The following is a 248,969-nucleotide window of genomic DNA, read 5'->3' on the forward strand; positions in this document are numbered from 1 at the left end:
AATAGTTATATGAACGAACACAGAATCGATCTTTTCATTTTAGATTACAACGTAAAATGTCTGGCAGGAAACGCGTCGTTATTAAGTAATATCGGGAAATTTCGCCTAGCGCGGAGGCCGATGCGTCGATAAAATTTTCATTTCGCGGTTCGCTGCCGTCATTGAGCACTCCTCCTTCTCCTCCTCTTCCTCCTGCCTATCTAACCCCGTTCTCCTGCCAGTCTGCCCTTTCTACGCCACTGATCGCGTCTATTAGTTCGGCCCGATCCCGGATGCACCAGCTTTTATTCCCGAACGGTCAAATTAATTGGTGAATCCTTCAGGCTCGACTTTTCGCGAGGCTGCCGTCGGATGAGCGAGGGCCGAAATGATCGTGTAATAGCCGGACATTCTTCTCTTATAGTACCATCGAAAGAGAGAAAGAAAAAAAAATCTTACAATTTTTCATTCCTTCCTATACTACCTCTTTTTACCTCTTTTTTTTCCTAGTTCCACAAGATTGAAGATGGCAAATCGAAAATTGGAAAGGTTCATAAAGTTCGAGAGAGAGAGAGAGAGAGGGAGGGAGAGAGAGAGAACAAAGATGAAAAATAATTTCACATTAAAAGCAAATATGAGCCACTCTGTTTTGACATTGTTAACGTTCTCTTTCGTTGTTATTATTATTATATGAAGCTATGGAGAGTATTTTTCTTTTTTCTTCCTTTATTTTTGTTCATTTTTAAGAACGAGACTAATGAGAAAATAATCAATTTTCCGCGTATTCTCTAGCCCGTTCTTAATTTGAAGTTTTCGTCGCAGTCCGTCGACTGGTTGACAGTCTGCCTGCCTTTAAATCCATTCTACGTACGAATTCGAAAATATCGTGAAAATTAATGCGGTAGTTCGGAGGGAAACGATGCCAGGTCGACCCGTTAAATCTGCGGTTTTCTCTCTCTCTCTCTCTCTCTCTCTCTTTCTCTTTCTCTCTCTCTCTCTCTCTCTCTCTCTCTCTCTGTCTGTCTGTCTCTCTCTCTCTCTCTCTCTCTCTCTCTCTCTCTCTCTCTTACGCACACGCATACACTCCCGCAATCGTTGAAACAACACATTCATGTATTTTTACGTAAACCCCGTCTATCTCTCGTCCATTGTAAATGTGCCGTATACAGGCTCGTTCCGCCACCGCAGTGATTGTAAAATCCGACAGGTTTATCAGCGTCGACTGCCACGATTTTACCGCGAATGCAACCGTAACACGCACATATATGTATACATATAAATACAATACGCATGAGAAAAGGTACCGTCACGCGACCATGTAATACTCTTCTCGATTGTGAAAATGAATGGTAGATCGTTGATCATTCAACAAACTATTTTGTTTACAAATGTATTGCCATTACTCTAGCTTTGACGTGAAAAGAAAAAGCTAGGTAGAGGGACAGAGAGAGGGAGACAGGGAGGGAGAGAAAGAAAGAGGGAGTGAGAGGGCTAGAGAGGGGGAGAGAGAGAAAGAGAGGGGGATAGAGAGAGAGAGAGAGAGAGAGAAATAAAAAACAATAAGGAACAAACAAACAATATGTTTTTATGAAACTCTCTCTAAACATGTAAATTTATTTTTTAACTTCTTAATTTTCGCCATGAATTCTTTACTATAATTTATTGCAAATGCACATAGAAAGAGAGAGAAAGAAAGAGAGAAAAGGAGAGATACATTTTCATATTAAATAATACTGTCATTCTTGAAAAGACAATGAAATAAGATAATGAGAGAGATAAAAGTAGTATTTGTCATTCGGACAAGTTGCTTTTCTCACTCGAATTGATTCAGTAAACGAGCTCTACTACCCCTCGAGACGTCACGCGTCGCGACAACCACAATTCATTCACCAACGTCGTCGTAATAACGACGATGTTATTTCGTCAAATCGAAATACACATTAAGCGAAACTAATCCCATTCCAATTACCTTGACCTCGATCATAAAATGAAAGAAAAAAGAACTGCCTTAAGGGGTTACTTTTTCTTGAGTTTGTCTTACGTACTTTTTTCTCTTTCTTATTTTTCCATTTCTTATTAATTCCATTTTAACGAACTCCAGTGAATCATTAGCTGATGAAATAGGAAGCTCTCTTTGCTACGTGAGATAGAATGTTAGATGGTTAGTAAGACTCTTGACTTTACTTTTCTTCCTCTCTCTCTCTCTCTCTCTCTCTCTCTCTCTCTCTCTCTCTCTCTCTCTGCCTTTCTCCATACTTTACTTTAAAAGCAAATTATTCGCGTAGATCTTAAATAAAGAAAATGAAATGTAATATGCTATAAAAACCGTTTTTTATCCAATTTTCTTATTTTATATATCGTTAATCATATATTAATTTTATTTTTAATTTTTTAGATGAAAATGTGCTATTACTCTATCTTTTCTATTCTATTCTAAAATCTCTCTCTCTCTCTCTTTCAATGAAACTGGAAATACGACGAATATACTTATACGGATTCGACGATAAGAATCTTTTCATCTCTTTCTCGCTAAGAACGTGTCAAAATCGATCACTCTTTCCACCACCGTAAAACGATTTCTAGAATCACGGAAAATCACAAAACGTAAAAAAGAATACCTGTATCGGTACGGAGTTAAGATGACGATGTAGGACGTTGCCGATAAAGCTGGGTTGATGTAGAATTCTCGAAATCGATGAAATCGATAAAAGACGTCCGTACGCAAGATGCTTTATATATTCTGCAAGCCAGAAAATGGCTTCGTTCGTGGTTTATGCAGACGCAGAAGGAAAAGATGGAGGAGCGTTGGGGAAAGATGGAACGCATAAATATTCTCTGGCATCTGCGCTCGCGCATGCATGTACTCCCGCGAACGAGAAAGCGAGGAAGAGAAAAAGAGAGAAAGAAAGAAAGAAAGAGAAAGAGAAAGAAAGAGAAAGAGAGAAAGGGAAAGAGAAAAAGTGCCGTGTTGGCTCGGCAATTTTGAATCCTCTTACCCTTTTGACCGACCTTATCTTTGCGACCAGAAAGAGTCGAAATTTATGAAAATCGAAGACATTTGCTCGACAAAGAAAGAAGAAAAGAAAGAGAAAGAGATAGATAGCTTTAAAGACTGTCATCTTTTTTACAACCACTACTTTTTATACTATTGTCTCAATAAAATTGGAATCGTCGATCAGTGATCGATCTATCCTTCGTAAAAATTACTTGAAAAAAAATTTTTCCTATCCCCGTGTCCTTTCGCAAATACCTACTTTTGCTAGCGTAAGCTCGTTCAGAGTTTAGTTGGCTCGCCGTTACGAGGGAAATTTTCCATAAAAGGTAACCGACAGAGCAAGTACGTATTATAAGTATCAAGAAGATATTCCCTCTACTAGCTCGAGCGAACATAAACGTTCAAAATCGTGCAAACATTCGACGGACCTATGTATGTATGTATGTACATAGTTGCTTAGCGAAGCGTAGACAACGTAAAGCGTGCGATTTGCTCGCTACGCGAATTTGAAATTTCCGTGAATTTTCTTATCGGCACGAACCGAACCTTTCGAATTGATATATTCCGATCAAAAGAGTAATACATTGTTCGTGCTCACGATCTAATTCACGTACGATTGATTTAATTGCCAACTATCAAAATCTCCTCCCACAATATAAGAATTGCTCTCTATAAGTCAGAAAAAAGAAAAGCGAATAGATGAAAAGAGAGTATCGTGGTATCCCACGAATCATGATGAGTGCCATCGAATACTCACTGAACCATGAATATTCTCAAAGCCGTTTATGTAAATCACATGCTTCTTTGAAAACCGAATGAAAGAGAGAGGGAGAGAGAAAAAGAAAAAGAGAGATAGAGAAAGTTCTTTTCAGGAATTTTGAGAGGCTTTCCCTCATTGGTGGAAACCATCAATTGAGATCTATCTCTCTTTCTATTTATCTCATTTTTGGTAAAAAATTGGAAAGTACGTCAGTAAGTACATTTACGTTCCATTTTTCTTCAAGAAAATCAAGAGAAAGAAAGTGCCTCTTTCGAGATGGAATCGATCTAAAAACGATAAAATGATATCGCCATCATCTGAAATTGACTACTTTACTATGACTTAAAAGATTTTCGAATAAACATAACTCATTCTCAATCTAAGATCGATCGATTTCAATAAAATTTTTGGGATGTATATAAAAAGTATTGAAGGGTCTCATATTGTCAAAAACGATGTTTTGACAAACGAACGGAAAGGAAAGGATAAAACTCTATTATTGTTTCTAATTCTTTGTATACTTGGTGAGGTATTTAAAAATTCAAACCACTCGAATGATTCAATTTTGTAAAATATCCGAATACTTCTATGATTCTCATTGTACATAAATATATCCGTACGTCCTAAACGCGAAAGACGCGAAGACAAAGACCATGAAAATTTTTACGAGACCAGTGATTTTCCCTCGGGCGAGACCACCTTTCACGTTGGCAGTATGTCAAAGTGCGCGTGAAAACTGTCGTGAAAATACGCCGCCGTAGTGGCCCTCGTAAATAATGACCGTTCCTCTCCGTTCGTGTCTCGCATACCGTCGAAATAAAACACGAAGTCTCGAAGCGTGATCACAAAATGGATGATCTGAATTTTTTAACGAAAATAGGAAACTATTATTTCGAGTAACTTTACGTTTATATCTTTCATCCAAAGTTACTTCACGTTTATATTCTTTCATCCAAATCCTCTTTTAAATCTTTCCCTTCGATCTGGATACTACTTTTTTATTTGTACTCTTTCTCTCTCCCTTCCTGTTTCTTATTCTTCGTTTTTATTCCCCATTTATTCGTTCCTTACAATTCTTTTCAAAACCGTCTCTCCATTTTGAAATTACATTTATGTTCATTGCACCTGCACCCTTTCCATTGTATGCACAAAGAGACGTATAGTGTCGACAGTGTGTAATTTCAGTTTAGCTATTAGCAATGCCCACTTTGGTGAATGTGCTATCGAGAAAGAGAGAGTGAGAGACGTAGTGAAGGGAGAGAGAGAGATCGCTTGTTTACACGTCAAGAGTGTGGACCGTGGATACTGTGAGTACAAAGGACGCAACCCGAAGGCTCGTGTACACTAAAGTGTTACCTTCTCCTTCTCTGTTAGACTAGAATGTCTATACGCAAATTTCTGTATTTGTTTGCTTAAATGCATACGTATTCACGTACGTATATTTCTGATAATTCATATTCCTTATCGCTTTCGTATGGATCGATACAAATTACGAATACCTATGAGGATCGAAAGGAGCGCAGATAAAGATGCGAGATCGTGGCTATTAATTAAACGAACGAGAATATCGGCTCGTACATAGAATATACCTATGTATATCGGTATCGCTTTCGACTATAAAACTGGATCGTCGTAATTAATTAAGAGAGAGAGAGAGAGAGAGAGAGAGAGAGAGAGAGAGAGAGAGAGAGAAAGAGAGAGAAATAGATAGCCGTTCTCGTTCCGCGATTTAATCGACGTGCTTAAACAGAGCAAACTTTTCTCTCTGAAGACTATTTTTCGAACGATTAGTCCGTCGAGATTGTAACCTTTAAGAAAAAAAATCATCTTTGTACCTTTATCTTTTTTTTACAAGATTCATATACCTTTTTGAAATTATCTTCATGCTTCTAAATCTTTGAGATAGAAGAGAGAGAGAGAGAGTCGGAGAACACAAACTTTAAAATCTCATTTCAGAGTATAAATATTATTTTTGTATTTTTAATTGATACGAGATATACTTAACCCATCTTATCCATCCATCCATCTCTTTTTCTTCGTTTTTCTACGTTACTCCAAGCATACTCACTCATGTAATCTTACCGGTCGTAAAAATTTCTACTCACCGAAAAATACTTATAAGAATGGTTCCAACCGAAAAAGTGGAATGCACCGGGTGTTATGAATTTATCGCTATTAGGTTCGCGGATGGAAGAAAGGAAAATGTAATATAATGCAGAGGCCAAGTATATTAGGTAGGTAGGTAGGTAGGTACGATATCGAAGACGTTTTAGATCGTATATCCATTCGGTAGCTCGCACAGAAGGTCCCAGGGAGCCAATACACATTCTTACTTTAAGACGGCCGTGCCGTCGCGCTGGCTAGCTTATGTTAGAGAAAAACTGCTTTCGAGATAAATCTGCGGAATAATCCCGAACAAGGATATCCTTGCTCGCTCACCTCTCTTTTCTATTTTCTTCTCTTTTACTCTATCCCTCTCTCTCTCACTTTCTTCTTTTTTTATCCTTTTCTATCTTCCGTCGACTTTTCTCAGCAAAAGGGATTCGTATTATCCGGATTGGCTTTTACGAATGGAACAAACGATAATAGGCATCTTTCTAAACATCGTTTCCATGAGTTTAAATCATTTGATATTTTTATGACTTACCGTTTTCGTTTCTTCAATCTTTTTATACGATTGTTGTCACCCGCGCAATTTATTTCTTTTAACATTTTTATTATTTTTCTTTCTATATTAATCGGTTCGTTTCTCTCTCTTTCTCTTTCTTTCTCTTTCTATCTTTATCTCTGTCTTGCTTCAACGAATGAACAATTTCCTTTCTTTTCTCGCCTTCAATTTCACATCCTTGCGAAGGGATAAAAGACTCGTACTTTCTTGTTTCTTTTTTTTCCTCTTCCTTTATATATTCTCCTCTTAATTTCCTTTCCAATAATACCTCGTTCCAGCAAAATATCATGCGAACAGCGAGATCAACCAATAAGAACGATTCTAACATTTCATTGGATAGAGAAAAGGAAAAAGAAAAAAAAGAAACAGATCACGAGAGTTATCGCAAAGCGAGATACATATCAAAAATTTCTAAAAAAAACTCAGAGGGCAAATCGACACTAGTAAACTTAATTATTAATATGAAAGACTTAACATACTTATTTGTAATTTCTCGAAAACATTTAACACTTTTTGTTCGATCCAAATGAAATTTTAAATTATTTAATTATAATTATTATAATTTAATAAAGTTTAATTTCTATTTAATTTGCGAAAATATTAATTATAAAACAGATAGCATGGCTTTGAATGAATGAAAGAGACAAAGAGAGAGAGAGAGAAAGAGAGAGAGATAGAAAATTGGTATACGACCGACGTACAAGAAGAGAGAGAGAATGAAATTGCGAAGTCGAGAAATTTTTATTTTCCATTTCGAATCATAAAACGTCACATTTGATCGGAAGTAAAGCGAATGTTCGATATGTTATTTCCTGAAAAAGAAAAAAGTAGAAAAATGTTTTTTTTAAACCTTGTCTGTCCATCATGCTAGTCGGAAATATCCTAGTATATGGCATAGTAACAGCGTGCGATTCGATTAATCGATCACGATTTGATGACAAACTTACTCGAATAATTCGATTGGCGAGATAGATTGTAGTCAATTCATTTTTTTGAAAAGAATAAAATTATCGAGAAAAAAATATTCAGATATATTTTTATCATTGAAAGATTTAAAAACCATTCCGTGTTACTTCGATTTCCGCAGAAAAATTTCTAATTATTTATACAAACATATTGTGTACATATTTGCGAACTACGATAAAAGTCATCTTTGGAAAATAATAAAACGTTCGGTAATATAATGGTTAAATATTTTGCCTGTTGAAGAAGAAAGGATTTAAAGGATTTTTCGCTTAACGAAGGCTTCCTTCCTCTCTTTTACGTAGCCGCTTTAAATTAATCCACTATGTTTGCACCGGAACCGGAAGGAAAGAGAGAAAGAAAGAAAGAAAGAAAAAATGAGAGAGAGAGAGAGAGAGAACAAGAGAGAGAATAAGGTGGGAGTACGATAATTAAATTGTCTCTTATATTTTAACGCTCTCGAAGGAAAGAATAACGCTGAGCGGAGCTTCGAGCTACCGTCCGAGCAGGAAGGGTTTGTAATTTCAAGATTCTCTTGGAATTTCAGAGAGAAAGGTCAGGAAGTTTGCGGTGGCACGTCCCGCGAGCGTAGCACGCCGGAATTTCTATCCTCCTGGAATGTTTCCGTCTCGATATCAAAGCAACTCCTTTTCTCAATTGAAAGTCCAGATATTTGCCACACGTCGTGTGTGGATAGCGAGTTGAGAGCACGCAAGTACCAAGTGCTATTAAAAAATTCTAACCGAGAACGGCCGATAAGAAAATTTATTATTCGAGATATGTACATAGCGCTTCGAATGGAGGAAGTTTTCTCTTTTTCATTTTTTTATATCTCAATTAAATAAATATCTTTAAGATTTGTATAGTTTCTATAATTGAATTGTATTATTTTAATTATTCCGATCTTTTTGAACAACGAATCGATAGATTTTCTCTCACTAAATTGGATTTCTTTAAATCGCAAAGAATTTTTTTATTGAATGATAGTATAATAGAACCTCAATTATTCGAATCTCACATTACCCGAATTCTCTATTATCCGAACGCTATGTTATCCGAATTCTCTATTATCCGAACGCTATGTTATCCGAACGTTCCATTATCCGAACATGTTTCGCGTGTAAACAGTTCGATCTAAGGTACATGATTTATTATACATAATCAGTAAGGATTTAATCTAGCACTGTAACTGGTTACAATATAGTCAGATGTAATTACATATATAAAAATGAGCATAAAAATAGTAATTGCTCTATTATCCGAAAATTCCATTATCCGAACAACCGTATTCCCCGAATAATTCGAATGACCAAGCTTTTATTGTAGAAGTCCATTATTTTTAATTTCGAAATATTTAATTTTACATTTTAGCATATTGAAAAATATTTTCAAGCTCTAATAAGCATTCTTTATGCTTTTAAGATTTCAAATATGTTCAATTTTATTATATTATCATTTTTATAAATTTTTTTAAAGTGAAACAATACTTTTGTTAACGACAAATGTATTTATATCACTCTTAAGGAAAAAAAGCAATTCATACGAAAATAATTCCCGGCTCTACATTAATCTTTTTTTTTCAAAATGATATAATATGAGCAAAGTTCGTGAGAACATGACTTAATCATATCTCTCTAATTTTATTAGAACAGTCTGTAAGTACAATTTCGATGTAAAAACAAAAAAGAAAAATAAAAGATTAATCATTATTGAATCGTATTCAAGTATGTGAAGCTTACGTTACAATGCTGATAACCAATAAAGTTAACGTGGAATTTCAATTCGTTAGAATCGATCGAGAAACACCGCTTCCCGTTTCACGAGTTCTCGTTATACGAGGATGCAAGCACGTTGGGAAACAATGGACGCGAAACCGCGAAAGTTGTTGCCCGGTCGCCATAGATCGACTCGCGTCTTTGACAACTTGGACAGTTAATACAACTGTACCTACTACGTCGTATCCCCATTTCGAACAAAATCGTTACATACCCGTTGGTGAGAATGCCGATCGTTCTCGTTTACGATTAACGACGTCGAAAATTCCTTCCTTCCTTCCTTCCTTCCTCTCTCAATACTGTATGTTTGTTGAGAACGAACATAATACAGGGCAAATAAAATAATACAATATCCTATTGTATATATATTACCAAACGCTTTTCACTCGCAGTTTATAATAATATTTTCTATTTGTAGAATTCTCCCAACGATGACCTCTGTAACCTCTATTCTCACTGTCTTCACATGAACAACGCGTTTACTACTATTATTATTATTCAAAATAGTAGTACGGTTACGATATTTTTGTTTATACTGCACGTACTTACATGAAATTGTAAGGTCGCTACTACATGTATGCTCGGAAACAAAGAGAGAGAGAGAGAGAGAGAGAAATAATGAGAAACCATCTGAGTTCAAATGAGAGAAGTCTAATTTCTCGGAAGACTTGGAGATATACAAAATGAACGATTAAAAGTTTACCTTTGAGTTTACGATTCATAAAATAAAAACACATGCGCATAGTCCGTTTCTCTCTGTCTTTATCTCCCTTTTTCTGACACGAGGAGAACAATATAATGGAAGGCAAATGAAAGTGGTCGATTGAAATGAAAGTGCTATTAGTAAAGACTTCTTATAGAGTATAAAATACACTTGGAGTCTTTTCTTTTTTTCTTTTTTTTTCTTTCCCTTTCTTTTTTTTTTTATTCACTCTTCCTCGAATTTAAGTTCTCTTGCATTGGTCGATATATATATATATATATATATATATACTCGCATACATTCGAAAAGAGGAATACGAAAGAGTAGAATAGAAAAGTTGCACAAGGTACCGGCACGACGCAGCTGCAGTTCCGCGCACGTTCCACAGAAAATCGGATTTTACTTCGACTTCCATTCGCGCGCCACCACCGCGTCGTTGCATTGGAATAAATAACTCAAATCGTGCACGCTTGGCCGAATACGGTGAAAAAGAGAAAGAGAAAGAGAAAGAGAGAGGGAGGATCGTTTTCGTGACTCGCGCTTTTCATAATACTCTTTCCTTTTCGGCACGTGCATTTTACGCTCTCAAATATGTCGCTCGCTCCCTCGCACACACTAATATCGATCGCTTTCAATAATATTGATTCTTTCCTCTCGAATCTTTTCCCCAAGAGAATATTAAAATCAAAATTCGGATAGGAACATAATGAAATGTTACAAATGCAATCGACATCAAAATTAATTTGATAAAGAAGAAAAAGGAAAAAACTATTTCATCCAACATTTTTACAATGAAGACGTTACTCTTTTTGTCGATAGATTAGAACGAACAATCAAACGTGCGTTAAAAGAAGAAATGGCAAGAAAGGAAGAAAAAAAAGAAAGATAGAAAGAAAGAAAAAGGAAAAGAATGATCACATCGAAAAGGATCGATAATCGTCGATAAGGAGATAAACTTTCCTCGATAGGATTCTTCGATTTTCCTCGCTTTTCACGATTTCCACGTTCTCACGTTCACGCGACCTTCGTCCTTTCAACGAACGAATTAATCTAGATTAGTAGCCGTCTCACGTAGGTTATACATTGTCTCGAGTTCGATCGTCGAGCACACTCGCTTCATTGGAGAAACGATCAAAGATCATTTTCGAGATTTGCATCATGTTTCATGCATATTCTCGGAAGAGGAAAGAAAAGAAAAAAAAAAGAAAAAAAGGGGAAAAAAGAAAAGGAAAAAAAAGAAAGGAAAAACATGACGATTCTCCCCGAGAACCTATCTCTTCCATCTTTACTCTCTTCTACCCTTTTTTCCTATTGTCTTCTTTTTCTTTTCTTCCTTTTTTTTTCTTCCTTCTTGTCATATATACGAAAGATACGATATCTGAACGTGCCATCGTTCTCTACAGACCGAGCACGAGAATTACGAGCTCGTTTCCGGATCAAGGCACGAGCTCGTAAATTTTCCGTCGCATCGCGTACCACGCTCGCTATTTTCGCTGGACACCCATCTTTCTCTATCCTTCTCTCATCCTCGGTACCTACCTACCTACCTACCTACCTATCTACCTATCTATCTAACTACCTATCTATCTATCTATCTATCTATCTATCTATCTATCTGTCTATCTATCTATCTATCTATCTATCTATCTATCTATCTATCTATCTATCTATCTATACATCTCTCATCTTCCTTCTTCAAAAAGCGTCGCGAGAAGGTCGATGAATTTCCTCGAAGTAACAAACCGCTGTATGACTCTATCTCTCTACGATCGACACTTCTCGATCCTCTTAAATCCAGTTAAAAATCCGTCCTTTTAAATTCGAAACTAGAACTAAAAGAGTCAACTAGAATTTAAAAAAAAAAATAGGAAGAAAGAAAGAGAAACATATGAGTTACAAAAGATAGGAAGAAAGAAAGAAAGACAGATAAAGAAATATGAAGAACAAGAGAGTGAATGGAAAAAAGAGAAAAGAAAGAAAGGAAGAAGAAAAACAAAAAAGATACAAGCTCCCTCATAATTTTCTTAGTTTTACGCGACGAAACCCAATAAAAACTAACGTCATCCGCTTCGTTAACTAAAAAGTAGATACTTTTTTTGTTTTTTTTTTTTCTTCAAATATGAAAGATCTCGAAAAACAAGAAATATTTAATAAGTCTTCTGAAAAGAAAAAAGAAAAATATTTTTCTCTTTCTCGCGGATCGATTATAAAAAAGAAAAAAAAAAGAGAGCCAACGTGCGGTGTTTTAACTACATATATCCATCCAGAAAACCATTGAAATGATAGAACATGCGCGTACACTATCGATACATTTTTATCGATATACATACATATCGCAAGCGAGCCACCAACGCGGAATTCTATTCACGTTCACGAGACTCTTTATGCCGTTACCACGGTCACTATGAACGTGGTCAAGCACCGTATTGTGCGAACCCCTTTAATCCGCGACTGAAACGATACGCAGAGGACTTTTGTTTCCCTCTGAGCTTTCCCTCCTCTTACCCCTTTGCCGTCATCATCGCCCTTCATCCTCCATTCTAGATTTCCATTCTCCGTATTTAGCTCGCGTACGACCAAAACTCGTTCGTGTATACTTCGTTCTTCGAAATGTGTTCAATCTACTGCAATTGTGTGTATGTATATATATATATATATATATATATATATATATATATATTTATTTATTTATTTTCCTCTCTCTCTCTCTTTCTCTTTCTCTGTCTTTTTCATTAATGAAAAAACACAAGGAATATAAGTCCACGACTCATTGACGTAGCTATTATTCATAAAACGAGAATATGCATCGGATAAGCTCGAAACTAGTTATTCCTCGTACTTTCTTTCTTTCTTTGCTTTCTCCCTTTCTCTCTTCCTCTTTTTACGAGAGAATATCACATTCAACCGCAAGATCCAGCAATGACGAGATAAAAGATAAGGATACAATTTTAGAGATACTACGTGACTAGGTAGAAATTTATTTGGCTTTGAGGACACGAGAGATAACGAAAAAAGAAGATAGATAGCGGAAAGAGAAGAAGAAACTGATAATTGAAATGAAACGATTATTACGTAGATTAGTTGAAATGATAGAACAAAAAAGTAGCAAACGAAAGTATCAAACCAAAAATAAAGAAAAAGGAAAGAAAGAAAGAAAGAAAGAAAGATACCACCATTAGGAGAAACGGAAAGAGAATTAGATAGGAGAGAAGGCAGAACAAGAGTCAGCATCCGTTCCGGACCGATCCACCGGTTACGCTACTGACTATGCAGTCGTGGTTGCATCTGCACAGGCTGCATATCACACCTGTGCGTGGTGTAGCCACTCGCGCGCATATACACGCGCCTAAACGCGTAGGTAGGACGCTCCGAGACGATGCATACCGACTACGGAATTCTGCATTGCAATTTATGCTGATTTATATGCACCACGGTCTCTACAGTACCACGTAACACACACAACGTGCCACTTCTATCTCATCCTCTTCTATATCTGTCTATCTCTCTGTCTCTCCCTTTCTCTCTCTTCCTCTACACACAGATATCTATCTATTTACACAGTTCCTTTCCCATCTATCTATCTCTCTCTCACAGTTTTGAACGTACAGTACCCCGCATAGGCACGTCCGAACGAGCCTCTGTGATTCCGAAACTCGACTCGATCGTCCGAACGATGCTGGCACGTGAAACTCGCTTCTCTCTGTTTCTCTCTCTCTCTCTCTCTCTCTCTCTCTCCCTCCCTCTCCCTTTCTCTTTCTCTCTCTCCAGCTGTATTGAATGCTAATCGTCCCAGGATCGCACAACCCGGTTCCGATCTATCGGCCAACCTCGAAGCTTTTTGTCGAGAACGACAACCTCTCTCTCCCCCTCCCTTCCTCTCTCTCTCTCTTTCTCTCTCTCTCTCTGTCTCCCTCTTCACCACTCTGACAAGCTTTCGACCATTCCACCCTAGAAATGAACCTAACATCGTGAGTTCACGTGTTTCCGATATTTTCGTTATTTTTCTCCTCTCCTAATCCTCTTCGTCTCTAGCATATATCAAACGACGTCCGAGGCACGCATGTAATCTTCATGCTTGAAATAAGCTTGAGGCTGTTTACGTTTCACGTCTTGCGCATACATTATATACGTATGTGTATATGTATCCATCCTGAGCTCTTGAGAACAGTAAAGAGAGAGAGAGAGAGAGAGAGAGAGAGAGAAAGAGAGAGAGAGACACAGAATTCTTGATGCGTGTTAATGAAGTAAACTATCGTCCCGTTGGATATTTCGTCCGAGTTTCGAGATAATACTCCGAAAATTATCAGCCCATGTAATTAAGTTAAGTTCTACGGAAACAACGCGACTCCCCTTTTGCCCCGGCGCTGTATTTCGCACCGTGTTGTTCTTAGAGTTTATCCTTACAATGCCGTTACTCTGTGCTAACTCACAAATACGTTCGAGCATTCTCGGTTTTACTTCTGTCCGTTAGAATTTCGATTAGAGATTCTATTTATTCGAATACAAACATCGATAGAAATGAAATTTAATACATCTACATTCGATGATAATCGAATTCATTTTGAAATACCCAATACGTAACACGAATAAGCTTTTAACGTAAAGATCCGTTTCACGAAAAAAATGTTACCCCCATTACGTTAACACATTTCCCGTAATAAATCGTTTTACACAATTTACGAATACATATATATACGATATCCGATGTAAATCGAATATGAATGAACATACGGAATATCAGAATACAATTTCGCAATATATAGGATCCTCCCCAAGCGATGTAGTTGTTTCTCTTTCTTATTCTTTTATTTTTATTTTATTTTTGGTCCAACATTTCAATATACCTTTTTATATAAATGCACTTATTTTCTTTCCCTGCTCCACCCTTTACTCCTTCCTCCTTCTCCTCCTCCTCTTTCTTCACCGATCGTTCTATCTACGGCAAATCAGCTTTGCTCGATGTTGTATAAACTTCTTTTGCTTGGAAACATCTTCCTCTGTAGCAGAGGACGATGACGGCATCTAAAAGCGACTGCTGCTACATCACCACTTTCCTTTTCCTCTTTCCACCTTTTCTTCTTCACTATCCTCCTACGATGTAGACCTGGCTTGCATCTACTTTTATGTCGATTTTATGGAAGGACCTAAACTTTCCTCAAAAACTCCGACATTACTTCGCCTTCGGTAACTTTGCGAATTCGCCAAGCTCGACGTGGACCGAGAACGTCGACGACTACCGAACTTGCTATTCACTTTGTCCCTTCGACGACTACTCTCTTACTTCTCTCTCTCTCTCTCTCTCTCTCTCTCTCTCTCTCTCTCTCTCTTTATCTATCTATCTCTATTTCTCTTTCTCTTGAGTGTGATCTCGAGAGAAACGTTAAAGCCGCAGAGATTCGAGAAGCCTCATGAGTTTACACAACATGTCCCGATGCTCTACTCTAGAGAAACTTAACTGATTCCTCGTGTGATATTCTTTTTCTGTTTGACTCTGTCAATGTTTGACTGTCTTTCTCTATTCGTCTATCTATCTATCTATTTATCTATCTATCTATCTGTCTATCTGTCTCTCTGTCTATCTATCTATCTATCTCTGCCCCTATTTGACTCTCTCTCTCTCTAAATGTCTATTCCAATTTGACTATCTCTGACTATCTCTCTTTGTCTTTCTCCTCTCCTCTAATTTTATCTCTGTTTCTATGTCTTTATCTTTGCCCGTTTGTCTCTCTGACTATCTATGTATTATTCTATATCTCTATCTCTATCTCTATCTCTGTTTCTGTCTCTGTCTAATTCTCTTTCTCTAACAGAGAGATCCCTCTTAACCTACGATAATTTTATTACGAATGTTCGAGAGTCACCAAACTCTGCCGGCAGCCTTTGAGATTTCGCTCGAGTCGCTGCTCGTTCGAGCGATAAAGTTCCGTGCGTTGAGTATTTATTCGCCCGGATAACGTTTTCCTGATATCGAAAGGATTTCCTCTGAAAAAGGTTAGATAACGATAGGTAAAGAGTCCTCCGGATTTTTACAATTCCTCTTCTCTTTTCTCATTTTCTTTCTTTCCTTCTTTCTTTTCCTTTTCTTACTTTACCTGTGTCCCATATTCCTTTCCTTTTTTTTTCTTACTAATACAAAGTCTCATCTCGTTTGTAACGAGATAAAAAGCTTGTCTGGTTCCTTTCCATTTTTTTCTTTCCTTCTTTTTTTTCTTCTGTTAAAACCAATCGAATTTCGAAAATTTATACAACTACTTTTTTACTCTGCTCGACTAGATGAGACTCGAGATATATATGTTTACGTCTATATATAAAAAAACATCTATAAATAGATATACTTAACGCATTGTCATATTTTTTGCGACGATAAAATTTGGTAAGAATCACCTGGTCAAATAAAAAAGGAAAGGAGATCTTACGAATTAAAAGATACCAGAAGAAAAATTTTGCTCCTGTTGGATCGGTCGATGGCACGAGAATGAATGAAAAAGGACGAACCCTAAGTATACACATTAGATATGAGACAAATTTTTTCTATTATATTTTGTTTTATTCGTATATCATCAGGAATATAACATGTTTTCTCTGTATTCTCATAACAAAAAAGAAAATAAGACTTTAATACTTCCACATCGTCATACTGCTAGTATCACTGTAAAAAGTATGCGCTATAATACGTTTGTATGTTCCGTGTATATATGTATGTGTATATGTATGTGTATATCAGCATACATTACACACTCTCTCTCTCTCTCTCTTTCTCTCTCTCTCTCTCTCTCCCTCTCTCTCACTGTCGTTCTTTCATTAACTCATGCTTCTTAAGACACACGCTCGTTTTAAGATCTCTCTGCCCCTTAAGTTACGATGGCCGCGGCCTTAGTCTTATTTAACGATTTAAGTATTAAAATATACGATACTTATATTTTCTTTCGTTTTTCCTTTCCTCTCTCTCTCTCTCTTTTTCTTTCTCTCTTTTTTCTCTTACTCTCTCTTTATCTATCTATCCATTTGTCTGTCCATCAGTGCTCGACGGTTCGTAACACGATAAATTCATATTTTTCTCTCTTTCTTTTTTTCCCCTTTCTTTCTTTTACGAGATACGTTCGAAAGTTGTCCAGACTTGAACGCGATGAAATGATATTTGGAATGAAATATCGACTCGAGCGCGTGTTGTTAGGCGATGATCTCCCTCGAGCACTGTTACAGACAAACACATGATATTCTATCTATCTTTCTTCTTTCTCTATCCGCGGTCGTCGAAAAATATCTACCGTACAGTTTTACCTTTCTCTCTCTTTCTGTGTATGCTTCTATTTCACGATCGTATTTTTATATTGTATGCGATTTACCAGGCGTAAAACGTGTATACTCTTCTAACGCGATATACACACTATCTCTATCTCTCTATCTCTCTCTGTATATTTTTATTATTTTCCCTTTTTCTTTCATTTCATCGGTGGCATTTATTCTATTGTCAACTCGCGAATAGTAAAAAGCATTGGCTGCCCATTACACTGGTAGACACTACTAGTGTTTATATGTATGTGTATATTAAGTACCGTAAAGCTTGATTATTAATTACTAACATTAATTTTATCCTCGTAAAGCTTTAAATAAGGCCGTTCGTTCGAACACGATGGATCGACGTTTCTATTTCATTCTCTTTTTATTAACGTTCCTTCTTCGTTATTTTATTGTTATTTTGTTCGTTCAAACGTTAAACTCGATTAAGGCATCGAACTATATCGGGAAAATCTTTTCTTCGAAAGCAAAGGAAAAGACAAGGTAGGTATATCTACATATGCCTTTTCTAAAAAAAATTCACGATCACTTTTCAGCGAACCTTCTAAAAAAAAAAAATCTGCCCGTTCAACGTCAAATAGATTTCTTTTCTCGGGTGTTACGTTCTTCGAAAAGTAAAGATCCTCTCGCGTTAAAAATTTTTCATGTTGATTTTTATTTATTTCATACGCGTCGTTCGCGTTCCTCGAAAAAAAAACCCATGACAGTTTTCCGTTATCCCGTCGAGATCCTTCGTATTATATTTTCATTCTGCCTTGTTTATTCTTACCCTTTTTTTTTCTTTTTTTATTTTAAAGGACGCAGGGGAGATTTTACCATATATCAAAAATTTCAACTATTACCGAGAATTTTCCCAAAAATTTCGAATGCGATATCAAATAGTAATATTTTTGATGATTAATATATCAAACACTCGTTGTTATTCACAATAACAAACGTGCGTGAAAAAAGTAATAAAAAAAGAGAGAGAAAACATAGAGGGAAAAGGAGAGAAGAAAAACATGCATTACATATATCTTTTTTCTTTTTTCTCCGCACTCACGTCGAATTATCGAGTAAATCAAAACCGATTTCATGGTTGACTACGACGAAATCTTGTTAAGTCCACGCTTCGTCGAAGTTATCGGTACGCTGTAAACGACTATTTCTATAAATTCTCTCTCTCTACTTCTCTACTTCTCTATTTCTCTCTTTCTCTCTCTCTCTGTTTCTTTCTCTAAATCTTACCTCTAGACTAAAACCGAAATGTCTACTCTCTGACGACACCCTAACAAAAAAAAAGAATAAAAAGAAAAAAAATATCACGAAAAATCCAAAACGAATGATGAAATAATGAAAATAAATTCGAACTTGTATGTTTGAAAAAAATAAGAAGAAGAAGAAGAAAGTACCACGTGATTTTAATCAAGGAAACATCCCCCATCTCTCTTCTTTCTACGTATCTCCCTTACGAAGAACGTAAGGTCTACACCCTTGATAATCATTTCGGCGAGTATCTAATTATTAAGGCACGTGAGGGTTAGTTGATGTAAATTTACGAGATTTCGGCTATCTCAAAAAATTCCTCGAACTTCGAGTTAAGAAAAGTGTCAATTTCGGGGCCTCTCGTAAATAAACGTGAGAGAGAAAAATGAAATTATAAAAAAAAAAAATAAAAATGAAAATACACATAAAATTCAGTTTGTAACATCAGAGTTTGTGACGATGAGAGTACGTAAATTTTTTATGGATCGCTCGCGTTCTCAAGAAAAGAAGAAAGAAAAAAAATACAAAGAATAATACAACGCCAAAAAAAAAATTAAATAATAAAAAAGAACGATGTCATCGTCCGATAATTTTTAAAACGGATTAGAATAAAAGTATCTACAAAATTCGAGAAGTGGAGCTTTCTCTTTTTCTTTTCTTTTCTTTTTCTAGTTTTACTATCTCGATGTATTCTTCAAGGAAGATGTAGTCAAAAATAAATCGACAATTTCTTTTCTATCGATATGCGAGCGTAAAGGTAAATACATACGTTCCTTTTTCTTCTCGATTTGATTTGATCGTAAGACGATTGCCAAGAATGGAATCCTCTTTGAAGTATGTTTCTCTATACGTATGTGTATATAATAATAACAGTAATAGTAATAGTAGTAGTAGTAGAATAGTAGTAGTAGTAGAGTAGTAGTAGTAATAGTAGTAGAATAGTAGTAGTAGTAGTAGTAGTAGTAGTAGTAGTAGTAGTAGTAGTAGTAGTAGTAGTAGTAATAGTAATAGTAGTAGTAGTAGTAGTAGTAGTAGTAGTAGTAGTAGTAGTAGTAGTAGTAGTAGTAGTAGTAGTAGTAGTAGTAGTAGTAGTAGTAGTAGTAGTAGTAGAAGTAGTAATAGAGTAGTAATAGTAATAATGATAGTATCTAGTAGTAGCAGCTATAGTAGCACTAGAAAAATTCTCATTCATTTTTATTCGATCAGATCTATGAAAACCGCATGGCGCATTCAGTGCGTTTTTTTTTATTTCCTTCACCTACTTCTTATTTTTATTTTATACGCGTAAAAATATTCATCGTTTAAACAATGTAAAACACAAAAATGGGAACGATATGAAGTGTGAAGAAATGGAGAAAAAATGAGCAAGGAAGAAAGGGGTAAATAAATTCTAACAAACGAATCTCGCATAAAATTGACGACTCGAGAATAATTGATGATCAATGTTCACGACAATTAAACCTAACGATGGTTAAGTCAACGGAGCCGCAAATGTATTATCTACTTAAGAAATTAAAAATTGATTATGACTGTCTCAAGAAAATGTTATGTTTCTTTTTTTTTTTTTTAAATTCATGAATCCGATTCATCCTCGTACGAAGCTCTCCTTCGATCACCGATCTAAACTTTCGAAATTAGAATATTCGTTCGTCTTAGTATGTATATATAAAAAGGAAGAAACGGTGCTTCTTAATGGGATAATAGGATGGGAAGGAAGTTTAAAATCTTGGGCTAAAAAATCTATTCCATAGCGGCCTCTTGTAAATTATGTAGATGTGCGTAAAGACCATCGGCAGCTATTAGATCGTCGTGAGTACCCATCTCAGCGACGGTGCCCTTTTCAAGGACACAAATCACGTCTGCATTTCTTACGGTAGCAAGACGATGCGCTATGGTGATGCACGTTCTACCCTCCATCGCTTTGTCGAGGGCTGCTTGTACTACCTATAGACATAAAATAACAAAACTTTATATGTTAGAATAAAACGATTTATACATACATATAGATATATAAAAATATTGTGTGATCGAGGAATAAAATTCTTTTCGTTTTATTTTCCTAAAAAAAAAAAAATATTTAATAACTCTTACTTTCACTATCAAAATGAAATAAAATTTTTCATTTCTCGATATCGGAAAGAGCTTCTTCCTTTTCGTTACGGAAGGTAAAATAAACCAGGCCAAAGTTCAGCATGAAACGATAGCTCCAAAACAATATAACCGTGAAATTCGTGCTAACGCCAAAGTTACGAAGAGTCGTTTCTGTTGACCGCCATCGACAACAATTGCGCTCTCTCGTAAAGCCAATGATTTCCGATTGTCGGACTTGATAACGCGAGCGAACTGCCACAGATCGTTGTTATCGTTCGATGCAAACTATTTCGCGGTTGATGTCTCAATTTTCTTTCCGCATCGATATCGACTTTACTTGTCGACAAAAAAAAAATTACCTTTTTGCTCTTTTTTCTGATATAATTTTTCTTGTTTTTTTTGGGGAGGGGGGATTTTTTAATTTTTGTATTCTTTTCATCGAACTCGCAATATCGATGAAACTCGAACTCTCGGTTCAAATTTGTTTACAATCATTTGCATAGGTATTATACTACAATATATGCATACATATTAATTACGAGCGCAATAAAAAAAAAAGACAAGAAAAAGCCATTTATATCGTAAAACTTTAAATGAAAAAAAAAAAGAAAGAAAGAAAAATAAGTTTCGTTTTTCTCGGATCTTATTAATAAAATTATTGTCGAACGTTTTATAAGTTTCCTTCCTACGTAGAATTTATCTTTCGATCGTCAAAGACGTAACTTTAGTTCGTTTTGAATGTCGACAAGTTTGGCACGCAGTTGAAATGTACTATAGTATGTATCGCGATTGCATCTTCCAGTCGAGTTTCCTCGAGTCTCTTCAAAGTAAAGACGAGAAAGCCAATCTCTTTCCTTTCGATTGAAAGTCGACGACGCTTTTAAAGAGGCACGCTTGAGAGTTAAACGCGCGATACAGAGCACAGTACATGTATATGTGTGTATATATATATATATATATATATATATATATATATATATATATATATATATAGTAGATATCTACTAACTGTAATTGGTAACGATTACTAACGCCGATAGGATAGAAAGAGGTGGGTTCTCTCTTTTAAGATAGAAATACGATTCAAAGTCACAGAGAGAAGAAAAGGATCTTTCAGTTTCGATATTCAGCGACTTCAAACTTCAAAAGATGTAGGATGCCTCTTTGAATCCTTTCGGCAATATGACCGGAAAGGAAAGAACCGTGGAATATTATAGCAGTGTTTTCGCCTTTAAATAGCTCCTTGACCTCGCTACTACTACTATTACCACTTTTTTCCTCTCTGGTTCTATTTTAAAATCGTGCCTGTTTAAAAGCTACGAGACCAAAGAAGGACGAGGAATAAAGAAAAGAATTAACGAAAATAAAAGGGCCGAGTGAGTCTTGGAAGCAACTTAATTAAATCAGCGATTGGAGTATCTCTGCGAAAGAGAGAGAGAGAAGAGGAGAGCTAGAGAGAAAGAGAAATTGTATTTTCCGTCTCCCTCTATCTCCGTTACTAAAGATTAAGATCTTATGAGAAAGTTAGACAGAGAGATAGAGAAAGAGAATATCTTACCTTTTCGCTTTGAGTGTCGAGAGCTGAGGTTGCCTCATCTAAGAGCAAGATCCGTGGGTTCCTTACCAAAGCACGCGCGATAGCTATGCGCTGTTTCTGACCTCCTGAAAGCTGTGTACCCTTTGATCCTAGTCTCGTATCGTAACCCTAAAGAGCAGAACGAGCTAACTTATAACACGTTGCATACCGTACACTTCTATGGGAAACTTTAGGACGTGAGCCAAAATTCGATTAATTTCAACTCGATGATACGATATGAAACGTATAGGAATAAAACATAGAATAGAATAGAATAGAATAGAATAGAATAGAATGGAATAGAAAGGTTTCGAATTTATCGTTAATGCGCTCTTCTATTTTTCGTTAAATGATCGAAAATCTATGTATATCGATTTGATGTTCTCACCAAAGGCAACGAACTGACGAAACTGTGAATATTCGACTTTTTAGCGGCTTCCATGATCTCGTCCATCGGCACTCGTCGATAATTGTCACCGTAGGCGATATTCTCTGCGATAGTTCTATCAAAGAGAACGGGTTCCTGACCTACAACGCCAAGCTGGGATCTAAGTGAGGCCAGTGAGACCGAGGAGATGTCGCGACGGTCCATAGTAATCGTCCCGGAGATTGGATCGTACAAGCGTTGCAGTAGTTGAATGCAGGTTGACTTTCCGCAGCCACTTTGGCCAACTAAGGCGACCATCTGACCCGGCTTTACTATTAAATTCAAACCACGAAGTATCTGCATCTCCGAGCGCGTTGGATAGTGGAATTCCACTTTTGAAAATTGTATCAGCCCTTCTGCCTTCTGCAATTATAAATGAAAAACTTTGTCTTTGTCGTTGTCGTTGTCGTTGCCGTTTTCATTGTCGCTCACGTTCTTGTCTCTGTTATCTTCATTGGCTCGAAACGTTAAAATATTAATTATCTCAATTACATTATGCATACCAACCAGATTTTAATACGCTTCCCTACCGGCGGAATACAAAATTAAGCTTTATCGTTAATTTCATAAACAATATCGATCTATATATAACAATGTTCCTTCGTCGAATTAAATGCAACAGGTAGTATAATTGGCAAATTTTCGTTACACGTGCATCGTATGATTTATATGAACGTACGTAAAATAAATGATCGTCTAAAAGACTTAACTTCGCGCCATTATACATAACGTAATCATCGAGCAACATTTTCATCGCGGATTAAAGACTGGGAAATATTTTTGACACGTCGTAAAAGCTTTCGCATAGTATAAACGAAAATGTTTCGACGTGAACGGTTCGACGTCACGCTCGATCAAATTCTTCCGTATAAATTTAGAAAATTCTTCGCCGATCGCTTTATAGAAAAGTTTGACGTTCAAAGGGAACCAAAAGTTCTCGGACCTTCGTTGAAAGAAGGGAAACTCGAAACTTTCATCCAGACCACGAGCCCTCATTTTATACGCGTCTCGACTTTGACCGACCAGAGCTTAATTAAGCCGAAGTCACTTACGAGACTCGAAACAAATTAGTCCAACTATTTTTATTAACCCTCCGTAATGCCATTTAACTTTCCAGTCGCAAACTCATATATCTATATAATTTTTCTTTTTTTTCTTTTTCATTCATATTTCATTTTCTTCCGTCACAAAATTAATTATTACTTTATATTCAAAGATTAATGTTCGCCAAGTATAAAGTTATACCGTTTTATAAGTTGATTCCAGATAATATTCTCGCTTTATAGTTATAAAATTTTCTTTTTTCTTTTCTTTTCTTTTTTATACGCAAAAACAAAAAATTGTATTATAAATGATTAAAATACTTAAGAATAAAATAAAAATTATTAATAATAATATTTTTTCTTTCTCTTACCCAATCCAAGTCTTTTCCTTCTGATCCTGGAGGCGAAGATATCTCTGGCACTCTATCCAATAATCTGAAGATCCTTCCAGCAGAAATTTTGGCCGTGTTAAAATTCGGCGCGAAAGCCAAAGCTTGTCCCAACATCCAAGAACCGAAGATAAGTGCTTCCGATACTTTGATGACATCTTGATAACTAAGACCCTCTCTTGCCACCAAGTAACCACCATAGTAGAGACTCAGAGCATATCCAAAATAGGGCGTAGTCTGACCGCAAGAAAAGACCAATCCTCTCAATCGGTTTCTCGTCCTGGTAGCCTGCGCCACGTGATCGAGTTCGACGCAATATCGATTGAAGAAGGCTGTCTCCTTGCCTAAACTCGCGACCGTTCTGATGTTCGATATCGCTTCTATCGCTATTCTCGTAGCCGCTTCCATCTTTTTCTTCTCTTGAAGTCCTTGTCCGCTCATGATTCTAGCCTCAAAAAAGACGGCACCAAGAACTAATGGAATAGAAACGACGGATACCAAAGTCATCTTCCAGGTATAATACATTGACAATCCGATACCAAGAACCAAGGTTGATAAAGCTTGGAGTATGGCACCTATTCGACTTCCTGTAGCCCCTTGAACGGCTCCAGCATCCGAAGATAATCTAGCGCAAAGTGCACCGACACTGTTCTGTTCTTCGTCGTACCAACCCATTTCTTGTTTCAACATTGCCCCGAAAGTCATCTTTCTGATCCTCGTTGTCATTCTGACTCCAGATAGACCAAACATATACATTTGCAGGAAGGTTCCTATGCCAGTTACTACACCGACGATGATGAAAAGTACCGAAAAGTTCACCGTCTCTCTTCTAATTTCGTCTTCGTCTTGAAGACCCAATACGTAATAAACTTGACCGAATAAGACTGCGAATGCTGGAAATGATGCTCCTACAGTCCCAGCTGCTAAACATCCTAAAAGGAAAGGAGACCGTTTAACTCGTAAAATTGTTTCCGTCTTCCTTCCTTCCGGATGAAAACTTTCTCTCCTTCGTTTCCCTCAAACTTACGAGAGAGATGAATAGGGGAAAAAAGAGAGAGAGAGAGAGAAAGAAAAGGGTTGGGAATTAACTTCGTAATGTCGTAAAAAACATTTACGTTTTATGGAAGAATCGTTCAGGAATGCGAAGTGTTGCTGGTGAATAAACGTTTCTTGCAATGTCCCATTTACATAAGCATTGTGCTCCAATCAGTTCTCTTTCGAGAACACCCTAAATTTAAATCATCTCCTCCCTCTCTAGATTTTCTTTTACAACGCACGTTAATCTTTCCTCTTACTTCTTTGACGAGAAAAATTACTCTGTATTCCTCGGATAAATCACAAGAGGAATCTTCTTCCTCCTTCCCCTTCTCTCTCCCGATAACCGTAAGTCGTAAAGTTAACCGATCGATTGGCCGTGACATGATGATCTTACGAAAGAAAGGAGACGAAGTACCAACCTATAAAGTTGAAGGGCCATTCCGTTTTGTTCAACCCTAGTATCCTACTCATCGGTGCATCGTACGGTTTTTCGTGCTCCTCCAAACCAGCATCCGAGCCGGCATCGGACCCACCTGCTAGTGATAAGCGATGAGAGTGCATAGAGAGAGTCGAAAATTGTCTCTTCAATGGAGCCTTTTGGGTTTTAGGTTTCGCTGCTGTTACAGTTTTCGCTGCGGACGCCGTAGCTTTAGCTGAAAAAATATTAATCGAACGGTCCTTTTTATATTACGCAAAGATATAAATTCTCGAGGCGATAAATTAATCTAATTAATTAAGTAAACTTTATTTTCCCGCTCGGTAATCCTCTCTTCTTTTCTATAACATATTTTTTCTTTTTCATGCTTAATAAATTTATCAACTCGAACTTATCGAACGCGAACTTATTCGATGGTACTCGACTGAAGGGGGTCGTCTGTCCATTCAACGTTGGTAACTAATTGCTAACTAACTAGAATGTTATTAACGCGATCCATCTTATTAATTTAGTTACCAACATTGCATAGATACAGTTATCCCTACGTAAATCTTTCCCATTTTCTAATGGAAAAACACGTCGGTATAAAACGATTAGGTTTAAGCTCCCATTATTTCTATCTAGATTATTCTAAAGAAATTGATAGAAGAACAACTTCGATTGTTGGTCTTATTTTGTTAGTTCAATGTAACTTTTTTAAAAAAAAAAAAGAACAAGACTATTAAAAATTCGAATATACGTAAGAACAATAAAGTTTGTAACGTTGAAATGAAATAGAATGTTATAAATGTAGACCCAACAAATACTCCACTTAAAAATTACACGAAGTTACAAAACTATTAATCAAGTTCGCAAATTAAATTTGTAATGTTTGTTTCTTCTCCTTTTGATATCATATTCAGTGATATTTAAATGAAATTTCTAATACCTTTGGCAGCAGCACTAGCATCAGCTGCGACCAATCCGTGATAATGTTTGCCAAGTGCCAGCAACTCCTCGTGTGTACCCTCTTCAACGACCTTACCATCCTTGATAAAGACGATCCTATCAGCGTTAGTGATAGTAGAGAGTCTGTGAGTCACGATAACGGTGGTCCTCCCTTTCGAAGCAGCGTCAAGTGCTCTCTGAACGGTTGCCTCACTGTGAAGATCTAACGCGGAAGTAGCCTCGTCGAGTAAAAGTATGGCTGGTCGTCTGACCAAAGCACGGGCGATTGCGATCCTTTGTTTTTGCCCACCCGATAGTTGAGAACCTCTCTCTCCTACAGGGCTATCGTACCCCTAAAAGACCAAAGTACAAAGAAAATCATAAAATAATCGAATATTTTAACAACAAAAAATTCCGATCCATGAACAATTCCAAAACACGACTTAATATTTTTAAAAAGGGAAAGAAATATTTTTTTTTTTAATATACAAGCTATATATTTTGACTTATTTCAATATTTATAAAAAATTATATATATATATATTTTACTTTATCGTGTTTACGAATAATTTTATTAATGATCATGAATTATCGGATTTAAAGGAATGATATGAATTTTTTCTATTAAACGGATGATGAACATATTTTCGATCGATGTATCTTCGGGTGACGAAAATTTTATTTCATCGAAAGGATCGATTTTGTTTTCTTCTTCAGACAAAAAAAGAATGAATAGACTCATAGATCCATGAGAATTATCTCAGCCACGCCATGCTCATCCGTAATCGCTCGCGTGCGATAGCTTCGACGTCGAGGCTATCGGTACCGTCGATCGTTTTCTACCCAGCTTTGCCAACGATTTGCGGTTTCGAATAATGGTTATTTAATCAACGAGGAAACTGCACGACGCATCTGTGAGACCCCACGTATATTCACCCATTCCTCCTGTCATTTCAGAATTTTAACCGATATCGAAACTCGTTTTTTTTTATTTTATCGACATAACCATCATCACGTTTATCATGAGAGGAAAAGAAAGAATAGAAAATTATAACATTCGTTAATTGTGAACTGATTGACTGATTGACGTATAACAGAATATAAATGAATACATATATAAAATATGTATCGTATTTAAATTAAAAAATGAAGTTTCTATATTTGATTTTTATTACTTTGATTATTAATAATTATTAAAGTCCATTATTTCAATAACGCTTTTATAAACTTTCTATAGAATATATTATACATACATTACTCAACAGCTTTAGAACGATTTTCTTTTATCGACATATACGTAGTAAATACATACATATTATAATAATCCTGATAATAATAAATCGACGTATTAAAATATGAAATAAACTTGGAATATATTCGGTATGTTGATTTATATATTTTATTGATTCGAGAAAACATGCATTCTATTAATTTCCCAAAAGATGTAATTATATCGTACGAGAGAGAGAAAACAGGATAATAAAATTGAGTATAGAATTTCGAATTTCAATTGGTTTCCGAGTAAATTGTAGTTCGATGGCCAATGAAATCGGGGAAAAAAGAAACATTATCCATGCGTCTAATCTGCTTTAGCTAAAACATGAACGTAAGCAGAACACGAAGGTTGCCGACAAAATTATCCCGAAATGGCGAATTCACCTAGCGATAATTCGGTAATAAACGCCTAATCGTTGACACGGGCGTAATCTCGGATAATGTTATTTGCACACGAAATGTGTTATACTAGAGGATATTTTATCGCCTGTTTACGCGAGCGTTCTGCGGATCGTTCTAGCACCTGAGACTATCGTTAATACATATATACACACATGCACACTCGCGCATAAATATACACGAGATGTCGAATTGTAATACATAAACGTCGAAGGTCGATAGTTCGTTCGTTTCAACAAATAAATCTTTTAATTTATTTTATAACTATATAAAAATTCAATATCCAAATCTTTTTTCTTTTTTCTTCTTTTTTTTTTTGACAAATTATAGTCATTAAATACTGTTACGACGAATTCTCTTTCGTTCGTTATCGATATTTCCAATAAAATTTACTAATCTTATTTTAATACTAGTTGAGGTTAAAATTTACCAGAGAAGCTTGGTTATGGACGAACGAATTGAAAAATCTATATATACAACTCATACGTACACAAATTCGTGTATATGTAAAACATCGATAAATACAGTATTTCGTCAAATATTTATAAATGTTATTAGTAATACTCGCTTACAACATATTACGCTGTTTTGTTTGTTCAATTAAATACGTCGAAAAATAAAAAGTCCAAATTGAATGAAATACAATTTTTTTTAATTTTCGATATTAAATAAATAATCTCTTTAATCTCCGATTGAAATGGAAAATTTCATTTATAGGGAAAAGCAAGCAAAAGAAATATATAAACAAAAATAGAAGAAAAAGAAAAAAGAAATCGCGTTATTGCATCCAATCGATATTCCGAAATATAATTGAAGATCATTGATCGAAGGAAGGGAAAGAGAAAATGATAGAAAAAAAAACGTAAAATAAAAGAAAAAGTACGTTCAACTCTTTTATCTATCCTTCTTCTCTTTTGAACGACAAAGGAAGGAAACGAAAAATTTTCAACAAAGCAACGGTGTGTTGGTAGAATAGCAGAAAAGGGTTTGGGTTGCTTACCTCCGGCAGTTTGCTGATGAAGTCGTGAGCGTTTGCTTCCTTGGCGGCTTTGATCATCTCTTCTTCGGTAACGCTGTCATTTCCGTAACGGATGTTCTCTCGTATTGTCGTGTCAAAGAGTACTGGTTCCTGACCAACAACGCCGATGTACGAACGCAACCATTGAACGTTTAACTTCGATATATCGACGCCGTCCAAATATACCTAAAAGTCGGAATTGAAATATACGTAGATTAAAATTTTCACCGCGTATAATACTTTTCTAACGTTGTTTATATTATACGTATATACGCATAAGATATTATTTACACTTTGCTTTTATATTTATATGCTACATAGAAATACAACTACGTATTTGTAGATATAACATTTGTCGTGTCATTGGATGTAAACATCATTTTTTGCGATAACGATCGTATATATTTTTTTTAATATATCACTCGTACGCACGTGTGCACGGTCAAAAAACTTCAAAGTCATCACAGCTAAAGAAAAATTTTGCTTGGAATAATAAAAACGTCAGAGTAGTAAGATATTAACTTGGTAATTACGTAATACACACTGGCATACAAGTAAAAAACTTTCTGAGCACGCTGTGCCTCCTTTCAGAAAACTTCTCGAATCTACGGAACCCGAAAGACTTTAGGGATTAAGTCTGTCTCTCTCTCTCTCTCTCTCCTTTCTCTCTCGTTCTCTCTTTCTTTGTTTCTCCTTCGACCCCGTTTTTCTTTTAATTAGCGAACCGCGAAAGTTTTCGATATTACTGAAGCGGATCGAGGGATTCGTATGAATACGCGTTTTAACGGTAGACTCCATTAAGTCGAAATTATAGTTACAGAGAGAAAGAGAGAGAGAGAGAGAGAGAGAGAGAAAAAGAAAAAAGGAAAGAAAGAAAAGAAAATGGTTTTTATGTCAAATGTAAGCGAAAGAAATTACGAGTATTAAAGGCTATAAGCTAGAAATTTAAAAAGGGAAAGGGAAAAAGAAGAGAAAGAAAAAAGAAAAGGAAATAAAACTTACTTGTCCTTGCAAAGGATCGTAAAGTCTCTGTATAAGTTGCAAACACGTAGATTTTCCGCATCCGGAACCACCGACCAAAGCGACGGTCTCTCCATGCCTTATTTTCAAATTTAAACCTTGCAACACTTGTATATCTCTTCTCGCAGGATAACGAAAATGGACGTCTTTAAATTCTATATCACCGCTAACCGATTTTAATTTTTGACCCTCCTTACTAAGACTATCGATGGATGGTACTCGGTCGAGTACTTGAAAAACCGCAGCAGCTGATCCTCTGGCCACTGCAAAGGCTTCTAAATGAGGCGAAGTGAGACCCATGTTCTGTGCACCGGCCAACACACCAAAAAATACTATCACCAAGACGGCCGGTGTATATTCTTTATATTCCTTCGGACGATCTTCCAAGATGAGTTGTACTCCGTACCTGATAGATCGAAAGACGGAGGACGAATGAATTCGAACTCTCAATTCCATGCCTTTGTTTACAAAGGAGTCCAAAGACCGATTCCGAGAATTGTTTACAAAGATGTTAGACCTACTACACGTTTTGTATACAATACATTGCGTGTTTCTTTTTCTTGGAAATAGACGTCATCTTGTATTGAAATACGATACTCCCTTTATATAATAATACGTACGTACTCAAATACGATTTCTTTTGTAGGTATTTTACAAATATTATATTATGTAAATACATTAATGAAAATTCCATTAATGAGAGTAATTAAAATCTTTCATGAATTATAATAATAAATAGATATATATATTTTATAATATAATATATAATATATATATATGTATGTATATATATATATGTTAATAATAATAAATTAATAATAATAAAAATTCATTCAATCAATCGTGACGTACTTTATAATTTTATAAAAAATTTATATAAAAATAGATCATAATAATTCTATAATTCACTATCATTTTTAAACGAAAATATTATACAATATAATAAAATTAATTTAACTTTTGCCGATTTATTCACAGGATCAAAAGGGAACATCAATCAAATAAGACACTTTTAAGTAACTTACCAAAAAGCGAGGGCATAGCTGAGATAAATGATAAACCACATGACACCACCTCCAACGCCAGACCACATTCCTCTCTTGATGCCTGTTTTTTCCGCGGGCAAAAGCTTCTCCGCGTATCTGTCGACCTCCTTTTGCTCGCCGTTGAAGGCTATGACCGTCCTGATGGCACCAAGGACCTCTTCAGCGACGCTTCCAGCTTGTCCATACGCAGCCAACTCGAGGGCTGTTAAGGAGCTTTGAACCTTGGCTACCACAGCGGTAGCTATGACGATAATTGGCGCGCAGCTAAGCACAACCAATGTCAATTTCCAACCGTATATGAAGGATATAATGATTGATGATATAAAGGAGACCATCAAATACGTAAAGATACCGAGTTTCTCGCCTATTCCATCCTTCATTTTGTCCAAATCTCTGAAAAAAGAATAGAAAAGAAAAATTAACGTCCATACGAATCCTTTCACGTTTAAAAAAATAATTTTTTACGTATCGTGAAATTTCGAAATTCAATTTCGCGATCATACCTATGTCGAAAAAAAAATTAATCCAACTGGAAAATTATGATCTTCGCAAAGACGATCATTTTATAAAGACTTTAGATTACTTTATTGTAAAAAAGAAAAAAGGAAGAGCGAGAAAAAATTATACATCCACGCTAATCAATTTCAATTCGAACAGCTTGTATAATGTCATCGATTAGATCGAAGAAGAGAAATGAATGAATGAAGCGACATTAAATTGTGCGAACAATAAGGGCTTCGGTAAGCCTTGAAAACCTCGAGGGGTGAGACACGAGTCCTCGAGATCGAGCTAAAAATAATATCGTTCGCTCGAGCTCGGTGGTAACGAACGTTTGTTCTCGCGGTAATCGACTTTTTAAAGTGCACACCCTCTCTCCTCCTCCTTCCCTCCCATTCTCTCTTCCCCCCATAATAAAAAGTTCTCTCTGGATGGGTCAGTCCTTGGCAAATGGTAATGGAAAAGCGTTTATCGTTATCGATCGACGACGAAGGTGGTACCCTTGCATCGTTTATCACCGTCTCTCTTTCTCTCTCTCTCTCTCTCTCTCTCTCTCTCTCTCTCACTTTTCCTCTCTTTCTCTTTTTCTCTCTCGCCACAAGCGAAAAAAGACTTTATGTAACGACGATTAAGTGTCTTAAATGTCTGACGTAAGATGCTCCGTCGTTTAGGATGAAACATGATATAAAAACGGAAACTCTCGAGGCGATGTCACTGATATACTCGAAGATACGAAGAGGATACTAAATTCTCGAGTATTTAACAGTGTCACTGTTTAAGTTTATAAACAATAACATTATTAGATAACTAAAAAGAGAACAGAGATTTCATTTGTGAATTCTCGATTAATAAAATACAATGCTCTTGAAAAATGTGTTGGAAAGAACATTTTCCATCAAATTGTTACTACTATTGTCGCTATATAAATTCTTCCACCCTAAACAAAAAAAATGATAAAAATGTCAATTGTTTAAACTCTTCTACATTATATACGAGTACATAGATTAAATCTTAGAAGTTTGATCGAATCTTTGACCATTATAAAAAGAATCACGTAAGAATATGAAAGATTTGTTTAAATAAATTCATAGAATGATTTTTCTTTTTCTTTCCTTTCTTTTTCCTAATTTAGCTAATCTCGGATATATGAAGAAAGAGAAGATAGAGAAAGAGAGATAGACGATTTGGACCGGATCATTATAACTGTTCTTACGAAATTTCCCATAATAACGACGAACCATGCTTCTTCTACCTATTACGTACGAGCTAATTCGAGCGAAGGCAAAGACAGGGCACAGACAAGGTTTTCGAGTTTCGCAAACGCCCACCTGTTGCACCTTCTCTCTTCTATTCGAATGCCTGTCTGGTTAGCTAGCTAGCCGGCTGGCTCAGTGACTCGCTGCTGAACACGCGCACGCTCAAACTACCGAAAACTTTGCTCTCTTCCATCGCATCGCATTTTAGTTACACTATCGCGATGGGACAATACTCTATTTGACGATGTTTCGACCATGTGCTTCCTCCTTGAAACAACGTACTTCTCCTTTTGTATAAAGAATAGTATGGAGAATCTACCGAAACGTTTATACGAAAGATTCGACTGAATTTTTGATAAATAAAATGACAAAAATTTTCTTCATTTTCATTTCCACATTCGAATTATACATCTAATATGGATGTTCCATACATACTTGTGTAAAATGTATATTTCCATGGAACGATAATAAATAATCGTTGATATTTTCTTGCCATTTGATTTTTAATAGATAAAGGGGAAGATAAAAAGAAAAGAAAAAGAAAAACTTACTCGGTAATCCTGCTTGCGAAATTCGTGGATGTGTTGGTGTCGTACCAACTCATGTCCTGCCTAAGAACAGCACGCAGAAACATTTTGCGTACTCTAGCGATCTGTCTAAACGCGGCTACGTTTAATAAGTCGACGGTGAAGATGGCAAAGATGAATTGTAGCGACGACAAAGCGGCACAAGATACGCCAAATGCCACTGAGTCGTCGTAGAGAGCGTCCATTTTCTCCTCGTCAGTTGCGTTCTGTCCTCTGAAACGAAAAGAAAAAAAAGGAAAAAAAATAAATAAAAACCATGCTAACTTGTGCTTTTTTCCTAGAGTTTTCCTCGTCTAAGAAACAATCTTAAAGAAATGGAAAAATGAAATCACATTGATAGATATTACTATTCCCGAAAGATGAGAAAAGGAAAAGAGAACTTACAAGACCTTTCCTCCTCCGAACCAATACAATATAAGCGTCGGAGTACTCGTTTGATTCGGCATATTACGGTCGACCAATAAGGTTGTGAATTCACCATATTGTATTGTAGAAATCGGTATACAGAGACCCGTCAATATTCCCATGATCAGGCCTCCGAAAATCAACATCAACTCGCCGACAGTAGCAAATCGGAACTATAATTGTAAAAAAAAAAAAAAAAAGAAACGAAAAGAAATAGAAATTATTACACTTAAGCATTGTATTTAAAATTATAAGTTAAGATCATATATAAAAATTACGTATAATCTTAACTTAAGAGTTCGACGTTAAGCTCATTTATATAGGAAACCTTATAAAGAGGTTTATTTGTAAGGATATATCGATAAAATAATATAATACATTGGCCATCAATTTCGTCTTCCGTTTCTTTCATTATTTGTATAATAACCCTCGTCGAAAATTTACGTGCCCGTTTAATTATTCGCGTCTTTGTTTCAAGAAGCACCGAAAAAGTTCTTCAGGCGCGCAATTTGTCTTCGACTAGTCCGAAATTTCACAAACACTCTCGAATGATTTAGTGGCGGGGCGCACAACTCGCGACTCACGGAAGACTTAACTGAGGAAAATTAATATCTGCTTAAGAATATGATTAATGGTGGGGCACATCGCCTGTGAACAAACGAAAACGAAGCCAGAACACCCACGTCCCTTCGTGTATTCGCGAGGAAGGAGAACACGTTCCTTATCGAATAAGTACTTATTCGTATATTGCTTTCATAAAAGTAGAAAAAGAGTAAAGAAGACATAAAAATAATAAAAAGTAGTTCCGAAAGATTGTCGTCTAGGCTCGTCGACGTCTGTTCGAGCTAACCGACAGTGTTTCTTATTTTTGTCTGACTACGACGAAGAAAAAAAAACATCGAAATATAAAGTGCGAAGAAAAAAGAGGAAAGAAAATAGGAGTGAGAGAAAAATAGAAAAATATTCGGGCGACAATTTTGTTCCCTTTTACGGGCGAGTATTAAATTCGTTGATTTTCTCTTTTTCCCTCTTGAAGAAAAATTCCGTTTCCCAAACGGAAAGCATTATTAAATTCTTGGTGGAAACTTTAAGCGAAGCCCTAGACGTATCATTTCCTTGAGCGCGGTTTCTTTGGTGCGAATTTTCTTCCTATTCTTCTTCTTCTTCTTCTTCTTCATCTTCGTCTACTTCTTCGTCTTCGTCTACGTCTTCGTTTTCGTCTTCGTCTTCGTCTTCTTTTCTCCCTCTCCTATTTCTTTTCCCTCCAACTGCGACGGCGCATCGCGCTTAGAACGATTTCGACGCTCTAAATGTTCTTTTTTTAGTCGGTACCGAATAGACGGACCATTTCATTTCCAGGAAAACGTTTTCCATGCTCGTATATTCCCAGTTTCTTAAATGTACCGTACTTACCACCTACATACTATCATTACTATCGTCAACTTAAGAGACATCGCGACATTACCCCGTCTAAAAACGTACCACACCGATAGTGCTGGGCGTCTGTCTCTCGATTCGATTCGTCCGACGAGTTGGGTGTTCCGGATAAAAATACTTAAAAATTTGTGAAGATAAATTATTCCGTGAAGGGGAGAAAAACTTACGAGTCTGTAGTAAGGCACCGGTGGTAACGACGGTGTCTGCTGGATTGGTTTTTCCTCCTCCTTCGTCTGAGGTGGTACGAATTCACTGTGGACACAAAGTATAGTCGAATCTTAATTAGGATATCGATTATCGGATAATTGAAGAACTTTCGATCGGAAGAAACTTTCGTTTAGTCTTCCTATCGTTCGTTCGACTGTTTATGAAAGAAAAAAAAAAGGAAAAAAAAGAACAGAAAAAAACAGTAAAAGAAAAAAAAAGAAAAATGAAGAAAATGATTATATGTATATCGTATCCAAGTCTGATCGATAGTCTCGTTTCCGAGTTTTCGACTCTGTTACGTATACGTATAAGCTTCTTTCAAATATCATCGATACCAATGTCCCATTTACAAAATAGCTCCTGTTCAGTGATATTAATAAAATTGTTATAATGCTATTTATTCGTTCATTCCCGTTCTTTCACCAGAACATCGTATCTCTATTTCAATTTTACGATTTTATATATTTTTTTTTTTGTATATTTTTTTTTAATATGCTTTCGTACATTGGTTCGCCATTCTGTTGTAGCATATACTCGGTTTCCGTTTTATCCTTCTCCGTGTCTCGTTGTGTGTCTGAAATAAAATATATCAGGGTAACGTACAAAACGCGAACAGTAATGATTCATTTAGCGGAAAATTATTCTTCGAAGCTTCACGGGTAAATTTTGGTGCGTTTTGAAGGATCGATATTGCTTGCTTTCTTGCCAAAAGAACAAGCTTGGGAAAGCTTTGTTGCCTCCTTGTTAATACGTGTACATTAATACGTGTATGTCAGAGAAGATATATATATATGTGTGTATATATATGTAAGTATGTATGTGCAAATATCGTGTACGTTAAATACAGAAAATATTCCGTGCACGTTCATAGCTTTCAACTCGAAATTCGACGCATATTCTTTCGAATTCGTTGGGATCTTTGCATTCGAGTACAAGAAAATCGAACTGATTCGAATCTTGAACGAAAATTCGGAAAGAATGTAACCTACGTGTTACGACATTTGATACTTAAGTTGATAAGAAAATAAAAGAAAATACGTTTGATATCGTTGAATCCGTCGTATCGTTAATTGAATCGCTGGAACGTGAGTCATGGTTCTTAATGAAGATGTACTCTTCTCAGAAGACGAATGATCGAAGAAAAGAGGAAAAGGAATAGAAAAAAAGAAACAAAAAAAAAACAAAAAAGGGAAAAAATAGTAATCATTGACCTTTCGATTAACGTCTTACTAATGACAGTGTCGTAAAAACGTAGGGAAAATAAAAACTCGGAAATCCTTCGATTCTTCTTGATTCCTTCGTCCTCGTTAATAATATTTTCCGAGAAAGCAGAATCGTTCTCGAAGAAGAAATCGAGAATCACGAGGGTATCTGAAATTTCCCATGGCTTCTCCTCGAAGAAAAAAGGAGAAAAAGAAAAGAAAGAAAAAGTAAAAGAAATAATAAAAGAGGAGAGAAAAAGGAAGGAAAAAAAGGAGAGAGAGAAAAATCGCCCTTCCCCAAGCGAGAGAAGTCGTTCGAATATTCAACGTATCAGCCCGTTCTCGCTTTACCTTACCTTATCCCTTTTCCCTTTAGAATCGTGGTAGGGTAAGTTGAAATTCAAATGCTCGAGATCGCGCGATACAATGTGTATGTGTATGTGTGTATATATATATACACACCCATATGTGTAGGTGTATGTACTTATATATCTAACGTATACGTGAGAATTAGATATTCGAGACTTGAATTTAGGTGGGCCTTTTGGAAAATCAAGTAGGTCTTTTGCGGTGGATTGGAAATGAGTGAGCAAGAGTAAAGAGGAAGAAAATAGGAGAAGAAGAGAAACGAGGAAAGAGAAATCTCAAATTTGAAATTTTAATCGACCTCGGAGATTTCCCGATCGGCGGAAATGTATTCCGAGTTGATGACATCGTTAAGAGCGCAAAAAAAAAAGAAAAACAAGAAGCAAAAAAAAAGAAGAAGAAGGAATTTACTATTGTATTCGAAAAAAATGGGGGAAAGGTAAATGAAGTAATGTTAAAAAGAAAAAAAAAAAGAAACAAAAGACCAAAAAAAAGAACCGAATTTTTCTATTAAAAAGAAAGAGAGATAATTTATCACGTCGAATGCTCCCTTTTTATCGTTCGAGCTTTCTTCAACACTCTGTTGACACGCCTTAAGAGAAAAGAGTTCGTAACAAACGATCACGGAATGGCCGATTCTTTCGGAAACATAAATCATTCGTTGGGAGACGATCGAATCGCGAAAAGGGACAGAGAGTCGAAGTCTTACTAGTCAAGGGAAAAGTTTTCCTGCTTCACACGTTTCTCGACTTCCAGGTGAATTCCTTTCGTGAGAGTGCAAGTAAGATGAATGTATAAAATAAAGGAGAGAGAGAGGAGAGAGAGAGAGAAAGAGAGAGAGAGAGAGAAGGAGAGATACTTTTGCGAAATGTCTGTCGAGATTTACCCTCAGGGACTTCCATTAGCGACGTAATTGCTGTTCGAAACTCCTACGTCGAATCTACGATCGACGATACGCGTTAAATGTACACATGCATATGTGTGCGTGCATGATATCGCGTATACAGGGTGAATCGTATAACGTGATCACCTTTCCTCGATTAAAATATGTATATATGTATATATGTATGTATATATATATATGTATATATTTCTTTTTTGTATTCGAAACGATAAAAATAATTTTGCAAGAATTTATTAGAATCATGCTCTTAAAAAAAAATTGTGCATATGAATATATTTAGGATAAAAAATATTTAGAAGAACGCGAACAAATTCACCTAATAAATAAGTTTCGAGTAGTCATGTAACCACCCTGTACAAGCGAAAGGAAGACAATTTTCATGCGCCATTCGCAACCCGAACGTCATTCTTATCTTCGTCTCGATAAACGATCACTCTCAGATAACTTTTCCTCTTCCATGTGTTAGCGGAAAGGGAAATGTCTCTTATTCGGTCATGTTAAAAGTCAGGGAAAAGCCCTTTTCCTTGAAAGCTTCCTTTTCAAAGCCTTAGATCGATTCCAAGCGCGAACGAGCTGGATCACGAAGAATATGAATTGACAGTGAGGCGCGATTAGACTTTCTATCTCTTCTCAGGCTCTCTCCACTCCTCTCCATCCCCCATCTCATCTCATCCCAACCCCTACGTTTTATCACTCAACACAAATAACTTTCCTGACTTTACACAAGGGTATTCTTATAAATGTGGACTATTTTTTACTTTTTCGGAGAGAAGAAAATAACGAAACATCCAGTATTTGAATTTTACACGAATTTTGCACGAAACGAAAAAGTTTATCCTCTTTCTTCTTGATAACCTTCCTTTCGTAAAAACAACGGATGTTACGATCTTATTTAGTTATACGTCGAGATAAAGAATATCCAGTTCACAAAAGTATGGATAAGCCGATTGCATTCAGTAAGATAAAAAGAGTCAAGTTTTGGAAAAATAATTATTAATAACTATGCAATAATCCCAACGACTTATCGAAAATATGAACGATTATTGATATCGCATTTCTCGTCGAGAATGTTATGATATCTAAGATCGAAGAGTTTAAATAAGAACACGATTGAGAGAGGAAAATATTTTTGTTAAAAAAAGAAAGAAAAAGAACGAAAGAAAGAAAGAACAAAGATACTACTTACACCTCGAGAGGATTTTTTCTGGGCGGTGAGTTTTTGGGGGCTCCATTTGGATAGTCTGCGGTGCCTCCCTTGGGCTCGTGGACCACTGATAAATTCGCTGTGTCATTGCGCATTCTCAGTTAACAACTCTGAAAATAAAATATAAAAATGAAGGAGGAACGAGACAGATAAAAATATAGATTAATAGATAACATTATTATAACGATCTTTAGAACAATCGAGTCTACGTTCGGTAATGAACAACAAACGCGTGAATTATTACAATACTACTGTATGCCGGTAATTAAGCACAACACTGTACCAACATGCACCTCTATTTGCTTCGGTCATTATCTACTAAATCACACATTTGCTTCCTGCGAATACCGAATACAAACACGATCGCCTACCGACCAGATACTCATCGGCTATATATACTAATTAATCGATCTACCATGCGAAACTTTCCACCCACGATATCATTGAGGCATATTCCTCTTTGAAAGTATTCCTCTAGTTCGAATTTAGATTTTATACGACTTGAAATGTTTTCATGGCCTTTCCGAAACGTTGGTTATAGTACGGACGCTGATCTGTGAGGAAATGGGCGTTAACTACCGAGTTCGCCAAGAAACCGAACGTGCTGGCGTCCAAGATTAACGACGTAACGTCCTTGAAGATCTCGTTAGTTAGTTAGAAAGACGAAAAGATTTTTGCTCCGCATAGAAAGAAGAATGGAGCAAAGGAATGCATAACTACATAGAATCGACTCTACGATCAAAAGTTCGATGAGTTAATGACACTCAATCGGTCTATACTTTGAGTGAATTAAAAGATAGCTATCTATCTCGTAGATATATTAAAATTATCTCGACGAGACTATCGACAATAAAAATCGCATGTTTATCAAAGAGTACACTTATACGATCGGCTCTGTATATCGTGTTGCTACTTTTACGAGAAACGTCTCGTCAAACGATCCGACATCTTTCATCATCCTCCTATTATCTTGTCTCGCGAGATTAAAACGAGGTATATATTGGATCTTTCGTGCTCTGAGCTATCTCATGAGAACATCGCTCTCTCTCTCTCTCTCTTTCTCTCTCACTCACTCTTTATTCCTTTACCTCTTTTTTAAATTATTCCATTTTACACTATGAGAGGAAAAAGGAATAAGAAAGTACTCATTCGCAAATCCAATAAATTTTCTTTGTCCAAGATGAAATCTTTCCCTCGTCGTAGACACCCTCATCTTCGAACGAGTTTATAAAATTTCCTTTTACCTTACCCTCTTTATCTCTTCTCTCTCTCTCTCTCTCTCTCTCTCTCTCTCTCTCTCCCTCTCTGCTTCACATTCGATATAGTATAGTTAACTCCACAATGTAACGTGAAGAATGCTACTCATTTTCTTTTCTTTTTTTTTCTTTGAAGAGTTACCAAGTCAGTAGCATCGTTGCGTCTTCTACCTTCATTTTATTCTCTTTCTATGCTCGTAAATCATCGGTGAGATCGTCAAAGCGGAAGTCGAGCGGAAGAAGCCGCCCGGCTGATAAGGAGACGCATTTGCCGCGTTTTGTCGCGGTCCATAATAAAGGGCGACGCGCCAGACGTGCCATTAAAGCCTTTCCTTGTGCTAAACTATTTTTTTCTTTTTCATTCTCTTTATTCTCTCTCTCTCTCTCTCTCTCTCTCTCTCTCTCATTCTTTTTCTTTCACTCTTATGAATATCAAACTCTATCTTTTATATATAACTGAATGTATCAGAAAATAGCAAAATTATATTGTAAATTTCTACTTTATGTATTATATTTTGTTAGTTACTTTTGTTATAAAGAATAAATAAATAAATAAATATCTTTCTAGATATTTTCTTTCTCTCTATCCTTTCCTTCCTTTTATCGTACAAAGAATGAATGCGTGCAAAGTGTCAATATTAGCAGACGATACATCAAAGAGTTGAGAAACTATGTTTTACATTTTTGTTTAGTCTTTACAGTACATTACGTTTATGTATCTTTTCTTAAACTTCTTGCAGTCTTTAATAAACATACACAAATAATAAAGATAACATGATAGTAACAAAATCGATTCTCTTTATCGCGTGACCAGTCATTAGACGGAAAGAAAACATTATAATCAATTTTAATTACAAAGAAAAAGTTGAAATTTCACATAAAAAACTCACAATTTTAAGTAATAATAATCTCACGTTGATATGATAACAAGTAATCAGCATTAAGAACATATATTATGTTCTTAGAAAATTATGATTAAGAAAATCACGACGAATCTTGAAAACAAATTTAATGTTTCGAACATAAGAAAAAGAGAACTTTGTTAATCCAATTGATTCATATACCTCATAAAATTCCCATAAGCGTGCCGCATAGTACGATTGAAAGTCAAAATTTCTCCTTAAGCGGAAACTCTATAAGCGAACGCACGAAACGTTTTGAGTGAAAAATCGGAGTTAATTGTAAAAATGACAAAACTTGGATAACGTTCGTTGTTCTTTCACTTTGTCTTTATCTTTCTCCATCTCTCTTTAGTCCTTTTTTCTCACTCGAGGGAATACGTAGAGCACCTTGCCACGCTCTCGAAACTCCATTAAGCTCGAAAACTAATTTCTACGGTATACTCTTTGCCCCTCTACCTCTTCTCATCTATCCATCCTTCTTTCTCTTTCTCCGGAGAGCTGCAGTGTAATCCTTCGCGGTCAAAGTACTTTCGAACATAAATTCGCACGTTCGAGATATATGGAGCGTACAGAAGTACGGTTTCGGTCTTCGATATCGCTTTGGTAGATACTTTCGATGCTTACGACGTGAAAGCTCGATCATTGTTCGCGCGTGAAAAAAAAGAAGAAAAAGAAAATATATCATATATAGATACCGTGCGTAAATAATACGACGAGGATAACGAACAAAAAATTTGATCGATTTTATCGAAACAACAAAATAATCAATATCTTTCCTATCGTAAACTCGATTGCTACTTCCTTTTGAAAACAAAAGATTCAAGTTCATTGCTTCGAAATAACGACATCTTGCATATACCTACATGTATATATCACGTCGTATTACGTACTATTTGTTGGCATGAATCTCAAAATCGTGCGAGACAAAACGCAGGTATATAGGTAGATTTTCTGAAATAATCGCAATGATTTGCGTCTCTGAGTCTAAATGTCACTAGCATTCCCTCAATCAATTGTGTTTAAACTTGAGGTGATAAACGTAGAATTATCGCGTCAACGTGAGATAGACTCTGTGAATTACTGCGAATAACTATTTCAAAGAACTATATAAAAATAATAACAATAGATTATATAACCATACACAACACTGTTTATAGACATTTTTAGCAGACGCGACGTTAAGTTGTCGCGATTTCGATCGAAATTGTATCCTATCAGTAATATTACTGTATGTTTGATAACAATCAGTCCATTTCGATCTCGATAAGATTAAAAAGTAAAGAGGGAAAAGCCAAAGAAAACAAAGAAATCACTCGAAAAATTAGGAACACTCGAAAAGTCTACGTTTTAAATATATGACATATCGAAATCAAAATAAAAGTATGCCATATCTTTTTTGCAAGCATATACAATTACGTATAAATGTGCGTGTGGGAGAGCATATATATATATATACATATAATATATATAAGCCTGGTATCATTACTCTTTTGAAAAGTAATTACGAGTACTCTTCGTAATCTCTTCGATTTCATTCATGATATAAATATCGAATCGATAATTGATAAAAAGAATTAATGAATCAGTTTAAGCCTCAGATATATACATACCAAATGTATAAAAAAATTCGATGTAACGATTAAATACTCTGATAAAAACAAAACAAAGGAAACAAGAAAAAAGAAAAAGAAAGAAGAATCATTTCGTTGGATTATCCCCATTTTAGGAAAGAAAAATCGGAAATCTAGTCCTCCGAGATTTCAAAAGTATTTCGAAGTGAAAGTCAGAAAGAGAACAACCAGTGGTATTCTTCCGAGAGAAACAAACCACGAAAATACGACAGTGAGAAAAGCCGAGAAACGAGTTTTCGGTACGGACCGTGGACCGCATGGGTCAACCTCAAGATGCCGACAGGCTAACAGGCTTTCACGAGACGCATACGTTACATATATAGCTTGTTTTACGCCCGATGGACTCACCATTAATTTAACCGCTTCGTATTCCGTACTGTTAAACTACTCGAGTCTTATACCCTACGTTTCAACGAGGAATTGTTCCAACGAAAAAAAGAAAAAGAGAGAAAAAAGTTGCTTGAGAGGAAGAAAAAAGGAAGAGAAAGAGGGAAAGAGAAAAAAAGTAAAACCTCGAAAGATCATCCGATGTAGTTATAGTTCTACGCTTAAAGCTCTACCGCCTGTTTTATTTCGGTGATTCGACAGCACGTAAAGAAGGGTTAAACGAAGAAAGAAATACGAGTTCGGGGAACGGATTAAGACGCTACTAAAGTCAGATCCCGCCACGAATCCTGTACATGAAGGTGTTTCGATTAACGACGGAAACGTTTTATTAGGGTGCTTCGGCTCAGGATGAAAGAGGAATGGGGAAGATATTCGTTCGACAAAAGAGGATTAACTGATAGCGGCAGAGCATCTCATCAGTGGTAGAGTAGCAGAAAATCCGTCGTACAGTAGACAGTACTAACTATATCCGACTTGCGGACCATCCAATCAGGTTACGGGAGTTTCGAGTTTAATGCTGTTATGCGAATCAACATGAGAGCGTACATCTATGAATCCGTGAAAATCTATGCCTCGGTCTTCTCCGATTCCACATTTCGGGTTCTATCTAACCATCGAGATATCACAAATAACAAAGGACACATCTCTCTCCTCTCTCTTTCGCTATTTCTCTAACGAAAATTTTCGACATTTCGCGTTTAAAATTGTTGATTAGTTTTTTAATCTAACCTTGTTACATGCATTATCTTTTAATGCGAGACAATCAACGTTTTCATGAATCCATCAAGGATAAGTTGAAAGAAATTTTGACGTTTTGAAAAAAAAAACAGAAGAAAAGGTCGTCCAATCGAATTCGAACAAATCACTACATGAATTACGCAATAAAGATGGTAACTAACGTGTGCACATAGATTTATACACGCGTTATCTCATGGCGTAATATCCGATTACTTTTGAGTCACTTCATAAACAACTTTTATCAATCTTGTTATCCGGATATCAAACTTCAGGCTACGTTGTCCTTCGATATAAAATGTTCCTCTTTCTGTCTCTGTCTCTATCTCTCCGTCTCTATCTACCTATCTATCTGTCTATCTAACATGTTTCAATAGTTTGTATTCCGATTATAACTTCTGTTCTTTTTACATAGGTCAGTTACACTAATAACACTTGAAAAATATTAGTGAGCACTGAAGGAAAGATTTTTCTTTAACAAAGATTTTTCTTTTCTTTCTTTATTTTTATGTTTACAAATCAAATAAAAACAAATAACAACGGGGGGTGTCCTTATCTTTTCGATAAGTCGATCTCTTGGAAAATCACAAAGAACGATTTAATTTAGCAACATCATGCAACATTATCTCCGACTGTTCCAAGTATCGGGATGCTTCGTTGATAAATACGGTAAACACGAAATAATGCAAGACGCGTATCGTTCCTTTCAACATTCATTTTTCGCATTTTATATTTTCCTTTCTTACAGTTCGATTACTTCTATGCAAATTAAATTTCACGATTAATTAAAAGAAGAATGCGCTATAAAAAGTAGCACGGACTTTTCGATTTATTTTTTTTTTCTTTTCATTTCCTCATAAATCATCAAGATAGATAGACATTGTATTCGAAAGGAACAGATAGGAGAAAAAAGAAAATCGTTCTGATTCGAGATTACAAGCAATATCAACGGGAAGGAATCGCCGATTTTCTATCGTAAGATCTAGAAAGAATAATTGTCATTTTTTTGACGTTCTGTCACGGTAGTGAAATTCAAATTTTTTGTTATTAATATTTTTCATCTTCCGCCACATTCCCAAGATATGCACAGATAGATACACCGAGTTCTCGTTATTGCCTCTTCGTCCTCGTGGAATCATATTAATTCGAAAAGCCTTCTTCTTCGCGTGTCCGCAGATCGACAGATTAATAGGAAACATGCACGCGAGACCTGTCAAAGACGAGAGAGAATCGGGTCGATACTTTAAGGCGAACTCGCGTGTCTCTAGCAATCCTAAAGCCTTCCTCTGTAGATGATAGAAATCCTGTCCAATATCAATTGATACGAGCCGTCGATCAAAGGAACCCGGATATCGAATCGCCGATATTCGAATATATACGTGCGAAGGGAAACGAATCTCAAAATAAAATTATATTATTTTTTACTATAATATTCCATTTCGAATAGAGAGATGAATTTAATCCCTTACGAATGTAGATTAAAAAAGACCGATGATATCCTAATGCGTCTGATATACGTGAAAGTATACGTAATAAAATTAATTTTTGATACTAATAGTAAAAATAGTAATACTAGGATTAATAATAATAATAACAACAACAATCGTATCGAACGAATCCAAGAATATCTCTTAAATGCGAACGTTTCGCAATAATCTGGCTAGAAGCAGCACGGAATTTTGTTGGCGAATTCGGTGCAATTCTATCCGTCTCTATCTGCTTTTATCCGGTAGGCAAAAGCATAATTACTATTTGTAATAGTGGTGGTGATAGTAGCAAAAGGAATAGTGGTAGTAGTAGCAGCAGTAGTAGTGGTAGTAATAGTTGATGACGATGAAGATAGGTGATGATGATCCATATATCCAGGGTAAGACGTACCTTGGCTCGGCTACTGCTTCCAATCGATGTCCCAAATATATTTAATCTGATCGATGCTGAGTTTCGGTACGGAGTCAAGCCCCTTCATAAGTGTCCCTCGCGACGTCAAACAGATGTCACTCTCGCACCCTTTCGCGACACGATATATCTATCTCTTTATTTAACGATCTCTTCCGATCACTTTGATTATTTGAAAATTTCTCTCGGTATTGATTTTCACGTAAATAAGTTACGTAAAATATCGGAAAAAGATGTTCACCGATCTCAATGATCGAAAGTTTTTAAATCGGTCTTGTCTCGTACGAATGGCGAAACGTATTAAAGATAAAGAAAGAGAAAGATATAGATATAAATAAGAGGAGAAATCTTGTGGATGAAAAACGGCGGTCGTGTACCAAGGTAATCGCGTTCTCACGATAGTCACCAATTACTGAAGGCACCTGTTCAAAGACGCTATCTTTTATACCGTGGTTGCGACAAGATAAGATGCCTAGTAGTCCGAGGCGTGATCGTATACAAGCGTCCAGTTTCCTCGTTTCCAATACGCGATGCGCGTCACACGAAGGGTTTTCCGAATAATCGTCGTATACTTCCTCAACGACGTTACTCGATCTTTTACGCTCCTGGCACGAAGCCGTCGATTTCAAAGAAATAACTTATTTGATTAAGGACTATATCGATCGTTTCGAAGAATCATACACCTACGGATTTCAACGTCAACGATCGTCTATATAATATTAATGAACGGTCGTTGCTCGTTGCTAAACGCGAAGAATTTTAATGAGAATTTTTAAATTGAATTTAGAGGGGAAAAGAAAAAGAAGTGAAAAAGAAAATATTACAAAAGCAGATATACAAGGTGCTCGGTATAAGGTATAAATAATAATCGAAGAAAATGATCGATGGTCTTATCACTTATTTTCTTTCATCAAAAGAAATGATCAAAAATTTTAGATAAGCATAGAAGAAATGTAAGGAACGATTCGATCGATTCTAAAACAATACCTAACTAACGAACTGCTCTAAGTTCTTTCATTTCGGAACTCTCGTTTCTTCCCCTCCCGATCGAATCAAACTCTCGATTATGTAAGAATTACGATCAGTCGGAATATACTAGGAAGTTTCGCGTTTCTGACTTTCTATCGATAGCAAGTAAAAGCAAAAGGAAAATAGTGCGTTTTCTGAGAATTTTTTTTACTATTTTCTTTTCCTTTGTCCGTCTTCTTTTCTTTTTCTTCTTTTTATTTGTTTGTCATTCTTCCCTTCTCTTCTTCTTTTCTCGTACAATAAGTTTCCGAAAATGTGAAACCGAAGAAAATCGACGAAATGGGTACGTTGAATATCGAGAAGGTTTTTATTCGTAACGAAATTACCTATGCCTTTACGTGATACACGTCGATCTTAAAACGATAAATCATGGACACGACAACGACAAAGGAGAGTGAAGGTAATATAAAATGGTTATAAATAATTCGACGTGAATTAAGACGAACATACGTATATACATATGACAATCCGATAATAAATGGCTCCTCTATCGATATAGCAATAGCACCAGCAACAGCAGCAGCAGCCCCAACAACACAACACAGTATTCCTATAGTTTCCTCCATCAATTTGAATTCTATCGCGCTCAATTTCGATGCCTGACACGTACCTGCGGCTTTTCGTGCCAGAACAAAGGAGGAAAATGTCGCGTCCGCAAAACCGCGCGACACATCTCGTCGACGATGAAAGACGCCTTCGAACGCGATCGATTCGAAATTTCCATTTTCGTTTCGGTCCCTCCGCTAAACTGTATTTATGCATCGACACCGACCGTCGAAGAATCCCATGAATATTCCTCTCCCCAAAAATCACGAGCTTACTGCTCCGTTTTTATCCTTTTTTTGTTTTGCTCCGTTTTATTTGATTCCTTTTTTCTTTCTCTTTTTTCTTTTCTTTTGCAAAAAAGAAAAATAGAAAAAATAAGGGAGAGAACGAGAGAAATTTCGAGAAGGTTCATGAACGAAGAAAGAATGCATTTTTTAGATTAAATAATGATCGGTACGAAAATGGATCGAGACACGATCGAATTAATGATTTATCGATTTCGAATGAGATCCTATGAACGTCCGTCGATTTTCTTTTTTGTTTTATTTTTTTTTCTTTTTCGAAGAATAATGCGAGAGTTACGATGACTGCGGTATTTCCGAAGTAATAAACGAGGATAAGTCAAGAAGTAGAAAGGGAGAAAGAGTCTCGAGTAGTCTTAAAGGCGATAGCTCTCCTAGTGTATAACCGCGTTCGGTCGAAAAAGCGGTCAACTCCGAGCTATATGATCGTGCAACCCAAATGGGATATTAATATCTTCCTTCTTCCAAGATATTTCCTTCCTGGTACGGAACGCATTAGTGCTAAACGATATTTTCCAAAATACTTGCAAATTCATCTCGATAAAAACTAAACTGTCACCAAAATCTCTAATAGCTCGTACGTTGAAAAACCGCATGACGCTTTAAAGCAATGATGCCAACTATTTTTGTACTTTTACATTTTTGTATTTTTTCCAAAAAATATCTACCTGCATATCTTTCATATTCGAAGCTAACCGATCATTTTAACAACTATCAATAGATATTTAATGAACTATTACTAGAGCATCTCTTGCATTATAATTAACATGCTCGACGAAATGTATCGGTTTACTTTTTATTTAAATCCTATCCGTTTCATTACAAATACTTAAGTACATAAAGTATTCTTCTGACTATTCACTGGCTCGAAATCATTGTGTGGATAGCAATCTGATAAACATCACTGCTTTAAAGAATCACTGCATAAGGAACACCATAAAGAAAACAGGAAGAGAAAAAAAAGAGAGAGAGTGAAAAAGAAAGAAAGAAGAAAAGAATATAAACAAAATATATGGACAAATGGATGAAAAGATATAACAAGAGAGAGAGAAAGAGAGAGAAAGAGAGAGACGAAAGACTTGCATCGAGCATGACGCGTGCGCATGGGCGTACGAGTGTGAAAGAGCACGCCGATGTCGTTCGCCGTGCAGGTGGTACACGCTATTGACCTTGAACGCAAATTCGTCTCTCCTCGACCTCGAGAGAAGTGGAATTTCGTGTCGACCTTGAAAGCCCTTTCGCTAGACGCGAAGTCACCAACGAAGACGAGGAAATAGAACGCGATCGGCCTATATCCGAATAAAATTCAATAAATAATCTTTTGATCTCTCTCTCTCTAAGTAAAGGATTCGAACGAATTTTCCGCGTACCGTGGTGCTTTGGCGGCGCTCGAACGACTGACGCCGTCGCGACGGCTCGACGACGTCCAGACTCTTACGCAACGGCGTCTTCTTCCCCCCTTTTTCACCCTTCGGACTTGCTACTTCTGATATAAGTATCGAGAAAGAGAAAGAGAGAGAGAGAGAGAGAGAGAGTTAGAGAGACAGAGAAACAAGTTATACGTAGGTCCAAGTTCGCACGAGGACGAGTAACATCAAGAAGACGGACATCGTTGTAAAAGTAGTAGCAGTAGTAATAGTAGTAGTCTTCGCCGTCGTCGTCAGCGACGTCGAAGAAAGACGATGAACGTCGTCACGAAAACATCGACGTCGATGAGAAAGAAAACGTCCGGGTTAACCAGTGAAAGCCGGTATAAACTGGACACGTCGATTTGGGCGTCGCGACGCCAACTACTAACTGCTGTTATATCGGGTGAACGTTTAACGCTCTATGACGCCTACGTCCGTCCTATCGTTTTTGTGTCTGTCTGTATGTATGTATGTACATCTGTCTGTCTATCTGTCTGTCTGTCTCTACTTCGAGATGACGAATCTCAAAAGTTCCTGTTACTCTTCCCGATCGATGTCGTTGCGCTGTATCCTCCTCTCTTCTTCTCTTCCTACACAAACCGTATGTGTGTCGCAAGAATCTAGTAAAGCCACGCGCGAGGGTCAAGATTTTCTGACGCTTTTCAAGATGTAATTGTCAGTGACGTGTATAACGTGTCTATTTCTTTAAGAGTGTATACGTGCACGTGCGCGTGCGCGTGATCGCGCGCTAGCGCGTATAGTTAGCTCTGCGTGCACGCTCTGCGAAAGAGAAGAAAATATCGCGTTCGACGACTATTAATAATTTTTCTACGCAAACACCGCGACTCTGGTAGCACGAATTTAACTGATAACCGTCTCGGTCCTCGATTCGTAAATTCCACAGCGCAGGCTTGGCACGAGATGAATGTAGGTTGCTGGAACGCGAAATGCAGAGAGATGGACTACTTGCTTTCTATCTGTATCTATATATCTCTCTCTATCTCTATCTCTCTTCCTCTCTGCTCGATCAAATGAATGGACTATCCCACCGATGGATGAATCGTGGTCGTCGAGAATCGATTGGACCAACTAAGCTTTTCAAACCTACGATCGTTTTGCCAAACGGTTTAGAAAAATGATGAAAAAAGCGTCTACTTTTTCAAAGTGTTAATCGTCAATCGACTTTGAGATTCCATTTTGTGAACGAAAGACATTACGAAGATCAATTTTAAGAATTGGTCTCGGAGATAATATATGCGAGACTAAAAATGAAGACGCACGACGAAATAACAGTGAAATCGATTATTCCTGGTGCATGTGTATGTGTGTGGCTGTATATATATATATACATAGAATACAAATTGTGAGCGACCTTAGTTGCTGTAGTCCCTGCTGATTGCCGCGAGAGAGCCGTGCCGAATATAAGCGATACAGATCAACCGACACGGTGACCCAATTCTCTCGGAACAAATATTTGACGATTTTTCTTATCTTCCTAAAAAATTCTATAGTTATCTCGATTACAAAGAAACACACACACACGCACGTATGCATAGGATGAGATCATAATTAAAACAAGTATATTTCTATTAGAATTAAAACATCTATGGATCAATGCCAAATTTGGAGAACGAGAAAGGAATTAATTAAAAGCCTATCGTATCTTATACGAGATTGGATCCAATATAGATTACTCTATGTATACATACGTTATATATACGTGCATGTATACACATATACACATATATACACCTATTTTCTATTGTTGCACGCGTTCTGCATTTGGCTTCGATCGTGAAACAAGCTTCCCAAGTACAGCGACCCTAATATAGATTCGACCGTTAAAAATAGACAGTCGATCTTCTTCGCCGACGTAGAGAGTTCCCTGGTGAATTCATTTCGGACTAACTTTTTTTTCCCCTCTTTTCTCCCCCTTATCTTCCTCTCCTCTCCCTCACCACCACCATCATCCATTCGTCGCGTCTCTTCCTTGCTCTTACTCTTCTTTGACTGTACTCTTCTTCTCTCGAGATATCTCTCGTCTACGGTCTAGACGATTAATTAATTGCGATAACGCGATTAAAGAAGTTGCCCAGCCTCCTTCCTCAGGACTGGCTCTTAAGATTTTCAACGTCGATATACAGTGCAGTAATACCTATCTACCCATCTTACCTACCATCCACCCATCTCTACCTATCTACCTATCTACCTCATCTTTTTCCTTCATAATTGAACGATCGAAAAGCGCTAGGAATTTTTCTCTTAAGATAAAAAATGAAAACTGTCGAACGAAGTACGAGCTCCTATCTCGAAATATAATATATAATCCGAGATGAAAAGAGTCTCGAAACTATTTCCGCTTTCGTGAACTATCGAGGGGTAGAGAGAAGAAAAAAAAAGAAAAATCTCTTCTTGTACAACTTTGAAAAAAAAAAAACTCCAAGAGTCATTACTCCGTTTCGTTATCATTCTAATTGCTTTACCAGAAATCAATGAAACCAAAATTGTAAAGGGAGACATGCAAAAAGATAGAGAGAGGAATAGAGAAGATAGAGAGAGAGAGAGAGAAATAGAATAGTATCCTTAAAGCGAAACCAATGTCCAACAGGACAGACCATTCCTGTTCTCTATATATCTCTCTCTCTCTCTCTCTCTCGTACTAGTTTAGGGGACTTTAATCGAAACAACAATTGTTTCCTATTAACAATTATGAAAGCACTTTGACCAACCTTTGAGCCGCTTTGAAGTATCACCAATGTAGGAGAAACCGTACCACAACTTGTTTTAAGTATAATCTACTCGATGGCCGAACAACAGAGTTTCCAGGAGTCTCAAAAAGTCATCAAAACTAACCATCCCATAATAGTCTCTTTCAATTTTCAACCACCAAATTTGAGATGAAACGATTTATATAAAAAAATATCGATATTCTACTATGTTTATTAAAAAGCTTGTAATCAACGAGCAATGATATTATTCATTAATCGTAAGTACTTTGTATTCCCTCTCACACGTTTCAAAAAGGTCTTAATAATAAAACACATGCAGATGCTATGCAAGAAAGAGACAAAGAAAGAAAAGGGGGGATGGAGAGAGTAAGAATCGGATCGATAACACTTCCGTTATTATAACATGTTCTCTTCGTGTCAAAGAGAAACTTGCTGTTATATCCAAGTACTCGTTTTCCTTCCATCTACGAGAGAAAGAGAGAAAGAGAGACAGAGACAGAGAGAGCGAGGCTCTGATAAAAATCTAATTATTATATGACTCGTGTGAAGTTGTAGAAAAATGATTTATTAAGACAGAGGGAGAGAGAGAGAGAGAGAAGAACGATAGGAAAAAGAACTAACTCTTTATTGTGATAATGAAAAATGAGAAATATCTAGTAAGTAACTCCCGTTATTTTTTATCGGCTTTAAAGAAGGCAAAAAGAAAAAGAGAGAGAACAAGATGATACTCGGAAAGCGTGAAATTTTCACGGAAAGTCTCCGATAAACTCGTGTAACGATCGTTATCTTTTATCGGAGGAACACAATGAAAAAAAAAAAAAGAAAAATTTTTTTCTCGACAAAGAATGAGAGAGAAAGTGAGATAGACGGAGGGGGAGAGAGAGAGAGAGAGAGAAAGAGGGAGATCGATATTATTCGATGAGAAAAGTATAAAAAAAAAAATGGAACGAACGATTATACTTTTTTCCTCTTTATTGCAATCCAGCAATTTTCAACAAATTCTTTTCAAGACCCTTGTTCGATATTATGCTCATCTATCAAGAAATAACTTCATCTTGTGCCCGTGATTTGCCTTGTAATACAATTTAACATAACAAAAATCGAAATAGTCGGCGATAAACGTCGAGCATAACCAACGATCGTAACTTTTCTACAGTGTCGAGGAAAAGAGTTCACTGAACTCGAAATAAATCATTTCTCTCGCGCTGGATGCACTTTAGTACGAAGGATGCGCACTCCCTTTGACGATAAAGCGCGAAGGACGACAAAGAGGACGAGGAGGACATTAGCGAAAAGTTGCGAGACAGAAAGAGAGAGAGAGAGAAAGAGAGATAGGGAGAGATAGTTGGAGAACTATATGTATATATGTATGTATATGGGTATATATATGTATGTGTGTGTGTGTGTGTGTATATATATATATATATATATATATATATATATATATATATATGTACATGCGTAAGTACATACAGCGTGCTCGAAACTTTTGAAATTTCCATCAACGCTGACGAGCCCTGTGATCACGTCTTCGTACTTGTTTACCATTTGATTTTACTATATAAAAAGAAAAAGGAAGATAGAAAAAGAAAAGGAAAAAGATAGATGAAGAGGACGAATGTCTGTATTTAGAACAAGCTTTAATCCGCCCCATTCAATCTCTACGTCGAATGAAAAGATACAAAAAAAGAAAAAAAAAAATACAGTAAAAAATATATAAAAAAGGAAGAAAATATAGTAAATGATTTGAAATTCGCAAAAACGAAACAAACTTTAATTAAAAATTGAACATAGTGCGTTAATTATTTTAACTTCGTAACCAACCATTATTTGGTTTATCCAACTTTCGATATATATATATATATACATATGTATGTATGTACTGGATCGAGTCCAGTCTTTCTCTCTCTCTTTTTCTCTTACTCACGAGATCGAGCGAAAACCATTAAGCAATTTCACCGAAGGACTCTCGCGAGTTGTAAAAAATTTTTTCCCCTTCTTCACCCCCGGTTAAGGCGATAACGCCGAGAACGAGCCATTAAACAATTTCGTAGGGTATGTGAGCGCGTCGAAGAGAGATAAGGTGGCCCTTCTTTTCTTTTTTCTTTCTTTCTTTCTTTTTTTCTTTTTTACTCTTTTTTTTTTCTTCTCAACTCGACCCTTTTGATGATCCGAGGGATTTTATAAGACGATACTAGACGAGAATAGAGACTAAAGGAAGACGTGTGTCCGCTTCCTTTATCTCTCTGTCTTTCTCTTTTTTTATCTATCTATCTATCTATGTATCTATCTATCTATCTATCTATCTATCTTTCTCTCTTTCTCTCAGCTCGTTTTACAAGATACTTTAAAAGTTTCCAACTTTTCATCAAGGCTGATGCTCCATAACCACACCTCGGTGAACATCAATTTTGTCGTCGAACGAGCGAAGGAAAGTACGTTTTGCCTCGATAACAAAGAGCTAGGAACGATAAGAAGTACGTTGGAGAATAAGAAAGAGAAAAAGAGAGAAAGAGAGAGAGAGAGATTTTAATAGGAAAAAAAAAGAAAATACTAAGATAGCCGAAAAAGGTGGCTCATTTTCGCAAGAAAGTACGTTTAATGTAATCGCGATGCAACGTTTCCTACATATTCTTTCTTCTAATGTTTTCTCCATTTCTTTCTCTTTCTCACGCACACACACATTTTCCCATAAGAATTCCCGATGCAACTTCTCTTTCCAGTTTCCTCACTTCGTAAACACTGTTTCTTTAATACGCTGAGTCTTTCGTACTTGGGAAAATCAAAAATAAATTTCGATTAGAATCGTGTAAGAGTAAGAAAGACAATGTCCTATGTTCTGTGAACGAGTACGAGAAAAACAGAATACAATTGTGAGACCTTGTTATCTTTTTAGAAATGCATCCTTATCTGAATAACTCGAAGGAAGTATCCAAGGATAATGAAGAAAACGAAAAGTTTCGAAAATTACGAAATAAAATAAAACGCATGAATTCTTATGGCTAAACTTTCAGTCTGATTTTTGTATTTGTGTCTGTGTGTTTGTTTCTGTGTAATTTTAAAAGAAAAGTAATTTACTTAACGATCGAAGCAAGAGATTAGATCGGTTAATAATAAACGAATGATTCTAATATCTTGATAGTCCGACTTACGAGATCTCCGTCATCGACATAAATTACACGATTCTGCCATTGAGAAAACGATGATCAATGAACCAATACTACGACCGGATTCGCTAATTCGCCAAGAATTATCGGTCAGATCGCTCAATAAGACAGCGCCAGCGAGCAGAGTTAATCGTACATGCTTCAATGTCGAACGGCTTAAGTTCCTGTGATCGTACGGTCACGGTACGCTGTTTCCCACTGATTAATGATCCTTTCGATGATCTATGCTCTCGAATGTTCATGAAAACATATGCTTCAGAGAAGAAATTCAACGAAGAAGAAATCCATAATTACTTCAATTCAATTTACTTATTAATACTTTTTCGATAATAAAACAAGATTATTTTTTGATCTCTGAGAATTATTCCGAAAGATGAATTGTACAAACTGCAAGTAAGAAAAGAAAGAAAGAGAAAAGACAAAAAAAAAGAAAAAACAGAGAGAGAGAGAGAGAGAGAGAGAGAGAGAGAGAAACAGAGATAGAGTCAAAAGGAACAAAAAATTTCCGACGTTGAAGCAAAAAATGAAGTTAAGTCGATACTTAAATATTGGTCAAAAGAATCAAGTATTCGAGGGACAAAAAAATGGAGAAAAGAATGTTTAACGATTACGAAGGAACGTGAGTTTCGTTCGACGAAATCGCATCTTATTTCGAAAGAGTTTACCAATCGTATCGGGCGTAAGGAAAAATGTTGACACGCATTCAGACGAAGCAGCAATACCTTTAAGACATCTGACTCAAAGTAAGAAAATAAAAAACAGAAAGAAAGGAAGAAAGAAGAAAGAGGAGAGAGAGAGAGAGAGACAGAGAGAGAGAAAGCGACGTAATGTTTCAAAAAAGGCAACGTTCGATAACGAGACGTGTGTAGAATGAAAGCATATTACGATGCAATGAATGAACGAATTGAAAAAGAAAAGGAGAAACGATCCGAAGTAAAATTAAAATAGAATTCATCAAATTCTTTGTGCATTGTTCATAAACAAGCATTTGATTATTCTACTATATAGCCACCGCCATTCGTCGAATGGCCGATGCACGCACGAACCACCTCGATAATCCAATTCGCCGTGATATTTTTAAAAGCAAATTGAATTAGAATTCTCTTCCTATTTGTTTCTTTCTTTCTCTCTCTCTCTTTCTCTCTTTCTTTCTTTCCTTCTTTCTTTCTATCTTTCTGCCTCTTTTTTGTTTTCTCTTTCAATTTATCTCTTTTTGTTTTTCGTATTTCAATGAATATTTCCATTAAAAGCCAAAAATAAAAGCGGAAATTTTCTTATTATTTAAAAGTTCGACCAAATGAGTTTTCCGTAAAAAAATATATATATATAAATATATAATAGAAATTGAAAACTTTCGTACGTTAAAATATTTTCCTATTATTCATAATTTAATTCGACGAAAAATTTACGACAAATATTTCTAAAGAATCTATTCGAAAATTATTATATCGGTAATGAAATTTCTTTCGGTTTTTTCTTCTCTTCGCGAGCATTGCTCTCCCTCTTTTTCCTTCACTGCATATTCTTTCTCTTTCTTTCATTCTCTCTCTTTCTCTTCACCGGTGGTAACACACGACGCGCATAAATTGCGACGCGAGCGTTGATGCAATTCATAATGCGAAAGAGAGAAAGGGGAAAGTACCGAGAGTTTCTCTCTTCCAGGATGAAAAGCAGCAAACAAAAAAAATTGTCGACCCTCAGGCTGCTGGTTGGATGTTGGAAAAAGTGCGATGAGGAACATCCGAGCGAAGAGTGAAAATTTTTCACGTTTGAACACCTCTCTTTCTCTCTCTCTCTCTTTTTCTCTGTTAGAAAACCGAGCTTCCAAAAAGTGCAATTACTACAGCAGAGATCGTAGGACACATAATCGTAATCGTATTTAATTTAATATTCTCTTTAATAATCTCAAACCACATACATAAGTATCACAGTACCAGACAATAAAGAGAATTAAATTTACATTTTAATATATTAAAATTCAGATCAGACTAGGTTGTCGAAAAATGAAATAAAATAATTTCACATTTAACAAAAGAGATCTCTGTCGTCAGCTTCTCACTCGGTCTAATTTTGAAGTGCTCAAAGATAAAATTAAAAAAGAAAAAAGAAAAACGAATTTAAAAAAAAAAAGAAAATATAACGAGAAAAATCACGTTTACTTTCCAACGATAAACGCACGAATCTAAGTTCTCCTTGAATGTTTAAACGTGAATCTATTATTGAAATAATCGTCACCGTTATTACATAAGGAACGAAGAATCGTGAACAATTTTCACGTCAGAAAGTTTAAAGGTTTCATTAGAGTTCGATCTTCGCTAAGATAAATCTAAATCGCTCGCTCGCTAAGATCGATCACGATCGAATGGTTTCCTCGTTCACTACGCAAAGCGTCTCCATCTATCGGGATCGATTTGAACTTTCAGAAAAGACCTCATGGATAAGCGTTTATCATCCACTTATACCATCAGCACACAGTCAAGATATGCATACTTGTGAATGACGTGCGCGCGATTAGATCATCACGCTTAAGAGAACATTTTACGCATACTATTTGCGTAAGAAACCTCGCCTCTCTTTCCATACAAATACGAACTAAAAGCGTTAATGAAGAACAGACTTCCATCGCTTTGGAACGAACTCCATCGCTTTTGTAGGGAACGATATATTAAAAATTTATTTTTTATGTTTCTAATAATACAAAGAAAGAGGGAGGGAGAGAGAGAGAGAGAGAGAGAAAGAAAATAATCAAATCAAAATTAATCATTCCATAACGTTAATCCGATATATCAAGACGAGTTTACAAAAAATATAAAAATTTTAAGTAGGTAAAATATATATATTTTATATATATATATATATATATATATATATATATATATAAAACTTCGTAGATTTTCGCAAGTGTACGAACGAAAGCAACTCTCGACGATACTCGTTCGAGAACGAAAATAGAAGTTGAAAGCTCGATAAACCGTCCGAAGCTCGAGCGATCCAGCAGCGAATGTGAACACAAAGTTGGTATACTTGAAATAGTCGTCCGTTCTTTCCTCGTCACTCTGTTTCGTTTGAAATCGAACAAATCGGAAGATAGGAGAAAGTTGATCGAAGTAAAGAAAAAAAAAAGAAGAAGGACAAAAAGAGGGAGAATGAATAAGTGAAAAAGAAAAGAAGAGGGATCGATGGAGAAGGGGACTGAAATAAAATTTTGGAAATCAGGTCATCGGAAGTTTCTCCTTATTCTTTCATACTTTCGACGTTAACATAGAAAAAAAATCACGGCGAATGATGAAATAACACGTTAATCGATCGTGAACGCAGAAATCGTTGAAATAAAATTATGACACTCTTCGACGATATTTATGTATCATGCGCGATCGATTGACACCGTTTAACCACGAACCGATCCTCGATCTTCGATTCCGTACAAAGAATCTTGTCGTATTCGATTGACATTAGTTAAAAGAAACTAATCGCATGTCCGCATAAACAGAAATAACGAGGGAAAAAAAAGAAACAGAAAAAGAGTGCACCGACCTATCGATCGATCTTATCGATCTATAACTTAATCGAACCGATTCAAAACGGGTGTCAGCTTACAATTAATTGCATTCTCGTTTTATCTTCCGATTGCACGAAACTTGCAAATTCGTTCGCCCATACAAAAAAAAAAGAAAAAGTAATGTTTTTATATCTTTATATAATATATCATACTTTTAATCTTTATACAATATATCATATTTTTAATATCGCTTTCATTTCTATCCGTTTTCTATTACTCTGATAGTGAAAGTAAACATAATTTCTTCTTTTCAACGAACAAGACAAATATGCTTTTTATGCATGACAATTTAATCTATCGTTGCTTGTAAACGGAATATTAATAACGATAAATTATTCATCGAAGAAACGATGGACTGCCTTTTATGCAAATTCTACTTCCCACTTCTCTATCTTTATTTCTCTCTCCCTCTCTTTCCCTTCCTCTCCCTCTTCCTATCTCTATCCATAACCCCTTCTATAACGCAAACGGCTAACTAGGATATAATAGAAAATGTAAGATTCTACGTTAAGTGGTAGAATAAAAAAGAAAAGTATATAGGGATGTAAAGTTATGATTAAAAAAAGAGAAAAAAAAAGAACACGATGTAGAACAAGAGGGAATAAGATAATTACAAAAGCGATAATAAAGTACGCTTGCTCATTCATAGTTTTAATAACCTGCACTATTTCGATTATATTTCAACGAGATACTATTGAATAGTAAAGGGGAACTCTGAAATAACGATAACCTACTTTAACATACATAATAATCACGGTCTAAAGCTTTTTAAGCTTGCACGCTTTTATCAATTATATGGCATTTATTCGAAGCTGTTAACGTGAGTTATCTATCATCAAGAAAATTTATTGATCGATCGATAATGTTCAAGAAATACAGTGGCAATGAAACTTTAACAACTCGAAAGATATATTTCCTTCTCTCTATCTTTTATCTACATTACAGTTCTATTATCATCTCATGCATATTTCCTACGATCATGTAAATATCCAACTTTGTCTATTAATTCCCTTTCAACGTGTAATCATTGAGTTTACTTCTATTAAAAATAAACTGGCTGATGTGGCCATCTTATACGCCTACAGCAATATCACATAGTCTCGTCTAGTCTCGTCTAGCCTTACTTTATCCTGTATATTTTTCTTTATACCCTTTTCTCCTCCAACATTTTTTCTATATATCGAATTTTTAAGGCAAATTATCGACATCGCTTAAATATTTATATGTTTCTATCGTGCTATCGAAATATCCGACCTATACTAGCTTACAGTTACTATCAAGTATTAAAGGAATTCATCGATGAACGTGTCATACTTATACTCACGCAAATAATTATTTGGTTCAATCTAGCATACCTCTAATACGTCCGATTCTCTCACTGTTATATATTAAATATCTATATAGACATATAGACACATGATTCCATACATATATTTATATATATATATATATATATATATATATATATATACACATACATGTGTGTGTGTATGTACGTAGCGTTGGACTGTGAATAATTTACGTTCGGCAGTTGGACTTCCGGCTAACGAAATTGATCGTTAATAACGTAGAGGTAAATACTTCATTACGATCGTCGCACTATATCCCCGCGAAATAGGCATTTACGTTGGAACACGGATAGAGCGTAGAAATAATTATTATTCCAAATTTCTCGACAAGCTCGCTTCGGATTCCTCGTTAAAATAATATAAATTTATCGTTTACTTCGACCGAACGATCGATTGATCCATCGATCCATTGATCGATCGATCGATCGATCGACTATCTCTATATTATTCTGCTCTCATTATCATAGCCCAATTTAGCCGATCCTTTCATCTTTAATTTCATAGTTTAGAGTCCGCTTCATCTATTCTTCGTATTAGTTTCGTCGAAACGATTTGCTCTAACAACTCGAAAGCTTATGCTAATGATTCATCCTTGTATGAACAAACGAGAATTCATTTAATGAAAAACAAGAGGGCAAACTCTAGATGCCAGGATAAAGAGACGCTTAAAACGAGAGAAAGAGATAAAGATAGAGAAAAAGAGAGAGAGAGAGGGAGGTAGTTTAATGCACGTGTGTTTTCCACGTGCCTCTGTTATAACACTTAGGAAAATAGCTACGACCGAACGAGTTGGTTCGACGATGTCCATTTACATTCCGGATTGTTCTTGTTGCATATTTCAGGCTTTATCGTCGTGTTGTCAATAAAGAAAAACATAAAATCTTATAATAAAATACAAGATTAATACAAAAATGAAGAAATACAACATAATAAAGTATACTAAAATGAAATGGAAATAATTATTAATGATTATTGTACGTCGCACAAATTGTGCCACACGTAGATGTGTATTAAAAAAGAAAATAAACTAAAATAAAATAAAGAAGATGTGTATCGATAATATCGATTATTTCATATAAACTCGTTTACCTTTTTCTCTCTCTCTCTCTCTCTTTCTTCCTCTTTCTTTCATTTTTGTTTTCTTCGGAACGAGTGGAACGAAAAAGAAATGACGCTTTCGTAGGAAGCTATATAAATTCCTTCTCGGCGATAAATCCGCACGATGCGGGTGCGTTATTTCCTCCGCCTCGAGATTAGTCTCTTTCTCTGTGTACAAAGGAAAGAAGAGAACGTGATCCTATACAACCTCATGGCGTTATCGTTTTGAAAAAATATAAAAAAAAAAAAAGGAAAACTCTAACCTTTCCCGAATAACCAACACAACGGTCACCGGATACTGCGTTTTCCTTTTTCCCATGTCCTTTGTAATGAAACGATACGATTATGGGGATTATACTGTGTACATAGGTATATATATACATATATACATACATGGATAAATACATACGCGAGTGTTGAAAATATCTTCGATAATATTTCGTGATTTTAAAGCAAAAACCAACGTCTCTTGCTTGTTTATATCAAATTGAGTACGATTAAAATTTATCGGGAGAAATAAAGGTACGTTAATCAAGAAGAAGGAAAAGAAGAAGAAGAAGAAAAAGAATTTCCAATGGATAAATTGAGAAATAAATTTCACTCGTGATTAATACTTGAGGATCAATTCTTTCTTCAATTAAGACAACAAGTTGACCAAGGAAAAAAAAAAGCAGCAGAGAATGCCACGACATACATTTTAAAAGCATTCTTTTGTTATCGTTACGAAATTTAAAGAAAGAAAAAAGAAAAAGAAAAAGAGAACATTTGATTTAAGCAAAATTTGAAAAAAATAAAGTGCATGAATTTAAAAAAAAAAAAAATTAGATATATATGATCGAACCATTATATGAATGTATGCGAATAAATTGATCAAACTGGATCGACGCGTTAATCTCGAAAAGTGTTTCTCAAAAATTGTTTCTCCGGAAAAAGCGATCGAATCCATCAATGTCTCTAGGAATCGTGATACTGCGTTCTAAGAAAGTATTAGAATGCCTTAGTACGTGTGTACATAGATAAACTTATGCATATGCTTATAGGTCAGTTCATTCTTTAGACAACCACACGTGTTATATATTCGATCGCATGTTTTTATACATGCAGTCTATTAGAACGATTACGTTAATCTAAAAATTTCTATGTAAGCTTTCTCTTCCTGATATAAATAATCTTTAATAATCCCGAAGCGAAAAGAAAAATGGAAGAAAAACGGATGAAAAAGGAAAAAGTAAAATTCGTATTGAAAAAAAGAGAAAGATAAAAAAGAAGAAAAAAGAAAGAAAGAAGAAGAAAGAAAAAAAAGAGAGAGAGAGAAATGTCTCTTTTAATATTACGACCGGTGTAATTTGTATTTACGTGCCATGCGGTATACACCAAAATGAGTGGAAAGTTCCGCTTGTTTGACAGGACGGTCAAGCAAAATTGTTCTCTCTCGATGCTCCGATCGTATCGAAGGTCGACGTCGTAGACAGAAAAAGTCTCTTCGTAGGGAGAGTTATGGTCGATCGATGTCAATGATCGATGGTTGCATCGTAACAGGCCAGTACCTTGTCGTTTTACAATACGTATCGTCTAAATATTAAGGGAAATGAAAAAGCTTCGGCTCTAACGTGACGCATAGGTACATACGAAGGTATAAAAAAAAAAACAAACAAAATGGATTAGCTCCAAGTTGATTACGTTAAAAAAAAGAAAAAGGAAAAGATAGGGAAAAGAAAGAGAAAGAATAATAGAAGCGTATGTTCTTGTCGTACTCACCATTATGAAGAAAGCTCTGCCTGTCTGGCACATAGGTCGAGAAAAGTGAAAATTGTCGAGCGTAACAAGCTCGAATAACACCACCATGCACGTGCGTGTGTATGTCTGCTTATATTCGTGCGTATATATTTTCGTTATTGTAGTTGTTGTTGTTGTTGTTGTTGTTGTACGTAACAATCGATCCTGTGCCTGTCATATGCTTTTCAAGTATTCTCAGCTTTTCTCCATATATATATATATATATATATATATATATATATATATATATATATCGTTCTATTCTCGTTCGTTATATAAATCTTATACGTTTATCTACCTTTCGCATTTCCCACCTTCCTTTTTTACTCTTTTTTCTTTCTACCTTCTGCCTTTTTTCCCTCTCTCTCTCTCTCTATGTCTGTCTATCTGTTTGTTTGTCTGTCTGTCTATTCGTCTATCTATCTATCTATCTATCTATCTATCTATTTATTTATTTATCTATCTATTTATCTCTCAAAAGGTAGGAGTAAGAACGAATAATGTATATCGATAAAAAAATATCACTCGATTACTTTGGCTTATCCGTCGTCATCGTCGTACATCATCACCCTTGTGTTTAAATAATCACAAGAAAATATTTTTCTAATAGTAAAAAAAAAAGAAAAGAAAGAAAAAGAATATGAAATAATATAAAAATGGAGCGAGAGAGAAAAAGAAAGAAAGAAAAAGACAGAGAAAAGAAAAAAAAGGAATCCGTCAGGACGAACTGCTGAAAATCTGAAAAAGAGAGAAGAAAATAAAAAAAAAGAAAAGAAAAAAAGTGTGTCATTCTTTCGGATACGACGAAAAAGATTTTAGTGAAAAATTCAAATCGATCTTCTCGTACATATACATGTGTTCCTACGCTTGTAGGCTCGGCGAACGGAAAACTTCACGAAAATTTTTCCAACAACGTGGACGAATCTGTTTCATGAACGAGCAACGGACGAATGTTCGTACGAGGAAACGCACGGTCGATATAAACGTTCCATCACGGACGAGAGAGACCGATAATAAATTTTCCACTACAACGCCGTCGTTCGTTCGTTCGTTCGTTGGTTCGTTCGTTGGTTCGTTCGTTCGTTCGTTCGTTCGCTCTCGAATGTTTGCCGGGGAATACGCGATCGCTCGCTCGCTCGACGACTTTCACTACGATTTGCAATTACGCCTTGCGGAAACGAGGACACGCGCGTGTAATGCTCGCCAGCGAAGCCGTCCCACCGTTCGTTGCACGCTTGTTTCCATCGATAAATCGAAAATATTTCCTCTTTTATATTCTTTCTCTCTTTTCTCTTTCTCTCTTTCTCTTTTTCCCACTCCCTTTCTGTTCATTTCAAACATTCGGAGATATTTTCACGATCGACGTTTTCTTTCTTCCCTTAAAGATGAACTTTTATTAACAGAATACGTGTAATATCAATTATATTAAAAAGATATTTAATAACGATAAACTCGATGTGATTATAAAAATCGTCAATAATAATTAACTCGGAATACTTTATTGAACACTCACGTGGTCGATCTTCTAATCATCAACGTTACAAAACGAACGAACGAACGAACGTACGAAGGAAAGAAGGAACGAACGAACGATGACCGTGTAAATGTTCTTAAAAATGGTTCTTACCTTTTTAATAAGAAAGAAAATAAAGAGAAAAAAAATCTATTTCGTAAAGAAGCAAGGGCAAAAGGGCGAGTAAATTATGCCACAGTATAACGAATCACAGACGCATCAACCCAGACGCATTTATATATCGTCCTTCCTTCTTCTCTGGATTTGTCGCCTCGCTTTTCTCTAATCTCGCTTTTCTCTTTTCCTTCCCTTTTCCTTTTCTCTTTTTCCTATCTCGATTTGATTCTCTTCTTTTTAGCACCTCACAAGAGCACCCTATACATCCGTAACGTGACACTTCTTCAACTAGAATTGACCTTCGGATCCGCCACATTCAGGAACATCACCTAAAAAACCTTTCCTTCTTTCGATTCGAAAATACTTGATTTTCTTCGTTTGATATTTATTTCACTAATATCGAAGGGCCTATAAATGTTCCCGTATATTGATCATCTTGTTGTTTGTGTTCCCGATAAACCTCCTCTGCTTCACCATATGACCACCTGCCAATCTAACCTGTTACAAAAGATAACGGTATTACTACTTACTTATTTTTATTATCACATTGAAGCTTATCACTAAGGCCTTCACGATAAGTGCCATCGTTTATTTCTTTTTTTTTCCTTCAATTTTGCAACATCTAGAAGTACGTAACTTGGACAAAGTATAGAGACTTCGAGAAGTTCATATTTTGCAAACTTATTACGGAAGAAATTTCGGAAAACTTTCTAGAAAGAAACTAAAAGAAAAAAAGATCAAGAAAACGAAGGAACAAGTAAAATTCCGATGGCTAATTGCGTTTGCTAATCGCATATTCGTTGCAATTCAAAACCATTCGTTGAATAGATAAACGCGTAGCTATTTATAAATAAATTAATAATGTCATCTATGTTAGTAACGCCTGAATCATACGTATAACTAGAAAGAGTATCGGAAGCTTTTCGAATTCGTTTATAATAGTAGCGGCGAGTGTCGCGATCGAGTTAAATCAATCGAGTCGAAGAAATTAAGTTCAATAAAAGTCGAGACCCTCATCGAGCTGGCGAGGAACTCGTAAGTTTCTTGTTGGTAAAGGAGCCACGATCTTTTGCCAGTGAAGTCTTACGCGTTAATTGAAAGATGACACAAAGTGTTCTAAAGGAAATTTTTAGATAACTGCGTAATCGTTAGAGAAGTTAAAATGTATTTAAAAAAAAAAGAAAAAAAAATAGAACGGATAAAGAAGAATCTCTTGCCTTGAGATTTTCGTACCAAATAACAAATATAAATTTCCTCTCGATAATATTATAAAATAAATTCTTTCCGCGTGACATCGTACGATGACGTCTATTTTCTTTCTTCGTTACTCAAAAAGAAAAAAAAACAGAAAGAAAAAAGTAAATTCGAAAAACTGGCGAGGTGGCAACGTTCCAAAAAATTTCGACAAACGTCGATATAAGCGAACGATAAGTATTACATGTACATATATATATAATAGATTATACTCACACTCATCGGGTACAAGCTGTATTTTTGCTCTGACAGCCTGGAAACTTCCTCGGACGCCTGGCCCCTAGCCGACGACCGTGACAGCCATTAACCGGACTCGAAGGATAAACCTAAACGAGACAAAAAATATCGTGGCATTAATAAAACAAGTTGTCGAGTTCGCGCCGATTACGAAATAAATTATTCCACGTATGTACATATACATATGTGAACTACGTTCGATTTGTTAGAACAAATTCATCCAACGAGTATCGATTTTAAAATCAACAAGAAGAAGAAGAAAGAAAAAGAAGGCATAAAATCAAAAGAAGAATTCCGGTAAGGTCATCCTTTCGACGAAGAGAAGAGAAGAGAAAAAATTTCTCTTTTGCGAGTCCGCGGAGACAGAGAGAGCTAATGTATCGTTACTCTTAACAAGATAGAAAGAGAAAGAGAAAGAGAGAGAAAGAGTGAGAGAGAATATTCCTTCTACCGGGTGTCTCGCCGCACATTTGCATCTCAATCGTGCTACGCGCTAACGTCTCCCTTGGCAACCGCTATGAATTTTATTCCACTCTCATATTTCTGGCCCCATTGTGCCGCACGCTCGTGCTCTTTGCTATCAATCATCTCGACTGCCTGCTACCCGCCATCACCTTCGCTACCTTCTTCTTCTTCTTCTTCTTTTTCTCCTCCTTCTCTTCATCCTCATCCTCATCCTCATCCTCCTTCTTCTTCTCCTCCTCATCCTCTTTTTCTTCTTCCAAGGTTATATTCTAAAACTTTCTTCGATACGAGGAAGAAGGAAGGTTCGTAGGGACGAAGAAAGCGACGAAGCATTCTTCCACTCTCGAATTTTCAAGCAAGCTAGATTCTCGATGTTGCCGCGGGTCTTCGTAAAAGACGCTCGAAGAAAGAAAGAGAGAGAGAGGGAGAAAAATAGAAAGAGAAAACACGTCTAGACATCGAAAATCTTTCACACCGAAAGCTTTCCTTCCACGCGTTTTCCTACTTTTCTTCTTCTTCTTCTTCTTCTTCTTCTTTTTCCTCTTTTTCTTCTTCTTCTTATACTTCTACTTCTATTCCTTCGCTACGAACTCATCCGTGGAAATCCAGACCGATAGTTTGTGACAGCTGTCGAGTTGGTTGTCGAAGAAACACGACGAGAATGACGAACAGTCTCATTCGACTACTTATTTATTTTTTCTTATCGAATTTCTCCACAACGATCAACTTTTTTCAAAGCTTAATAATAATAATAATAATAATAATTCGCAATTTTTATTCAGTTTTACATAATAATCGTTTTATTACACCATACAGTGTTTCTTAGTTTTTAAATGAAATCAACTTATCGCTCTATCAAGATTATATCTCTCACATAGTCATGTTCTACTAAATAGATAATTATAATTTTACAATTAACGCTCACATGAAATGCAATTGATGATAATGATTATTATTACTATTATTATTACTATTATTATTATAATTACTATTAATATTATCATTATCATTACTATTATACTCTACAACTATTTTTAAAAAATCGTTTTCATCCTTCACGTTTCGATGATTCCATTGTAGAGAATTAAATCATACAATATTACCTGGAATAATGTTTCATATTATTATTTCAATACTACTCCACATCCTCAAATATTTTATAACATTGTTCCGAAATAGACTTGAATGTTCTGATGGTCCATTGAACGAGACAAACGAATCGCAAGGGATTAATTTAACAAATTGATTTCACGAAATAATACGGACTTGCTGATAGTCCATTGAATGAGACAGACGGATCGTAAAGGATTAATTTCGTAAATTGATTTCACGACGACAACCAACTGTAATTTAGTTTCCGTCGTTATTCTTCTCCTTTTTCTTTTTCTTTTTCCTCTTCTCTTCTTCTTCTTCTTCTTCTTCTTCTTCTTCTTCTTTCGTATTTTTTTCTTGTTTTGGAGTTATCCAGCCAAACATAAACATATCCTATTGCATTCCTTTCTATTTTATCTTATCCCATATTATTCTGTTTTATTCTTTTTCTGTCGTCTATCAAAAGGCAGAAAAATTTGAAAGACGTTTCTCCAAGTAAAGTACCTCGTCTCGACATCGACGATATTTCGAACGAAAATATACGTTCCTCGTTCCTCCCTCCAACCTCACTCCCTTCCTCTCTTTGCCTCTCTTTCTCTCTCTTTCGACGAACTCGACAACTTCAAGTTTCTTCTCTAAGAAAAACGAAGAAGGATAATTTTCGTTTTCGCAAGGAGATCGTCGATCACTCGCTATAAACGTCGCCGAGTTGTCCTTTTTCGCAGGACGATACGCTGCCCTCCTTAGAAGGTTCCAGTTAACGCAAGTACGTCGACCTCGAGACGCGACTCGATCGATTGTATATCACACGGAGACGTCCTGCTGGTATTAAGTTTCTCTCACAACAGCTACAAACGCTATTGAAAAATATTTACATATTTCCTTCCGCGAACTGTGTATAATAAACGATACGTTGAATAGAAACGATACAGAACAACTTATAATAACAAGGAAGGAATGACAATACTTTGTTATTTTCTTAAATAATAACAATTTAGAATAATATATATATATATATATTAAGAATAAGTAACTTAATAAGTTTTTTAATAAAGTCAACATAGATTCATTAATAAGAAAAGAAGAAGAAAAGAAAAAGGATTATTGATCATCCCAAATCTTTATTATATAAGATTAACAAAAAAAAAATATTGTTGCAAATATTACTATGTAAGAGGAAATATCTATATTATCTGTCTTATATTTTATTTCGAGAATCGATTGAAAACATACCCAAGAGATGTTATTTCTTCGGAGATGATTAGAAAGGCTATAAAAGTAAAGGTACCTCTCACACCGAAACGAAAAAAGTTAAATTATTTGGAACGATGCCGATTTAAAAATCGATTCTAAGTCTTCGTAATAGAAACGAAGAATAAAAGAGAGAGAAAGAAAAATACGGAAGGCACTTGGAAGAGGCACGATTCGCGTGAAAGCAACGGTTCGACTGGCTCGAGCCGTCCGTTACCCTCAGAGCTAGTCGATTCTCATCGCTCGTTTTCTGGTTGCTACTCACCTACCTATGTAACTACTCCTACGTATGTAAGAATGTATACAAGGTGTCCCAAAAGATTTAACCAATATTTCAGAAATATATCAAGGAAATCCCGTAGAACAACATTTTAATAACAACCAATTACCGTATGCGATCAACTAACGATATGCTTTTGAAGTTGATCGTTTATGATACGATGCATGAAAACAATATCTACTTATCCTTTGATAGATCCAAATACGATAAAAAATTGCATCGAAATAATCTAACCCGATTAGTTTATTTTTTATCATTTAATTCAACTGTTAACAAGACTTGTACATTTGTAAAGAATATCATTTTTATCCATGCATGCTAATTAATGGCTGCTCTCCTCTATATGCTACATGCTCTGATATTACCAAAAATAAATACATAAATCAACGACTTTAACAACTTCGAAAAATTGTTCCATGGGAATCCCTCGATACGTTCCTGAAATATGGATTAAACCTTTTGGAACACCCTTTATACGTGAAGAGAACGCGAAGGAGAAATTACAGAGAGTCTTACCTAGAACGCTCTCGACAACAAACTGCAGAACAGGAAAAATATGTATTATACCTGCGCGATTAAGAGTCGCACGAAATTCCTAGTAAGATCGATAAACCACGAATAAACGAGCCAGAGATTACGAAAGTTGAATCAAAGTCGTACATTCTTTCTTTTAATGATATTATATTTTTTTTTTTTTTTTTAATGATATACATCAATGGAACGTGACGATCACAATATCAGATAAATTTCATTTTTCACTTAGCTTAGATTTCCCTTTATCGCAATAATTATCCCGATCGAAATAGTTTCTCTTTTTTTTGTTCTATATAATAAGTATATATACACGTCTCTCTCTCTCTCTCTCTCTCTCTCTCTCTCTCTCTGCCTATTTTTCTAAATAAAATATATATAAAATTTAACATCTTAAATAGAATAAATATACATCGTTTATGCGCGATATAAGTATAACCCAGCGAATCTTTATCGCTTTTTCGGAATACAAACGACGTTTGATAAGTCGTAAACACTCAGAATACCTTACAAGTATATACTCACACATATTTCTACGTTCATACTACTTAAGAGCGTATAAGTGAGTTAGTGCTCATACATACAATCGCAAAGGCTCGTAACACACAGGCTCATACTTAAAATGCGGAATAATTCGTTTATATATCGCGTGCAACGGCCGCTTGTTTCATCGGTACCATCCGCGATGATATTGGCGTATCCATCGCGTAACCTTCGGATTAAAATTTCTATTCCATACTCGAGTACGTAGAATACGCGATCTCACGACTCTATAATAAATTTTTAACCCGTTGATTGAAACAGATGATGACTCAACATATTGTTGGTTAGACGCTTCCATTAAAAATATTTTACGATTTTATTCTGTTTTCCTGACGTTCGCAAAAAAATAATGCAATTATCAGTTGTATTAACAATAAGGTTTAACATGAGAAACTTTTTTTTACAGAATATAAATTTTACGAAATAAATCTGTTTATAATAACAATAGAGAAAAAAAGGATCTATTATGATAAGAATTAAAACGTTATAATAATTATCTCGTAATTAGTGAACATGATTTTACAAAATGCAATTATCCGGTTATCGATCTAAATTCTCACTAAAGGCACGTCATTTCGCGTTTGACACGCGATTACGCTGAATTTCGTAACGCATATATATTTTCTCGAAACTGTTATAAAGCCTAACGCTAAGCGTGTAGGTTAAAACAAAATCGATAACGTTCTTAAAAAGTTTGTGTTGTATGCGTCACCGGATCGATAATACCACCGTGTTGCTCTTCTACTTTCTTGAATGTATATATGTACGTTTTGCGAGAAGAAACGAAGACCATAAATGAGATTTGCGCGTCTAATCGCAAAATAAACAACATTTCACGATGCTATTTTCGAAGAAACGGATTCATATACACGGAAGTTCGCTTACGTCGGATGTATATATAACTACGAATATCGTCAATCTTAACTCTAAAATATATGAGTCAGAAGAATATATGTGTGTGTGTGTGTGTGTGTTCACTATAAACTTTGAGAAACATTTTTGTCTTATGGAAAATATCGATAATAATTTTTTATATTGTACAAATAAATTATATCACATCCTATATAAGAAATAGTATTTTTTTCAAATAAATCCGATCGGTATTAACTTTATCTGTCTCATATTAACTATAATCGTTATCAATTTTGTTCATTGAAGATATCACGATTCCTCGATATTGAATCCTTATCGTTATCTCTTTAATACCCTTATTAAAATTTTTAACAATTTTCGAAATATTATCATTCGCTTTTTCTGTGAAATATTTTCATCGGATTTGTGATAATAAGTTTTTAGTCTCGACTGTTCGAAAACTTATAATAAAGGAGTCAATTAAATTTCGTTGAAAGAGAGAAAAAGAGAGATAGAGAGAACGAGATAGGAATAATGCATGAGAGGAAATATGATGCACCGTCCTCGACAGGCCTTTACTCATCGCTCGATGCCTTTAATTATATTCAAATTAAAGTCCGTGCGTACCAAGTGTCCGAACTTATAAGAAGCTTCAATGGCGTCGTCGCCATATTCCTCCGTCCTTTTCAAGTATAAAAAGGATTTTGTAATCCTTCTTATAGGAATTAAATAACGGGCAACTATAAACCAAGCTTTACAATATTTGTCGAATATAGGAAAAATCATTACTACGAGTACGAAGTTGCAAACAACAAAGTAGAAAGAAGTTTTCAAACTTAACGAAAGAGAATCTAACGGTACTTCGAAGTATCGACAAGTTTTTCGTATATCCTTTTTATATCCTCGGAAATTTTTTAATCGCTTACCTTCGACGTTGCTAAGTTTCTTTTGTTTGCGATTTTAATTAAATACGCTGACATATTTAATCGATCCCTGTTTTTGTTCGAACGATTTACAAACCAGACATATATTTCCTTCCTCATAACATTGTTTTTACAATATTTTATTCATACATTTAAATATAAATATTGATAAGATGGAAATAATCGTATAAATGAATGTTTGATTAATTTAAAAAAAAAAGGAAAAGAAAAGAGAAAAAATAAGAAAAAAAAAGGAATCGATAATTATTGTGAATTACATTTTGAACTCTCATCGCTTTTTCGTGTTATATTATGTATACGATTGAAAACTCTGATATAAAATAATACGAGAGATTGATTAATCGTAAAATTGTCTTTATCTCTCGATTTTGTAAAAATTGTCGAGGTCGAATTCATCTTTTCGAGGTGACGGTGAACGAAGTTAAAGATCTCGTATTTTCGCAAAGGGAACACGTCCGACGTCGCATCGCTGGAGAAAAAGAAGAAAAAAGGAGAAAAAAGAAAAAGACATGGTTGATTCTTATTCGTTTCTTTTTAACGGTGGTCGAATAAGGCCAAGAAAGAGAACTGGTGAGCTCACGTACAAGACTCCTCCTACGATAGTTTCGTATCTACCGACGTTCTCTCTCTCTATCTATCTATCTCTCTCTATTTCTCTCTCTTTCTCTTTTTAACTCTACGTACATACGTCACGTGCAGATCTACGATATTCGACTCCGAAATCCACGGATGGAACCTTCTGGAAATAGCCGAGACCGACGACGTTACTTCTCTCTTCTCAACTTCTCTCTTTTTCTCTTCTTCTTACGAGAATCGTTTACACAGACACACATATATAAATATATATGTGTGTATATCTTCACTGACTCTCTCTCTCTCTCTCTCTCTCTCCGTCTCTCGTGTGCGCACGAATTAATAAACTTTACGCTTTTCTTTTCCATTTATTTTTTATCTTTTCCTTCATAGAAAACTAGATCATTTTATACGTACCATAAAAGAAAGTAATATCAGTTTTAGACTACTCAAACTAAAATTTAAAATAATTAATGAACAAACGATATGTTTTTACGGCAGTCACACGAGAAAATATTCGAACATTTGATATTGTATAGCTTTTTTTCGGATTAAATAAAACATAGATCTTAATAGATTTTTCAACAGATACGAAAAAGTTATAGTACGTAGAGAGTATGGGATACTACTACTTAAACTACTTAATAGATATATATGAAGAATAAAAAGAAAAAGAAATGATCTTATGTCGGTGATACAAGAAAAAAAGTATACTTGTTTAAAGATCTATAAAATCTCTGTAAAAATCTATAAATATTACGTCGCCATTAAAACTCGTCATTTTATAAAGATTTCAATGATTCTTCGAATAAACTCGAACATATCCGAATGATAAATATATGGAAACACTTTATTTATATTAAAAGGAAGAAGTTATTTAATTCTAATAAAGTATCAAAGTTTTTTACCGAGTAATTATCCACTTTAACGTAGTAACAAATATGTGATAATAAATAAAAATTTACACATTTCATTAGTCCTCCAAAAATTATTTTCAAAGTCAATATTTAATTTCCTCGTACTTCTTGTATGAACGAAAACAACGCAATAAGTTCTTTCAAATTTTTCTTCTTTTTTCTACAATAGATAATTAACTACGTTCATAAACATTTCTAAAGAAGTACGTAGTAACTATATTTATAAACATTTTCAGAGACATTTCTTTGTAACAAGTCTGAACTAAAGAATCTCGACCTTCATTCCAAGCTTTTGTCCTTCGATGCGTCTATGCATCTCTCTCTCTCTCTCTCTCTCTCTCTATCTTTTTCTCCCTCTCAGTCCCTCTCTCTCTCACTTTCTCTCCCTCTTTCTCTCTCTCTCTCTCTCTCTCTCTCTTCCTCTCTCTTTCATGTTCTGTTCTTTACATACTCTTCCTCCAGAGTATACGATGGCGATTCTATTTCCAGACGACCACGAACGAATAACTTCGATGCGAATACTCTTCGTAATGGCGACCAAAGGCAACCATTCGCACCAAAGATGGAAAATCTATTTCAATCCATTCGAGATACTCAATTACTTCCAAAACGAAACTTTATAACAATGTGCCGGGCAATCGTGTCCCAATCTTCGTTAAATTAATATTAAGAAGAATTATACGAAGGTCTTTTCGAAAAAAATCGAAAAAGAATAGAGACAAAAGGAAAGAAAAGAAAAAATAAAATCCAATACTAATTAGTAATTACAAAGTACGAAGCTAATGGTAAAATTATTGTCGGCTTTCTGTAGAAATAATGATAAGCATTAGCTAACAATATTTCTTTTGTCCAACGAACGTTCTTTTATTCGTAGAATAAATTATTATTTTTTAACCATTACGCTCGCTGTAATTAAAGAAACGATTAATATTTTAAACGTATCATTATCGATCGAAACGACCAACGAGAGAAGAGTTCTTTTATAATTTTCCATAAATTACTTCGTATATAAATCACGTTTTATTATAAGGACGTTAAAAAGAACATGGGACATTCGTGAAATGCGATTAGAAACATCGAAGCGACCGCGTGTAAAACATATACATAGAGAAGAGAGGCAAAATCGACCCTCGCATTTTCCATATCGCTGTCTCATTCTTCCGCATATATGCGATAAGACGTATTATACGTTCGTCGTGTAGACACGCTGGATGATTTTAAATTTCTCTTGACTATCAGGTAAAAACCAGCTTCCCTACACCAAACGCAATGGTCTAAAAGACGATAATTTTTAAAAACCAAAAATTAATTTTGCAACTTTCATATTTCACAATAAAAAAAAAAACTGAAAAAAAAGTTCTATCTTTTTTCCTACGAAACTCCATAAAACTTTGTAATCCTAAATATTCATTTTTATCGAATGACTAGATTATGATCGAAGATAGCGTTTTAAAAACAAAATCGCATTCGGTCGAAATTAAAATTAATTCGTTTTATAATTTATTATAAAATTCCATCATAATGCGAGTTAATGTTACTTTTTTGTGCATATATATATATATATTTTTTATATATGCAATTGTGCTATAAGCATTTTTTAATCCGTATATAAAGAGTACAAGGTTGATAACAATTTGAACTTTGTAAAAAGGATCTGAAAAAAAGAGATGTTTAAAACTGGCAAACATAGAGTAATTTTTTTTCGTATGAAAGCTTACACAATTGTTAACAAGAGCATGTAAATTTCAAATGCAACCTCCTGCAACCTTTAACTCTGTACAGATTTAATAAATAAACGGGTAAATTGTTCTGGAGTTCTGAATACATATTACCTAGAAACGAATAGAACGGCGAGGAAAGAAATATGTTTTCACTGCGTGAATCTTATCTATTAATATTTAGTTTCCTAAAAATTAAACTTCTCGCAACATACTTCTGCATCATCTCATTAGTCTTTTATCGAATCTGCTATTACTAAAACATCTCTTATTATCAAAGATTTTTTTGTTTCAATATATTAAGTATAAATATAGATAACATATTTACATCGTATATTTGGTATTTTTTAATTCTATATTTAGTAATATATTCTAGTTATATACAGTCTATATATCGTAGATATGTATCGTAGTTTATAAATATTCAGTTCTTCATAGTTTAGTTCTATACCAAAGCGTATAAGTTTTATAAAAATTTCAACGACAAAATTCTTTTCTTCTTGTACAATAATCCTACCTAATAATACTACCTTATTTCTATATAGTTTGTTGCTATTAATAATGAAATTATATCGTAGAAAATACTCAATATTAAATTGTTTTTAATTTTGGTCGTGAAACGATGCTTCTCGTACCATTATGCGACGGCTGGATCTAGCTCAACGGGCTTTGAAAGAACCTAAAAGGTACGAAAAAAAGAGGGAAAGAAAGAGAGAGAAAGAAAGAAAGAAAAAAGATAAAAAAAAAGAGAAAGAGGGATAAAAAGAAAAATGAAAAAAGAGAGAAGAAGAGAAAAAGAAAGATAAAAAGAAAAGAGATTCAAAAAAGAAAAAAATGGAAATTCCTCCAACATACTCGAAAAGCTAAAAACCAAAATAAAATATCCTAATAAAATTCCTATGATAATTACTTCATTATTTAATCATTAATTGAATATTTCCTATTGACGATTGTCTTTACTGCTTTAAGAACAGTATGATTAAATACGTAAACTGAAAATATTACAACGATTAGCGTCGTCCCGTTGTGTTAATATTTTCGCTGCGAAATTTGTCTTTCTAATAAAAAAAATAAACGGAAAAACAGAACGAAAAAAGAAAAGACAAAAGGAGAAGACAGACAAAGTCGTTCGAAACGTTTCTCGATGAGTCTGCGTTTTATACATGCTTTCGTAAAAACATTCGCTAACGATGTCGATAACCAGCGTGTGTACGTATGACAAAAGTTTAAAACGAACAAATGCATCATCGTGTGAATGCAACGAGAAATAAAAGGATAGAAAGAGAAAAAAGGAAGGGAGGAAAGAAGAAAAAGAAAGAGAGAAAAGGAGAAGAGAAGAAACAAAACGCGAAACTGTACGTGTTACAACGCGCACGGAATGTCCGATTAGTAACAAAATCGAATTATAGATAACAAAGAGAAAAGAAAAAAAAAGAAAAACAAAGTTTAATAATTTATAAACTTCGGAGAAGAGATTGTATATACACGTGTATTAGACGACCTTAAAAGGACGTACTGTCCTTGGCGCAAGGAGAAAATTTACAAAGGAAAATAGAAAAAAGAGAAAGAGAGAACGTAGGAAATCTTGCGCACGCGCACGCGCATCGAAATCGACTGTCTCTTTTCACATTGAAAGCACGTGATCTCCCACGCGTTTCGTATCGTACGAGTTATCTCACGTGAAAGTATATTGTTACCTTTATCAAAATCAATCGCTTTCCTTCCTTCGGTGAATATCTGCGATGTCCTCTTTGTAGTCCACTTTGTCTCTTTGGAGTAGCTCGAAAATGAACGAAGGATTATGGACGAAGGAAGAGGAACGATTTCTTCTCGGTCTCTGCTTGGCTGCGAGGATAGAACAAGTTTCTTCTATTTTAATAATACGATCAACTATTGTCTACGGTATATCTACGATAAGGTATTAATATCGTATCCTTCGAATTCGGTATCGAACGCGATGCTTGAAGAAGGCATTGAAAGTACCGACACGTTACCGACAGAAGGCCGCTTTACACTGACCCCCCTTGGAACTCCGGAGTCTCTATGTATACTACACCGACTCTACATTCTCCTGCCACGGTTGCCACATTGCCTTCTTCATTGTGTGTACGTCTCATGTACGTGTGTATGTTGTATATGTGTGTACATATCTCTTTCTCATTCTCTCGTTCGCTTTCTCAGTCACTCACTCATTCTAAACAATTCGTTGGTGTGTGTGTTATGTATGTGTGTAGATTGTATATGTGTATGTATACGGTCGAGAGCCGGTCGGCTCGGTCTCGTGAAACACGCACTGTTCGCACTTACACTATATTATACTGTATATGGTCGTGTTATATGTGCATGTGTATGTGCACGTGTTCGTGCTTGTTCCTACATCGCGTGCGGCGAGCCACACGCACACACCTTTGAGCATGCCGACTCAGGAGCGTACTTCGTACCGCAAATATAAAGTCAAGAAGTTATGGTCACTGTGGTTGTTTGATTTTTTCTCTCTCTCTCTCTGTCTCTTTTTCTCTGGTTTATTCTTGTCTTTTTCCGGCTTTAATATTAATACTCGCTTATCTATCCGTTTCTATATTGTTTAATTTTAAAGAATACCTAAGTTTAAAGTTTGAACAGAGAAATGTCCGAATAGATATTAAAATTCGAAATATATACGGCTCTGCAATTTTCTCGATTTAACGAGGAGTTATTTCTTAGGATATATGATTATTATGTAATCGCATCGATAAGACGGACGATAATGAATGGAATTGTACATACTTATTAACGTACATATGTAACTGGACGATAAAAATAAGATTATATGTCTCTTTGACAATGAAATTCGTATATCAATTATTTAATAAACGATTCACAAACGCTTCGAAAGTCCGAGAGAATCGGAAATTCGTGAAATTGGCGGAAACTTTTTCGCATTTCCATGACACGCATTTCGTTAGAGGAAACGTGAACCGGATTAATCCGGAGATAAGCGGTAACCCAACGGATATCGAGTATGCGAGCCATTGTCATCCCGCTATCTCTCGCCTACCGTTGTCCAATTATCATTGTCCACGGTGTGTTAAAAGGGACGCTGAGAGAGATTAATACTCTCGGAGGTAATTTCGTCACAGTCGACTTAATACTTGACCCTACGAAATATCTACGTTCCTGAACCCTCTCTATCTCTCCCTCTCTCTCTTTCTCTCTCTCTCTCTCTCTCTCTCTCTTTCTCTTTCGCTTTCTCTCTCTCTCCATATCTCTATCTATCTATCTATCTTTCTCTTTCTCTGTCTCTTAAATACACATGCATATAATGATTATCGCGTGTCATTAAAATTATATTTCAATGTTATCGAGAGACGAAGAATGTAACTAGTTCCTTTTAATTCGATCGATTTTCCTTGAGAAATGACTTCATTTACAAAGTCGTTTTGATAAACGATTCGCGATGATTAAGCCAGTAAACCGCACTTATGTAAAATTCGTTAATAGTACCGTCTTTTAGTTACGTAAAGTTAATCCGTGAATCCGCCTCTCAGTCATTATATATAATAAATACGTTGCGTCTTGTAATCACGAATGTCGTATTAACTCGACGTTATTTTTATGAGATAGAAATGAGCACGTCCTCTTGATTCATTTCCCAAGGATCTCACGTCAATTCGAATCTATAAATCTCGATCGTATCTCATCGATTCTCTTTTGCTTCGTTAACTCGGAAAGAGAAAAACTTGAACTATCGTACCGCCGATAAAAAGAGAGAGAGAGAGAAAAAAAAAGGAGAATTAAACTAGTATTTATCTTCGGAAGTATCATTGCGGTATAGCAATCATGCGTCATGGTGTATGGATATCTTTTCGCAGATACGGCTTACGGATACGTAGATAAGCGGTTGGTAACACTCGATGACATATGGTACGCATGTGTCAGACCTTGTATTCGTAGAACGTTTGAATTCAACTAAGTGTACAAAAGAAAATGAGACTAGAGAAATTCGAGTCGGAATACAAGGAAAAATGAGAAAAATAAAATAAAATAAAATAAAATAAAGGGAGAACAATGAGTATCACCGTAAACCAATGTAAATTCCAAAGTATTACGTTTGATCCCTGAGAAAGGATAAACGAAAAAAAGAGAAAAGAAAAAGTAAGGGAAAAAAGAGTCTATGGAGAAAAGCTCTTTTCAATTTCCCAAATCACAGCGTAATCCAGCGGAAGTTTTCGATCTTTTCCTCCTTCGCGTAGGTAAGTACACGAGAGGATCTCTCTCTCTCTCTCTTTCTTTCATGAAGGACTTCTCGTCGTCCTGCGTCGCAAGGATCTTCCCCCTTAGCACTCGCGTAATTTGCATACGATTAATCTTGATCAGAGGCACCCTCGTCTGAGTCTCGTCTCCTTCGTGATCCGAAGGAAAGCAGGTTAAATGGCGAACACCTACCGAGCCCATGATGGATCGTTATGTCTACGGAAGCGGAGGTTCCCGTCGGAGCCAGAACTACGATGGCGAATCGATCTAATTAGACGTACCTCCATCGATTTCTATCTACCTACCTACACCTTCATCCTTCTCGCCCTACACCTATCACCGTACTTATACACCTACGTACCTCCAAAACCGGCGCCATTACCATCAGACGCGCGCATTCGAGAAATTTATGCGAGAATCCATCGTATCCCTTGTTTCTCGAGTAAAATAGAATTAGATTCTGTGCGGTGCGTTCTATTACCAATGAAAATAAATAGACCCTTCGGCAAGGGAAAAAAATTCTTTTCTCGCGTGAGATTATTTTCTCGGCCTTTACCCATTCTCTTCTTCGGCTCTTGCCTCCTCCTCCCTTCACTCCCTCCGACCCAGTCACCCTCCTATTCCATCTCTTTCCCTCTTACGAGGAGAGCAAATTTTTCCTACACAAATCCAATAACGTATATATTATGGTAATCGAGTTAGCATTCAACGCTATAATATTATTCAAGCGAAGCAATCAACTCAAAGACCGGTAGTCGTCCGGAGCTAAACCGAGAGGCGCGCGTGACTGGAAAACCAGATCCTGGCGGGAATTTCGAAATTTCCATTATTAACGACGAACGCGGGCGGTCGCGCGTCGTTCACGATTTTCCCCCTATGAGATCGTATAGTGAATAGGACGAGCGAATTCGGCGGGACCGGACGGAATTTGTTCGGCCACTTTTTTCCTTTCTCTTCTCTCTTTTCTCTTTTCTTCCCTTTTTATCCTTTATCAGCACGAGGCGAATGGGGGTAGGGGGTGAAACGGAAGAGAGACCGATTTAAAAACGCAACCTTTACGTTCTCGAAGAGAAAATTCGAATCCAAGGCCGTTTTTAATCCAGTCCTCGTATGAATTTTTCATACCATATCAATTCACAAAGTTTAGATCGTCTTATCATCGTATAATAGGATATTTTACGTGAGAGAGAAAAGGTGCCGAAATAAATTCGACCGGTTTCAATTTCCGATGGTAATACCAAGTCGGTGCACCGTCTTTCCGTATATAACGGGCATATAACGCGAAATGCCGCGTTTATTCTCGTTTCGTTCGGTATGAATTATTCCGACGGTCGAACGATTTTACCGCCATAATTTTCATTTAACTCTGGCAGCCAGAGTATACGAACATATTACGTATTTATGTGTTACGTACATACGTGCATACGTAACACCTTTTGTTTTCATTTTTCCTAGCACGATTCGATTTAACGAGTTCGAAGTTTCGAACGAAAACACGAGGAATAAATTTAAATAAAAATAAAAAAACAAAAAAGAAATAAAAAAAATAGAAAAAAAAGATATATCGGTTCGAACGAGTTCGAAGAATTATCGAACTTTTATCTCTTTCTTGCGCGTTAACTTTCCGAGAGATTTTTACGAACGTTAGAATCATTCGTTCTGTTTTCAACGATTTACCCATTAATAAAGTCGTTAATGGCTCAGCGTACGTGCTGACCGGCTTTGTTTCGTTTCGTTACTGTCCAATTTAAGCTGGGATAATTTGTCGATAATTAAAACTCAATCCGAACTCACAATTTACCGTATCGCATAAAAGTCCCCATTGAATAGATTACGTTTTATCTGCATAATTAATAATATTATTAATAACAAGGGATCTTTAAAACGGCATTTATCCGTAACAAACGAGTCACTCGGACGAGAATAATCCGATATGTGATCTGTGATGTATAAGAGAAAAAGAAAAGGATAATAAAAAATAGAAAGGAAAGAAACTCGAATAAGAAACTCGATAAAAGACTTCAAGGAAAGCTTGCGTGTTCGCCTTCGAAGAAAATCCCAGTGCAATGTGCTCGATGCATTATTCGATAATTCCTTACTTGATATATATCAGACATCTCGAGTTTCGAAAATCAATGTACTATCACTACTAAACGTTCCGAGCGAACAATATCGATTCGATAATGTTCCAATAAATCGAATCAAGAACAGTAACGACGATGCGTGTGTGTGTGTATGTATATATATACCTATCTGCCTACTTATCTAATTAGATAAAGGATGGAAAGATATCCGGAGAAGAACTTACGCGAAGAAATCGAGAATGACAGAACAGAAAGAGACGGAAATAGAATAGAGAGAGAAAAGGAGATAGAGCGAGAGAAACTTGGAAAATAAATCGTCTTCATTGTTTTCTCTATCTCTTTATATTTATGTACCAACATACAATTAGCCGAGAAAGCTCGAATAATTTCGCCCTTCTAATTCACGTTAGTGACGTTTATCGTTAACGAGTATGAGCAATAACGGCAAACACGATCGAATAATTAATGATACCAAGATGACATCGATTCAACGGATGGAAGGGTTTGAATCCGTAGCGATTTGTCGTTCAGTTTGCCGTTCGAATCGAAACGCGTCGATTTCCGGACTAAGGATTAAGAGCGATATGTAATTTGACGTTCTCCCGAGTTAATTTCAGATTCGAAACTAAATGAGACAGAGAGATAGAGATAGAGAGAGAGAGAGATAGAGAGAGAAAGAGAAAGAGACAAAGAGAGAGGGAGAAGAGAGAGAGAAACAGAGATAGAGAAGTATCTTGAATTTCCACAAGAAGCCAAGCGCACAACCACGGCCCTCCAAGATTAACCCTCTCGACTTATTCCCTCGGTCCGACTCGCTTTGAAGAGGGAGAGAGAGAGAGAGAGAGAAAGAGAGAAAGAGGAAGAGAGAGAAGGAAAGATAGTGAGAGAGTAACCCTAGAGGAAGCACTTGAGAGACATAACGCTGATAGAGGATCTGCATTCAAGAGAATAGACTCGTGCCGTGGCTACGAAGCCAAGAAGAGAGAAAGAGAAAGAGAAAGAGAAAGAGAAAGAGAGAGAGAGAGAGAGGGAGAGTATCCTGCCTACGTCTACGAGAATGCATCGGAGACATTCTGTGTACATTGTAACGCTGCCAAGCTAAGACCCTCCTACCGAAGGAAATCACGCTGATGCTATGGGAGAACTAAGGCCTGCATACATACATACATGCATACATGCATACTTGACTTCCTTTACTATACGATGCTCTCGACGAAGAAAATCCTTCCGTTGCTACATCATTCTAATCGTTACTTAACTATTATGAGTATTAATAAACTATAAAGCGTCATAAATGTTATGATATTAATGGGAACAACGAGATAATATTTCAAAAGCTTACTTAAATTGAACGATGAACGAATTTAATCAAGAATAAATGAGAACATAAACGGATATGATTATTCTTTATCGTGTTGTTTTCCTTAGATATTTCTTTTCTATATTTAAGATTCAAACTTCAAATATTTTAAATAGGGCTATATGCATGGCAGTCTTTCAAAAAATTATTTGAACTTCTAAATCGTTTTATCCTCTATAAAAAAGAAATAGAAAAAAAAAGAAAAGAGATAAAAGAAAAAAAAGAAAATGTTTTCTTTTCTTTTTTGTGAATGCAATAAAATACTTGGGAAAATCATACCAAGCGAATCCCAAGCTAATCCAGATCGTGACCATGGCTACGACCCGAGTATCAATGGTGTATAATACATCACCGCACATACACAATGCGTTATTCCACATAACCAATACATTTGTCTATACAAATCAGTTCCCCTTCTCCTATTATCCCCTTCCTTGAATTTCCTCCAATCACTCAGATATCCTTCAGAAAACACAACTTCCCTCTTGAAGAATAAACTATCCTACTCGTTCCTGAAACAAAGAAGTCAACTACAAATTCCTTCCGAAAGAAGTCAGTGTTCTTTTCAACGTTCAAACATAAAATGTTCTATTCAAACTCAGTCGAATTCTACCAATATTAATCATGACAATTCGATACATATATATATATATATATATACAAGTCTAATTCATCAAACTAAACCTACGAGCATTCAGTGACCTAATTCGACATATATATTTAATTCTCAACGTATAACATAATATTTATGATGTTTTTAATAAATAAATGTAATTGGAATCCGTAATATTACAATCACTTCGTATCAATCAACCTAAAATCATATCAATCTAATTCATCAATCCAATTAATTAGTTAAGTGAAAATACGGTAATCTAACAATATACTCTATCACGTTGACCAAAAACACAATCATTTACTTTGCTATTTCTCACTTTACGAGATGTAGATATTACCTATAGAATTGATTTGCTTATAATAATTGTAATAATGATAAAAGCTTTCATCAAAAAGTTTTATATTTATAACATAAGAACTAAATAGGATTATGTGAGAATATTCAATCTCAAAAAGAACGATAAGGAAAGGATTAAATATCGATCTTTGTTTTTCTTTATGTTATCTAAATTTCTCTTTACGATTAAAACTTCATATACTGTTTAAGTTTTTAATAATAACATGTCAGTGTAATTTCTCTTCTTCTTTACTAAGTTAAGTCGTCTAAACATTTCTAAGGACGTGTTATCCTCGCAAGCATTAAAATTAGCGGGGAAAAGCAAGCGAGCAACCACTGGCACGTAGCTTAAGAATACGTCTCCGAGAGAAGCTTCTCTCTTTCTCTCTCTCTCTTTCATTCCTATTCTCTTTAGAAGGCTTCAGGAAGATTCTCAATGCTCTGACATACCGGGGCACAAGGATATGCAGGTATATGAGCCAACATCGTATTCTCTTCTCTTTCTAAGCCTCTACGAGAATGTGCACGCTCAGTCATGGAAAGTAAGTCGTCGTCATCGTTCTCGTGGTGCGCATCTGCAAATGACAACAGTTGTTCTCAAGTTTCGGAAGGAATATCCTTTACACGCCGTACTAACCCTCACCACTTTCGTATCTTCGGCCTACCAAGAAGAAACAACTCAGACGGAAGAATCACGGTAAGAATCTTATTTCGTATTACGAGAGAAACGTAATAATCCTGGTTTATTCGATTCGGTAAAGTTCTTTAAACGATACATTTCTTTTTTTTTTTTTTTACTTTTATCTTTTAACATTCAAGAGAAATAAAAATCTTATGAATGATTTAACGCTTCCGTGTCAAAGAGAAAAAAGGAACTGTCATTAATCGTAATTTGATTTTCCTGAGAAGATTAAAGTTGACACGTCTTACAATATTCTATTTTTACTTTTTCTTATCTATGGTCGTAAAAAATGTAGATACACATAGATAAAAAGATCGATTTCTAAGCAAGCCCGCATACCGTTTTCTTTCACGCTCCATTTCGATCGTTAATTGCAACCCGTTTTTCGTTTCTTCGTCTCAAACCAACGAATGTTCCTGAATCCTACAAATTCAACGGGGAAATGAAAAGAAGAATTTTCCCGAAACGTAGCGCTGTTTATATCTCCAAAGACGGTGCTACGGAACGTTCAAGATTTCCGATATACTTTAATCAAAGCGCAAAATGAACTCGTACTACACCGACTCGCATTCTTTCATTCTTTCTCTCTCTCTCTCTCTCTCTCTGTTTCTTCCTTTCTTTCCTTCTTTCTTCCTTTCTTCATTTCTACTTTCATTTCTCTATCTTCCTCATAGTCCGTAAAGCAAGAAACATTCGCATTCGTGGCTACGTAATTAACGTACTTACTCCAAAAAGTAATTAGACGCTCGTGGTGCGTCTCGCTGAGAGGAATTAGTGGCCGAGAAATGCACTATCGTACGGAATGCGCTCGAGCTATAACGAAGTTTTAAATTGGCCGTTTTCAAGTGCTTTTACGTCAGTGAAAGGTGTAAATACAGTTTTAGAAAATCTAAGAGGAATGAACGATGGAATATAGGAGTCAATAGCCAATCGTAAATTACTGACGTCATTATGATCAGCGAATAAACATCGAGAATCGATAGATCGTTCTAATACATAAACGTATATATATACACGTACGTATGTACACGTAGGTATGTATATAGGTATACTGTACACACATTGTCTCAGCTGAGCGAAGATAATGGAATTGCTTTCGCTTCGTATATGCATACAAGAGAGAGAGAGGGAGACAGAGAGAAAGAGAGAGAGAGAGAGGATCGATTCTCCAAACGATCGAAATTTCTGGCAGAACGATATGATATCGTCTATTACCTCTTAGCACAACGCTGCAGTTCCTCCATCGTACATCGAAATGTTCGCAAATCCATATACATACCTCCTCTGGCAATTAAGCGAAACCTCTAGAAGATCCTCTTAGTGTTTCTACCAATTATTCTCAAACTTCCTCGTTTTCCGACTTGAAATCAAATACCGACCACGTCGGAAACAAGCCATCTTCGCGAGTTTATGCGGTGCTATTTACGCTTAAACCAAAATTTCGAACGGCGATACGGAATATCCTATTTCAGTACGATCCGATCAAATCTCGCATTATAACGTTATTTCATGACACCGATCAAAACTACGATACCGAAGGCTGATAACAGAAATTTGTTCTGAATGATCTTATAGAAATACATATTCAAGAAGGAAATTGGATTTCTCTTCGTGCGATATTATAAAGATTGGATAGAAAATGAAATATAATACTTGTAAATACTTATGCATGTAGTATTTATGTAACGATATGCAAACGTACATACATTTATATACATGTTATGTATTTAAGCATCGGACAGAGAAAATATGAAGGATCAAAAAAGAAAAGAAAAAAAGATGAAAGAATAAATCCTGTATGCACAAGTGTAAATGAGAGAATGAAGAGCAGAAGATTAATTTAATCCGAACGTTTCGTCGTCCATGGGAGCAGAAAGATCTCTCTTGCGAACATTAATTCGGACTTTATCGGGCATGAGGAACATCTCGTAATGTAATATCGTTGGTTGCTGCGTGTTCTCGACAAATCCACGAATAATCATTATAAATAAAACAAAGGTAACGAGGTGAAAGAGAGAGAGAGAGAGAGAGAGAGACAGAAGGGAGAAGAGAAAGAGGGATGGAGATGAGAAAAAGGAAGGAATTGTAAGGCTGTAAGAAATAATGAGAAGGAACGAAAAGGTGGGCAGACGAGAAACGTGCGAACTCATTTGATAAATTTATTGTTCCTCGTTTAACGAGAACGAGGAACAAGATGGAAAAAGATTTTTCTCTTTTCCTTTTCTCCCCCTCAATCATGATATCATATCTCCTCGTACATTTTTTCCTTACCCGATTGAATTTTACTCCAAATTTAAGCAACGAAAGTTATCCCCAATAACTTATTAAAAATTCTTCAATGAAAATAATTTTCTATTTCGTATGTAAAGAGATATCGAAAGAAAAGAGAAGAAAAGAAAAGAAAAAAAAAAGAAACAAACAAAAAAGTATCGTCCAATTTTTACGAAATATCCTATCTGAAGATTAAACGTGAGATCGTCCTTTAGAAACGGATCTATTTTTCGTTGGCTACCTCGAACGAAGGGAATTCTATTTAACGAACTCCGACTTAGGGATGGCTAGAGGAAGAAGGGAACGTGATAAAACGCAGGTAAAGCCATGAAATGGCGAAGATTCTTTTACCCCTTTTGGATAGGAAGGTTACCTTGCTCGAAAGAAAAAGAGAAAGATATTCAACTCTCTTATTTTAATTTCCTTCGTGGCATTTGTCCTTTATCACGGTCTCTTCTTTCCCTAGCTATGTACTCCTTAAAAGGACTATCACGCTACTTACTCCGACGTCTGGAGACGACTGAAAATCTTATTCTTCGCGACGATAAGAAATGCGTTTTTAGCATTTTTCCTGCTTGGATTAAATCGTTAAAGAAAAAAAAAGGGAGAGAGAGAGAGAGAGAGAGTGAAAAGAAAAGAGAAACAAAAAAAGAAGAACGTATCTATTAAAAGAAAAGATGAAAGAATCTAGAATATAAAGTTAAACGGAAATATTCTTAATCTTAATCTTAATTCTTTCTTCTGCGAGATAGGAAGAAATATAATCGAATGTTTTCCATTTTCATTTAAGTTAAGTCGAACGATTTGGATACATTCGATAAATACAACGTATGCATACATATACACGTATAACGTAATACCGGTGCTTTTCATCTCAATTTAAGACTCTTATCGTCGATCCATTCAGTACAGTTAAACGGATACTTAAGCGATCGACCAATAGAATTCACTAATGGAGCGTGTCGTTCACATTCGTTTCGCTATTTCCGTATACTATCGATCCTATTGCTTTGATTTCGAACCAATGAAATACTTTCTGATCACAAATTAGAAGAAAAAATTATGATAATACAATAATAATAATAATGTAATAATAATAATAATCCGATACATAGAAAAACACACGTGTACGACATTACATCATTTTGTTCATACAAACGTTAAATCTAATTAATCAGAAGTAAAAGCTAATTAGTTTCTTACTAATAATTAGAAGCTAATTAAATTAATTACAGAAAGATAAACTTTCAAGTAACATTCTTTAAACTATCATATCTAATACTTACAAATCGTTTTTATTGGAGAAATACTTTATCTAAATCTTAAGTACTTGAAGTTGTTTTGTAATTACAAAAAGAACAAAAAACAAACATAGAAAAACATGAAGAACACCATTCTGAGAGAAACACAGTATAGGAACTAAAATGCATATACAAAAATCATCTGACTCTTGAAAATAATCGAGGAAGATAAGTTGTGAAGCAACAATGTCTTGGCATTTGTCGTTGCTCGTGGTACGTTTATTGACCCGTAATTGTGACCTTTAACAAGAGATGTAAAAAAAAAAGAGAGAGGAAAGAAAAGAGAAATAAAAAGAAAGAAAAAAAAAAGAAAAATGGAAACTTCGAATTATCACAGCAATCATTACGAGAAGTCGCTCTTTAGAAACGAAGAAGAAACGAATTCGCTAGGGACCACGAAATAAAAAGATATTTTTTAAAGATGGAAAGAAAGAAAAAGAAAATAAGAGAGAAAAGAAACGTTAGATGATATTTTCTGTTCCATCCTTAAAGCGTATCCATATGAATGATGTCCATGTTGAAGCAGGCGTTGGTGTAACCACTTCTCGTAGAATCGATCGTAGATTCGTCCTCGAGTTCCTCCGAGAAATTCACGAGAACCTGCATCACAGAAGGATAAATAGAAAAGTAAGAATAAAGTCCTATTTTTATAGTCTCATCTATATACTCCTCCTTCTATCTTTCTTTTTATTGTTAGCGATAGAAACTTGTTCGAAAAGTAGAGTTAAAAGAAAGGCCTCTTAGATATAAAACCAGAAATTGGCCATCGCAAAATCGGTTCGCGTCCATTCTCATAATGTTCTTCCGAGTTGACAATTATTGCACGAGTGTAGATTGTGAAATTCGAGAAATGGCGCGATGCGTAAACTTTCGGTCGTTATATCGTTGCACTCGCCGTTTATCGTATTCCCCACGCGTTCACCCATACGGTGAATACCAGGGGTGAGAGAACGAGAAGCGAGAGAAAAGAGTAAAAAAAGGAAAGAAGAGGGAGAGGGAAGGACAGAGAGAGAGAGAGAGAGAGAAGAGAGATGGTAGTGGAAAGGAACGAGTTTTCTCCCACTCTACGAGGACTCCCATAAAAATCTCGAAACTTTTTTAACGAGCCGACTTTGCCACGCGGTTTACATGAAAACGTATAAATGATATGTACGAATATATCCTCTTGATGTTTAAATCGTGGAACAACTTTAACATCCAAAATCTATTTCTTTCTTTCTCTCTCTCTCTCTCTCTCTCCTTCTTTCTTTCAAAATTATACATAAATTATATGTAAAAAGGAAAAAAGAAGGAGAGAGAAGAAGAGACGGGAAGATATGTTTGTGTCGTTTCTTAAATGACGCGTGTCTCCACTTACGTTACTCGACTGAATCCTGACATTGTCAAATGTTTGCCAAAAGTTGTCTTACGTGTCCTGGGAAATATTCGCCCAAGAGGCTTTAAGCGTTCGAAGAGATTTTAGAAATTAGAGGATGTGAACACGTTTTTGCCTCTGCCTAGTATTTTGGTCACGTAAGAATCTCCATGGAGATCCCTTTAGGAACTTTGGATTTTAGTGTATCTCTCGTTAAGTTATGGGAAGAGAGAAAGAGGGAGAGGAAGAGAATATACGAATTTGTTCTTGGAATCATTCGATCGTGTTACCTCGATCATTTTAACCGATAAAAGCGAGTAAACGATCCATTTCAAACTACATAAAATAAAATGATAATGTTTAAAAAAAATCCTTGGACTCGAGATAGTTCATCCAGTCGAAATTTTATTCAAACGACTTCGAAACGGCGAATATGCTGAATTTTTATTCAACGAATACGATCCAACCGATCTATCGGAAGCTAGCACTAGTTCAACGAATCAACGATCATCCGTTTCAATAGCGTTCTTTCTACTCAATTCGCCCATCGGAGGATCCTTCCGTTGGAATTTTCAAAGAGAGTGGAAGAGAAGATCGTGCTCACTTTAGGTACCATAAAATCTACATATCTACACCGGCAATCTTGCTCTCGTGAAAATCAGACGTCTGATTTACGATCTTTGCCCACAAATGGCCTGTAGAGGATATCTCACGATTATTCGGATAACGCACTTAGATTCTCTCTCTTCCTCTCAAGCTTTAAACGAAGAAACAAATTTGAATAAAACGTAATAATTTAAAAGGAGAGATCTTCTTAATCGACCTAATGATCTTTCTTTCATCAATTCGATCAACGCCGAATAATCTAATGAGGAGGAAAAGAAAAAGAAAGAATTGAAAAAGTAAAAAAAGCAACAGAGAAAAAAGAAAACGTCAAGAAAAACTGTAAAAACTATCCGATTACAAAGAGAACGCGACGCCTCGGCTCGCCGTTTTTGAAGTCCATGAACTCCACCGGCCGAAGAAGAAAGTCTAATTAAAGCCTCAAAGTGGTGAAATCGGATAAAACTCCTAGAGACATTTAATTACCGAAGCTCCTCGTCCTCGTCGTAATCGTTGCCTGGGCAAACAACTTTAATTAATGACGCTTAATTAAGCCTCAAAGCGTTTGAAATTGGTTATTATGAGAGTAAGAGAGAAAGAGAATCTCACCGATGCCTGGAAATGGTACGGAGGTTGAAGAGAAAGTGAGAGACTATCTGTAAGGTTGTCTTAATCTTGGAGTTTGAATTCCATGCATAGATAAACATATAAACTGAATTAACGAATCCTTTGGGTGAATCTTATTGTTCGTTCTAATATCTCCGGGGATTTTAGAAAAGATTAATATGTACACACACAAATGTAGGTGAAAAGAAATAAAGACGGAATGAAAGAAATTATTAGCCAATCTTTTCTAATCTCAGTTCTCTCTTACGCCGAGAAAGTAACAGCTACATTATAATATATAATTTATTAAAAATATTCGATTTGGATAACTAAAATATCACCGTCTTCGCACATTTCTATTTTTGACTAATTCTATATCTATCTAATCTATTCATTGCCAATCTCTATCTAATCATCCGTTTCAAAATTAGATTATAGATTAGAAGCGATAAATCTTTACGCGCTACAAAGCAAGCTTATGTTTTATTTCAATTATTTTTTGCCGATTATTTTTCTTATTAATACTTTTTTTTATTTTTATTATTATTATCATTATTGTTATCATTATTGTTATCCGAAGCCAATAACGCAATTAATACCCTTGTGAAATTCCTAGACGATGAAGCGAGACCGAAATCAAGAAACGCGAGGAGAGTTGACAAGTGGCAAAGATTCGTTTCACGTGTGACAGGAGAAACTCGACTTCAAAGGCACGCTTCATTTTCCACATTAATTATCTCTCAGCAAAGCGGTTAATTAACAACAGTTTTAGCGGCTGAAAGGGAGAACGAGGAATCTCGCATAGTGTCGCGAGACAAGAACGACGATCCTAGAAGCATTTAGGTGAGACTAGGAAAGGGACAGGAGAACATGAAAGAGACAGAGTTACATATATAGTCGTAAGAGAATGTATTTGTGTGTAAGAGAGAGACAGAGAGAGAGAGAGAGAGAGAGAGAGAGAGAGGACCAAGCCGAGTTTCTGGCTGTTCTCGGCTGCAGACTGTAAACCATAGACTATCCCACGAGCTAGCTGAGAGCCGGGCGGTTCCATTAATATCCCTCAGGATAGGTGGTACGAAAGCGGGGATCGGTCTTGGTTGAAGGAGGAAGTGCAATGCACAGGCAGTGCATCATCTGCCGGAGACAAGAGCTCCGAATATTGCACGATAATATTGCGCATATCGGACTCCATAGAGAAAGAGAGACAGAGAGAGAGAGAGAGAGAGAGAGAGAGAGAGAGAGAAGAGATTTCTGCTGAGTGCGAGGAAATCAATCGTGGATTTATCGTTTATAGAGTTCGCTGACACCGAGTTACCAAGAAAAGAAGGAATGACTTTGATCGAGATGATCGGGTCCGTTCTAAAGAGGAAACTCGTCTCAAGCTTGTCATCTTTAGGTACCGACCTGATCCAAGGAACTCTGAGAGAACGTGTAGTCCGTAGCTTTGAGCTCCTCTGCAAGCATCTTCACTTTGGCGATGCTGTTGCTCAGTGCCATCTCCTCGCTCTTTGGCACCAGTAAACGTGCTGCAGTCGCTTGTCTCGAGGACACAACGGCTTGTGGAAGATGATTTGCAATGGCTCTCCTGAGATCGCTGACTAACGTCGGTTTGCTGAACCTCAAGAACACAACGTAACCCTCGCCGAATCTGAAAGGTAATGGTCTTTCGTGAATTTGTTAACGCTCTAATGGGAAAGGGGACCAGGGAAACGCGTAAAACATTTTGGAAGCTTGTAATTTTCTGGTTGGATAGCTAAAGTACATAGAGGATTTTATCGTAAATTTTTTTTTACTCTGTGGCGATAAGAAAGAACAACGAGATGAGAGAAAGATGAGAAATATGAAAGGGGTTATAGGAGCCGTCCAAGGAAAGAGGAAAATATTCTACAAGACGCCTTAGGCGTCGGTGACTGCAATGGTTAAATATTTATGGCGCAATAGGTTATTCCAAAAGGTCTAGCCGACTCGATGTGTGTGCATTACAATGGACCAGTCGCGCATAGATCACCGCTCCGTACGTAATGTATCTCAATTAGAGCAAATAGCTGTTAAAGTGCCTCTCATCCTCCTCTAGAGAGGGAGAAATAGAGAGAGATAGAGAGAGATGGGGAGGGAGACAGAGAGAGAGCCACGCATGTCTACTAAACTGGTTGAGCTGCGTATAGCATCTAAAGAGGCCTAAATGCGTTTGGAATGCCAACGTAAATTTCATTTCGGTGTCGAGGGACCTCTTGAATTCTCCCTTTCTCCCTCTCTCTCTCTCTCTCTCTCTCTTTTTGTCTCTATCTATCTATCTCTTTTTCTCTTTATCGGAACAAATACACTGCGAACCGTACAATAACTTTAAAACTAGCCAAGTTTTACGAACGAACAAACGAACGAACAAGCGAACGAATGAGAAACTCTTATGAATGAAATTCTTTCTTGTTTCGTGTACTCAACGATTACATCGGTGGACGCAGAAGGTTCGTTTAAAGAGAAGAAAAAAAGAGGAAATCGAAATGAGGAAGAAGTAGAATAGGGAAGAAAAGTTCTTGATGCTTTTGGGATATCCTAGCGTAATTGCGAGAGTAGAGGGAAGAGCTCTTTTTACTTGTGCTTCAAATGTTGCGGTGTTCCTATACACCTGAGACCGGCTTTGGCAAGAATTCCCACTCTGGTACATAAACTTTCGCAATCAGCGACACTGTGAGACGTTAATATCACGCTACTGTGATTTTTCGTGACGTGTTTAACCACACATCCAACTAAATCCTTTGTCGCTGGATCCATGCCACTGAAAAATCCGAATTGTTAAATTTACATATGTACGTGTTGGATCATCCTTTTAACAAAATCAAATTTTATGAAATTTTTAAAGTTACCTCGTTGGCTCGTCCATGAGAATCACGGAAACTGGGGCCATCACTGCTACGGCTGTACACAATTTTCTTTTATTTCCACCACTAAGACTGTTCACCCTTTGATGAGCGTACTTAAGAAGATCGAGCTTTTGCAACGTACTTTCGACTACCTAATCACAATAAAAATATAACGTTAAAGTTATGATTATACTAAAGATAACGTCATCGTAATTACGTTAAAAAAAAAAGCAATGAACATTTTTTCTCTTTTACCTTAGAAACGTTCTTCAAACCGCAAATCTCCGCGTGTATCGTCAAGCACTGATGCGGTGTCAAGAAGCCGTCCAAGGCCTCGGTCTGAGGACAATAACCAACTTCACCGTTACAAAGAGGTCCAGAACCAATGTCCTCTTCCTTTAAGACAATCCTACCAGCCGTAGCAATAATTTCCGTGGTGAGCATCTTGAAGGTCGTGCTCTTTCCGGCTCCATTGACGCCCAACAGACCGAAACACTTTCCAGGTTGCACACCAAAGCTTAAATTCTGAACAGCAACGTTTGTTCCGTAAACGCTTCGATACTCCTTCCTCAATCTAATCGTCTTCAAAACGTCCTCGTGTGCCATGCCACTTTCGATCCTCGTCCTTTCATTGATTACATCCTCATCCTCTTCTACGACTTCGTAATTTACGTTCTGCTTTCGGAAATTCGGCAAGAGTCGGCATTCAATAATGAGATTTATTAGGAACAATAGAGCACCGATAATCACAAGAAAAATGTAATGAACGCCTAGAAGATCCCAACCCAATGGTGACTTGTAAGTATCCATGTGGAACTTCTTCAAGAGTTCGGCAGTGATGTCATTCTTGGATAATTCTACGAGAGCATCGCCAAGGACGTATTGTGGGAAGATCATGAGAATTCGATGAAGAACGTTTCTGGCATCGGCAGCTGCTTGAGTCTTCCCAAGAATATCGATCACCAAAATAGTGGCGAGAGAGCTCACACCTATGAAGGTGTTCACACAAAAGAGAACCATGTTGGACAAGCTGGAATCGTCGAATGCCTTCTCGGCTAAGTGGGAGAACGGAATGGCAGCCCAACTGAAGAGAACATGCTCGATAGAATTCGAGAAATCTCAACGATTTACTTATAGTTCACACGATATACTTACGCGAAGAGGAAGAGTAATAAACAGACACCAGCTAAATTATCTTTCGAAACGTAAGTGGACAATCCAAATATTTCAAAAACTACGACAGCCAAACAAATGGAGCATCCAAAAATCTGTGGAAAGAAGATTTATGATTGGAAGATTAGAAGATTACGTTATACTCGAAAAATTTTTACGAAGCTTTTGTACGTGTACTTTTCTTTTTTAAATAAAGAACTATTGAACTTTCACGGAAAAATTTCTCCTGGTTATTTCTTAAAACCACTTAAAAGCGTAAAGCCATTCACGAGAGATCCTCTTTAAGGCTCTTTAAATCTTAACTTGATAATGTATCTTACTAGAAAATCCCAGATCAAGGCCGCCGTCCAGTAAGTCACCGGGTGAACTCCAGCCAGATAAAGTATTCTTTTTTCTTCCGAGAGCCTTTCTCTAACTAATTCCTTCGTTCCTTGTGCACCAACCAGATTAAATGCGATTAAAAGAACTAAGGCAATGCCAACGTCGGCGACGCGTTGCAATCTATAAGATAAATATAACAAATCAATTTTCCTTGTTTTTTTTTTCGAAAAATATATGAACAAATCTTTTCATCTTCTTCGAGATAATTCCCATGAACGTAAGCACAAAAAAGAGCTTTTCGATCATTGGAAAAGAAAAAGAAAAAAAGGAAAGAAATATAAAAGCACAAAATTTCTCTACGATCAAAGAAGCTTAGATACGAGAGTATACACGTCGCTGCTGGGATATCATTAGTATTCACGAGGAGTTACGAATCTACGTAGAATCGTTAATCGGATCACGAGGAAAGCTTGCCGTCGAAGAGAGAGAAAGAGAAAAATAGAGAAAGAGAGAGAAAGAGGAAGAAAAAGGAGAAGCTTGTGAAAGCGCGAAACGAGTTATCCGCGTGTAGACGGAATCATATGGAACGTTAATTAAAAGTAAACGAACCAGGTAACACGTACGAGCAAAGAGTTCTCTTCTCTCGTTTTAGAGCTCTTAAGTATACCGAATTCGTGAAAAGACGTAACATTCGTACCAGAACAAATTTCAATTCATCTATCGATGCAACCTTTTAAGAGCTATTCGAGCATGAATGAAATTCGTCTTTGAATACCACACGATCTTAATTTAATCGAAGATCCGAGAAAATGCAAATATTAGAGAAATGGATGGTTAGCGTTTAGCTTCCTTTTAGTTCTCGCGTAAACGTCTAAAGCTATTTCAATCGCTATATCGACAACTCACAACGTGGTTCGATTCAATTGGTCTCTGGAAAGCTTCAACGGATGGTTCAGGGTCGTTAAATGTCCGTTGACTCCTGAAGCACGAAGTATCGCTTCGTTGAGGGCGTTAAGATAGGACGGCATCGAGTGATGACCTTTATTGTTATACCAAACGACGAAAAGGGGATCGTCCTTCCAATGTGAAAGTGACCATCCACCGTATCTGTGTTGAAATCATGGAACGTTATCGAATCAAATGAATTTGAGATACGCGGAAACTATTCTCTCTAAGATGTATCTACCTTCTCTCAATGTATTCTTGATGAGTTGAAACAATCCAGTCAAGAGTAGGTCGACCAGGTAAAGTTTGCAGAAGTCCTTCTACCGCTTGGGACACACCTTGACAAGTTTGTTGACCGTCCACGCATTCGCACGTCCCAGTATCCTAAAATAATTTTTACATAACGACGACGTAAACTTGCTTCGCGACGTACAATGATTTCTCTTACGTTCGGTAAAGTTTGCCAAGCACCGGCATAGTCGTCCCCAAATCTATCGTGTAATTGAAGGGACACGTGTTGCAAAAATGGATCGTTGCTGTTATCGATACTGAAAATGACATAACGTTCGATTAGCAATATCATGAATAATTTGGAGCTATCGTAAAATATTCATTTCGGCAGAAAGATTGTTGGATATATATTATACATACAGGTATATAATGTAATATACCTGTAGAAGTAAGTTGGATGGATATCGTAAAGCCTCGGGTTAAGTGCCAATGGTGGCTCGTCCTCGGATGGTGGTCTTATTAGAGAGAAGCCCATCGCCACGGCAACGAAGACGGTCGGTAAAATGAGGGTGGCCAATGGCGATCTCCAATCCTTTGCGAAATGCCATAGTCGCTTTTTCAATAAAGCCTTTGCTTGTCTGAACGCTGTAGGCTTTGGCGAGGGTTCTAAATCTATCAGATCAATCCCATCGTTCGACATGGACAATCCTTGTGGGGACAAATAAAACCTTATTAAGTTGATTTCGTCGTGATATCGAGTCGAAGGGAAACCAAGTAATTTCGTGATTCATAGCAATAACTTTTACTCGATAAATACTAACCGATATGATTCACTTTGTCAGCATTGTTCAGGTTGGTTCCATTCAACATTGAATTATTATCGGCACGAGCACATAAATCTAAAAAGACTCTTTCGAGAGTATCACATTCCAAGGAGAAATGCATGAATCCTAAAAGTTTCTGATTATCTTCGAGTGCCTTTGCGACTTGACCTATGCTATAAATCGGAAAGAAAACGTTCGATAAATTTAACGATGAATCGTACCTTTTCGAATCAGAAAAAAGAAATAAAAAGAAAACTTACTCGTTATTATCTCCATGTTTTCCTTGTAATGGTAGAGTAACGATGACTTCGGTTTCAGAGGTTTCATTAATGTTACAGTTAGGCACGATGCCTTCGATGATGTTTCGAAGTGTCTCCAAGCTCTTGTTCTCGATGGAACCACTAGACACATTGGTTGGTGGATAAGAAACATTCAATCTGTAACCTTTGCCATGATTCACTTTCAAAGTCAACGGTGAACCGGTGCAAAGGATCTTTCCTTTGTGCATGACAACAACTGTGTCGCTTAACATGTCAGCCTCGTCCAAATGATGAGTAGACAGAAGAACTGTCCTACCTACTCGATGTTGATCGATAAGTCGCCAAATTCTTCTTCTGGCTGCAGGATCCACACCTGCACCTGGCTCGTCGAGGATCACCAATTTTGGTGACCCTAAGAAGGCTAGGGCTACGCAAAGTCGACGCTTTGTACCGCCTGATAAACGATACACCGGCTCGTGCTCTTGTCGACCTAATTCTAACGAACTTAGCATGCTAGAAATAAAGAATAATTATTGTCATTATTATCTAAGAACTGAAAGAGAATAAAAAGAAAATTAAAACAAGAACATCGGAATTTGAATGATCCAAATGAAATTGAAAATGTTCAAAGATTTCTTTCGACGATATTTAAATTACCGTCTCTTTTATTATTTATATTATATTTAATCATGTTAAAAAAATTGAATCGATTTTAAGTAATTCATATATAAAAGAATTATTTTCAACGTGAGATCAATACGAATAATAATTCACGCTTACTCGTTAACATTTTTTTCCATATTCACGTTGTCTTTCTGGCCCTTGAGCTTCGAATAGAAGATCATATGCTCCCTTGGCGTCAAAGTGCCGATGAGCACGTTATCCTGAGGGCACACCCCTATGTCTGGCTTACAACCCTCTTCACCATTCAAACATATTTCACCGTTGGTCGGAGCGACCATACCCGTCAGCATCTTGCTGAAATGAAAGCGTACGATTCGAGGAACCAACCTCCCGTAATATTTCCCTTCGCTGATCATGTTAATCGAATCGATTATTCTACCCATATAAAAGAACTTTCTTTTTTTCTTTATCATTGACAATAAAGAAAAAAAATAAACGTTATTTAAAATAATTAATACATTATAAAAGAAAAAGAAATTTGCCTACATGATCGTTGTCTTCCCGGCTCCGTTTCTTCCAAGAAGGCTGGTCACTTCACCTTCGCAAAGCTTCAAAGTGAAATCATCAACGGCGATGATTTCTCCCATGTCTGTGTTATAAACTTTACGAACGTTGTCGAATCTCACGCCAATTTGTTTTTCGTTCACCGTCAAACTACTTATGTCTGAATCGTCCTCTATATAGATTTGGAAAAACAATCATCGATTTCTTTTATATTTTCATTAATCGTTAAAGGCTATCATGGATGCAATTATTGAGATAAAATTTCATCCACGATAATATTATAATTTTTCAAATTAAATCTAATAAAACTCTTTCGGGACATCGTCGACATGCAAAACAAATACAATCTCAATCAGCGTTCGAGATACTTAGCTGTTATTCCATGTTTCGGAAAACGTATAGAAGAAAATCAACAGAAAGCGCTGAATTGCAAGCAATGCTTGAGACACAAAATAAAAAAATTAAAAAAAAAGAAAATACATAGAAACACAATGCATCGACAAAAAGCGACACTCAAACAAATAATCAATACATAGGTATATATGTATTTCAATTGGCATGCACGATTGACACTAACATGCTATATACACAAAGTTAAATCTCAAATTTGCTTGAAACAACAAGAAAGGATGAAAAACAAGAAAAAAAAGGAAAAAGCAAAAACATGAATACAATTTTTTAAACAATAATGGAAATAACGTGGATGAATATATTGGAGCATGCGAACGATAGAAAGAACGAACAAGAGAGAACAAACTCTAATCGTTTTCTATTCAATGTTAGTTAAGGTAATAAATTTTGAATTGTGCATATATAGTAACCAACAGATCGTTACTCGAGTAACGAACGATCGGTGCATATTCCTCTTCTTCGTTCTCCCTCTCTCCCTCTCTCCCTCTCTTACTCTCTTTGACACGGAATGCAAATGAAGGTCCTTCGGAAATACGAGGACAAGCAAGATATCCGCTTGCGGCTCGTGTGCGTCCGCAAGCTGCGAGAGTGTGATACCTTGATAAGTGGTTGAAAGGTGCAGAACGTCGTTAGTGAAATAGAGGTTGTTGACGAAGGTGAGGTAACTGGGCCTGCCATAGAGAGAACGTGTGTTGGCCCACCATAAACTACGGGACCTCAAACCAAGAAAGTCCCTGCCTGGAAAATTATCGGTAATGCTCGGCCGTTCCAAAAAGAAAGAAAAGAAAAAAGAAGAAAAAGAAAAAACAAATAAATAAACGAAAAGAAAAGAAAACAAGATAAGAAACTTCTCTCGTCTCCTTGGCGATCTCTTTTCTCTCTCCTTTCCCCTTTCGTTTACTTAAAGTACGTTTTTTTCTTTTCCTTCTATTTTCTCGCGAACTTTTTAAGACCTCTTAAAAAAAAAAAGAAAAGGGAAAACAGAAAAAAGAATGAATAACACGTTTCAACCGATCCTAATGTATTCTTATTAACTATTAATGAATTCTATGCCCGTTAATATTTATTTCTGCATTAACGAAAACTACACGAAAACAGAACGTGCGTTAGGAATAATGTGAATGAGCTCTTTCCCCTCGTTAATTATGTAAATGTAATTACGCGAGAACGTGTATTACTCGCATTGTAATATATTTCAAAAAATCTACCAATTGCAGGACGAATAATCCTATTAAGCGTTACAACCGTATGACCGAACTAATTTCTTAGTAATATTTCGTTCTTCTTTATTGGACCCTTATATAGGACCCTACACATTCCCATTTGTACATTCGCTACAGCTACAATTTTACGAGAAAATTTACATTACCAACGCTAGAAAGCATTATCCTTTTGATTACGAGACCATTAAAAATATATCTTTTTTAAGCAACTCTCTCTCTCTCTCTCTCTCTTTCTCTCTTTCTCTCTAAGATAGTCTAGAGCTATATTAGAGGTAGTATAATCTTTACTGTTTCTGCATAAATCTACCGAGGATTTTTTTTTAAATCATAGAATCATTATTTTTCACATAAATGTAACTACGAAAAAAATCAAATAAAAACTCGATGGAATTTAATTATTTACAACGAGAGAATATGTTTCTTTATAAAAAAAAAGAAATAAAATATGAAAAAAATAAAAAATAGAAAAGAAACATGGAATATATTTCTCTATTATCTACTTGTTATATGAATGTATGAAAGATCGCGTACAACGTTAAACTAATTCGTTTTAATTGCCTTTTACAAGCACAAGTTGATTTTATACCGATAGTAATAATAAATGTAGAATATTACTGTATAAAAATGGAATATGTAAAACACAAGCATGTAAATTCTTATTTAAGTTGACCTTCACCATAAAATATGTTATTAGAGATCATGTTCTGAAATTCTGAAAGATAAAGAGTGTATTAAGAATTGCACTAATATGTGTATATATATATATAAAGTTAATTTCGAATATTAGCACAGTCTCTCAACGAGATAGATAGATAGATAGATAGATAGATAGATAGATGCTAAAAAGTTTGCATACTTGAGAAATATTTACTTGGTGAGATAAAGAGTAATAGTTTCCGTATTCACCAATAATAGTACCTTCACCCAAAACATGAATTATTATAGTTATAGTGCTAATAATTTGCTCTTTCTAATATACTTTTGTTATTACGTATATATGTATGTATTATATTATATATATACCTATGTTTGAAAATATCAAAGTTACCTGAATTGGTGTACTTCGTGATGAAGTAACCAATTAAAGCGTATATGCAACCATCAAGAGCTATCATAAAAAGAATTAAAGCCATAGACATTGGATCACCAGGACTGGATTCTTCCCACATATTTTTCCATGTAAGACCAGTACCTTGTACTTCTTTGCGAACAATGTAAAGACAACCATAACAGAAACTAGTCGACATACTAAGACACTAGAAAAAAGAAAAATAATTCAACAGTTGTATGAATGATAGAAAGAGTATGTACTTTTGAAAAAATTACTTACAATTAATAATTTATAACCCAAGCCAAAAACAGCTTCCATAGCGATAACGATGATGTATGGCATGTAAGTTAATAAGAACATGACTACTGTCGTAATGGCAGAAAGACTCGCTGAACTGAACATCGTCGATATCATGTAACTAAATAATCAAAAGAAAAATGAATAAACGAATTAATCGATAAAAATTCTTCAAGATTTGTTCGACAAGTAAGGAAAATAATTTACCAGAACGTTACGATGGAAAATACATAATCGAAGAGAAGAATTAGAACTAGCATAGGATTAGATCTTGGAAGAATTTTTCCAGCCAAAAGAATCAAGCTGATACAAAGTATCACGATTGATAGCTCGATAAAGGAAGTTATGTACCAAGCAAAAGTATTTCGCCAAGGCTTCAGTCCCATAACACTCATCACCTTGAAAAACAAAAAAGAAAAATAAATAAATTTTATCAATGTAATCCAAGCGATAATTGATTTTTTTCTTTCGTACCATAGAATTCCTAGATTCTCTTTCCCAAACGATATGTCGAACGATCGATCCAACGCACATCATAAGGGCGAAAAAGAAGCATACTTGAAGGCCTTGAGACTCGTAAAGAGTCGTTTGAAAGCTAAAATTCAATTTTTCATCTTATTCTTTCCGAAATCTTTTTGCTATCTATTTACTTGGATTAATAACGAAATGTTATGGATCACTCACGGTACATGCTTCCAACAAGGATAAGGCATTTGTTGCGTGAACGTCTTCCAATTTTGTTCTTTTTGAGACTTCACTTTAATGATTGCGCGATCGATGGCATCTTGAAGCTGTATGAAACCTCGAAGATATCTAAGATCCTCTATAAAGCTGCTTTCGGGTCCAGGGATCCAAAATTGATTCTTTAATCTTATAGTTGACGGAACATAATCTACGTCCATACGAATCTTGTACGTGACATTATCCGGTAATCCGTAATCCAATGATCTTTTAGACCTTTCCGTTTCCTTTTCCAAAAAGACGATTCCTGCTAAGAACTCGTTCGTCTCCATGAGAGAACGAGCGTACGTTTGAAGTTCTTCTTCCGTTGAAAATCCTTTCATTCGATCGATTAATACGCAATCCATCAGATTATTCAGCATTTCTACCATAGTAATCAGTTTCTTCGATCTTTTTAATCTCCATGCTATCTCACCGAAATTAAAGTTCGAAAAATCACCTGCAAATATTCGTGTTAGAAATTAGAACAAAACCACAACCTTCGAAATTATCTTCGATAATTTTATTAGGTATATAATAACTATGTAATCCTTCTTACCTTCAAAGTTTCCAACGCCGAAACTCTTGATAGCTATTCGCATAATTTTCGACATCATAATATCCTGCAATTCGTTGAGACTATCACTCATTTCCGAAAGGCTTGCCAATGATTTAAGTGTCTCCACGAAACTATACATCAGCTGACTAAAGTGATCCATCTGTACGAAGGTATCATTCGCGATGGACATAACTTTCTTAATTGCGACAGTATCAGGCGCGTAAAGTATCTGACCACGTAATAATGGTTTAACATAGGACCAAATAATCTTTCCAGCACCCATGTTGATCATACTTTTGTAAGTGTCCCTGCAGAAATCACCTGCAACGATGGTGATTGTTATTTTCCTTTTTTTCTTTTTTAATTGCAATCAGACTAAATCGTTTACGTATATTCATATAAATTATAAGTATATTACTTGGTAAGGAATCGAGCTCAAACTGATCATTTTGCTTCGTATTGTCTTGAATACTTGCAATCATTTTGTAAAATCTGTTGTTGTTGTCTATTACCATTTTACCGCAAAGCATTTTGCTCGAGTCCGTAAGAAATTCCGAACCTATAATAATAACAATAATTGAATATTATAAATGCTTCTTGTCTCATCTTTGTGAAATTTATAACAATAGAACTCACTCGACATTATTTCTTTAGCATCGGATTCGTCTTCGGATTGTAAACTCTCAGCAGAAATTAAGTTCTCTGAAAATTTATCCTTAAAAAATGGAATTAATTCGGAAACGACTCCTAGATTATCCAACACCAATTTTCCTTCGGCTTCCGTTAAATTCGCGTTTGCCATGATGTTCTTTACATTTGCGCTTAATAACTATAAACAAGACTCTTGTTATTATACTTACAGCTACTTTGAAATTATGTTAGTTTAAACTTCGTTATCAGTACTTACGGTTTTGAGAATATAGTCGAAATTTAAATTCTTAATTAAAGTGATGGCGATATTTTGCGTTTGCGTATTGTTCAAGGTACAAAGAACCGTGCTAACTTCATCTATTGTTATATCAGTATGTTCAACGTTCAACATATCTCCCAACTTAGATGGCGAACAGATCGTATCCTTCAAACTCAATGCTCGTTTTTCCTTCATGAAAACCGATATCATGTCGATTTTAGCCTGACTCAAAATCGATGCCACCTCCTTCGATATACTTATCTTATTGATTAAATAAGTTCTCACTGTATCCCAATTATCGAACATATCGCTGATAACATCTAAAAGGAAAAAGTAAAAAACAAATAAATTAATACAATTGAAAAATAATAGGACAAAATAATCTCACGAAAATGGAAACATTGTAAACGTACATTTAACGTTCAATAAACCCAAGTTTTTAAAAATTTCCATCGACTCCAGAGAAACGATCACGTTATATAAATCTTTGATCAAATTTTGATCCTTCAGAAACGGTTCCACGTCCTCCAGAACCTCGTACATTCTGTAACAATGGTGCGATTATAAGAGGAAAAAGAAATAGACTATAGGAAAACTATTTCGATCGAGACTTCCGTCTCATTACCCCGAAAATATTTTATCGATGGTCTTGTCCTTCAGAAGATTAACCACACCATCTACGATGTCGGGCATACCGAGAACGTTGGAAACATCCTTGAAATCTATCTTGAAGGCAACGTCCAAGAGATTACCACCCTCAGCGAGGACAACACTTAAATGACGTAAGATCTGTTTCAACCATGTCAGATCCCACGATGCGTCTTGACGCCAATGTATTATTTTCTGTCTTATCAAAGACAGATCTAAGCTCTTCGCTAATCGATCGGAAATGTCCATTACCGACGGATACTTGGCTGCTTTGGGATCGTATCGTAGAACTTTGCCAGCCCTCTTCGAGCTTAAGAATCGATAGAAAACGCTCGCATTTTTGCACTCGAAAATAGTTCGACATAAAGAATGATTTCTGTCATTCAATATAGCATTCACATTAATCGTCGCATTCGGTAGAAAACTGTCAACGAGTTCTACGTCGGACTTCTTCACGACTTCCCTTAATGGCTTCCAAATGGGCACATTTTTTTCAGCAAGATTCGTCAGATTAATTATATTCTCATGATATCTAGCAGTATCAATCAAATGGGTATTCCTTTGTAGCATATCCAACATGCCAGTAACAAATGTTATATATCTTGAAACGTAAATAATATATTTGTATTTCTTTGCAATTATTATTAATTAGTGCTCAAAAAAAAAAAAAGAAAAAAAAATAGAAGAGAAAAAGATGTTATTACAAGCCTGGTCTTGAGAACGCTGGTTCTCCGATGAACTCGTGAAAACAATGGTTGATTCTTTCCTTGTATGTTTCATTTTGAAAATCAACCACGATGTCTGCGATATAGTGAAAGGTTGCCTCGATACTAGTTATATATTCATTTAATGTCCTCTGATTGTTTAAATATTTGTAATTTTCGATCTGCAACGAAATAAAAAATTATTTATCCTACGTGTATATATGTATTTTGAAAGATCGATTATTTTTAACACCCACCATGCTCGCGGTTTTGTTCCAATAAAATTCGTGGATTAGTCGATTGTGAATTTCGGAATTGTTTAATTTATTCATATCACAGATAAGTTGCGCATAAAGCGCATGTCGAGATAGCTGTGAGTTTACGATGTCGATCATAAGCGTGCTGCACCATGAACACTCTCTGAAATAAGAAACTTATACATTAATTGACAACAAAACTTACACGAAACAAAATATTGATTAAAGGTAATATTAAATGACTTGCTTGGCAGTAGATGATGTTTTCACAAGGTTTTTAACTAAACTTCCTAATTTATTCACGACCGAATGAGCCAACGTTCGCAAGTCCTAAAACAAATCTCTCGAATTAACGACAAAGTTCGTTGCCCTTTGGAGAAATTCCTTTTAAACGCTTTACCTTCTTTTTGTATTGCAAAGAAAAGTCTTTGAGAGTACCCTCCTCGAAAGACGTCCACCAAGTTGGAACCTTTGGATTCTTGTAACCTTCCAAACTCACGCGAGTTAAAGTAAATACCAAACTATTAACTTCGTCGACAAAATAACTTGCATTCCAATGTTTTTCCGTATCACTGTTCGTAACAAAGTTTCTCTGAAAGAAATACAAACTGTGAGACTATATCTCGAGATCTTTCTTAAAAGCATTGAAGAAGGTTTTTTACAGGATTAAAAATACATTTCATCGGTACAAAGACAATGATATTTGTTTATTTTATAGATAAATAACGTACCACGTTATCCACGCCGAGTGATAAAAAGTCCAAAACCGTGGGGAATTTATCATTCGCAAGGACGTTTTGGCAAAAGTTAGTGATGCTCGAAAGAAGACCCTTTTTTCTTACAAAGCTTGGTGGTATCAAATACCTGTCGATGTCGCAAGGATTTACTTGACCGAGAAAAAGTTTTTCTACAAAGTCATTTAATCTTTCTGAAGTGAGGAATGTGTCTACAATGGTGACAACGAGATTGGGCATGTCTTCGATCAGTGTCAAAATTGGTTTGACTTTCGTATTCTCGTAGACGTTCCGTAGCTTCTGCCAAATGTCACCACCCGACAGAAGGTCTGCTAAGAAGTTTAGCAATCGTACCAATCTTATAACCTTTACGTACGGATAACTATGCGCAATAAATGGATTCGACAATTCGTCTAACTCCTCAGGGAGCCTTTCAAGTTTTATATTTTCGTAAATCCATGAAGCTTCAGCATTTTTTATAAGACCCCACGTGTCCAACGATAAATTCCTCCAGGTTGTCGAATTAAAGATGTTCGATCTAACGATTATATCATCGTTCGAGGATATGATCTTTATTACTGCGTCCAATAATTTCATCAACGATAAAGGTAAAGGTGTTGATTTTATAATAACGTCTGATTTTCCTTCGACAGCTTCCTGGAAAAGAATAAACGTTGCATCTATAGTATTAAAAAAAATCAAGCGTTATATAGTATATTAGTAAAATGTCTTACATAAAACTCGGTGCTGGTAATAGATTTCAATACTTGATACGGATCGAAAGTGCAAACTTTCATTATAAAATAATTCCTATTTTTAATGGTCCAGTAATCAGAAATTAAATGAGGATCACAAAACGTCGCTCTAATATTTTTGAAAGGCATAACCCGAGAAGTGTTTTTATCTAGCGTTAAGAGTCTGGCAGTTAATGCTATCGTTTCCTCAGGCGAAGCTTCCATAATTTTCAACAACTGTTGAACATCACCACTTTTCACCGCTTGCCAGATATACATTTCATCGTCCTTTATTTCCAAACTCTCCAAAGCTTCGGCAATATTAAGCAAAGCTTCGGAAATACCTTCGACGATCAGCTTGTGGTTTGTCCATATAGTATTTAACTCTACGATCTGAAAATACAGAACGAACACTTGTTGCGTTCAATCGAATAGAATTGAACTTTAGTCAATTTTCATTGATTTACCTTAAATGTAGTGGATTCGACGTGTTCCAGAGAATCCCTCAGCTTCATTAATACATTCTTGAAGTATAGTTTAGTAAAAGGTCTCTCGATAGTTATCGTAGTATTTAGTATTTTACTTATAGCTTTTCCAAAATCATAGATATCACCGATTACAGTCAACATATACAATCGATAACGACTGACTGGTATCCGAAATATCTCCCTTTCGACTGCAGCGAAATTCACGTACTCGTTGAAATTTTCTGAATCGAGGTAACACGTAAATTTTTCTAATATCGTATATTCCTCGACACTAAGGCCGACTCTAACGTCGGACCACCAATCGAATAAATCGGTGCAATTGAATTTCGTGTCGTTCTTCAATGTTTGTAAAATTTTATTCTGGATTCTGCTATCTGCCAAGCCATTCACCAACGTTGATAAAATATATGGTAATTTCTTGTAAATTATCGAAATCACACTCTCGTGGTTGAAACCTAATATTGGCAATAAATTGATGTCCTTGGACCCTGTAGAAAGAGAAAAAGAAAGAATTTTATTAATAAAAACATTTTTGTATTTAATTCGAAATTATACGTAATTCTGGACATAATCGAAACCGACCATCTTGAAGAATATTCGTCACAAATGAAAGCATTTTGTGGAGGACATGCGAAAGAAACTTCCCAAGGACAAGTATCCTATCGATCCCAGTAATCCTCGATTTCCATATATCGCGTATCGTGAGATTACTTTGAAAAACTTTGATCGCTTCGTCTAATTTCAGATCGATGTAATTCAGAAAATTCCTATTAATCATTTGATTTCTAGTTATACTTTGCATTCTATCTTTCCTTAATTTTTATTCAACAAAAAATACTATCTTTACCTCCCAGTGTCTTCAATTTTTAATAAACGATCATCAAACATTTTCTTTATTTTCGGTTCGGCTGTCTTCACATATGGCAGCAATTTTGGATTTTCTGCTAAAATTACTTCCTTGGTGTTGGAGATGAAAGTATCAAACTTTTCCACTAAACCACGAAATTTCGTGTATCCCAACGTCCAATTAAATGGTGGTAGTAATACCAAGGTATCGGATTGAATCTTTATAACAAAAACACATAAAGATACATAGCACTCGTTCCAACTTAAAGAAAATTGAATACGAAACAACGAATTTGACAAATCTTCTTGAAGTCAGATTTCAAGTGAAAATTTGTACTCACAATATTTCCAACTTTCATTATAATGGGTTGATTCTTCCACTCTTTAATAAAAGCTGTAGGCTCGCAAGTTATTCTCTCGAATTCCCTTAAAAATGATCGACTTCCGTTCCTTAATTCCAAAACTTCACCGATACTCTCATTATGCACACATGGCCAATCAGGTTCCCGTTCTTTATATTTATTGATAGCAGTCATCTAAAAAAAAAAATAAAATATTCAATAAACTACGATATAATTAATACAGATATAGATACAAGTAACTTACAATATTCATAGGAAAGTTCGACGAAATCGGATCGATTACATCGAAAATGATCGATAACAAATTTCGAAAGAAAGTGTCCAATAAGATCTGCGTTTCCGGTAGATCATATAAAACCTCCGGGAGCTTAACTACACGATCGTTTTTACGGATATGATCGATAGTTATTTCTAAGTTGTCGAAGATCACCGAAGAAGCCCAAGCGATCGCGTTGATATTTTTCCAAAAGATTTTCTCCTGTATGTTGAAGATCGGCTTCTCCATTACGTTGAAAAGCTTACATAAAACACCTACGCTGCAAAGAAATGTAACTTGTCATCGAATTATCGGAATCTCGATCGGCACTTCTTCATTTCGTTAAAAATTAAACGCGTACCTGATCTCCCAAGCGTCCCTTGAAGTAAGATTTGTCGTCCACGCTGTTTTAAAATTAGATTTGAGATACTCCAATCTCAATACATCGTACTGCTCGTTCTTTTGAAATAAAAGATCATCTATGTACCCGTAAATCTGAATGATCTTCTCGTTGAACATCGTCCAGTTGAAAGAATTGTACTTTCCTTTGGGGAGATCTTCGTCGTTGAAATCAATACTGGTGATATTTACCATTAAACCATTTTCCACAGATCTCGAAACACGGCAGATCAATTCTTTTAAAAGCTTTTCGTCCGATCCCTTCGGAAAAGCTATTAAGTTTGGTGGATTCCTATCGATGCAATACGCTTTCGTAAAATTCGAGTATTCTAATATTTTCAATGTCTGCAAGAAAGACGAACGTTACAATGGTCGATCGGTTACTTTCTCTTTGAAGGATTTTGTAAAAATAAAAGAAGAATCGAATTACCACTGACCTTTTCTTTGTCCGTGACGGTAAGATAAAACGATTCTATGAGCTGATATTTCTGCTGACGAAACTGATCGATCCAACTAATCGGTTGAGTTTGAAGATCTCGCAAAATGATTCTAGCTAATTTATTCATATCTCGTAGTTTAGGTTTTACCGTAAAGTAGGATAAACTACGTGAACCATACATCTTCGCGATACTCAAATGAATTCCTAAACTGTTAAGAACATTATAATGAATTGGCATAAAGGAATACTATAAATTTTCTAATAATTCGTGTAGCATTTATTTATAAATGAAACTACTCACATGTCTGATCTTCCTTTACTCCGAGTATTCTCGAAAACTTTCGACCACTTTTCATTGATTTCGAAAATACTCCAATCTGGATCACCCATGCTCGGAGATTCCAAATAAGAAACGAAAGCTCTGGTGACTTTGACAACTGTCGTAAGATTGGCTTGTTCGATTCCAACAGTATTTTTAAAAAACATATTGACTAACGTGGCCAAAGTGTTTTCTACCTGCAATATTTACTCATTAATCAATCGACATTATATGTCTTTACGGGTTAATAGATTTTTTATTTCATGTCAAGCATAAGTTTACGCACGATTTTTCCGTAATCCTCAAAATGAAAATTCGCGTGAATATCGGAGATGAATTTTTTTCCCGAATCACTGCAAATTATATCCTCTATATTCTTCGATTGGTTTTCCAGATTGCGATAATTGTCGAATATCTCGTTTAAAATTTTGTTCTCACAAATAAATTCTTCCAACTTCTTATCCTTCGCACCATTCATTAATCGCTGAAAAAAAGGAATACATACATTAGAATCGCATATTAAATTTAATCGTAAATATATTTAAATAAAATACAAAAGAATTTACCTCCACAAAAGTTAATCGAGAAAAGGATCGTATAACGGTCTGGTAAACTGTTGGATCAATATTTGTTAGAATCTTTTGTACTAATTCTTGATGATTTTTACAAATTTCATAAATATTCCTTTCAGTTTCCAAATGAATGACGGCCACGTGATGAGTCATTCGTACTATATTCTCAATCAATGAACTCGCATATGTAAGTGAGTTCACTATGTGCTCGGAGAAATAGTGTTTCAAATTATCGATAATTCCAGCGGCTCTGTAAACATGATATGTATAATTAAACTATAAAATAGATAGAAGAAATACCAAAGATTCGTTTTGTTTGAATCGTTAGTAAAGATATCGTACGTACAAAAGAATTTCATCGGAATGGTGAGTTAACAATCTTTCGGTCAAAGTCATTCCATCCTTCAAAACCAAGAACGCCGTATCTAATATCTTCGTAACTTGTATCTCCTCCGTTGTATTTAATGGAAAATCTTTGATAGTTTTTACAAAATTATCGAACATGGAGAAAAAATCGTCAGACGATTCGATAGTACGATTATGGAGAATTTCCTTGACCATTCCAAGCAACGTATTCAATTTTAAAAATCCATGACGAGCCGTCGTCCAGTCATATTCTTTCTCGAAAATAGGATCTAATAGCTCTACAGATTTGTTTATACTGTAGAAAATAAACGTGAAAATGTGTCAATTACATCGTACTAATAGTGAGAATGAATTATGTTGTCGAGAAACGTGTACCATTACTCACAAAGTAAGATCGATCTCCTTGAAAGTGACGTTTCGAAAGAGCATTATAATGTTAGGTAGCCATTCTCGAATTCTAAGATATCCCGGCACGTATTTATCTATAGATTTTAAATTCACAATTGTTTCGACCGTGCGCCTGAGATCTTGGAAAAAATCATAATCACGAAATTTTCCCATCACACGATCGAACATGCCCAACAAGCCATTAAAATCAAGATGTTTCGAGAGTTCGGATAATATATCTGGAATTTTGTCTGCATTCAAATCACAAAGGATCTTCGATATTTCTGCATAATCCTCTTCTTTCGATAAAATCATATACTTTTTTAAATTTTCCGATGAACAAACAATACCATCAACGTTCGTCGAGCCAAATGTTTCAATCAGCTGCAATAAAAAAGTGATATTAAAAAAAGAGGATGATGAGAACAAATTTATTGGATAAATTAAAGGCACAAAATAAATGAATCTTATTGACTATCAATTAAGAAAAAATGTAAATTTTATATAAAATGGAAAGGAAGAAAAAAATGTCTGTCGATAATTATCATTACATAGCATAATAAAAACATATTTTGAAATTTTTTCCTTAATAAAATTAATCGAATCTCCTATATATCGAAGAATTAATATGACTTTAGATTTTATTTATTTTTTAGACAGACTATTAACTACTTCAAAACACATATTCATTAACTACACAGAAACATTTATAATAAATAGTAGATAGGTAACGATGATTCAGCATTCCTGTACTCAATTGTGTCAAGATGCTCTTTAGACTCTAAATATTCTAAGTATTCATTAAATTACCTTTACATCATTATCATACTATATCTTACAATCAAGACTTAACGATGAGTTTCAAAGATCATATTCATTTTCTTCATATTGAGATCGATACATCAATTGATTATTTTTAAGTTAGAAAGATTTTCATTGCTGACCGTTGTTATTAAGATTATACAAGTTTCCATTGGAGTTATCATTTATATCAAAATGTACTTACGTAATACAATCTTATTGACGATTCAAATAAACCGTCGATGAAGGTAGTACTTGCTCGTGGCATCTGAGCCCTTAGAAAGCTCTTGATCCGATCGTGATTGTTGAAGAGGTCGCCGAGGTGAATACCTCTGTCTATAGACATTCGAAAATTCTGTCACTCGCCATCCTCCCCTTGAAACGATCAAGAGTTTCGAGAAGCGATCGCGTGTACTTACCAAACAACGCTTTGATTTCCGGTCGGGTGAGTATCTGCGCCATTGACTTAAGAAGTTGAATACTCTTCGGTAACGTTTTCACCGCAGAGAGAATCGTCTCGTTGCTGAGTATTGGCTGCATATCGACCACTAGAGGACCTAAACTGTAGTAACCAGCAAATCCCTTCATTGTTTATCTTTTTCTTCCTCAAATTTCTATTATTCTGATTTCTCAATATCCGTACAAAAACAATAGATCTATATAAATTTAACGATGTAAACTGTATGTAAATTGTTTTAGAAACAACAAATATTTTTAATTAAAATTCGACGTTTATTCATTGAGAAAAATGTATACTTTAATAAAAAGTAACAAGTATCTTTGATTTCTACCTATTTCTATCATTCAAATTATTTAAATCAAAATAATTTCATAAGTACCTAGCATTCTTGAACGTTGGCACTTCCTCGTATTCCGAAAGAGGATCGCAAGGATTTCCAATACTACAGATAAAGCTCTGAACGAAAGGTAAAAGTCCATCCTGAGGCATCGATCTTGATGGGAAGTGACAAGTCGAATGATATTCTGGATCGACATTGTCTCGGACTGTGTAGAGTATCATAAAAACCAGGATCGGCCATAGAAATATCAAAGCTAGAATACCCTAAAATTATTTTTTATAAGAAATCGATGTTAATGTAAATTAATTGAAATGAAATGAAAACGATCCAAAATACTCACTGGTTGTCGTTTGCGGATAACATAATTTTTCCAAAGAAGTAGTGTGAGCTGATCGCAGCTCATCTTGCTAAAGTCAAGGATGATTCGTTCCTGGTAATAAATTATTTAAATTTATGCATTACCAAATGGTCACACAACATAAAATAAAATTTCACATTTCGATAAATGAACAGACTAACAAAGGAACGAACAAACGAAAAATCGAAACGATCAACTCGCAGAGTGATCCTACTACTGTGCGTCGTGAAGCACGATTGAACTTGGCTCGATAATAACACACAAAAAAAGAAATAATTAAATCGACGTCATATCAAAAGCGGAAAAGCTAGACGTACTATCATATACTGACGCCCCTTGGAACTATCCTCTCCTGAATAAAACATTGTCTTTAATTATGATAGTTATAGATCAAATATCTATTAAATGGTTATGACAAAAAGTAGTAGATAACATGTACGAGACGTGTTTTTCTCCGTTACAAAAAAAAAACGAAATAAAAGAAAAGAAAAAGTTGACTAATGAGAAGAAAGAAAAATTTGTCTATAAGTGTTCACGTCTCTACGACTTGTTCTTGTAGGTGCAAATATTTCTACGGATAAAAGTCCACAAGATGCATCCAGTCAGATAAAGAAGTTTCTTTATCGCTTCAACCGGTTGACCTCCAAATCACGTACACGTACACACTCACGTTTCTCTTACTTTTCTCGTAATATTTAAACCTAAATAAATACATAGATAAAAAGATAGATAGATAAATATCACGTCGCTAACGGTGATTATGTTCATCTGACGTAACACAAATCCAAAGTAATTATTGATTTGGAAATACCGCCATAGCTTTATCATTAAAGTAATAGCAGCTTCTTCCTTGCTGCAGTCGTTCACTAGGAACTAATAACGTCTAAGTTTAAGACAAAACTTAGTTGACGTGATCGTTAAAAAAACTTGATGGAAGGGTCATCAGCCTAGCAGAAGTGTCAGAATAGTTGGCTAATTAGCCTGAAAAAAAAGGAATCGATTTCTGCGAATCGCATGTCTTCCTCATTTCTTCAACCTGCAATTTTATCTCAATCCGCAAGGTAAATTGTTTTTTTTTATTCTATCTTGTCATAATATACGTATATCACAAGGATAACCTTGAAATTACCGAGACGAGATTTTTTATTAATAAAAGTCAATGTCAAGACCCAAGAAAGAGGAAGGACAAGTCGAGAGAGTAATGCAAATAAAGAACAAAAAAAAAGTGGAAACGTAATTTCAAACACAACGACCTATTGGACACGTTTCCTTCGCTTAACAGGCGACGTTTGTGGTTTCAACTTTCACTACGTTTGTGCAGTTATGCGAGCTATGGCAAGTGTAAATCACGAACGAGTACGTTTCGTAAGAACGTACAATGATTCCAACTGACGTAATTAGTTATATATCTCCTGTACTTTCTGTCGTTTATTTCGAAACTAAAATAGGTCTGAAGTTCAAGAGCAATGAACGAAAAGCATTTTCATACTAGGACCTATTTAATTTTACTTTTTATTTTCACTCCCTTTTTTTCAATATTTCCGCGTTGCACGTATCAAGGAAAATATGGACGTAATAAAAGTCACCATAGTTTGTACGTAAAGTCGTGAGATCGAGGAAAACAAATGAGATCAACGAGGGAAGAAAAGACAATTCCATTCTTCCGTAAATTCGTCCGAAAGTTGGAGAATAAAATAAATGAATAAAAGAATTACTAGTTCGCATGTCTCGCAAAACGGTGAAATTTTTGTTCGCTCTCGTTATTAATTAATTGTAGATGTGTAGGTATATATATGTAGGTACTTATGTGGTCCCGACTTGACATCTTAATAATAGAATCCTCGTTAATACATAGGAATTGTCTTTAGATGACAAGAACTGTTACGACACAGATCTCTACGATAAATGTTTCATAACGTTTCTTCTTCTCTCCTATCTTCCGGGATCATGATAATCATATCAATGCAGAATAAAGTATTCGTAAATGATAATATCGAGATATTTCTTTTTTTTTTACAGCGAAAAGTATACGTAATTACCAATACTGCTTTATATAAAAAGTTATTAACAATCTTTTTTATGTCCATGTTAATGATTATCGGTAAAATATATGACGTTACTATATAATTAACAAGATCTTCTATAGGAGAAAAACTCTATTTATAACATTTAAAATACAAATATTTTAATATTCATATGCAATATGCAAATTTTTCATCTCGAACGAAAATTTTTTTTGTTCTTTTGACAATATTGCATCTCTTTCTTAGTATCAAGTTATGAAAAGTGCTTAGAATGGCGAAGATTAACATAGTATGCATCATGAAAAATATTACGTATGATAATATATATTTTTTTGTAAAATACATATAAAAAAAATTCAAATCTCTCTTCGAAACGATTCTTATCGCAATATCTATTATCAATAAATCAGTTAATATCAACGATTCGTTGCTATAATAATCGTATTAATATTAAAAATCATTAATATTGTGATTTATTAATAATACAAATAACGGACTACTAATATAATTAGTATAAATTATGGGAGAAACGAAGATCGAATAAATTTTTTACGACGAACAATATTTAAGAAAAGACAAATCTCGTGGAAGATCGCGAAAGAGTGTAGAAAGGTTGTCTTCGTTTTTCTTAGAAATCTAAACTGTTCGCGAGGCTCCCTGGCGAGCTGGTCGAACAAGTTTCCCAACAATAACTCGACGATGCTTTGGAGGTTGTGCGAGAAGAAGCAGGAATCTTTTGAAGAATCGATGCTAATAAAATATTATTATGATAGACAAATAAAAAAGAGATACAACATTATAAAGGTATATTATTACTATTATTATGCACTGAATGCACTACAATTCAATACCTCTGAGTTTTTCCCATCTATGTTGTTCTGTATGTGCATACGTAAATCTTTTTTCAATAAATTTCCAATAAGAGTTATCGGATGTATTTTCTTTTAAATAAAATGTCTAAAATAAAAAAATTGTTTTAAATCTTCATTGCAATAAATATTCAATTACAATTACATAATCATATATAAAACACAATGTCAATCAAATGGCAGCCATAGCTCTTTTTGGACAACACGATCAAAATTCAGGAGCAAAATTCTTTAATGAAATAATGACGTTATCTGACCATTAAGATTGTATAATTTATCGATTATAAATTATTTTTTTTAGGCTTGGCAAAGATCAAATTTACATCAACATTTCGCAAACCATTAAAAAAATTCCAGAACAAAATTTAATCAGACATTAACGAAATTGAACCACATTTATGAAATTGTGTTTCGTATATGATTACAATAGATTATACTGTATGTTACAAACACGATCAAGATAAAAAAAAAGTTTTTTTAATTTAAATATTTTATTCAGAAAAAAATATTCTGTAAATCTCTCTTACTGAAAAACCTTTTATGTACGCAAGTAAGCAAAAAGTGTTCTAATAAAAAAGAGTGATTAACGTATGAAAAAATCGATTTTGACTGTTTAATATTTTTATAGGCAGAAATACGCTCTTTCCAATGAGACCAATCTCAATTCCCTAGAATAATTATTGACTTCAAAATTTATAATTACACAAAACCAATCAGAGAATTCCACTGCGGAATGCATAAATTTAAATGTATTTATCACGAATAGTTGTTTTCATACGTTAACCTATATCACATATGATTAACAAACAATTATCAAGATTCTAAATTCGACATTGATCGTTCATATTTCAAAGTACATACATAGACATAAAGTTCAATCGACTTTAAAAAACCCTATAAATACGAAAACTTGGTTGAGAAATGTTTAAAAAAGTGTCCTATGCAAGAGAAGACATACGGAGCATAAGGAAATGATAAGATTCGACGAAGGTTCGTGAATGATAGATCCGTTCAGGATACAAAAACAAAAAGGGTAACCTTTGATCCAAGAAAACTTTGAAAGAGATAAAAAAAAGGGTGGATAAAATGGGGAAACTGAAAGTTGCATGCTGAAAAAGAAAAGTGAAAAGATAGGATAAGGAGAATGGTGGCTTACCTCTTAGAAGATCGACAACATGAGAGAGAACTCGATGAACGAAAGTGAACTCGTTCTTCCACTGTTCTTCTTCTTCTTCTTCTTCTTCTTCTTCCTCCTTCTCTTCTCCTTCTCTTGCTTTCCTTTCTCGTACACGTTCTTCTTTCTTTCTCTTTCTCTTTCTCTCTCTTTCTCTCTCTCTCTCTCTCTCTCTCTCTCTCTCTCTCTCTCTTTCTTTCTCTGTAATGACACTCAAAAAAATAAAAGAAACAGACAAATATCTTAATAATAAAATTACTGACAACGATTACACGCACTTCGAACGACGACGGTCAGAATACGACTGTTGCCGCTACGGTGATCCACGAGCACGTGGACCTTCGGTACCACGACACTCCTTCGTAAATATTCATTTACGTGCCGTGCTCGCTCCAACACACTTGCATTCAAGCAAGGACGCGAGAGACGAGCTCGTTCGCTTGGTAATCCTTCTTTCAATCGATGGATGATCCTCGGAGAACCCTTCTCTTTGAATCTAGAAAAAGAGAAAGAGAGATAGAGAGAGAAAGAGAGGAGAAGAGAGAAGAAGGTACACAATGATTTATCTTTGAAAGATTTAGCGATTCACGCGATTTCAGAATTACTAATTCGCATCTTCACGCGACGTAAAGAGAATATCGACGAGATAGACGTGCGAGAATGCTTTTGCAAAATAGTATCTAGTTTGATTAAAGGAAGTCGAGAAATAATCGATCTTTTATCCTTCTCCTCTTGATTTATCTCATAGAAATGTGTAATTACATTTCTCACACATTTATGTTCTTTTCCTTTATTTTTTCTTCCTTTATATATGCATAGTAATATTAGCGTTAGCTCTCCGTTTAATGTCCGTTTAATATCGCTACAATAACTCGCATTGCTTAGTAGTTTCGTATGCGTGTGCGTAAACGTCACATAACGAGTAAATCTGTTTACCAAATAAACTTGATCACGACCTCGACGATCGTCGAGGGTCGATCGAACGACTGACCTAACTTGCCTTAAGTATCCGTTCATCGAAGCAAGATATCAAACGTTGACGAAGATAGAACAATCATATTAGAATTAACAAAATGAGAGAGAGAGAGAGAGAGAGAGAGAGAGAGAGAGAAAGAGAGATCGTTAATCTCGTAACGATTAAATATTTTCGAGCGATCATTAATATACAATTACGAAAGCATCGATCGACAAAGGCTAACAATACAAGTCAAAGTGAAATGCATAATAACCAGAGCATTCGACGCACGCAAAGTTTCCAAACGATGCGCGACTATATTCGTGCCACAAAATCCGTCCTACCTTTGTCGTATTTAAACACAAGAGAAAGTTCATTACACAATAGGAAGAGTATAGATAAAGATAGAGAGAGAGAGAGAGTAGACGATATAAAAAACATAAAATGATGAATAGAAAAAAAATTTTATCGAGTCTGTTAATCACGGCCTATCAGATATTCCTCTGATTTCTTTAGGATTTTTCTGTATCGAAGAAAACTACATATGTACATATTATATATTTATATATTCTGTTTTTTTATAAACAGGATATATATACATCACGTATATCGTAAAAATCAATGAACGCAAATACGTATACGCACAAGAAATCAAAGGATCTGCTATAAGATAGTAGTACGAGCAACAAAGAAATTTCCATTCGTGGGTAATCCATTTTCCATTTTCTTCTTACATCCTTCGCCTTTTTTTTCTTGTTGTCACGATGATTTCCATAAACCGGATTCTATTATCTATAAAACTCACCGTCCTATTTTTCAATTCGATGCTTTTTATTTCAACGCTGCTCTACCACCGTTCTCGTACTTTTATTCCTTTACCTTTCGTAAACATGACCCTTCCCCTTTCCTTCTCTACCTCTCTCACTGTCTTTTTCTCTTTCTGTCTCTTTCTCTCTCTCTCTCTCTCTCTCTCCCTCTCTCTTTCTTTTTCTTTCTCTTGGCATGCCGCAAATCCTTTTCCCTTCGTTTTATCGCGATCCCAAGAATAATTATTTCGCTATGCTCGTATATTTCCTGGCTTTATCTCTGCGGGATGCTCGTTATCGCGAATACTGCTTGCTAGCAGCAATGCTGCATCGTTACAGTTATCAAAAAGCTTTCGCAAAAAGAAAAAAACATTAAAATAAAAAAAAAAAAAAAAAGAAAAACAGAAAAATGGATAAAGAAAAATTCGTTTTCTTCTCTCCTCTCTTTCGCGCCTTTTTGATTTTTCTTTTTTTGTTTTACTACAATTTTTTACTTACTCGCAGAGAAATATTTCACGTATGTGACGGAACCTTTGCACCGATCATTTTTGTAATAGTTTCCTGTTTATGTTTATATACATAGTTTATATATTTTAATTTCGTATTATAAATAAATAAATAAAAAATTAATAAATTCGCTTGTATTATATATATTCCAATCGATAACAAGATTTTATCATTCTTAATCTAATGGGTTATCGAGGTCGTATTTGTACGAAATCATTTGTGATTAAATAATCGATGATGTATTATAATCTCGTTGTTAAATATTACGTTATAACAATCATAAAGAGTTTGTATGGAAAACCACAGGAAGGTAGACGAAACATTGGAGAGAAAAAAGAGATCAACTTTCTACATTTTTTCTCATCTTTTTCGTGGTTCTGGTCTTCTCTAAAAATACGACTTACTCATGAGGTATTTAAAAAGGGAATTAAAAAGATGAAAGGACCTGTTCGGCAAGAATCTGCAACCGAACTACGTAGTAAAGGAGAACGATGTCTGTACATAAAAAAAACTTATGTGACCTTAAAGGCCAAATTTTTACTCGCAGTTATGCGCTAAGTGAAATGTTAATGCCATCTTTCACGAAAAATGATTTTCTTGCTCGTGACAATAATCAAGATTACGTTGATCCATCCTGTTGAAGAGTAAGTTGAACGAAAATAATCTGCACGAAGTTTGGAAAGAGTCAATTCTATTTCCATGACCCACTTCGATTTAGAAGAAAGAAATGACGATATATAGTGACAGAGAGAGAGAGAGAGAGAGAAAGAAAGAAGGAGAAAGAGAAAGAGAGAAACCGCAGAACCAGGTCAGCTATCTCTCTCTCTCTCTTTCTTTCTCTCTATCTCGTTAAGAAAATTCTAAAAAAGGAAAAACGCAACATTCGCTTCGAATTACGAGAGCTAGGTTTCAAGATTTCGTCGTAGCAACCGCGTAAAATGTTTCAAACTCAAGATTTAATTCGATTCCTGATTCGACTAGGCTCACAATTAAGGACAAGTAATTTGATGCTTCGGTAAATCGTATTTACGTATTTGAAAATACTTTTGAAAGGTCTTTTCAAGAGTATTTGTATGGATTCGATATATCGGTAAAGAATAGTGACGAGAGAATGAGAATACTAAACAATTAATCGTTACGCGTTAACCGACTTCTCAGGAGACTTTCAAACAATAATCGACTATTTCCCACGAGGAACGAGCCCTTCCCATAAAAGAGAATCGTGTATATTATAACGTATGTATATACGTGGCACGATCGTCGATAAAACGGAAACTGATTGTATGTTTTATTCAGAAAACGCCCACTAGTTCTTATTTTTTTGTTAAAAGAATTTTCACGTAGTTCACGAGCTTGTCGAGACCACGCTGATTCACTTCGTCATAACCGGGTATCTCCTTCTTGCACGATGCTAACCAATTTTCCAGATGGTGATACTTTCCCGTCGGTGGCACGAACAGCTTGAACAACGACGCAGATACGACGAATGTTAGAAAAAGAAATAAATGAAGAAAGAAAGAAAAAGAGAGAAAGAAAAAAATAATTTCTTTTTAATTTACCTCCAAAGTGGAGAGCGTCGCAATGTTGCAAAGATCGGCTATAGTAATAGTGTCTCCGACGAGCCACTTCGTCTCCGAATTCGCTAAAATCGAATCGAATGTCTTATAAACGTTCTCCACACGATTTATTTTCTCTTTCGTAATAATCTTCTCCCCGCCGATAACCGGGTACTAGAAAAAAGAATCAAAAGTGTAAGAACGATGTGGGATATATCATCGAAACGTCTATTTTATTGGAATCCATTCAGGAAACCAACAATTTCCGAGACGATCAAAATCTATCGATCTTCGAAAATCGTTTTGTGCTCTTCGACAATCTTATTTTCTTTCGATGTTCCGGAACCGTTGTTCCACATAAAGAAGGCCTCCTTTCGATCGGAGAAAATCATAGTAACGAGTGCTAAGGAGGAAAATCGACTGAAGGTAAAAGGCATTAATTTATGCAAATTACCGTCGGATTTCTAAATCGTTGTCACGAGGAGAGAGAAAGAGAGAAAGAGAGAACGTGAACGAAGAGGAAATCAAGATATATTTCTCTCTCTCTCTCTCTCTCTTTCTCTTTATCTATTTTCCCAATAGAGTCAGGTTCAATGTCGATGATTACACAAGGATTACGTAGGTACTGCAATGCAATTTTCAATACTATTTGGAAGTTATACCACTACAATTATAGTTAAACACTAACAGATCAAACCGTAGAATTTTCTTTTACTATAATTAAGCGAAGCTTCCTCGTTGGACGCTTCTTTGCGTGTCCTACCTTTTATTCCAAGATTGACAGTGGTAAAATCCAATTTAGAAATTCTATTCACAACATATAATACATACGAGGATTACAAAACTTTAAGATCTAACTGGATATCTTCCTGTAATTGTAACATGAGAAGTACATTTATCAAAAAGATTATCATAGATAATATACTTGCGTGACTCTCGATTGGTTCTTTATTTGTCAACGCATATGCGTGAAAAATGTTCACAATAAAATTTCAATACTTTACCACGATATTTTTAAATTCCGGATAAAGTATTCCCGTATCGAAATGCAATCTTTGATCAACCATAGCACGTTTTTTCGAATCCTTCGGATAAAGCGTGTCAGATTTTCCGTACTCGTGTACCAAGTATCCTGATATTGCGTGACTACAAAAGAAATGCGGAAAAAATAGAATATATAAATATATAAACAACAAAGAGAATGAGATAAAAAAAAAGAAGAAAGAGAGAAAGAGAAATTAATCAGTATTCTCAAGTTATCTCTTCCGGGAAGCAGTATGTCCGGTAGGCGGTATCAAGTCATATACATACATTGTCAAATTGTATTGGGAAGCAGTAATGTCCACTCACGAGATCACGATACTCGTATTGTTATTTCGAGCAACTACGATACGCCGGTATATACTAAAAAAGTTTTGCTTCCTCGGTGTTCGAAATAAACTAAAGAAGTGCATCGTATATATATTCGTGATAAAAAAATATTAAAGATACGAATCCATTTGCGATCCTCCATCAAATCGTATTAGACATTTAATGTTTCAATGATATAATTAAAAAATTCTTTTTTATCGCTCTTCTTAAAAAAATTTTCGAAGGATCTCCAGTGTATTTCTATTGGTCGTACGAAGTTTCATTTAAAAAGTAAGTTAGTTAATGTATATAGTATCGTTCGGAACGAGATATTACGAGATTAACGATGCGAAGATCGTGGTCATTTTATCGTTTTTTTTTTTTTTTATCCTACCTATCCCATAAATAGTAATCCTTGTCTTGCAATAATGGTACCGTTCCTTGTGGATTCATCTGAAAGATCGTTCGTCAAGTTATTAAAGGTATTAATGATATCTAATAACCATCAATAGCCATACTCGAGGTCCTCCGAAAGTCTTCAAATTCTCATTAAAACTTGCCTTTAAATATGCCGCCGTTCGTTGCTCGCCTGAAATTAAATTCACTTCTTTCTTGTACAAGGGAAGACCGATTATATAAGCCGTCATTAAGACCGATCTGACAGGTGGGGATAATTCGGTCATGTACAGCGTCGGAACAGATTTGTTAACGAACGTTTTAAGACTCATAGCAATTGGAAGGTTTAAAAATGCGATTTATCTAGCATACATCTTACAACAACGTCGACTTGTCTGAACTTATTCAACGATCAGCTAACTTGACGATACACTCTATACGTATAAATTCGATGGATCGATGAAACTGTCCGTTCTCACTAAACATACTTCCTAACTTTAAAGTAACACGACAACTTTTATTCAATTATCGATTACTGTCGACAAAGCGTTTAAAAATCTGTTAAAAAAATCTAACGAACGTGGTCGCCTAAAGCTTATTGTCGTTAGACTTAAAAAATGGATAAACATAACTTCATTAACGTGCAAATCAAGTAATAATTGATTAAAAATATAACAACATATTGTTCAATCGATTGGATAAATAAATCGATTAAAAAAGTTTCCAAAAAATCACGCGCTCATGACTTTCTGTTGGAATATTTCATGAAGTTGCTTGCTTCCTGGTGTATTGTATTTCTCATAACCCGGCAATTGTTCCTCGCATCGTTTTAGCCAAGCTTGAATGTTCGGATATTTGTCCCATTGCACGATAACCTGCAAACATTTTCGATAAATTTATAAGTTTAAGATTCAATGGATTCACCAACGATCTAATAAAAACTTACGGTCAATGAGGAGATCGTGCTGACGTTGCAGATATCGGCAATCGTGTAAGAATCCCCGACCAACCACTGTTTACCTTCCAAAAGCTTATCGAAAAGTTCCAAAGCTTCTTCGAGTTCGTCCATTAACAATTTTGGAATTTTTTTCTCCGACCCATAAAATATGGGTCTCTGCGATAATCAAAAATAATCCTCGAATTAAAAATTACGGGAAATCGAATCATTTTTCTAACGATAGATATACTTACACAAATTCTTTTAAGAATATGGAAAAGGACCGAGGCATCGAAGATGAGACGTTGCCATAATGTTGCTCTCTGCTGAGGATCTTTAGGATAAAGAGAATCATCCGCGGCATATTTCTCTACCAAGTAAGCGGCGATAGCATGGCTACAAAATTAAAACACTTCCTGTTTATTTTGTACGTATACGTATATATATCTTTTTTGATAACAAAAATCACTTACCTATCCCATAATACGAAATCATTATCCTGTATAGTTGGAATAGTATGTTCGGGATTCAACTACAAGATAAAATTATATAAGAGTAATAAAAAATCAACTTTAATTCTTTCTTAAAAAGCGATAACTACAAAATGACGAAATGAAAAGAAAATTAAAATAGTACTGTTCGACGATGACTTAATTTTTCTAGCAGATTATTATTTATCGCATATTTTATTCGTTTATTTCAAGATAATTTGTTAAAGTTCTCTTTTTTTTATGAAATATGACTCTTTTTTCATGAAATGATAACTTTTAAAAGATGCAATTCACTCTTATCGATGATTTATTAAAGTGTATATCTATACGAACGAAAATAGAATATTTCTGTGAATCAATATACGTCCGTTCAAAAATATATTATAATAAAAGCTTACTTTAAGAAAATCCTCTTTCTTATGATCATTGTTGCTCAAACTGATTTCGTGGACGTCAAAATCAATGCCAATGGCTTCTCCTACCATAAGCACGGCACGACAAGGTGGACTAACCAGTAGCGAATACAAAGTGATCTTCGACATGATTTTTGTGCTATAAATAAATATAATATATAATGTAAATAACAAAATATGACAAATAAATTCTTATAAAATATCACGAAAAAGAAATCTATACTCACAATTAATCTGAATATTTTATGTAAAAGTAAGCAAAAAATTAATAAATCAAAGATGAAAAACGGAGAGAACGAATAAAAAATTGCTTTAAAAAATGTTCCTTTTATGAGTAAAAAATTTGAAAGAACATAAAAAGACATTAAAAAATAACTATATTAATAAGAAAATCATTACTCTTTCTAAAAAATATACATACAAAATAGATACAAGTTGGCTACATATGCTGTTATCAATGATAATGTAATTATATTGACTCAGCAAAACGTTAAACTTGTTAAACAAGTTATGTATTATATCTCAGTGAAACGTCCAAAATGATAATTATTATTCAAAGAATAATTAAGAGAGTTATTACAGTTATTTCACACAAAAATTACATTAAAATAGATTATATTTCAATATAATTTTATATCGTTCGAGTCGTACGAATTATATACGAATTTATTGACTTGGAATTACATATGAATGTTATTATTACGGAAAACAAAATATACATAATATTGTAAAATTAAAAAATTTTCTTATTATAAGATTATTTTTAAAAATTTCTGTTAAAAGTGAATCTATCCTATCATTTATAAAGAGATAAACGAACAAATGTTCTCACTTGATAAATGAAAATTTTGTTTCACTATTGTTTTTGAATTATGATTTTCCTTAAAGTCTTTAATATTTAGCGAAAGAAAATTTGCATTATAAATAACACAAAGACATACTCAATTCCCAGTATTCGTTTGGATAGAATTCTAATATAAATCCTTAGCACGTCTGTTTGCTTACTTTCTTTTTAGACCTTACATACAATCGTATGTCCGAATAGTGAAATCGATATATGTATTTCTAACGAAAGACCTCAGTAAGGTAAATTAAGTAATAAAAAATCGTGGTGACGTACGAAAAATATAAATAATAAACGTAAAATATACTATATGACAAAAGAAGAAATACGCGTTATTTCGTAAAAAGATATAGCGTTAATATTACTCACATGATTTGGTTCAATGAACCGGATAGAAGAAAGAAGAATATAACAATGACGATGATAAAGAAGAAGAAGAAGATATTTCGCTCAAACTACAGCACGGTCGGTTTGTTACTGATAGCTTGGCCCATTCGTACTAACAGTTTTATCGTTGAGTATAGTTAATAAAGCCGGTTATACTTCTTGTTTCCTATATACGTTCACCGACACTATCTCATCAGCCTATGGGAATTGATCGAGAAGGACATATCATTCAGGGCCGTAAATAGCCGGTTCTCGAATTTTGCTCTCTCTTTCTCTTTCTCTCTCTCTCTCTCTCTCTCTCTCTCTCTCTCTCTCTCTCTCTCTCTCTCTCTCTCTCTATCTCTCTCTCTTATTTTCACTTACAATTAATTTCTTTCTCAATTCCAATATAAACGAAACATGAGTAACAAATTTCGCTCCGTATCAATTCTTTTTCATTTACGTCTTCATATATTCCATACGTTGACGCGTATATATGTATAGAAACATATAAATTTCTTTTCCCATGATTTCACATACAACGAAAGGAGAGAAAAAAAAACAAAGGGAAAAGAATATTTCTATAAATGAATATCGGTATCCAAGGTTCGGTCAACGCGATAATTGCATTCGTTTCGATTCTAACGAGAGAAATCATTTATATATGTGTGTGCGCGTGTGTATGGAATAGGTGAGAATATATACATACATATATACATTTATATATACATTTATATGTATATATAAACTCTGGCTTTAGCACTGTAGATTATTTTAAAAAATAGAAAACCTCCAACCGCGAAACTGAATATATGATAGCGCGTATCTCGAGGTCGCAGGTTTTCTATTTTTGAAAATAATCTACAGTGCTAAGGTCAGAATTTTCTATTATAGATCAATGCTGTTACTTTGTTTTCTGTTTATATATACGAGCTGCTGCAAACTCTCAGAGAATATTTTTTATCACTGAAGAATGATAATATAAAAATCGAATAATATTGAGTGATAACCGTACGAGTTAACTAATCAACAGTTCATATTTCCATACATTACTATGTTCAATGTTATGAAAGTGCTGATATTTTATCATCCATAATGATCCGATATGAATTCATATTACATGTATCGCAAAACATCTAAAAATAAAAAAAGTCCGCGGAGTATAATCATCGTTTGAAAGTAAACGTCATTCTGTTCTATTGTCGTATCATTGCAAAAAATCACTCTTCAAACTTACATCTCAATTAAAACGACGATACTCGTTCTTCCTTTTCATCGTAAACGCTTTCCATATTCCGCAGCATTTATTCCAATTTCTTTTTTAACGACAAACCATCGTCTTTTCTCGTTTTCACTCTTCCGATTACTTCATACGTCTTCCAGCGCAAATTAGAATCGAATTAAAAAACTCGTAACGTTGAGCTTTCGCTTAAACGTGTCAGAAATTATTCTCCTATGTTCTTTAACATGTTCTTACATATGTTAGTCACGAGAAAAAGAAAGAAAAGATTAATTCGAAAATAAAATAAAATTTAAATGAACAAGGTAACATCAGAGATGTATCAATGGCGTGATAAAGAAAAAATGGAATCATAAAAACGGAAAAGCAAGAAAAAAGAAATTGAAAGACCAGTTCATTTCGATGGAACGTTTTACAAAATCCAATGACCTCGACGAGAACATCGAACATGATTTCCAATTCGAAAGTTAATCATCGTTACGCGAAGTCGAACAATGAATTTGCTTTGAAAATATATCGTCCGAAGGCTACCCAAGCTATACGAGACCCACTACCCCTTGCTACACGGTGCGTCCTGACTAAGCGCATACACCTGTTGCATCGTTCTAGATACAGTACTGGATTACATGGCCCTTAATCGTACATAATGTCATGGGCGTTGTCTCTCCGTAGCTCGACGATGACTCGGCTAAAACAGCATCGACAGACTCAACGCGATGTTATTTTTCTCGTTGCATAATATTTTACAAATAAGATTTATACTTTTCTGTCTATAGTTGTACACACTAACTTTGTACACACACACACACATACGCACGCACGCATGCACGCACGCACGCTCTATGTAATATACATGTATGCACATTGATACAGCGTGCACCAATGACGTCACATGTCGCTTACATTTAATCTCGCTAATCCGATCTGACGGATAACGCAATTCTAAACCCAATAGCACCTGCTTATTAGATATGTATAGATATGTATGCATGTATCTATGCATATATCATATTATCTATGAATATTTATGGATATCATACAGTCTAATAATCTCATTCTATATTTAGCTTATATAGATTTAAGTATATGATCGTAAGATCTCGTCAAATTTCATCGACTTTGTTTAATTCTTTTAATCGTTTTCTCTCTCAAATCGACTTACTTATCTTAGTCTATAGTCGTCGAACGAATTGCTCAATACTTTTATCTTACTCTTGAGAATTTGTTATCTACAAAATAGAAACGTTTGTAATAACGTAGTTATCGTGCGTATGTATGTACAATTGGATAGAAAGAAGAGGAACGATAGGAAAAAATGAAATAGAAATAATGAAAAATGAAATAGAAAGGAAAAAAGGAAAAGAAAATTTTGATGATACGCGCATGGGATACGTGGTTTTAACTCTTTCTCTTTCTCTTTCTCTTTCCTCTTTTTTTGTTCTTCTTTTCCAACCGCACTCCACCGACTCAGATGGGCAACGAAATTAAAGCGAAGCATTTACTTCAGAGAAACTCGTGTATACTTGAAATACTCAACGATCTTTTCTTGTCTATCTTGCGGAGTGTGAATCGACGCACGTAGCTTGTTTACATCGAACGAATAAATGTTACTCGCTGAGAAAAAAGTACGATATAGTAAAAAAATGAAGTGAAAAAAAAATGAAAAAATTTAATAAGAGCACGCTTTTTGGTGCTACAATTTATTTACTTCGACTAGAAAAATTTTGTGTTTGCTTACCTTGATAATAATAAAATATATCTATCTACTAATTATGTATCTCCTTCGACAGTTTCATCATCGACTCGATTAATGCAAAAATTAAAAAGATAAGACTGTCCGCAACTGCGAATCGTATGAATAATTTCTACGCCAATCCCAACGTATCTAAATATACGGAAACATTTCTCATCTTTGCAACTCGCGAAATTTGAAACGTATATAAGATATATGAGTGAAAACTATTGGATTGATTATGTTACAATTGATTGAATCGACTGAAATGATACTTTGTACTTACATTCGTAAAATCGAAATACGAGCATCTGTAATTGTTAATTAAATTAGTAATAATATTAATTATACGATGATATCTTATAATCAACTGTTCGTATAATTTCTACTGTAGGGATGGAATTATAAATATTATATTGTTTTTCTTTCCAGTCCTTTTATATGACTTGTTTTAACGCAATTCAAGAAGGACTACGGAAATAAGACCAGTATATGTTTCGTTTCGTTTGTCTACATATCTTATCTGTAATTAAAATATAAAATGCACGAGCTGATAAAGTTGTGCAACGAAGAACATCTCCTCGGATGTTGCCTAGAAAAGATACAAGTAAAATGAAGTCGGTCAACCATTTTAGTAGGAGAAATTAGAACTATCTAGATCGTAATTACGAGTATACATTTTATACAAGTTCCTCACAATGCTTTTTTATGCTGCAATAGATGTAAATATTATGTATACATACATTGAGGACGAGAACGATAATACGTAGAAAAAGAAAGATCGTCGCTCCCTCTACGTTCCTGAGTTTTTGATCTTTGAATGTGCTTGATAGGTTAATTTGAATAATTTATAGCAATAATATTCTTATGGTACTTCGTGATATAGTATAACACATTCAATTACGATAACGAGATTGAATTTCGTTTATTTAGAATACATTTTCGTTTATTATAAAAACACCAATGATACATACCAAATAAATTGTTCGTTTTTACGATTGTATCCTATGATAATTATTACGATCGTATATCAGTTTAATGATTGTATTAACAAATGATATTATTACCTATGTATAATCGATGTTTCAAAATTAATGAAAGCACAGAATAATACTACATAATTATATGGAATCCGTAATTGATACTCACGTCTATCCTCTTCAAATGTTAATACTCCACTGATTTATAAATAATTTTTGTGATCGGTAACTCGGTAAACCTGATAACATCGCCATCTATCGGTCCCTCGATGAGTTAATACTTTCATGCGTCATCTAGCGATAACTCTGTGAACTAAAACCTACAATCAATCGATAGAAATAAATCATATAAAAATAAGATTTTTAAAAATATATAATAAAATCATAAATTTTACAACGCATTTCTCAATTTTTTTTTAATAAGAATCTATGCGATTATGCAAAAACATTCATTACAAGACTCATTTATTTTAATTCATCGAATTAAAAATATACCAAAAGAATATATTTTTGGAAAATCATTATAAACAAAATTGTGATATGATAAAATATAAAACCAAAAGAAATATATTGAACACAGATAAAAATTTTAATATTTCATACGCTCTCATGATTCTTATATCTGACTGCAAAAACATATAATTTTTCTGATCGGTAATTCGATGAACCTGATAACATCGCCATCTCTCGGTCCCTCGGTGAATTAATACTTTCATACGTCATCTAGCGATAACCTTATGAACTAAAACATACGATCGATCGATACAAATAAATGATGTAAAAATAAAATTTTTTTAAATATATGATGATAACATAATAAATTCTACAACACATTTCTCAATTTTTTTTTTTAAATAACAATCTATGCGATTATGCAAAAACATTTTTTATAAGACTCATTTCTTTTAATTCATTGAATTAAAAATATATCAAAAGAATATATTTGTGAATGATTATTATAAAAAAAATTATGATGTGATGAAATATAAAACAAAAAAAATATTAAATAGAGATAAAAATTTTAATAAATTATACGCTCTCATGATTTTGATATCTGACTACAAAGACACGTGTATAGAATTGATAGGTTTTATCCGCAGAAACCGATGCAAACATATCGCTAACATATCATAAAGCATTTGAAATATTAAAATATTTAATTTCAACTAGTGTGTATAGTAGAGCGTTGGCTATAAGAAGGATAAACGCGTGTTCTTAGTCGTTCACTCTTTAGTCGCGCGTCAACCATCTATTCGACGACTTGTATCGCATGTTGATACTTATATCAAGATCGCGGTTAAACAAATGTAAAATTCATTCCATTTTTTTCTGATAAATCCACAAAATTTTTATAGTGCGCACAGTGCTTGCCAAAACATATATACGGCAAATGCACCGTAAAAAGTTAATTTCATAGAATCGAAAGAAGCATCAACAATAACTAAGAGAGAATGGCCTGTCCTTTGTCGGAAACAATCACGTAAGTAAAATTATATAAATTAAAAATATATAGAGTAGCCCAAACGTTCCGAAGTTTTATAGAAAATTTAATTCTAAATAAAAAGTTTCCTATGAACTTATGAATGAAAAATACTTCTCTAAAAATCTCAGAAATCATATAAGTATGCATTTTTTAAGCATTTTAAAAAGTACCGAAACGAGAGTTGTATATTTGAAATCAATTGTCTTACAACTTAAGAAACATACTACAATCATTTTAATTACATTTGAAAGATAAATTAATTCTCTATAATTTTTATTGAGTACTTTTTAAAAACATATATTTTCCCTGGTGTTTGTAAAAATGTATAAAGTAACTGTGATTTCGGAAGTTTCTAGGCGTTAACTTTTTAAGGAAGCATTTTTCAACCCGTTTATTGGAAAATTTTTTGTTTAGAATTAAATTTCCTATAAAATCTCTAAGTCTAGCTGGAACGTTTAGGACCATCCTATATAATATAAGATTGATCGTAAACAACATCGTCTTACATCACTTTTCTAAATAACATTCTGTTTCTTTTTTTATCCTCTTATCGCGGATCATGTATCCGCATATGTATGCTTTTATTTAAAACGATTTTTTTAGATCTATTACGTAAAAAATCGATATAACATTAGATCTTCTCCTGGCTCATACTATGTAGATAACAATGAAAAAAATCCTAAAAAAGATTAGATTAGATTAGACAAAAATATTATATTTATAATTAATCAATCTCTTACATCATATATCTTGACTGATGTATTGAATTTCTTCTTTTATTGTCCTTACCGTTACCAAAGAGAGTAAAATCGATTTGTCATTATTTCTCTTAGAGATGATCAGAGTCAAGAAGGTACTCAATTAACTAAAGGACCAGGCTTACTCTACGGAGAATATCTTCGTTTAGATAAAATTTTATCCGCGCAAAGGCTTCTCAGCGCTGAGTACAATGAAGAAGTACACGATGAGCATCTTTTTATCGTTACTCATCAAGGTATTGCAAAGATTTTCCTTGATATTAAATAAAATCTATGACAAAAGAAAAAAAAAGAAGAATCGTATAACATTTCTTTCATTTTTATCGCAGCATACGAATTATGGTTCAAGCAGATTATCTACGAGTTGGACTCGGTTAGATCACTCTTCACTTCCGACTCAAATGTTTATAACACTAGCAATCACACTTCGAAGATTCAAAATGGAGTTCACATCTTGAACGAGTCAAGGACTTTGGAAATTCTTAGACGACTCAATCGCATCGTTCTTATATTGAAAGTACGTTTCTAAACTAATTCGTATAAAAACAAAGAAGGAGAAAAAGACATTAATTTGCATATAACTATAAGATGAAAAAAGATAAACGATAGTGAGAATAGTGAAAAAATTATTTCATTAACCACAACGATAATGTTGCGTTATTGCAAGGCTTCTAATCTAATTTTCCTTACGTCAAGTTAATCAAATGCCTCTGACAATTAATATCAACGGTGATTTCTTGCTATGCGCCGAGCTCGAGTCTCTTCTGAGGTTGAGACCCATACCATGGAAGAAAAAAAAAATTATACGCTCTCTGCAGAACTGGATGAAATGATACCGACCATACTTGACTATCCAACCCAACGCGAAGACCAAATTTTTTTTTCCCCTTTCTTCGTTCCCTTCCTTTCACATTAACGATGGTCTCTCACGCACAAACGATATTGTCGGGGAACCACTGAAATAATACACGCACTCTGAGTAAACTAATATCCATAGATGATACGTGACACCTCGTAGGGGTAACTATAGGCGTAAAGAACTTGAGTAATAATCTTATTGCCGTTCATTCCTTACCGCAAAACACGCATGCGGTTATTTTCTATTCTCTACCGCCTTTCGATTCAACAATAAAACTACCATTCTCCATGGAGTTAAATCCATTCAGAAATCATTGCTGAACATTTCTCTTTAAAGAAAATAAACTTGACTTTAATACGAGAGAACGAGAAGTTCCTGATGGCATGGCTTATAGAAAAAATCCATAAAGAGTCTGACACTAATTGATCCATCGATGAACTTCCGTATGATTACAAGAAAAAGAAGCGAAGAAACGATTTGTCACCTTTAAGATACTTCACTGTCGTAGTAAATCCACAGTGACGAGTACAATAAGTGGCTGCACGAAGCAACCATATAAATGCGAATATAGCTACTGTCCAATCGATAAGCAATGTTTATGTATACTTGGGAAAGAGTTTCTCCTTTAAAATTATCTTGTTATAGTATACGAACAAAGTACCGATGGTAAAACATAAAATACGTACTTTATGAAATATTCAATATTTTCTTTCCCTTGTTTTTCGCAGCTTCTGGTGGACCAAGTGTCGATCTTAGAGACTATGACACCGTTGGATTTCATGGCGTTCCGCGATTATCTCTGCCCGGCTTCCGGCTTCCAGTCCCTGCAATTTCGATTACTAGAGAACAAACTTGGTGTAAAACAAGAACACAGAGTAAGGTACAATCAGAATTACACGAGAGTTTTCGGAAGGGATCCGAAAGCCATTGAGGAGATTAAACGTTCGGAGGAAGATCCCAGCCTCAGCTGCTTGGTCCAAAGGTGGTTGGCCAGGACACCGGGTCTCGAATCTTATGATTTTGACTTTTGGGGGAAGTATAAAAGAGCCGTCGAACGAATGCTCTTCGAACAAGAACAAACTGCACAGGTAAATGTTTATTCTAAGAATTTAAAGATGAAAATTTGAAAGGATTTATCAAAGATCAAAGAAATAAACTTATTATCATAGGAACAATCAGAAGAGCAAATGAAAGTATATCTTACGAGCAATGTTCGATCTCGTCAAGCCATCTTCGAAACGATCTTTAACGAATCTCTTCATAACGCACTTGTCTCGAGAGGAGAACGAAGATTCTCGTATGCTGCCTTGCAAGGTGCTGTAATGATAACATTGTATCGGGACGAACCAAGATTCAGTCAACCGCATCAAATATTGACTGCATTGATGGACATTGATTCTCTGATTACTAAATGGAGGTGTAAGATAATCTATATTACCGACTATTAACTGCATGATCCTTCTTTTCTACACGAATGATTAACAAACGCATTACAATAAGATCTTTGATATTTTCAGATAATCACGTCATCATGGTTCAGAGGATGATCGGTTCTCAACAACTTGGAACTGGTGGATCTTCCGGGTATCAATACTTGAAATCGACATTGAGGTAACTAATCAATATAAGGATTCTTATAAATGCTATATATACACTGGATGTCCCAAAACTGAAAAGATATTTCGGCTCGAATAGAGAAATAGCCAACACGAGTTGTCGGAAGCTCACAAAAACGATAAGCACAAATTACATGCTTTCATTTATTTCGTGCGTTCCTTTCGTCATTCTATCGTTCGATCAGTTTAATCAAATAATACTATGCTGCAATGCACACAAGATTGGTCAACTTAATCGTTAAATAACTTACAATCGATAAAAAAGAATTGGAGAAAAAGTGAGAAAGGCACTATTGGTTCAAAATTTTACCTTCTTTCATACATCGTCACGAATTATGAATTTTGTGGCATCCTGTATATATATATCCTATATGCTATATATAATGAAAATTTGATAAAATTTACTAACACTGTACGTTTCAATCGATAGTGATAGATACAAAGTGTTCCTAGATTTGTTCAACTTGTCTACGTTTTTAATACCTAGACATTTAATTCCACCATTAACGAAGCAAATGAAAACAAGACTTTCAATTTCTTGGAATGGTTGGAGTACCGATAACAATCAAAACAATGCTGAAAATAATATAAAACACTCGTGAACTTGTAATAATTTATGCGGTAAAATAATATTAATATAATAAAATAATACACGATTTTTAATCATTCCTCAACTATATATATAGATAAATAATATCTTTATTATAAATTAAAATACCTTGTAACATAGAATAAACTTGTAAAACCTATTTGGCTTTTCATTTATCTCGGATAAAACTTTTATTTTATCCTAAAATTTTAAGTGATCGCCATTGCTCGAAACAGCTTAGTTATTAATTTTAATTAATACAATAAGGTGTGTGTGTGTGTGTGTATATGTATGAACTCTGCGACCTCTACCAAGACTGATCAGAAATACTGATCAAATATATTCGTATGATAAATATATTTTAATTTATTCTTTATAATCAATCACAAATTAGTCAGGCACATTAAAAACTAATTTTTAACGATAAATACCATACATGTAAGTATGGTTATCATGATCTAATCTCATCATTATACATTCCTTTATTTATAAATGATATCCAGCGTTGAAACTTGATTAGCGATACCTGGTAATATAAAAAAAAAAGAAAAATAATAAATTATATTTTATATTTTTATAACAAATATTAATGATTTACAAACAAAAGATTTTCATCTCACCGCAGAGATTGCTGCCAATAGCGATGTATATGTAACCTCTATCACCAAACGTTGGTCCCCACGAATTTTTGATAATGTAATACGGTATAGTATCGGATTTATCATAACCTACTATTTGTACAGCATGATTCAAACTGGTAAAAGCACCGTCGCAATGATACTGTATTATACCACCTAAATAATTCTGCCAAGATAATGCATTCACCGCGGCAGCCACAGGACCGTGTGTGGCCAACGTTATCAGAAGCTCCTCTTCTGAATCTATAAAGCTAACATCATCCATCAGATAAATATTATTCACTCTTAAGCCGTGTGCTTACGGATGTAGAATCGAATAAAGGTAAGAGTTCATAAACGTTATGATTAGACTCAGTGTTATACAAACATGCTAAACAGTCAACTTATATAATGAAATCTTTTTCTAATACGCGTTACATATATATATCTCGATTCTTTAAGATTGTATAACTATTGCACGATCTTCGCTGGAAATTCTAGAATCTTTACATTTGTTTCGAAATATATTCTTTCGAGCGTACGATAATAAAAACAAAAAATTACATTGAAAATTCAAATACCTGTCGCAGGTAAAATCCATCACCTTGATACCTGCTTTCGTTTTCGCGGTAGCTCTAAAATATATGAATATTAAATAACGATCGTATTACCAGGATTCTTTACGCCAATATGATTTAATTTTAAAATATACCCTTTTAGTTTGCACATGTCAGTCATTCGCGTGAGCGGATAATTAGATTCCGGTAATATCGGCGATTTCGTTAATTTCAACCACGCGAGCAAACTACAAATATCTCCACCTTCGCATCCGAGATTAGTATTCCTTGCACAATCAATCATCTACAAGTATTGCGAATTAAATATTATATAAGGTACATTTACATTCGAACGACGCAAAGCATATTATATACTTAGTGAATCGATCGCCGCAAGTGTCCGCAACATACAAAACAGTATATTATTATGGCGGTAGGGGAAGTATTATCAATTTTTTTAAAGAGTTCAGTAACTTACCTCTTGTACACTTAGCAAATATAGACTGCCATTTTTTATGGCATACATCGATTCAGCTACCTCGACAGTACTGAAGGCCCAACAAGCACCACAGGATCCTTGATTCTTTACAGGAGAAATTATACCTTTCTCTCGCCAATCTACTTTCAATGGTATTCCTGCAGCTCTTTTTTCTAAGTGATTCCTTTCTTTTCTCTTACGATGTTCCCGATGATAACTCGCGCTCACGTGCTTTTTTCCTGATCGATAAATAAAAAAAAAAAAAGAAATTTTTTCTTTTTATTGCAAAATACATCGAATTTTATTGATACGTATAATCGTCTTAAAAAATCCTTATACGATATTCTCAAATTTGTCCGAAATAAAACATTTCGTCGAAAATAATTATTATTTCGATCTAATCTCACCTCTTTCCGATAGATCAGAATAAAGGGTTTTCTGTAGAAATTCATCTTCCGACATGTCAGAAAATTTCGTGAGTCCGTATAAAGCACTTTTCTGCGACGATCGTAAATCATTCATTTTCTCGATATGTCGTAAAGATCTCTGAAAAAGTAATATTCTTATTTGTACATTGAAAATCGAATTCTTATCGATGCAATTCGAAAGAGAAAAAAAAATTCGAAGATTCGCGATAGGCGTATTCGAAATTGGTGGAAGGAAAGATGAGTAAGCGCGGGAAATTATAAAAATAAGATTCAAACAAACAAATCGCGGAAAATTGGTCTATCGATAAAGAATTAATACAAGCAAAAAATAATGATAAGATGAAACTTATACATCTTATCTTTTACCTGAAATCGCTCGAATCTGTCACTGTACTCGATTGGATTGTTTTTATACGACTTGTTATATCGCGCGACATAATTCTCGAACAACTTGATATCTTCACTATTATTGTCAGGGCCAACGCGAATAGGTATGGCAAAAAAACAAAGTGTCACTACCAATATCGTCACTGCAACTGTTCTCCATTCCATGTCGGAAACACAACACATAATACTCAATCCCGTCATCAGAAACTTGAGACCGACCGAACGAAACGAATTTTAATCACACGACTCAATACAAAGTATATGTTTTTATGTCGATAATACTTTCAAGACCGTAGAACTCCTCATTATATTTATTGATAAATAATTAAAGAACAATGACTTAGTATACTACGTATATCGATAAAAATCGAAAATATCACTTTGACACTGACATGAAATTCGATTGACGTTGTTTTGATCTAACCTCTTAAATCAAACGAGAGATATATTTGATTGAACCGTAAAGTACCGGCGATAATATTCCAAAAAGAAACATGTTTTTACAAAATACACACTTTAATAATAAATTATTAACGATGATACGTTTCACGTATTTTTGAACATTCTTAATATTACTTCTTCTCAACGAACTATGTACTCATATACTAGTTAGACTTATAAATTGAAACCGCTATCGTTAATCAACAATAAAACTGCAATTATATCTAACAAAATTTTAATTAATAACAAAATAATTCTTAAAATTATAAAGCCCATTGTTATTAAATTCTAATGGTTTTGTAATAATATTTTTTATACCTAAATGCTGATTTGACTACTAACTAGGAGAGTTTTACTATTTCCGCTTTCAGTCCGGTCTTTCAGATTCTTGCCTTCTCTCGTGGCGTCGCTGTTAAATATGGGTACTCGTTCTATTTCAAAGAAAAAGAAGGTTTGTGATTTATAGCGATTTCTAATGTATATTATCTGAAAATATAATATTTCCCGTAATCTTAAATGTTGTTAAAATAAGATTTTGTGCAAATATATAACAGTGAAACATATTGGAAAAGTGGATGCCATGGATATTTTTAACCGTTGTTCGCTCGTTATTTCATGAAATTGTCACCTATTGAAAGTTTTCATCCTAATCTTAAAAAGAAAAATATTCACAATATTTTATTGATGTTACAAGTAGATACATTCAAGTTAATTATATTTTTCTTTTCATTAAAGCGTTATATTTACCCAGTAAAATGTGAATTTTTAGGTTATCTTTGTCTGATGTCAAGAATCAACAATATACTAAACCTTACATTTATAGTTTGTAGGAGATGGAGTCTTCAAAGCTGAGCTCAATGAATTCTTGACTCGTGAACTTGCAGAAGATGGATATTCTGGTGTTGAAGTTCGTGTAACACCAACTCGTACAGAAATCATCCTGTTAGCTACACATACACAAAGTGTTTTGGGAGAAAAAGGCCGTAGAATCAGAGAATTGACCTCTGTGGTACAAAAACGTTTTAATTTCAAAGAACCACAAAATGTTGAATTATACGCTGAAAAAGTAGCACAACGTGGCTTGTGTGCTATTGCACAAGCAGAGTCGCTTCGATATAAATTGATTGGTGGACTTGCTGTACGAAGGTTTGTTTACGAATAATTGTTTATAGTTTATACTTTAATCCTAGTTCATATATTAATAAATTATAATTTTTATTTCTTAGAGCATGTTATGGTGTTCTTCGATTTATCATGGAATCAGGAGCAAGAGGATGTGAAGTTGTTGTTAGTGGGAAATTACGTGGTCAGAGAGCAAAATCAATGAAATTTGTTGATGGCTTAATGATTCATTCAGGAGAACCAACAAACAACTATGTAAACACTGCAACTCGTCACGTACTTCTTCGACAAGGTATATTTCTAATTAGAACAAATATCAAATGTGAGATATTCTTTTTTACATCAGACATTAATCAATATTTTTTCTTATTATTTTATTTTAGGTGTATTGGGTATCAAAGTGAAAATTATGTTACCATGGGATCCTAATGGTAAACTTGGTCCAAAAGATCCTCTTCCAGATTATGTTTCAATCGCTGAACCAAAAGAAGAAGTACGTCCTTTACAACCAACTTCTGAAATAAAAGCCTCAAAAGACATACCTCAACCAGCACCACTTGTGTAATTAACACTACAATAAAAATAAAAATGGTATAAAACAAGAAATGCTTTGATTTCTGTACAATATTTTTAATCCTTATTACTGATCATTAAAAAAATTAGAAAAATAAGATTATTTTGCATATCACTGTAGGATTTATATTATCTCTAAATGCTAATAAAATTACATTTTCTATTAAATAAAATACTTTCAAAATCTTGTAACAAAAACCAAAAATTTATATTAATCTTATATTAAGCTACTTGATAAAAAGAATTACACAGAAAATTGTTTACCATAACCATGTATTTAATTGGAAAAGAATACACAAACAACAAAAATATACAAAAAGATGCTTAAAGATAAATAATACTTGTAAAGAATGAGTAAAATTAAAAGATATAGTTTACATTACTTATTTTACATATTTGTAACAATTACAATAACGCCACAAGTTAGACAGCATTGTTGTTATATCTCTATATAACTACAGTATACCTGATTCCTGACAACTATTAATAAATTCATAAATTTTATGACAGATTATAAAACATATAAGTTCACTTTGATTAATACTAATAAATAATAGACAATTCTTAAATATGTCTATTACTGTAAGACTCGATTTCGTTCGAATGGTAAAACATATGAAATGTTTGTAAAAGACGTTTTCACTTATAACATTAATAACTGTATCTAGATGCACCTATTACATTTTTCGTTTATTTAAATTCTATATATTTATTAAATTATAATATACACAATTACCAAAAATGTTGACATCAGCACTCACTGTCACTATATTTAATTTTATAAAAATGTGGACCCTACAATCCAAAAACAACTCCCTTGAAATGTTCAAAATGGGAATCAAATCAAAATATTACTGACGTACTGGTGCCATTTGTTGAGTTAAAGAAAGAAAACCTTCTATCATTTTACGAAGTATATCTGGCACTGCAGGTTTTTTGGCTAAAGTATTCAAAATACTTCTGATTTCATAAAACATATTACGCGTGAATGGATTTCTTTGTGATGCAAGGCGTAATTTCAAGAACTGATAATATATAATTGGTGTTAACAAACCAACACGTCCTCTGTAAATAAATAAAATATTTTCGTTTATCTATCTGTTTATAGACTTTGTATTTAATATATTATTAACTTACGTGAAAACAAGAAAAACTGTATATGGTAAAATTATGATTTCAGAAAATGCACAAAAACGCAAAATTTTATGAGACTGAAACTCAACCAAAGATATCATAAGACGAATTCCCCACCAGCTATTCTGTCCTAAACACTTAAGAAAGAAAGAAGTAGTGTGTATTACTTTACGTTCACAATGACTTTATAGTATTCTTACATAATTGCATGTTTAGCTATGACAAGATGTTTTTGTACTTACATCCAGTAATGTGAGTGAAAAACTGGCAAATTGCAGCATTGCAAACAAAAATATTGGTACAAGCACAACTAATTAAAGGTTTAAGAAAAATATGTAACATGTCTTAAATAGTATCACACAAGTATAAAAAGGAAGTAATAAATAATATAGTACATCATATTATATGAAATAAAACAAAGATTAAAAGGATACTTGTTACTGGAGGAGCATAAAGAAATATTATAGAATAAAGTAAATAATGACAAGAATCTTCGAGAAGTAACATTCCCAAAAATTGTCTACTAAGTTGTACATGTGGTAGTCTTTGGTGAAGACGCAATGCACTGGTTGCTGCATAGCTCATTAAAGCTTTGTAATATATATTATAAAAGTTTCTAAAAAATAAAAAGAGTTATTCATTTATATTATGATAGAAATAATATACTTGTAATTATATGTAAAAACAAACATTTTGTTGAAAATAGATTTATTCGATACAAAAAATAGCAACTTACCCGAATATTGGAATAATATAACTTATTGTAAATATCATAGTTAGTAATCTTGTAAACCATAATCCAGCTCTAATTTTATTCTCGATTACATGTTGTTTTAAAGCTAACCATCCTCTTTCTAACTGTGGTGATGAATCTCCTGAACCTGTAGTATCTGCCATCCTATATATTATAAAATAATAGAAATCAAAAATATATTCATAAATATAAATACAAAAATTATAATAATATTTAAATTATACATATATGTATATTAATAAATAACATACATGTGTGTGTCTGTGTGTCCAAACACAAAGCCAATACACATAAACAATATAATAAATTATATATAATATATATATGCAGATATATACATACACACACATACACACGAATGATAGTAAATTATTACAAATAAAAAAGCAAATAAGATAATTACAAATAACCTATATACGTTAAATAAAATCCTAATATATAAAAATCAATTTGTTTTTTATAAACGTAATTATCTATACATGTTGATTCAAAAATTAATTCTCATGCTAATCGACGTTTCTAATAGAAATTCAAATATATGCAAACCTTTAAAACATGCACTTGTCTCTTTTGTAAAACTTACCTTTCTGTGTATTCCTTATAAGAAAATGAAAATTATTTGCTCTTAATCGGATAAATGATTCGATGCAGTTTCCTTGATCAATCACGTTTCTTGTATGTACTCTAAAATATCTACGTGTAAATTTGATGAAGAACCGTATAATCGTGCTGAATATCGTTTTTGAAGTTCATTTCTTTCCTGATAGATGGCGCACTAGTAATTCATTATTATTCTTTATCAACGAAGTATATCCGTTTGGATTGCATTTTAAAGATATTTATATTACATATTGTGAATTTTACATATAATACTTTCACATTATTCTGTAATATATCTAGTTAATTGTACCATAATTGATTTTAATATGATCGAATAAATTTAATAACATATCATGACTTATTCTAACCAATGAAAAGTGTGGAACCTAAACTACAAACGATGAAGTAAAGAATTATTTGCTTTTTTTTCTATTCAATCAAATTCGATAAACATTTAATAATAATATATAACTTTTCTATATAAATTAGAAAGTGATCTGAATAAATTAATCTGAATAAATTAACAATAGCAGTTATAAATTTTCTAAATTAACTTACAAAATTTCTAAAAAAACTTACAAAATTTGCATATTATTATAATCAGATGCAAAATATCTTATGAATATTTATAGATAGTTATTGATTTCAATTTTTTATTTATCCTGCATGTAAGTATTTTTTGGTTAACTATATTATTATAAATTTCGAATAAATCTATATTTTTTAATAACAACATGTTATAACATAAGTATACACAACCATATCTATTTAATAAATAATCAATGACATAGTTAATGCCGAAGTGAGTGTATCTATTTAATAAATAGTCAATGACGAAGATAAGGAAACAGATATAATTTTCTATTACTCATTTGACTGTTTATTTTAGAAAGCAAAAAGCGCGGAAATTCAAATAGTATTTTTAAAATTATACGATATACATATTCACAATTTAAAAAATGTTAATTTAAATTAGTGTTATTATTTTAATAAGTTAAAATGCCAAAAGCTTTCCATTCTAAATTTCTAAAAAAGTAGATATTTTATTTATATCATATTATAGTTCAATGTTACAATATTTTTATTCTAATTGTTTATTGATAAATAAATACTAATAATTTCAGAATCATGGATAAAAAACCATGGTAATAGTATAAGCAATTACATTACAAAAATACATGAATATTAAAATTTTCTTATATTATATCAGTGTGTAATTTGTTTTTTTTTTTTTTTTTGATTACTTTAATACAAGTTGAATTTTTATTCTACATATTGGTAAATTAATTGTATTTGTTCAAGAAATAAAGAAATAATTGTTCTTGAATAAATTTGTCAAAAGCTATAGTTTGTAGCTACAGTTATAGTTTATGCTATAGTTTGATATATTATTGTCATATATTTTTTGTTCTAACCTGAAATTATTAGAATTTATTTTAATTTATTTGTCGATAAATAATTAGAACAGTATAAAAATATTATAACATTAAAATATTTCAGTATCTTTATTATATATTTATTAAGAAATCTAATTTTAGTTAAATCATTAAACAATTCTAAAGAGATAGAGCTAGATGGAATAGTAGAACTATTTAGAAGGTTTAAAGAATTACATTAAGTAAAATATTTGTTTTATATTGGTGACAGTGATAGCAAAATGTATAAAAGTATCGTTGTATCATAATCACATAATGAAAATGTTAAAATAAAAAAAAGGAATCTGTTGACACATATATTAGCTTCTTTTTTCAGGTTGTCATAGTAGTCTATCCCTTTAAATCATTAAACAGAGTCGCATTTATAACAATTGTTGATTAATACACATAAATTGAAGAGTTATATACTTTTAATTTGATCCTAAGTATTAAAATATGAGAAGAACTTAAATACATAGATACATATAAAAAGAACATTGGTTCTGATCACAGACAAGATATAATTTAATAGTATGCTCTACAATAATTCTTGATTTCGATTTTGTAAATACAAACTTTTCACTATATAATTTGTCATATGTTATATACATACATGACATGTAAAGTGTGGCATTGAATACAATAATGAAAAACATTTATATTAAACCTCATATTTTACATAGTAGGCATAATATAATCATGATATCATATTTATTGATTACAAATAAGACAAGAGAATTACTTTTAAGATAAATATAAACACTTCTATTATACCAAATACATAGGAGTTTTTCAATGAAATGCCTATGTCAGACATCACATATGTTTACATGTAATAGATATATCTACTATTAATTATTGTGATCACAATATAATGTGTCTAATGATATATGTAAATAAAAGTTTCTATATCATCTATGTATTATAGTGTCTGTGTAAAATAAAATAAATGCAGAATAAAAATAAATTATTTAATGAAATTCCTGGGAGACATGACAAATTGATATGTATTTATTAGCATTTACTCAAATATGCACTTATGTCATGCATTGTAAAATTGTATACCATATTATTATAGTAATAAAATTATTTGATATTGACAAACTTAGTAAAATTTTTAAAGATCTGATTTATTTGTATAGCATTAATCTATTAACTTTATATTAGAGAATAAGATGAAATGAAATAATTTTGTATTGGTCTCAATATTTTTCAACAATATAACACATAAATCATCAATTTAAAAAGCAATCTAGTAATATATAAATCCATTATTTAATAGTACTCTTTAGAAAAATGTAGCCCTTCTTATTCTTCTGTTTTTGCAATTGATGTAAATATGTATTACTCAATTTATACAAATTATATATAACAAAAGAATTAACAGGAGAAAATAAATAAATTATGATTAATGTAATAATGAGAAAAAAAGATCATACAAATTTTAGTAGTCTTAGATTCCTTATATCTAACCTGTAAAAAAAGCAAATCTTGAGACTAGAGTAATGACCTAAACAAATTAATAGATAGCTTTGATAGCAAAAATTAATACTTTGTAAATAATTTTTATGATACAACATTGAACAATACGTGAACAGAATTAATAATAAACTATGATGTAAAAAACATGATTAAAATATGGAATAAATGTAACAAAACTTTGATTACCCAAATATCAGTAATAAAACAATGAAGAACATGTGTTCTTTATATTTATAACAATGTCTAATAGAGAGAAATTTATCTCAATCATATTATTAATATTTCATGAGCACTCTATGAAATATTTAAATATTTATATATTCAAGCTAATTCTTAATTTTTAAATTAGCATAGTAAGCACACATCTGTATTGCACATTGGATATTAATCTAGAAAATTGTCAGTATTTTGTTTTAGGGCATAAACATTATCTTCTCTATAAAAATCCATCAAAATTCATACATAACTATTTGTACTTTTGAAGCAACCAAAATCTTATAAAAATGATGACAGATCAGTCAGACAAAGAGTATTCTTATAAAAATTTAACTAATCTGATAGTCTGTCATTGAAGAAAGTACTAACTATAACATTGTAAAAATCAACTCACTCTAATAATTAAAATAGTATATAGTGTTTTTGCTATTTGCTAATATATAATATCAAGTGTGCGAATAGATTAATATTGTCTGAGCTGTGAAACATCGACTAGTATTGCATTTAATATATGTGTTGAAAAACGTATAATCTTATTCTATTATATAAATATCCAATAACTGACAGTTCTGCATTCATACAAATGACATAATATGATTGCCACAAATATTTAAGAAAAACGACTGCAACCACAACTATTAGTATCACCAATTGATGTAGTTTTTCCATTTATGGAAGTAGCATTTGTTTCATATCTAGGCAATTCCTTACTACGTGCTTGCTAAAATTAAATAATTAATTTAATAATGAAAAAATATAAAAAAAAAAAAAGAAAAATAATACTTACATCCATAAGTTCGGCAGCTATCTCCATAAATAACCGTTCTACATTTTCTGCCTCTTTTGCCGATGTTTCTAAAAAGTACATTCCATGTCTTTGTGCAAAATCTTCACCTACATGCGTTGGTATTTCCCTATCTTCTCGATCTATTTTATTACCTTCAAATGATATAATAAAACAAATATATTACAATCAATTTTGTTATCAACGTACTAACATATCAAAATATTTTGTAATTTATTTTTATATTTACCTACTAATATCCTTAAAACTTTGTTATTTGCATATTCTTCAATTTCTCTTAACCAATCAGGTAAGCAGTCAAAAGTAGGTTGACAAGAAATATCATATACTAAAATTAAAGCATGAGCAGATCTATAATAACTTTGAGTTATTGAACGAAATCTTTCTTGTCCAGCTGTATCCCAAATTTGTAACTATAATCAAAACAAATATATACTTAGTTCATACAAGATACAAAATGTATTCATAATTTTTTAATTTTTTATACAATATGTGTACATATTACGTATATATTTATATTTAATTATGAGATATTACATGTATATGCAAACCTTGACTTTCTCATTTTCTACTTCTACAGTTTTAATCATAAAATCTACACCAATTGTTGCACCTTGACCTGGAGGAAATAAACCCTGTAAAACAAAAAGTTATTTGTATAAAATAAATTTTTTATCTTTTCTTTACGAAACAGCGATAATCGTAACATATGATATGCGATTGGTAAGTATATTGTTCAGTACTTAGGAAGTGAAATCATTTCTTAAAGTTAGTTCGATGATGTCATACGAAGAACGTAAATGAAAATTGAGCGAACGATAGTTTAGATAAGAAAATATACCTGCGTAAATCTGCGTACGAGGCAAGTTTTTCCAACACCGGCATTGCCCACCAGGACGACTTTGAAAAGAAATTTGTAGTCCTCCATCACATTTGCACTGTGGTTTATCCCAAAACAGTTTTACAAAAGCGAGTCTACCTATACATTTGCAAACATAACACGCGCACTTTCTACACTTTCCGATTACCTTGACGGTTACCTTCGAATTACAACATACTTTGAGAAAGAATTTCGCAATATCTACCCTTTTGATATCACGAATGAAAATGCATCACGATATTCGAATATGTACAATTAGTTTGTATTTAATTATTTCACTGCAGTGTTCTAATTCTGTGCAACTCAAAGAAATGAACGATTAATATTTGTCTTACAACAGGTTTAGAACACTCGGCCATTCTGTCAAAACGACTATTTTATCTATAGTTGTTACTACTAGATCTCAATGAGCGCTTTCTATAATTGCACACACACGTGCGTTACACGATATATGCACGTAAGTATGCAATACATACATACAAAGATATAAATGCACACACGCAGATAGAAGTGTTTTTATTAGTAAAGTATACTTGGATTGGATAAATGAAATTCACGGTAGAAGAGAACCGACAAACCTGACTCTTATTTTATAATTGGCAATCATTACTATTTGGTATACGAATTAAAGCTATTTTCAAAGCTGTTTTTATATCATAGCCAATAAAACAAATGTATCCATTAGATGACTTATTACATTGAAAACATTATATACTAAATACAATGTTGAAATATGGAAATTATATGAAATTCCATATTACTGATTAATTCGAAATAATTAATCATTTAAATTTATATTTCTTTTACCACTGAGATAAAATCACACTCTCATGAAAATATCTTTTTTACTAGCGACACGTACGGCGAGTTATCGAATTATAGTACAGAGTAGAATAGACTGATTATATGAACTTTGAAACGAAAAAGACGATTGGTTGTTGGTCCAAACAGAACCTACACACGATTGATTTCCACCAATGGGCGTGAGCGTTACTATTTCATAATACCGTTAGAAGATACAAAGGTATGGCAGCCATTTTAAGTGAATGTCTCGTCCTGCGTAAGCAGTAGTGTGCGTGTAATTTTCGCAAAGAGTCAAAATAATTTGTCTCGTGATGCTTCTATATCCGAAAATGTTTTAATAAGGTAAATTTTAATTAATGTTATTTAATATCGAAAGCGACAGTTTCTGTAGAACGTGAAAAATTATTGTTTTCATTGTTATTAAAATTTTTTGCACGGGCGTTGAGGAAATCCAGATGCGTGGTAGTTACTCTTACGCGACTAATATTTCTCTCGCGTTCTAGAACATATAATTGTGTTAATGTGAAAATTCTAAAAGGACATATAGTGTGCGTAAATTTATTAGTTTATAAAAATAATCGATAAATGTACCAACAAAATTCATCAACTTCCAAGGAGTTCCAGATATTACATAAATAGAGATACTATTGTGCTAATTTCTTTTTCGAAGTTAACTGCATAAGGCGTAGCATCATCTTTTTAAATGAAATAAATGATTTAAAGAAAATAGTGTTATTTTTGTTTTATTTATTTAAATATAGTGAAAGTGAAATTTTCTTAAATTCATTATAAAGCCAATTGCATCATATATTTATATTTAAATACATTTGGATTGTTAGTGTTTTTATAATAGTGAAATAAATTGATATTTGTATATTAATATATAAATCATCAAATTAAAGTAATTTATTTGGAATGTACTTGTTTAGTGTACAAATATAGATGTTTATATTTTGGGAAGAATTTATTTATATATCATATAGTGTATTATTTACAAATTGATATTTGTAAATATTTTTTTTCTGCTGTGCAAAAGATCTTATTAAAACTGTTGTTACATTTTATCTAAAAAAGTAAAAATTAAAAAATCATAAATAGTTATAGTATTATATATATTTTATATATTTTTTCTGTTATGTTTTTTTATTATACTATAGTGCGGTAACCGTGATTACTGGGACAAGGAATTGGTGCATTTATTTATTGGCAACTCGTCAAGATGACTTCAGCAAAATCTAAAGAAATAGCCGATGAGTACATCTCATCGTTGTCTGATCTTACGATTAATAGCAAGCCGCTTATCAATATGCTTACTATGCTGGCAGAGGATAATGTTGAACATGCATCTGCAATCGTCCAAGCTGTCGAAAATCATCTACAAAAGGTTATTTATATTTTGTAGTTATTCTAAGGAAAAATTCAATATTTTTGTCAAACGTTCTTGTAATGAAAATTATTTTCTATTTTATATTCTTGGATATCACATATCACCGTATATCCATTTGTTATAATTCATGTTTATTACAATGTCATGAACAATTAAGATAACTATTTCTTTCTATATAATAATGCAATGATTATTTAAAAAATTTATCTAAATTATCTCCATATTTTATAATTATGTATAAAATATGGTGTTGCGATATTTTTTTAATCAAATGATAACAATTGTGTAAATCTACTTAATTATTAATCTAGTTTCATGTTTCAAAACCTTATGTCTTTAAGGTAATGACTAATTAATTTATATATAATCAATTTAACGAAATAAGATATAATTTTTTCTTTCTTGTCCATTCTGTGTTGAAAACAAATGGATATATTGTTTTCCAAATATTATAATTACTTTTATTAATTTTTCTATATAAATATCATAGTACATTATGTAGTAAACAGATAAAGAAAAAGTATTTTTACAATTTACAATATTTATATAATAATATTGTACAATATACATATATTTTACAATTTTTAAAAATTTCTAGATCATAATTTGTTTCATTACATAGAAATAAACATATTATATTTTTTTCTGTGACAATTTTTTTTGAAATATATTAAAATATTATAGTAGTGTTTTCTATATGAGAGCGAATAAAGCTTTGTAATTTCATGATTAGCTACATACTTATTGCAATTAGGTTATATAAAATGTTAGATTGCAGTGAAAGAAACAATCTTGATCTTTTCTTGTAAATGCGATAATGTTATATGTATTTAACAAGATATATGAGTTAATATTTATTTAAATAAATAACAGAATACTAATTAAGAAATTAAATTATATGAAGTCAGATACTGTGATAAAATTAAAGAATATGTTTTTGTGATATTGAGTATTATGAATATACAATACTAGCATGGAAATAAAATACTGTTTTATATTATTGACCTCTATGATGCAATCATTTCATTGTGAATATTTTATGTCTTGTCTCTTTTTATAAAGTAAATCTTAATTATAATTATAAATTACTTTCAAAATTCAATATATGATAATGAAATGTGATAGTATTTATAACATATATAGATATGCATATTTCATTCAGGCTCTTAAATTTAGGTTGCTATTTGATTTATCCCAGATATAAACATTCACTTATATGTTTAATAAGTGAAAAAATTCATATCTTATAAGTTTTATGATCTTAAAGTTTTGTCAACAAAATTTTATATCTTTGGAGCCTTCTTTAATATTGATTATCTTTATAAGATGTTTAATGTATTTATTTATTTGATAATTAATATCAGAACATCTGAAATAATTGTAATACAAAAAATAGAAGGATGGTGTGTTATTGTTTCAATAGGTGAGGAGTGATATCAAGCTACCTGTACTTTACCTCATCGATTCTATTGTGAAGAATGTTAATGGAACTTATCTAAATCTCTTTACCCAAAATATTGTGAATACATTTTGTGGAGTTTTTGAAAAGGTATTGTTTTGTATCTGATTGAATTTATCTTATGTTAATAGAAAAAATGATTATAGATACTGTGATTTCAATTCTATAATTTTATTAATTTAAAGAAATGAATTTTACATATATATATATATATAGAGAGAGAGATTTCTTTTTCTGCTTAACCAATACAGGAAGTTAAAAAATATTTTCTCAGTTACAAACTTCTGCATTCAACTTATAGAAGCTTCTCAAGTGTTGCACATTTTATGCTACTATAAGATAATGGTTTCATCAATATGGTATTGAACTCACAGTTCCATAGCAAAGGTTTAATATGAACTCTTGCACTAGAGTATAACATTTTTTATTGCAGGATGATATTATGAAGTAATTTCATTATTTCATTATTTCAGTATTTTCATTATTTCAAATTTCATTACTTTGTTATATTGCATGTAATAAATAAATAAAATCCATTTAAATTTGCAATGAAAAGCTTATTTTTGCTAATGTTTTTCTAATAATTTAGGTGGATGAAAATACTAGAGCTAGTATGTGGAAGTTGCGGCAAACCTGGAATGATGTATTTCCTGCAAAGAAGTTATTTTCATTAGATGTACGAGTACAAAGTATTGATCCTGCTTGGCCAATCACTGCCTCTCCTACAAGTATATCTTCAGGCTCCATCCATGTTAATCCTCGTTTTTTATCTATGGTAAAATTATTAAATATTTAAAATTGTATATAAAATTTTCATTCATTATTCAAATTATTCGTTATTTAAAATCATTGATTATTTCTAGCCTCAGCAAACAGCAACATCAATCGTTCAACCAATTGTACCGCCAGTTAAGTTACCACCAGGTGATCCAGTATCTACCACAGAAGCTGTAATGCGAGAGCAACTATTAAAGAAGCAAAGAGAATTGTTAGAATTACAAAAGAAAAAAATTGAATTGGAATTGCTTCAAGCCAAAGCTAGTTTGGAACAACAGCAGAGGCAACTTGATAAACAAACTGGAAGCTTAAAAACAGACATAGTATGTAATAATAGACATAGAAATAAATGTTGTTTCTCTTAATTTATAAAAATAAATAATTTATATACATTCATTTAATTTCTATAGGTTGTGCCATCAACCACTGTTGGTCCAAGTACAGAAAGTACTACTCAAGGAAAGCCTACAACACCCGTTGTGTCGAATCCAACACCAAAACAGGTTACAAAACAGGTAATTTCAATCATAAAAAAATAGAAAGATAGCATCTAACTATTTAACAAAATGTTCTTAAACTTAAAATAAAATCTTTTCTTTCATAGAAACTTTATTCTATTTTTATATAATTTGCAGTTTCCAGCTGCAGCTGCATCATTGTTGAAAAATGCAGGCACGAATAATGGTCCTCGAATTGCACCAGCAAGTAGTATAGCAGTAGCGTCTGCTAGGCCAATGTCACGCGATCCTCGATTGAAGACTGCATCCGTTCAGGAGGTGACAACCGCGGATCCGCGACAGCGACAGAGTACGACCGGCCAAAAGGAGATCCGGAGTGGTGAAGGCCAAACGCAGTTAGCGCCAAATATAAACACTGTACTTTCAGATCAATTAAAACACCAATTACTTCCGAAACAGGCTGTGACTAGCACTATCAACAAGCCTCCGACAAATCTTGCCGGCTCCGATACACAAACGATAAACGCTAGTAATAACACTAATGCTAATACGAACCTCAACAATAATAATAAAAGTTTCAGTGGTAACGCAAATAAAGATGCTGTCTCGCATCGAACAAGTCAAAAGAAAGACCCTCGATCGTCTAGTAATAGTAGCAATAACCTAAACAGTAATTGCTCCAAAAGTGCCCAAAGTTCGTCAGTCAATAGCAGTTCTTCGACTTTGTCAACAAGTAATAGGGGAGGTGGAGGAAGTGACATCAAGACAAAAGATGTGAAGAGTTTAAGTTCACGAAGCTCTTCATCGTCTACAATTGACAAATCTTCCACTTCCTCTAAATCCTCATATAGAAAAATAGGTAACAAATCGCGTTCTAAACAACCTCAATCGTCCCCGAGTAAGGTGCCGAAAGTCGACAGGGATTCCAGTCCAGTTAGGTCTAAATCACGTGAAAAAGACAGTGGAGACAGTTCACCATCTTCGCGTACCTCTCCTCAGTCCTCTTTCCAAACTTCTAAAAATCGCAAGAAGATAAAATCGAGAAAGCGCAGTCCAAGTTCCCCGTATAGAATACCCCGGCGTAACGACACAAAATCCAATTCAAGCTTAAGCAGTTCAGGTGGTGTTACTGAGGAGGAACAATCCGGTTCATTAATAGTATCTCCTCCTCATCCACCCACATTTAAAGAAATCAGGCCAAACGCTAGACAAAGAAATTATGTACGTCGAAATAAGGATGATAGTCTTAGTCCAGAACGTTCACCTGTTAATTCTGGGAACGTTCAAGTTACCACAGAACCAACACTGGAGTCATCCAGTAAAGACGAAGACCTCAGAGCTACATTGCCCCTTCCTGGTACTAATACCACCGTAGCTGAAAAGAGTGAGTCTATATATTGTGTTCAATTTTTTATGTTGCTAAATTATAATTTTCAGATGATTGTATTTTAAATACTTGATACAAAAATTATACATAGTGTAACTAAAATTAATTTTTAATATTAAATTATAATTATAATGCATATTAAAGGTATCTGTAAATTTATTGATGATATAAATTAATACATTTTATTTTACAAGACAAGCATTTTTAGTGTGAGTTTAAGATTCACACTAATCGCAATTTTCAACATAATCATCTATAATAATTGTATGCTATGAAATTGACAAAAATGGCCTGAAACCTTAAGCTTATATTACAACACGCCACGTTAACGTCTATTATACTATTTTCAATTCTTTACAGAAGAAGATCTAGATCTTCGTGTCTTGCCACCAGTTAATACAAATAAAAGACAAAGTACTGAGCATTTGGAACCAACAGTAATTAAAAAGACAAAAGCAGAAAAGTTTGATGCGTAAGTACTATCAAAATAAATGTCAAAAAAAAGATTAAGAACTGTTTTTAATTTTTACTTTATTATGGTAAATAGATTATTTGGAAACGAAGACGTTGATTTGAGAACATTGACGCATCCTAAGGCTGGTCGACCACCGACACCACCACCACCAGTGATTTCCGGAGAAGATGGCAAAGACAGTTGGGCAAAACTAAAAACTCCTTCAAAGAATGATAGAGAAAAACAAGTGAATAATAATGATGACAAACGCGATAGAGATCGTAATAGAGATAGATTAGGTCGTCTTAGACTTTATAATAAATTGCCAGACGATCCAAAAGACAGACGAAGAACGTTGTCTAATGAGGATCAGGATTCTCGACCTGGTCGAAGAGGACGCGAAAATGATAAACCAGAAAGAAACGAGGATCGAAATATTGAAATAATAATGAAACAAGCTGCAGAACAACTTAATCAAGGATCGATTACAAAAACACAATATAATACATTAATACAAGAGGTTTTGCATATGAGTGAAGATCGAAAATTGAGAGCAGCGCAGCGTAAAGAAAAAGAGGCAGGTTCTATAGTATGGGAAAAAGGAGTATCATTGGATATTAATGGTCCAGTTGATCGTACATCTACTTTTAGCCCATCTGGTGAAAAAGAAGTCATAAGGAGTAAGGATCATCCTATTCCTAGAAATCCAAATGGTCCAAGATGGCAAAGCCAGCCATGGCAGCAGCCAGGTCCATGGGCACACCCACCAGGTCCTCCTTATGGTGGCCCTCAAGCACATTTTAATGCAGATTTTAGACCTGTAGGACCTTGGCAAAATCCAAGACATTTTGGCCCAATGAGGCCAGATTATCAGTATCACGGTGGTTATAATCACAACATTGGTCCAAATCCTCGACTAGGGCCTGGTATGATGGGTCCAATGGGTCCTAATGGTCCCATCATGTCTAATCTCTTACCAAATGGACCAATTGGCCCAATAGGTATGCCAAATCCTTCCTTGTCATTATCAGGTATGAATGGACCTGGAATGATGATGAATAATGGACCAATTCCAAGTTTAATGTCGAATCCAAATATACCACCTCTGAGTACTGGAAGAAATGTTTCACCAAATGCTACAACAACAAAATACGATCTTGAAGATGGAGATCAAAATTATAATGCTGCACTGCCGAAAAATCAAGGTCCGCATAGCCGTGAACTACCTCCTCCAGACCCGCAGTTATTAGACGAAATTGCACGAGATACTATGAAGTCTATAAATATTGATAATATCCCAAGAGAAATCAGATACTATGGTCAAACTGGTGTAGTTTTCATGAATTGGGATGATCCGAGAGAAATTGGATTCCAGGATGGTGTAAGGCGAATTTTAATAGATGATAAAGATACTATAACTTGTGCATTCAATGATCAATATAAAGAATTCATTTATGATGGAGAAGTTCACAGGTATTTCTCAAATAAATATATTGTTAATCTTGTATTTACACGTTATATTGACATGTATTTTATATTTATATGCTATTATTATTATATTCTGTTTCCAGAATAAAACTGGGTGCACCAACAAGAGAATTGTACGTTGATGATCGTTGGTACGAATGTTATTTTGGTGGAATGCCTGTAACTATAGAGCTTGGTGGTAAAAAAGTAAATATAAAATTAGAAGGTCCTCCGCCGCAAGTAAAGATTGGTACTGTTAAAAGAACAGATTTAGTAGTTGCTAAAATTAATCTTATAATTAATGCTAGAAATATGGTGCCTGTCTTTTTGGATGCAAAACCACAAATGTAAGTAATTTTGAAATAATGTTGAATAAAAAAAAAAAAAACTTACACGTTTACGCCGGCGCGTACCATCGGTGGCTCGCGCTCGAATTTTATATACGCTTGATTTTCCGTCAGAGTGAGCGTATCAACAAAAATTTAGTTCATTTAGTAACTACAAAAAAATTGTCATAGTTAAAATTTCAATAATTTTTAAAGAAAAGCATTAATATGAGCGCTGCCCCACAGAGAGAAACGCAAAAACAAGTGCCGGCGTGAATGTGTTAAAACAATTATATATATATGTTATGTTTACTTATAACATAATTTTTATAGATTTGAAATTGAAGGCAAGCCTCATACATTAGAATTCATAGACGCTTTGCAAACGGTACTTTTAAATGGTCGACCGTTTAAAGTTGAATTTGGAGGATTACCTAAGCCGATCATTGTAAGAGATAAAAAACATTTTATTAGATTTTCTGTATTACCGCGAGGTATACGTGCTGGATACGTTAAGATAGCAGGAATGAGAGGTGAAGAACCCATTGAAGCACCATCAACTCCACCTTTATTAAATCAAAAACCTAAAATTGATACTACTCCTGCTCCTACTCAGCTTCCATCTATAGAACAGGAATCTACATCTCAAGATGGTTCAGATCTCAGAACTACACCAAAACCAGGTAAGTATTACTCAAATTTATTTTTTTAAATCTATTATCTGTTTAGTTTCTTCAATTGAAAGCTTCAATATCTTTGTAGAACGAATCGTAAGTACTTTTAATATTTCATTTTTGTTGTAGTAATAAATCGAAATATTACAGATTTACAGTTGGATATTCTATCTTCTGTTCTACCATCTGCCATGGCACCATCGTCTGGCTTGTCTTATCAAGCAGAACCGGCCGAAAATCCTCCTACTTCAACTCCAGCTTTATCATTGCCATTAAATATGAATGAATTATTCCAGCGTTTAGTTGAGACTGGTATTGTACCAAATCTTACAGAGAAAAAGAAACAGGAAGAAGAAGAGAAAAAGGATCCAGAAATTATTCCTGTTTCTTTTGATAAGCCAGAAACGCTTAAAGTGTACGAATTAATGTTACCTACATTTTTATTACCGATATTTATTATTTAAGAAGCATAAAAAAATGTCTTTTTTATATATTCATTTGCAGGAAGCAACCAGCCATAGCTGCTGCTTTGTACAGTGGAATGCAGTGTAGTTCCTGCGGTGCAAGATTTGCACCTGAATTAGCAACGCGATATAGTCATCATTTAGATTGGCATTTTAGACAAAACAGACGTGAACGAGATTCTGCGAGAAAAGCACATTCTCGACCGTGGTATTATGACGTTAGCGATTGGATACAGTTCGAGGAAATCGAAGATCTTGAAGATAGAGGTATATATATACTCATATATATCTTGGTTTAATTAACATGCAATCTCGATATTGACTTAATCAATTAAATTTAGCTCAAAGTTGGTTTGAAACGGAAAAGCAAACAGCAGAAATAGAAGGTATTGCTACTGAGGATACACCACAAGAAACACAACAACCAAGTGTTCCTACTGGCACTGATGAAGATTCTAGATGTCAGGTGTGTCACGATGCTTTTGAACAATTTTACAATGAGGAAAAGGAAGAATGGCATTTAAGGCCAGCAATTAGTTATGAAGGAAAAAATTTCCATCCGCTATGTCTTGAAGATTATAAGGTATGTTTCTCTTTTTCTGTTTGTATTATTCTAAATATTATAATTTTCAGTTTTACGTATCTGAAGACGATGATTATATTGATGTAATTTTATTAATAAATTTTCTGTTTGTTGCATTCGTACGAAAATAGGAAAAAAGTCTTGTGGTATGTGCTTCTTAATTAATATTCGTATGTTGCACTTCCTCAAGTGTTTAAAATATTCGTAGAACTAGTATGAACAATCTGTACGCCTGAACTTGTGATAGTCCAAAGCATCTTTCCTTTACATTTCCCACTTCGTATTCATTTTATACATATATGAAGTGCAAAACACTTTTATTTGACAGAAAATGCACTGCCTAAAATATAGATGAAAATATAAAACACTATATATCTAAAACATTTTCTTTCTTTTTTTTTACTATGTTCCTGTAATAAATGTTTTTTTTTTCTTTTTTTTTTTTAATTCTTTACCTTTGTCTATCTTACTGTTATATTTTATAATGTCCAACTTTTATAGTATTATCTTTTAATTATTATACATATACGTGTGATGTGTATAATAAATGTAGGTACTTTTTAGATCAAAGGTAAAGCACTACACTTATATGTATTACAGAATATTTTTATTATATATTAAATTTTAAATAAGCATCATATATAAATTTTATGTTTTCTCTGTGGACTTTCCTATATTAAAGAGTATACTTAATAATTCATGTAATAAACCATTTTTTGTTGTTTCATAACTTTAGAGAGCTCTGGAAAAAACTGCTTTGGCACTTGAGGAAACAATCGGAGAAATGGAAGATGAAAAGAAAAGTGGTGTAGAAGAATCTATTGTAGAAGAAGAAATTAAAATTCAAGTTTCAAAAATAGAAAGTAATATTATTGAACAATCGACTGTTCAACAAGAAGATACAGTGCTTATAGAAGAGCAAAAAGTTTCTGGAATTGAAGATGCAGAAGATCCTACGAGTTTAAAAAATATGGAAAATCAACAAGATGAAGAAGTGGAAGACGAAAAGATCGAAAATACAGACAATGACAAATTGAAAGTAGAAGAATTAGAAAAAATAGAAATACATTTACGAGCGGACGAAGAAAAATCTCAAAATGAATCAATCGAAAGTAATTCATTCGAAAATATAAAAATCAAAGAAGAGCCATTGGACGAAATCGAAGAGCAAATAGAAGAACAATTTGACTTTACTAATATAGATATTAAAGAAGAACCTATAGAACCTGAGCCAGGTACGTATTATTTAATTATATGGAAAGGATTATCAATTGACAGAAAAAAAATAATATTTAAATTTGTATAAAGATTGTACTTGATCGTTTCTAAAAATCGTACCTTAGTTAAAGACATTAATTTTCCTAATGAAATTTGTCTTTATTATTTTGTTGAGTCTTTAACGAAATTGTTTTATTAGATCCAGAAGAGAGCATAGTAAGTGAACACGCAACAGTAGACACAACGTATGCAGCTGTGAAAAGTTCTATTGATGGAAATGTGGAATTGGATTCTACTCCGGCAACATTACCAACAACACCATCTCGTATTAAAATCAATATTACAAAAGCCTTGAATACTAGCAAAGAACCTGAAGAACCAAAGGAGAAACAAATTGTGGAGCCTCAAGTTGAAGAACAAACAGAGCCTTTAGTGCCTGCTTCTATCAAACCTACTTTGCTAGGTAGAAAATTATCTACCTTACCTCCCGTAGAAAAGGGACAAGAATTATCTGGACTCTGTTCAATAATGTAAATAGTATCTGTAAAATATTTTACGCGAATCTATGGACACCCTAGCGGTTTGTGTGAAGTATGTGTTCGCGAAGGAGTTTGATTTATTCATAACACCTTTTAACATTAAGTTCGTATATTGTATATCACCTTTTGTGCGGCTCGTACGACATGATGTGAAATGTTTATTTAAATATTTTAATATCGTGCGTACAATAATAGCCATATCTTGAAATTGTTATTTATATATTTTTCTTTTTTTTCTTCAGTTTCAAAATTTTAGGTAAAAATTTTAATACGTGTATCATTATACACGATAATATTTCATTTATTACAGTCGACTACGAGATAAAAAACATCACGTCGTAAGAGTTAAGAATACTTTGTAATATGTGCAAGTGTGAATGTGTATGTATGAATATTTGCCGTTATATGTAGTATGAGAGAAAAGTTGCATGTGTATGATGCAAGTGAAATGATTGAAGTGAAGTAATAAGGTGATGTAGCATTCCTAATAGTATTGAGTGCAATCACAATTCGTGACATGTCAACAAAGTTAGAAATGTCATGAAGATTTACGATGGTCTGCACAAGACTTATTGAGAATTTCGTACCGTTTGTACTTTGTAAACTACAAATTCTGCATAGGTTAATTTATAAAATTACTGTTCGTTTAAGAGGTGCTTCGTGGAACTATACACAAAAATCATTGCACCTAACAGGATTATTTATAAAGAATCGAATTTGCCCGAATCAATTGTTAAAAATGTACAAATTGTGTGATATGTGATTGTCTGTTGCATTGTACATACTTTCAACAATGATATGATCACAATGAGATTAGGTAAGACACAAAAATTAGTACTAGAGTCATTATTTTGTTGTATAAAAGAAGACTTGTTGATTATTCGGGTTTTGACTTCCTCTTTCGTTACTTATTATCCTATAGTAACCTCTATAATATCCTTTATGATAATAACAGTTGCAGCGTAATTAATTAGTGATTTGGATTTTTAGCCATATCTAGGAGTACTTGGAGAAATAAAAAAAAAAAAAAACAAAAATGCTAAAAAATTAGTCTAACTTAGTTGAAAATCTATCTCAATATTCAATAAAGGATTTTTTAAAGATAAAGATGACTTGTTAAATCTCATCACATTTTCCATCTTAGACTTTTTACTGTTTCAAAATAGTTATTTCAGACTTGTTATATTATGTATTGTAAAAGAAATTGAATATTATTGACAAATTTTACTAACGATGTTTGAAGGAAAAAAAAAACGAATATGGCAATGGATTATGAGAGAACCTAAAATAAATTAAAATTTTGTATAAAATAATTGATAATAAAAAGATGATGTAAAATTATCGTTTTTGTAATGCATCATTGAATGTTTATCTGTTAATGCGATTATTCGTTTTTATCCACTAAAATATTTTTATCATTTTTGTTTTACTTATAATTCATGCATCTAAAATTACTTTCCATTTACATGAAAAGTAGTCTTATCATGTGAGAAGTAAACCAACAACAATCCTGTAACTTTTATTCATAAATTGCAATTATGTGGCCATCTTGGAAAAGGAATTGTATCCTTAATATTTGTTATTCCCAAGACACATTGCAAAAATCTTTCAAAACCCATCCCAAAACCACCAGTAGATACATTGCCGTATTTACGTAATTCTAAATACCATGATAAATTATGATTAGAAGGTAATTTTAACTTCAACTTTTCATAATTATCTTCGCGAATGCTTCCTCCAACTAATTCTCCAACAATTGGTACTAAAAGATCCAGTCCTGCAACCTTTGAATCAAATTTATAAATCCAGAAACAAGTATGTCTATCATTTCTTAATAATTAAATATTACTTACTGTATCATTTATATTATCTTACCTTAGAAGAATCATTTGAACACTCTTTCATATAAAAAGGTTTACCCTCTTTTGGCCAGTTTATAACAAAAAGAGGAACACTATTATTATATTTTACTAAAAAAAGTTCATGTTCTTTGGTCAACACATCTCCATATTTGATAGGATGCTGTAATTGAACTGCATGATCATTCAAAATATTTACTGCTTCATTATAAGTCATGTATCCAAATTTGCTATTTAACCACTGTGGTTCAGTAGCACCAATATGATGGAAATCAAGGGAATTATGATCAAGCATATCTTTAGTTACAGTTTTCACTAAAAGTTCAATTTCTTCTGCTATTTCTTCAATATTTGAAACAAATGCTTTTTCAGCTTCTACCATATAAAATTCTGATAAATGCAATCTTGACTTTGAATTTTCAGCTCTAAATGTAGGTCCAAAAGTATATACCTTGGAAAGAGTCCTAAAAATACCTGAATATTTATAGATTTCTAAGATTTTTTATACAAGAAATAATAATAATACATTATTCAGATAATTTTAATCACCTTGCAAGAACTTCTAACTGTAATTGTCCAGACACAGTTAAATATGCTTTAGAATTAAAATAAATTTCATCTAATGACATACCATCTTTCTTCATACTCTCAAGAACTTCTTTGGAATCAGGTCTTACAATAAAAACTTCACCTGCACCTTCACAATCATTGGAAGTTATTATTGGTGTATGAATATGTATGAAATTTCTACTTCTAAAATGATTATTAATATTTGCAGTAGCTATGTCACGTAACCGTAATAAACTACTGAACTTCTGTGCTCTTGGCCTTAAATGTAAATATTGTCTTAAATATTCTGCATCATAAGGTTTTTTTGGTTGTAATGGATATCCTTTGGTAACATCACATGTACCAATAACATGTGTCTCATTTACTTGTAATTCCAATCTACCATTAGGTGCTAAAGTCACTATACCTTCTGCATTAATACTACTTCCATAAGTTAAATTAACTGGTTTAGAAGATTTAGGTATAACAACCTGGAGCATTTCATTGGTTGATCCATCATTAACATCAAAAAAAATATTATTTTTCATTTTCCTGATTGCATACACCCATCCCTGAATAAAAAATGCTATACTTTTTGACTATTAAGAAATTCTTTCTAATAGTAATGTATTGAATATATATAAAAAAAAATATTAAATATAATCTTAAAAAATGCTTAAAATGTAGAATGATCGATGTATCAAAAATTCGTAATTAATAGGATTCTATTATGAAAGAGAATAATTAAGTACATATAACAATGGGAAGCTAACCTGTACTTTTGTACTTTTTCCCACGGGTTTCTCCAAAATGATATCTAAAATTCTTGAAAAATGACGTGCATTGCGCTTAAGAAGATATTTCTGTATAAACAATAATCGTGTTATATTTCTAGAAAACATATTAAGAGAAAAATATCTTCTGAATCACAATCACAATAAAAATCAAATTTCTTTCGTTTACACATACGCAAGTACAAGATGGAGTCTTATGACAATTTAGTAACGAATTATTCCTGAACAATAGATACCAGATGGAGCTGTAAAATTGTGAAATTTTCCATTAGTAACAAAATTATTAATTATATATAATAATTTTTTTTATAACAAAGATATGATAAAGATATAACAAAGGTATAACAAATAAGTAATAAGAAAGTATAAATGGTATAGGAACAAAATACGTATTTTATTTATCATTAGTCGTTTTCTAACACATTCTCAGGTTCGTATCGCATTACCGACAGAAGGTCAAAATAAAATAATGATTAAAACATTGTCCGCTAGATAGGCCTAGTTCTTTTTTCTATAGACATCACTTCCTATGCTATTTTAATTCTATTTTATCGACCTCGACGTGTTAGCTATAAATATCTTAATTTCTTTGATTGTTTTCAAAAAGTACAATATTTATAAATTGTTTATAATTTAAAAATAACAACTACGATACATAATAAAAAAACTATTATTTCATTCGTCAATAAGTTAAAATATCGATGTAATCACTTTTCACTTATTATAGTAGGTATATTTATATCACGTATTTGCTCATTATGCTTTGTTTGAGTTAACGAAATAAAAAAAATTAACCTTCATAACTACAAATTGAATACATGCCAAGCTGAGTAAAACTATTATTTGTTAAAATCGATTCAAAGTAATACGATAGTAACACCTAAAAACTGTAAACATTTGCGTAGTTTAAGATTCCTTGAATTAAATTGTAAACAATTTTCTCTTTTCGCTTTTTGCTTCAGTATATAAATTTATATTATGGTTTTGAAAGAATAGATTACGGTATAGTACTCATTTAATACAAGTAGTATGAATTACTATTAATGATATAACGTTGTTTGACTCATGCAATATATAGAAGAAAGTATGTTTAACTTGGATCTAATAATAAAACATAATCATTTTTGCCAAACCTGTAGGTGTCGCCTAATAAGTGCAAAGTAATGTAATAATAATCTTTAGGTTATAATATACATAAGACTGATTCTTTCTGGATAAGAAAAAATATATTATAAACATATACAACAATGATTCTGAAAGCAAATGACAATAATTATTTATGTATTTTCTCCGTGACTGGAAAATTTATGTCACAAAAAGAGTCACAGTGTAAATGAGGGGAGATAAACAAATCAAGTGGAACTAACCGACTAAAGCCGAATAAGCCCGAATAGAACCGAACGGACTTCGAGCATGTTCGCTTCTGGACGCGAGCCTCATTCGTCGCGCCTCCTTGGTTGAGTGTAGTGAAGTAATATCGTTGTGTGGTGTTCTTTTATTTATTCGACAAATACGCATAAATTAGCATTCCCGCGTTGTGCTAGCATTGGTAGTAGGAGTATAATATCTTTATCTTTCAATTTGTTTTGAAAACAATTTTCTAAAAAATGGCGGTTGCGAGCGATGCTCTATATAACGCGAGGATGGCATCTTACGTATCGTCTAGCGCGTATTACGGTTACGTACCTCTCTGTACAAGAGAAAATATGTTCGATCATATCAACGAGTGTAATAGCGACAGCAGTGCACCTAGTATCGCGAGTAACCATTTTGGTTCAGCTATGGAAACGGATGATGATGGATATGACTATTCTGCGGCGTCATGCCGTCTGAATAACCATTACGTGATTCCAGAGGCGTCGTTGAGGAGGTGGCACGAGGTCGACAATAGACAGCAATACCACTGTTTATCACCGACGGAGCAACAACAGGCGGTCCATGGCGCCGACACGACGCGACGCAGGAACCGGAAACGATCCAATAACGATAGTGGTTCAACGATAGAATTGAAAAAATGTCGTAAAGGTAGGAAAGTTATATATTCTTGGGAATCTCGAGCGATGAGAGTACGTTTCAAACTTTAACAACTGCTTGCACGTTAAGTGATAGTAAGGAAGAACATGCGTATATTATTAGTCGTCCGTTAATAAATAGCGATGTCTTGTTCCAATTTGTATTCGTACGTATTTCAAACAATTCTTGTTAGAGGTCTCTGTTGGAATCTATTTTCTCGACGCGGGAGATTATTTAAACAGAAGAAGTTTGTTTGAAAACATTAATATTTATTATTCAATGTAATTGATATATTTGACAAGCTTACTCAAACGCTTGCTATTACATTTTAGTCACTGTATGACGTAAGAATTTGTATATTATACATTTTTGCACATTTTTAATTATTTGCACTTAAGGTTACCTATGCATATACATAGGCATATACATAGGTAAATGTGTATCAAATGCTATGCACTTAGTTTTCACAATAAAATTTTTAACATTTACCGTTTACATATTACCTTGGAAAGGAAAATATCAAATTAGCTTTCGTTTATGGGCTACTGTATTTACATCTGACTACAGATATTTGCAGTTGACCCAGACATTGAATTTATTTTAAAGCCTGTTGCATCCTGTCTTCTACTTTACAGTGGGTAAATGGTATGTGGTGGAAAAGATAGATGCAAAATTTTTTCATAACCTTGTTGTGAAACTATTAATATGTTTGGTCTTTTTGTACTGGTAAGGATACAATCTACCGATGCAATGGATGGCATAGGAGATTACTAATCAAATTAGTTGATAAGTTAGTGGGTTTCGTTTCAGAGGCAGCTGCGTTTACTATGGTACAGGGAGTGCAAAGAACTATGGATTGGCCACAATGCATTATGAGTCAACGTCATTATGCTTAAATTCCATCAACGATAAAACCTTGGATCATTCCTTGGTTATGACTGAAAGCTGCTGCAGGGCAGCAGGTAATCATAGTTTAATATGTAATGCAGATTATAGACATTTATCACCAAGCAATGGTTCTAAGTCGAGTGACAGCAGTGTGGAACTTGGGGAATTATTGTTCGAGACTCATGGATGCTCCATATATCATTATTACAGACAACAATTTGCAAAACATGATATTGAAACGGAATTTTAATTAGGTCGTTTAACATAAACCGTTTTTCATATCTTTTCACATTACATTTGTACTGAAGACCATATTCTTTGTTACATATTTATACCCTTCCCCCAATATGTCATTGCTCTGTTCGTGTGGATCAAAATAAATATTTACTTTTTGATAGATAAAAGTTTATTTTTTTGTTAAATATATCCTGCAGTATACATCCTTGAATGCATACTAAACATGAAGTATTAAATATAAAGACAACTTTCACTGCTTAAATGTTACCAAAAAATTTACCTGGTTACTTAGACTGGCTTTCAATTGCTTAAATATGTGTATGTAATTTATTTTCCATTTAAATTTTGATGTTTATGCAGAAAATAAAATGCATACACAGTATTTTAATTAATATTTAAGCTTTTATATATTATGCAGTTTTTGAAAATTCATAAAACTCTGCAATAGTAAATATAATGAAATAAATACTTATTATACAGTCACTGATTAATAACACCGACGGTATTGTCTAGTAGTTAATTTGCCTCTGTCATGTTCATCTTTTGCAGTTGTTTCATCATCATCACTTTCTACTAGGGCTGCTTCTAAAGTTCCTAAGGCTGCTCCTAATGATAATGCTACATCATCTTGCATTTGTTCATTATTTTCTTCATTGTGATGAATCTATAAGAAACATTTAAAATTAAATTTCACATAAAAATTCTTTTGTATTAATGTAACAATAATTTACTTGTTGATTGCCAGAAGATTCAGATCTTGATTGATCAGCTTCTGCTAAGTCTTCATTGCAACCTGGTTTAAGAGCAGATGCTGAGGCAGGAGCATTGTCGTTGTCAGGAGAACTTGATGTCTAAACATTGTGAATAAGTATACATAAAATTATTTTTTTATATCTAAACATGGAATGCATTAAACTTATATTCTGCATGGAATAAAAATAAACTTTTTTTAGATATGTTTTAATAATTACTTACAGGTATTTCTAAGCGATCTATTAATGGAACTTGTGCCATAGGAGATGATGAAGAACCAGCATGAGTTGATGCAACTAATTCATTTAATGAACACTGATTTTCCAAGTTAAAGCCTAGTATAGCACCCACGTCTGAATCTTCGTCACTTGATCGACAACTATCACTCCCTGTTTGATCAGCTGCTTCATTCTGTTTAGATATATTAATTAATTAATTTTGAGTAAATCTCGATTAATTTAACTCTTTCCCATCGTAATAGTTGTAGGTATAGATATCCTTTAGTTTCGAATTATTTTCATTCAGACAACGAGTGACGTACGTTCAATTAATTATAACTTGGAAACCTTAATCTATAGGATTGTTTGGCTTATTGCTAAGAACTTTAATCTGAGACTCATCTTTTATTTATATTATACTTGGAATACTCAATTTCAACAGGAAAGAGTTAATCTTGAATCAAATAAAAAATATAGATATTAAAAAAAAAGGATAGATATTTTACAATACTTAAATTATAGAAATATAAAAAAATATTTATACCTGAGCATTCTGTAGTGGTTGTGTATCTTGCAAGAAACGAAGACTTATTAATAAAAGAGGAAGTCTTTTGTCTTCGCTTATAGCTGTAATCTCTTTTAAAATAGTTACTAAATTATCAGGTCTCTTCTTATTAGCTACAACGAGTGACTTAATGACTTCTCTCATTTCAGGACTGTTTAAAATATATGTCAAATTTTTATCAATTTATAAACATTTTTTATAATTCTTAATTATTCAACTATAGTTTACCTTAAATTATGTAAAAAATTCTCATCATTAGTTGCATGTGGGAGTCTAAATGAACTATGGGCTTCTTCTCCCGAATTGTCAGCTTGTGATACTTCATTTGTTATGATATTACTTCTCATTGTAGTATTTTCTCTTTCTTGTTGCTGTAAATTAGATTGTTGTTGGAGATTTAATGAATAATGTGTTTCTGCTATCATTAATGATGGTAAAGGTAAATTATCTGCTCCCTGTTCTCGATTTCGTTTATCCTTCCTGAAAGCAAAAAGATATATAGATTAATTCAAAAGAAGGCATATATATATGCATTATTTATCACATTATAATTACATACCCAAGAGAAGTATGAACTGCACTACTTGCACTATTTGCAGAAGTAGCAGAATTTGAAATGGATGCTGTAGTAGAATCAGTTACTGTTTTCGCACTTCCAGAGAGTAAATTTTGTCTTGAGTAACTGAAAAAATTGAAAATGCAGTATAAGTACAATTATTATTTTTTTAAAGACATGTTTATAATGCTAGAAAATCAGTAATTATAACAGATTTAATTTTCATCGGAATTACAACACACTTCTGTTTAGTATAATGGTCACATCACAAAAATTTATTATGATTATAATTTTAATAACATGCACATTATTAATGGTTATAATTAAACTGATGGAACATCCTATTTTATGAAAAATTCGTTGGCAATTCAATTACATACCCTTGTGTTACCTACCAACGTATTTTCCTTAACTAGTATAGTGGTAATTAACCACAGTGCTTGTAACTAAACAACAAATGACAAATACTTGGTGCAAATGGTTTCAATAATAAGTAAAAGGGAGAGTAATAAGTAAAAAGTATAGATCGTGGAATTTATTATTATATATGATAATACATTAGATATAAAGAAACACAAAAGATGATAGTGTGCAACCTTGTCAGTAAGGTACTAACTCAATGGTGTTGACAAATTTCTGTTAGAAATAACATATACTTTGATGGATATTTTTTATAATGATTCCAATTCATGTAAAACTTTTCTCAAACGTTAATGAAGTCTTACAATTAGTCATTTGTTACACCATATATACGTATATAAATCTCAATAAATATAGTTCTTAAAAATTTGAATTATTTTTTTTTTTGTAATGCTAAAATTTATATTTTTTCTGTTTATACTAAATTTATGTATATAAGGCTTTGATTACCTTCGAAAGTTATCCCAGTAGTTGTTTGCTCTATTTCCGGGTGGTACTTGATTGTTCAATTGTTGTTGTTGATGTTGTTGAGAATTAGTACCTACTACTGAATGAGAAAGTGCAGGAGAAGTATTAGGTAATGAAACAAGATTCGGTAAAGAAGAACTTGGCGGTAATGCTGCATCTAACGTATCAGCAAGATGATGCACACTGCGGCTTAGATTAGAATATTCTTCCTGATTTTCAGAGTTATTGCTTCTTTGTACCGCTTGAGATTGTCTTAACTGTAACTGTAGCTGAGTAATTGCTGTACGCATAGATTGCAATTCCCGTTGTTGTACCCACAATAACTGACAGCATTGCTGTATAGTTGTACCCATTACTTGAAGTTGCTGTACTTGGAGTTGCTGTACTTGAGAATTTAATAGCAAATTGTGATAGTATTCCGCGGAACCTATATTAAAATCAGTATGTAACTTAATATTTATTAAATATTTCAGTTGATAAAAATTGTTATTAAAAATCTTCGTTATATTACCATGTTGCGATTGATTCATAGGTACTGGTGGATATCCCCAATAATTTCCCGTAAACCCATTTTCAATCGTTGTTGTTTGAGGACCAACATCCATTAAATTTTCTAACATTTCATCTATATTTTGTTCATTAGTGCCACCTATATGGATATTAAATTAAATAAAAACTAATATTCGATTTTTAAGATATTTCATACTTAGTACCTGTAGCAGTAATCGGAGGCCACACATTTGTAGGTGTGCCTGTATGACTAATACGTGAACTAGAACTTCTGTGACTATTCAAATCTGTACCACCGACATTGCGATTAATACTAGATGTTTGACCTTGATCCTACATTTCAATACATAATTAAATTAATTAAAAAAAGTTAGACGATATCAAATATAGATACGTATCGCTCTGATTAATAATATAACAATATAAAAAATAGATAGCTTACTTTTTTGACAAAATCTTCTATCTGGCGTCTTTTTGTTTGAACTGGTTGAATATCACTAACATTATTACTTTGCTTTTTTTCTATATTAACTCCTACCAACGAAGGAGGTGGTGTTGATCCAGGGAAAATAGATACTGGTGGGGAATGAACAGTAGAAGCTACTAATGGTTGTTTTAAACGCTGTAACTCCGCTCGAGTTGCTTGCAATAATGCAGATTGTTCTTTCAGTTCTCTTGTAACAGCCTAGTAGATAAATAATAATACATATAATTTTATTTAATATGATACTTTGCCAATGAATCACTTATTGTGTTCATACCTGAACTTCTTCAACAGTAGGTCTTTGTCTAGAATTCCTAGTTTTTTCACGAGTTACATCATCATTATCCATTTGATTTTCCAATGCATTACTCGAGCTACATAAACTACCACCTTCTTCCTGGGATTCATTTTCTTCTGCTCCTTCGCCATTAACATCCACATCAGGTTCAGGCTCTGAAGTAGAATCTAGACATTCTCTGACTCTTGTAGCTTCTTCCATCAAAGCTTTTAAGTGGTTGAGTTGCGCTTTCATTGCTTCCAATTCTGCTGCTTTATCTCTAGTCACATTCCTAGAGCCATCAGAGCTCTAAATATAAAGAAAGAAACTACAATAGGATACAATTTTTTTTTATAATAATAAAATCACATACTAAAATATACTAACACAACTGGCTCTGTCTGACATTTCCACGACTTGTAATTCAGCTAAAAGATGGTCCATATGCTTTTTCTTGCTCTGTAACTGAGTAAGTTTACCTCTTAATGCAGCTGTTTCTGATTGCAATTCTTCAACATTTGTTGGTAATGGTGCAACCAAACGATTATTGCCTTCCCATGTAGAAGTTCCAGCAGCTTGATTTTCTTGTTGCAATAAAGCTTGTTGGGCTTGTCGAGCTTCATTTAATCTTTCCCTAACACGATGTTGCATTCCAACTAAATTTGCATGATATTCCTGCAACTGCACAAGTTTTCTTTGAGATTCCTCCATTTTTCTACGTAATATCATTTCTCTACTGGTATCAGTATTTTCTTCTCCATCCTCTTTTCCACTATCGCCATTCTGTGATAAAATAATACAAAATTATGATTAATAATAGTTACATAGATCTTTCAGAATGTGTTGCTGCATGATGGCCAAGTGAGGGGACGAACACCTCCATTCCTTATGTTGTATATAGACATTTTTATGAAGCATTCGTGAGTAAATAGGTCTAAAGACCTACATTGATACAGAATAGTTGACTCAAAAGCAAAAGATCCCAATCCAGAGCACACAGGCCCAACTACTTACGGGATGGAGGTAAGAATCGTCACGCTTAGAAATCGCGCAGCAACATGAAAAGAAATTAATAACGTGAATTTAATGAATATAAATAATTAAATAGATCACATAAAAAATTAAATAGATTCATAGTAAAAGGGGAATATCACGAATCAACGACACAAAAGTTACACGAGTGATGCTCAGCATCCTCGAAAATTTCAAAGATTAAAAAAAAGAAATGTATATTCAAGGTCTTAGTCATATAAATTTTCTATTCATAATCTAAAAATATAGAAATTAAGCTTGATATTTATAAAATTATATACATATGTCTAGTATTTCTGAAATAATAGACAAGAAAATTGAACCAAATATATTTTTTTGAAACAAATTCAAGCTTATAATATTATAAATTTTTAATTGTGTCTGCATATAATCTGAATTAAAATATTTAATTTAAACGACTATCAATATATAATTAGATAATAATTTGATGTAGAGATTCCAATGTACATATTACATAGAGGAAATAAGAAATAAAATCTGTATATCCAAATAAATATTAAAGTAAAAAGTATTTTTTCGATTGCTTTTGCGTTTCATATTACTAAATGAGAAGAGCATGCCACTGATGTTAGTTATTTAAAATCATGTTAAAGTTTTGTGGCAATAACCTGATTTGTAATCCCATGATTGTGATATGTTTCCAAAAGTTTCGCCAATTTTGTTTCACTGTCACGAAGGTCCTCCACCATTCTGCTTAATTTTTCATTCTGGGTTTGAGCTCGCTACAGTAGATTTATAATGGACAATGAACATGGACAAATGTTTGAGTAAAAAAGAAAAAATGTAGCATGCTTGTAGTAGTTAGAAATACGTTATACTTACTGGATCACTAGATTGACTAAGAGAGTCCATCATCGTTGAAGTAACTCCAATATAGTCACGAATTTGATTCAAACGACTTTCCACTTGATTTCTATCAGGCTAAAGGATATTTAATTTTTTAGTGAAAATTGATATACTTTCTTAATAGATTTATAAAGTTCATTATTATGTAAATTCATATATAATCATTTTATCATACCATTTTATCAACATTGGATGGTTTAGTTCCCTGCAAACATGAGGGTGACTGTGTTTGAGACTCCGTTGGTAATACCATTTTTGGCCAAGATGTACAATCCTCAGTTGAATAGTTACAATGTCGTCCACTACTGTGTGATACTGTATAAAAAATATTATATAACATAATAACTATGACAAAAATCATTAGAATAATTATTTTCTAGAAAATTCTGGATACTCACCAAACTCAGATATTTCCTGATAAGACGTAGAAGGAAGTGATGAAACTGATCTGGTATTGCTATTTTTTGTCGTTCTTAAAGGTCCTCTTTCACTTACAAGTTGCCAATCAAGCTGGAACTAACAAACAAGTTAAAATCTAGTTCTAAATATTCAAATCTAATTGAATTATTAACAATTTACAAGAAGTCTAGGACAGCTCAGTACAGACGACTCAACCACGCTAAAGTAACAGCTTTCCACATATTGTATTCTTAGAACAAGTATCACCCCACTACTCAACAGTATATTAATAGGCTACATCCTAAATAGTAAAGTATGGCTGGCATAAAATAAGCAGAAACATAGTCTTCTATTGGTTACATTCCAATATTAAAAAAAAAACAGCTTCTACTAAATTCTTTTATTGATTTTTACACAATTAATATACTGATAGTTAATATCAAAAAAGTTCTATATAATTGTTCTCTAATTTTTTCATTATATATGCAATAAAACTATAAGAATATATTAATGCATAGTTGGTTAAATAAAATTTATAAAGTATAGATAGTATATAGATTAGTACCAAGTTATTAGAATGTTGTTGTACATGTCTGTGATAAGCAGAACGATTAGCCATTTGTTGATTAGCGGCGGATCGTTCTCTGTTTCTATCGCTTCTTCTATTACTTTTTGGAAGAGTGCCTGTGTTACGGGGACCATCGTTTACGCCTGACGACATATCTTCGTTTTGTATGTCCTCGTACAATCGCTCATATACTTTATTAAAACACAATTTTTATTGAAGTATCGTACACCAGCAGCTCATCGTATAAATGAAACTTATATCGTATTATTTTCTTGGGTGTAGCTACAAAGAAAATGTCCACATACACCGAATAATGAGACGAATTTACAACTGAAGAAAGGAATGTTTCGAGCGATAGATTGACCACTTTGAAAATATGTAACTGCATCCAAGAATGTCTTACGTCAAAGTAGTTGGCAGGCTAATAAAAAGAATTGATTACTATAAATAAAGTTAGGCCATTGACGCATTCGTTGCAATGATCAGCAGTACATTGGCTGCGACTTTAGAACACTGATCTAACAGCAGTCCGGTCTGCGGCCATTTTTAAATACAGGTTGACATTTTGTTTATTTATTGCAGTGTTCCTGCCGGTTAAAAAAGCACGACCTTTCTTTTCGTACACGATTAAATCATTGAAGGATGTACAAAGAATATTAACAAATACATTAAAGTTTACGTTGCATTTATAAACTTTGTAGTTCTAACAATCGTTAGGACACGTCCGCACACACATACACATATCAAGTAGAAAAATATTATTAGTCTCGGAATAAGTTTTAATAGCTAGTACATATAAAAATAATAATTAATTGTTCGGAAAATAATCACTGTTTGGACGAAAAGAATCGTCGGTTGCTACACCAACGATTAAACTGTTGAAAAAATAATTTCATTTTTTTTGTTAGGTGCTGCCATCTATTAACAACCATTGTTCGTACTCTTCGATCTGAAGTGCGATGTATTTGGACTACGAAGATGGCGTCGTTTCGCGCCATTACCAAGCCGTTTTTAATAATAAATACATGCAGTGGATGTCTACAGAGCAAATGCGAAGAACGTTTATTTTACCGAGCGTATAGCAGAGCGTAGGCGTGTTTAAATACGACGGATATGGATGGCAGCTGTGCAAGGTATGGTACTCATTTGTAAAAAATGAGTTAACTTTATGGTTAATGTAAATTTTCATCGAAATAGTTACACGCTTTGAAAGAAAAGCAAACAAACAAAAGATAAAAAAAGAGCAAACAAACGTTAGTATCGGTAACGTCGTCACAAGTTTGTATTCTTCGTCCCAACCCTCGACCTCTTCAATGTTATTCCCTCTCCTTGAGCATTGGTCTTACCTGTACGATGCGCACGCTAGTGGTTGGAGAGGGGGGAGACGCGTTGGGGCAAGAGACAGTTTTGCGCGGCGATCGTGAGTGTTCGTAAGCACGCGCGGGCCACGACGTTGTATGTGTTTTCGCTTGCTCATTCGCTCGTAGCAGCGTGCGTGCATCAGTGTGCGTGCGCGGGTTTTCCTTGGGACCCTTTTATTCCACATTTTTTAATCTCTTACTATCTGTGAAATGCTGACGAGCTGGCGACATACCTATGATAGTATAGTCATCTCGGAACGCACAGCTCCATATTGGTGAGTTTTATATCTCTTTGTTTATATCGATAATTTCTCGCTTTATCTTTTTTATTTTACGATAGAACAAAAGGAGAGAGAGAAAGAGAGTGTGAGAGAATGTGTGAGAGAGAGAGAGAGAAAGGGAGGAGAGTGAGAGAGAGAGAGAGAAATAGATAGAGAGAAAGAGAGAGGGAGAGAGAGGATTTGAGGTTAGGTCGAATACTTCGCTGTAAAAAACGTTTTTTGAAAATTTAAATAAGCTAAGGAAAAACGAAGGACGATGATATCGTGACAAATTACGTAATAAAACCACGTGTAATATCGTGTTTTCATCTCCTCGTTTTTATCTGCCTTCTTTGTTCTATAATTTTTATCTTTTTAAAAGAAAAACCGATTTTTTGTTCCTATGAATTTATTACTACCAGTTCACGATATCTTCGCAGGAAACGTATTAATCATAGTAATCGTAGTACGAAATGCGAAAACAACTAATAAATCCTATTTTTAAAAAAATCTTGATCGTTCTTCGAGCAGCACGTGCTTCTCTGTCATAATAGACTCGACTTCCGACGAGTATTACGTTGGACGTCGGAACCTTATTAACCTCTCGATTAAACATAATTGTAAGTTCGTGTTACGAGGGAGATTATTTAAAAATTAGTTCAAGATTTAACACGAATACGACCGATATTATAAATTAGTTTTATGAAAAAATCGGAGGTTACAACAAAGGCAGAACGTAAATAGCTAGGACTATTGTCGAAGAGGAAAATATATCTCAATGTGAAAGTTTTTTTTTCTCTCAAGGAGAGTTTACTTTTGTGACCTTTATATTTATTTATACGTATAGAGTCTCTACTTTGATTCATCATTTGTATTTAACGTCGAAGAGAGAAAGAGAGAGAGAGAGACAGAGAGAGACAGAGAGAAAGCGAGAGAGAGCATCAAGGATATACAGCTGCGTTTACCATAGCTTGAGATCGACGTACCATCGTGGTGTTTTAAATTATGTAAGAAATGAAAATAGAAACGAGATTCGCGATATTATATTGTGGGGAAGTTTTGATGTACATGTACGTTTGTTGTATATATCACTTATGACTTGCTCGTTGACATTTTCATTTCGTATATGTACAACGGTGTTGACTTGTAATATTTTACCCTAGATCGATGGAAATCGATCAAGCATAGAATAATCATCTACGAAGTGATTATAGAAAGTTATTGTGTTCCAAGTCAATGTTATTTTCTTTTAGTTACGTGCTAGTAGTTATGTATACCCAAAAGATCGTGATAATTAGTTCGTTATCCTGTAATTAGATAGGTCATTCGAAACGATAGAGGAAGTCAGATGCTGAGCACGATGGTAACGACTTATCTGGCATTCTTCATCCTTAATTAGAGCGACACCCATGTAACCACTACATACCGAACCTCGAGGTCGAGAAAGTATAACGGCGATTGCACTTAAGACTAACTACTTGTTGCATAATGCATCGATCCCTACCGAGTAAGCCCTAGCCCTCCAAAGTGTCTTTTGAGAGTTACCTTAAAACGGTATATCGTGATGTTTGAACGTGATCGAGCACGTGCGAACGCGACACGCTTTACTATTCCCGTACATGTACACGTACATAAATGTGTATATTATGCATATAGATGGAAGTTAAGTGTACATAAATATAGACACGTAAATGTAACAGCAGGGAGAAAAGTCGATATGTCCGGCTGACTTTTCCTTCATTCACGAGAACCCTCATCTGTCTCTCTCTCTTTATGTATATGTATCATCTCCGTGTATATGTACTGTATGTCTCGCAGAAGGCCTTGCTTTTATATTTTAAAGTGAAGTATATGATCGATAGCGGTGTGTGTTAGGCACGTTAAATCCGGAAACTTTACGTGATCCATTCTATCGCGTGTCCTCTTTTCACGGTTATGATTTTCTCTCGCGTGAAATTAACTTCCGTGACGAGTTCAAGACATTTTTATTATTACTACTTCACTCTTGGTAACACGCATTGACGCGAAATGTCGCATGAGATTCGTATCGTCGTTGCTTCCCGTGGGAAAATTTGGATCTTCGAGAAAAATAAAAATAACAAGGGACATACATATGTACAAAGTTAGCTCGCACGTTTATGTATATACACTTTTATACGTGTTGATTTTTGAGAGAAGCAAAAAGTCGTCCCCAGAAAGTTTACACTAAAAATATCGTTGGACGACTTACCACGTATGTTCTTCGGACCGAATGGACGCGTTCGACGAATCTTTGTTTCGTTACACTCCTTTTGCTTTATTTATAGTTTTAATAGCGAGATCGAGTAACACATCGTACGAGGATTTTTCAAGGTGCGTGCGATTATATATCACTCACCGAGCACCGGCCAGCTTTTCATTCCGTCCGACCCAATTCGTACGGGTTATTTTTGCAAAGAATGGGAACAGTTTGAAAGACGGGAGTCCGAAAATCCTTTTCGTAAATTCCCGCTGGCCTAGCATAAAAAGAAAAAGATAGAGACCTGATTTTTTACCTAATCGACACCCTCGTGCCTTCTCATTGTTCTCCGTTGATAAAGAATCTTAGAACTACGTCTTACCACGCATTTCTAGTCTTATGGTTAGATTAAATTAGACGATAAAAATATCTCCAATTCAACGTATATTATCAAATTTAAAATAATGGACTCGTTTATATGACTTCTACGATGTCCTAGAACATTCGAGGAAACAGAACAGCTTTCAATGCTGAAAGTGAAAGTCGGTCAAATACACGAAGTCCTATCGTCGATAGAACTTATAACACAGTCAACGTGCAACATGTATATCGTGAATAATAGACTGCCAAAACAAATAGATTATATTAACCGGCATTTCCTTAACTTTTCATTCTCGAGTCACATCATCAAAGGAATGAAAGATCGCCAGAGATTATCGAATCTTCGTAATCCTCTCTTACAGGTGTATCCGTAATTTTACGTATGTACGTATGTAGATTATAAATATGAAAGCAAATAACATTGTATGAACGGCTGGCATTTTGACGACTTTCGATGTTTACAGAAATAAATTATAGCCCGTTCGGTTGACCGCTATGAAGTCCACGCGATTCGAGCATATATACTTACATATACATATATATTTCTAGATGCAACCTGTTTCGCCGGTACTTTATACGCATTCTCGTCACTCTTCTGGCAATTAGAAAGTCACTCTCTCGGACGTGCCAACTGTGGTTTACTAACTCGGTAGCATCGAATAAGAGGGATAAAAGTTGCAATGAAATTCGTTGCGATCTATTTAATAGGTCGGGACAACGTAACGTCCATTACGTAATAGGAATAAACAAATTTTCTTCCTTTTTTTTACTTTTTGTTATTTATATTGTTCGTTTCGGTGGAACTTTTACAGATCGATTTTCGACCGATTAGATTCTATCGAATGTTCGTCCTTAATTTCCGGAATAGCTCACGAACTCAGTAGTCTTTTTGATAGTAAACTCGTTGGTCATGCTAAAGGTGTGTGTATATATGTGTATATATATATATATATATATATATATATATATATATATAATGTATCTACACTGACCATCGTTATTTTCCTAGGATCGATGGTCAACTTGTGAATACGATTTCAACCGAACATTATCTGTTTATATGATGCCTCACCTTGCTGAGTGACAATCATTTTTCATTAGTCTTGTCGACGATGAAGGACAGAAAAAGAAAAAAGAAAAGAAAAGGGAGAGAAGGGAGAGAGAGCTGAATAATAGTGTTATGGTAGCCGGTAAGGGAAGCAATGGAAAGATATACGAAGTGCGTTTAATCATGTTATTCTTTTGAGGGAGTGGCTGGAGACACGACAGGGTATTCTCACACCAAATAAAGGCCTTGATAAAGGCCTTCCCTTACGATTGGAACGCGAAGTATTCAAAATAATGAGAACGATCACGCAAGGGTTTGAATGAATGAGCGGCTAATATGAACCTAAACTTATACGAATTCATTATCGCGAGTTATACCTGTATCTAATTGAAAGAAAAAATAGATTGAAATGTATAGCTTTGATTATTTTTAATACCAAAATCGAAATGAAATTCCCTTGAGTTGGATCAAGCCTAAAGCCGACTTATCGTATTGACTTCGAATATATCTATATATGTATGTATGTATTTCACAGAATGTGATTTATAGAGCCGTGTCGTTCTCAACGATGGAAAGAGTAACATGAAAGCTTATTCAGAGGAAGGGTGCGGTGTTATTATGTAGGTGTTTTTTCTGTCGAGGTTCCAACATCGTTTGTTACCAATTGCAAACACAAAGATACACGGTACACGCCTTATTTTCGAGATAAAGTGCCACACCTTATTTACCGTGGCTTATCATATTTTATATACGATTCGGGGTAATAATACGAGAAATCTTTAAAGTTCGAATCGATTAATCGATGGATCACAAGACGATATTTTTTTCTATATCTTCTTTCTTTTTGTTTCTTTTTGCTTTTTACATTTGTTTCCTTTTTTATTTTATTCGTTTCTGATCCGAGGCAACGAATAGAAATGAAATCATAATTTTATTTCTCTCTTTTTATTTTATTTTTCTCGTTTCCCGGTCCATCAGCAGGTATATTTTCATGATTGTAAATTCAATTAAATCTTAACTCATTTATATACTCTAACTGGAATATACAACCAGAAGGGATTTTCTCTCGCGTTGAGAATATTTTATATGTACATATGTATATATACTAAAATACATATTTATATATAGAGATCTGTTTTCATTCAAAGAAAAGTAATAATCACTTCGCACGATTGAACATTCGTATTAATGACACTCCAGAGAATTGACATTTTCACGATTACTAAGCGTGATATCCTTCGAGAGATATCTTTGTTCCTTTAAAGGGCATCCTTTGGCGATTGACCTCTAAGGTAGAGATAAGGAAATAAAAGGAAAGTAATTTAACTGAACTTTAATATACTATTGTCGATGGCTGTGGTATTTCAGACCTAATAACCAAACACGATCGATCCTTCTCAATTATTTAGCATTTGACTAGTTGTAGGCAATTTTCACGATACTCGGTAACCGCGAAGCAATTTGTTATCGATACATCAGCGTTGGTTCGTGTTATACTTCGATATGTATCTGCAATATTCCTATCTATGTTCCCTTCGAATCTTTTTATTACGATGAATTAATCAGTATAAGCATAACGTCTCTTAGAATGATAGGGATTTGTAAGATCGCTCGTGATAGATAGCTTCTATTTCTTTATTTTCGTCCTTCGACATCTTCGATTTTATCACATTTAAGCTTTCGTGCTCTGACGCTATCTTTTATTACATATGACATAGTATACTTCTATTTTACGTATATACATACACTTGTCCAATACGTCGCTCCAAATTGATTTTGTTAGCTTTGGACTTTTCTATATTGAATTCTTTTCTTCAAGAAATTTGATAATATCATTTGATTAAACAAAAATCGATTAAGATCATATAATAATCAGCTTTCGTTCGTCTGAACAAGATAGAATATAAGAAACGTGAGTTTCTCTCGTTTTAATATACAGACAATCGATATTTTTATTAATGATATAGAAGATAATTGTTTCTTCGAACAAACGTTTATCTTGTCGACATGACCTTTATAGAATAATACTTATCAAAAAATAAACATATTAATAGAATTATCTATACCTATGTTTCACGTAAAAATAGAATAGAAATATGTATTTTAAGTAGTATGTATCTCTTGTATAGATAGATAAAAGTATATTAATGATATAACAATAGGAATAATATAAAACATATAAATGTATTCATAAACTACATATAGTGTTCCAAAGAATTTAACTTATATTTATTATACTTGAGGAATATATTGAGGAAACTTCATAAAACATTTTTTTTTCTTTTTTTTTTTTGAGCTCTTACGACGTACCCTCGAAAGTTTTATCGCTTATCTCACTAGAGAATCTCTGATCTAAACGAATTGTGGCATGCAATGAGTTCATCGATATTATATTCCTTTAGTTTGAAAAACAAATGATAATGTATTATCTTCTGATTAGATACACACGTTACAATCGATTTGAAAATGTTACGTGTTTCTTCCTTGATTCCTCGAAATTAAAAAAATTAATTTATCATACAAATTCGTAGATTTTAAGGACGATCAAACAAAATTCGATCGATCGATATGATCGAATTGCAAGTTTGTTTGAATTCTCTTTCTAGCTTTAACTCTAGCTCTCCTTTTCTTTCTTTTACGGTAAAATCGATCGTATTCCCTTTTATCGTCACGTTGCTATCGGTCGACGAAGCGCACGATATCAGGTTGCACATATGTATCTATACAGTGACTTTTCATGTTCGTGAAAAAACATTAGTCTTTGCCGCGTGTTCCATGATGTTCGTCGTCGTCTACGTTGCGTCGACGTGTCTTTTACGTCGGTTATCACGAAAGACGGCAAGGAAGGCTTTGCGACTTTTCGTTTTATATCCAAGAGGAGAAGACCTTAGGGAGTTTCTCTTCCTCTCTTTCTCTCTCTCCTTTCTCTCTCTCTCTTCTCTCTCTCTCTCCTGATTCGTTAGAAATTTCTTCAGTCTTTTCACGGCTAGCCAACGAAAGACGCCGCGACTAGCAGCGGCGTGTCAGTTTTGTCGAACACGCGCGAGTGACGAGTCGTTCGAGTGCTATTATCGAAAGATAAGAATATCTCGCTTTCTTGGTTTCTTCGTTATATATATATATATAAACTAGAAAAAGTAAGGATCTACGTTGAATTTAAAGGATCTCTTATAGGATGCAACGACGTTAAATCGTTATTTCTGAAGGATTTTCCAATTACGAACGAAATGCGAAAATGTCGTCGTCGTAAAGTTTCACAAGGACATGTGTCGGAAATATTCGTGGTTTTACATTTATACAAAGGACGTTGGTTTACTCCTTTCTTGTTGAAAAATGTTTCTAAATAGGAGTCGTTTCTGCTATTTAAACCGAGACATTTCAAAAGCGTTTTCTGACGAGAACTAGTTTGTCCAGGTGACGAGCCCCGTACGTACGTTTTCCGTGACATAAAATTTCTTCCAACAATATCCCACACGTGCCCATGTGTTTCGAGTTTAGTTGCTTTGGCAGGGCTCACGACAGGGAGAATGACTTATTTCCGAACGCTGGCGTCATTAGCGGACCGATAGAAACGACAGTAGGTTTGATGTGATCAGGATCGTAAAACTTATTGGAGGAAGGATGCCATTTAAAAACACACTTCGAACGAATCGTTTGCTCGTAGTGAGTAAAAATTCATCCTCCTTCTTCTTGTTCTTCGGAGGAATCCAATTTTGCTCACGTTCATTTCCCTCTCACTTTTTTTTTTCTTTTCTTTTCTTTCTCCTCTTTCCACTCAACTTTTACTTTGCTTTTCCTTTTGTTCTATGCTCGAAAGTTTCTTCTATTCCAATTACAAAGTGAGATCGCCGCACAGTAGATCAATTACGAGCTTTCTTCCTCTATTTTGTTTCTCTTTTTTTGTTCTCTCCAAAATATTACCATAAGTAAATGAGCGATATGTTATTCTAGCTATCTGCAAGCGCTATGTGCCTATATACATACATGCATATATAAATGTCTAGTTGACTGGCTAGCTGATTGCTGGCTAACTAGTCAGCACTTTCATCGAAAGGAATACATTAAATGTCATCGATATCCTGTCGTTTAATTATTATCTAAATAAAAAAACCTTGACAATAATGTTAATGAAAATAATTTATCGCGTGCAAAAGATATTTTTTATAATTGTGAACTTTCGTTCTTCTTTTTATAATTCTGTTTTATCTTTAATTTGAAACATCTTTTAAAAGTTGTTGACATCTACATTGTTAAATAAATTAAAAAAATGAAATTTGCTTTGAAAGTAATACTTTTTAACAATTTGTAAAAGTCATTCGGGACATGTCATGTTTCGAGATCACTCATCCGAATGAAAATAATAGCTACGGTTGTGGCATTTAGAACGAAGAAGATCGCTATCGCCGCACTTGCGGTGGTCGCGTTTCCGCGTTCTATTTTCACCTGCGAGCCCCGAAGGCCGCGAATTTCGCGTTAAAATTTATCTTGAAATTGTAACGAAAAGAAAAGAAATGAAAATATAACGATTCGTTGTAACAGTCTACTTGAACAATATCTGTATAGGACGTGTACATATAGTCTAATTCGATTTTGATATTTACAATGTACACGTCACCCTATTAGATCGACAAAATGCTTATATTCGATTTTTAAGAAAAGAACTTCACGAAACATACTCTATATTTTTAATCGTTTGTTACTGCTAATCGTCATTATAACAAACATTACAATAATGATTTTTTTATGTGTAAGGAATAAATTATTAAATAGTTTTAACATAAAGAGCTGAGTGAATCTTTTACATTTATAATTATTAATTATTATTTAGTGTAGTGTATAATAAACGTCTAAAAATATAGTCAGACGTTTTCTGCTTATGTAATAATATACGTCTACAAGGATAATAGCAATAACTATCGCAAAATTATCAAGTTAAGTTAGACTTTCGTAGATTTTATCTTTACATGATGCTTTCCGATGACAAAACGTCAGTACGTGTTGTTCGCGAAGAAAAATTTACTCGGAAATATGCGTTATTTCGCTCGTTAATAATACATTCATACACGGATGATGATGCTTTCATACCTAGCTGTCTCTGAGTGCTTGAAAATATATATACATACATACATATCTGCAATGCTCATTTGAATAATCGATATATAAAAGATATTCCTAATTTTTTTTTACATGAAAAGAAATAACGTCGCGAATATACATACTTATCTATATTTTTATATATAGTACTTAATTCTTGACAAGCTTTTACGATAGTTTTCGAAGGTTACTGCGTATCCATTAAATGACTCATAAGATTTATCCTAAAACATTATCTAAAAGTACAATGATAACGTGTTTAAATATGTAATATAAGTATTATAATATGGTACATAAATATTAATATTATTCTTTCTTCTTTTATTTTACCAAGAAGTTTTTTCGTTTCCATTTTCAACTCTCTATTCGAAAGAAATTGTAGGCTTTGTACGAACATATACATACATATGTACGTACGAATGAGCTTTTATTCAAGCCTCCAATTTCAAAGGCAAAGCTTACGTAATTAGCGGATCATCCTAATGACGAACGTTTCTGGTGTTTGCTCGTTTTAGGCTCCAGCTCGTTCAATGCCACCACCCGGCAGGGGGAACCCAAGGGTTCCTAGTCCTGGTCCCTTGCGACCATATACACCACCAGACCTTTCTTCCATCCCTCATATGGACGGCACACCATCGTACAACAGCAGCGATTTAATCCATAACAACGGTTCTTTATCGTCACCAACGGCGAGTAACAACACTCGAACCGACGAAACCTCGAAGGACAATCAACCTAACGTTGGACCTTATATCGTTGGTAGTCCAATCGATTTAGGAAATATCGATAACGTCGATAATATCGGCCTTCGTCTCGATCCTGTTTTACGTCGAAACGTAAGAAGAAGAACTCGGGAACACATCGAACTTCAGGAAGCACCTGCATCCGAGTTAAATTCGGAAGGTACATTATTTATTCCTTTATTATTTCTTGAGTCTATTTCATACGAAACGATAGTAACAGGGTTTTAAATAACAATCTCTCACGCTCTCTTTCTTCTTCCAATAACTAATCGTTATTATCGAACGATTAGATAAGTTGATTACTATCGCTATTTGAAATAACTTTGTTTTCTTACGATCTTAAGGAAATATTCTATAGGTCTTAAGGAAAATTATTTTATATAACAGGTAGGAAAAACATTTGATTTATTCGTTATTTTATATCGAGTATCTTATTTGCTCTGTTACATGTCAAAGTTAATGATTAAACAATATTATCTCATCTGGTAGTACTAGTCGTCAGCTTGTGTAATGCTAATAATTCAAATGAAATTTTTTTCGTAAATGAGAGAATATTTTTTATCGTACGTACGTAAAGAAAATAATATAAAAAGAAAAGGCATTGAATATAAAAAAAAAAGACAAAAAAGAAAGGATAAAAAAAGACGAGTTTCGTACGGAATAGACTGGTTATTGGTAGACATGACGTCATATGGCAAAGATTATTATCGTTTGCATGTTTTAGATACAGTGCAGACCTTTAATACGCATTTATGTTACGCCTACGACAGGTCGATCTTCGATAGTAAATAATTTTAAAATCGTTTTGAGGATATATATATATATATATATATATATATATATCGTTTGCGATTGTCATAATAGATTTTGCAAAAATTAAGAACGAAATATTAAATGTATTGATTTCGTGAGTTTCATCTTTAATATTTTTTACGAAACATAGCGAAATTGTATCGAAATAAGGTCTGTATTTGTCCTTGATTTTATAAATTTTAATCGCGAGAAGAAATAGAGAAGGATATAAAGAACGACGCATGTGATATCTCGTTAAAAAATACACTTGTTGAGCGAAAGGCGATCGATCGATTCTTTTGTGCGATGTAGATATTCAAAAATAATGGACCTGTCGGATGGGAAGCATGATTGCACGCGATAATTGCAAAATTTTCTAGTATCCACGATAATCAGCAATTACGAGTAGAGTTTCTTTCGAGATAAGTAATTACGAGTAATTGTTTTCAAGATCCGATATTTCTCTATCTTATAATTATTACCTCGTAACATTGAATGTTAACGAAATAGCGTATTGATTACGATAACTCTGTCCTATTCCATGATTTTTATGAAATTTTTATCAAAGATACAGTAGAATTATTCCAATAATTCGAATATTTATATTACTAATTTGTAATATCGATCGTATTATTTGTTTCATCGTAAAACGTTATATTCGATGACATATTAATTATGTGATCTTTCATGAATTCGGTATTCTTGAATTAATTGATTTCAAGGCTCCCGCGCGGAAGAGTCGACAGTTAAAAGCAATGTTGTCCTTGGCCTATCGGCTTTGGGTGTTCGTCGTGTGTTTATCGACGTCACACTGGCTCGTACACTCTCTGTGCGACACATATTCCTTTGCATACAATAGTATAGGGAAGACAGCAGCAGCAGTAGCAGCAGCAGTAGTAGTAGCAGCAGCAGCAGCAGCACGGTGCTGACGCCAACTTGTTGCCTAAAACGAACGCATGCGCGTTCGTTAATCTGCAGGGCTGGCTCATCTTCATAAAGTAATCCCACATTTGTTATATTAAATATTGCAGAGGAGGTTATCGATCAATTACATTGTATAACAATTAATTTCTCTTTCTCTCATTGTCGTTCTTTTTCTTCTTCTTCTTCTTCTTTTTCTCTATTCTTTAAGAGCATATTTATTTTACGTTGGTAAACATGAGAAAGATCGACCAATCATGGCAGATGATTAGTAGAAAAACTTTCTTACGACTCGTACTATCGATCTATCGAATATTCCACATTTCTACGTTGTTATCTGCAGTAATAATTAATCGATTAAGTTCTCAACTAAAATTTCTTTCAATCGTGTTTGAATTTGATAGAGGGCACTTCGACAACAACGTACAGCCCTTGTTTTCGCGTAGTAATATCGTCGTTGCGGTGTTCGTTCTATATGATGCATAAGCCGTGACTATGAAGAGTGAGGAGGTAGAGAAGTCGAACAGTACTAGCAGAAACGGGAGCCGGCATTCTCGCGACAAAATACTTTAATCACGCGTTATTATTATCGAATGTATTTCATATTATTGATCTTATTAAGTTCGATCACGCGTTGAAAGTTCGATTTAACGATTCGAGTCTCGTCGTTCTATTGGATATCTTCCTTCCTTCCTCTCACTCCTCTCTCTCTCTCTTTCTCTCTCTCTCGTTCTCTTCCTTCACATCTTTGGGAAAGCCGATCGTGCGTGACGCACGTGCACGCACGTACGTCGGGTCATCATGCGAACGGGGGTGTGGCAGCAAGATTCGCGAGATTTCTTTTTCCGGCCGCTGTTAGATGACGTAAACCGATCGTCGTCGTCGACGAGTTTGTTTCGTTGTGTGATGAACTATCCAGTCGACTCATCTCATACCCGTTGGGAATAATTATCTTTGGTGGGAGGTAGATAAAGATAGAAAGAGATAGATAGAGAGAGAGGGAGAGAGAGTGCACGAGTCAAGTGCGTCAGTGTGCATCTAGCGTGGATGTTTGTTTGTGAAGCACGAAGAGCGGTGCCACCTTCGAAGCAAGGCCGTGACCGTGAAGCAGAACGAAAGGTTTGAGATCGATCGTAAGATGTCGAGACGAGTCGTGAGACCAGATTCTTTTTACCTATTATCTCCATCCTATTCGATTTCATTCATAAGTTATTGTTCTTTCACTTTTCTTTCTTTCTTTCTTTTACTTCTTTTTTATTCATTCGTACATGAAAAATATCAAATACATTTTGCGAACGAGTTTTCTTCTTTATTCACGTAAATATGTTCGTATTCATTCGAAGCTTCGTTAGGAAGATTGTATGTTTTATCGTTCAACACTCTAGGGGATAAATTTTAATTAGCTTTAATTAAATAAATTAGACGTCGATTGAATAAATTTGAATTGTACGTTTGAATATCAACGAATTTGATGAACGAGGAAGAAAGTTTATATCCGATTATGAAATAGGAAGTTGGTGGTATTTCTAAAGGAAATGCGATATCAAAGAGAATAAATTACACGTAGAGACAAACAAACGTGTATGTTTCGTGGTATGTTTCGTAACCAATAGAAATGTAAGATCGTATTTCGCGCGAAGCTTTTGACGTTCTTTTAAATGCATAATGGCGTCATTATAGTACGTTGGACTTGGCGGCATCGGTTGCACAGTCGGTTAATTCGATTTGCGGATGATTTTCTCTGACACTTTAGATGTTACCGGTTCCGTTCACTTGCACTATTAAAGGAACGTTTATCTTATCTCTGTTTTCTACGACGATTCGTGTCCGAGCAAATGACACGCGTTCGAATTAAGACGACGAGAATAGTTTGATAGTGCTTCTTTGTGCATGTGAGTTCGTGTGTTCGTGGGAAGAAGGTAAGAGATTGATAGAGAAAAAGAATTGTTTTGAAATCATTGATCTTATCGAATCGGAATTAATCGTATTATAAGAACAAAAGCCGATAAGTCTATAAAAGTGCATATTAGTGACCACGCCTTTCTCAGGGATGCAAATTGTCCTACGAAGTACATACGTTGCATACATGAATGTGTGTGTTTATATGTGCGCGCCTCTGTGAAGTAATGCGACCTTGGATCGATCGCAGAGACATTCCAAATTGCTAGATATATCATGACTTGTTTCACTTCATATATATATGTATATATATATATATATATATATATATATCAAATTTATTATTATTATATATGACAGTATTTATTTAAAGTAGATCATTTTCTCTGATCAACAATTTTTCTTGTGTTCCATGATAGTAGACCTTTGTGCGATTATCGAAATAATTCTAGTTCGATTATCGAATAAAAATCGATGATCGTCGCGAAGTTAACTCGTGTCGCGACCAATCAGATTTAGTTTAAGTGAAGAAATAAAAACGTTTAACTTCGAGTCATGCAAAATTTAATCAGTTGTCTCGCGTAATAGAATTCTTTTTATTCTTCTTAATTTTTTTATTTTTGTTCTTCGATGATTTTGCAACTTCGATACATTATGATCTTTACGTTTAGCAGATGTGTTGGATTATCGATTGTTATCGATTGGACTTTAACACGGATCGTTTTGTTTCGACGCAATAACATGGTAATCAAATTCATTGTAGGATTCGAAATATGCAATCCGACAATGTTTGACGACGAACTTCGTTTCTCTCGTGAAACGAAAAGAAAAAGAGAAGACGTTTTCTCGTTTATTAAGATATATTTCGAATGATCCGCGTTCGTTCGATATATGTAATCGGCTATCAAAAAAATTTTGCTTCGTGTTACGTATCAAGAGAGAGCACTTATATCCATTGGATTATTTTTATTCGTGAGTCTTCCTCTCGACACTATTGCATTTTATGCGTGTAGAGATCGAATCAAGGAACGAGAAGGATGCTATGAGAGAGAAAGAGAAAGAAAGAGAGAAAGAGAGAGAGACAGATAGCCGGCCGTCATGGATATCACGAGTACAAAGCTGGTGCAATGGTTCAACGAACTCAGATCTCGTATATACCTTTACTTGCACGCTCAGAACAGTAAGTCGTACTTATTTTTGCAATTGGAAAGACAAGTTTTATTATACCCACTCTTTTAGAAGCATGTTTTATTAGAAATCATTTGCGTATGATTTTGGTGTTTCCTTCCAAAAGAAAAAAAAAATAATAATAATAATAAAAAGAATAACAGAAAACTAAAAAAAAAAAAGAAAAAGATTTGTTTTCTGTAGTTTTAACGGCCATGTTGTTTTTGTGGATTATTTTTTATTTCGCTTTCTCATAACCTTACTTCAGTCGACCGTATACGTATTATATTTTACGTGAAACGTGATTAAATGCGTGAACCACCTATGTAATTGCCACTTATATTGTTAACGAGAAAAATAACATACGTTCACAATAAAGTGAGAAATTACATGGTGGAAATTACTTGGGTCAAATAATGTGTTACGATGACAATGGGAAGATCTACTTGTCGTACGGCTTGAATCAATTTGTTTTCAAACATGTATATACTTTCATTCTTTATTCATCAGTAGGATATTAAAAATAATTATTTATAACAGTAGGGCCAATAAGAGCGGAAAATGGGGGATCCCAAGGTGAAGACCCATCGTCGCATCAATACGACGCTAGCGACGAGAGAGTGGTTTTCGTCAACGCGCCTCATCAGCCCGCAAAATACAAAAATAATCACATCACTACGGCAAAATACTCGATCCTATCGTTCATACCTATGTTTCTTTTCGAACAATTTCGTCGATACAGTAATTGTTTCTTCCTCTTCATCGCAATTATGCAGGTAAGATAGTTGTAAGGTAAACATAGTTATTTAAGAATGATCGATGCAATATGTATACGTATTATTTATTTATAATATTTGTGATGTTTTAGCAAATACCAGACGTATCGCCAACCGGACGTTACACTACTTTGGTCCCATTGTTATTCATTTTGAGCGTTTCAGCGTTGAAGGAAATCGTTGAAGATATCGTAAGTTTATCGATATATATTATAATATCGAATAACAACGTGTTAATTTTACCTCATGAAATATAAAAGAAGAAAAAAAAACCTTGTTTTAGAAAAGACATAGAGCAGACGACGAGATAAATATGCGAGAAGTAGAAGTATTAAGAGACGGACGATGGCAATGGATTCAATGGCGTAACGTTGCTGTCGGAGATGTGGTTAAGGTAGTCTATTATTTTCATTAAAATCATCAACATGGTAATAATCGTTAGTTAGGTTGTTCCTGCTAGAATCGCTTTTTTAATATTCATAGGTTCACAACAACAATTTCTTCCCCGCTGATTTGATCTTATTATCATCGTCGGAGCCGCAGGGTATGTCGTTCATAGAAACAGCCAATTTGGATGGAGAAACAAATTTGAAAATTAGACAGGCTCACACAGATACAGCAATCCTTTTGGATACAGCCGAATTAATGAATTTTCGTTCAAATATACAGTGTGAACCGCCGAATAGACATTTATATGAATTCCACGGAGTACTTCGAGAAACTAACAAACAGTAAGACTTCTTTTCAAAGACGAACATTATTGTATAAAATTATTCAACGTGCTACGATTTTATTTTTATTATAGGAGCGTACCTCTGGGACCTGATCAATTACTTCTCCGTGGCGCTATGTTAAGAAATACAAAATGGATATTTGGTGTGGTAATATACACCGGTCATGATACTAAACTTATGCAAAATAATACAACAACTGCACCATTGAAAAGATCTACATTAGATCGACTGACTAATACACAAATTCTCATGCTGTTCTTTATGTTAATTTTGTTGTGCCTTCTTTCTGCAATATTCAATGTTATATGGACGAATTCTAATAATACAGGACTTTGGTATTTGGGTTTAAACGGTAAATATAAAGGTCTCTCAATTTTTATCTTTTGAATTTATGTAAATCAATGTATGTTTCAGAGGAAATGACAAAGAATTTTGTTTTCAATCTTCTAACATTCATCATACTCTACAATAATTTAATACCAATCTCACTTCAAGTTACGCTAGAAGTAGTTAGATTTGTGCAAGCTACGTTTATTAACATGGATATTGAAATGTATCATGCAGAGACAGATACACCTGCAATGGCTCGCACAAGTAATCTTAATGAGGAGCTTGGAATGGTCAATTATGTGTTTACAGATAAAACTGGTACACTCACAAAGAATGTTATGGAATTTAAAAGGTGTTCTGTTGGTGGCAAAATATACGAGTGAGTTATGAAAACATTTTCTTTTTACTAAGAATGTCTTACTATTATTACTTACACAAGAAATGATTCCATAGCTTTCCCAATCCAACAGCCGGTATTGATAGTCCAGGTGTTAGTAATAGTGAATTAGTTAAAGATATTATTGAAGGAAGGGCGATGAAAGGTTCATCTCGCCCTACTGATAAAAAGAAATATAATCATTCTATTATACTGCATGACTTTATGATAATGTTATCGGTTTGTCATACAGTTATTCCTGAAAAGATAGATAATCGTATTATTTATCATGCAGCATCTCCAGGTACGTTATATGTAACAATTTAAAATAACGATACAAAATTTCATTTAAAGTGTTGTAACTTTTCTATAGATGAACGAGCACTAGTTGATGGCGCACGTAAATATAGTTATGTGTTCGATACCAGAACACCTGCTTACGTGGAAATAATCGCCTTAGGCGAAAGACAACGATATGAAATATTAAACGTAATAGAATTCACGTCAGCTAGAAAGAGAATGTCTATAATAGTGAGAACACCAACAGGAAAAATTAAACTTTTATGTAAAGGGGCCGATTCTGTCATTTATGAACGATTAAATCCACGATCACCGAGTGTATCTGAAGATGATTTTCGCCAAACAACTTTGGAACATTTAGAAATATTTGCGACCGATGGATTAAGAACTCTTTGTTTTGCTTCTGCCGAAGTACCTGAAAATTTATATCAGGTAAATTCATTTTTTCAGCTAAATATTCGATTGCATCTTAAAATACAGTGATAGTTCGTAATATTTTTAATAGAGGTGGCGTGACACTTACCATAATGCATCAATCAGTATGACAGATCGTGAAAGTAAACTGGACCATGCAGCAAATCTCATTGAGAACAATTTAACTTTATTAGGAGCAACTGCTATTGAAGATCAATTACAAGATGAAGTACGTATTGCTATTTTTTTTTAAATATTTTTTCGTTGTTCTCTTATATCGTGTTTTAATTTGATATCGTCTAGGTTCCAGAAACGTTACAGGCTTTACTTCGTGCTGATATTAACGTTTGGGTGTTGACTGGAGATAAACAAGAAACAGCGATTAATATTGGCTATTCCTGTAGATTAATCACACATGGAATGCCTTTGTATATTATCAATGAAACTTCTCTAGATGTAAATAAGTTCATAATGCTTAAAAGTTATAAGAATTTTCGAATAAATGATTTTGAATAAATGAGGCAAGAAACATTTTGCAGAAAACAAGGGAAATCATTGTTCAACGTTGCCAAGATTTTGGGGATGATTTGAAACATCAGAACGAAGTGGCTGTGGTAATAGATGGCAATACTTTGGACTTTGCCTTGTCATGCGACATTAGAATGGATTTTTTAGATTTGTGTTCAGCATGCAAGGTAGTTATTTGTTGTAGAGTTTCGCCAATGCAAAAAGCCGAGGTAATTTGACTACTTTATTATTAAATTATTTGATTAATTTAGTTTTAAATGAGCTACGACATATGAAATTTTGATTATTAATATATCAGAATCTTGCAGGTTGTTGATCTCATAACAAACAATAAGAAAGCAGTAACTCTTGCCATTGGAGATGGTGCAAATGATGTAGCAATGATTCAGAAAGCTCACATAGGCGTTGGTGCGTAGAATAAAATATATATTTTTATTACGATTGACAAGACAAAAAGATCTGATTGGATAAATATTTTCAAATTAGGAATATCTGGTGTTGAGGGTCTACAAGCAGCCTGTGCATCAGATTATTCTATCGCACAGTTTCGTTTTCTGAAACGTCTTTTATTCGTTCACGGTTCTTGGAATTATAGTAGAATGTGTAAATTAATTCTATATTCGTTTTACAAGAATATTTGTTTGTATGTAATTGAATTATGGTTCGCAATATATTCCGGCTGGTCTGGACAGATTCTTTTTGAGAGATGGTCTATTGGTCTTTATAATGTTGTAAGTTTTTTATTAAAAGATAATTATTATTTATTCACTAATATTAGACATGAGTTTTTTAATAAAATTTACAATATTCAATTATAGGTATTTACGGCAGCACCTCCTCTGGCTATGGGTCTTTTCGATAAAGTGTGTTCAGCAGAAACTCATTTAGCTCATCCAGGATTGTATGCAACAAAAAATACTGGAGAGTCATCTTTTAATATTAAAGTATGATTAATTTTATTTCAAATAATGATATAGATGGGGCATAACGTTTGATTTGCCAATATAATCTATATATTTCATAGGTATTTTGGGTATGGATAATAAATGCCTTAATTCACTCATCCTTACTTTATTGGTTGCCACTCATGGTTCTTAAACAAGACGTCGTATGGTCCAACGGTAAAGATGGTGGATATCTTTTATTAGGAAATTTTGTTTATACCGTAAGTTTACATAGTTATATTTATCTTCGCGCTATATATCAGAAAAATAATTTTATTCGTTAGTATGTTGTAGTAACAGTTTGTGGAAAGGCTGGATTAATAATAAACTCTTGGACATGGGTCACTCATGCAGCTACATGGGGATCTATTATACTTTGGTTTTTATTTATTTTTATTTATAGGTAAGTTCCATTTATATATCGTATTAAAAAAAAAAAAAAGGAGAAGAAGAAGAAGAAAAGAGATGATTTTAATATCGTAATTCTTTTTAGTAATTTTTGGCCTGTATTAAATGTTGGAGCTGTCATGCTGGGTAATGACAAAATGTTATTTTCGTCGCCTGTCTTTTGGTTAGGTCTTATACTTATTCCGTCGGCAGTATTGCTTCTTGATGTAACTGCAAAAGCGTAAGTGCAAAGCAGTAAGAATTATTTCTATGATCTACGATCTTATAGATAAGATTTGCTCGTTTAATATTATAAATTTTTTCTGTAGAGTAAAAAATACAGTATGGAAATCTGTCACAGCAGCAGCTAGGGAAAATGAAATTAGAAAATCTGATCCTGGAGATATATTCAATGGTCAAGATTATAGAAGCTCGTAAGTATACGTATAATTTTATATAAATTGTTTTTATAATATAAGTTTTAGCGTCTTCTATACAAGTGATCGTTATAGAGCATATATCAATCTTTTTACGAATATGAGATTACATCTATCATCTTTAAAGAAAGGTTGAGAGTTATACATTTCATCTGCTCTCATTTTATCAATAACGTCATTTTATTTCAAACGTCTAGTTTTGTTAGAATGACACATGATCATAGATAGTATTTTTTTTTACCAATACCATTGTGAGAAGGTGCCAGTATAAAAGTAAATTGCATGCGATGCAGCATTAATTAATTAGATATATCCTTTTTAATTTTTCCATTAAATGAATTGTGCATGGCTTTAGATGTCTAACCAAATAGTTATAGATACAGTATAGGATTCCATCTAGTAAATGAATTTTTTTGTGGAATTTCTGTGGATGGTTGGTGTGACTAACCATGAAAATTTCTTTGGATAATAATGTCATGGATTCTGATATCTTTGGATAATTTCCTTAAGATAATTAGTACTAACTTTTCTATATGAATCTATCCGATTAAATTTAATTCAAGCATCTTCTATTTCCTAAAGGAACCTTTAATAGAATAGAATAACGAAAATTATAGCAGGAGATCGAGGTCCACGAAGAGACGATTAAAACGACATTGGTTCTTGATAAAGCCATATCGAAGACGAAATCGGATGAAAGCAATTCCTTTTGAATTTACATCAAATGATTCGTGGTTTTCGCACCATTCAACAACAACAATCCATACTACATATACTTAGTAGAATGTTTTCAATTACGAACTCATATACATCTATACAAAACCTGTGATCATAGTACTAGTATTTATAACTTTCTAGTCATCTTTGATAAAAAAGTTATACTGTAGATTTAACAATATATATGCATACACACACACACACACACACATACACACACAGACAATATAGCACGGTTACTTTACGTTTTAGTAAAATAGTGTATTATAGTAAAATACGATATCCGTTATCTTAATCATAATTTATTAGATTATTATTATCGTCCTTGTAAAGATAGACGATGTTTAAATATTACATTTTATTCCGTTTCTGTTAAATAAAATACAGTTTAGAATTTTTACATACTATTTATACAATTGGTATACTAATTTTGTTCTTTAGTAATCAGAGAAATAATGATAACATTAACGATATTTAGAAATATTACTTAAAATATTTATAAATCACAAGACATTTCAGAGTCATTGAAAAATCAGGGAAAAGAAGAGGATGAGATATCTTCCTAGTACCATATCATAGTAATCATTTGCTGAATTCTAATTAGAATCAATGAATTGCTGTTGCTAATGCAGTTTTTTGGTATGTTTTATTCGTGGTATCCTGTGCAGGCCTGTGCATGCCATCGCCGACCTTGCGAGGTGTAAGTACTCCCAGTAGAAAGTAACCGAAATTGCTATCGTTGTTCACGCTTGAAGCAAGCTATATATTAAAAAAGTAACATGACTTGTTTTGCATATCTTGATGGTTTTTTTAAATTGCTTGAAACAGTATGCACGTGTGTGATCCATCACTTTTTTTTTTGCACCATCACATGCGAAATATAGAGAAAGTCGAGCATTTTATCGTAAAGATTATCACTTCTGTCGGCACAATATTTGATGGAATACGTTGTACGGCGTAAACTAATGTTATTAGAGCTTATGCACTTTTTTTATACACGATATGTTTGAGGAGAATATATTTTCCTATAGAGGTATATATATATGTATGTATGTATATATAATATTAAATAAATTAAGATGATGCTTGTGTGATTTAAAAAGAATATAAAGGATGGAAGTGATAAAAACTTTAGTGCTATACTCATTCGGATTTCTGTACATTGATTGATACTCGCACTTATCATCGATATAGCTAATAACAACCTAGATCATTGAAAAGATACATAAAGGGCAATGACTGAAGAATATTCCTTGAAAACGGTACAATGATCGAAATTGTTGAGAGCAGAACAATAAAAATGATTAGAACTAGATAAAGTGCATCAAATTATTGGATGATGCAGAAGGACAAAAAAAAGTACATTAGAATAGACGAGAGAATCTTTTAAAAAATTGTTGAATGACCGGCTTTGCAGATTGACGGAGACGGCGCGGCTTCTGAAAAACGTTAAAAGTGTTTTCACCAGGCGATCTAACGCCACTTCCAGAGCGAATGTCGAGGTGGAGCTATCACGTAAGTTTATTTCCTTTACAGGTTGCCCGTGTTGGACACTTTTACTTCATTTCGAGTTACGGATCGTGAGTCGCATTGTAATTATTGGAAATTGCCACATATGATTTAACCAAACAAACGATCTATACTATCTACTACTACTATCTATATTCCAGCTCGCTGTAATGAAAAGTTCTTTGTAAATTACATATTTTTTTTTTTAATCTTGCACTCACGTATCATTCGTTAAGAGCACACGCTTCGTTGAGTCCACTGCTTTAGCTAAAACGATACTTTGTAAAGTTAACTCAAAGCATAATTTCAAAGCACTTTTACTAGCAATAATTACTAGACTTTTCCACTTCATTTTAACACATTTTTTGTGTGTGTATATATATATATGTATCTTTTGTACATATAAATATATATATATATAATATATATACTAGAGAGCACTAATTGTATTTAATCACATTGACTTGAAACTTAAATATCTTTCTATCTATCTGTCTATCTATCTACTTTTTCTATCAGATTTAAAAAAAAAAAACAATGAATATATTACACTTGTTTCTTGTCTGACTAATCGATTTTAATAACTGGTTCGTGTCTCTTTTGTTCTTTTTTCGTGAATATGATATTTCGAAAGATCAAGATCGTATGGAAGTATTATTACGTATAACAAAGAAGCTATGATTTTTCGGCATGCACGTTTAATAATAAATAAATCATTTCTGCGACAGAAATTAATAGTTTGCGTCGTTTGTTATTGCGCATGCTGCGTGATGCAGATGGATTCGCATTCTCCCAAGAGGAAGGAGGATCAGTGACTCAGACGGATGTGATCAGAGCTTATGATACAAATCTTCCAAAACCAGGCGGCATGTAATCTTAATATTATAGTTAACAAATTGCAAGGCATCGGCTACTTTCTTTTTATAAGTCGGCCCGAAAGTTTTTCGAGAGCGATAGATATATAGCTTTCGACGTATGCCCTCTACGTAACGCCCGTTTTCTGCATTTTATGCACGATTTAATTATTCGATCCTTTCAACGTATTTGATACACTTCGAAGAAAAAGTTCCAAATCTTGATCGATAGTTTCAATTATATCAATAAAACTCTCTAAAAGTATAACGAATTTCGTTAGGCAACCTAAATTCTTTCTAAATCGATAAAATTCTAAATGATCGTATACATGTGGTATAACGAAGGAGAAAAGAAAAGTAAAGAAAAAGTAAAAAAAATAAAAAGATAGAGAAATGAACTTTTATATATTATATAATATATATATATATATATATATTAAAGTATTTTAAATATTTTAGAATTTGTTTTTTTTTTGAAATATTATATGAGAGATAGAGAGAAAGAGAAAGAGAAAAAGAGATATGTATGTAGTACGCACGTTTACATACGTTTACGTGTATCAAATTTGATTCTTTTTCTAGAATGCATTTCTCAGTAAACTTTTTATGGCTAATTCAGCTTTTATGATTATTAACGTTGAGTATATGTTGTTTACATCTATGAAAATTACTTCTCGATTTTTGATAATACAATCAAGATACGCTTATAAAAGGAAAAAAAAGGAAATAAAAAGCCAAAAACGAAGATAGAAAAAACAAAACGATATAAGTTAAAAGTGGACCGGCGATACGTAAGACGGCAATATTATTAAATGAATTTACGACTGTGAATGTTAAATAATTTTATTTATCACCAGTCTGAACGTTAGTATGTGAATTTATCCGTCGAGGAGCATGTATTATCGAACAGGCTCTCTCTGGAAAGGAGTGGATAAGAGATGCGAATAAAATGAATAAATGATTTGTACATTTCCAAAAGGATCCTTTGATCGTATTACGGTCGAAGAAGAAACACGTTCGACTTCGTACCAGAAAAAGACTGTTCCCTTTATCCCTACATACGTTACTATATAATTTCTTTTTTTGTTTCTTTTTGATTAACATCGTACATTTCATTACTGTACATACACACACTTCGTTGTTATCTAGTCAAGAATATTGATACATGGATCTTTTCGTTCGAGATTCACTCTTCCATCCATCAACACTTTTTTTAATTTTACGACTGATGGTATTAACAGAGTTATATGCATATGTATAGTAACAATATTGTATACACTATGTTCGGAATAAAATGATAAAATAAATGAGATTATTTATTTATGTATTATGTGCATACATATATATGAGATAAGTTTTTATACGTGTTTTGAAAGGATCAATAAAAGGGATAATTTTTTCGCCAAACGTATTTTCATTCTGAATTACAAATTTTTGTAAAAGCATGTGTGTATGGATTGTATATGTTGCCTATATTCTGGCGTACTACCAGTGTTAGTTCGAACACTGCCGGTAGACGGCGCATGGATCGAGCGCTGTAGGCCATCTGTACGAACGGATGTGTTTAGCGTCGTAATATCTTTCTTTGAAATTTTCATTAAAAAATAGAATATTATATTTTATAAATAATTTATTATCACAATAAAATGTAAACAAAGTAAAGTATAAACAGGTATTCCCATAAGCAGAGCCGTTCGTGTATATACGCCGTACAGCAGTGACATTAAAATTAGGTACTTTTTATACAAAGAGAAATAAAATGAATATCACGTTATCGAATATTCTATATAATATTACTGTGTTATAAAAAACAAAAATATATATATCTGTAAACTATATTATTTGTTAATAATCGGAGATATCGTTTTATATTTTAGGGTTAGAATGGTCTTTCGTAAAAGGATAAGAAACGATGCTGATGCTGATTGGATTATTACAAAGGTAAGTGTTAATCATTATGATCATCGTCATTTTTTTTTTTTCAAGTATCAGGAGGTTCAAGTTTCAAGCTGATGAAAAAATTTTCGCGATCCTCTCTGTAGCGTGCTTTTAACAGAAATTCACAAGCGAGCGAATGTCTCGAAAAATTATATCTTCGTGCAAATCTTTGACACTCACCTAACCAAATCGATAGATCAAGGACTCGTTTACTTTTCGTATTCATTTTCCTTAACTTCTCTTCGTCTTGTTTTTTGATCGTTGATTTTAAGGTTATATAATTCCAACGATCGAAGTATTTTCGTGCCAATTGCCGTTGTCTGAACGTAATCGGAAAATCTTCTTTATTTAAGATATTTCGATATTTCGTATAATTGAATTTTGCTAGAGTAGCTACGAGAATACGTGTACTTAATTTCTGTTTTTGTTCGTTGGGATCGATAGAAGATTTCGTATAATTCCTTTCGAAAGATTTATCTTGCAAAGATCTCATGGAACTCGATGTCGGTAAGATCGTAGGGTTTTTCGATAGAAAATATTTCGAATTAGTCGATACGATACTTTCCTCGAAATATTGGGAAACATGAAGACCGAGGAGTCTGATTATGAGATCACCGATGTAAGGCATGCAAGGAGGACTTCGTTTTGCTTTTGCCCATGTTTTCCGATACAAAGAAGAGTCGGGACTTTTATAAATCTTGCAGAGTCTCTCCATAATGGCATATCTAAAATTGAAATGTCTTCGAGGTTACAACCATAGAATATATCTTCGGTTGACGTTGTTTAACGAACGAATTTGATCCTTTGCACTGTATGGGCTCGTCTCTGATATGACGTTTCATTTATTCGATAAAACAAGTCGGTAAGAAACAAGTTAATTGAATTGAATTAAAGAAAATAATTACAGTGCAAAGGTTTAACATCGAAAGAACGATAACAGATAGATACCTGTTGGCATGATGAACTCGTAAATAGGACCAACTCGATTTCAGCCGATAAATCGGTGGTGCCTGGAGACCAGCTAGAATAGATCTGCAAGAGTGAAAATTTCCTATGTCGAAACATTTGTTCGCAGCATTGATAAATCTAACCATGATCCTAGTTCTCATATCGATCTTCTTCACAGCGAGTATCTCGCTGATCGTTAAGCAAGTTATTCTATGACCGAACGCAACCCAAGCTCCAAGATTCGGTGCATTTCTCGATGACTTTTGAAAGACGATGATCTCGATCTCCGAGATAGGTATACGAATAAAGAGATCTCTATCTATCATAGTCAATTGTTTGGCCAGAGTATTGCTGTCCAAGTCCCATACAGTGACACGCATTTCCATTTTCAGGAGTTTTTTCAATTGGTACATCGTACTATCATCGTTCTCCTTGCATTCCTTCCTCTTATCCCTTTTTTTGTTAGGTCCACTTGTAGAAAAAATTCGTTTTAACAGACTGCCTGATTTTTCCTCCAAGGAAACGTTCGATTCCATCATCATCATCTTACCGGGAAGGGATTTCTTGCAAACGTAGAAGAATCTCTTCTCGTTTTTCTGCCGTTCTTTCTTCTGTCGAAAATCTCTGATCGATGCCAGGTGTCTTCTGAGTTCTCTGTCATCGATCACCAATTATTTTCGAGGTAATACAGTTAGACGAGGCTAACAGAAACTTCCAAAAAAATAACCTGTAAGCTGTGATCGCTGCTCTGGGTCTGTACCAATATTCCGGAGTCCAGAATAGTATAACTTGGTCTCTCGTTGCCGGACCAATAGCACTGCATCCTCCAGGTTCCAAAGCACTGCAGGACACGCTTGCTACGAGCTGACGGCGAGAGACAGGCAATCTTAGTTCAGGTTCCACGTATTGTCTTCTTATGTTCACTTCACTCAACGTTCTACGACCTTGAACGGATTCTCGTTCTCCGGATTGAACAGACCAAGGTCCGAGAGCACGAAAGAAGTATGCAGCTGTGATCAAGCCGTATCTCCTCAAGTGTCTTCGATTTTTCCTTGGCCTAGATCGACCCTTCTGCCGATCCTCCCACATCCTGACGCTACTCTCGATCAATTCGTAGATATCTATTGGATTCTGGTTCCCGGTCAACTTATTGTTGTAACGACAACCTCTTCGAGACGGACCTAAAACTAAAGCCGAACTACACTTCTCCGGTATACCGAATCCAAACCGTGAGACTTTCGATATCAAGACGTTCGGTTGCTGCTGTTGTCCCTTTTTGCAGATAAATTTTGTCGGTTTCTTTTCTGAATGTTCCGTCGATGGGTTCAATATTCTGTTCGAACTCTTCGTAGTTTCTAAAGAAATATGATATTCTATAAAACGAAACGCGTATTTGATTTTTGATGAATTCAGAAAAAATCTTAAGAAACCAACCGTGACTTTCTTTCCATCGAGCTTCGAGCAATTTTTCCTGAGACCTGCGATGATCGCAGGAGGAGCAATTACAGCTAGTAAGGATCTGTCGATCTTTTTCTCTGATGAACAGAACATCGCACAGATCGTCGCCATGTTGCGTTTTTCTTGTATACTTGACATTACGACACTCCGGCCAACTTTGGCAAGGTTTCCTGTTAGCAATTCTATTTAGAGAATAATCAGCCAACGTATATCTGATCTCTTCTAAGCTAGCCCCAGCAAATCTCACAGGAATAGGAGTGTAATAACCGAATACTAATTCATTGTAGGATGGTCCAAGGTAGAGATCTTTGTGTGGCCAGGTTGGGCGAACGCCATCACCAGCACCTCCGTAATGAGCCCAGACTCTGCACTCAATCGTTAGTTTTTCTCATTTATCTCATTCAAAAAAGATTACCTAACGATCATGAATTATTCTCACACCTGTATACGTTTTTTTTCTTTTTTCCAGAATAATTATCATCAACTTCAATTTCGGACGATAGAAAGTACACGGTGGTTGTACTCGAAGAACTCGCAGCACTGGTCTCGGACAACGAGCTGCTCTTTGTCTTTCTCGCGAGCAAATCTCGTACCTGATCGCACCAAATTTTCCAAAAGAGTTCTCTGCGATGAATCCCACCGAGCTCGTAATAATGTGTTCTGCCGTCTATCAGCCTAAGAAAGATTCTATTTTTATTCGAAATGGCTGATCGAAAACAATGAATCTAAGAACTTGGATCATCCTAGAAAGGATCCTACTTTTATTCGAAAGGATTGATCCAAGGCAATGAATTCAAAAGCATAGGTATGTATAAGAACTTGGATGTAATATTTCTCGTAATATCGTACGTGTACCTTCCTTTTAAAGTTTTACGTTGTCTTCTCGCGAATATGCTCAACGTTATATATTCCAGAGGATACACAGAGACGAGCTCGAAACTCTCGATGCTTGGATCCAGGTCAGCCGGACAGAGAAAATTATCGGAATTCTTTTTGAAGACATCAGCAGCTACGATCAATCTCTGAGGTGTCAGGCCGAGTGCTACTTGACGCAAACCCTGTCCATTTCGAGTGGTTTCAGCGAAAGGAGATTCAACGAGAACGGTATCAGAAAAATCACAATATTCAGATAGTAAGAGTTTCTGGATCCTGTTGTTTTCCGTTTGGGCTCGTTCGTATCGGCGTGAGAGGCAGGTGGAGTCGTGCGAGGTTCGCATGAAAGATTTCTCTTTAGATAACGGGTGTCAAAGAAACACTGGAACTTCGCGTACGAAACGATCGAATCGTTTAGGGATGTTCCAAACAACCGAACAATTTGTAAACTTCCGAAGGATTTGTCTGCCATGTGGAATGGTTACCTACTGCTTCGTCGATGCCAAGGTATAACGATGACAACGCGTTGATCGATTTCTCGATCTATTGGAGCTGCAACTTCAGGTATTTAGAGATTTCCTTTTTTTAATTCGAATATCGATGCTCGTTCAAAATTATCGGGATAGTTGGTCGAGCTTGTTGTCTTCGCTACGAGTTTAGGAATGAAAGGATAGAATAATCGATATTGATTTACTTTCGTGATGCGTTAAAACGCCTTTATTTATCAGTTTGATACTTAGTCTAGGTTTCGTACATAGCCGCAGTCGAAGAAGACTATATTTAAAGGCATGAACCCAGCGTGTGCGGTAAATGGTGTCTCACGCGGTGTCTTGCCTCGATTAATAAGGATTAATATTTCATTCCTTATTCGTTATTACGATATTGGTAATAAATAACATATAAAAAAGACGTACGCGTAAAAAAGATGTTCACCGATTCGGTGGAGCGCCTTTTTTTTTCTTTCGTTTCTTCTCTATATATCTATATAATAAAGTCGAATCAGGTGTGCTGGAACGAGGTGGAAAAAAATGTACAAAGTCTCAAGAGCTCCGCGATATGCATGTGTATTTATGTACGTTTATATATCCTCTTATCGGCTACCGTCCTCAGGATTTATTCTGATCGTGACTTTGTTGCCTAGTGCCGAGGCTAATTTTTCTACGGTGCTCTGAGGAAGCTTGTTGGGTTCTGGATTCGTTGTCTCTTTCTCGGACATCACCGTGTTCTCTGGTATTGACTTAGCAGTCGTTTGATTCTCCTGTAAAAAAAAGAATGTCAAACGTACAAGTTATGAGAAAAAATGTGTCCTTTAAAACAATTCGAAGAACTCGACTCGTTCGATAAAACATAAATATAAAGTCTTACTCCTTCCGTCTTTCTTCGTAGGTTAGATCTCTGCAAAGTAGCAGCCAGTTCGTTTTGGAGTCTGGACACAACCGGTCCGTTAGCTTCGTCCGTTCCATTCTTCTCCGCTCGAGGTTGTTGCGCTAAGAAATCAAGCTTGGCAGGTTGTTTAGCTTCACCTTCGTAAGCACCTATCCTAATGGCGACCTTTCCAACGGTTGGCTTAGGCGGACCGGCAGTACCATTTGGCGAAACAGCGTTGTTGTTTGCAGTGGAATTTTTGTTCGCCTCGTTAGCAGGACTCGTCGATGGATCCTTTTCCTTTGTTACCTGCGTCTTGTTCCCGGTAGCAGCGTGACGTGGACTTCCATTAGACGCCGGCGAGGAAGAATTCGAGAGCGGGAAGTATGTCGGTGGTGGTTTAGGTATCACTGGATTTGGTGTGTCTTTCAATTTAAACGATTCGATACTTTGCATCTCCACGGAGTCCTCGCTCGTCGTAGTTTTTATTGGAAGAGGAAGCGGAGGTGCTGGTGGTGGAGGAGCCGACGTTGTGTTGTTATTCGTATTGGTCGTTGTATTCGTATTGCTCGTTGCATTCGTTGCATTTGTCGCGTTGCTTACATTCGTAGAATTCGTGATGTTGGAGCCATTTGTGAGCACCCTCTTCTCCTGTTCCTATATCATTTCAAACGCAATCTTTAGATTTAACATTTAGACAAAATATTCTAGTCTAATCCAGACTAGATACCTAATCAAATAATTTTCTCAGAATAATATCAATCTTTTTTTTTCGTTTAGCTAGTATATGTACTAACGGTATAAGGTGTGATCGTGACCAACACACTCTTTTTTGTCGATGTCCTCGTTGATTTATTCATCTTCGAATATAAGTCTTAATCATCCACGAGTGTAGAAACTTTATTCTCGAAAACTCATAGTCGAACAAGAACGACAACAATGACAACAATAATAATAACGATAATTGTCACGATTATGAATGCGACGACACAACTGAGATTTTTCCAAACTCTTTCTTGATATAATTTCCAAGTCCTACGGATCAGGTTTTTCTAACGAATAGGGAGAAAAGTTCGATCACGATGTCGTTAGATTCACAGCGTGTTGTTGCCAATCTTGGAACTCGTTAATCGTAAAAACCAATTCTTGCCGGACTTCCTGATACGTTCGAAGAATCGGAAAAGGAATGAACGAACGGTTATTATTTCACAAAGACACCGAGTGAGATGACATTTTCCGATAAAGATGTGTATGTATGTATGTTTGTACGTATATATATTTCAGTCAATGTATAAAAGTACGTACAAGGCTACCTTGAAACCGATCGCACAGCGAGCTCAGTCCTCGCGTAACTGAAAACAGACGCAACCGTTTCTTACGTCGCGCTCCTTCGTGTTCTTATGTAAGAGCCACCTATTATTTTGCGCGTCTGCCGCAATTCGCAAGAAACTGACAATGCAAGAAGATAGAAAGAGAGAAAGAGAAAAGAAAAAAGGAGAGAGAGAGAGAGAGAGATAAAGAAAGACGAGTAAATCGAACGAGAGGAAAAAGAGATAGACTAGACGTCCGTTCGCACGCGTGGACATCGAAGGACTGAGCTTGCTTATCCGATTATTATTACAAATCGATCGGTCTAATACACTCACACATACACACACGTAGAGAGTATCCGACTCACGCTTCGATAGCACCCAACTAGTCGACGATAAGAAAAAGCAATGACGATAATACGTTAATAAGAGTCTCGTTAGACTGACTTTTACATGCGTTTTCTCGACTTGCGTTAGAGTTAAGCACTGTTGTTAGATTGTAAGGAAAGGAAGAAAGGTGTCGATCGGTCTACCGAGTTTCACAGTCTCCTTTCTTTCTCTCTTTTATTCAACTTTTTCTTTTTCTTTTTTCTTGCTTTTTTTCTGTTCTTTTTTTTTCCCTCTCTGATCCTTTCCACAGCTGACTATGAAATCGATGAACTCGGAGAAAGTCGTCGAGGATGCTCCCGAGAGCGTGGCGGCTCGTTAATCGCCGTATTTGATAGAAAAATAGAAAGAGAAAAGAGTTCGAGTAATTATAACGATCTCGTTAATAAAGATCGATAGGATCGATTCTACCGAATGGATGAGACATCATCGATCTCTATGTTCATACACTGTGTTCACCCATCTACATACGTACATGTACACACGCACGCACACGCGTTAAGTTCATTTTCAAGATGTTATTTACGCTTTTGACGTGAAATAATTAATCACTGTAACGCTCGCGTAGAGTATGCGATACGATAAAAGGAGAACTTCGTTTATCGTCGAATTTATCTTTTCGAACGGATCGTCGGTGGTCAGTTTGTCTTTCGCCGATTGAATTGAAAGAATAAATAAGAAAAGCGAAGGAAGAAAGAAAGATAGAAAGGAAGACAGTGAAAAAGAGAGAAAATGCGTGACAAAACGATGCAATGCTCGTGACTTTAAGGTGCAAACTACCTCGCTCTATCTCGTGAACGTCGTTTCGACGGTACCAACGTCGCAACTAAATAATCGTATCGCGAGGAAACCTGCAGGTGTGTATTTGCGTGTAAACCTATATACGTGTACATTTATTCGTGTAGATGTACGTTCGTTACATCCTCCGCAAAGTTTGTCGTGGATTTCGTTCCACACGACTATACATTTACAGAGAGAGGGAGCATATTACGGTGACTTTATAATTTTGTGCTCTTATCTGTTTGCTCCGGCAGGTCCTCACTAACGTAGACTGTGTAATTAAGAGACCGCGCGCGCGCACCTACTCGACTCTACTCGACTCGACTTGACTCGACTAGAACGCAAAATCTTCGAAGCTCGTTCCACTTTGTCAACGAATGAATCTATCTCTCTTTCTTTCTTTCTCTCTCTCTCTCTCTCTCTCTCTCTCTCTCTCTCTCTCACTATCTCTTTCTGTTTTTGGAATTTGGAAACGATACTTATCGCTTCGTAAGATCATTCGTCGTGTTAATTATCGCGATGATGATATTTGAATCAAGTTAACTTCGTATATCCGATATATAAGTTTAATTAAATTGATATTTCGTTATTTATTAATGATCATGTGATTTTAGATCGGTACACTTTTTATAGTTTTGTTAATATATTTTTTCTTTCTTCTTTCTTAATAGATTTAACACAGATCGTTGAAACCGTAGAATAAGTTGGAGAGAGAACAATTTATTTCATAGGATAATTTAAAAATGTCTCTAAAAATTTGGAATATGTTCGACGGTGACACGAAATTTGATATGTAATCGCGTCGTTCAGCTCGTATGTATGAATCACTATCTCTGTGTATGTTATTAATCGTAAGTACGATTGCGAACGTTCGTAACAATTGATGATACTCTTTATATTCTTGCTTTCACTTCGTTAAAACTAAAATTTCACTTTTTAGTCGATCTTTTCGATAATTAATTATTTTTTAAAAAAAGAGAAACAGAGAAAGTCTTCTAATATAAAGTACGTACGATTTACGTCGTTAGTAACGATTTGTACAATAAAGTGCTTGCTCTACTGAGCATTCACGAAACTTTGATAAACGAACGTCTTCTTGAGAGCGATCGATGATTATCGGAAAAAATAATCAATCGAATTCGATCGCGTTTGTCACGACGTAATACGAACGGTAAACGAAGGGTATCTGTTACGGTAGCTGTTATATGCTCGATTTAACTTAGAGATAATATTTTTTTTATCGCGAATGCAATGCTATAGTATAGATCACTGATAATAAATAGCATATGACGTTCGACATTTAGGTCAACATCGTGTAAAAAGTCTTTTCCCGAGGTTCTTCGATAATTCGATTAAGTCCATGAAATCAAAGAAATATGCGAGTAAGAGACGGACGAACGGAGAGTGAGGGAAAGAGAGAGAGAGAGAGAGCGTAAGAGAACATTGACTTTATCATAAATTAAGGACGATCGATGATTCTCTTACCGGCTCGGTAACTTGATCTGAAAATTGGACCCTCTGCTGCGCGGCGTTGAACATCTTTCGATGCGCTCGCTTAAACTCTTCCATTAGCTGAAACATATGATACAAACGAAGACGAGATGAGGAAAATAGGAAAAACAACGTTTCACGAATGATTTACTTGTTAAATCTACCGTATTGATCGGTTATATTCGTTTTTTGTTGCTTTTAGATCATGAGAAAGTTTTAATTTGATTTGGACAATGTAATAAACGAACCTTGTCGTGCGTCACTTTTTGTTCCTGCGCCCTAAGTGCTTCTGGATTTGGTGCTTTCCGAGGTTCGGATGTTTTCTCCTTCGAAGCTTCCGTCTTAGCTGCGTTCATACTTCTCTAAATAAGGAAAAAAAAAGAAAAGAAAGAAAAAGAAAATGCATGTAACTGGAAATATACATAGATTTATCAAGAATTTTTCATCGATCGCATCTCGTGTCTACCTACGCAAAATCACAAACGATAAGTCATGCTCGAACTCAACGAAAAGAGGATGTTAACATTTGTGAAATTCCGCATACCAAACGCACGCGGTACTTGGCGAGAGTCGCTCGTAAAACCATCGTACGATCGATGTTTACAACGTTAGGCCTCTAATCCTCGATTTATATGCTTCGTACATATACATGTACATATATATGAATCGAAAGAAGAGATAAGGTAACGCGTAAGAGTACGGCGTGGCTGCGCAAAGAAATAACCGACATTTTCTTTACACTTCATTAGAATGTGATTTGTTTCGAAATGCTAATAACGACGTAACGTTGAACGTATTGCGAGGCATCCTCGCCTTTCCCTCCTTTTCTATCGCTGCCTACTCCTTCGATTACCACGAGGGAAACGTTGAATCTTCGTAGGAAATCAGAGGAGAATGTCAGTTCCTACTTCATCATAAGGAAAGAGAAGGAGAGAGAGAGACAGAAAGAAAAAGGGAGATAAAGAAATAGATAGATAAATAGATAGATAGATAGATGGATAGATAGATAGATAGATACATAGATAGATAGAGAGTTAGTATCAACGTAATGATGGAACCAACGGAATTTCCCTTATTACGATATTTGTTTTTCTCCGATCTCTGACTGGGATCGAACCCGTAAATGGCGAGTCTCTCTATCGTCGCCGCCATCATCATCGTCGTCGTCGTCGTCGTCGTCGTCGTCGTCGTCGTCGTCGTCGTTGTATTTCTTTCTTTTTCTCTTAATTAAAAGTTGGATAATGATCGGAATAAACGGACGAGACGTTGAGTACCTGTTGGGCTCGCCTCTGCAATTCTTGAGTTATGGCAGTGCTTAGATCCGTGCTGGCTATAGGCGACGTTCGTAGATTCGATCCACGTGTAGTAATTGACGAGCTTTCGTTGGTCTTGTTTGATCCAGTGGATGCGGCAGTGGTTGAACCAAAGGAAATAGTAGAGGAGGGTGGCTCGCAGGACGACGTTGACAAGGACGAAGAAGTGGATGCCGAATCCTTGCTGCAGGAAGACTCGAGACTGGATTCGGTTTCCGTTGATCCTGTGCTACCCATCGACATTGTGCTGCCCATTTGCATTCCCATCGCGTTCATAGGCTTAGCGTCTGTCGAAACAACGAAAAGGAAAGGATAACGTAACGTTCGAATCTTCTCGTTAATTTTTTACACTTTCTAACGCGAGTTTTGATATACGTAATACGTTAGGTTTCTTATACAGTCTTGTTCTCTTTTTTCTCTTTCCATGCACAGATATCTATATATCTATATAGGTTATTTATAAATCAACATAGCTCATAACGAACCTGCTGGCCATTTATATGGAAGAGGTGGTGGGGGAGCCGGAGGACAAATGGATTGATGAACCTCCACAGTCGTTATCGTCTTCCTCTCCGTTTCGTTCTGTCTCTGCACCAATTGCAACTCTGCCAATCGATTAACATCGTGCTGTTCGTTTTCCTAATAAAAAGAAGTAGAAAAACGAAGGGAAGAGTTAACGGAAAGAATTATAAGGTACGTCGATGAACGAAAGGAAGAATAAGGAGAATAAGAAGAAGAAAAAGCGAAGAGGACGCTCCGAGCGAAGCAATAAGTCGAGGAAACTTGTATTAGGAAGTCTATTCTCAAGGCTTTAGGCTAGATAGGAGGAAAAAGTTAGGTACTTTTTTGCTTACCTTGGAAGCATGATAAAGGGGCAATTCGTCCGCAGGGCCATCGTAAATGACGTCCTGCTGTCTGATGTTGTCGCGTCGATAGGCTAAACGACGATTGGCTTCGTCCCTTGGATTTGCATCGAAGTCGTGTACCTCGTAGTCGATCCTTGGTGCTACAGGATCGTAGAGAGGCTCGTTGTCGATCTCGTCTTCGTAATTCCCACGGGAATTCAAACGACGATGACCCGGTGGTACTTGTCTGTGATTTTGATTCTGCACTAGCCCCTGGTTCTGGTTCACACGAATGACAGTCGTGTTATTCGCTTTTCGTATCCATTCCTGTGCCTAAAAATCGAGTTTCGATATATTTTCTGTTTCGTTTTTTCTGTTCCGACGAAGCTGCTTTCTTTTTCTTTTTTTCTTTGGCTTTCGACGAGGCAATTCGATATGAATTAACTTACGACCGTCGCTCGTAGTCCTCGAGGATAAAAATAGAGAGGGAGAGAGAGATACAGAAGAAGATAGAGAGCGCAGATGAACAGAACAGACACGAGTTTCGCATGGCATATGTATAATTGAGAGATATTAGAGCGAGAGCACTTGGTCGATGATGAACAACCGTCTCTCTGTCCCTTACCTGATCCACGTGAGACCATTCGGAGGAGGTGCAGCTGCTGGTGGACAGTGCGAGGGGGCAGCAGATCCTAATGGCCGAGAAACAAAGTATGAGCTCACTCATATCGAGACTTTCTAATCTCGATAAAATGAATCCCGTCGGAAGATTTATGTTAGTAACGCTCGGTTAGAGCCTGGCGGATATTCAAACGATGCTTAGGAATCCATCGGTTTCACGATAGTTATCGTGAAATGTCCTATTAATAGGACGAACTTTCTCTCGATTCGCGTTCATCGATCGCGAATCGATAATACAACATACTCAAAAGAAAATATATGACTAATCGTAGAAACATCCCGTTGGTATGGTAGACTATTCAACAATGAACGAATTATTCCGAGTCATCGATAAGCTTCGATAATCTTGATTACGCTCTAATGCATCGGCGTTATCGATCATATGTATTCGTGGATCGATCAAGGATAAAAATGAAGCTTTATCGTCTCGTAACGATTTCGTTGAGATCATCTTACCTGCCGTTTCGATTGCAGTTATCTTCTCGTGGATATCGTGCCTGCATTCTAGGATCTCGATGATGTTGGGGAGACGAAGAAGGATTTTGTAAAGGTGACGGACTGGTCGCCACGATGCTCGAAGTTTCGGAATCGTAACCGCTCGAACCTCGAGTCCAGAGTGGTTCCGGACAATCGTAGAGATGATTGGGTGCTGGTCGCTGAACGATCAGATCAAGGACAGCCGATCCTCTCATTACCTCTATGGCTCTCTCGAAGGGAAGATCCGTCAGTCGTTGTCCGTTGCACCAAACGATCACGTCACCAGCTTTCAAGCCAGCTGCTCGAGCCGGTCCACCTTCCCTTGTACCCTGTATGGTCGTTCGAATAATTTTGTCGTACAAGTTTTTTCTTGGTTAGTCTTAATTGATCGCGTTTACATTATGATCTCAATGGTACGAATCGATATCAAGTGACGTAAGCGCATTATCTCCTTATCTTACGTTACGTTATATATAAAACTAACACGACGTTCTTGCAACGAGCGATATATATATATATATATATATATATATATATAGCATCAGTTTTGAAAACAGTTCGTTTTATGTGCATAGATTCATCCAACCTGAACGGTGAGGCCAGGTACGATGCCTCGGCAAACACCACAGCCAAGACGACCTTTCTCACCGACGAGTATTCGGATCCTAACTTCACTGTTTGAAACGGCTCCCACACCAGTCTCGTTGTACTGCAGCTGTTGTTGCTGCTGTTGCACCATGTGCCAGGTAACCGGATCGTTTGGATTGCTTTACGAATCGTAAACGACTTTTAGAACGAGAGAATCATCGTGGTGGATTTAATACACTCGTTGAACTTTTAATTAACGATTGTTACTTACTCTTTCACCGGTATCATCCCTACGCCTGCAACGAAAAGAAAATTGAGATGATATTTCGTTATTTCCTACTCTCAAAAAAAAAAAAAAATAAATACATTTTCTCGAAACTAGGTTCAACTAACTTAAAGTTCACTTGAGAAATGTGAATAATAAAATAATATAATTACTTCGGATTTTCAGCACGAGGACCTGCTGATTTTTCACCAAAAGGGCAACTTCCTGATGTACGGCATCTTCAACTGGATATCCATTTACCCTGAGGATTTGATCCCCTACCTATAACGAATAAGTACGAGTCAATTAAATAGAAATTGAATTAATCTTCTTAATCACATCGTTTAATTCGACCGACCCTCAATCCGTTTCTATGAGCTTCGCCACCAGGTTGAACGTTACTGATGTAAAATCCAGCAGCGTATTCTCTACCACCTCGCAATGAGAAGCCGAAACCGGATGCACCTCGACGTCTCAATCTAACGTTCCTGGTAACGCCGATGACGGCCATTCTGCCGCCTCCCACCGGATTTCCAGGACCTGCACCGTTCGATGATCCCGTTCCAGCACTAGATGCGCTGGAAGAGCCACCGGATCTGTAAACATCGAAGGATGGATCTTACCTGTTCTTACATCATAAACTTTTGCCTACATGTAAAAGAAGAAACGAATACTTATATATATTTTCGTAGGACGTAAGTATATATCCATAACCAAAACGGACGGGTAATTAATCTCAACTTTTTCTCCTTAGAGTATTGCATAAAAGAGACTTTACTTTCTCATCATAGCTTTTCCAGTACGATGGTACTTTGTGAAATCGTGTGTGAAACTCGTCTGCTTGATAATAAAAATAATGATAATAATATAATAATTATTACTATTATTATTATTATGGAGCAAAACGATGACAATGAAAACGACGAATTGTCGTGATATTCACAGAAACTGTTCGTAGAAAGTTAGAGTAGGTATTATTCTGTTTCTGTATACCTTTCGCAGGTGGTTGGCGGTACGACCGCACATTACGTACATTTCCGATTGATTTCCGACCTTTCCCTATGAACTCTATGCCCATGAACAATCCGGATGGCGAGTTCTCTATTACTATATCTATACGTGTAATAGACGATCAAATTTCGTCGTATTTCCTACCTGTACGCATGTCCCTCATATTTGTGGAAAGATAGAAGGATCGTATTTCCACGTAACTAAAGTCATTAAATGTGCGGCCGTATGTCGTGCTCGACTTATCATTAAATTTTAAGTAGATACTTAGAACAGGATAAAATAGTATTATTACGTATTTGTTATCTTTGGTCTACCTTTAAGCATCGTTATCTTATTGTACGTTTCCGTGTGTTCAAGAATTTTTAAGTTTTCGATAAGGTCAAAAGAAGTAAAGAAACAAAAGGAATAAATTGAAAAATAACTTGGGACATAAATCCTTTAAGGAAAATAAATGTATATGCATATTTACTTATAATGTATATATATATAGTTACTATATATTTGATATATTATATATATATATGTATATATCTTATAGAAAAAATATGTATAATATCTTTTCCTTATGAATTTCATCGACGAAAAAAAAAGAGAGAACAAAGAAAGAGATACTATACATATACCATACTACATAATAAAACAGAGAGAGAATTCATTTTCTCTTGGATATCGAAAAGATTATGCGCAATGATTGTTTGTATGAGAGATCGTGGGATGCTGTAGGATGATAGTAAATGACTATCATTAGAAAGAGTTGTAAACACTGCAACGAAGTTACTAGCTAGAATTTATTTTCTAATATTTCCTCTTTCTCTTTCATTTAATTCCTTATTTCCTTCAATTTCTTCCATCTCTCTTTCTCTTTTATTTTATATACTCATGCTATAAAATGTAACTAAAGATATTTATACACATACAAACACATACACACATACATATGTATTTTTATACGATTCCCTTCTTTTTTTTCTATTCCTATCTATGTTTGTTCCTTGTTCCTTCCTGTTCTCTTTCTAGTTCTCTCTATTCTTGAATATCGATGAAAAAAGTAGTAAGAGTAGCACCACTCCAACCGTCTGCTATCTTCGACAACTATCTCTCCCTCTCTTTCTCTCTCTTTCTCTTTATCTATCTCGAGGGGAACATCATTTTTCTCGTAGACGTCTCGACTTCTCTTCACAGGGACCGAAAGTTCGACGATCCATCCTTTCTAGCTTTTTGGCACGAGGGTAGACCGTGGCTGGTATCGATTCTTTCGTTTCTCGGCACGCGAATACCTTTCGACGAGTATAAACCGAGTAGCTTTCGACGTGACGTTTATCTCTTTCCCTTCTTCTATTCATCTTCTTTTTCGAGAAACTCGAAGTATCGTATCGACAAAATCAGACAGACAGACAGACGGATATCTCTAAACCGAATTCAATCGTTTCAGAGATTTCGAGACTTTTCTCCATCCTTTTCAAACATCATTTTTCAAATCAAGAAGTACAGATCGCAATCATTTCTCGAGCTTATTTTATTTGATATTTTTCTGTTTCTTTTTTTATTTAGGTACAATCAAAGAAAGTTCGTTTATTAAGAAAATGGGAAGAAACGAGAAGAGAAAACGGTACTGGGGCCTTGTATTTTGCGTTGATTGTTTATGGGAAATGTAGATAGGCGATGTCAACCGGAATCATTGTGTAACATTCTGACAATGGAGAGCGATAGAAGAAGCGCTAATAAAAACGGCTAATTTTTTTTCCCTTTTTTTTCGATGGAATTACCCATGACTATTATGATACTAATAATAACGAGCATTCGCATCCGTTCATAGAGAAAGATAGAGAGAGAAAGAGAGATACAGAGATACGTGTACATAGGTACATACCGTTAGCATCGTCGATATCGCCATTTGACGATCGAGCTCACGAAAGTGTTACGACTGTTATACGTCTCTAAATCGGCACGTACCAATGCGACATTGACTTCTCGCAATATATAGATATTCACATACGTAGGTTATGTATTAATCTCAATTATCAACATTCTTCTCACGGACATTTATGCTAAAAAGTTTCCACGGTTCGTTCCAAGAGTTCACGAGACTCGAAGAGTCCGACAAAGGGCAGACACCATAACAATTCGTTTCGTTCCGTTCGGAGTGTTTGCACATTACTCGTGCATAGAATCGAAAGCAAAGTTAAAGAAATTCGATAGGAAGGCTGATTCTTGTGTTGCATATCGTTATCCACTTATATGCAGTTACATACATATATGCGTATCTATATTATAAATATATATATATATATATACAATCTATATTATTAAAATAATTTATTTATACATTATATATGTATAAATTATTTTTTATATATCTATCTATAGGTAATATATATGTGTATTTAGATATTCGTATTTACTTGCGTATAAAATATTTCTGTCTCTCTCTCTCTTTCTCTTGAGAATTTAATTCGAACCGGTTTAACGCGCGAATCTGCTCTGCTCTCTTTTGAAATTGAGCGATTATACGGAAAGAAAGCCCTAGTAGTTGGTTATAATGAGACTACGATCGTAGACGTATGACGCGTATTTTCGCGCGATCTTCGGAGAACAAAGGGAGCCGTGTGTTGAAACCGGTTCCACTTTATGGGTATAAAAGAGGAAGAAGAAGAAGAAGTAGTATTAGTAGAAGAAATTAGATATCATTTCCGTAAATTTCGTGAAAAAAATTGATTATTCTCCATCGAGGATAAAGGATAAAGAGGAAGATCTTTTAACGTGAGCTTATCGCTGGTATATTATCGAAAATTGAAAGTACTTATGTATCTCCTGTATAAAATTACGTTCGTTTATGCGACTCGAAACAAAGCGGAGAAAGCAATCGTTTTATTTAAAAATCTCTCGCGATAATCGTAAATACTGAAACATAGCAATAGATTCTCTCCCAATTTACCGTCATGATGACCGCTTGCTTGCTCACTCTCTTTCTTTCTCTCACCTCCCTACCTCCCTCCCTCCCTCCCTCCCTTTCTCTCTACTTTGCATCGTAACGTCATCCTATTTACGAGGCACGTAATTTCGATTACAAAGTTACGTTACACCCTCTTTACTCTACTACTATGTATTACTACTACTACCTATCCATTATTAGAATGCATCGTAGCTCGTTCCTCTTCTTATTTGCATTCCATTCGCGTATGCATCGCTTACGCGTGTAAGTGTAATAATAACAGTGGGCCTGACTCGTATAGAAAATAGAGAGGAGTGGGAGAAGGGGGAAATAGTGGGGAGGGAAGGAGGGGGAGGTTTCAATTCCGTCCACGGTCTATGATAATTTCACGGCATGCACGAGGAGGCCGGGGACCGGTCTCGAATAGAATCGAACGAGGTAGAACTCGCGAAGCGAGAAAAGCCTGTAAAAGCAAGACGAGCATTTGAAAGAGAGGGAGAGGAAGAGGTAGAGAGAGAGAGAGAGTACGCGTGCCCGTGCTAAGGACAGAGATTAATCTCGCGAGTATAATATAACAAGCTACTACTCTCGGCAGCAAAGCTCGACAGCGAGTCGAATGAATTTACGATAGATAGAAATCGAATTTTTTTTTTATATATAGTTTTTATTGTCGTCGTCGTTGTTTTTTTTTTTTTCTTTTTATATCAGCAGCAGCATATTAACGACGAAACGCATCGACGATATTATAGTTTGTTGTCCCTCTCCTCTTTGAATTCCAAACCCCACTTTCCAAACGATCTAATCTCCTATAGAGGCACATGAACGAGTTTCACGTTCCTCCTTTCCTGTCTCTCTCTCTCTCTCTCTCTCTTTCTTTTTCTCTGTCCCTGTTCCTCCTCCCCACCCTATCTACCCTTTTGCCTCTTTCGGAACCCGTTATGGCGAATCGCGCGTGGCGTTACAATTTCTCGAATAAAATTCGTTTTCGTTACGGCCGAATTGGCACGCTAAGTACCCTCTCGGCACGAGGCTCTCTTGTCCAATGTATACATAGGGAAAATAGAGAGAGAAAGAGTGAGAGAAAGAGAAAGAGAGGGAGAAAAAAGAAAGCTATATTCCTTATACGCGCGATAGTGCATCGTTCCTCTTCTTCCTTTTTTTTCCTTGTTCTTCTTTATCTTTAGAATTCGTGTCGATTAAAGGTAACACGTATGATTAAAGGACGTTGGAAATCCATTGGTATTCCATTCGTATTCACCTTGCATCTCTCGTAATAATGCAAATTAATGTTCTTTTTCTCTCTCTTTTACTCTATCTCTATCTGTTGTAGGCGAATAAGTAACCGATCGGTCGGCTAATGAACTATCGTCAACGTGAGTCACGCGAGTGTTCAGACTTTCGCGAAATATACCTACTTCCTCTACCGGTTTTTCGATTTGCATGAAAAGCTTTCCGTTCGATTAAATGCCTTCGATAATCCAAATTATAATTCAAGATCGGCAGGATTAACGATATCCATTGCCAGTGATCGAACACGTAAGCAATTTATTATTTAAATAATTTGTCAAGTTCCTCTATAACAAGCGTACAACTTAAAAACTCATGATTATAGTATTCTTTGAATTCTATTTTATTTTATCGTCGCGAACTTAATCGTTCCATGTCCGATATTTTTAATATTTAAAAATATATAAGATGTACTTAGTAGCAGGTATACAATATAATTCTACTAACACGAGTAATTACATAATATTATAAGTTTTGTATAGACGCGAAATAAAATTGAGTCGTAGAGATTTAACGGGTTCTTTTGATTACGAACGAATAGAATTTCTCGAAGCGTCCTTGAACATGCTGATAAGTAAATCTTATCCATGAAGTAGAAACGAGCTAGTATATTTTTAAGAGCGTCGTTCTAAATAGAAACTTGTTTTCTTCTATGTCGGTGTCGCAACATTTCACGATATCTTCGCGAGCTACGTCTCAAAACGAAAGGAAACGATTGAAATATATCGAGTTTATAGGTGAATCGTGCCACCTCGCCTTTTCAACTTGCCACGAATCTCTTTTTCTTTCTTTCTCTCTCTTTCTCCCTTCTCTCTCTCTCTTTCTCTCATGGTAGAGAAGGTGGAGCGGATACGATATATACTAGAAAGGACGAGAACGCTCGTCCCAGGGCGTGCCTTTTCCGTGTTCTTTCCAGTCTTGCATCAGCTTTCTCCACATTGTTGCCAAGGTGGACGTCCCGTATGACCCTTTGAATCTCTCGGTGACCGACTAAAATAATCTTAAAGTATTATAATTCTAGACAAAATTTCTCATTGTTATCGATCGACCTTCTAATTCTATTATCCTTCAATCGATTTTATTTTATTTGTAAAAGTCCTTCAATATCACGACGAGTTAATCAATTTTATCAATGTCGGACCATCATCGAGACTTTATCAACGAGTTTCATTGCTTTGCGAGACAGTTTAATGGTTACGTTCAAAGAGATAGACGCAACTGCATTTGTAGCCATCAACAAAATTCGATTAGTCGGCCTCCTTTGATCACAGAATCGTCGCTAATTAAACCAATCATCGTTCTCTTTACCTCTCTCTCTCTCTCTCTTTCTCTTTCTCTATCTCTCTCGTTTCTTCCTAATTTGATATTGAAAGGCGAACGACCTGCCATCGGAGAGATGCTTTCCGATATTTCCGTATTTATTGGTGAGACTTCGGAGGAAATCGACGAGTAAAACGAGGCCGTTCGTTGCCGCGGGTGGTTAACGTCGATTCTTCGAAATCGTTCTCGTCTCTTTCCTTATCGTCTTCCCTCCTTTCCTTTCCCTCCCTTTCATTCCACTCCCTACCTTCCGTTCTTTTTTCATTCTCTTTTCTCTTCTCCTTTTTTTCTCCCCTCATTTTCTATCTCTCATCTCGCTTGCCTTGAAATTATTTTTTTACAAAACAAACAATCCTTCGAATTTTCGTAGTAAAACGATAAGGGATAATATCTATTGTTTCTTTTCAATGCAACAAAGAGAATACGTTAGTCATTGTAACGAGTGTTTTGCAACGATAACAAATGATCTCTTAACGAGATCAGTTGGATAAGTAATTTCATGGTAAAAATATATTTTTCTCTGATATTTTTTTTCAACATGATTCCAACGATTTATTAGATTGTAAATTATGTAAAAAATTATCTATGTGAATTTTTTACGTTTTGAGATTTTGTTATCGTTGAATCATTTTCGAGGAATTATCTTTCTTGCCAACGTTCGTTATGAAACACCTTGAACATGTAAATAAACATACATACACACACATATACGTACACGCATATATAATATAGGTACACATGTGTAAATACATATCTGTAGTACGATGTAATCATTTTTGTATCGATCGTACGAGCCACTTATACAGATAGACACGTAACATACCGGTCGAAGGTTCAAAGTCAATGACAAATAAATAGATACAGAAACGACGGATGTGTGGCATTGAAGCGAAACGGAAAGCAAGAAAAGCCGCACATTCGATCGAGTCTGCGGTTTATTCGACTATCCGATTCGCTATAGAAAAATACAAAATCGACTCTCTCCTTTTTTGGTCTTTTTCTATTTTTTAATCATTCGATTCGCGAATGGTCATCCCCTATGGTTAACAAGTTTCTCATGCAGAACGAATCGTTTGAAGTATAAATTATTTTCGTGAATAATAACTTTGATTGCTTTAGCGATTTCTTTTTCCTTTTTTTTTATTTCGTTTCATAAAAGAAAAAAAGAGGGCTGATTCTCTGTATCTCATTCGTACGTCGATTTTGGTTCCTTTCTGTTTACAAGAAAAAAAGAGCAACATAGAAATACAGAGAAGGAGAGAGATGAAGAAAGAGAGAAAGAGAGAGAGAGAGAGAGAGAGAGAAAGAGAAAGAAAGAAACAGAGAAAAACACAATGAAAGAGATGAAGGTGACAGAACTACAAGGTCAATCGTCGTGTTTGCGGTGAACGGTAACGGTGATCGTCTCTTCGCAGTAAAGTTTTAACTCCGTCAGTCTTCTCTAGATTGCCTGCGACGAAGCACCGATCCACAGCTGGATTATTCCGATCTACTCTAAGAACGTAGGAAATAATTTTCTCGCAACGTTCTAACGGGAACGATTTTATTTATTACGTGAAAAATCATCTCTTTGTAGGTCGTAACTTTTTTTCTCTTTTATCGTCTGTATATTCAAAGGAAATCGAAGCTATTTGCTTCAAGTTATTTCGTATTTTTTCAAGAGCTATCTCGAGTAGTTATCTACCAAACCATTTTTTTTTTACTTATCCTTCTTTTTTTTTCTTTTTTAAAAATAATGTCCACTCATTGTTGATAAGTTTGCGCAAGAAAGAACAAAAAAGAAGATATAGAAAAGGAAAGGAAAAGAAAAATGACTTGAAATAGTTTTCGAGCACACGATAACCCACGAAAAGACATTATTCATTCGTCGGAGCGAACGAAGCAGTCGAGGTAAAGGCGGTAATAACGAAATGGCCTTCGAGTCGCGTACATTGCTCATCGCTTTTACGACGTTGAAACCGACCGAATGATTCCGACTCGAACGGCAAGGAAAACGCGCTCTCCTCGAACGAACAAGCCTTTGCGACGTATGTAACGTGTGCTGGAACGAACGTTTCGTTAATGGTCTCTGTTCTTCGTCTTTCTTTATCTCGCTTTCTCTTTCTTTCGTTTTGTTACTTATTTCAAACGAGACGGAACGGAACTCGGACAGACCTACGAGAGAGTTTGGCGAGCATCATAAACGATATTGCTCGCCGTCTCAGAAATAATTGTCGCATTTCTCGTGGAATAAATTATGCAAGAAGTCTCGCTATTTTTGTTTTTTTGTTTTTTTTTTTTCGTTTTTTATCCCAAATAAGAAATCGATGGTAACAGAAGGGAGAGAGAGCACGAAGTGTCGTCACACCGAACTCCTTTCGATGATTAACATCTATAATTTTTTCTTTCTTTGTTTTTTTAATAATCTCTTTTCCAGCTCATCGTGAAATATACGAAAGAGATATCAAACCGATATCATTCTTCCTCGATCGATAATTCTTTTGTTCTTTCAGGAACGTCCACTCCTCAGCGCTTATCGATGCAAAATGTGGATATTCTTCGATGGATCCTCCACTCAAACACTTTACAGAAGGTTCATCGTACGATGAAAGGGTTTCTTTTCGTCTCGATTCTTCCTCTCTTTGGATGAGAGGATTCTCGAAAGTGATACACAAAGATGATAAGCTAGCCAAGCTATTTTACTGTCTCTCTTTCTCCGACTTTTTTTCTTATTTTTTAAATATCGATTGAATTCCTAATTTCTTCGTACTTTTTAGAAAAGTCGATATGTCCGTTTTATTATATGTTTTAGATAAGATCTCCACTTCGATTTAATTTTGGATCTCGTTTATAGCTAGCATGTATCTGTATCTACGGGTTTGCGATCGTTAAAGTCCAATGGGATCTTTTTATCATCGGCAACTTTCGTTTCTCCTTTTTCTACCTCCATTTCATCGTCGTTCGAACGTCGTTAATCGGCAGAAATATTGACTCTGAAAGACGTCACGCCTTTCGAATCGTCACGGATATCGCCATGGCCGAGAACGTGGATGGAAAACCGATGGAAACGAGTAGCGGGATCATCGATAGGTAAGTTAGAATGAACAAAAGAGTTGGTGTAACGTAGGATGATTGTTAAAACGATATATGTATGCATGTACGAACTTTCATCGTCGATCTTATAACTGCAGTTTTAGAATTTACATACATACCTATGTATATTCTAGAATACTTTAAAATATACAATTATCGCGTATAAGATATATATATTATCAATATTTTTAAGAATATTCTAAGACGAAATATTATAATATAAAGTATAAAGTTTTAGTAGATGTAAAATTAGAATATGGTATCAAAAAAATAGTTAAAGAATGTATTATAAAATACTTTTTGAATATTTTAATATATATATATCTGTGTATGGATATGTAAGACGTTCTTTTCGACGACACGCTAGTGCGTAAGAAATGTGCGTGCACTTGAAAGATTGAGAGAGAGAGAGAGAGAGAGAGAGAGAGAGAGAGAAAAAGAGAGAGATGTGTGTCAGCGGGTCACTGACATCCATCAACGCCAACGAACTTCGACGTTTGCCTACTTCTTATACGGCTAATTTCTTTTCATTAGGAAAAGCATGCTACTCGACCGACCTATCGAAGCATCTTATCCTTCCACGAAAAACTTCTCTCTTTCTTTCTCTTTCTGGAAAAGTCTTTTCCATCGATTTTCAAACTGCAATCATATAAAATACATTCGCATAGCTTTAGCATAAGATCTCTTAACCCTCTATAACATTATGTAACTTTAAAGTTTCATATTTTTTACGATTATTACTTCATATTTGTAGTTTGAATGTTTTTTAAGTAACACTTATACTCACTGGCGAATTTAGCCTTCAAGAGATCCAAAGCGTTATATATTTTTAGAGTCCCTTTTTTAAAATAAATCAATTATGCAAAATATATACTTTCTCGCTTCAATTGTTCATGCAAATGATAAAGTGAAGAGTACAAATTTGATTATAGTCGTAAATAGAAAAAGAAAAATTATATATCGACCATCAGATATTAAATTGAATTTATTGTATAACATAAATATATATTATCGTGTGCGGACCCTTGTCTTACGAAGCCCGAGGCGACCGCCTCCACTGCTAGTGGGTAAATCCGTCTGACTGATTATACTTGCAATTAGTATAGAGAGTTTAAAGTATATATAGTTTAGTTTATTAAAGTTAAATTTTCTATGGTATAAATGCTATACAAAATATAATACTCGTACGTATTAGTACAAATTATACGATAACTTTTACATCACATTATAATATTCTTGTAGTTAGGAATAAATATTATCTTATAGAGGGTTAAATTAGAAAAATTAGTTACGATCAATTATCTCTAATATTAATCTTAATTAATTTATTTTCCCGATTGTTAACTCGACTAATCGTACTTATTATTAATTATTCATTTTTTGTTTCATGTTCATTTCCTATTTGTCTTCTTTATGACTGATAAAAAAAAATAAGAGAAACACGTTCATAAAGACGGCATATGGCGGGCGAACCGCCTTAAGCCGTTTCGAAGGCACGCGTTTCAATTCAACGTGCAATTTTCGACAATAATGGCACGTTCTCTCGTTCTCGCGCTGCCCTCGTAGCATAATCGCGAACATCTGCAAAGTCGCTCCGACTTGAGAGGAATCTCAAGAGAGTCGTCCTGGGTACGAGACGAGAAAAAAGAGAAAATGGAAAGAAAAAAAAATGGAAGCAGAGAAAGAAGAAGAGAGAGAAAAGAAAAGAAAAGAAGGAAAATGGAATAAATGATAGTTTTGTTAACGTAAAATACGGACGGGAAATTTGCGAATAATTTTTTTAGTTCGAAAGAAACCGGAAGTTTAAAGCGTTTTGAAACTACCGACCGTAGAAATTTCGAGGAAACTCTTCTACGAAATATCCGCATTCTCTCTTTCTCTCTTTTTCTTTTTCTTAATTCTACGACAGGTTCGTTAAAAAAAACTACGGCGAAAAAGAAGGCGGGGTCGAGCAGCGCATTAATGTTTTTCAATTTTCATGTATATTCAAGACTCGCCTGGCCGCCGATCGTTCCAGTTTCGCGATACTAATTGCGCTCGTTTTGCCCGTACACGGGCTCTCCGAGCTACCGCTATCGCTACCACTACTGCTGGTACTGCTGCTGTTGCTGCTGCTTCTGTACATACTTTCGAGCTAGAGGGAGAATGCACTCGGAACTCGTTGAACTCTCTTTCGAGTATGTACTTCGGGAAATTGCGACGAAATGCGATGTGTACGAAAGAAAAGGAGCAAAGGAAAAAATAGGGAAAAAGAGAAAATGTGTAAAAGTGTCAATGGAGATTGTAGGAACTTGATAGATTTATCAAATTTCAAATTACGATGTTCGATCAAATCTATGATCGATCAACATCGATCTCTCTTATTTCTTGGCATAAATTCACGAGAGAGAAAGAAAAAGAGAGAGAGAGAGAGAGAGAGAGAGAGAGTGCGAGCAAGCGATCACTCGTTCGTTTTTCTCGGTGAAAGCCATCGAAACTCGACTCGAATCCCGGAGGCACGTTCTTCGCGATCCTCGATATTCGGATCGACAATTCGGCTAACGAGCAATTATCCTCTGTGTCCGATATATGCACGGTATTAAAGTCGCATCGCTTCGATGCACGTTACGCATCCGCTGAGAGAAGAGATCCCATCGTAGGAATTAATTGTTCAGAAACTACAGTTATCCATGGTATGTATGTCGCCTCGTGACCGTAGATATTCTCCTTCCTTTTTTTTTTTTAATTCATTTATTCACACAGATCGCAATTTGTAACTTTAATATTGTTAAACGCACTTTGTTTCGTTTCGTCTTTTATTTCGCGTCGAGTAGTATAAATAAGACATTCTCTACAAATTCCAATCGTATCAATTAGTGCGATAAGTTATTAGAGTTACGTCGAACATTGCAGTTGATTGTTGCATTGAGATTATTTGTTTCACTTCTTTTTTCATACTTCTTCTTCTTACCAACATTAATTTCGCGCATAAAGCAATTTTACTATACGCATTTTCGCAATAGCATAATACAGGACGAAAATTACAGGAGAAACAAAAGGTGCGATCTTGCGTGTCGTAAAGTTCCGAGAAATCGTTGGATTCTTTTCCGCGCTGCTCGGCACGATTCCACTTCCCTTTATACGGCGAATAATTGTCAGTTGTATATATCCTAATCCTAATGTGGCTGAGCGCGCGGTTTTCACCGAGTTCATCGTATAAGGAAAGGAAAGTTTCTAGGCGTCAATTGGTCGATCCGAGTTCGTAACAAGCTTGTCGTTGTCTTTATAGTAAAGTTTGAAGGATAATACGTAAGATCAATGCGCGTTATATAACGTTTATATATGTATATGTATACATATGGTTAGATATATAAACGCGAAGTTACGTCTATTGACGACGACGACGATTCACTGTACATCGTCGTATGTACACATAATTTAAAAGAGATATAATCTCGGCAAAGAATTCGATTCACAAGTCTTCGTCGATCCTCTCAAGATCATCGACCTCTTTCCGTCTTCGAGTTAACCTTGATCTCCCCTTCCTTTACTTTCCGTCGAATCGGAAATCAACTCGTTTCTCTCGAATCATCGAAATCCTTTTGGTCCTCCAGTGAAATTAAAATAAAAGAAAAAAAAAAAAGACAATGAAAGAAGAAGAAGAAAAGAAAAAAAAAAAGGAAAAAAAGATCGACTCTAAAAGAGAACGTCAAGAAAGTTTCACTTTCCTTTTCCTTCGTCCTCGCTAACGTTTCTCATCTGTTGGATTTGATCTTTCACCGGAAGACAGGAACAGCGAAAGTTTGCTGGACCATATCAACGATCCATCCATTCGAAATTAATAAGATGAAACGAAGTAAAACGAAATGATCGATTTCTTTTTAATATATATACAGTTAATATATACATAGTCAGCCTTAGCAAAAATAACGAAACAACAATGATACTGGTTTATGATAAAAAAAAAAAACTATATACATATTTATATAAAACTCCGTAGCATTCTAGCGAGAAACACTAGCGCGAGTCGATGATCACGAACGGAGTGAATCGACCTTTAAGCTCGATTCTCTCTAAGTATTATTATTGTAAAAGCGCTCAGGGATGGGCGTTAAAAAGAAAATGCGTGAGGCAAGGTTTAATTACCGATTTATTCCCAGCCACGATTTCGATCTATCGATCTATCGATCGAATCTTGTTTCTTTGAAACATATTTCATCGTCATGGTAGACTGAGCTTGGAAAGTTAAACTGGAGATGCTCTCTTGGAAAAAGAATACAAAGAAGAAGAAGAAAAAGGAAAAGAAGAAGAAGAAGAAGAAGAAGAAGAAGAAGAAGAAGAAGCAGAAGAAGAAGTTGTGGCGAGAACGGCAAACGATCGGCACGGCGGTCCTCTTATCGGTGTGCGATCCTAACGCGTCGTGGATATAATTTCCATTCCGTGGCATCTAAAGAGATAACCGACTGGGTTCCACTCGAGATTCCGCTAATACTGCTTGCGCGAACGCTCAGTGTGAGGTAAGATTTTTAAGTGACCTTTCCCATGACACACGTACGCTCTCGTGTATTTGTATTCCAGCTGTTGCTATATAAAACGATCGTCGAAGCATTTTACTCGCTAACGTGTAAGCGTACATATGTGTGTATTCTCCTTCGCGAATCCACCTGTACATGCGTGAGAAAGAGACGGACATTGAAAGAAAAAGAAGAGAGAGAAAGAAACTTAGCGTCACTCTCTTTACGAATACGTATATATATATATATATATACGTTTGTTCGTACGTATAAGTACATCTTCCTCTGCTTCACTTCCACTTTTCGAACGACGTAACACCGTCCTCGCAATCCGTAATTATGCAATATTCCTCTTCTTCGTTACTTCGTCATCTCTCTTCGATATCTCGAATTTTCTCACGCACCTGAATTTCCAATACGGCCAGTGGAACACGTTGCAAATTATATATATATATATATATATATATATATATATATATATATATATATGTTCATGTGTATGTTTGCAGGAAGGGTTTAAAGACAGCTTTTACGATCGACTTAAACGCGTCGTTAAACGGGAACTAATGAGTTTACCCTTTTTACGCAGGTTAGACTTCGTGATCTACTCGTTCGATATACCAATCTCGAAGCGACCTTTTATAGTATTGTTTCGGAACTCGCTCGAAATGCGAGAAGAGAAACAATAGCCCGTTATACACGGGTGTTACAGTTCCGCCAATCGTTCGAAAGATCTCTGTCAGAAAAACGTGGATTATACTGGCGTGAAATAGAAGAGGTAGGAGAAAAAGAAAATGATGACGATGATGAAAAAGAAGAAGGAAAAGAAAAAGAAGTGTTGGAGGAGGAAGAGAGAACGTGGCTCTCAGAATTGTCGAGCGAATGGTGCGGCAGGTGTTCGAGTTTCGGACAACAAAAGAGGAAGTTGCTGTTCGATTGCACGTGCAGTCGACTGTTCGTTACTGAATAAATTTCTATTTTTTGTTTTTAATTTTTCGAGCTAACGATAAGCTACGGATGGTATTTATCTATCAAAAATTGGATATATATATATGTATGTATACTATGCGAGAGATATATATTTACGAGAGATAAATACTGGAGATAAATCATTTCTAAATTACTATAATCGTTTTATTTTTCTAGATATTTTTATAAAAAAGAAAAAACGAACGAACGATAGAGAAAAGTGCTCGCCGAAGTTACAACAAAAAAATAGAAAGTAAATCATCGTGGATGAGTTGAAAGTAATATCGAATCGGTCGTCTCGTTTCAATTTATTACCGATTTCCCGGCGTCTCTTGAACGATCAGTGCACGCTAGCGCGCGCGGAAAGAACGTCTCGTCGTAAAGTTTCGACGTTTCCCACGTCGCCGGCTCGTAATTCACCACGGGAAAAGAAGTGGTGGCCGACGATTATGAAAACGGTGAGTGTAAGTAGGTACGCGTGAAAATCGCTCGTAAAATCGCGACTGGGTAAATCGAGTGTAGTACGTTGTTGTACGTACTTACATAGGTACTTTGCGTAAAATCGTTTTTATAGAAAGCACGCATTTATAGGGTCTCTCTCTCTCTCTCTCTGGTTTATCGAGCGGAAGTAAGGAAAACGCGGACGATTAAATTCGCGGTATAATTGTCGGAACTTTCGCTCGGAAAGAGATTTCAAACGAAAGTTAACAAACGTTATATCGATTGAAAAAATCGAATGGAAATTGATTCGAGAATGATCGAAGGTATAAAAAAAGTAAAGGACAAAAGAACGAAGAAAGACAAGAAAGAAATAAAGAAGAAAAAGAGGAGGATGATCTCGAAAGGACTAGGAAGAAGGAAGTTACTGGAATACGTCGAGAGACGTATTTTGAGATAATCGCATGCGGCTATAGTCGTTCCTCCAAAGGATGGCGTATCTCCCTTGACTAAGGCCAATTTAAATACCTATCCTTAGCAACGTTCTCTTCTTTTCCTTCTTTCCTCCTTCTCCTCCTCCTCCTCCTCCTCTTCTTCCTTTTACCTTTCCTCTTCTTCGTCTTTTTCGAGCTCCCGCACGGGAGCTACCATCTTCGGCTCGAGCGGATAATTACGCGAGTTAATAATGACTTACGAAGTGCGGAGATTCGTTCGTTTGCTTAGTACCAATGATATGCGTGCTCGCCGTATGTGGTTGCGTTAAATCCCATCGCGCTAATCTCCCTTGAAGCACCCTGCTTGCTTTGCCCTTTCCTTTCTTCTCTTTTCTTCTCTTCCTCTTCCTCTTCTACTACTACTTCTTCTGCTTCTTCTTCTTCTTCTTCTTCTACTACTTTTTCTTCTTCTTCTTCTTCTTCTTCTTCTTATCCTCGCATACCTTCGTTCCTTTTAACGTTCTCCTTACGAGGTATACTCTTAAGTTTACTCGCGTTTCTCACGGCTCGACGACGTAGAGACGTAAGAGAGAGAAGACGTAGAGTCGAACGTATTTAATTTTTATTCTTCTTAGACTGGAATCTTACATCTTCTTTTTCTTTCTTTTTTCTTTTTCCTTCTCTCTCTCTCTCTCTCTCTCTCTCTCTCTCTCTCTCTCTCTCTCTCTCTCTCTCTCTCTCTCTCTTTTTCTCCTACCAATTTGAATCGCTCGCCATTGTCATTTCTCATAAATATGACGGACGAAGTAGGCCGACACTTTTTCTCTTTCGGCTGGGTTGCACAGCTTGGCCCCAAAATCACCGCGTGAATTACGAAACTTACGGCCTTTGCGGCAGTCTTGACTATGCAGGAGGACCTCTCTTATTATACGTCCTCCTTAATGCATAATGTCGCGGTTAATGCACTGTTATTGCCACGATCGTATACACGTTTCCCTTCTCCCTTATTTCTCTTTCTTTCTTTCTTTCTTTTTCTCTCTTTATCTATCTCTCTTTCTCGTCGTTTAATAGCACTATCTCGTTCATAATCCCATTCCTCGCTTTGTTGTCGACTCCCTTCGAAACACTAGTTAGTCGAAACGATGAATGCTAATCCATGTCAGGGAATGTCGTTCTATCACGGAAACATAATTACCGTTTTCTTTGCCATTCGACTTGCTTCGAATATCGAGAGTAAGAAATATCTAAGAAGAAATAGATAATTCCGCGTAGCGTAAAATAAATGAATCGTCAAAATCGGTATTATATACATGGTCATTTAAAATCTCTCCTATGATTCTTCTAACTTCTATTAATAATAGCCTTACGGTCTTAGAAAATAATAGGATAATGCTTGGAGATCGTAAAAGCGCATTAGGCTTGCTCGACTCGCTTTTACTTACGTAGCACCGAGTGTTATCATGTCAGTACGTTTGGATAATCCTGAAGGAGATATTATTAAAATGAATAAAACAGCTTTCAGAATGTGAGCGATCGTTCGTCGAGAAAGATTATATCTCCGTCAAATAATCGATAATAATTCTAAAGAGTCAGTGAATAAACGAAAGAAAGAACGAGAACAAGAGAGAGAGAGAAGGTTCGTGTGGTCATCGACGTGTACTAGACAAGATCGTTTTTATTTTCCGAACGACATCGAGTGTGTTTTACGCTTATGAACGACTTCCTCTCCATCGATCTTCCGGGTTTGCACGATAAATGCTCGAGACGTGGGTCGTTTCTCGAGCGAACGACGTTCCTTGCGTTCCGCGCCGTGCTCGGAGCATTCCCGGAGACCGCTCGGAAATTATACATCGTTTCTCTTTGATTTCCTCTAACGATCCTACCATTTCTTAATTCTCCGTCTTAAGATTTTCTCTGGGAAAATTATAAGATATCAAGATTATACGAAGTTTCGTTATTCAAAAGGATCGAACTTGAACGTATGAAAAATTTTTTAAATTGTCCGGTCGATCTATCGATCCTACGTAGACATTGATTTTCTCTTTTTTTTCTTTTTCCTTTTCTTCTTTTTTATAATATAATAGGATAGGGTTTCAATCGATCTATCGATCTTAAGCGAGCATCGATGTCTCTGATTTCTTCGATAAAGTTTCAATCTTATCGATTTAAAACCTGATTGTATAGATATATTGATATATGTACATCTATACTTATATTTATATATATATATATGTATATATATACTCATCTGATCAAGATAATCGTAGTTGATCGTTTAACGGTCATTTAGTAGCGATCCTACGTTAGATCGTAGAAAAGTCAAACACCTCGGAAACTCGTCGACAGGAAATATCTCGTAGCTTCGAGGCCGTACCTTTCTGCGAATCGATCGCGAGATTTCTCGATGCGTCGACTTATAATAATCCTTCTCTTCCTTGTAACTCTCTTAACTCTTCCTCGACCTGTTCTATCAGTCTTCTTCTTCTGCTTCTTCTACTTCTTCTTCGTCTTCGTCTTCGTCTTCTTCTTCTTCTTCATTTCTTTGCTCCCTCTTCCGGGTTCTCTACACTAGTGAGCATCATCTACCGATATGGGTATTGTTCCTTCTAAGGTAAAAACAATACCACGAAAACTCTCTGCCTTTCTATTCTAACGAATATTAAAGGTTACATCGATTTCTATTTTTTTTTTTTTTTTCCATAAAAACTCACATATTTAGATAGAACATTTCGTATTTTCTCCATATATTCCTTGCGAATCTATTTCTTTTCTATTTATGTATATAAAATATTTATTTCTAAAATACGATGGTGTTTCGAAAGTTGATAATTATCGCTCTTCTATTTTATCTTAATAAATATCTCTAGTAAATATAATAAAATCCATTTCTTCCATCTATTTCTACTTTCTTTCTTAATCGAAAGGAAAGTAAATGAAATTTTTTACATAGGTAGATATGTAAATATCTGTTACATATTATTCTGCATAGCTATGTTCCATATTATCTATATACAGTGAGAAACTTCGCTATTTGCACAGTAGAAATATGAAAAATGTGGAAATATATTCCTATTGTACAAATACTTAAATTTCCCATTGTATATAATAATATCTTACATTACATATCTCTCTCTCTGTCTCTCTCTATCTATCTATCTATCTGTCTTACATTATTTATATATTATATAATATGTAAATATATGTTTAGTTTAATTAATAATTACAATAAATGCATATATAAATTACTTTAGGATTGAGCAAGAGTCTGACTTTGAGAATGTTCTCAATTTGTAATAAACGAAAGACATCGATAAATTTCGAGGAACGGAAGCAGATATTCGAACTTCGGAAGAATCTCAGGAGTTCGCAGAAACTTCGTGGACCATTTCCGTTTGATCAATCTTCCGGGTGGCGCGTAAGTAAATACAAGAACGTTCCTCGTCCCGGTATCCGATATCGTTCGACGAGTAAAACGAGTTTCGGTACCGACATAAACGGACCAGACCAGGCTGAGCTCGCTCTCATGGATGTTCGTGTAATCCTATAGGAAACCTTCCGCGAGTTTCACTTTGCAGTTCTCCGTTACCGGATCGTCGTCGTTCATGCTCCCTATTCGTCAAAGATATATATGTACGTGAATGCTCTCGTGCATCGAAGAAACAAACGTGATTAAAAAAATCTAATGGCTTTACAATACTCTTCCAAGCTAAAAATTGAACAAGCCAATATAAATACTACGTAAATCTAACCGCTTCGTGAAAATTTCACAGTTAAATATATTACGATTTAATTGCTTTTATTTTCGAAATACTTGACTACGTCGAAGTAACAATTGAAATTAGAAAGGATTTAGCGATGTTAAAAAATTTTCAACGAAGTTAAAAATTCTATTACGACTATTTCATAAATAATTTATTACACCGAGATTAAAAAAAAAAAGAGAGAGAGAGAGAAAAGAGAAGGAATACTACAGCTGTGTTACGAAATTCCCAAAGAAGATAAAAATTTAACAATGAAACATAGTTTTTCGACCTTCCACTTTATTTATGCAGAATTACATTATGTTTGTATAGAACGTGTTACTCTCACGATCGACTAATTTTACTGAAATAAAATGAAATTCACATCACGAACCGTGCTGCAGATACATACTTATTTATTTACGTGCCGGTAGCATCGGAAGTTTCACGAAGCTCTAGCTTCGTGTGAATGCACTTTTAACGCGTCTAATGCGGGCCTAATACCAGCCGTTGACCTTATTCTTTCCGCAACGCTCAAAGTATCACGTTCTTATCTCGGCAAACCAAAGAGAGAGAAAGATAGAAAGAGAGAGAGAGAGCAAGAGAAAGAAAGAGAGAGAGCGCATGACCGGTTACCGTAGCCATGACTTTTTTTCCATCGTCCTCCAGCATCGGTGCTCCAGTTAGACGCTCATTCCTGGTTCTTCGCAAGAAACAATGTTCTACGTGCCTTGACCGTTTTAAATATCGAAAATGTAGAAACGTACAAAGGAAAAGAAAAGCAACTATTCTCGATTTGCATTTTGAATGGAGTTAACGATAACTCGGCTACGTTAAAACGTATTTCTTTGAAAAGAAAGAAAGAGAAATAGGATAAAATAGTAGTTATCTAATAGAACGACAGTTAGATATAAAGCTTTGATAAAATTCATTGTTTCATCTAAAATAAAAAATGTATTTATTCATGCAACTCGGACGGTATATATATATATAGATATACATATGTACATAAGTGTCAACACGAAAATCAGATGCAACCTAGACGCGCGATATAAGCCCTTACAACTATAGGTCCATATATGTATATAATATACATACGTACTATATGTCTACAGATAGATATATATATTTAAGTGTCAGGACGAAAATCAGACGCAACCCATATATATATATATATAGGTGTTGAGGTAACGCACGATCAGTAGATAGATATGCGCAAGGAAAATGCGAACGGAGCTTCGATAAATTCCAGCGCGCGATCCTCGTCCTCTACATCTTGTTGTACCGACGGAGAAATTTATACGTCGCCAAGAAAGAAAGATGAAGGTCGAAGGACTAGTACTTACATTCCTATACCACTACGATCGAACGATTTGTATCAAATGGATTGCACTTTGCCGGACCTCGTGTTTCTTTAACGATTGAGTCGTAAAACAACGGAGGACTTATCTCGATTGACTGCCTATAGCTGTTCGGAAAATTTAAATACGATGTTGTATACGGTGTAATTCAATTCTGAAAAATTCTACTCGAATCGGAAGCAAGTTTCAATCTTCGAAATCGATATATATCGAATTAGTCGGATATCGAATTGACTATTCTTTTCGAGCAAAAGAGAACGACAATATAAAAGAGATGACCAGAGAGAAAGAGAGAGAAAGGAAGAGAGATAGGAAGAGAGATAGACTCGTATCGATTACCCGTTTGGTGCCTTTGTATGTCTCCGTACGCGTCTCCTCCGCGTTGCAGTCATTCTTATCGATTGAAACACGGGGATGCACTTTGGGCTCGCAAGTGGGGCTCGCAGATAGGAGGGTAACGTGGTGGGAATTAATGCGGAGAGTGACTAAGCGCACCATACTCGGCCCCCTTCGAACGAGGGGCCAGGAAGGCTACGGATCGTTGTTGTTTTGCGAACGGCCATGAAAAGCTTCCAAGAGATTAGGATAACGAACGTAATGTCTTTACTTTGGCGTACGTTATCGCCGTCATGGCCGTATAATTTTTTTTAATTCGAGCATATATTTCTCATGAGATATTTTTGAGCAAAAAAAGAAAGAAAGAAAGAAAAAGAAAAAATAAAGATAAAAAACTCGAACAAACAGAAACGCCTCATATGCTCTTCGTATGTATCTTTTACGTTAGACTCGTTCTCGATTCAAATATCGCTTCGTTAGCCTCTACCAGCCACGACCTTCATCAGTTGATATTTCCCGTAATTTTATACGGTCGCACGCGGAGCAACGTCGTAACGTCGATTCGTTCTCTCAAACGATCGTGATACACAACGTATCGCGAAACATATATATATATATATATATATATATATATATATATATGCGACGAAGAACTTAGTAGTAGACACATATAGAAGAAGTCGATGGTTGCACGGAATGCGGTATCTTATTTTGCGCGATGCGTAGTAACGATTTTAATCTGCGCCGGGATGATCGCGTCTCTCGAAAGCGTATTCCCGACTGGAAAGAGATGGTAATAAAGAAAATGTTCGAAAAAAAAGATCGAGAGAAGGGAAGACGGATAGAGTTAGTGCGAGCGAGAGAAAGAGAAAGAGAGAAAAAAAGAGAAAGAAAAAGAGAGAGAGAGAGAAAGAGAAGGAGCGTACATACACGCCCCTTCGTCACGGAGAACAGGAAAGAGTCGCGGTCAATGGCTGCGGTATCCGCAGGTTCAAGGAAAGCGGGCTGGTCCGATTCGACACTGTGTTGTTCCAAGGGAACAGAACAGGTGACGGTGCTCGTGAAAATGCAGGTTAATAGAATGCCGTAGACTACCAAATAGCCTCTTAGTTTCTCGAACGTCGCTCGTAAGACGTTGCTTCTTATTATCTCTATCTCTTTCTCTTTTTCTCTCTGTCTCCCTTTCTCTCTTTCTTCCCATCTTACCATCTTGTTCACTACAAAAAACTCCAACGTTTTAACATTAGAATACATTTTACGTTTGTGAAACTTTCCTCTCCCACCTTTCCTTCCTCCTCTAACGAGAATATCTGGAACGATATTTCCGCATAATAATTCTCGCGATCGAAGCATTAGCATTTATTAACAAAGTTACACGTGCGTTCGTTCGTATGTAAAATAAATAGAGAAAGAAGGCAGGGATATATACATTATATATAAGGAAAGAGAAAGAGGTGTTATTTGCGTATTAGTCGCATTTCACGAGGCGCGTTGTACAAACGAGGGCGGTGACTCTGAAAACGAGAGGAGGATTGAACGAGGCACTTGTCCCGACAAAGCCGAGAGACCTTTATGAACGGATAAACGCGATTTGGGGAAGGTACTAGACGAAAAAAAAAAAGAAACCTAAGGGAAAAATAAAAGTGAAAGAAATTAGATACGACTTCATAGTGGTTAATGGCGAAGTATCCGTGGTATGTTTCAATTAAAAATGGGATCTTTGCCAAGGGTGAACGACGATGACGACGACGACGACGACCGAGAACAAGCTCGAACGAAATTGTGGCGCACGCACTTTTGGAGAAAGGGACACACCGGTCGTGTAGAAGCCAGCGCGAGTTCATTATCGACCGCGTATCGCTCACATGGAAACAAAATACACGACTCTTCCTTGTCGTCGTCATCGTCGTCGTCGTCGTCGTCTTTGTCGTTGTCGTTGTCGTTGTCGTTCGTCAACGCTAAAGAATATGATAAAAGAAACGATAAAATGCCATAACCAAGGTTATAGCACTTGACGCAACAATCGAAAAACGGAAGATTTTGAATTATTGTTATTTGCGACAATATTTTTACAGCCGTGGCTGGTACCGCCAAAACGGCATACCTCTGCATAGCAACAAACAAGTAACGAGTCTTTCTCTTTCTCTCTCTTTCTCTCTTTCATTCTCTCGCTTTCTCGTTAACTCGATCTCAAAAATTTCATACATCTTCGGTTTTGATAGAAAAGGTAGAACGGGCAAATGTTTGGGGCGCGGACAAGGAACAGGAAGCCATAAGGAAAGGGAGAGAGGGAGAAAGAGAGAGAGAGAAATAGAGAAGTTATCGATCTAACTGAGAGTTCCCATACCGGTGCATGAAGGCGGCAGTAGACATGTTACTATCCATGGGGTAGTTCCATATATATCTTGGCCCTGGAGCACGCCCTTGTTAACACTCCCAGACAGAAGAAGAAGAAGAAGAAGAAGAAGAAGAAGAACAGAAGAGCTAGCTTACGTTCGTTCGTTCGTTCGTTCGTTCGTTCGTTCGTATGCGTGTGTGTAAAAAAAATGAGAGACAGAGAGAGAGAGAGAGAGAGAGAGATAGAGAGAAACAGAAAGACAGAGAGAGGATATGTCCTCTCTACTCACGACGATTCTCTCCTCTCCTAGAAAAAGTTCACTCCGATGTTGTACCGATTTAAAAAATCTTTCATCGAACCGATTTCTCCCGACCGATTAACAGACCGTTCTACCGACCGATCGGCCGATCGATAGAGAACAATAAACTCGTCGAAAGTATGCGAAATATAAACAATAAAAAATATGAGGGAAGAACGGTCGCATCGACGAAACGATTCTATTATTCTCCACGCCTGCCAGCACCTGTGCGACCTGACAGGTTGAAACCGTCGGCTGGACTGAAGTCAGAATGCGCATTCGTCGTCGTCTGGTCGGTTTCCATGGTGGTGGCAATGGTGGCCTCCTGCCGGTGCCACCGCCGATGGAGTTGGTAGTGGTGGAGGTGGTGGCGGTGGAAGTGGAGGAGGAACGGTCTGTTAGTATTAGTAGCGATGGCGATATTGCTGATGTTGGTGGTAGTGAAGGAGGCATTCGGTAGCGACGGCATCGTACTGGTGGTGGGGGATTGACAGAACCGTCTGCCTGGCACTCTGCCGCGTTTGCAATCAGACACCCGCGCGAGCCTTAAGGTTCGTTGCTGATGTATGAATAGAAAGAAAAAGAGATGGCAAAGTCCAATAGTCGTTGGAAAAAAATTACCGAGTCGGCAAATTGAGAAAATGCTTCTCTCGAATGTCAGATGCATATATATATATATATATATATTTATACTTATATAAATGAATTTCCTCAGCTTGGAAACCAGCGCTAATGAGATTTTTCTCGATCGTTTCCTTCTTCCTATCTATCCTAGTAATTCTCTTATATCTCTTCTTAACAAATTCTATTTTCTTTCTCTCTTTCTTACTTTCTTTTCTCAATTAAGATAACGTAAATCACTCGTGAATGGATTCTCGTATTTCTGTGCTTTCTATAGTAATGGATTCAAGCGGTAATATCGCATAACATTTTTCCTTCTAGTCTATTCATCTTTTATATATCTCTCTCTACGTCTCTTTCATCGGTAGAAAGAAGATAAGAGAGAAAAAGAGAAATAAACGATTCTCGTTCGTAATAAGAGATCTACTCGCGATCTCGGTCGATCGCTCTTAATCACATCTACATCTTCAACGGAACAGGTGATAACGAGCTTTCCTGTTCGAGATAAAAATCTAAACTGTCGCGAGTTTGAGAGCGGAAGTCGATCCTCGTATTTTCACGACTACTCTTTCTTACATCTTCCTCCTTCTCTTCTTCGTTTAGAAGAATCGAGAGACGACTATCATAACTCGAGAGATCGATTTCTTCCTTCCTGTTACGTTTACCCATCGAGAAATGATTTATCGTCGGGCGTTTTTCACGTCACGAGACATCGAGATGGCCGATTAGAAAGATCGTATAACTTTCGTTCTCATTCATGTCAATTGGAAATCCAAAGACCTATAGATAAGTACCTAATTCTCGAGGGGTGAAAGCAAAGTAGTACGAATTTGCATCGGCAACGAGAAATTGCAAGCCTGTTCGATCTGTTAAACTCACGTTTCCTACGTCATAATCGTTTTTTTACCTTCCTATCCCCACCCATAATATCTCCTCCTACCCTGCCGTCTACAATTTATTATCTCTTCGAAAGAAGCTAGCGTTTTATTTACATATAAACGGGTAGCTGCTTAAAAAGATGTAGGGTAGAAAATGGGCAAAAAAGTTATATGTATATAATATTATATATAAAAGAACGAAACTTTCCTATCGCGTATATTGTCCACATATCTTTTCTTTTATCTTTCATCTTTTTTCTCTTTGCTTTTCTCAATTCTTTTTTTGTATCTTTGCTTTCCTTTCAACATCTTTTATCGATCGTTAAAATTCCAAATCCCAAAGCTTCACGTAGTAGTAGTAGTAGTAGTAGCGCTAGTAGTAATAGTAGCAATTCCTTTCTAAATATTCGAAAGATTTTCACCGGTAGGTAGATACGTACATATGTACAAGCTTTACGTCTGGTCGACGTTGAATTTCTCGAAAGTATCTTTTGTTCGTGCTTCTTTCCACTTTGAACTTAGGGACGTAAAAAGGAAGGAAGAGAGAAACGTAGAAATAGAAAAAGAGAGAAAGAAAGAGGGAGAGAAAGAGAGAGAGATAGATAGGAAGAAAGATGCATAGAGCGTGAAAAGGACTCTATTTTTCCTTCTTTCATTAACGGCAACGCGTAATAATCTTTCGGCTCTTTCGAAATCAGCCTCCGTCTGGTCTTCTCGTTTCGCTTCTCTTGTTCTTTCTCCTCTTCCTCCTTATCCTCCTCTTCCTCCTTCTTCTTCTCCTTTTCCTATCTTAGGTATATACGTGCCAAATATATAATATATAATATATATATAGCTACATACCTAGCTCTGATTTAAGCTTGGGCCTCCTTCATAGAAGCCGGAACACACCGTGCCCGTGCGTGCACTCACCTCGACTGCTCTACTTTCCGTGTTTGCGATCTTTCTTCTTCCACTTCTTCCTCTTCTTTTTACCGGCACGACTGCCTGCACTATCTTATTCTTTTTTCTTCCCTCGTCTCGGAAGAAGATTGTAACGCTCGACGAGATGCACTTTTGTATGCCTGTACGAAGGCCCGTCTAAGTCGCCCTAGGTTGGTTTTTTCTCTTCTGCTTCTCTTTTTTCTCCTCTTTTCTTTGTCTTTTTTTTTTGTTTTCTTTTTATTTCCACGCGGAGCACCCCTCGTATCGCGAATTTTTTTCTCTTTTTCTTCCTCTTCTTGCCCCCTGCAAATTCTTCCAGCTCTCGTTAAGGGAATCGTCTCTTTTCACGAAAATTCAACGAGCGAACCGAAGAAGAGATGCGAAAGGAGAAACGTTTGAAAAAAACTATCTCGAATGGGAGTAGATGACGACGACAACACGAACGACGAAGTCCGCGTAGTCATAGGAAATTTTGCTTTTTTTCCGAACATGAAAATTAATCGAGAAAAGTGCTCGTCACGAACAAAAGAAACGCTTTCGACGATACGTCCGTCGGCGAATTTCTCTCTCTCTCTCTCTTTCTCTCTCTTTCTCCCTTTCGATTTAATTCCCGAGACAGAATCGATAGAAGGATCTCTTTCTCTCTCTCTCTCACTTTAGCTGTCCCATCCGCATTTTCCCACTTCAGCAACGATTTTCTCGTTTTTTTTTTTCAATTTTTTCTCTCGAGGTCCTACAGGATCGGAGAAGAATGCCGATAAAGAGCGTGTTACTATCGAAAGAGTTTCCAGTCTCTTTCTCTCTCTCTCTCTCTCTCTCTCTCTCTCTCTCTCTCTCTCTCTCTCTCTCTCTCTTTGTCTCTCTGTGTTCTCTATCTTCCAGCTTGACAAGCAAAAAAATGCAAATGTGACGCAGCTTAAACGATTTTCTCGACCGGACCATTTCCCATCAAAGGAGAATGAGAATTTCAAATCCGATAGAAACGGCATGCCTCGAGGAAAATAAAAAAAGAGAAAAAATCGCAAAGCCTAGAAAGAATCGTCTCTAACTCTTCTCATTTAGCGATTACTTAATGCAAAGAGCATAATCTCTGAGAGCGAGCGAGAACGTTTGATCAGATTCGCAGAACTCGTTCTTCGTTATTGCAAACCCTTCCCTTTTGTAATAGAACGCGTTAATGTAAGAATTGTTCGCGGCATGTGAGTTTATATTCGTAAAGGAATAGTTTTAAATCCGTAAAACGATTATAGAGTCTGCAGAAAAAACGTAATCGTTTATTTATTAATAGGATTTTATTTCGATCGAACGATAATAATATAAAAGAAAATATAAAATAAATCAATTTCTTTCGAGTCATAAAATTGAATGAAATCGGTTCGGAAAAGAAAAAGTTTGATGATCTCAAACAGAAAACTACGTGAATCCAGGTAACCGTAAGAAATTTCTCTTTTTTTTTCATCGCGAAAGCTACAGACGACGTTTGCGCAAATCGCAGGTTTTGTGCAAACAAGGTGTTTGCACAGTAGCCGGCTCGTCTACTTGCCAAGCAACGTCTGCTGGATAACGTTAAACTGAGAGAAACGTGAAGAAGAGCAAGATAGATAGAGAGCGAGAGGGAGAGAAAGAAAAAGAAATATACAGAGAGAAAGAGAGAGAGAATACTATACTCTTCGTCTTTCGTGGTAGCAAAGCGAGGAGGGAAAATTGTGTGCACGCAGAAATGCGTAGAGCGTGCTTAAAGGATGGCAGCCAGTCACGCCTCGCTCAGAAAGGACGCGCGTGCTTAGGGTGACGCATACGTGATGCTTAGGGTGAATAAACCGAAGGGAGATGGACGTCGAGTCACCACCCGTTGTTGATACAGTCTCTCGGAAAGAGAAACGGTACCGCAGACGTGATAGGGTTTAAAAAGAGGGAAAGAGAAAGAGAGAATTTTTTATTGAAATTAAAGTAGTTTCTTGTGGGTTTAAAAGATCAGATATGACAACGATAAGATTATCATCAAAATTGGGGCAAGAACAATAATTAATAATCTTAATAATAATAATAATAATATCGATTAATAACATACGATAAACTACTGATACGAAAACTTCATAAATAAAAATATTATGTTATACGAAAAAAGAGAAAGATGAATATAAGATAGAAAATCGGTAGAAAATAAATTAGATGGTATTAAGGAAAGTTAGTTACGTTGGTAAGTCAATCAGTCGAAATGAGATCTGCTAACGAGACAGGAGGAATAATTAGAAGGAAATGAGAATTCCGTGGATCGATCAATGTATACGTTCATCTTTGTTAGACGCCTAAATTAAGGCAACCCGTCGTGCTTTAATGTACGTAGGCGTCTCGATAAAGGGTTCCGTATGTAAACCAAGTCCAGGAGGATGGTAATCGTTCTGGTGGACCAACCACGTCGCGTATGCATAATTTCTTTTCAAAATAAGCTGTATATTAAAAAAAAAAAAGGACGAACGTCGATGAAAAAATAATTAATTGAAAAAAAGAAGAAAAGCGAAGAAAGTATTCAACTTTAAATTGGATACATATTTTTCGTTGAGTTAATATATTCGTTCGGCTAATCTCAAATTAATCCTAAATTCGTTTTAAATGATAAATGAGATGATTTAAGTAGACGATGATCCGTCGACCGTTTTCAAATGCGATGATCGTCATCATCTACTTGATCTTTCTCCGGTGAAATAAGCAATGCAGCTCGAGCGTACACGGAAAAATCCCTTAACCGGTTTTCTCTCTGTCACTGTAGCCCTAGCTAGATAGGTAGGTAGGTAGGTAGGTAGGTAGGTAGGTAGGTAGGTAGGTAGGTAGGTATATAACCTCTGGATTCTCACCGGCACAGCATCGAACATCTGTTCCTCCGGCTCGCTGGAAACACGAGACGTTCTTCGTGCATCGCTACAGAGAAGGGAATTTCTTCCGCGCGTTCTGCCACGATTATCGGAGTCTTCGCATCGCATCCTCGTGTCGGGACTCGTGCAAACGTTTTTCTTCTTTTAAAAGAAAAAGAAAAAGCAAGAGAGAAAGAAAGAGAGAGAGAGAGAGAAGGAGAAAGAACAAATATTCCTTTACTTTTTCATTTATCAATCTCACGTTTATCTTATCCTCTCTACGTGTTTTGTGATCTTTCAAATTCGTAAAACAACCAATACGTTCGTACATGTAACATCGTGTTCGAACGTGAAAGATAGATATGGAAATCGCGAATCGAAATTCCTGCAATAATAATGTATCCGGCCGTGCACGTACGTTTGACGAAATTAAATAACGATATTTTATATCCGTTATTAAATTAGCAACGAATCCGTTCTTTATTTAAACTGAAACACACACATCTAATAAAATATATGACATATATTTTCACATCTCCGTTGTTTCTTCGTAATCTTTTTTACGGTACGTCTAAACGAATCATTTACGATTTAATTAATCGAAGTTGTCACCGATTTCAGAGGAACGTCGAAGTTCGACATATCATTCGAGTGACATTCACATACAGGGGTTGCTAGGGGTGACGACACTCGGCTTGGTTTCCTCTTTTTTTTTTGTTCTTTATTAAGAGTATCGATCATCGGAATGTATAGAATTCGTCCCATTGTTCTCGCGTTGATAGAAAATCTAGCGACGTTTAGTCCACAACGAATCTGTCAACCGGAGCGGAAAATATTCGAATGAATGACAATAGTTATCGTTATGTTCGAACAATGACGATAATGAGAAGGATCGAAAGAAGGTAAAATAACGAAGAGAAAGAGGTACGAGTCAATCGTAGTATTTTATTATTACAGTTTACATAATATATATCTATATAATCGAAAGTTTTGTAGCTAGAAATATAATAATTACAATATTCTTAAAATACTTTTCTTTATAATACATAAACATCGTACATCGATACGTTACATATAATTGTTAACGTGACATAAACGCAAAAAGGACATAAAAATATGATTCGCTAAAATACGTAAGAAGAATTCTTTAAATAACTTGTATATATTATATATTATATATTTATATGTAATACGTATACTATATATTATATCGGTATAGATATAATGAAATAGAAAGAAAAAGTATATGGATACAACGATTTATAATAGTAAAATAATAAAGAGACGAATGGCGAGAATTTGTTATTGAGATACACATCGAGGCAGATTTATTAATGACGATGATAGAGATCTATCGTCGTGTGATTCATAGCAGGAAAAATCGTCGAGTATGCGTTGAAGATTTTCATTATCTTCCGTGCTTGTCTCGATCAAAAGAGAACTCACGAGATGTTTTTTTACACGCAATAGTCATTGCTTTGTCATTCTATCATCTTGAATAATGCACAAGAGAATATCATGCCAAAGAACTGAAAGTAAAAACAAAGAATTATAATTAGCATATTATATAATTTCTCTCTTCTTTTTTTTAAACTTTCATCGATTATTGTAATAACAGCTGTTATTTATATAAGTATATAACAGCATTTCTCAAACGTTTCTGCTGTGCAGCCTAATACGTTTATTTGTAATGTTTATAATATAAAAATGCTTGTGATGCAAATACAATTTTCAAGAACCTGGTAGACTGAAGTCATCGTATATTATTTTAAACATATGACTTTTACTGCAAACTATGTCTCTTACAAATTAATCATTTTTCTCGCTTTTAACGTAAAGTAGCAGCTTTAAAATTGTTTGAGATACGCTGATATATAATATATGGAATCGTTATACTAACGTTAATCATTACATCGTAAAATACAAAATGTAGTACATGATTTTGACGGAGAATTCGATGACAACAATACTTACCATGAGACACGCAACAGCAATACCAGCGCCACCCATAACGGCTGCATGCTGTTGCATATAAACTTGCGTTCTGTTTAGGCAACCTTCCAGATAAGCGTTGGATGGATTTACTGTGTCAGCACCGGCACTGCAGTTAAATCGCTAGAAGCATATCAATGGTAAATAACCGGCGGTATCGTTTGAGAAAGTTGATCGAGTGAAAGCGTGAGAAAGCGGATAAGATAGAAAAGTATTATTAGGTGAATTAAATAATCGCGAGAAGGAAATTAATGTTGTTTGAAATAGATGATAGATAGGAGAGTGTTTATAAACACGAACACGACAAATAATATGAATTCACGAGTCCTGGCAAAGTCATTGATGAATCATAGTGTAATAGTAGTTATCATTGGTGGATGAAGGACACCTATTTAACCGGCCGTAGACACTCGTCGTATCAAACAATTCTTTTATTATCTTGACATTCTTGGAATTTATAAGAAATCCTTAACTATTATGTTTACCTGTCCGGGTTGAACCTCGCGACAACAGCTTTGTGGCACAAGGAGACCGTGAACTCCCCAATCTCTCCAGGCATACACACCGCAACAATGGAGCTTAAATTTGTAAATAAGATGTATAAGTCTCTTCGTTTGAAAACATCTTTTTTGTTTTACTTTACTTTAACTATTACTCACTTGGGTCTGCGTAGTATCCCAAGCATCACGGACGGATTTGCGGTGATCGTACAGTCTCAGGCTACCAGACATTTCACGTTCCAATGTGCTCAACAATTTTTCACGGAACACATAACCGAGAACACCGCCGATTAGCATCGTCACGAACAACAGGAACACGATTATGAAGTACTGAAAGGTAATAATTATTTTTATTGGCTTAGGTCATCTAGAAAAGAAATCATTGCAATTCAATAGGGACTTACTGTGACTAGCATACACTTGACTTCGCGTGACGCACCCACACATCCAAAGAAAGCGATAATAGCTACCAAAATTCCACCAGCTAGTAACACATAAATAGCACCTGTCAATAAATCGTTTCCGACCAATTCGCCTATCCAAGGTACTTTATCGACGAATGCCCATATCGCTAACCCAGTTATAACGACGCCGCCGATCTGAAAACAATAAAAATTAGTTTGATTAAACGGAATTGGCAACGGTTAAGCTAAGCTTTATCAAGCGATAAAGCTTGATCTATACTTACGAAGATGATGAAATTTGTAAAGAACAATGAGTACTTCATAAAACGACCGCAACCGTCCATCTCTGTACCGTATCCCATCTTAGATTAATCTCTCGATCTAGTAAAACAACAATAAGTATAAAAAAACGATAATTAAACGTGAGAAAGCGAAATTGTTCAAGTATAATGTCGAAACAAATCGAGAAATCGAGAATCTCGTAACACGCAAACGTAACGCACATATACATATATATATACATACATACATACTTTTTTTAAGAAACTTTTTTCTCTCTTTCGGTACATTATTTTCCCTGACACGTTCGACGTGCACATCCTTAAGAAATCTAGGAACCATTTTATAAATCGTGTATACGTTATCCGAATTAGGATCGATCGCGTAATCCACGCGTAATTCTAATTCCTAAAGGCTCAAGAGGACGTTTTAACAAGTGTTTCCGTCTACGTTTATACGCGTACGCTTGCCTTCGCACAATTGCATCAAATTTTTCATTTCCATTCACGATTACGAAAGAGAATTAAAACGCGTGAAATATTGGACGTCTTTACGATTCAACCTATATTAAGAATTCTTATATTCATATCGTTATGATTTCATATTTCTTTCTTTTTTACCTTCTCTTTTTACTTTCAAAATTAATGAAAATTTTTTTCAGGATTTAATGTTATTGCGTATTTTATCAAATGTGCCAACAATCGATTGTAACCTAAGAACCTGACTATAGATCCTGTGATATCAAATAGCCATTCGGAAAAAAACAATCAATGATATAAACATGAGCGAATTTACATTGAAATCACGTAGGTAGAATATTCATTAACCAAATGATACGTTTTAATAATATCGAATTAGTCATTGCACTTTCGATATTCATTATGTTTCGTATTCATTACGTTTCGTCCTTATTAATTAGGATCTTAAACGATATTAACCATAAAATAAAACATTAAACAATAAAACATTCATTTAGATCTCGGAAAGATTCACATTGGTTTTGAAAAAAAGCATAATAATATTCCAACGTAATAATATACGTGTAACACATTCCTAGCATAGTCACGTTAACAATCACGCAAGAGTGTTACCTTAAAAAGACGTTATATGAGAGAGAGAGAAAAAAGGAGAAAGAGAGACACAGATAGAGGGAGAAAGTGAATTCTCCCTTTACATTAAGTAATCCATGGCCACTGTAAAGTCTAAAGGATAAAAGTAGGGTAGTGCTTATATATATATATATATATATATATATATATATATATATATATATATATATATATATATATATATGTGCGTGACATCATCATCGAGTTTGGGTTTGCTTCCTCATATTGCGTGGAGGACTCAAGTTAATAATAGTGATAATTTCATTTACCTTATCTTCCTTTGTCATGAAATCTACATAAGGATTATTAAACTGCTTTTTTAACAATTAATCACACTCGTTATTTCCTAATTACTACAGCTTGAACAAACTTTATTATTACAGGAATTTATTCAAATTATCAATAAAAAAAGAAAAAAAAATAAAGAAAAGAATAATACCAGCTCAAGTTATCTTCCAAACACATAATTCTTTCCTTTTAGTTTTGCTTTCTCACTTCTATTTCAGGCTAGTAAATATATTATTATTGTATTATTTTGTATTATGTATTGTATTATTTCGAACGAACACGTTACAATTAATAAATAGCTCGATTGAGTCATCGGCATTCAGAGAAAATCCTTCATATACGAAATCTGTCTAGCATGAGATCATCATCATTTGTAATCCTCAACGCGACGAGGAATTTCCAAAGAGATGTGCGAGAAGTGCATAAGAAAATAATAGTCACGTTCGAGTATAGTCGAAGAAAGTTCATTCGCAAAACCAAAATTATGATAATGTTATCATTGAAGATTATTTCTTTTCTTTTTTAATTTTTTTTTAATTTCTTTTTTTTTCGACATAATAATAGACTCATAAAAAGAATTTGGAGATCGAAAAGAGCTTGTTATAAAACATCGTTAGATCGTCGTCGAAAATCATTATGGAAAGCTATGAAGGAAGAAAGAGAGAGAGAGAGGAAGAAAAGTAGCACAGAAAGAAAGAATTCTTCGAAGTATGGCGCCATGGCACCTGTGGCCCAAGACACGTGTGACGAAGAACAAACACGCGGGCGGGAATTTCGAAAGAAAAAGAAATAAATGAAAAAAAGTATGACTTCTTTATAAACGTTGTTTGCATTGGTTTGCGCCTAACCAATCAAACGATATCTATTATGCATACGTAGAATATTACGGATAAATTTTCTCCATTACGATTGTTTCACAAACTTCATTTGTTTACCTTTTTTGTTTTATTTTATCTCATTTAAATTTAATATTATCCTATTAATATTTCTCTTTACGAATGAATTCGTCTTCGATCAATGCGTTTTTCTTTTTCTTACGAATAAAAATGAATTATTTTTAAATTCGTACAACGACCGAAACTATCATCGAATTCGGTGTGAAGGGAGCTTAAAACACGAAGTGCTCGATTTGAAACGATCGTAGGCGCCGATTGATGAACCACATGAAGGGGTTTTTAAATGCAACGAATTGACATTAATTTAAGTCTCTTAAAAATTCTAGAGAATTACGAAAGCATTATCGAAAGTCGTTCCAACAAATTTTGATACCCTATGTCTAGGAAAAACAATTGACCCAGTTCGTTTAAAAGTCTCGTTCAAAATAATACATTCGTATTTAAACGTGAGATCTATTATAGGACTTTGACAGTACGTATTTATAATGATCGATAATAAACGTATAAAAGGAAAAGTTTAATGATTAATCATAGATAACAAAAGTGATTGAAACTTAAATTGATTTATAAAACGATCTTAATCTTGAAAATTTAATGGAAACACTTTGTAACTCGGTGTAAATGCACCTTTAAGTTGGCGACCAACGACGATTTCTCAACGATAACTCGTACGGTGATACTCTAGTATATTACGCGTGAAACGAGATGAAAGTAAAACCAACTGAGGCTCGTACGACTCTTTATAAAAATGCGCACAACTTATCCAGCAGAAATTTCGTTCCTCGGACGAAAGAAAACGAAACTTCAACAAAAAGGAAAAAGAAAAGAAAAAGAGAAATCTCCTACCACTTCGTCGACAACTTGACGAAAGACGATCAAATATAAACACAATGTCAAAAATACTCACTTTCGACTTCTCTTCTCGAAGAGTCCCAACCAGCGATTTCCAAACGTTAATAGTTTATCGAGTAATAAAAAGAATGGTTGATTCTTTATCCAAATCGTAAACGTCTTTTCTCCTACCGTCCTTTCTCTTACCGGTTCTCTTAGCCCTTTTCGACGATGTCCAATGGCTACGGTTTCAACCGGTTTCGAAATTCAATCGAGGCGCGATCACTTCTCGCGTACGTACGATTTTGAACGTTTACTATCCTCTTTCTCCTTCTCTCTATCTCACTCTTTTCATCGAAAACACACGAAACTATTAGAATCGATGGATATAAAGGGGGACAAATCGTTGATTATATTGGACGATTTTTCTTTTCTTTTTCCTTTTTCAATTTCTCTTGAATCTCTCCTTTGAAAGACAATTTGTACGTATGATTTGAACGTGATCAAAGTCTCAAAGGATGATCAACAAAACGAAGATGGGGAACGACGATGGTACACTACAACGTGACGACGATTACGACGCTCTCTTAGTACTGTATGTTGCCCATGGAAAATTCACGCTCTCGCTCTCCCTCGAGGCCGCCAAAAGTGGGGAACCGTTCTCCTCGCGTCCTTCGCGACGAAGACGCGATCTGAAAATGCGTTGCATTGCGCGCGTTCTTCCCCTCTTCCTATTCCCCTTCTCTTTCTTACCCTTCTCTTCTCGTCATTTCTATTTTGTTCTCACTTCACTCACTCCATCCTCCTCTTTAATACGCACAACGCGAATCAACGTTCTCTGTTCGAAGAGCCCGCGAACGATCGATCACAAGGTCTATTATCTTTTTGATCTTCCCCTCTATTTTTCTGCTTTCTCTTTTTTCTTTCTTTCTTTTTCTCTTTCCTTCTCTTTTTTGTCTTTCGTACTACGACGTAACTATAATATTTTATAATACGAGTTCGTCGTGCATTGTTAACATGTGATTATCGAATGCGTATGTAACGATCGGTCGATAAAGAAGGATGATCACTTATCGATAAATGTCCGTGAACATAGGAAACTAAGATGGCGGACGATCATCTGCGGCGTACGTTCCATGATCGTAATTCGTCAATGATAAACGTATATATGCACTTCGGTTTGTTAAGACCGTCGTCGTTGATTTTACTGTTTACGTGTTTACTATTCTTTTTTGTGTGCAACAAGCGAGGACGCGTTACGTTCGATCGTAATCTCCTTATTTTCTCGTTTCCCAGTTTCCGAGGACGTGCACGCTGTGCAATTTGATGAATCGTAACGAAGGATTTTCGTGGCACGAGTACTTACTCGTTCGTAACCTATTATTTCGCTCGGAGATAATTGTTTTAGCAGGGTCATGCAGTTGAAAAAGAGGGAGAGAGAGAAAGAGAAAGAGGTTATGAGACGAGAGATATGATTCTCTTTTATGCTTTACTTTACTCTTATAGAAGTTTCATCGATCACGTTTCACTCATTATAATGTTTTCAAAGTTACGAAAAAGAGTAATGATATACGATAAAAAACATAATAATCACGTAAATTTTTTCGTTGATTTCATATATTTTTATACAAAAATTCTTCATTGTTATCATTAGTTATGGTCGATAAAGATTATTCGTATGGAAAAACAACTTTCTCCTTTGAATGGAAATCGACAGAAATTCGTTACGATTCGTTCGATCGTATGTACGTATTTATGTACTTACATACGTATATATACGACGATATGATCGAACGAATGGTAAAGACCATTAAAGAAGAAAACTCAAAATTACGTAGAAAAAGAGGGAGAAAAAGAAAAGCAATATATCTACGTGAAAACAATCTCAATATGGGTGGGTCATATGTCCTTCGCGATGTTTTCACGTTTCTGCCATTCGCAAAGTCGATTTCCACGCGATCAGTATAATTTCATTATTCGTTTAAACAGAACTACGCCCAAGTAATAATCGTAAATCTAAATTGGACTAATCAGCGGTTAAGCTTATAATCATTTATCTTTCATAATAGTTACGGGTGTG

General features: G+C 34.8%; 16 protein-coding genes and 2 long non-coding RNA genes across 50 annotated transcripts; 7 read left to right on the forward strand and 11 right to left on the reverse strand.

The window, feature by feature from the left end:
* Window positions 1-16,368: 16,368 nt before the first annotated feature.
* On the reverse strand, window positions 16,369-77,222 carry LOC127063847 (multidrug resistance protein homolog 49-like). 6 transcript variants are annotated; one of them, XM_050994106.1, is made up of 19 exons: window positions 76,894-77,222; window positions 66,010-66,119; window positions 64,537-65,037; window positions 63,208-63,647; window positions 62,892-63,080; window positions 39,121-39,248; window positions 35,967-36,036; window positions 35,423-35,507; window positions 33,798-33,991; window positions 33,378-33,626; window positions 31,052-31,465; window positions 30,009-30,432; window positions 28,989-29,192; window positions 26,316-26,667; window positions 25,371-25,604; window positions 23,896-24,845; window positions 22,443-22,844; window positions 22,037-22,183; window positions 16,369-20,331 (listed from the first exon to the last, which is right to left on the reverse strand). In XM_050994106.1, the coding sequence occupies exons 6-19, from the start codon at window positions 39,224-39,226 to the stop codon at window positions 20,128-20,130; spliced, it is 4,035 nt and encodes a 1,344-aa protein (XP_050850063.1). In that variant the 5' UTR covers window positions 39,227-39,248; window positions 62,892-63,080; window positions 63,208-63,647; window positions 64,537-65,037; window positions 66,010-66,119; window positions 76,894-77,222; the 3' UTR covers window positions 16,369-20,127. The 6 variants fall into 6 exon arrangements, with proteins under 6 accessions (XP_050850063.1, XP_050850062.1, XP_050850064.1 ...); XM_050994105.1 differs by having other exon boundaries at window positions 62,892-63,647; XM_050994107.1 differs by lacking the exon at window positions 76,894-77,222 and adding an exon at window positions 68,821-69,203 and having other exon boundaries at window positions 62,892-63,647.
* Window positions 77,223-87,428: 10,206 nt separating this feature from the next.
* On the reverse strand, window positions 87,429-117,652 carry LOC127063677 (uncharacterized). 3 transcript variants are annotated; one of them, XM_050993698.1, is made up of 50 exons: window positions 117,139-117,652; window positions 113,072-113,161; window positions 112,771-112,994; window positions 112,351-112,493; window positions 112,137-112,267; window positions 111,129-111,514; window positions 110,724-111,038; window positions 110,372-110,627; window positions 110,092-110,289; window positions 109,788-110,002; window positions 109,485-109,695; window positions 109,010-109,392; window positions 108,637-108,928; window positions 108,372-108,566; window positions 108,032-108,249; window positions 107,767-107,951; window positions 107,164-107,672; window positions 106,697-107,089; window positions 105,960-106,619; window positions 105,629-105,820; window positions 105,476-105,558; window positions 105,229-105,391; window positions 104,972-105,153; window positions 104,245-104,868; window positions 104,033-104,163; window positions 103,617-103,939; window positions 103,346-103,538; window positions 103,128-103,268; window positions 102,710-103,030; window positions 102,115-102,610; window positions 101,905-102,025; window positions 101,638-101,828; window positions 101,413-101,551; window positions 101,131-101,338; window positions 99,457-99,597; window positions 98,431-98,620; window positions 98,041-98,238; window positions 97,261-97,773; window positions 96,998-97,173; window positions 96,617-96,884; window positions 96,394-96,493; window positions 96,187-96,329; window positions 95,907-96,107; window positions 95,000-95,180; window positions 94,662-94,774; window positions 93,762-94,590; window positions 93,510-93,658; window positions 93,239-93,421; window positions 92,050-92,293; window positions 87,429-88,682 (listed from the first exon to the last, which is right to left on the reverse strand). In XM_050993698.1, exons 2-50 carry the CDS (start codon window positions 113,132-113,134, stop codon window positions 88,569-88,571), a joined length of 12,228 nt encoding a protein of 4,075 aa, XP_050849655.1. In that variant the 5' UTR covers window positions 113,135-113,161; window positions 117,139-117,652; the 3' UTR covers window positions 87,429-88,568. The 3 variants fall into 3 exon arrangements, with proteins under 3 accessions (XP_050849655.1, XP_050849656.1, XP_050849657.1); XM_050993699.1 differs by lacking the exon at window positions 99,457-99,597; XM_050993700.1 differs by lacking the exons at window positions 113,072-113,161; window positions 117,139-117,652 and having other exon boundaries at window positions 112,351-112,587; window positions 112,771-112,885.
* A 1,899-nt stretch (window positions 117,653-119,551) lies between these two features.
* LOC127063873 (uncharacterized) lies at window positions 119,552-125,996 on the reverse strand. Its single transcript, XM_050994141.1, has 11 exons — window positions 125,781-125,996; window positions 124,553-124,706; window positions 124,137-124,195; window positions 123,918-124,059; window positions 123,673-123,840; window positions 123,461-123,601; window positions 122,891-123,085; window positions 122,725-122,783; window positions 121,985-122,126; window positions 120,984-121,154; window positions 119,552-120,884 (listed from the first exon to the last, which is right to left on the reverse strand). Exons 2-11 carry the CDS (start codon window positions 124,694-124,696, stop codon window positions 120,738-120,740), a joined length of 1,368 nt encoding a protein of 455 aa, XP_050850098.1. The 5' UTR covers window positions 124,697-124,706; window positions 125,781-125,996; the 3' UTR covers window positions 119,552-120,737.
* A 4,923-nt stretch (window positions 125,997-130,919) lies between these two features.
* LOC127063686 (tryptophan 2,3-dioxygenase) lies at window positions 130,920-135,194 on the forward strand. 2 transcript variants are annotated; one of them, XM_050993732.1, is made up of 7 exons: window positions 130,920-131,209; window positions 132,046-132,206; window positions 132,300-132,487; window positions 133,558-133,917; window positions 133,999-134,246; window positions 134,330-134,440; window positions 134,876-135,194. In XM_050993732.1, exons 1-7 carry the CDS (start codon window positions 131,181-131,183, stop codon window positions 135,045-135,047), a joined length of 1,269 nt encoding a protein of 422 aa, XP_050849689.1. In that variant the 5' UTR covers window positions 130,920-131,180; the 3' UTR covers window positions 135,048-135,194. The 2 variants fall into 2 exon arrangements, with proteins under 2 accessions (XP_050849689.1, XP_050849690.1); XM_050993733.1 differs by having other exon boundaries at window positions 130,923-131,209; window positions 133,999-134,248; window positions 134,347-134,440.
* Window positions 135,127-138,107, reverse strand: LOC127063687 (cathepsin O-like). The gene is made up of 7 exons (XM_050993734.1): window positions 137,481-138,107; window positions 137,094-137,232; window positions 136,687-136,925; window positions 136,364-136,512; window positions 136,233-136,286; window positions 135,655-135,923; window positions 135,127-135,560 (listed from the first exon to the last, which is right to left on the reverse strand). Exons 1-7 carry the CDS (start codon window positions 137,700-137,702, stop codon window positions 135,517-135,519), a joined length of 1,116 nt encoding a protein of 371 aa, XP_050849691.1. The 5' UTR covers window positions 137,703-138,107; the 3' UTR covers window positions 135,127-135,516.
* Window positions 138,108-138,258: 151 nt separating this feature from the next.
* LOC127063691 (40S ribosomal protein S3) lies at window positions 138,259-139,670 on the forward strand. The gene is made up of 4 exons (XM_050993739.1): window positions 138,259-138,393; window positions 138,766-139,088; window positions 139,169-139,356; window positions 139,448-139,670. Exons 1-4 carry the CDS (start codon window positions 138,361-138,363, stop codon window positions 139,627-139,629), a joined length of 726 nt encoding a protein of 241 aa, XP_050849696.1. The 5' UTR covers window positions 138,259-138,360; the 3' UTR covers window positions 139,630-139,670.
* Window positions 139,671-139,893: 223 nt separating this feature from the next.
* On the reverse strand, window positions 139,894-142,276 carry LOC127063689 (Krueppel homolog 2). The gene is made up of 6 exons (XM_050993737.1): window positions 142,109-142,276; window positions 141,508-141,669; window positions 141,206-141,387; window positions 141,014-141,081; window positions 140,775-140,908; window positions 139,894-140,702 (listed from the first exon to the last, which is right to left on the reverse strand). The coding sequence occupies exons 2-6, from the start codon at window positions 141,666-141,668 to the stop codon at window positions 140,489-140,491; spliced, it is 759 nt and encodes a 252-aa protein (XP_050849694.1). The 5' UTR covers window position 141,669; window positions 142,109-142,276; the 3' UTR covers window positions 139,894-140,488.
* Window positions 142,277-143,744: 1,468 nt separating this feature from the next.
* LOC127063693 (ras-related protein Rab-30-like) lies at window positions 143,745-147,720 on the reverse strand. 2 transcript variants are annotated; one of them, XM_050993742.1, is made up of 6 exons: window positions 147,502-147,720; window positions 146,885-147,083; window positions 146,595-146,678; window positions 146,273-146,456; window positions 146,026-146,177; window positions 143,745-145,959 (listed from the first exon to the last, which is right to left on the reverse strand). In XM_050993742.1, the coding sequence occupies exons 2-6, from the start codon at window positions 146,969-146,971 to the stop codon at window positions 145,849-145,851; spliced, it is 618 nt and encodes a 205-aa protein (XP_050849699.1). In that variant the 5' UTR covers window positions 146,972-147,083; window positions 147,502-147,720; the 3' UTR covers window positions 143,745-145,848. The 2 variants fall into 2 exon arrangements, with proteins under 2 accessions (XP_050849699.1, XP_050849698.1); XM_050993741.1 differs by having other exon boundaries at window positions 146,885-147,720.
* Window positions 147,721-147,935: 215 nt separating this feature from the next.
* Window positions 147,936-159,800, forward strand: LOC127063678 (uncharacterized). 2 transcript variants are annotated; one of them, XM_050993701.1, is made up of 17 exons: window positions 147,936-148,069; window positions 148,885-149,111; window positions 150,538-150,663; window positions 151,163-151,348; window positions 151,437-151,673; window positions 151,761-151,865; window positions 151,986-153,192; window positions 153,556-153,667; window positions 153,743-155,122; window positions 155,221-155,463; window positions 155,776-156,125; window positions 156,267-156,531; window positions 156,621-156,847; window positions 156,922-157,163; window positions 157,295-157,309; window positions 157,900-158,398; window positions 158,581-159,800. In XM_050993701.1, the coding sequence occupies exons 2-17, from the start codon at window positions 148,947-148,949 to the stop codon at window positions 158,913-158,915; spliced, it is 5,694 nt and encodes a 1,897-aa protein (XP_050849658.1). In that variant the 5' UTR covers window positions 147,936-148,069; window positions 148,885-148,946; the 3' UTR covers window positions 158,916-159,800. The 2 variants fall into 2 exon arrangements, with proteins under 2 accessions (XP_050849658.1, XP_050849660.1); XM_050993703.1 differs by lacking the exon at window positions 157,295-157,309.
* A 623-nt stretch (window positions 159,801-160,423) lies between these two features.
* On the reverse strand, window positions 160,424-162,314 carry LOC127063685 (probable asparagine--tRNA ligase, mitochondrial). 3 transcript variants are annotated; one of them, XM_050993729.1, is made up of 4 exons: window positions 162,102-162,314; window positions 161,329-161,900; window positions 160,796-161,243; window positions 160,424-160,704 (listed from the first exon to the last, which is right to left on the reverse strand). In XM_050993729.1, exons 1-4 carry the CDS (start codon window positions 162,228-162,230, stop codon window positions 160,444-160,446), a joined length of 1,410 nt encoding a protein of 469 aa, XP_050849686.1. In that variant the 5' UTR covers window positions 162,231-162,314; the 3' UTR covers window positions 160,424-160,443. The 3 variants fall into 3 exon arrangements, with proteins under 3 accessions (XP_050849686.1, XP_050849687.1, XP_050849688.1); XM_050993730.1 differs by having other exon boundaries at window positions 161,329-161,914; window positions 162,102-162,244; XM_050993731.1 differs by having other exon boundaries at window positions 160,540-160,697.
* A 1,107-nt stretch (window positions 162,315-163,421) lies between these two features.
* On the forward strand, window positions 163,422-166,722 carry LOC127063690 (uncharacterized). 3 transcript variants are annotated; one of them, XR_007781448.1, is made up of 4 exons: window positions 163,422-164,147; window positions 164,948-165,097; window positions 166,006-166,128; window positions 166,238-166,722. XR_007781448.1 is itself a non-coding variant. In XM_050993738.1 (2 exons), exons 1-2 carry the CDS (start codon window positions 163,730-163,732, stop codon window positions 165,271-165,273), a joined length of 744 nt encoding a protein of 247 aa, XP_050849695.1. In that variant the 5' UTR covers window positions 163,423-163,729. The 3 variants fall into 3 exon arrangements, 1 of the variants encoding a protein (XP_050849695.1); XR_007781449.1 differs by having other exon boundaries at window positions 166,006-166,120; XM_050993738.1 differs by lacking the exons at window positions 166,006-166,128; window positions 166,238-166,722 and having other exon boundaries at window positions 163,423-164,147; window positions 164,948-165,273.
* On the reverse strand, window positions 165,748-173,222 carry LOC127063680 (uncharacterized). Of its 3 annotated transcripts, XM_050993720.1 has the most exons (18): window positions 172,820-173,221; window positions 172,375-172,568; window positions 171,809-171,926; window positions 171,586-171,725; window positions 171,387-171,485; window positions 171,173-171,286; window positions 169,899-170,294; window positions 169,512-169,820; window positions 169,193-169,435; window positions 168,954-169,083; window positions 168,752-168,889; window positions 168,223-168,667; window positions 167,356-167,478; window positions 167,025-167,276; window positions 166,776-166,947; window positions 166,236-166,424; window positions 165,992-166,111; window positions 165,748-165,924 (listed from the first exon to the last, which is right to left on the reverse strand). In XM_050993720.1, exons 1-18 carry the CDS (start codon window positions 172,845-172,847, stop codon window positions 165,748-165,750), a joined length of 3,387 nt encoding a protein of 1,128 aa, XP_050849677.1. In that variant the 5' UTR covers window positions 172,848-173,221. The 3 variants fall into 3 exon arrangements, with proteins under 3 accessions (XP_050849677.1, XP_050849679.1, XP_050849678.1); XM_050993722.1 differs by lacking the exon at window positions 171,173-171,286 and having other exon boundaries at window positions 172,820-173,222; XM_050993721.1 differs by having other exon boundaries at window positions 172,375-173,220.
* Window positions 173,223-173,301: 79 nt separating this feature from the next.
* Window positions 173,302-197,879, forward strand: LOC127063679 (probable phospholipid-transporting ATPase IA). 14 transcript variants are annotated; one of them, XM_050993707.1, is made up of 22 exons: window positions 173,302-173,510; window positions 183,255-183,642; window positions 188,802-189,037; window positions 189,130-189,228; window positions 189,321-189,431; window positions 189,521-189,768; window positions 189,843-190,123; window positions 190,186-190,480; window positions 190,555-190,781; window positions 190,851-191,209; window positions 191,283-191,420; window positions 191,495-191,647; window positions 191,731-191,928; window positions 192,028-192,127; window positions 192,206-192,450; window positions 192,538-192,663; window positions 192,744-192,884; window positions 192,948-193,066; window positions 193,157-193,291; window positions 193,380-193,484; window positions 195,622-195,719; window positions 196,442-197,879. In XM_050993707.1, the coding sequence occupies exons 2-22, from the start codon at window positions 183,270-183,272 to the stop codon at window positions 196,585-196,587; spliced, it is 3,933 nt and encodes a 1,310-aa protein (XP_050849664.1). In that variant the 5' UTR covers window positions 173,302-173,510; window positions 183,255-183,269; the 3' UTR covers window positions 196,588-197,879. The 14 variants fall into 14 exon arrangements, with proteins under 14 accessions (XP_050849664.1, XP_050849663.1, XP_050849665.1 ...); XM_050993706.1 differs by lacking the exon at window positions 173,302-173,510 and adding an exon at window positions 173,779-174,013; XM_050993708.1 differs by lacking the exon at window positions 173,302-173,510 and adding an exon at window positions 180,415-180,782.
* Window positions 197,880-198,023: 144 nt separating this feature from the next.
* Window positions 198,024-202,128, reverse strand: LOC127063874 (uncharacterized). The gene is made up of 6 exons (XM_050994143.1): window positions 201,835-202,128; window positions 201,353-201,636; window positions 200,888-201,276; window positions 200,181-200,808; window positions 199,454-200,107; window positions 198,024-199,230 (listed from the first exon to the last, which is right to left on the reverse strand). Exons 1-6 carry the CDS (start codon window positions 202,126-202,128, stop codon window positions 198,549-198,551), a joined length of 2,931 nt encoding a protein of 976 aa, XP_050850100.1. The 3' UTR covers window positions 198,024-198,548.
* A 345-nt stretch (window positions 202,129-202,473) lies between these two features.
* Window positions 202,474-235,587, reverse strand: LOC127063681 (uncharacterized). Of its 2 annotated transcripts, none has more exons than XM_050993724.1 (14): window positions 235,027-235,587; window positions 211,645-211,882; window positions 211,460-211,568; window positions 211,293-211,317; window positions 211,020-211,200; window positions 210,413-210,762; window positions 209,901-209,967; window positions 209,285-209,554; window positions 208,916-209,069; window positions 208,392-208,717; window positions 207,366-207,479; window positions 207,112-207,198; window positions 203,150-203,806; window positions 202,474-203,042 (listed from the first exon to the last, which is right to left on the reverse strand). In XM_050993724.1, exons 1-14 carry the CDS (start codon window positions 235,062-235,064, stop codon window positions 202,875-202,877), a joined length of 2,784 nt encoding a protein of 927 aa, XP_050849681.1. In that variant the 5' UTR covers window positions 235,065-235,587; the 3' UTR covers window positions 202,474-202,874. The 2 variants fall into 2 exon arrangements, with proteins under 2 accessions (XP_050849681.1, XP_050849680.1); XM_050993723.1 differs by having other exon boundaries at window positions 209,285-209,608.
* LOC127063695 (uncharacterized) lies at window positions 203,801-222,117 on the forward strand. 3 transcript variants are annotated; one of them, XR_007781451.1, is made up of 4 exons: window positions 203,801-205,703; window positions 211,009-211,179; window positions 211,473-211,981; window positions 220,329-222,117. It is a non-coding gene; the product is annotated as an uncharacterized LOC127063695 (long non-coding RNA). The 3 variants fall into 3 exon arrangements; XR_007781452.1 differs by lacking the exon at window positions 203,801-205,703 and adding an exon at window positions 209,027-209,123; XR_007781453.1 differs by lacking the exon at window positions 203,801-205,703 and adding an exon at window positions 210,684-210,806.
* Window positions 223,626-226,524, forward strand: LOC127063696 (uncharacterized). The gene is made up of 2 exons (XR_007781454.1): window positions 223,626-225,404; window positions 225,991-226,524. It is a non-coding gene; the product is annotated as an uncharacterized LOC127063696 (long non-coding RNA).
* Window positions 235,588-241,515: 5,928 nt separating the features above from the next.
* Window positions 241,516-247,806, reverse strand: LOC127063692 (CD151 antigen). The gene is made up of 7 exons (XM_050993740.1): window positions 246,966-247,806; window positions 243,771-243,867; window positions 243,487-243,681; window positions 243,242-243,412; window positions 243,068-243,160; window positions 242,565-242,705; window positions 241,516-242,119 (listed from the first exon to the last, which is right to left on the reverse strand). The coding sequence occupies exons 2-7, from the start codon at window positions 243,846-243,848 to the stop codon at window positions 242,072-242,074; spliced, it is 726 nt and encodes a 241-aa protein (XP_050849697.1). The 5' UTR covers window positions 243,849-243,867; window positions 246,966-247,806; the 3' UTR covers window positions 241,516-242,071.
* Between the last annotated feature and the right edge of the window lie 1,163 nt (window positions 247,807-248,969).

The sequence above is a fragment of the Vespula vulgaris genome, chromosome 5, assembly GCF_905475345.1.
Source record: "Vespula vulgaris chromosome 5, iyVesVulg1.1, whole genome shotgun sequence".
NCBI classification, from domain to species: Eukaryota; Metazoa; Arthropoda; class Insecta; order Hymenoptera; family Vespidae; genus Vespula; species Vespula vulgaris.

Coding starts and splice junctions, on each gene's coding strand:
- LOC127063685 (XM_050993729.1), bottom strand. CDS start 162,230: ATGTTTTCTAGAAATATAACACGATTATTGTTTATACAGAAATATCTT. Junction 161,901..162,101: donor GAAAAAGTACAAAAGTACAG/GTTAGCTTCCCA, acceptor TTTTTTATTCAG/GGATGGGTGTATGCAATCAG. Junction 160,705..160,795: donor GTTCAAATGATTCTTCTAAG/GTAAGATAATAT, acceptor TTTGATTCAAAG/GTTGCAGGACTGGATCTTTT.
- LOC127063691 (XM_050993739.1), top strand. CDS start 138,361: ATGGGTACTCGTTCTATTTCAAAGAAAAAGAAG. Junction 138,394..138,765: donor CTATTTCAAAGAAAAAGAAG/GTTTGTGATTTA, acceptor TTACATTTATAG/TTTGTAGGAGATGGAGTCTT. Junction 139,357..139,447: donor TCACGTACTTCTTCGACAAG/GTATATTTCTAA, acceptor ATTTTATTTTAG/GTGTATTGGGTATCAAAGTG.
- LOC127063687 (XM_050993734.1), bottom strand. CDS start 137,702: ATGACGGGATTGAGTATTATGTGTTGTGTTTCCGACATGGAATGGAGA. Junction 136,926..137,093: donor TTCTGATCTATCGGAAAGAG/GTGAGATTAGAT, acceptor TTTATCGATCAG/GAAAAAAGCACGTGAGCGCG. Junction 135,924..136,232: donor ATGGATTTTACCTGCGACAG/GTATTTGAATTT, acceptor GGATGATGTTAG/CTTTATAGATTCAGAAGAGG.
- LOC127063693 (XM_050993742.1), bottom strand. CDS start 146,971: ATGGAGGACTACAAATTTCTTTTCAAAGTCGTCCTGGTGGGCAATGCC. Junction 146,178..146,272: donor AGTTTTAAGGATATTAGTAG/GTAAATATAAAA, acceptor TATCATTTGAAG/GTAATAAAATAGATCGAGAA. Junction 145,960..146,025: donor TAGCTGCCGAACTTATGGAT/GTAAGTATTATT, acceptor ATTTAATTTTAG/CAAGCACGTAGTAAGGAATT.
- LOC127063678 (XM_050993701.1), top strand. CDS start 148,947: ATGACTTCAGCAAAATCTAAAGAAATAGCCGATGAGTACATCTCATCG. Junction 151,866..151,985: donor CAAAACAGGTTACAAAACAG/GTAATTTCAATC, acceptor TATAATTTGCAG/TTTCCAGCTGCAGCTGCATC. Junction 153,193..153,555: donor TACCACCGTAGCTGAAAAGA/GTGAGTCTATAT, acceptor AATTCTTTACAG/AAGAAGATCTAGATCTTCGT.
- LOC127063677 (XM_050993698.1), bottom strand. CDS start 113,134: ATGAGCTGCGATCAGCTCACACTACTTCTTTGGAAAAATTATGTTATC. Junction 112,268..112,350: donor GGAAATCAAAGCGTTGTTTG/GTAAGTACACGC, acceptor GAATGTCTATAG/ACAGAGGTATTCACCTCGGC. Junction 107,673..107,766: donor GACGAATATTCTTCAAGATG/GTCGGTTTCGAT, acceptor CTCTTTCTACAG/GGTCCAAGGACATCAATTTA.
- LOC127063679 (XM_050993704.1), top strand. CDS start 181,267: ATGCCATTTAAAAACACACTTCGAACGAATCGTTTGCTCGTA. Junction 190,481..190,554: donor GTTGGTGGCAAAATATACGA/GTGAGTTATGAA, acceptor ATGATTCCATAG/CTTTCCCAATCCAACAGCCG. Junction 193,292..193,379: donor CTTGATGTAACTGCAAAAGC/GTAAGTGCAAAG, acceptor TTTTTTCTGTAG/AGTAAAAAATACAGTATGGA.
- LOC127063690 (XM_050993738.1), top strand. CDS start 163,730: ATGGCGGTTGCGAGCGATGCTCTATATAACGCGAGGATGGCATCTTAC. Junction 164,148..164,947: donor ATTGAAAAAATGTCGTAAAG/GTAGGAAAGTTA, acceptor TTCGTTTCAGAG/GCAGCTGCGTTTACTATGGT.
- LOC127063689 (XM_050993737.1), bottom strand. CDS start 141,668: ATGGCAGATACTACAGGTTCAGGAGATTCATCACCACAGTTAGAAAGA. Junction 140,909..141,013: donor TTTCACTCACATTACTGGAT/GTAAGTACAAAA, acceptor TTCTTTCTTAAG/TGTTTAGGACAGAATAGCTG. Junction 140,703..140,774: donor ACAGTTTTTCTTGTTTTCAC/GTAAGTTAATAA, acceptor ATTTATTTACAG/AGGACGTGTTGGTTTGTTAA.
- LOC127063873 (XM_050994141.1), bottom strand. CDS start 124,696: ATGTCGAAGATCACTTTGTATTCGCTACTGGTTAGTCCACCTTGTCGT. Junction 124,060..124,136: donor GATTTCGTATTATGGGATAG/GTAAGTGATTTT, acceptor TTAATTTTGTAG/CCATGCTATCGCCGCTTACT. Junction 122,127..122,724: donor GATTACTATTTATGGGATAG/GTAGGATAAAAA, acceptor TTTCTTTTGTAG/TCACGCAATATCAGGATACT.
- LOC127063692 (XM_050993740.1), bottom strand. CDS start 243,848: ATGGGATACGGTACAGAGATGGACGGTTGCGGTCGTTTTATGAAGTAC. Junction 243,682..243,770: donor TTACAAATTTCATCATCTTC/GTAAGTATAGAT, acceptor TATTGTTTTCAG/ATCGGCGGCGTCGTTATAAC. Junction 243,413..243,486: donor TCAAGTGTATGCTAGTCACA/GTAAGTCCCTAT, acceptor ATTACCTTTCAG/TACTTCATAATCGTGTTCCT.
- LOC127063847 (XM_050994106.1), bottom strand. CDS start 39,226: ATGACACAGCGAATTTATCAGTGGTCCACGAGCCCAAGGGAGGCACCG. Junction 35,508..35,966: donor CAACAGAATGGCGAACCAAT/GTACGAAAGCAT, acceptor TTGTGTCCACAG/TGAATTCGTACCACCTCAGA. Junction 33,992..35,422: donor CGGTGCCTTACTACAGACTC/GTAAGTTTTTCT, acceptor TTACAATTATAG/TTCCGATTTGCTACTGTCGG.
- LOC127063874 (XM_050994143.1), bottom strand. CDS start 202,128: ATGCGAACCTCGCACGACTCCACCTGCCTCTCACGCCGATACGAACGA. Junction 200,108..200,180: donor GCAGCGATCACAGCTTACAG/GTTATTTTTTTG, acceptor GATCGATGACAG/AGAACTCAGAAGACACCTGG. Junction 199,231..199,453: donor CGAGTTCATCATGCCAACAG/GTATCTATCTGT, acceptor TTTCAATTTTAG/ATATGCCATTATGGAGAGAC.
- LOC127063681 (XM_050993723.1), bottom strand. CDS start 235,064: ATGGATAGTAACATGTCTACTGCCGCCTTCATGCACCG. Junction 210,763..211,019: donor TACCTGGCCTCACCGTTCAG/GTTGGATGAATC, acceptor ACGACCATACAG/GGTACAAGGGAAGGTGGACC. Junction 207,480..208,391: donor TGCAGAGGCGAGCCCAACAG/GTACTCAACGTC, acceptor TTCCTTATTTAG/AGAAGTATGAACGCAGCTAA.
- LOC127063680 (XM_050993720.1), bottom strand. CDS start 172,847: ATGCGTCAATGGCCTAACTTTATTTATA. Junction 168,668..168,751: donor TATGAATCAATCGCAACATG/GTAATATAACGA, acceptor ATTTTAATATAG/GTTCCGCGGAATACTATCAC. Junction 166,948..167,024: donor AATTTTTTACATAATTTAAG/GTAAACTATAGT, acceptor TATTTTAAACAG/TCCTGAAATGAGAGAAGTCA.
- LOC127063686 (XM_050993732.1), top strand. CDS start 131,181: ATGGCCTGTCCTTTGTCGGAAACAATCAC. Junction 133,918..133,998: donor AACAAGAACAAACTGCACAG/GTAAATGTTTAT, acceptor TTATTATCATAG/GAACAATCAGAAGAGCAAAT. Junction 134,441..134,875: donor TACTTGAAATCGACATTGAG/GTAACTAATCAA, acceptor TTCAATCGATAG/TGATAGATACAAAGTGTTCC.